At 38.9% G+C, this 206,816-nt stretch overlaps 4 protein-coding genes across 14 annotated transcripts; 3 read left to right on the plus strand and 1 right to left on the minus strand.

Annotated features, from left to right (window-relative positions):
* The first annotated feature begins 13,210 nt into the window (after positions 1 to 13,210).
* On the plus strand, positions 13,211 to 19,707 carry gjc4b (gap junction protein gamma 4b). Of its 7 annotated transcripts, XR_013787166.1 has the most exons (5): positions 13,211 to 13,446; positions 16,991 to 18,137; positions 18,297 to 18,400; positions 18,481 to 18,610; positions 18,695 to 19,707. XR_013787166.1 is itself a non-coding variant. In XM_079465096.1 (3 exons), the coding sequence occupies exons 2-3, from the start codon at positions 17,021 to 17,023 to the stop codon at positions 18,308 to 18,310; spliced, it is 1,131 nt and encodes a 376-aa protein (XP_079321222.1). In that variant the 5' UTR covers positions 13,211 to 13,446; positions 16,991 to 17,020; the 3' UTR covers positions 18,311 to 19,707. The 7 variants fall into 7 exon arrangements, 4 of the variants coding, with proteins under 4 accessions (XP_079321222.1, XP_079321223.1, XP_079321224.1 ...); XR_013787164.1 differs by having other exon boundaries at positions 18,297 to 18,610; XR_013787165.1 differs by having other exon boundaries at positions 18,481 to 19,707.
* A 6,507-nt stretch (positions 19,708 to 26,214) lies between these two features.
* Positions 26,215 to 35,397, plus strand: LOC306898675 (lactase/phlorizin hydrolase-like). 2 transcript variants are annotated; one of them, XM_079464357.1, is made up of 17 exons: positions 26,215 to 26,834; positions 27,002 to 27,072; positions 27,156 to 27,236; positions 27,328 to 27,421; positions 27,494 to 27,578; positions 29,045 to 29,711; positions 29,794 to 30,439; positions 30,524 to 32,080; positions 32,153 to 32,421; positions 32,530 to 32,820; positions 32,963 to 33,161; positions 33,468 to 33,670; positions 33,753 to 33,859; positions 33,933 to 34,064; positions 34,170 to 34,393; positions 34,467 to 34,715; positions 34,790 to 35,397. In XM_079464357.1, the coding sequence occupies exons 1-17, from the start codon at positions 26,246 to 26,248 to the stop codon at positions 35,005 to 35,007; spliced, it is 5,682 nt and encodes a 1,893-aa protein (XP_079320483.1). In that variant the 5' UTR covers positions 26,215 to 26,245; the 3' UTR covers positions 35,008 to 35,397. The 2 variants fall into 2 exon arrangements, 1 of the variants encoding a protein (XP_079320483.1); XR_013787142.1 differs by lacking the exon at positions 33,753 to 33,859.
* Positions 35,398 to 36,934: 1,537 nt separating this feature from the next.
* On the minus strand, positions 36,935 to 39,095 carry LOC306899021 (myosin light chain 3, skeletal muscle isoform-like). The gene is made up of 7 exons (XM_079464973.1): positions 38,809 to 39,095; positions 38,277 to 38,304; positions 38,049 to 38,198; positions 37,534 to 37,707; positions 37,373 to 37,450; positions 37,242 to 37,283; positions 36,935 to 37,033 (listed from the first exon to the last, which is right to left on the minus strand). The coding sequence occupies exons 1-6, from the start codon at positions 39,016 to 39,018 to the stop codon at positions 37,255 to 37,257; spliced, it is 669 nt and encodes a 222-aa protein (XP_079321099.1). The 5' UTR covers positions 39,019 to 39,095; the 3' UTR covers positions 36,935 to 37,033; positions 37,242 to 37,254.
* A 24,748-nt stretch (positions 39,096 to 63,843) lies between these two features.
* hdac4 (histone deacetylase 4) lies at positions 63,844 to 206,374 on the plus strand. 4 transcript variants are annotated; one of them, XM_079465042.1, is made up of 27 exons: positions 63,844 to 63,957; positions 74,592 to 74,860; positions 116,257 to 116,325; positions 138,311 to 138,549; positions 142,008 to 142,158; positions 143,390 to 143,510; positions 145,253 to 145,371; positions 153,920 to 154,048; positions 155,664 to 155,776; positions 156,162 to 156,278; positions 156,547 to 156,745; positions 158,394 to 158,566; positions 163,617 to 163,823; positions 164,802 to 164,988; positions 165,694 to 165,827; positions 167,378 to 167,480; positions 168,779 to 168,825; positions 173,309 to 173,416; positions 175,921 to 175,976; positions 177,236 to 177,323; positions 178,601 to 178,720; positions 180,267 to 180,364; positions 190,224 to 190,342; positions 191,774 to 191,907; positions 199,744 to 199,828; positions 201,186 to 201,327; positions 202,188 to 206,374. In XM_079465042.1, the coding sequence occupies exons 2-27, from the start codon at positions 74,839 to 74,841 to the stop codon at positions 202,225 to 202,227; spliced, it is 3,120 nt and encodes a 1,039-aa protein (XP_079321168.1). In that variant the 5' UTR covers positions 63,844 to 63,957; positions 74,592 to 74,838; the 3' UTR covers positions 202,228 to 206,374. The 4 variants fall into 4 exon arrangements, with proteins under 4 accessions (XP_079321168.1, XP_079321169.1, XP_079321170.1 ...); XM_079465043.1 differs by having other exon boundaries at positions 143,390 to 143,504; XM_079465044.1 differs by lacking the exon at positions 116,257 to 116,325 and having other exon boundaries at positions 63,856 to 63,957.
* The last annotated feature ends 442 nt before the right edge of the window (positions 206,375 to 206,816 follow it).

Below are 206,816 nucleotides of genomic sequence, written 5' to 3' on the forward strand. Positions count from 1 at the left end.
TGATGATCATCTCTATGGGTTAAATTGACTCATTACAATTTCAATTTCTAGTTGAATGAAGTGTAAATCTATCTCATACAGTTTAATACTATAGGATCCCTAATCCAGCTATTTCATTAAGTTCCAGGGGATTCAAATTACTTTAGTTAAAATTGTCAAAGTTTATAATCAGACTACCTCTGTGTTTACACTGCGGCTCATAAGTTAAGGTCTCTGTTCACTAAATCTGATATGAGACAATGAGTCAGTTTATCAGGTTCTGCAAATCTGTTAATTTACTGTTTGGTTACTGTTTAGTCTGGTGTTGCCGGTTTTCCAGCATAAGTGCATCTTAGTACTGGTCTCATCTTAATAAACTGCAATTGTCATTTTAGTCATTTTAGTACATGACTGCAAAGCTGAATTTGCATTTAGTTTAATCGGAAGTCTGGATTTTTTCTGATCCGTCAAATCTTTTGATTTATATCAACACTTAACACTATCATCTATAAACACCTATTATTTCACAGGAGTGGCACAAAGAAAAAGGCCCTACTGCTGATTCATACTAACATGTCCGGTGTTTACGTTGATACTATAATTATAACAATTAAGTGTAATAAAATCACCATTACATTTCAATGGAAAGTACAGACCTAGTTCAGATGTTTGAATGATGAAGGCTTTCTTAAGAGTTGACATGTTAACAGTGATTTGCGGTGACTGAGAGGGCGACACTACCTGCTAAGCTCTTCAAATCTTCTCATTGAAAGATGCGCATCAGAAGCATGTGTCTGCCAGTCAATTCTACACTCACAGACAGACAAACAAACATATACAAGCATTACAATGTTAAGATATTCAACAGATGTTGAAAGGCGAAGCATTTTTCGCATAGTTATAAGTGACCCGCAGTAGGTGTTGAGCAATAATGACTCAGGAAAGTCTACCCACTCTAAGAAATTTGGGTGAGGACCAAAGCTCTCATTGGTGCGAGAGTGTTTTTTTTTATGATCCGGGGTATTGCTCATGTTGACATGAAAACTGCTATGAAAGCAATCTGCTACAACTAGCAGAAGTAAACCAAGTTGCATCTTGGCATACTCCACTATACTGCATTGGTGAAAGCTGTTTTGTCTATTAAAAAGTATTTTCTTTAGGGGCTGCTTTCATAAATCAGTAGCAATCAGGGGAATCAAAGCGTCCGTGAATATAATAAATTTGTCCATAAACATCCAGATATGCAATATAATAAATAACGTATACTTAAAATAATGTGTTATGTCAGCAAAGAGTCTTCATTGATAAATAAAGCAAATCCTTAAGTATTGCTTGTTAAAACCAAAAAAATGACACTGGAATATAATGAGTTGAATTAAATACTTTTCTCATATATTGTCTGATTAATTCCACCACTTAAGACTTTATCCGCAGTGATATTTAATACAACTATTAAACTATTAATATAAATATAACGCATGATAAATATAGATTTGTACTCAGCCACAATCTGCATTACTTACACTAGATTTTATACTTCAGTTAAACGGAATGCCACTTGATTTGTCTGTAAAATATAATTTGAATTCAAGTGACTTGTAAAGACTTTATTTAACTTAAAACTTTAAGGCAGCTAAAGTTTTTTTTGTTGAAATAGGTGATATTTTAAACATTTTAAAGTGGCCACAAACATCTTTCAGACAGAGTTGCTAAACTCGGACATTTTAGAAGACTGAGGTTGCCCGGCCGCCAGATAAACCACAGTTATTTCTTTCTTAAAGAAGATGGGAACTTTGGAAAATATTTTAAGTTACATGAGGGTGGATGCATGGGTGCACAAAGTTCAATTCCCAGGAAACGCAACCCATAAAAAGCATACTTACTTTTTAAAATTGCACTTAAAAATATATTCCAATGAATAAGATTGAATTTATCCTTCCAAGAGGCTTAAACACAGCTCAGATTGGCACATACAGTAAGCCTAGTTTTAGTGCCATTCACGATTAAGAACGCATTCTCCGATATTATTTTCAGAATTGGTGGTGCAGCTGTTACAGGATTCATCCATTTAGACGGTAACAGAATGTTTCTTCTGCTCTGTGTGATCCTTTGCAGATGTTGCATGGCTGGTGCAACGGTTTCAGGACTGAAAGGGAAGTGTTATTTCTGTTTTGTGGTCTGATTTCAGGAAAAAGCTTTTGCTGACAAGGAACTACGAAGGAATATTTTGCTGTCGCGCAGGGCATTGTGAATTAACACAGATCCGGAGCATCAAGGGTTTAAGCGGAGACAGCTTTTCCTTCCATGGCTTTTATTGTCAATCAAACGGGTTCAGATATAAAGAATCAATCTGAACATGGCAGCGCTGGATGCTTCTCTTGCCAACAACCGAACTACATCCATCTAGTCATCTAGTGGTTTTGCTTGCAGTGCTTCTGCAGGCCAAATAAAAAAAAAAAATTCTTTCTTAGAAGTAAATTACTCAATATCATACAGCAATGTTAAACTGAGACTGTATATTAGTCTAGGGATTTACGCTGTAGACTACTTCTTTGTCTTTGGTATCCCCTTACGATTGTTTGTGATGTAAGTATTCTATTTATAATTGAACGTGGCGTTTCCTTATAAACCTGTTAGATCAAAATCTAAATAAACTGGTTTTATAAGTGCGATTTACCATCCTGCCTAGACGTCATTTCTTCAAAGAAGTTGGGCCAGAACATGTCATATATAAAGTTAGTCGTTTTTAGTGTACATAACAAACAACAAATACAATTTGCTACTTGCTGGAAGTAATTGGTATTATGGGGATGGGAATTCTATCAAAGTTTGAATTGTTTAAATTTGTCTTTAACCATACCAGACCTGGATCAAGAATGACAGTCGAATTGGTTGTACTTGACTGATTTCTATTGTATTCTATTTTATCCTCACGACTTGAAAGAAAGAACTTTACTTGCATTTGCCAATAGCTCTTTCCCAATTTAAACAAAGAGTTGCTACACCATACAAGTGATGGAAACTGATTGGTTCACAAATACAAATCTTAAAGTCCCCATGAAATCAAACATTCAAAAGTGTTTTACACAGAGTTGCAGTGTTTTTACGTAAAGGATTTATCAGTGCACACCATTATTTATAATTTATAATAAAGCCACGCCCTAAATTTTAGTTATTTCAGAAGGCCGTTTCACTCTCACAGATACGTCATGCGTATACGAAAAGAAGTAAATCACAACTTCCCTCTCATGGTGACTTTTAAGGTTGGAAAAAACATCCTTGATGTCCGAATATTTTTAATACAAATGTTGAAGAAATCTGAAAAGTCTTTAAAAATTCACAACTTTGAGGACCAGTTATGAACTAGGGTTGGGAACCGTACTTTGAAGGGCACCGACCGAATTCACATTAAATCAATCGGTGCCAAATTTCGATCCCTGAAAACGCAACTGTGTGCTGAACTGGAGTAAGAGAGCGCACATTTTACATCTCACGCAAAGCAAAAGTAAAAATAATGCAAACTGTTCTTATTAACGTACAAAAAATTTGACTTATAAACACATGGTTATCATGTTTATATTATTATTCCATATGCTAGTTGACGAACAAATCATGTGTCCTATGGTTTGACATAGCAAAATTTTGAAAACAAACTGTAAATGTTTTACTTTGTTTTATATTATTAACATTTATATTGATCATGTAAAATAGCATAAGAGAGATCTTCATTGTTAGTTTCATTTCTGCCGGCACACCATAGGACAAATTTGCATATTAGTCTGTCAACTACCCATATATTGTATGATCAACTGTAATTCTGTCAGAAAGAAATTTATATAAAGAATCTGTTAATTTTTGAAGTCATGCTGTTGAAATGTTTATTTTGATTGTCTTTATTTGATTTGACTATTGTGTCAAATATAACAAAATGTTTAAATGTGTTTGGACCTATTAAACTTAAATAAATTATAATTTCACAAAGTAAATTTTGGTAAAGATTTCCCGCACACGTACGGAATTGTAGGTATCCAACTGGTTTAAATGTGGACGGTACACCATCCTTTTATGAACTTTGTCAAGCTTTGTCGGTTACAAAGCAAGATTTTACATGGACAGCCGAGAGCCTAAAGTATAATGGTGCTTCTTAAAATTAAATTGAATTGGATCAGTTATGCTTGGCTAGTTACTTCCCATCCCACGCTCAGCTACTCTTCTCTGGACCAGCTCAGTTTCCTACCGAGAACGTAAACCTGGATGTAATCATACCTGGTTAGAATAATATCACCCACGTTGAACTTCTCCTGAGAGGCTCTTGGGAGAATCCGTTTTATTATTGTACTCCCATTCGTGGACTCCAGGACATATCTGCTTTCATCAAGAGTGAATAGAGTTGGCCGGGTGATCTGAATCTCTTTATCTGTTTATTGTCTTGCCTCTCCAGTAAGCCAACAAATTCCTTTAAAAAAAGGAAAAAAATATAAAGTTAATATTATAAGTGCTGTATGCCTTGCAGGCAAAGGATTTTGTTCTTGTTATTCAATTCATCGCCTTCTACCTCAACATATCTCAAATCTTTGTTGAAGACCCCCAAAATGTAAATTCTAACCCTTGCCTGTACACTGGAAAGCCTTTTTTTACAAGAAACACAAAATGCTGGAAAAATACACACAGCGACAATCCGGTCAACAGGTGGGAGACTATAACAACGGGGGAAAAAACAGCATAGAAATGCATCCATACAGTTTTAATGTCTTATTTCACAACTAACAGCTTGACATTAATAATGCCAAAACAGCAATTTTATCTAAAAAAACAACTTAAATGTGGCTTTGAAAGGTGTAGAATATCCGAGTACAGACTCATTTTTTTATTAAACAGAAAAAAACGACAGCAGACAGATTTGGGACGGACTTGGGGATGTAGATGAATGACTTTCAAAGCCTTTGAAACAAGTTTCAGTTTCAGTGACCTAGTGCATTACAGAAGAGGATGTTTTTTCAAGAGTATATCATGACCTGTTCTGGTTAGATTTCATGATTTATCTCAGGGTAAATGAATGCGGATATTACAGATTTCCTTCTTTATCTTCCTGTCCTCAAAATAAAATGCTTCAGGGAATTTTAGCTCACCTATGCCTATAACACCCCTCCAAAAAACGCTCATGAGAGCTCTATTGTCACTCTTCAGAGCCATGATAAAGTGAATATGAGTGCATTCAATACTTTTATTCATCAACAGACCCTGAAACCAACAAAGCAAGCTTTTTGTTTAGCCATTGATAATACTGTTGGTTTTCCTTGAACTGAACGGCAGTTTCCTATCAGCTTGTCAACATATTAGTTGTATTTGTTCTGATTACATTTTAACCACCTATTCAAGTGGACCGCACTTATGAAAGTCATCAATCTGAATTGTTTATTTAGTGTCGGGCCATGCAAGCACTGCAATGTGATAAAAACATCTACATAGAATTCCATCCAAAATGTAAGAAGTAGAGATTATTTCTTACACACGCAAAAACAGATCAGAATCTATTGTTTTACCTATGGACCCGTTTCCTTGCCTTAGTGCTTCAAGCTAAACTTTCATGATGCAACTAACCTGTCAAACATTGGCAAACAATCTCCTATAGAGCTCATTGTCAACTCTTGAGAGCACAACTTCATTTCCAGGTGGACATTTGCCACTCAAGAAAACTGTTAAAAGTTGCATAAAGCTAAATAATGAATTTAGAACTGCAGATTTTTGCCAGTTTTATCTGCGATGTGAATCAGCCGGTCATTGTGGGTAGTCTGTAGGCATGCATTCGCCGACAATTACTTTAACCACGCAGTCATCTCAACAGAAGGCAATGAAATACTTCACTTTTTTTGACCAGATATGCGGCTATGTTTCAGAACTGTCTAAAAGAAATGCATTACTGTTGCATTTCAAACTTTGTTTTACTTCAACTTTAACTTAAAAAATATGCTTTACTATAAGGCTAGTGCAATGACACAGATTCAAAAAAGCACAAAAGAATTGTTCTGAATATTGCACAGAGATGATTCAAGTCAACATCAACCCAGCATATACAGACTTTAGTAATTTGACCTTCTTGTTTGTCCTCAACGGTCTGGGAAAAGCAGAAACATTTAGACAGTCAGTGTACTTTTGAGCTCAGCTAAATGGTGGTCTGGCAAAGTGCTCAAAATCTTCTGGGCAGTGGATCTGATTGCGTGAGCTTGAACTAATGTGAAACACCAAAGCAAGCCTCTGAACGCTGCACTTAAACGACAGCACCCTCTTAAGATCAGTTGCCCGGATTTGTTCTTTAGCATCTTTGCACTGAAGGACTGGGAAGAGACTTACAACATTCGGTGAGCTAGAGACAAAGCAAATAGATCAGCTGTTTTTCGGTATGGTCTCAAAACTTCCTCATGCCTGATCAAGTACTGCCAGAAAAAGGCTTGAGGAATTTACCACATTGTGTGAAATATGGCCATAAAGTCAAAAGTTGGTTAAGGAAATGTTTTATTTCCTTCTTGTCTAAAATATAAAAACCCTTGAGCTTTAATACTTTTTTGCATTTGGAAAGTTGAGGCCTAAACATGTACAAATATGTGACTTAAAACTGCATAAAACTGACTTAATAAAGTCTAGAAAGATAAAAAGAGAAGGACTAAAGAGGCGTTTACATTATAACGATAATTGTATTTCAGAGATATCATAGTTTTGATTTTAGTTTCATTTCGTTTGATTCATATTTTAAATTAACTTTTTTTTTTTAATTATGCAGAACCAAGACCCCAAAACTTAGTTATGACAAATTTGATTCACTGTTTCGGGCACATAATAAAGCTCATTGAGAATGTTGAATAACCTAAATAAACTCTCATTTTCACACCGAACCAACAAACAGAGTTATACAATGATCCTCAAACCAAAACCCAACAACCGTAAAAAGGTTGCCAGAAATGTGTGAACAAGCTTTTATTCCTGTATAGTCTTTAATACACTTTAAGAAATCCCATCAAAAAACAGGTAAAGTACTGTCAGAAAATGACCGGTACATTTTCCTTTATTTTACGGGCAATTCTGTTAATGCTAAAATGTAATTTACTGCAGTGCAAAATGTAAAATACAGTTAAAACATTTATATGAATTCCTTCATATTAATACAATATATTGTGCCCTATTTTTACGAATGTGTGGGTATTTTCAAAATATGTTTCAGTTGTATAGATATTTTTTGAGTTAATTGTATATTTTCCCTCTTCTTCATTCAGACTGGGAATAAACTATACAACATGTTGAATGCTAAGAAGCAGTTTAGACCGTAAATAAGTTAAAATGAAACATTTAAAAATGAAACAATAATATAAAATAAATGAATATGAAACATATATATGAACATATAAAGTAGACAATGCCAATAGCCTCCAGTAGACAAATTTAGGTTTGTACCAACTTTTTTGTCTTCAGGCAAGTAAATGTGGGCTGTTTCCTTTTGTAGGCTATTATTTCAAGGTATTTCTTTTCGCAGTGCAAATTAAAGGTTAAATAGCCATACGTGCTTTCAAATTGCTGGGGGTAGGTGTTACGCCTCAACACAGAATGACCTCTTCCATTGAAAGGTGTCCTTAACATTTTTCAGGATTCTTTGTATATTGTTAAAATGACACCCTTCCTCCTCCATATTCACAAGACTGAATAACAGGTCATGACACTTCGCGCTTCACATTGTCCGATCTCGAGTTCAAGTTTGCAAAGTGTGGCATCTGTGCCATGTGTCTTTTTGTTTTTTTATAGGGCCGTTTGCTTTTGACTTCACTGTTTTAAACAGAACATAAAAGGGGGCTGTTGTCTGCCAAAGCAGGTGTGAAAGAATCCTTAGGTGTGAATCCTTTTAGCCATTGACATGCTACCTCGTATTATGGCCGTTCAGTTGGATGACTGATTTGAATATTCCTCTCATTCACAGCTTGTAATAGAAATGCCCCTTTGGCTTGGTTACATAACAAGACGTTCACATGCCAAAAAAGTTGTGTTGCATTGTGTTAACATAGTGGTGTACATTTTCTTGGCAAATGACGATCTTTCGTGGATCATTTTTTTAACTGCAAGAACTTCTACTTTCAGACCAAAATACGAACTCTGGGTCTCAAAACTACTAATATCAAAAATGGGTGACATTAAATTTCAAGCAACATTACTTAAACAAAACTACCCGTCCGGAAAATGCACACCCACCCTCTCGGCACATTGTGTACCAGATGGAAGTCATCAACTTTTCCATTCGTGCGTGCACAGTCACTTTTTCTGTCCAAGCATTTTGAGATGCATTATTTTAAACTGTGAATAATGTGCCGCTAAACTGTTGTCTGCTTGTCTATAAGATGTGACCCCTGTTACTAGATATTCCAAATACCTTTGGAAATTGAGACTATCTGTCCAAAAACAGAAGTGCTTTGTGTGTGAATGTTTTCCTTAGAATGTGCTGTCTCTGCGTAGAGCTGACCTATAAACCACTGTGTAACTAAAGGCTACAAAAGCCTGAACATGATATAATCTTGCAAGCATGAGTTGGATAATGTCTGGGTGTATGCTTCTTTAGAGTCCTTTAGTCAACAATATATACTTGACTCTTATGATGTTATTCTATATCTCATGTCTCAAATCCTGCTTCATCATGATGTGTTTTATTCACTACACGTTTCCCATATTGATCTCTGCCCCCAGTTTTGAGAGTGATAAGTGTCGTGGAAATCTCCTAGCTTCTGTGTTACCAGTTCAAAGAGAGATGAAGCAATAAACTGCTAAACTTATTGTAAGATCCAAAGATTCCCAACAATCTCAAAAGACTTTTAAAGTAAACTTCATTTCAACTCTTGTAAAGCGGAGAAACATGCAGGAAGCAGGGAGGAGATCACTTTGTCAGTGGATTAGACAAAGCTGTTTAAGTTCACAGAGTATCTCATGTTAAGTGTATGAAATATAAGCATGGTAAATATGACTATTTTCAAAGAAATATATATTATAGTTAAAAGAAGAAAATAAAGAGGGTTTTCAACCATGTTGTATGTTTTGTTTTGCTAAATAAACTCCATTACTTAAAAGTTATTGTATTTTACATATAATCAAAATATCGAAGAAAAGTTTTATTATCATCATGCAAGCACAACAAAACTGCACTGACTGCAAAATGACGTTGGATATTTTGGTGTAGTTGCACATTAGCCATTCAACCATGTCTACCCACACACACATATACTGTATTTGTAGCCTATGCTGTGGATGGAAAAAAAAGATAAAGCATTTTTTTTACATAACTACTGACACCCAAGTAGGTGTCTCTAGCATACTAGTATGGGTAAACCAAAATAGGTAAACCGTGCCAATAAATGTACCAGGTTTAGTAATGTCTCGTCCGTGACACAAACATTCTTCTTTGTTCCACCTTTTTTAGGTAACTAAGCAAAACAATCAATGACGCAAACGCTGTGACAATACGAAGATAAACTTTTAATGGGGATCTTAAGGAAATGAGTGTTTTAACCCACCCCCCAACCATCTGCCACAATGTCGGGGGAGTTTAAGGCCAGATCTGTCTGTTTCTATGGCAACACCCTGCCCTTTTATTTACAAAGGTTAGGGGGTTTGTGTCCTGTATTTTTCCCACCTTGTGGCCGGACAGTACTTGTAAAGTAAGGACGGTTTTCTTGAAAAAGGAGATTCCAACCCACTAACCCACAAGGGTGAAAGAGCACAAACTGGAATCCCTGTTCTGCCCAACCCCCATCTACTGGTTAGTACCCCAACCCCCAAATGTCTGAGCAAAAACACCACAAAGCCCTGGCGGACAGAACCATGCCATTTGCCCGCCCAACCTTCCTTAAACGCATTAGAATAACGGTTTTGACTCTTTTGTAAGCAGACTTCAGTTCAGGTAGCCTAGTGGGTAGTTTTTCTTTAAAAAAGGCAAGAAAAAGGCACATATTTCTCGCTTTTTCAAAAATTGGCTGATCAGCATTTTGCACATTTTCATTATTTGGATTTAAACAATTATTTTACTTGTAAGAAATGGCTTGCTTATTTTATTCGACTGTTCATATTAAAAAGCATCCTTAAAATACATCCTTACATCAGTTCAGCTTTTTGACTTTGTAGACTGCACTTACAGATAGCTTATTGATTAAATGTTAAATGCTTTCTTATTTGTAAATAGTTTTGGATTTAACCATCGGCTAAACAAATAAATGTAAACGTTGCATTTATACCAACCCACAGCAAATATCAACTTTCCCATGTATAAATTAGAATGATAACATTTGGGTTACAATGTTGTTAAAAATGTGTGTTTGTCAACATGTATTTACTTTATTTAAGAGCTTTTTCATTCAAAATAAGCAGTAGTAGAAGAATTACCAAAACATTGTCAAAGCAACCTGATCTCACGGAAATTTGTAACTATTTTACGAGTTATGAATTTGTACGTTGTGAATTGTACAAAAACTTACAAATAACTAGAAAAAACACAACTGATGCCCCACCCCTAAAGGCAGTGGCGCAAAAGCAAATCGTGCTAAAATGTATGAATGAGGTCGTACAAATTCATACAAAAATAGACAATAACGCTACATTAAAATATGAAATAACTGTTTAGTTCATCAGCAACAATCTCTGTTAATAAGAGAATTACCAACTGGGCTCTAAGTGTGAGGGATCTGATGCCTTTCATGTTGCAGTAAACTGTAAGCGAAGCACAAACTAACATTTACAACACAGGTGGTAGAGATTAAGCCAGTTAGCACCTTTACTTCCCTACAGAACTATAACAACTGCGTGCATGTTTAGGACATTAGTAAATTAATGAATATAGCGTTATATGGCCACAATGACTCTCAACTGCAGGTGTTTTTAGAGTATTTGTGTTTATTAAACAACGTGGCATCTGGAATAATTGCAGTGGAGGTTAACTTTATGATGCAAGAGATTAGACCTGCACATGTTTTGAATATTAAAGTCTGTTTTCTTGTCAAAAACATTGTGGCTGGCAGTAAAAATACCATGAAATTAACCACATTAGACAGTTTTGCTTATCTGATTGACAGGCTGTTAGCTAATTGACAAAGCAATTTCACTTGTTTGAAATCAATTTCAAAACTGCTCTGGCATGAGAAAAGAACAAAAGGTCCTAGAGGCAAAGAGTTAAACATTAATCTAAAATTGCTGATGACCAATAGTTATTTGTAAAACTTTGTATTGTTTTGAACAAAAACGTTTTTGACAGTACTTTTTGAAATTTAACCAAAGACCACATCAGTATTGTCATTCATCATATTTCCATCCTATGTGCCGTTTAAAACAAACACAAATATACAGCATCTAAACCTAGCGCGGTGCCATTTTAAAGACACGACCTCCAGATCAGATTGAAAAACTGCAAAGGTCTTCAAAATATAAAGATCACTGCCACAAAGCCGGCAATTACATGAAAATACTATATAGTGCAAATTGCCAGTGGTCTTGGCATCCCACAATTTTTTGCAGATGCTAATCGCTTCACATAAACTTGATGTGCGCTCTTGTCTTGCGTTAGTCACCCTCGTTTATCATCCACCAGCCAATAATCAATAATCACAATACGACAATCTGTACGACCATCAAAAAGTTCAAAGCGAATTTACACGCCAAAGTTGAATACTTAAGGAGTTTGTTGAAATTCCTAACCCCAAAAATGAACAAAAGTAATATTGATGTTTGCTTTAGCAAGAACTGCTCATTTAATTTGGAATTTGATTGATAGTAATGTACTTGTAAAGTCTTGGGGGTGATCACATTCCAGAGGACACAAAGTGCTAATTCTCTCTGACGGGCTACCAAACCATCTGCACCTGGATTGGATTTCAAAAGAATGTCAGACTAAACCTGACAAGACTTCTCTGTAAGAGAGTCACACTGCTCAAGCACAGCAAACCTACATTCACAGCAAGCGTATCTTGCCTTATCTTACAATGTAAATTGTTTGCATTAGCTCATCTGATGGTTGGTAAATGTTTCCAAAAGCCAAAGCTGGGTTATGTATGCTGCGCCATTGAGATCCCATGCAACTGTAGAGTGAAAACATAGAAAACCAACCGGTGTTGACTATGTCTCATCCTGTGAAAAAAGCAATGGAGGAAAGGTCTTAAATAACAACAACTTCCGATCACCATCCAGCAGGAAAAGGGAAAGCTGTTAGTGCTCATCTAGATGATTTGTTTCCTCTTGTTCTTTTTATGAGATGTTTCCTCATTTGCGATGCATGACTTTGCAGGAATGTTCTTGTTTCACCCATACACCATTGCTTTGGTTCCTTCCAACCAACAAGTTAACCGTCCCGGCCAAAGTAAGAAGAAAGCTAAACTGGAAAATTGAATAGCCAATAAAATCAAAAATGCATAGTTAGAATAAAACGACAGAAAAAACAAGCGTCCATCCTTCATTCAAATCTACAGTAATGGTAGACAGTAGAAAGCTATGTAAGTTTACACGCCGAAAAATATATATGCTTGTAAATTGAATATTGTGTTAGGCTATTCTGTTTATTATTTACAGCCACTTCGTGTTTGTATTGTGGCCGATCAATACAGCAAGTTGACTGAATGATTATTTAACTCTCTCCAGTCTTGGCTTTTTGGTTATCCTTGTCCAGTCAAGTCAAGTCAAGTTAGGTCAAATCAAGTCAAGTCAAGTTAGGTCAAATCAAGTCAAGTCGAGTCAAGTCAAGTTAGGTCAAATCAAGTCAAGTCGAGTCAAGTCAAGTTAGGTCAAATCAAGTCAAGTCAAGTTAGGTCAAATCAAGTCAAGTCGAGTCAAGTCAAGTTAGGTCAAATCAAGTCAAGTCGAGTCAAGTCAAGTTAGGTCAAATCAAGTCAAGTCGAGTCAAGTCAGCTTTATGTAAATAGCGCTTTTTAAAATTGTCATTGTTACAAAGCAATTGTACAAGAAAACATTGACTATAAGCAAAACATAAAAGGTCAAATATTAGACACACTATAAATTCATATATGCAGTGTTAATTAAATAAGACTATAAAATCCATAATGACACATACATTTTGATGTGGTTTAATTCATAGTTGACATACATTCACACGAGAAAAAGCATCGAGGTAAAAAAACTAAATCGTTAAGGTAATAAAAATAAAACAAAAACGACCACATTATTAGGAAAACAAACTTATATCGGGTTTCAGCCCAAAGGGGTTGGGCTGCGCAGACACAGGCGGGAGGAGCAGCAGCATTTCAGGAGCCCTCTCTTTGTCCTCACGCTTATAGGAACCCCGACAGCGTGCGAGGAGGAATGGGGATATACGCACTCAAACGAACGGGTTATTAAGAATGCGGTTTCATCATCGAGATCACCGAGGGATGTGGTGAATTTTACAAGCTTGTGCACACTTAGGACGTACTTGTGGAAAAGTGTGGAGATCGATTCGACGAGGTATGTTTTCCCCTCAGGAACGGAGTCCGACCGCCAGTGACGCGGCTTTTTAGTGGCATTTACCCACATGTCGAAGGCTTGAAAATAGCCGCTTCGTACTTTATTCGTCGCTTGTTTGCTTGAGCATTTCTTTGGTGTGTTAAATCGCCACGCCAGAGCTGCTAGAGAAGAGGTTTAGTTTAGTCGTTTTGTAGGTTGATGTCGTGTGTTGCGTCAGTCGTGTGTCCTTAAACGTGAAGAGATATCGGACATCTCTTTAACTTTGTGAAATCGCCTCTTCGATATTGAACGAGTGGTTATCCGGTTCTCTTTTTTTTAAGGAAAAGCCAGCATGCTGTTTATGGGATGTTGGTTGTTTTTTTCTTCTTTGGCCAGGCAGTTGCACCGTTCACATCACGTCAGGTAAATGCGCGCCGAGAGTGACGTTGCGCTTCAGGAGAGTTGGTAACGTTTCTTTCGAAAGTTTTCCTTGGTGGTTAAATTTACGCATTATAAGGAATATTTAGCGTTAATGGTCATTTGTTTTATTGTTTGGGGTGTATTTCTGGATTAAGTAAAAATTAGGACGCGTTTGCCGTTCTCAGGGCATTTGTGTTTTTTAAACTTTGTTTTTTACAGAGTTGTTTAATTAAAACGTAGTCGATCTATTATTCGGTATTAAACTAAAATGACCTTGTGGCCATCGTACCGTTAATAATATATTGCGTGGTGTTTTTTACATTTCCAGATGGTTCCCTCAGCTTCACATTACGTTACCGGCTGATATGTGGCCTGCATCTCTTAATACTCGGGGTTAAACATTTCCCCTCACCTCAGTTTTCTGAATTCAGAACTTTTTACTATTTTTAAAAGTTTGCACGGATCTCTGATTTTTTTATAGTAGTTTTTTGTTAACCTATAAGTTAATAAAACGCGCAACTGGAAATTGAGCTTTCTTTTTAACGCAGATATTTTGGGGGCCGAGCACTGGTCTCCCCTACTTCCGGAACATTAACTTTCTCAGACGTCTTCACAAAGCCACGTTGTTCTGGGAAGTTAATACCTGACTTGGGTTCTCTGTGTGGTGTTGCTTGACCTGCAGAGGCTAAGCAGCAAGGGTCTTTGACTTTCTATAAGGGATAGACTTTGTTTTCCAGCTAAGCAGTGAATATTTAAAGGGGGAAATCAACTTTGTGTGATTTATTTTATTTTTTACTCGCACACATGGCGTTAGACACATTTAGAGGACTTCTGGCATCTTCAGAGCACAAATGAAGATATTTAGGTGACGTTCGAAAGATTTCCATGCCTCCTCATAGTGTCATTATGTTGTCAGTTTTAGCGGAAGACCAGAAAAGTACTAAAGACATAGTTCAATTGGTGCATACGCATGAAGTGGCTCGGTTGAATTTTTTTGATGCGAAGAGAATGCTTTATGTGCCAAAACGAACCAAAATACAGACTTGAATCGATATATTCTCCTCTGACTTGTCCGTATATGGCGGACGTTCACAGGAGCACTTCTTGGACGAGAGCACTTTTCCGCAGCAGCAAAAAACAAAGCAAAATACTGACTTTAATCCATATATTAAGATAAAATGTATATCCATATATAAAACTGAAGAGACTATATGGATTAAAGTCAGTATTTTGGAGAGTTCTCGTCGCTTCAAATAAATTAAATTGAGCCACTGCTATAATCTGCTATTAGATTATTAATGATAATCTCAAATCTAATTATTTGATTTTGCCTTGTGCAGAGGCTGCAGCTTTTGCCAGAGGGGGACTGGAATCCCCTGGTTAGGCCTTGTTTCCCTCCGAGGGTTTTTTCTCCTTCAATGGAGTTTTGGGTTCCTTACCACTGTTTGCCTGGCCGGGGGTCTGCTAGAATTTTATAGGTTTTTTTTACACTGCACATAGAAATGTATAGTCTGTCTGATATTTGACCTGTGTTTTGACTTTCATAACCTTATGTTTTGCTTATAGTCAATATGTTTTCTTGTACAGCTGCTTTGTAACAATGAAAATTGTAAAAAGTGCTATACACGTAAAGTTGAATTGGATGTCACCTGAATATCTTTATTTGTGCGCTGAAGATGCCAGAAGTTCTCTAAACATGTTTTACATCATTTGGGAGAGTAAAAAAATAGCGCAAAGTCGATTTTTGGGTGAACTTCCCCTTTAATGCTAGGCTAAATGCATCTGTATTGTAAAACCAACAAATATCATTCTTGAGGCTTGCACAGTAAGGCATTGTACATCATTTAAGTAGATCAATTTGTACAAAAAAAGCCCTTGTCCATTTATCATAAATTGTTAGAAAGGGCACGAGAGTTCATGGCGCAAGAATTATGAGAACAATCTTGTAAGATGTGTCAGGGTCATGGGTGTGGAGACTTGTTAGACCTGGGTAATGTGTAATTGCGGGCTAACTGGGCACCAGCTGTGGAATGTTGTAAATGACAACCGCCCAATTGTGCTATTGGCTACAAACGGATATATTCCCTTTGCACAGAGTACAAATTGTGGTGATTTGACACTTCTAGTGAGACCGTCTTCAATAAACCCTTGGATTTATGCTGTGACCATTGGCAGCATATTACTACCAGTTGCTTTAGGACTTTATTAAAACGTCACTTTGGACAACATTGAGAGTTTGTGTTCGCAGATGTTTTTCTCAGTTCACGCATCAGCCTCAGTGGAAAAATCAAGTCACAACTGTGCCCGAAGCGCCTTTTGTTTACTCTGTGGAGCTGGTGGTGATTCAACGGTTACTAGGAGTTGATTGGACCTGTGGCTGACCCCATCTTCTCCCAAAGCATAAAAAGCTGGACTTTAAGTTATTACTGAACCATTTTGGTTGCCTGGTTTAAATTTATGGTCAAAATTATGCTTTGTTTACTTCTGCCAAGGATATTTGAGGGGGCATTTGGTTTTTCTAAAGAGGGGGGTCAACATTTCACTTCTTTGCTTTCTCACTTTGCTGAAGCATGAGAAGATCTGAAGGTTTTAATAAGTAGGTGCTACACCACAGGGGTCAGGGATCATCATGGTGTTAAATGCCTCATTCATATAAGGCATTTAAAGCCTGGTCATCTTAAATTAAGCCATTTTTGGGGGGTGATGGTCTTGCTTAATTTTTTCTTTTTCAGCTTTTTTTAATCAAATCCACTTTAGGGACTTTTTGGTCTTATCAAATACAAATATTAAAAATAGGCTTAGGTTGAAAGTGAGACAAATTAAAGCAGTTTTTCCAATTTAATGAAGTTTTTATTTGCTTTGTTGGTCTCTCTAGATTGGGAATGGGAAAACACTGACATCTAGTGGCATTTATCTTCAGCATCTAACTTTTGATGATTATTTTCCTACACAAGATTATTTAGCTGGAAATATCAAATTCAAACACACAATTTGTTAAAATGTAATTTTAGTGATAATAAGTTTAGACTATTGTTTTGTTTTTGTATTGGATCAGTTCTAAATTTTGAAGGAAAACATGTGGCTTGTAAAATATTATAAATATTTTTATTGATTTGTAATGTTCTCTTCTCTTGTTCTCTTGTAGCACTAAGGCAGCGGTTCTTCTAGAAACACAATGAGTTGGAGCTTTTTTACGCGACTTTTGGATGAAATATCCAACCACTCCACCTTCGTGGGCAAGATCTGGCTCACCTTATTCATTGTCTTCCGCATCGTGTTGACTGTTGTGGGGGGAGAATCGATATACTATGATGAACAGAGTAAATTTGTCTGCAACACACAGCAACCCGGTTGTGAGAATGTTTGCTATGACGCGTTTGCTCCCCTCTCTCACGTCCGATTCTGGGTTTTTCAGATCATCTTAATCGCAACCCCCACAATTATGTATCTGGGCTTTGCAATGCACAAGATCGCCCGCATGAATGACGACGAATACAAAATGCGGAACAGAAAGTGCATGCCCATGGTTAAGCGAGGGGCAAACCGTGAATATGAAGAGGCAGAAGACGATGGCGTAGAAGACCCCATGATGTCTGAGGAGATCTTGCTGGAGGACAAAAAAGGGCCAGAGAAGCCCTCCGCTAAACACGATGGACGCCGTAGGATAAAACGAGACGGGCTCATGAAAGTGTACGTTCTGCAGCTCTTTTCAAGGATTACTTTCGAGGTGGGCTTTCTTTTCGGTCAGTATGTTTTGTATGGTTTTGAGGTCTCGCCTTCGTTCGTGTGCATACGTAGCCCATGCCCGCACACGGTGGACTGCTTTGTGTCACGTCCCACTGAGAAAACCATCTTCTTGATGATCATGTATGCCGTGAGTGCTCTGTGTTTGTTGCTTACGCTCCTGGAGATCCTTCATTTGGGCATCAGCGGGATCCGTGATGTTTTCCGGCGGCGAGAGCGACACCAAAGCATGCCTCGCCCAAGTGGTGCCATTTGTACACGGATGCCCTCTGCCCCACCCGGGTACCACACTGCCCTAAAAAAGGGATTGAAACCGGAGTATAATTTGGGCGACTCAGGGCGAGAGTCTTTTGGTGATGAGACGTCGTCGAGAGAGATTGATAGGCTGCGTAGACACCTGAAACTTGCCCAGCAGCATCTGGATCTGGCCTATCAGAACGGAGAGAGCAGTCCATCACGCAGCAGCAGTCCGGAGTCAAATGGCACTGCCGTCGAGCAGAACAGACTCAACTTCGCTCAGGAGAAGAAAGGTAGCACGACTGATAAAGGTAAGATGTGATTTAAATTCAGACATCAGAGATGGGTTTTTCTCAGACAGCCCTTTTTTTTGTTTTGTCAGAGAAATGAAAATGATTGTAGTTGCAGTTTAGTGGTTCTAGTGAGGTGGAACACTTGAAATGTTTTAATTCTGTTTTTCTTTCTCGTAGGGATCCGTGCTTGAGTGAGAGACCGTCATCTGCTTTACCGTGCAGCTATTCAGCCAAACCGTGGTTGGCATTTCTCATCTGGGGAAAGTGGACAGTCTTTGTGTGTGTATTTTTTTTATTTTTCGTTTGGCTACTTTAAGTATGTGAAGCAACTTAAAAATGATTTGTGAGAACATGTGTACAGACTGGTGAATAAATGAGAACATGCCAGGCAGTATTATGGCTAGAAAACGCCAAGTAACCATCTCACCAGCCAGTTATACTTGACACTAGCCAGCCTGCCATTATACTCCAAAGTGCCCAAAAGCTAGTTAGTAAGTTGTTACGCTTTAAGAACTCCTCATTCACTAGGCGGCTGTGCAATGTCTCTGTTTTCCATCTCTCTTTTTTTGTTGTAGGAAGGTTCTTCCATTTGTTTACCATTCTTCTTAGGAAGTACCAAGAGTTGCATCTCAAATGCCTTAAAACTGGAGTTTACATGTTATCTTTGCCATTCCAAAACGAGACGGATGAGCCAGTGTTCAACGACATCAGAAGTTTAGTTTGTGTGTTTAGAACAGTTCTGTGTTTGAGTAGTGGACCACAGTTTGTTTGTGTATGTTTGTAAACGGGGCCGGGCTGCTGTATTTAACAGGACAAGATGGTTGGTGTATGGAGTGAGAGCAAACCGGAAACGTCTGATTTAAAGCTGCAGAGTTGCTCTTTTTTTCATGATATGTGATTATTTTTATTTTTTGTCACATCTGGGACCTGGAAGTCATTTCTTAATCCCTGTTGTCCAAATGAACAAAATGGAAACCTGGAAAATGCTTGAATACTTCTGAAATCTTAATTATTGTCATACAAAGAGGCTTTTGATGTTTTATTTGCATATTGCGTAATTTTGTTGTATATGAGAAGTATTTTGGTAAATATGCCACTCTATTTTTAAGAGACTTCTCTGTAAACTATGGTAGCGTCAGTCTTGTTACAATTCTTTCCTTTTCTGATGGGTAAAGCTATTTTTGGAGAATGTCTCTCAAAGCATTTTGGGTTATCATACAGTTGAAAGCACTAGTAAAATGTTTCGCTTCATTTACAACATTTCATGTATTTGGTTTTCAGTGTGTGTATCCTTTCGGGTTATTAATCCAAATTTCTGTTTGCATCGGTGTACATGTTTTGCCTCTATGCAAATGCAAATATTTTGTTGGTCCAAATGCAGTTTTAGAACTGAAAGCCATAGAGCGTTTTATACACAAAGAGAACTGTATCTTCTTGGATTGATTACTGTATGTAAGCATGTCTCTAATGGCCAGGTTTTCTACTTCTATAAATGTGTCGGCATCATCTCATTTTTTGTATTTTGTAATGTTTTGTACTTTTTTGTAAAATGGTATTTTGTGATATGCTAAAATAAACCTTTTGAACTAAAGTTTGATTTTGTTGTTTTCTATTTAAATCACACAGTATAGTGGACACAGCTTGTTGTATAACTTGCTTATTGGATTAAAGATAAATTTCATGACAGTAGCACTGATACATGTATTTAATAGCTCTTTATAGCCAAAAAAGTTAATCTATGAAAACACTCCCTCTGTGTAATGCTGGCCTGTCACGATGAAGCACATACAGGGCTTGTTTTCTCTTGCTCTCTCGGCTGTGTTGTGGTTTTTCAGTAATGCAGAACAACAAGAGTTCATGCTAATTCATGCCTTTATGACATCAAGACTAGATTACTGTAATGCACTATTCCGTGTTACTCCAACTGGTCCAAAATGCAGCAGTTCGAGTTCTTACACGTAAAAAAAAAGTTTGAGCATATTAGCCCGGTTCTGTCAACCTTGCACTGGTTACCTATAAAGCATCGCATTAACTTTAAAATCTTGCTTATTGCCTATAAAGCCCCTTATGGTTTAGCTCCTCACTGCTTGAGTTAACTTCTCACGTACTCAGGCGTCAGGTCTGTTGGTAATACCTAGAGTTTCAAAATCAAGTGCAGGCGGCAGATCCTTCTAATGTTAAGAAGGTTTCATCCAATCAGAGCGTCGTTTAATAAATGACGTCAGTCAGTAAGAGACGAACAAAATACGAATGCTCCGATGCAGGAGATTGATATCTCATCTTTCCTTCAGTAGTGGTTTTATGTGAGCGAGTTACTGACAAGAATACCACTTACTGTTACCACTTATTGTTACTATTCAACCTCAATCAAGAGTAAACTACAAACTCTGCTTCAAATCTGAGTCGTATGTGTTCTTACCGACAAACCAGTGCGGATACAAATCCACCTATTCCAGTAAATACAGTCCTTAATTAATCCTCCAAAACATCTATTTAGCGCCTAAACTTTGGAACAGTCTTCCCTGCACTGTCCGGGAGGCAGACACACTGTCAGTTTAAATCTAGACAAAAGACGCATCTTTTTAATCTCGCATACACTACACTATCATAATATATATATTTCAAAGATCTAGGCTGCACTAGTTAGATCAACCGGAACCAGGAACACTTCCAATAACAACTGATGCATTTGCTGCATCAAAGAGTGCAGAACAGTACTCTACTCTCAGCCAGTCTTGTCTCATTGTTCCAAGGTTACCAGAGTGAGCAGGATGCAGTCCAAGGTTACTAGAGCGGACGCAATCCATACCCAGATCTGACAAATGCAGTGATGATAGAGCTGGACAAATGACGTGGCCACTCTACAAAACTTCAGCCGCTATAAGATTATTAATGATAATCTTAAATCTATTTTATTTTTATTTTGCCTTGTTGTGCAAGCACTGTCGAGCTTGTGCAGAGGCTGCAGCTTTTGCCAGAGGGGAACTGGAATCCCCTGGTTAGGCCTGGTTACCCTCTTAGGTTCTTTTCTCCTCCAATGGAGTTTTGTGTTCCTCGCCACCGTTTGCATACTGTTTGCCTGGCCGGGGGGGCTGCTAGAATTTTATAGTCTTATTTAATTAACACTGCATATAGGAATTTATAGTGTGTGTGATATTTGACCTGTGTTTTGACTTGCATAACCTTTTATGTTTTGCTTATATATATTTGTCAATGTTTTCTTGTAAACATGCTTTGAAACAATTGAAATTATAAAAAGCGCTATATAAATAAAGTTGACTTGATTTGACTTGACTTACAGGTCCTTTAACCACTGAGCTCGTGGACGACTTTGGAGCATCAGCAAGCGGCGATGTGTTTGACTGCAGGAGTGCAGTGCCATTGCAATCCAGAGATACCCCAGAGCAGAACACAATACAGTGACACCATGTCCTGCTATTTTTTTGTATTATATCATCTCATCTTTGATTTTCAGGGATTCATTTGTCTCTTGGGATCAGAGCCGATGATGGTACCTCCATTTATCAACTTGGGTCAAAAAACATGGTTGTAGTTATTGATTACAGTTTAACAGAACAAAGATCTTCACATCAGGGGCTGTGACATCAAACACCTTTTGGAAATTTAGATCAAGAACAAGTACCCAAAAGTTATCCAGCAAAATGTTCAACTGGGTTATTTTTGTAAAGTCAGTTGTTTGTTGTGGACAATATGTAATCATCTGTTATGTCAAAGTGCTTATTTCTGGCAGTGCTAATGAAAAAGATTAGCTATTTCCTGTTAATTTATAAAAACCATTAACATCTGACAGACAACTGTAACTGTACTCTAGTAAACTGTTATACAATTCCTAGAGACTATAGTGTTTTATGCCTTACCGTAGTAAACATAAAATTACGGTAGCATATAGTAAACTGCAATACAAATCCAAAGATACTAAAAGGTTGTAAAACTTACCATAGTAAGTATTAGAGATACTGTAGCATTTACTATAGTAAACTTTAGTACAATTCCTAGATACTGTAGTTTTTAAACCTATCGTAGACATTATAGTAAACAAGTGTTTTTAATGTAGTTAACTGTAGTAAAATTCATAGAGACTATAGTGTTGTAAACTTTAATATGGTCAATATTAAAGTTATGTAGCATTTACTATAGTAAACAATTGCAAACTTCCTAGATATTATAGCAAATATTAAAGTACACTGTAGCATTTACCATAATAAACTGTAGAAAATGTCCTAGATTTTATAGTGTTTAAACTTTAGCATATGAACATATGTTTATATGTCTGTCTTTATATCTGTCTGTCTATATGTCTGCCATCTCTATAATCGACTGTTCTTCTTAAGCCATGACTCCTCCTGTTGGGGAGCTGTCAGTGAATTTCTTGGGTTTGGACGTTCAGGGTCCTGATGCTGAAGTGGCTCTCAATGCTCTCTTCAGTCTCACTATTATTGGTGTGGTCTCTGTTGTGCTCTTAGTGTTTGGACTTGTCAAGGCAGCCAAGAAAACAAAACGTCCTAAAGGGGAGGACATTTCTCTCGAGAAACAATTCTGAATGTGAATTAATTGCAAGATCAATAATCAACAATACACATTTTTGCTTACATATGTAAATATTATGTTCAGGTGATGTATAAACCTGTACAAATCGATGCAAACATGAAACCGGGGTGTGCGTGTGAAATGTTGATTTTCCTGTAAATATCACATTGCAGTTGGTATAAAAGGGATTCTTCCTGCAAAAATGTAAAATCTTTCATCATTTACTCACCCTCAGGTTGTTTCAAACCTGTATACATTTCTTTGTTCCAATGAACACTGAGAAAGATGTTTGAAATAATGTTAGCAACTTCCAGTACTGAGACATCGTCCAAAAAAATCACCAACCACATTGGTGGAATGATCTACCAGCTGCTACAAGATCAGCAGACTCGGTTGCCATCTTTAAAAAACGCCTAAAAACGCATCTCTTCCGTAAACACGTCGCTGATTGAATTTTTCCTAATTCTCTTCCCTTTCCTTCTTAAAAAAAACAACAACACTTACTAACCTCACTTTTCTTAAATTTTTATACTGTGCTAGGCTTTAATGGACTAGTTTGATGCACTTATGTATTTTGTTGCCTATGTTGTTATAATTGCTTCCAATGTTTCCTCATCTGTAAGTCGCTTTGGATAAAAGCGTCTGCTAAATGACTAAATGTAATGTAATGTAATGTAAATGTATATAAAAGTTCTCTGTATATGCTGAATTGAACAAATATCAAACTATTAAAGTAATTGAATGTTTTTGCTACCTGATCAAACAGAGAACAAGAGTCTTGGTTATGTCATTTCATCTGTTTAGCACATGCATAAGGACTGACAAATAAAAGGTTTGTTATATAATGTTTTTAAAATGACACATCACGGGTTATCACTGCAATGGGATGATAAAGCTTTCTATCAGTACAGGAATATTATCATAAGACACGAGTAAGTAAAATTGTAAACTCGCTATCTTAACAATGACAATTTACTGTCAATTATTACTCTGCTCTTGGTTTGCTTGAATTATGTCAGTAAATATTTTGTTTAAACATACGTGGCATGATAACAGATAATAAATGGAGAAAAGTGTTACGCTGTTATGAAAATGCTGAGCACAGATGAATACAGATTGTCTCCATGCAGAAAAAGAGTTTACTGAGAGTTTAAACCTACATGATAAGATCTGTCTTTTTGTAAAAGAGTGTAAAATATCTGGATAAATGAACTGTGTCTGTTCTACACCATCGTGAGTTTTTATTGTTGACTTGTTTAAAAATCAACATACCAGACCGTAGTGGAAAAATCAAGTCACAGACCTGCGTGAAGACTTTTTTGTTTATATTATGAATCTTGTTTGGTGAGATGGGTGGATGACCCCATCCTCTCCTGATTCTTAGAAAGTAGCTGAAGCACATTTAATTGATGGTCTGTTTCGTATTATCCACACACATATTCAATTATAACTGCAAATTCCATCTCGAAGGCCTTTGGTTGTCTAAAATAAAGAACTATAATGGTATTGAATTCTACCCAAGGTTTAAACAGCAGGTATTTCTGTCTTTGCTAAAGTTTTAAAGGATCTGAACATTTTAATAAGTAGCTGCTACACAGCCGGGGTTCAGGCAACACCGTGGTGATAAATACCGAAGCACTGAAGGTTTTATATCTGTTAGATTTTTTCTGCCATTTCTTTAGCAGCGTTATTCAGTTTGGGTCTCTAACGCAAAGCTGTAACATTCACACCGGACAGAAGGACGATGCCACAACAAGACTTGTGATGAGGGTTTAATAAAAAGCCAAGACAAAAAAGGTATATTCCACAAAGTAACTAGCAAACCAGGAAATCATGGGAGAACAAAGAGTCAGAGCTAGAACTGTAACAAAATACATCAAGATTTGACAACACACTAAACACAAGCAATACATGTAGTGTCCATGGGATGAGTAACAGGTGTGGGTGCAAAGGATGATGGGAAATGTAGTTTGTGAGGGTCAATAGTCCGGGGAAAGTGAACGGGTGTATCCGGGAGAAGCTTGTTACAAAAGTGACAAACACATTTCTGCGACATATTTTGTCATTTATTTAAAAACTTTTGTTTTGTTGGCTTGTGGTATAAATAACACTTGCTAAATTTATTTAGGCTTCTAGAGGAACTAAGAAAAAGCCTGTAATCATTTACCCTTGAGTTCCAAATCTGTAGATATTTCTTTGTTCTGATGAGCACAGAGAAAGATACTTGGGCGAATGCTTGTAACCAAACAGTGATTGACTAAAGTTGGAAAAATTACTTTACAATTTTATTTGTTCTGTTGAACGATAAATAATATATTTTGAACAATGGCAGAGGTTCATCATATCTCACGAGAGTTCCTGACATTCGTGGAATAGATCAAAGCTCAGAACAGTAGAGAAGTCAAGCCAAATGAATACCTTGACAGATGTGTTAATTCCCTCCTGGGACAGACTATTATTATCCACAGTACAATTTGAAGTAAAAACTGAGATTTTACCTTGTTGTATTAATGCTCACAAACAGTTCGATTGAGAAGAGATTTAATTAAATTAGTCATATAATTTTTACAAAAACATTGATTTATTCACAGCAACGTTTGATCCCCCATTACCTATGCAACACAGAAATGATCCAAAATAAGTTAAAAAAAATTCCAGAGGACTACTCTGAAAAAGTTTTTTCAATAAATTTGACACATAAATAAGAAAACTTTGCTTAAATTACTCAAACAATTCAAAGAACATTACAAAAAAGTAAATCTAACTTAAAACTGTGTGCAAAACGTATGCATATGAGCACAAAAAAATTCCGGCTCCCGGCAAAACAATGCTCGAGTCATTTTTATACAGGGCATGAGATGAACCTTGTCCTGAGACGGCTGGGTAAAACAAACAAGATCAAATACTTATTTTAAAAGTTTACTTCACTAAAGCATGTTTTATATATACAATTTATTTTGCACCGGTTGGGGCTCCTGTTTTGCCTTTTCGAATGAAAATAACGTTTATTAAAGCAATAAGCCCCAAGAAGCAGTGGGTTACAGTGCATTTTATAACATCTAAGGGTGTTGTGGCACGACGCGAAGCAGTTATTATATTTAGGATATAACTTGCGGTCAGCCTTTCAGGGTATCAGGGTATTTTATATCGGCTTAGAACTCCGCTCAGCCAATCAGAATCAAGGATCAGAACTGACCGTTTTATAATGTAGTTATAAAATCTTGAGATCTAGTCGGTAGGCCAAGTTCACAGATTTTAAACTGAAAAATTTGTATTTTAATAAAAATAAAATGTGGAAAAAGTAATTGTGTGTTGTTCTTTTTTTAAGGCTGTATTGTGTTTTGATGCTTCATTTTAAACGCACTTTGTAACTGCAGGATTTTATAACCTCACAGTATACCACAGTTATCTGAGTTCAGAGTCTACGTGATAAAAATTGAATGACTGTCATAAATTTGCTTATTGGATTAAAGATAAATTTCATGACAGTAGCACTGATACATGTATTTTATAGATTATAATTTGTGGCTATAAAGAGCTATGAAAACGCTCCCTCTGTGTAATGCTGACCTGTCACGATGAAGCACATACAGGGCTTGTTTTCTCTTGGTCTCTCGGCTGTGTTGTGGTTTTTCAGTAATGCAGAACAACAAGAGTTCATGGTACTTACAGGTCCTTTAACCACCGAGCTCGTGGACGACTCTGGAGCATCAGCAAGCGGCGATGTGTTTGACTGCAGGAGTGGACTGCCATTACAGTCCAGAGAATACTTCCAGTATCTCCAGAGCAGAGGGGTGAACCGCTTTAAAGTTCCCCTTTCCTGGTCTCACGTTCTTCCGACCGGTGACCCCAACAAGCCTCATGAAGACACCGTGACGTGCTACAAGACACTCGTGAAGCAACTGACTGAATCAGGTATCAAACCTCTGCTGGTCCTCCACCGCTCCACGGTTCCTGAACGTTACCGAAGCAGATATGGAGGCTGGGAAAATCCAATATTGGTGCAGATGTTTGAGCAATATGTGGGATTTGCATTTGACACGTATAAAGACCTGGTGGACACGTTTATCACCTTCAGTCACCTGCATGAACTTCATCATGAAGAACTTCAAAATGCTCTCCAGGCCCACGCAAACATATACAAACTCTATCATCAAAATTTCAAAGGTAACAAGGTGTCCTTTTTCCTCAAGAGTCATTGATATATACCTTATGGGAACACAAGTGACACCATGTCCTGTTGTTGTCTCCTCTGTTTATGTATAAGTAAATATTATAATGTTTAATAATAGTGTCATTTCATGGTGTGCATCTCTTTTAATGTTTCTTTTAAGGGATTCGTTTGTCTCTTGGGATCAGAGCTGATGATGCAACCTCCATTTATCAATTGGGGTCAAAAAACACGGTAAGGGGTTAAGGGCAGGTCGTCTTGCATATTGATGACAAACAGATATATGCATGTATCACATCATGTTATCTCTTTTTCAGGTGTATATGGATTTTCTTTCAGTGCATGTGCCGTACAACTGCAAATTGCAAAGTCTGGCCAAGAACTTGCAGGCATTGCAGGTGGGTGATTAATGAGGAGTATAAAACCATTTGCCCAACACACTATTACCTGTGACATTTTGTAATGCACAAAAACGGACTCTTGTTTCAGACTGCTAGTGGTCAGCTGTCTATTCTTATGTATGAGCTGATCCTCAAGGACTGTGATGAAAATGAAAATAATCCTCTTATCAGTGTTCTTAGAGGTAAACGTTTACAGATAAGATGTTATTGATACAAATATGAAATGTTAACCTGGTTGTAGTTATTGATTACAGTTTTACAGAACAAAGATCTTCACATCAGGGGCTGTGACATCACACACCTTTTTGGAAATTTAGATCAAGAACAAATACCCAAAAGGTATAAAGCTTACACAAATACATGCACACATACAGTTTGAACTGGGTTATTAGATACTACCATTTGACAGACATATGTAAGGTTAGTAAACAGTAGTAAAATTCCTTCCTTACCAGTTACTGTAGCATGTACTGTAAGAAAACTTTATTAATATTCCTGCACTCAAAACAAATTTAATATGATTTTACGTGAAACAATTTATAAAACTTTTGAAATCAATGAAATATACTGTTTAAAATGCATAAAGGTAAGTAAGAAAATTAAGTACATCTGAGTAACTCAAATATTTCTATTAGAATTCACCAAATATATTAAGTGTTTATTAAAAATATATAATGGACATTTTTTTATTAAATAAACTTAAATGTACATTTGAGTGAAATTAACTGTTGAATTTTCAATAATTGTCTAATATCTCCCACTTAAGAAATCAATTAAATAATATGAAAAGATTTGATTAGTTTGATGAAGCTGTTTTTTATATTTCATAAGCCCACAGAGTTATTTATTGTGTATATATTATAGTGTTTTAAACCTTAAACATTACCGTTGTTAATATTAAAGTTACTGTAGAAATTACTATTGTATACTGATGAAAAATGACTAGATATTGTATCTTAAACCTTGCCATAGTAAAAATTTAAGTTTACTGTGGCATTTACTATACTAAACTGCAGTGAAATTCCTAGATTAATCGATATGAAATAAATTCAAGTTACTAGTAAAGTCAGTTTTTAACTTGTACACTTTTTACAGTGGGCGGTATTTTTCCAACTGTATCTGACATACACATACGTACATTAGGGTGGCCATTTCCATAACACCAAAAAGGAGGACACTTTGCGGCATTCAGTGAGGCAAGAATAACTGCAACCTGGTGTACTCGCATATATGTCTATCATATCTATGGTATCATGATACAGTGATTCTGAAAAGCCTACTCTATTCATTGCCAGACAATTTGGTCAACAACATATCTTGATGTAGACCTATGTGTAACAGAAGAGGCAAACAAGTGTTTGTTCACAGTATTTGTATTTATTCAAGACACTCCTGAATGACCGGTGATGCTTGACTGCATGATAGACTTTACAAAGCTCTGCAGCTGAGATTTTATCATCCTGAGGTGATGTTGCCTCTCGAAATTAAGACCTAAGGGAAGATGTACCAGCAGCTCGTCGGTTACCTTTATGTTTTTCAGTGCTGGCATGTCGGTCAATGGCGGCTTTCCCTTTACAACTAACGTCCACTTAGCAGCTACATAGTGTGCAAAATCCATGGAAAGCATCACTACTGCTTTTTGATATGAATTCGTACTCTTCTGTCCATTCCTGATTAAATGATGTCGGACGTTTCGGCATGTTAACGTTATGGCCACCCTAACGTACATGCGTATATGGACAATAATTTTTTAAAATACACTTTCATAAAGTATCTTTAGTAAGTCTGTCTATTTTGTAATTTAGTGTGAAGAATGAGGATGAAAAATCATCTTCTTCATACCAGAAGGTGTGGGAGAAGTTTAAAACTCAAAGTGAAGCGGAGCGAGATCAGTTCTTCAATGGCTCATTCCCTGCTGGGTTTCAGTGGTCTGTCTCCAGTGAGAGTTTCAAAGTAGAAGGCGGCTGGTCTGAACATGGGAAGGGTGAGACCATATGGGATCGGTTTAGCCATAAAAGTCACGTGTTTGGCAACCAGACCGCCGATTTGGCCTGCGACAGCTATCACAAGGTGGACTATGATGTGTATCTGCTTCGGGGTATGCAGCCCCCTCATTACCAGTTCTCAATATCCTGGGCTCGCATTTTCCCTAATGGACGCAAGGAAAGTTTGGTCGATAAAGGGGCATTGTATTATGACAATATGATTAACAAGCTTTTACAATCGGGCATTGAACCAACTGCTACCCTATATCATTGGGATCTTCCTCAAGCTCTGCAGGAACAGGGAGGCTGGACCAATGAATCCATCGTGGAAGCTTTCAAAGAATTTTCAGACTTTTGTTTCTCTCGATATGGAGACAGAGTGAAAACATGGAATACATTTGGCAGCCCTTGGGTTGTGAGTAACTTCGGGTATGGAACAGGAGAACATCCACCGAGTATCAAAGACCCAGTAATGGCTTCTTACCAGGTGTGTCTTTCAATCTAATAATGTGCAATGTATTATGCTATTGCATAGATTTTTAAAAGTCTTTGTTTTGTGTCAAGTACAGGTTACACACAATATTCTGAAATCTCATGCTGAAGCCTGGCACACCTATGATGATAAATACAGAAAAACGCAGAACGGAAAAGTTGGCATTGCACTTTATTCCGAATGGACGGAGCCAAAAAATCCTTCAAGTTCACAGGATAGTATGGCAGCCGAGCGCTATCTAAACTTCATGCTGGGCTGGTTTGCTCATCCCATATTTGTAAATGGAGACTACTCAGCAGTTCTCAAAGCTAAAATTGAGAACAAAAACACTCTGTGTGGCAAAGAGCTAGCAAGACTCCCTGTTTTTACAGAAGCGGAGAAACAAAGAATCCAAGGCACAGCCGATTTCTTTGGGCTTAACCACTACAGTACCCGACTGATAAGTGAGGTGTTAGGTAGTTGTGATCCTGGACTTAATAATGTGGGGGACTTCCAGGTAGATGTTGACCCCACATGGCCCAACACGTCTTCTGATCACATCCATACTGTTCCCTGGGGGCTACGCCGTTTGTTGAACTTCATCGCTGTAGAGTACACATCCGTCACAAAGGTGCCCATTTACATCACAGGGAATGGGATGCCCACTGAGTACAGCGGTGATGTGTTCGACGACACCCAGCGTGTTGACTTCCTCAAAGCTTACATTAATGAGGCAATGAAAGGTAATTATCATAAAGGAGAACTGACCATCAGTGCTAAAAATCTGCTAAAAATCAGACTAACCAACTTCTTTTTTATTTCAACAGCTGTGCAGTTAGATGTTGTGAACGTCCAAAGGTTCACAGTACAGTCCCTAATGGATGGATTTGAGGGACCTCAGGGCTACAGTCAACGGTTTGGCTTGCACTATGTAAACTTTGAAGATCCTGACAGGCCGAGAGCTCCCAAATCATCGGCATATTACTACTCAAGGCTGATTGAAAGAAATGGATTTGCAGAAGCTCCAGCAAAACCTGCAACGCAAATCTATGGCAATGAAAAGGAGAGCTCGAGGCTTCCCGCTCTGCCACCATCTAAAGTTCCTTCAACATCCAAAGTGGTTTGGGAAAAATTCTCTCCCCAGACAAAGTTCGAGAGACAACTCTATCACTATGGATCATTTCCAGGAGACTTCCATTGGGGCGTGTCCTCTTCTGCCTATCAGATTGAAGGTGGCTGGAACGCAGATGGAAAGGGACCCAGCGTGTGGGACACGTTTACTCATAAACCTAGTAGTATCCCAAACAAAGACAACGGCGACGTGGCTTGTGACAGTTATAATAAAATCGACGAGGATCTATACATGTTAAAAGCTTTACAAATTAAGAATTATAGATTTTCCATTTCATGGTCTCGAATCTTTCCCAACGGTTATAAATCTTCTCTTAATCAGAAGGGTGTGGATTACTACAACAAGCTTATAGATGGCCTCGTAGCAAATAATATCCAACCCATGGTCACTCTTTACAACTGGGATCTACCACAAGCTTTACAAGACATCAACGGCTGGGAAAACCCCAATATGATTAACATTTTCAGTGACTATTGTGATTTCTGCTATGCAACGTTTGGGGACAGGGTGAAGTTTTGGATAACGTTTAATGAACCCCACACAATTGCATGGTCGGGATATGGACTGGGCCTGATTCCACCCAACATCAAGCATCCCGGAGATGCTCCGTACAGGGTTGCGCACAACCTTCTAAAAGCTCATGCAAAAGCGTATCACACTTATGACAGTAAATACAGAGCGACTCAAAAAGGGCTGGTGTCCATTAGTCTAAATGCCGAATGGGTGGAACCTCTAGATGTCACCGTCCCCCGAGAGGTGGTGGCTGCTGATCGAGCACTCCAATTCCAGTTGGGCTGGTTCGCACATCCCATCTTTAAAAACGGCGACTATCCCGATGCCATGAAGTGGCAGGTTAGCAACAAGAGCGAACTCCAAGGCTCGAAAGATTCTCGCTTGCCTACTTTTACAGATGAAGATAAAACCTACATCCAAGGCACAGCCGACGTATTCTGTATTAATACGTACACAACCAAAATCGTACGTCACGCATCAATCAGACTGTCTCCTGCGAGTTATCAGAACGATCAGGATGTTAGTAAGGAAGAGGCAGATGGTGCTGAAGATACGGCTGTTAAAGAGCAGAAAGCTGCTGCATGGGGGCTCAGGAGACTTCTGAACTGGATTAAGGAGGAATATGGAGATCCTGAGGTCTATATCACGGAAAACGGTGTGTCCACAAGCACTCGGGTTACAACCGATGACACCGATAGAATATTCTTCTTGAAGACGTACATTGATGAAGCTCTCAAAGGTATGCTTGACGATATTTGTAATTCTGTGAACTGCTGAACTTAACACATATTTACATGAGTTGTTTTTTAAGCACACAACCTGGATGGAGTGCGTCTTAAGGGATATGTCGCTAGCCCTCTGATGGACTCTTTTGAGTGGTTGAATGGCTACAGTGTCGGCTATGGACTTCACCATGTAGACTTTAAGCACCTAAGTCGACCGAGAACTCCAAAACGCTCAGCTCACCTCTACTTTGATATCATGAGAAATAATGGTTTTCCATTGTTAGAGGAGGAGAGAATCATATATGGACATTTCCAAGAGGGGTTTGTCTGGAGCACAGCAACCGCGGCTTATCAGGTCAATTCAAAATCCAATACAACAAACAAATGTTTAATCTTATCCGAGCATATTTGTTTTTTAGTTTTTTGTGAATCTCCAAGTCTGTTTTATGCCATTACATCATAGATAGAGGGAGCCTGGAGAGCAGACGGGAAAGGTCTCAGCATCTGGGACAAATTCGCACATACTCCATTAAAGATCTCAAAAGATGAAAACGGTGACATAGCATGTGACAGCTATAAAAAGATTGATGAAGATGTGAACAATCTCAAAATGCTGAAAGTCAACCACTACAGATTCTCTATTTCATGGCCCAGGATTCTTCCTGATGGAACAAACACTAAAATTAATGAAGCTGGACTCAACTATTATCATAGACTGGTGGATGCACTTTTGGCAGCCAATATCAAACCCCAGGTAAATAAAAATAGTTTTTTACAAAATGATATCCTAACAAAATGATATACAATTTTATGGTTGGAAAGCTCCAATCCTATCAAATCGTTAAATCAATAGATTTCTCACATTTTAAATGGTATTAATGGTTTTCAATGGGCAGGCGACTCTGTACCATTGGGATCTACCACAAGCCCTTCAGGATTTTGGAGGCTGGGAGAATGAAACTGTTGTTAGTAGATTCAGGGACTATGCTGATGTTATATTTAACAGTCTGGGAGATAAAGTACAGTTCTGGATCACTATAAATGAACCCTACAATGTTGCGATGATTGGACATGGTTACGGAACTGCTGCACCAGGTATGATGAAAAACAAAGGAGAAATTCATGCATATCATTTTTTAAAATGTAAAAAAATATAATTCCAAATCTGTATAACCAACAGCATTGACCCCCATAGATGTCTACTGTATTAAAAAAAAAATTTGGTCAATAATCAATTACATTTCACATTTTGGATGGACTGTTTTTTAAAAGCACAGTTTTGGCTTTCTTGTTGAAAGTGGTCTCCCTGACTAGTTTGAGAATACTGCTCTATGTATAAGTATGTTTAAATATTAAAGATGTGCAAGAGAAATGAGACAGCTGTTTGTGATGTCCGCCCAGGCATAAGTTTCAGACCGGGCACAGCACCTTATATTGTAGCACACAACCTCCTGAAGGCTCACGCGGAGGCATGGCACCTGTATGATGAGAAGTACCGTGCAAAACAAAGAGGCATTGTTGGCATCACTATAAACTCTGACTGGGCTGAACCAAGAAACCCGTACAAACAGGAAGATGTGGATGCAGCCATTCGCGTCATTCAGGTACACTTCTCAATGCAGTCACTTCTCAATCTGTGGATTTTTACGCAACCACATGCGTTTGTTAACATGAGTATCATGACAGTTCCAGATTGGCTGGTTTGCTCATCCAGTTTTTAATGGAGATTATAGTGATGTAATGAAGAATAGAATTCAAGAGAGAAGCTTAGCAGCTGGTTTACCTAAATCAAGGTAATGCAAATATTAAATTGCAGTTTGCTGCCCTCAATACTTATAAAAGGCTGAAACATGTTACATCCAACAGGCTTCCAGAATTTACACCAGAGGAAATAGTGAGAATTAAGGGCACTCACGATTATTTTGGATTCAACCACTACACCACAGTCTTGGCCTATAATGTGGACTACAATGACCTTCAACACTACGATGCAGACAGGTGAGAATTAACACTGTACAGTTCTGGTGCACTGTAGCATTTCATGATGTTTCTCATTTGTAAATCACTTTCATTAAATTACTTTTAAATGTAAATCTACACCAGAGGGGCAGGAACTGTTACCGATCGCACATGGCTGGATTCTGGCTCCTTCTGGTTGAAAGTTACCCCTCCGGGTTTCCGAAAGATTTTGAATTTCATAAAGGAGGAATATGGAGACCCTCCCATATACATTACAGAAAATGGAGTGTCAGAAAGAGGTCCGATGAATCTGAATGATGTTCACCGTATCCACTACTATGAAAACTACATCAATCAAGCGCTGAAAGGTACAGACATTTTTTATTTATTTTATTTTAAAGCGTTTTTTAAATAAAACTTTCAATAAAAAAATTCTTTCAGCATATCTGCTGGATGGAGTGGACATCCGTGGCTATGCTGCCTGGACCCTGATGGACAACCTGGAATGGGCTACGGGCTTTGATGAAAGATTTGGCCTTTTCTATGTAAATCGATCAGATCCCAATTTAACACGAATTCCTAAAAAATCTGTCTGGCGCTATGCCACAATTGTCAACTGCAATGGCTTCGTAAACCCAATACAAGGCCCTCACGAATGTGAGGTTCATGAACCTGAAGATGGCATCACAGGTACAGTTTGTCTGTCTATCTGTCTTGTCTGTCTGTCTAAATTTGTCTGCCCGTCTAACAGAGTACTTCCACAGGCACAACTCCTCCACCTCCTCCTGTTGGGGAGCTGTCAGTGAATTTCTTGGGTTTGGACGTGCCGGGTCCTGATGCTGAAGTGGCTCTCAATGCTCTCTTCAGTCTCACTATTATTGGTGTGGTCTCTGTTGTGCTATTAGTGTTTGGATTTGTCAAGGCAGCCAAGAAAGCAAAACGTCCTAAAGGGGAGGACATTTCTCTCGAGAAACAATTCTGAATGTGTATTATGGCACGATCAATAATCACCATACACATTTTCTGTTTGCTTACATATGTACATATTATGTTCAGGTGATGTATAAACCTGTACAAATCGATGCAAACATGAAACCGTGGTGTGCGTGTGAAATGTTTATATTTCATTGCAGTTGCTTTCACCAGTTTGAATAAGTGATACAAAGTGACACCATAACATTAAACAATATGATATATATACAGTATACACTGTATAGTATGTAACATCATTATATTATATTTGTTTGTCTATAAATTCTATTAGTTTAAACTCTATTTCGTTTTTGTTAGATTCATTGCAAAAAATGTGTGCATATAAAAGTTCTCTGTATATGCTGATTTGAACAAATATAAAAATATGAAATTAATTCCATTAATTTGCAAAGTTTTTTGCTGCCTGATCAAACACACAACAAGAGCCTCGGCTGTTACTGACAGATTGGAAAATGCAGATGATGTGCTGGGAGATACGAGTGATTTTATCTGATAAGCACAAAAAGACGAACAAATGAAAGGTTATTATAGAATGTTTTGAAATGACAGATCACATGTTATCACTGTCATGGGATCATAAAGCTTTCTATCAGTAAAGCAATATTATCATAAGACACGGCGGCCTTGCCTTTAGTAAATTTGCACACTCGCTTTTTTATTTGCTGTCAATTATTACCCTGGTTAGACATGCTCTTGGTACTCTAGAATGATGTCAGGTATTCAAGTTACCCCTGAAGGATGTTACAATAAACGTACACAGCATGATAACAGAGATAATAAACGGAGAAAAGAAAAATATTTGATTGTGTTCATGCGATTTTGAAAATGCTGAGCACAGATTGATATAATCCATACAGATTGTCTCCAGACACAAAGTTCACTGACGGTTTAAGACTGCATGATATAATACTTTATTAGGTGTAAAAGAGGCAGATAAAAGAACTGTGCTCTTTTTGTGTTGACTTGTTTAAAAATCGATATATCAAACCTTAGTGGAAAAACCAAGTCACAGCCCTGCGTGAAGAGTCTTTTGTTTATGTGATGAATCGGTTTGGTTGGATCTGAGGATGACCCCATCCTCTCCCGATTCTTAGAAAGTATCATAAGCACATTTACTTAACGGTCTGTTTTGTATTATCTGTCCACATACTCAATTATAACATGGAGGAGTTTGGTTGTCTAAAACGAAGAACTAAAATGGTATTTTATTCCAATAAAATAAGTCTTTTTATCTTTTCTATGAGTTTTAATAAGTAGGTGCTATACAGCAGGGGTCAGGCACCACGGTGGTAAATACCCAAGATTTTGTCTCTTTTATTCATTTTTATTTGCCATTTCTATAGAAGCTTATTTTAGTTTGAAAGACGGTGTGAAATTTAACTCTTCAATTTGATTTGAACACTTTAAGTCTTTTTTGGGGAGACAAATATTTGGTCTCTATACTGAATTACAAAGTGGTATGCACATTTTCCAACATATTTTGTAAGACAGTTGGTTTTAGTTTTAAGACTTGTGCAAAAATAGCACTTGCTAAAGTTATGTTTGCTGTGAAGTGAATTTGAACCCGTAACTTTAAATTGACTGTTTGAGGCTTCAGACACTTTTGTCTGCTCCAAATTTGTGGAATTAACACATCTCATAGTGATGAATACAATTCTTGACCCCGCACAATGTCCTTAAAGCCCCCCAAGAGCACAGTATAAGGTCCGGGTTTATCGTGTGTTTGATGAAAGTTCTTGGCATTCTGGGATTAAAGCAAACTCAGAACAGTAGAGAAGTCAAGCCAAAGTTTAATACGTCGACAGCTGTGTTAATTCTCTCCTGGGTCAGACTAAGTCTACTGTGTATCGTGTGGTCCCCACTACAGTACAATATGAATAAATTTTTTCGATCTCAGATTACTGCACAAACAGTTTGATGGAGAAGAGATTTATTTTAATGATATCATTTTTACACAATCATTAATTTTTTGACAGCAACTTTTGATCTTCAAGATACCAGTCACCCTCCGTTACCTAGGCAACACAGAAAAGATCCAAAATAATAAAAAATAGTTGGAAGACATCCGGAGGACTATGAAAAAATGTGTAATGCTACTTATTGTTAAAACAGTTAAAAGCACAATGAAACACAGTTATTGAACTTTAAACTATACTGTACGTAAAATATCAAGGTTAGAATAAGGATAAAAAGTTTGTTAACTCCAGGTTTAGATAAACTTACCAGAAGAAATAACTCATCCAGTCATGACGTGTTTTAAAAAATCTTATAAAGAGAGAATATCAAGATGAACTTTAGTGAGAAACTTGAGTCATAGTAAAAGAGCATCTTGAGGAATTTCAGACTTTTCTTACCCTCATAATTAACACAGCCGTTCGTGTCCTCTTGTCCAGCCATGAGCCGGTCCACCTCTCCTTCGGTCAATCTCTCACCTAAAACAAAGCACAGAGGGAACATCTATACATCTTGTATGCAGAATTGGGCACGTTTTGATTCTCTAATCCCCAATCCATACCCAGTGCGGAAAGCACATGGCGTAGTTCGGCCCCCATGACTGTTCCATTGCCTTCTTTGTCGAAGACTCGAAGGCCCTCTACAAAGTCTTGAAATGTGCCGCTCTTTATTGATTTTGTAACTTGTTGGTACATGGGCAGAAAAGTCTCAAAGTCGATCATTTTGGACTCCATCTCTATAGAATTAAAACAAAACAAAGTTAAAAACTAGAACAGAATAAGTGTGAATCATTGCTATAGATTGATTGCATGACAGTCAGGGAGATAAAGCATTGTTTTAGTGTCCAACACTGGTGTGTTAGGATGTCCTAATACATTCCTGTGGTCACAATGGCGCTTTGACAAATATCTGACATTTGTTACAACCAACACGGCACTAATCTCAGAGACAAATGCATGTTAAGTCATTTAGCTGAGGGCTCCCGGCAAAACAATGCTCGAGTCATTTTTATACAGGGCATGAGATGAACCTTGTCCTGAGATATGGTGCAGCTGTTTGTTTCCATTGTGAACCCACCTTCAGGCTTCGGTCTCCCCAGAACATGCAGTACTTCAGCATTGGTTGGGTTCTGACCCAAAGCTCTCATCACATCCCCACATTGAGCTAATGTAATCTTCATCCCCCCTAAAGTAGTTCTGGCAAACAGCAGGAAAGCTTCTTTGAATTCTGCAATATAAATATATCCAATACCTTTGAATCAAAGTAATCCATCACTTGATGAAGTTTATTAAATCAGTTTCTTACCTTCAAGTTGTTCAGGAGAGAGGTTACCCTGAAACCCAGAACAAAAGATATCAAAACCTCTCACAGATTTGATACATGTTTATGTATTGACGTTTGCTTTGATAGTTAAATAAACAACATTGGCCCCCGTTGACTTCCATTGTAGGGGTAAAAAACACAGAGACATTTACTAAAAATGTCTTCATTTTTGTTCCATCGAAGAGAGAGGTTTTGATTTACATGCAGGTGAATAAATGATGACTAGATATTAATTCCTGGTTGAACTCTCCCTTTACTTTTATACTGATTAAGTATTTTTGTTTGGGATTTATTCGTTTATAATATAAACAATTTTCTTTTTGCTTCATAAATATAATCTCTTATAATGGATGCTATTGTATCACCCAAGAGCTTGACAATATAAAAGCATTTACGTTTTTGTAGTCTGATCTATATACTTATTTGACTTTTTTGTTAGTACTGAATATTAACTGAAGCTGACTAATAGAGAAATAGGGTCAAATTAAGTACCATACCAGTTTCACAGACTTACTACAATGGCAGGGTCATATTTGAAATTTGGGTCTTCAGCTGGTTCTTGGGCAGCGTTCGCTGATGTGGGTCCAGGTGTAGACTTTTTAGGAGCTTGTGAAGTCGGAGTATCTGGCGCCGGTGTCTTTGTTTCTGCCGCTCCAGGAGCGATTTCTTCTTTGGCAGCCGGGACTGACTTTCCTTTGTTTGGCACTGACTTTGGAGGAGCCATGGTGTTGTTTTCTGGTGAACGGTCAAAAAGTAAATCTCATTCAGATGGGTGACCGTTGTCTGATGCTGGTGATAGACGTCAAAAGGCTATTTACACAAATCCTTATATCTGTCCCCCGCCCATATTACTCACAGTTCTAAATGTGGAAAGAATGCCGCGGGTCTTTCACAGGACACAAATCCCCCCACATTCATCACACACATTGTTTTGTCTAATCTGAGCTCCATCATCCATTTTCATCTTCAATTTTTTATATATTGTATATTTTGTAAGCCTGGGTAAAAATTGTAGATACTGTGTAATGTTTTATATGCAATGTGATCAGGACATAAAAGGAGGTAAATTAAAATAACAAATGGTCTTACATGTTTTGAATGTTACTGTGGTGAAAAGAACTGTGTCCTTCTTAAAAATGAATCATTTAATACCTCAGGGTCCATTTATTTACTAATATTTGGTTGTTTTATTGTGAACCCAAACCCTGTAGATAATATGTCAAATACTAACATACAGTATTTAAGCATCTGCAAGTTTAAACAAATCTTGCAGAAAGAAAATGCATAAGCTCCATCAAGTGGATGGTTTTTATGAATCCATTCAGTTCACCATTGCACAGCCAGTGCATGACGTGACAAGTTTTTCTTGAATGCAGGATTAGATCTCCACAATCAAACTCTGAGCTATCCCCATCACCAGGACTACAAAATTAAATAAAAAGGGTGTACAAAGTTATGGAATAAAGAAGTTTGTACGGAGAGTGATACCAGACACTGTTAAATATAGAAAATACTCCTCTCCACATAATAATAGCAGAAAACAGTAAATATCCTTTTATACGTGTTTAAAATAGACACGGTGGAGCCGAGTTAGGTTAAAACAGAGGTCGGAGACTCTAAACCATCTGCAGATGGGCGGAAGTGGGTGGCGTTTGAGCCGCAAGTGTGCTGTTCAAACCTCCAGAGGATTTCGATTGGTTTATTTAATGTTGTGTGTTGCAGTATTGGTTCGTAATCCCCAGTTGGTGTAGTATCTTGGGAGATGCCTACTAACAAAAAGAATATTCAGAGAAGGCCGTTATTCTCGATGGTCACTTTATTGAGTGGACCCATCACAGCTTCAGACATGCAACACTACAGCCTTTTACATTGCACCATAAACAATGACAATCACCCAGTGATATCCAGCCTATTTGTGGCCTAAGCTCCTCCCGCTTGCTGTTTGTGGTGTTAACTCCTCCCACCCGATCACTACTTGTATCTGCGCGAGCAGGTGAGGGCCTGCAAGTTGTGGCTGAAAGGGACCAGACGTGATGCAAAATCTTGCCATAAAATTACAATAAATCACATTAGCTAACGTCTACATCTCCCCTAAACCTAACCCTAATCTTACAATAATAAAGAAATATTATTAATATTAATAAATACATTTGTGCTGTATTGACGTGCGCATGCCCAGTGGATGTATCTGTATCCCTTCTAGCCATACCCTGCTCGTGACGCACGGCAGCCTTTGATGTTTAGTTGATGTCAAGATTCAATCCAAGCACCGTGTCTGAACGTTCAGTAAATTCTTGCGGATGATGAATGTTTTGAGTGAACAATCAGTCCTGAAATTTGACTGAGGACATCTTGATAAACAGACCGCAATGTCCAGACATGCACATACAGACAGTTGTGAGAGACGGAAAGACTGTCAGGGGTTCAGTGTAAGTTTCTGTCAGTGAATAAGTTTGTGTGTTTTATATTTGAAGTCTTTCGTGTGAATTATGCTGTTTGCAAGTGATTTGGGCTGGTTTGGTGTCTTAGACCAACAGTGTTTTGGCACGTCGCCGCCATATTGGGCAGGGCAAGGCTACCGTATTAACACATACAAGCATTATTCTTGATATAAATTACACATTAAATGCAAAACATAAGAAAGCGATACGGGAAACAAGTAACAGCAAACCATAGTCGTTGGCTTCTTTTTATTGTATATACATTTACAACACAAGGAACGACCTAAAACATAGTTTATCATCTCTAAGGCATCTACACATTATGGACTGTTATCAACTAACAGCTGTTGTATGTTAGTCTGAGAACCATTTTGTTCGTTCCTGCAGCTGACACACAACATTGTAAAAACTTGTGATAAGGCCTGTCATATTTACTATTACAAACAACAGATAAATCATATTTCATAGCCTTCCTGAATTTGTCTCAGATGCGATTAAAGATTGAGATGAGCCAATGCTGATTTGTGTTAAGTGAGACATCACACAACAAGTAAACAAGAAGATAAGCAGGACCAGCATTGTGAGTTATGATGGAGGCTGGTGAGTGATGTTTTGGAACACATTGTTCCTGTCACGAGGATCAAATCATAGGATTCAGAAATGATCCAGAAATGTTCAAAAGGTTTATTGAGAAGGACTTTTAAAATCTTCCTTCAAAAGATCAGACTTGAGCGCAGTTAATATCATCTCCACATGCCGGAAATATGTCAGTAAACACTTTCCTGCGTTGTCATTCTGTGGAGACCTACAGTAGTAATCCAATAATCTACTATTTTTACCCAATATATAAAAACATTGAAGATGAAAATGGACGATGGAGCTCAGATTAGACAAAACAATGCGTGTGATGAATGTGGGGGGATTTGTGTCCTGTGAAAGGACCCGCGGCATTCTTTCCACATTTAGAACTGTGAGTAATATGGGCGGGGGACAGATATAAGGATTTGTGTAAATAGCCTTTTGACGTCTATCACCAGCATCAGACAACGGTCACCCATCTGAATGAGATTTACTTTTTGACCGTTCACCAGAAAACAACACCATGGCTCCTCCAAAGTCAGTGCCAAACAAAGGAAAGTCAGTCCCGGCTGCCAAAGAAGAATCAGCTGAAAGTGTGTGCAATAATGTGTACTTAGGGACCTACTAGTATAAATACATATATAATATATGGTCAACATTTTCTGGTGTGCTTCCTAAGGAGAGTATCTCTATTAAAATGAGCACAGTTCATTCATAAGGTGTTTATATTTGTATGGTGATTTTCACAGTACACATAATTTAAAAGCACTAAGCCAAAGGCGACTGTGGGAAGGAAAGAGTCAACCTCAAGTTAAAGAGCGAAAGTTAAACACTATTTTCTCTGTTGTCCACCAGGTGGCGATATAACACCACTGTTCCACTTCTGGAAATGTCCTACTGATTTGAATAAGAGGTAAGTTCATGTACAGTTTGGAATTGACTTATTTAAAAATGCATCTGTAATCTGTCGGCATTCTTTATTGATGTTATTCTTCATATAGACTTGACCAGCCAGAATGGGTCACTAAAAATGGGAAATCACAAAATGATTATAACACATAGGAGATGTAACCCTTTTTATTTTAAATAGTCTGACGTAACGTCCTGTAGTCTGCCAGTGCTTAAACATATCATAATCATGGCCAATATCTTTTCATGTACTCAAACAACCTAATAAATACAAACAAAGCCACCGGACACACCTCTCCGTAAGATTCTCAAGAAACAAAGTTACCTTTGTATCACTGTTAACAGTTACACACCCTGCTTCATACATCTATTAAACCCTCTTCGTGTTTACACCTGCACTGCAGTCGAATACAACTGCACATGTTTAGTCGGAGGGACTGGCTTATATCAGTGTCAGATAGCTCTGATGTATTTATGTCTGTTTCTATATACACATATGTGTGCACCGTGTGTTTTTATCATGTTCAGTCACCCAGAAACAAAGTCTGATCTACATTTACATCATGCATTTGGCAGACACTCTTATCCAAAGTGACTTAAAGTGCATTTAAGATATACATCTCATCAGTATGTGTGTTCCCTGGTCTTAGAATCATAACCTTTGAGCTGTAAACACAATGTGAGCTGTAAAAACAAATCTATATCTGATATAGATATATAGAGATAAGAGCGCCAGGAACATATGGTGCTTTCTTAGTCACAACCTTTCTTTTTGTTTTTGTGACATGTTTGCTATTTAATTTCTCTCTATGTAGACATTATCAATCGCAAATGTGAGGAGGGTGCCTCAAAGGAGGCTGGTACCCGGGGGCCTTGTGGGTGCGTGATCCGTCCTGTGGGTCTCCAGAGTAACTTCATTTGGAAGGAAAGATTTTAACCTTTTTAACATAAACAAAAACATACCACGGTGATAATGCACTGTGCTTTTTGTTACTAGATGAATAGGTATCATGAAATTAACTTGTTTGCAATGATTTTAGTAGTTTTTCTTTTAATTGTCATTGAATGTTTTTGCAGAATTAGATTCAGTAACTGGCTCATTTGCAAAAAACAGATAAACTGCAGTTGGGTTATTTTGATTTAGTAATAACAACTAAGAGTAATACAGATAAAACAAGATTTATGCGAATTATCTTTAGCAAATAAACTCTTCATTTAGTATTAACTTGAGTGCTGGGTTCTTCTGATCTCTCAGTTATTGTGATGTTGTGACTTTTGCTTTATTTATAATGTCAGGTGGACATATGTTTCCGTTGCTTTATGTTTTAAGCATGATGTTTTAAAGAGCCATTCTTAATTCTAGAGAACATATTATTGGACAAAATACTTTATAGCATAAAGAAAAACTTGCAAGGATACCATGCATTTCAATACCATGTTCTGGCTTTATTTGATTTATTCACGTATTACAATCTTTTTTTTCTGCAAAAGTATAGGATATACAGCATATTAAATAGTTTTCCCTTTTTCTTGTAAATCCTATGAGAGAAAATCTCATCAGACAGCCAGATTATGTAAACGCTTAAAAAAAATAAACTCTGAAATGCATACAAAAATGTCATGGCGTTATTTAATATCACTTATTTGGTTACATTTGTATAGTAGCTGAAAATGATGTTGTGCTGTCTGATGATCAAGATCCACCGGAGACCTTCTTGCTCCCTACGAGGACAAAATCTAATCTTAGACAATCGAAATCAGATGAGCGTCATCACCGGGTCCCTGTGGACGACGCTGTCTGCCTTCAGTGACGTTTGCGCGACCCTGCGCTGGGCCACACAAGAGATGCTCGATTTGTCTGGGGGATTATTAGCGAGGGCCCATGTGGCCATAATGTTGCCTGGGACGCTTTGACGTCAGAAACACCCCTGCTCTGAACCACCCCCAGGACACCCGTCCCCAGCAATAACACACAACGACTTGTGCAGAATTACAACATTTATCCCCTTTTTATGTCCACATGAAGAGTACAATCCTGTGTTGTTTTAATCAAATGCTTGCTGTGTGTTACTGCACCTCTGTGTCACACTTTCAGAGATATTGTGATTGGAAAGTGCTATAAACCAATTATACTCCCAGGAGAGATATGCGCTCTTTTCCCATATAGAAGATGCCGATTGCGTTCCGCTGTACTGCTTGTTTAATGGCCTCCCTTTCTTGCTTGACATGCAAGAGCGCACATTCTTGCTTGATGTGAAATTGCAAGGGAATGCGAAAAATCTCTCCCTCTCTCTTTATATATACAGTATATATATATATATATATATATATATATATATATATATATATATAATGCACTGTATTACTGGCAGGTTCTCTGCGCATCATAATGACTCTTGAACGGGTACATATTTTCTGGGAAATATTTATAAACAAAAGGGATAACCAATTCTAGGGACATCTTGACTGTGCCGTATTTATTTCTCTGCAGTGTTGGATGTCTGGCATACTCCGCTTTTCCTGGAAACGGCCCTGAAATCTTCGCTTTTGAAACGTGAAAACATTATTGTAAGGGAATGGTGTGGGGTGGGACGCAGAATCTGGAGTTTAAACGGAGGGGTGAGTATTTTCACTTCAGTAATCTGAAAATGATACTGTAAGAATGTTTCCAGCTGCAGGGACTCTCGGGTAAATGCAGTCCCCGTAGAGCACTTGTCTGAAAAGATGTCCGGTTGTTTTTGAAGGGTTTCAGTGATGGGTCACTGTGACATGGCTTGACAAGTTTTTCTTTTTGATTGACAGCTATTTGCTAAGGGGACGGGGTGGGGCATTCTCATATTCGAAGGCATTTTATTGGGCACATTTTGGAATGGCCTGTGGGTGCAAGATGTCTTAAATATTAAACTAAAAGAAAATGTGCATACCTTCAATAGTAGATCTGGGTTAACTGTAATGAAAACTTTTTTTCTGTAATGAAACCATTTCACATTTGGCTGTTTTAAGCAACAGTCAATGTTAAGGTCACTCGTGATGAACTTGAACGATGAACTTGGCGATATATATATAGGCCATGGGAAGATTAAGAGACCAATCCATATTTTCATTCAACCAGTATTTCTAGATGTATAGAAATACCATTCCATTCCAGATCAGGAGTGACATAAAGTCATTCAACAACAATGTCAAATACATGACATGACATGTTGTAAAAGTTATAAAAGCAAGGTTATCGCCTAAAAATGAACTTTGCCCATATGCATATAATAATAACTGTTATATGGCTTAAAGGGGAAGATGAACTTGTTTTCTTTGCAGTTTTTGAGCTCTGAAAAAATATAGAGTATCTTTTCTGTTATTCTGACCTGTTTCTATAGCTTTCTTTTTCTGCAAATATAAACAATATTTTTAATTTCAATATGGGAGTAATCTTGTGAGAAGTTCACAGAATTAAACTTAAATTATCATTTTACCTAAACACACACCTATAAATAGTAAATTTAAAAATAAAAAACAGATTTTGAACAGTCTTTTTCACTTTTTCCGCAGCTGTATCTGTTAATAAAAATATACGTTTGTAAATTGGAAAATAAACGAAACATTGCCGTAATGCATGCAAATTTGCCACCTTGTTTTCCACCGTTTCAAACTTTTTTTAATAATGTTATTGCATGTTTTCTGCCAGTTTTTTGGTTTCTAAAGGATTGTATTTCAAGGAGCTTGAACCTTACGTATTGAAATTTTAAGTCCGAATGACTGACTTTCAAGGAACATACATTTTCAGTTGAATTATAATTTTACCTGTCTCTGTTTTCCACAAAATTACAATTACAACGAATGGGGACTACAGCTTCGAAGCTCCAAAAACTACAAATATAAGTAGTGGACTTGACTAGATTATAACCACGTGATGAATCGTGACATCTGCCCTCGCTGTCTTCGTCACGCTCGTGAGGGTTTCTGATAGAAGTAGCCAAGAATACATTTCCATGCTTTACGCCGCAGTCATTGTAATCGCATATAAAAGTTTGACCAGTAAATTACTCATAATTCACCCTTTTGTGCTTCCACAACAGCAAGAAAGTCATAAAGTGGTGGAAACGACGTGCCCATAGACATCAAGATAGAATACACCTTAACACATCTGTCTTTTCATGCCAAAACGCTCGTGTGTCAAATCGCAGCGTCTAAAGAAGAAAAACCTGTCTAATTAAAGGAAAAAAGTTACTTGGCTTCTTCCTGACGCTTTTTGAATAGTGCTCTCGAAAAGCACTAAATTAGCGTTCATCATCGCCCACGTCCCTCTCTCTCCTCGCTCAGCAGAGCCGTAAAACTGCCTGAATTATGCATGTACTCTGATTACCACATACACCACAGAATCAGTGTTCATGTATTCCTCAGACGCACACTTCTGCACATATCTTAAAAGGGCAGGCGTACTCCAACCATTCACGGCTGTGACGATACAGTCATTCAAACATTCCTTCAACTCAAAGCGATGAGCTTGATTTACCATCCCTTATGTTTCTTAAAAGCCTTCAAAGCTTTCCATCCACGGCAACCCACGCACGGTGAGAAAGTGTTATTGTGCTTGAACTTAAAGTGACTTCAAGTTTGGAATAGAGAGAGATGCTCATGTTTTTGCTGTTAATCTTTTCGCTTGTTTTATTTTAAAGGAACCTTCAAAACTGCATGAGACACATTTTATAAACAATTTTTGCTCAATAACAGATTTTAGTTCATTTTTAGGCAAACAAAGTTACAGATTGCAGTTTTGAATATCCGTTTGTTTTCACTCTGAATGGCTTTAGAAAACTGATGTCTCTTTGAATATAACTAAAACAACTCAGAAGAGTTTAAAGGAGAACTGCTATTCTTTTAAAGGACAGTTCGCCTAAAGATAAAAACACTGTCATCATTTGTCATCTTTTATCGAGTTGTTCCAAATCTGTTTACATTTCTTTGTTCCGATGAACACAGAGAAAGATATTTGAAAGAATGCTTTGAAACAGTTTGTTGCCACCATTGACTAACTGTTTGCTTTCCTACATTCCTCAAATTATCTTCTTTTGTGTTCAACAAAGCAAGGAAATGTATAAAGCGATTTTTCCTACTATGGCAGTCAATGGTGGCCAAGAGCTGTCTGGTTATACGCATTCTTCCAAATTTATTTCTCTGTGTTCATCAGGACAAAGACATGAATACAGATATGGAATAACATGAAGGTGAGAAGACTGTTCCTTTAAGATTTCCCATTTATTCCTTTATTTTTTTATTATATTAGTATTTAAACCAGGTTGGCATTAACTTCTGCTCATTGTCCGATGATCTGGAGAGCTGAAGCTTGCCCATGTATGATCTGCCCAGCAAATGGTCTGGCTCCATTTACAACACCATTTTTCAAGCCCATCATTTAGAAATCGATAGATTTTGACTTCACATCGACAGAAAACCGAAAGTAAAAATGACACGATGTACTTAACACAGATTTTTCACACCAGAGCTGGTCAATACAGAGACAATCTGACGGTTTAGACCTCACAAGGAGGAGAGATGCACAGATGACAGCTGTCATCACTGTTGTATTTGCTCTGAAATTATGTGCACACTTTTTTTTAAAAGGTTACCAATATGAAGGATTGCTCACGGAGAAGTCACACCCTTAATGGTTTCTCAAGAAAAATAGAAGTAACCTTTATGTGCTGTGGAGAAACCTTTTACGTTCCTTTCTATTGATTTGGCTTTCAAAGCAACATTGAGTTATCCTCTCAACCTTAGGGATTTGCAGATATGTCTGTGATTTAGCGACTGGTTTTCTTGAAGGTTCATGATGGCATGCTTTTGGCGTCTGCCGTTGATAATCTGACTAACATGCTACACACCTGATAACCGGAGGTTTGATCACCCAGGTCAGAGAGTTCACAACCCAGGTAAAACAGTGGTGTGTGAGATCCCCCTACCACTGTTTTGTGTAAATAATCGTATTTTGTGGACTTAATCTCCAGACGTTCCTTCTCTGACTGACCAAGTGAAATCTTATTGACGGATCTGTGCAGCGTGACCTCTAGTGGTCCACATTATTAATGATGGAAACTGTCATTTATCAGTGGGTAAACATTTCATTCTTTTCTGCTCATATCAATGCTTTTCCCCCTAGTTATAGCAAATCTCGTATAGGTTAGCAAAGAATCGACTCAGGTCTACTTTCAATTTAAAGGGATAGTTCACGGCAAAACAACATTTCCCAATTTTGCTCACCCTCAAGGCATCCTGACTGAATATGACTTTTTTCCTGAAGAAGACAGCAGTCCAAGTATAATTTCACTTCCAAATGACAACGGATTGTCGTAAATTCCGTCATTTGCCGGAAAAACAAGCCTCAGGTTCACGTGCAGCCATGGGATTACGGAAGGTAGACATCAACATTAATAGCGGTGTCAATGTGGATATTTCTCTTAAACAAACGCATCGATTCACTTCAAAAGACCTTTGTTAAGACCACAGAGCCGTGGCATTCTTTGATCGATGGACGCACTTTTTGGAGCTTCAAAAAGTCAACGGCCACGCTCCCGTGCTACCGCTTGAAATAAAAATTATAACTTCGACTGCATTATTCTAAAGAAAGTCATATTCAGTCAGGATGCCTTGAGGGCGAGTAAAACATGGGGAAAAACTATTATCTAGCACTCATTTGAACCATGTAAATTATACAGAGATATCAGAGCTTTGAAACATCAATTTTAAATTTGTAGTACACTCAAAAATGTTAGAGATTGTTTTACTTTTTATTTTAATCTTCTGCGTTGCGATTTTTTATCATCCTTATTTGTCATTGGTTCATTTGTTATAATATTACAAATTTTGTTGGACATTTTCCTCACATGCCTTCAGAGTAGGCCGTGGTTTGTCTGTTCTTTAAAACCTTTAAATGGCTTTTGCGGTGGTTGAAACGGACACTTTTATTTATTTATTTTGCACAAGCTGCCGGGGTAAAACCGCCGAATTTTCTCTCTGTAATTACAGTGATTTGATTTAGAGAAAGCTGATCTCGGCGAGTTGGAGAATAGTGGCGTGCATTATTCGAGCTAAGCTAATGTTCAATTCTTCGCCTTGGATTTCACTTAGCAACGGACACAAGCATGTGATAAAAGGCTATTTATATACACACAGGTTTCTGTTACAGCCTGAGCGGGTTTGCCTTGTTGTACTGAAAAGGCTGGCACAATTATGGTGAAAAAAAGCACTTCAGAGGCTTGGGAGATTTTCAGTGCTGTGCACCCCTGGATGAGAGAGACCCATATTTACAGGATTATTGCGAAATTGTTTTAACAAAGGTTTAACCCATCCACTCACATGCGTCTATGCTCAGTCTGATTTAATGCTGTATCTATTTTCATGCTAAGTGGTATTTTAGAACTTTTATCTTAACAGCATAAGAATTAATAAGAGAAACCGAAAAGAAATGTCACTTTGCTAAACTTGCCTCTCCAATATTTTGACTGCGATACCAAACTCAACCGCTAGATGTCAATGTACCAAACTGTTTCTTTAAATGCGACCAGGAACCATTCTACAAATTGTTTATTTAATAAAACGAACATACAGTAAAATAATAATACAAATGAATATTAACATAAATTTAATTAAATAGAAATAGCTTTATTATTAGTCACTAGCCAAACACATCCCAGAGGTTAAATGGGGGTCAGGCGCATGTGCGTCCGATGAAGGTTCTATAAACAGAAAGCTTTAAACACAAAAAGGACAAAACAATAACTCGAATCTTGAACTTTTACTGTCTTTGATTTATTTTTTATTTGTTGCCATTTTGCCTTCTTTGCTCTGAAATCTTTATCTGGCATTTTGTGTTAGCAATATAAGTGGCTATCTTATATTGTTGCAAAGATTGTTTTTACAAAAGTAAATTGACTTTAGTTTAACTACTTACGAATATGGGTGACTCCTCGAATATGAGCCTAATCTTACATGAATTCTAATAAATTCATTTGATCTGTCCGGTGCAAAAAACTACAATTATTAAATAATAGCAATAATAAAGCCCCAAATTTAAACATAGCCTCCAGATTGTATTAAAATGTATGAGATTGTATGAATTGATACAAGCCTCATAAAAAAGTTACAAGTTATCATGTTTAGTAATTTATACTTTGCTAAGCTCAAGCTTTAAAATAGGTTTTCAATACATCTGTCACAAAAATGGTCAACTTTACCTAGAGACTGAAACAATTCATTTTGATGCACTAAAACATCTTTCACAAACCCACTTTTAAAGGACATAACTGTATTAACGGAAAAGTTGGAGTTGGATGGATTAACATCAGTACTTTTTGCAGGTTTTCCAAAATACAATTCCATGTTAATGGTGGCACATAATCAAGCTCACAAATGAGAAGAATCATGAATGAGGGGCAAATATGAGAACCTGAGGTCTCCAGCTTTCAAAATGTCCTGAATAAAAGACCCCAGTAATCTCAAGCGTGTCTTTTTCAGGAGATTTTAGCTATATCTCAGATTGTCCTCACATTTGTCAAGATACCAAAGTCTGCAAGAAGCTTTAAATGAACTTGTGCCATGCTGTCCACATTCATTTTTTAGCTCTGTATTCTTTCCTTGTGTCTCATTCGTGTCTGTTTCTCTCAATGAATATGAGGAGAAACATCAGAGTTCATTGTTCAATAAAACTGAGAAGTGCGCTCTAGAATAGAGCCCTGCAATTTGACAGGACCTATAGAAAAGTAAGATTTGTGAAATCAACCGTATAGAAAATGTGGAAATAGAAAGAAATTCTGGATTTTTTATTTTTCATCTCAGAAGGAGTCTTAACTTAGTCGCAGATGTTTCTCCTAAAATAGCTTAGGAGGAATAAAAACAAATGTTTTTTCAAAATGTTTGAGTTCATATTGAGATCTCCCATCGTTTTGGCTTTTAATTATGGATTTGGCAAAACTGAGCTCAGTTTGTGACATTAATTTGATCTCTCCTGAAACTCGAATATAGACATAAGTAAATAGAAAAATTTCGATTGAATGTCAGGAAAGAAACAGCATTCTGTAGGGTGTTTAGAGGGGGCTTCTGTCATTGTAAGAGTCACACGTTTTGTGCCACATTCTCGCTCCCCAGGGCCCCTTGTTCCCCACCTTCTTAAAGCTCTCTTGTTTCAGCCTAGCGGCCCCTCTGGAAGACGATCGGCTGTGTAGAACACCACCCCCAGCCCCCTTCAGCATCGGACAATGGAAATCTAGACCCTCACAGCGCGGCACCATTTTGAGCTGTTCCTTTGAATAATTTAGCCCTGTTGCATGAGATGAAGGATGTAAGAAAGTTCTGAGGGGAAACGTCTTGAGACAGTAGTAGTATTTTAACTTTCGTCTCATTCTAATGTTTGACTTTCAGCATTGAATTATTAACTCTGTCTTTCATCTTCTTAACAAATTCCAGGTTGTGAGGTAAACCAAACGCTATTGGCTGTTTTAAAGGTGGGAGGAGGCACACAATACGCCCCGGCCTAACTTAACGTTTCGGTGGAAGTTTGTTGAATTTCTGTTGTCCTTAAATATTTCCAATAATATTACAAAAGATAATATGATCACATCTTTGTCCGGTTAAACTTTGAATGCCGAACATTCTGTGTGTGTAAGTTAAAGGGAGATTTTTAAACTTGAATATTGAATTCTTCAAAATTCTATTGCCTCCCGTTCCTCTCCTGATAACTCGATCTGGCTGTTATTTCAGAGACACGGCAGATGAAGCACATTCAGCTTGATGTGCCACGCTGTAATTTAGCTGTCAGAGGAAATGTCTGTGCTCCGTGTAGGACTGCTGCCATTCAGATGAATGATGTATGTCATGTAAATGTCAATCCGGAGCGAAACCTGATCGGCTGTTTTGATGGCTCTGCTGAAGTTTGAGTAATGTCAGTGTGCTGCAAGAGCTTTCTATTCTTTTTGTAAACTTTCCATCAATGTCATGTGCGAGGTTGACTTAATATATACACAGTTAAGTGATGATTGTGTTGATTTTTAAAAACAAGAGAGTTAAATAAAATGTTTTGACAGAATGTTAAATGCTCTCTCATTTGTAAGTCGCTTGGGATAATAGCATCTGCTTATTAAAAAGTAGGCTACATTTAATTGGTTAAAGATTTTATTTTATAACGGTTATGAAAATATAAAACTAGCAGCGATGTAAATCTCGGATACTTCTTAGACTAGTGGTTCTCAAACTGGGGGCCCGAAGATGGATCTAGGGGGGCACAGATTTTGTGGCATTTTATGAAATATATTTATCATTAATTGTGTTCAATCAAACCTCAGTAAAATAAGACCACCAACCAAAATAATTGATGTTCCGGCACTGTATAATTGAATATGTTTTAATATGGTTTAATTAACCTTACACAAAGGGGCCTTATTACGATAAAGAGTTATTTGAGAATAACTTAGAACCTGAAACTAAATCTTCTTTTGTGTTCCACAGAAGAAAGTCATTATGAGTAAATAATGACATCTTATTCACGATTTGTTAAACTATTCTTTTCACAAAATGTTCGCCGTCGATTACTAATGTTTTTCATTAGTCTGAATTCATTTTGCACTTTAGAAGAATGCAGAAACGTGTGTTTACATTTCTTCCATGGCAATAGATCATCTGCGTGGTTGTTCTCTAATTGCTGAATGCAAAAATGGAAATTTCGTCAAGTGAAGTTGATTAAATTGCAGGTGTTTGCAATAACCTGCTATGGATTTTCACAGGAGTACGTAATCTTGAGATAAACAGGTGGTAATAAAATGCTAAGAATGAAAATGTCTTGAGGGCTGCTCCTTTCTACACAGTCTGGTGTCTCTGCGCGCGGGTTAATTTCTCTGGTAGAGTTAATACTGAGCTATTATCGTCAGATCTGTCTGTCTCATTATTCATGTTTATTCAACTGCTTCCTCCATGCATGCTTGATGTTTTACATTTGTTCCCACTCATTATTTCTGACCTGCATTTCCTTTACTGCACATAACACAAAAGGAGATGTTAGAAGGCCACAAAAATCATCATCGGGCATTCTGCGTGACATCTTTTGTACGATAATGCAAGGTCAGAATGATGTGTAAAATAGGACATCATTTTATTTTTCAGGTTGCTGGAATAAAGTTAGGACTGGGTATTTTTATCGGGTTTTAATCCAGCCTGTACCGTTCTCACATCATCTTTCGCCCACTGACACCTCAGCTACCATCCATTGGTTAGTGTACGCTGTCTATTAAAGCTGCAATCTGTACCTTTTTCTGTTAAAAAATAAACAAAGAAGAAATGACCATGTGCATAAAATATGTTGAAAACGCAACTTACTTTTGTACTATATCATTATTGTCAAGAACCACTTTTGGCTAAACCGTTCTGTTTCGAAAAAAGTGTACTGTAGTGGAAAAATACAAAAAGGGTTCGTAAACTTTTTCACAAACTATTACGTAATCAGTGTGAAGAGCCTTTTTATGCACCCTTTTAATAGTGAATAAAGGCAAATTCACTCCAAAAATATAAAGTAATAAAATCTTTTAACATCTTTTATAAGTGATTTTATTTGGGTGCGGCAAAAAAATTAAAAAAATTAAGTTTATTGAATGAAAATAAGTATTTACCTATCAAATTATATATTTAATATACTCTTGTATATTGAAATATATTTTAATATACACTTTACTTACATAATAAGTTTTAAAAATTATATTTCATAGCTTTCACAGCTTTAAAATGTACTAGTTCTATTTTAAGTTAAATAATTTTTAACAAAGCACTTTTATAACCTGGTCACTTGATCGGATTCATTGAACAACGAATCACTTGGTCTCAATATGAGTGCACTTATTGTTGTGATTCGGTCTCTCTCTCTCTCTCTCTCTCTCTCCGTGAGCGTTAAGAAATGTGTAGGTAATGGGGTATTTTTCCCTGATATTCCTTATAACTGTAATAATGAACATCCAGCGGAGAGTAGAATCCAGCTCACCTGGATATTCTCCCACTCTATAATTCACGCTTGGACCCCCCTGCCTCCAGCATGAAGGCTCTCAGCATCCCAAGCCATCTCTCAGCAACCCAAGTCATCAACGCACAACTCTAAAAACACTTAAAGCAAACTGCCTATCGCTGGCAGAAAATTACACATTCCGACTTCAGAGTCGTGCTGCCGAACGCACGCTGAGACAAACATTGTCATTAACAAAGACCAACAGATGGCAGTTCTGGAAAGAGCCCAGATATGAGATACAACAGGCAGAGGAAGAAACCGGTTCGGGACAGTAATGGCAAATTGTTTGCAATAAAATAGCTGTTGCTTTTCGCCTGTGAGTGATTTTAGTTACTTGACCGGGTCACCGAACTTGAGATGCTCGGTCAGTCGCACATTTAGCACAGGATAGCAGAACAAATCTTTGGTTTATCAGATTGTGTGTTAGGTGTCAAGAACTCTTAAAGAAACAGTTCACCATCATTTTTTTACTATCAAATATATAACAAATGCATTACTTCTGTCGTAGGATTATGAGAGTTGAGGGTGGGTGGTACGTACAGTATATTGTTTTCAAAAGAAAATGCAAAACTATAACAAATAGCTATTGATAATTATCATACTAATCCTTTTCTTTAACAAAATATCATTTTGAATTATTCCATCTCTATTGTCCGATGCTGCTTTTCACAGTCACACACAGAGATATGCCTTGTTACGAAATCAATGCAGCGCAGTTTATCCTTCGGGTTTAAATGCACTGGCGTGGTTATGTAAGACATCATAATCCGCTGTTGCTATGGTTACTACAGCCCCAACTGACTTTGATGGTACTGCAGAAAAGGTACACGTTAAATCTTTCGGTCCTGTAGCTAAGCATCCTTTCTCTCTAAGCATTTTATGGGATGTTTACTTTGGAGGAGTTTGTGCCTCTTTGGTAACGTGCGTGTCGCACCTCGTGGGGTTTTAACATCTACTCCCTTGTGCTTGGATGAGTTTTCCTCTTGGGAGTATGGAATCAGATCGGGGGATTAACGTCTGTTTACAAGGACAAATATGAACAGTGTCACTACATCTTTGCAAAATCATGGATTTTCTCTCCAAGAAGTCGCTAAGCCAATCTTAATGAAAACCCCCACGTGTTTGACAAACGCATTGTTTGGGAAGTGATTTCCTCTCGTTGTGCCGTAGAGCGGCTCACCTCTGCACACAGTCTGAGCCTGAGCAGGATAAATAGTTTGTGGTGTGACATCAGGGGTGAGCGAGCGTTTCATTATTGTTCCTGTTGACAGAGACAATGAGCTCGGGGATGGTGAGAGAAACAGCGACGCTGTTTACAGGGTCTGTGGGGCCAGCAGACAAGCTGTGCCGGGATGAGAGACTGACAGATAGAAGGTCTTTTTATTTCCCCTCAGAACAAGAGGCCACGGCGACAGGCATCTCTGTGAACCGGTGCTTAAAGGCCACGTTGAGAAAGAAAGAGAGAGGGTAAATAAAGAGGAAGGTCGTGGTGACTTCTTAGACAGTTACAACTATTTGGAAAAGAATCCAGATTTTTCCAGATTTTCAGTCCAGTGTCTGTTGAACTTCAACAAAATCAAACCTCAGGAGTGACAAAGTCGTCCAACAGCAATGAGACAGCATGACAAGACACATTAAAACTGTGAGAAAAATTGACGTCATCAAATAAAATCTAAACTTTTCAAATGTGCAAATAAGACTGTTCTATTGATTAAAAGTGTATATAAAAATGTTTTCTTTGCAGTATTTGAGGTCTTAAAAATACAAAGCGTCTTTTCTGTTTGCAAATTCATTTTTTTTATTTTCATTTGAAACTTAGGAGAAATATTGTTAATAGTTGATAGAATGAAAAAATATGTATCATTTGACCTAAACACACTAATAAATAGTGAATTCAGAAAAGCTGGTGTTGAACTGTTTTGAGGGTTTGGAGAAGGTGCCAGAAGGATGTGTCACTTGTTGATAATGTGAAGTCGGGAACCTCAGACATTGGTCACACTGGAGCTACATTGGTTCTGTGGCCTGCTGCGTTTAACCGGATTGGCTGATGGACTGGGGTCTGAGCCATTAATCTCTCATCCCTCTTTATCCAATTACGGCACCAGTAGTAGAGTACAGCAGAGCACACGATGCAGGGTGTGTGTGTGCCAACTGCCCGCAGCAACTTCATAACACAATCACAAAGATGGAGTTTGAAAATGCATCTGCCCAGAGGAGTCTTAAAGTATAGCTGACGCAAAAGTGACAATGATGTCATTTTAATGTTGTTTCAAACGAGTATGCTATTATTTCTTTCTGTAAAATATCAACCTTAGCCATGTTGGTCAATGTATTACAGCTGCAATCCTTAACTTATCCCTAACATAACTGTTATCCTCTCTATCGCCATCTCTGTTTAAAACATGAAAATGTCAAGTTACTTTGTGTACGTATCTTTACCTACCACCAAATCACATTTGACCTGACAATACTTATTTTACCGAACAACTGATTTTTGTGTATTTTTACAGCTTGCAGCTTTAAGTTTAATACCGTAAAGTGCCATATCCCATTTGGCATGCAAATCAGTTTTAAACGAACACAGCAGCAAAAATGAACCATGAGCCATAAACTAAATTATGATTGCATGAAAAACTTTACTAACATTGTAAACTGACTGGAGAGAAAACAAAACGACCAGAATAAAATAAGACATGACCCGTTTAATAGTATTGGGATATATCTTCAGTTTCAGATCATTGGATGGAGAGGTGAAGCCGTGTTTAAATCTGCACATCACAGTAGGCAATTAGGCTTAAATGCTGCCATTATCTGTATGGGCCAGCTGTCTTTAGAATGATTTCTGGTGCTATCAGATGGTTTTGGGTGAGCAATCAGAGATCATGCTGTTTGGCTTCAACGGAAGAATATAACTGAACCGGATCGCACACCAGTGAACAATTTTACAACAACACGGAAAGAAACAAACAGTGTGCTTCATTCCTTTTATGAGCTCTGTACTTTATAAAATATGAATATGTCTGCGTTGTATTTTAAGGAAGGATTCCTATAAAAGGAGAGCAGGCGTTTGTGTTATTGCCAGCTGTAGGCTGGTTCAGCCAGACAGAAAAGAGTGCTTCATTGCAGAAACAATTGGTCTGGTTGAGCTTAGACACATAATATTTTATTCATTATAATTAGAAAATGTACGTAGTTGAAACAGGATGGAAGAATACCAATAAGTTGATTTTGAGCTTTAGCGTACATGTGGATGTTTGTCAAGGAACTGACAGGAAATAGAACTCAAGTGCAGACAGCTCTCAACGGACAAAATATAACTCAAAATCCCTCAAGGGGGAAACAAGAACAAAATACTTTAACATAACAAAACTCAAGACATTTGACACATTTAATTTAACTCAACTCAACTCAACTCAACTTAACTTAACTTGAAATGATTATGGTAACAAGGGGGCACAAACTGTGTATGATGTTTATGCTTGTTTGTTAAGAGGCGTTACATTTCCATGCAGTATTCGACCAATCACTACGCACTAGTGAAATGACAAATCATAGCACACCTTGCTTATCAGAGCGATGAGCTTTGTCAAATATCGCCGCGTTTCTGAGAGGCGGGGCAAAGAGGAGATACAAACATGCTCGGTGTGTGGAAAATACAGTGTTTACACATTGTATTACATTTAAAGCAAACAATAATATTCATTTCAGCCACGTCAAATGACCCCTTTAAAGTAAATATTATTAGGAGATGAACATGTACTTCATAACAGTATAAGAACCACGTAGCTTCCTTCAGTCCACTTCAATTTCTCTGGTTATGATCTCTTCGGTTTAAGGACAGACATGTGTCTATGCAGGAATTATATATAACCACAAAATGGCAATAAGGTTAACTGTGTGTTTGGGCACTTTACTTGTTTTCTGATTTTTTCTCCATGTATAAATTTGCTAATAAGGTATTTCAGAAAGGGTTTTATTAGATTATGTTCGCAGGAGAAGTATGCTGATGTATTATAGCACTTAGTGTTACATTTACTTGTTAATGGTGAACACAGCATGCATCCTGACATTCTCACTGCATATTGCATTATTCCTTGTGTTCAAATGAGCCAATTTGATCTCGGGAGAGGTTTAATCCCTGTCTCACAGGACACCTTCTTTCTGATGTCAAACTGTTATAATGAGCAAAAGATCGACTTAAAAGTAAGAGATTATTCAGTGTGATGAATATTGTGCATTTGTCAGCGCCACTTCATCGCAAGCCTTTTATCTTCCAGTCAATATTCAACATTAGAATGAAACCTTTTTGCGTTTGAGTTAAGTTTATTTTTAAATGTATTCGTATGTCATTTACTTGAGAGATGACTTTCAGAGCATCTGTATTTTGTGGTGCGGTGATGACAAGATGGTTTCGGTACTTTGTTTGAAAGGCATACTTCACCCAAATATCCACTCATCATTTACTCACCTTCTGAATAAACGTGTTTGTCCTGATAAACACAGAGAAAGATATTTGGAAGAAGGCTTATAACCAAACAGATCTCGCCCCCATTGACTCCCAGTAGGAAAAATACTTTATAATCTAGAAGAATGTAGGACAGCAAACAGCTCTGTATCCCTTTACACGCCATTGTACTGAAATTCATAAAGACGTACAAAAATATACAGCTAGATGGAGGTGATGTAATTTCATACACGTATTTGTTTTTCACAGCGAGATGTTCGTTTATCTTTGTCTGAAAAGTTTGTGTGCTGTGAAATGGCGTGTCCTTTTATTAAAGGAATAAATCCCCTCAAAATGTTTTTTATTATTTACTCACGCTTCAAAATGCACATTTTCATTTCGGGTGAACTATAACTTCAGAGCTCCCTTTGTTGTGGTTGAGATAGAAGCATCTTGATAAATGTTGCTGTTCACTACACCCTTACACAAAACCCAATAAGCCTCGAACGAAACCGAATTATGTAATGTAATTATGTAAATGCGCTAATACTCTTTTAATGACAACAGTATGCGTCTCTATCCTTCAGCTCCCGGCTTAATGTTGGGACAGTTTTGTTCACATCCTTTCAGAAGTGTCTCCACTAATTGGCTAACTTATATAAGAGAAACCTGTGGGAGATGGGATTCGGGCTGTCAGATGCGTAGAACAAACAAACAGCAGCGCTGGGCATGGCACAGAAATAGCTGGCAGCGAACCGTCCCGGAGGAGCTTTCAGCAGGGCCACCAACAGCAGAAAGAGAGAGAAAGGAGATAAGATTAAACATTAAAGATCCCTCGTCCAACATCAATAGAACAGGAGGAGAACGAAACGTGTCGACAGACTCAGACTGAAGTGCAATGTAAACCCCTAAATGTATGTAAAAAATTAAATATAAAATTAAATATTTCAAGCAGATGATCTCTATTGTGGTTTAATACAAATGAATTGCCTTTTCTTTGGTTTCCCCAGAATTCTGTATTCAATTATTTATCATCTGGTCAATTATAACCTGTATTTGACTCTTTGTTCAGTGGGACACAAAAGAAGACATTTTCGAAAAAGTAGTTTTGTGTTTATACAGTGGAAGTCAATGAAAGGTTGTTGGTTACCAACGTTCTTCAAAATATCGTTTGTGTTCTGCAGGTTTGAAATGCGGTAGAGTAACATCTATGCTTAAGGGTGAAATATTGAAGTTTAGCAGTCAAAGGGAATTTCATATAGTGCTTATTAATCACATGACCTCTTAAACACCTAATAGTCTGATCAATGAACAATTCTCAGACAAAAGCCCACAATCTGTCATCTGAAACCACATTTATTCCACAATACCCACAGCAAAACGGTGCTTGTATACCATCCCTGCACAGCAGAGATAAATGGTGCGGAAGAGACTGCGGTTTATCAGCTCTTTCCACACTGTGTATCCGTTTCTGTTATAACAACAATCTCCGATGACCTGGTCAGATGCTGCAACGCCTGTCGTCCGTGATGTTGTAGCTGTGCATGACAATAACATTTACGGGATCAGCGATTCATCCGTCAGGACCGTCCATATCTGGTGTCATCAATGGAGAGAATGTATAAGCTTGCCTGCGGTACACACCGTTCTGTACATGCACAGCGTATTTTCTCCGTGCTTCATTACAGTGACAAATAGCAGACGGGACCTAACAGCGCACAGTGCTGTTAAAAAAGTGACAGGCTCATTTTTGGAGTCTAAACTCATTTCTGCATTCTGTATAATGTAATTACCACCTTAAGCGCTCATGCGGATACTAAAAGAGACAGAAACACTTTCTCCTGCGTTCTGGTCCTCAATATCACTTAGTTGAGTAAATGTACTGACATCATCACCTTAACTCAGAGCAAAACCGTCACATGACTTTGCCACCCTGTATTATTTCCATTCCTGGCATACAAAATGAGCTTTCAGGCAGAATGTCAAAGCAGTGGATGGTGATTTAAACTGTCAATCCCAGAAAAAGGTCAATAAAAGTATTATAAAAGTAATCGGTGTGCTGTATTCTGAGATCTGGAAGTTGAACTAGAAGGAAAGATTATCAAAAAGTAAATCGTTAAAAAGTCAAATTGGACTTCTAATGTGTGACTGTGCAGAAAAAAATGTATCCATAAAACTGTCTATCTTTAGTGTTTTCTTTTCTTTTCTTTTGGATCATCATTCTTAAAAATATTACACATTTTAGACAACTATACATATACATATATAAATAATATAACAATTCCAAAAAGGGAAAGGTAGGAATAAAAAATGAATAAAAGGGTGAAAACAAGTATCATTTACATAACACAAAAGATCTTCAGAAAATAAGTACATTTTATCATTAAGAATTATTTTAATTATTTACGATTCACAATTTTCACAAAATAATTGAATAAAAGTTTACCTTCGTTTATGAAAGTAAACTGTCAACAATACAATTGAATGACTTATTTATCATCAAATAGACGTTTTTTGTGAATAAATGATGACAAAACACTATTGTTGTAAAACAAACTTTGAATCTTTGTCTTTGCATCATGTCACAGATGCTCTATTTTAATGGCCCCAATAGACACTAGAGTGACCACAGTTTATATTTCAGATAAGATACAATTTAGATAAGTGTTTCCCAGCCTTACGTCTGCTTCACAACATCAAAGAGAACCTACAGCATCTTGACCTAAAAAAGTGCCATCGATGGTGTAGAGTCAACGGGTGATTTCCTCACGATCTGTGTGTGTCTGTGTGTTTTCCCTCAATCAACAGGAGCGTGTAACTGTCGTCATGAAAGGTTCTGTCTGGCTTTATCAACAGAAGAATTCTGTCTGTTTATCAGTGAGCTGCAGAACGTTGTCTTCTGCAGTTGAGCGTGACAGCAGATCTTCTTGAAGAACGGAGGGAACTCCAAGAACAGAAAGACAAAACGAACAAAATAATGAAGTAAAATGCAACGCATTGCTTGTTCCTCTTGGCATCTAACTGAGCAAAATCACCCTCCTGTTTTTGTTTTCATGTTCTGCAGCTTGACAACTTTGCAGACAGTAATTACGTTAGTTCAATTTGCTTGGAAGTGATAATTATTGTCACCAAGCCAGGTGTAAAGGCTGGAAATTCTGTTGTAAAACACAGGACATTCACACAAACAGCAGCTACTTCTGCCAAATAACTCATTCAGAACACAAGCACGAACGCTACAGGAATTCACAAATGTCTCATTAGAACCATTGAAATAAAAAATCTGAGTAAACTTTTGACTTTTAGTCGATATTTGCATTTACAGGATTCAGTTTTTCTTGAAATTTGATTGATGATGGATGACATTTCTTTCCCCCCCCATGGCATCAGTTACACCAAACATGTCAAAGCTGTTTTTCAAAAAGTCACTTTGGATAAAAGCATCTGTCAAAAGATTGGAAGTAGAGGTAAAGCCTTGCAAAAAAGAATGAAATGAATAACACGGTAAGTAATTACAAAAGAACAAATCTAAGCATGCTTGTATGTCTTGTATAGCCTACTAGAGAATCAGAAAATAAAAGGTGTCATTTGCTCGGCATCAATGACAATACAAGACAACCTGTGGATCTCTGTACTGGATGAAACTCTATGGTCCTCCGAGTACTACACACGGCAACCTGAGAAACAGTGGCCACCACAACAACGTTTTACATTCATATGAGATCTAAATTCAGCTAAGAATAGGTCTGTGTGTGGAAAGAGGAAGACAATACAGTAAGTATTGAGAGTATCTATATACCCAGACGGCTCCGATCACAAGCTTGAAATGTAACATATACAGTAAATGTGACAGGTGTGAGGTGTCCTAAAAGGTTGTGATGATGGATTCTGTTTCAAGTAGGTTTATCACCTCGGTTGAGATTCGAAGCGTACTGTGAATACGCATTTCAACACGTAATATTGGCATTTCGTTACATGCTTCGTGACAGTAAAATAGAAATTTAGACCCTTAACGCGATGCTAAATACTACATTTATTTACCCTTGTGCGCCATCTAGCAAACCAAATGATTGTTGTCTGCTCTTTGCTGTAAGATTTCCCAAACTCTCTCGTATTTTAGCAGAATTTTGTTTTGCTGCCATCCGTCATCAACATGCTCCATTTCTCCTGTGTTGTTTAGATTAGATTCAACTTTATTGTCATTACACATATACAAGTACAGTGTAACGAAATGTTGTGCATGTAGGGCCGGCTCGTGGGGTCCTAGGCGAGACCATGAAAATTGGCCCCACTGTTATTACGGTTAAAAAAACCACAGGAATTACAATATATATTTACAATATATATATTTTAGTGTAGAAATGTTTATTAAGTGCAACATATTCAACTCAATTTACATTGAGCAGACGCTTTTATCCAAAGCAACTTACAGATGAGGAAAACAATAGAAGCAATTGGAACAACATATAGCCTACCACAGTATACAGAGATTAGTGAGAAGTTTTTGCTTTTTTTTAATAAAAAAAGATCGGTCAGGTGTTTCAATGTCGTGATGCATATCCTGAGCAGGGCTTAAGTCAGGTATTCATTAAACTTTTTAATGTGTGCATTCATCTCCTTATTCTATACAGTACTTTTAGGAAATGCATTCTGGAGGTTACTGATCAATATGTTTATCTAATATTGAACATTTGTATGCACCTGTTGTGCTGTTTTTTTATTTGCCAATAGATACGTTAACTGGAACTGTAAACCAGTGTAACTTGTATTTGTCTGTATTTATTCTAACTGTATATCCTGCACTTGCTAACTGCACTTCTGGTTAGACCTAAACTACATTTCGTTACACTGTACTTGTATATGTGTAATGACAATAAAGTTGAATCTAATCTGATCTAATCTAATCTTCTGTGCGCCTATTTGTGATGGCAATAGATGCGAATAGCACATTTGTAAACCGAATGACCAAACGTAAATAAATAAAACTTGTACTAATATATTTTTCCGGTTCCCTAACTTTCATTTTCGAAAGGGACACAACACGGAGAGTAAAAACCGGCCCAAGAAGCAAAAGCAATCTGTCTCGTCCGACCGCGTGAGCCCGCCTCTGGAGGAAATGCGCCGGGGACTCGACACGTGATCCGCTCGCCACAATCCAGTATGGCGGAATCCGTATGCGAGTGAATCTGTCGCGAGCGCGCTCTCCAACGGGAATAAAGTCCGGTGAGGTGCGTCAGGTCGCGGCGGAGCTGCAGATAGGTGAGCGCCTATTCTTATGCGTCCTTCGATGGCTTTATCCTTTAATGCAGTGATCATCTGAGCGAGGGGAAGAAACTTACGAACGTTCACGTTGCAGATGTAACAATCAAAACAGTGTGTGTGTGTGCGTGTGCGTGTGTGTGTGTGGTGTCTAATCTCTGTGTGTCAGAGGGTAGTAATGTTCAATCCTTGCTCTCGGAGTAGCTGTATCGCGTTTCATGTCCTTCAAACTTTCCTTAAAGTCCGCTTGATGTTTATTTTAATATACATATTAGATCACGAATGCGTATTAAGGGACGGCATATACACGTAGGATGCTAATGTGCATCTTTAAAGTGTTTTAAATGGCCATTGATGGATTTGCGATCTGTTACAAACGTTGCTGTCCTGGTTTAGCGTTATAGAAACACTTCACCTGTGGAGTTGCGGCCAATAAAAGGCGCTTGTTGTTTTCTGTGAATGGACGGCGTGACGTCATCGCCCGATGATACATGTGTCAGTTGTATCATTTTCCCCGCGCTTGTAACATTTGTCGCGTTCTCGTGATTTACCGCGCGAATGAATGAACGGCTAAAGGTTTTAAAAGCATTTTATCTCGCGTTGTGTGTCCTGGGATCAGATGAGCACATTTAATTTCCTTATATTTGGATAAGATTGAGGTTGGTTCTGTAAGTCTTGTTTAGTTTAGTGTGTACGTCACGTTCTGTTGAGATGGACTGCGTGCTGTTGTGTCTGCCCGTTGATCACAATGCTGTTCGTGTAACATGTTATTATATCGTAATAAACTTGTTGTTCTCTATTTGACCCAATAAAAGCGGAGAAAGTCTGCTGCTACAATGTATAGCCTACCCCAACTAGCAGCATTTGAAATTAGTTTTGCATTTTGTTTTCAGACGGTGTGATGTAAACCTAAGCGATCATATCTTTTTCGCAGTTTTTTGGGCTCTTTCCCATGCTAAACAGAAAATGAGAGTTAAACATATATAAATGGACCTTAGCTGATTTCATGTTCTGAGCTGAGTCATGTCCGATGGTGCTTATATCATGCAGTTGTTCTTGGCAGCTGTCACCCATAGATGGTGGTTGAAGCTCCGACATGTGGCATCATGCACAGGCATATAAACGCAGGCTTTAATCACAGCCTGAAGGAAGTTCACTCGTCTATTCGCATTCCGGCTCTCAAGGACCGTCTCTCAGACCTTGTAAATTCCAGGCCTCACAGAAAGAAGGTCAGAGGAGCCCTCTGAGAACTTGGCAGCAGCGAGCTAATCCAGTCTTGCGTGGCCTTTGTTCCGCAAAGCGAATAATACTGTACACTAAGCTGTCTGCATTTTGTGTGGCTGTATAGAATTAGATATTTCACAAGTTACAACATCTCATAGGCCAAAATTTAATATAACTTTGAAATAAATTGAAATGCCAACGTAAGGAGCACAAAACATGTACAGTGTGCGTAGAGGAATGTCTTTCTATCAAGATTTTGCAGTGGGCTTCTCGTAGTGATTGACATTTGACTCAACCAATGGTGACTCATGACTATGATTTAATAATACACGATGATGTTCTGCTTTGTAACGCATTCTCCGTTTGATCCCAGCATCCGTTATCTCTCGTTCTCTCTCCACAGATCCGATCTTTGTTTTGTCTTTGCAGTCGAGTTCTGAGTAACGGCCGCACTTAGTAAATGCGACTTAATGGCCCACGCTTTATATAGTCTCAAATAACAATTAAAATCAGTCTGAGGCCCTTGCTAATCAATTCTACTCCTTGGGGCACATAATTAACAGTGCAGGATGACTCATGGAGGTTGGCAGATTGTACTGTTTGCTGCATCTGCGGCCGAAGAGGAAAAAGAGAGAGAATTTGGCTTCAGTCAGTCATGATGCTTAGCGCAGAAAAGAGATAACAGGAGACGGGGTGGATCTGTAGGTGGTTAATGCGGCTGGACAGATGACAAGAACTGACTCTCGATCTGTAGAAAGGTTGTTCCCTGGGAGGAAAATTGGATTGAGAATTGTCTTGATGTCGCTTAGACGATACTTGCGGTGATAAATGACTCTTTTAAAATGAAGTGTGTAATTTATGCACTTTTGGTAATGGTTAAAATAACTTTTTGCTATTGTTATCAGGACATACAGACTTGCTCAACCAGTGATGTGAGTTTGGGGGGATACTTATGTTTGGATTCCTTTTTGGTGACGCCAGTTGTGCAGAACTGACATTGACTTCACTGCCTTTGGTGGTCTAGTAGACAAAATTTGGAATCATTTAGTGCCTGTGTCACTTTGTGTTTACTCAAATGCCTGTTTTGGTTTTTCATTGTGCTGTTGCAGGACTTGGCGAGGCTTAGGTTCATTTGGCAATCCAACATATTCAAGATTGCAATAATTATAAAGCTTGTTTGTTTATATGATGGGTTTAATGAAAACTAAATGTTTGTGAGCAGTTCCATCAGTCAAGGTGGGAAGAAGCTCATTACGCTCTCACTGGAAAAACCTTGTCGGCCATCGTAACGGGCCGAGTATATTAAGAAAAGCAGACAACAGGGGAAAGTAAATGACGGGAGAGAGAGAGAGTGATGATTGTTCAGTCTCTCGTAAAGTGCAGGCAGGCCTGCACATGGTTGTTTGGTCACAGGGCTCCTTTCCTGCTCTTTGTTTATGTGAAAATAGACAGGACTCTGTGGAAATGGAGATGTCGAAACTTCGCCTGCGACGTGATGCTTGGTGCCGGACTGTTATCATTTTGTTGTGATAACATTGACAGATTTATGTACTGCAACACAAAAACACGACTCTTCACTTTTTAGAAGTAGCGATGCTTTCTTATCCCGGAAAGAATGTCAATCGTGCATGTTGGTTGTATGTCATTTTCAGTTTAACAAAATGCAAAACATGATACCATAGTTCGTAAAAAAAATCTTCACTATCAAGAACCTCGAGGTCATAGTATGATTTGAGAGCTGTAGAAACTAGGCGTGTGACGAGATCTGGTGGCACGAGATCTCGCCAGATCCGACGGGTCTCATGAGAACACAATATCCTTTCGCAATAGTCATGTATAAGGACGGGTTTCATCGTTCGCGTGCGTTTCTCGCGTCTACTGCGCCTGGTGCATAAGCACGTGCACTTACCGCAGTTCACGCTGCGAGCAGCGCTTTGGGATACTTTGTTTATTTTATTCAGGACAATTTGTTTATGACTGCATAAAATAATTCATTAAATAAACAATTTTTTGCATTTAGTGTTTTAAGGGAATAAAATACAGTTTTTCCTATATACAGTCAGGTCCATAAATATTGGGACATCGACACAATTCTAATATTTTTGGCAAGCCATCATTAGGCTGTTTGAGTTTGTCAAACAACATCTAAAAAAGCCTTCACAGTTCTGGAACAACATCCTATGGACCGATGAGACCAAGATCAATCTGTACCAGAGTGATGGGAAGAAACGAGTATGGAGAAGGAAAGGAACTGCTCAGGATCCAAAGCATACCACCTCATCAGTGAAGCATGGTGGTGGTAGTGTCGTGGCGTGGGCATGTATGGCTGCCAATGGAACTGGTTCTCTTGTATTTATTGATGTTGTGACTGCTGACAAAAACAGCAGGATGAATTCTGAAGTGTTTCGGGCAATATTATCTGCTCATATTCAGCCAAATGCTTCAGAACTCATTGGATGGCGCTTCACAGTGCAGATGGACAATGACCCGAAGCATACTGCGAAAGGAACCAAAGAGTTTTTGAAGGGAAATAAGTGGAATGTTATGCAATGGCCAAGTCAATCACCTGACCTGAATCCGATTGAGCATGCGTTTCACTTGCTGAAGACAAGACTGAAGGGATAATGCTCCAAGAACAAGCAGGAACTGAAGACATTTGCAGTAGAGGCCTGGCAGAGCATCACCAGGGATGAAAACCAGCGTCTGGTGATGTCTATGCGTTCCAGACTTCAGGCTGTAAGGATTTGGAACCAAGTATTAAAAAGTGAAAGTTTGATTTATTATTGTTAATCTGTCCCATTACTTTTACTTTTTTGTTCCCTTAAAAAGTGGGAGGCACATATACAAACTGTTGTCATTCCTACACCGTTCACCTGATTTGGATGTTAATACCCTCAAATTAAAGCTAAAAGTCTGCAGCTTATGCACATCTTGTTCGTTTTATTTCAAATCCATTGTTGTGGTGTATAGAGTCAGAAAGATTAGAATTGTCCCAATATTTATGGACCAGACTGTATTTCATCATTGAGGATTTTAAAAAAAAAAGTCTTGTGACCCGTCTCGTGGGATAAGTTTTTCGTCACACACCCCTAGTATAAACCTTGTCCAGTTTGTGTACTCTTTATATTGCTTTACAAGATAGACATATGGAGTAACTTTGCTGCGTTTTTGGCCCTGTTTGGTAACTATGATTGTGTCATATGGAAAACTTCTGTGGGGAGTATCCTTTTGAGATTTACAGAAACAATAACAGCATACAGCTTTAAATGGCAAATTATGACAATATGTTCATTTTTGGTTTAACTACACCTTTAATAAAGACCTACTGTACCAAATCACCGCTTAAAACTGACACAATCTGTCGCTCACCAGTCCATTTTAGTAACCTTGTCTTGCGCTAGTTTGCTCTGGCAAAACAATACGTCAGCATTTGAACAAATCCCTTAATGAAACATTTGGCCACAGTGGCATAAGAGTGAATTTAGTGGCACAAAACACGGCACCACGTCAGCTCTGGCGGGAATGGCGTAGAATCAGCGGCTGGGACCTGACGTGTAGTTTCCTTTCAAATGGAGTTTTCTGAAAAGTTGTGCAACTTTGTAGTTTTTTTATAGCCTGTGACACAAAGAGCTGGGAAAATGAGCTTCATGGTTAGAAAGTGGAACAGCGTTACAGAAGGCATTTCTTCATTGATGCACATTTTCAGTTTTACTCTATTCAGGCCAACTTTCATTTGGAGGCGCCGGTGATTGTTAATAATCTTTTTATGGCAATAATTCAATTTATGCAAAATAGTAACACATTGATAGCATATATTTTTATGTCTGTAAGAGGTCATTGTGCTGTAAAAACATCTTGTAGTAGGTTTCTGAACTCTGTCTTACTTTATACTTTGTTTTTATTGAAGTATCAGTAGGACACCATTTGTGGATTCAGTTTTAAACAATACATTTGGGAACAGTTTGTTTTTGAGGACTAAAAATGAAAGATGATACGTTGTTGTCTATACCTAATCTTACAGTAAAGTTGCAACATGCAAGTGTGCGCAAATAATGTCTTTGCTATGTGTCACACTGCGTTGTCTGTTACAGATTGTTTGTGTTCTTGTTGTGTAGTATGTATATATTTTATCCGAATTACGCATACAGTTTTTCAGGTCACTTAAACGTATTCAAAATGCACTATTTAAAATTTTGGGATCAGTCTTCAGTACTTTTTAAGAAAAAAACGTAAAGGTCCAGTGTATGAACTTTATCGGCACGTCATGGTGAGGTTGGTAACCAACGGCTCACTCCACTTCTCGTCCCTCCGTTTGGAATCACTAGGGTGGCTGACACATGAATAAGATGTCGTCACATTTTCGCTGCTTTACCGAAGGAGATAACGTATTTACAAAACGCGCCCTGTAAAGTGGTTTGTCCATTTCGGGCTACTGTAGAAACAACATGGCAAATTCCGTGCAAAGGGACCCCCGCGGTGTATGTAGATACTGTAGAAATGGCTCATTCTAAGGTAATTAAAACACAACGCTTCATTATTGAAGTCTTTAGACGCCTCTGAGGACATAGTTTTGTATATTGTATTGCATTTCTGACAATAGGTCCTCCAAACAAAATACACACTGGACCTTTAAGAAGATCTAAGAGTATTTTCAGAGTATATCACACTATTACTTTAAAGTTTTTATTGTGGCACATCTATCAGCTTTTTCACGATTCAAAATTATACTTTTATAAAGTTAGCAGGACGTCGACGCACATTGTAAAATAAATGCAGTTCATGACCCCTTCATTACCTCAGACTGACTGGAAACACTTGAAATGCTTCTCTGTATGTATTATTAACCTTAATAATTAAACAGTTATTTGTTAACTTCAAACATTGATAGGAACACCCGCAAATAGACATCTCTGCTATCATGAAAACAAAATGTCATTCTAGTTGACTTATGTTAAAGAGCAGTCATGTAGTTAAACATTATTAGCTCCTTTGACACACGCGTGAGGTGTTTTCCTTGTGTAATGTCTAACAAGCCTTGTTTTCTCTTGTAGTGAACATGACTGAGCAGTCTTGAGTATTGTATAAACAACAAGAGCGTCCTGTCATATTGGATTGGGTGTCGTTTTCCTGCTGAGCTTTGTTACCCGGCTTTTTTTTCCCCCTCCGGCCTGTCAGTCTGTGTCAGCTCTGCCCTTCGATGACGGTCACTTTAGACGACCGGCCAAGTCTCATTCTTGTCGCAGACGGGCTGATGGTAGACTGAGGGTGCACCAGTCCCCTCTCATTTGCCCCAGGTTACATCACACCCCCAGACGACATGAGCAGTCGCGGCCAATGGACGCTTGACCGATTTTGGGCGATTGTTGTCCTGCAGTTTTCCCTTAACATTGTGTCCTGCTTCCTTGACACAGTTCGTTTAAACTAGGCCACCTATTTTTTATACTTTATATTTATGTCCTGCTACAGTTATTATATTTTACACGGTTTTTAAAGGAATTTTTTAAAGGAATAGCACTCAAAAGATATGTAAAAGGATATTGTTTATTAAAATACAAGTATATTTTTCTATAATTTAGTTGTTTTGTCCTTATGTTGTCCTTATAACACTTTACAGTAAGGTCTTATTTAGTAACGTTATTTAATGCATTATCTAACAACGGACAATAAATATTTACATCACTCAGCATGTTTTTTAATGTTAGTTATTTCAATGTTATTTGTCATTCTTTGTTCATTTTAATTCATTACGCATATCTTTTAATATGAAATGTGTAATTGTGCATGTTGAAAAACAAAGATTAATAAATGTGATTAACTATCGTTAACAAATTGAACCTTATTTTTTATACAACCGAAATGGAAATATTCAGGGTGTAAATAGTAGAGATGGCGATGAGAAAAATAATACATTATACATCAAAAATAAATTCCCAGTAATCCCAGAAGGAAATTCATTGGTCTAAATGTCAAGGAAGCCTGATATTGCGTTGTATATTTTAATATAATAGTTGTATATTTTTACAGTAATTTAGACGTTAATGATACTAGACTGTTTCTGCTGTTGTAGAGAGATGCATTTGTATGCTTTATTCAGTAGATGGTGAAGGATTAATTGTTGATTTGTACTAGAAGTCATGTTTGCGTATAAATAATCAGCTCTGTTTGCCAGGACAGATATATCACATGCTGTTAAAAGAGTTTTTTTGGGGGTAGATCTGAAAAAAGTGCTGTTACCTCCAGTGTTTATCTGGTTAGCAGTGTTCGAATAGTGTGACGTGAAAGAAGCAGTTAGCTGTCATACTTGGACGTGTTTTGTGAAAAATGTATGAGAATTACACAGAAGATCATGTTCGGCCTGTTCACACCAAAAATGATAACTACAACTATACAGCCTTAAGAATGAAAAACAACAGATATCGTCGGCCTATTCACACCAACGCCCGTACAACAAATATACTTGTAACATGAGGACACAATGGCAGGAAATTTGTGACATGTCTGTGTAGATTATCTTGTCATGTCACAGACAGTTTTGTCTTAGATACTTAAGAAACACTGTTTAGGAATGAGAGAGCAGAGCAGCTAGGGATGGGCATGATAACTCGAGCACTCGATGATGAGAATTTTGACCGTTTAGGTATATTAATACATTTTGTTGAATAAAAGGAATTTATTGGTTATCCTGGCATTTCGGGTGGTCCCCAGAGATTTGATTGGATGCGGTTTGCATTCCAGAGTCAAGTCAGGAGCACAGAAGGGCATATACACAAGTGCAAATGCGCAGCGCCAAGCTGCATACAAAACATACAAATCTACTCCAAGTTTGGTCGTGCGCGATGCAACGCGGCAAAAGAAAAAGGAACTGTTTTAACGGAAAGATGAACCGTGGAAATCATGGTTCTTAAATCAGCCTGGAATGCATGTCGTAGATACCAGTGGCTAAATTTACCTCAAAAGTAATACAGTTTACAGAGCAGAGCCGATAATACGGCCCTGACGGAGTCAATGTTTGACCTCTTCTGATACGGTGCAGTTAACATGTTTCGACATCCTCCTGAGTGGTAATGCAAATGAATGCGACCTTTTTACAAAAATAAGCCCTAGCTTAGAATAGCACTGAAATGAGACCTCGCTTGATATTTTTATATCCGTGCTTCCCCTGAAGTCTGGCTCGCGTCATTGTGGTTCACACTTTTGCGCCGGTTTTGCTATTGGGGTCATGTGTGGTTTTGGGTGATTGTAGTTACTCAGCGATCCCTGAGGTGTAATGTTTACGCAAGAGAGGAAGTCCTTCCATTAAACGTTCTACATTACAGCCACCGGTGTAAATGATGTCGTCCGAAGAACGTTGCTTTTTATTAAGCATTTGAAAATGAAAACACACATTGAAACAATCTGAATTTCATCTGTCCGTTTATCCAAAAGATCCTCCGAGCATGTCCACTTGTGCTTTTGGGCGGAAACTGTGCCATGTCAGACACGTGATGACGGCAAGTGCTAAAGACTGCCGGAGGAGCTGGAGCTAAACTTCTTCCAGTACATGTACTGGCCATGCCAGCTGGTCCCAGTGAGAAGCCATGCCATGAGCAAGAAATTCGGGCGTAGTTTCTGTGAGGTTCAACAGAGACGTGGTTCATTCAAACAAACAGAAGTATTACGCTCTCTTGATTCTAGGACCTGTGGTGATGTAACACCTTTTCCCCGCATGTACGGAAAATCCACGTCAGTTTTGGGAGTCGCTGTGATTAAATTAGATTTTCTTGGCACGCTTAATTGGGATTAACTCCAGTGTTCCAACGTTCTCCCCGTCAACTGTACGTTCTCGCCAACTTTCTTGTTTTATTTGCAAGGGTATAGATGTTGGGTTTTGGTGTCGTCTTGAATAAAACCAGTCGTACCCTTGAGCGTTTTGTGTGGGCTTGAATTCTCTTTTTGCAGCTGGTGTCTTATATGAGCTTTTTAATAAATTCTCTGATCTAGACTATTCAGTGGACCTGAGAAGAAATTCAGTGCATAAAAAATTGTGACATCAGTGTTACATCAGGACCAAGTGGTTGGTTACCCACAACCAGTCATAAAAATACTTACTTCATGCTTCTGATGTCAGCATTTCCAAATGGACATATAACCAGAAAAAGCTATCGTCATGTGAACTAGGGCTGTCATAATATCACATTGTAACTATATGATTATCGTGGCCCAAGTAAATCACAATAAAACCGGGTTATTTTCATGAAATATCTTGAACAAAAACGCTATCAGTCAAATTAATTTAGGGCCAATGAATCAAGTTTTTATGATATTCTTTTATTTGTAGTATTAACATAATATTAATAATCGTGGTACTTAATGTAATGTTATAGAAGGACACCAGAAAATGTATGATATATTTTGATGCCCCTAATGTGCACTATGCTATAGTAATAATAAAGTATACTAATAAATACTTGAATTGCTTATATCATTTGTGATTGAAGTTATTGGTCTCGCACCACATCTTATTATTTTTATGTGGATTGCCATGTCCTTCTGTTGTGTGTCTATTAAAGGGTTAGTTCACCCAAAAATGACATTCTGACATCATTAGGGTTGTGTATCAGAATTAGAATTTTATCGATTTTGATTCATATCAATTTCCAGTTTCGATTCCACAGTTGAAGTAAAACATGTGGATATCAACTGTTAAGTCATCAAGCCTGCTTATCGACTGGTTTGCAAAAAATATATATTGTATATGAGCATTGTTTTGTGTATATATACACATTCCTTTCGAGTCCTTTCGGACGTTTGTAACCAAAAGCATAGGACTCCATTGACTTCCATTGTAGAACACAACACCATTGATACATTTCTACAAATATCTTCTTTTATGTTCCACGTGCTGGTTCACATGTTCAGTGAGTTTTCTTTAGTCTATAGGCCTCATTTCTCTTGGAACAGCTGATGTTTATGATTACATAACATGGCTTAGCTCTGATGTCCCACTGCGTGCAGATATTGCGGTTTTGCTGATAGACAAGTTCCTTTGTTCCAGGTGGCCATAAGGAGAAATGTACACACAGTTATCCTGGAAACACTGCGTTAGGTCTGCTTGACAAGCGAGTGTCAATCGTCGCCTCTGCTTAACTTTGTGACGGCAAATATGAGAGGTGTGAATGTGTCTGAGTGACAGATTGGAAAGGATGGCTAACACCCGCCCGCCGCGTGTCAACAACGTGTGACGTTGTCCTTCTGGTCCAGCCTTTCTCACACATATAGTATATATATTCTTAAAATAGTAAAATGAGATTTTGTTGGACATGTTTCCTTTAAAGGCAGCTGTCTGTGTAGACAGTAGGGAACAGGACATCCCACTATGTTTTTGAAGAGAGCCATTGTGTCATTACTTCTGTTTTCTTTTCTTTTGACAGTTCAAGACCGGTGAGGATACCAACAACACGCCGAGTTGGATTACGGCCAGCGGGGCCTGTAAACATCTCAGAGTCTTCTTTCTTTCCCGTCTCGTGTCTCTATTAAATAATCTTTCACGTCGACAGTGGATGGTGATCGGCCAGCGAGCCTTAGAGGAGCTGTGAGGTCTAACTCACGTCCTCACCTGTCAGGACTCACTCCTTTTGTTGTCGGTCTTCAATTCCTTCTGAGAGAACTCCAGACACGATGACGTCTCCCAGCCAGCCAGGTAAGAGCTCTTCAGTTTTGATAAACACGGCACATTCCGCTCCGCTCCTGTTTCAGTTACGACTTCTGTAAAAATAACCGTCAGTGATCCTGAAATGTGTCATTACAAACCGGTCGCTCTTGCAGGAGGATGATATTGTTCCTGGGCTGCAGGACAGGCACGTGATTTGGCCTTTGAGGGCCGACAATCGGCCTTGAGTTGCCAGAAAAGCTTTTTTGACTCTCGCCCAAATTTCTGTCCCCCTTTCGCTGCCAAGGCTGCCCCGTCCAACTGTCGGCTCGAGGAGTTTCACTATTCTGGGAAGAAGTTGTGAGCTTTGCCATGTTTGTGCTTCTCTTTTATCTCTTCTAGATGAGACAGTTTTCTTACTTTTTTCAAAATATCTATGATTATAACAAAATGATACCTAGTCTTTTGCCAATCCAGGGGTGATGTAATGGTTTTGAGCTGGATTGGAGATTTGCATGTCTGATGTCACTTCGCACATACCGTCCCTTAATCCGCTTTGGGTTCGATAGAGCAATTTCAGCCAGGGATCACCAGCATCAACCTAATCCAGTGGTTCTCATTAGAGGAGGTTATTCCTCACGTCTCTGCCTGGTTTTCAGCATCTCTTTTTTTATATAGCGCTTTTTACGACACAGGTTTTGTCACAGCAGCTTCACAGTAATAACCCAAAAAATATCATAGATGGCACATACTTCATCAAAACCAAGATTTTTTTATGTTATAAGGCAAACACATAGCAACGCCCTGGCGACCACCACAACCACCTGTTATATCAAGTTTTGCATGCAAGTGCCACTCATGTTTTGGACTGGAAATGAGGAATCAAACCTTCAACGCATTGTGGAATTCAAGAGAAGTTTCTCTTCTCAATTTTGACCTGCGTGTGTTTTCTCACACTTGCTCTCCGTCCAGGGTCTTGTGTTGTAGAAAGCTGGTTTATGATGGTCAGTCGGCTCTTCTTGTCCCAGGAGCTACATCAGATACGGCAGCATCGGATTTGCCAATAAAGATGCACATCACTCCGCTCCAGGCCCATTTCTTCTCTCAAATCTTATAAGAACTTCAGAAGCTTTCGCCGTCGGCTCAAAATTCATCGGCCTTCTGTGCAATTGAAGGTGCGACCGCTGGACATCGTTATGTACTTTCATATCCCTCCACACCTTTAGGATTAGAATACCAGTTTTTTTATATGGTTGTATCAAATTCACACCTATTTGGAGAGAAGGGATTTCACTTGAGCGGTGAAAGAAAGAGCACTTGAAAAGAGAAAGAATAAGCAGAAATCTCCAGCGGTTGCTTTTTCTGCGTGAGGGAGCACATTGTTTATACATCTTTTTCAGGGCTGCTAGTCACAGGCTTTACTGCTCCAAACAACTGGCACTAATGGTTTCTTTGCCTGAGGGCAGGTGGATGGGGAACGCAACTTGATCCAGATGCAGACGGCGGTGTACCGAGCTTCCTTACGGGAGAATCACGGTCTGTCACTGCTTTTAGCTGGGACGTGGATCTGCAAACTTTATTTAAATTGAATAATTTATATTATTTTTCCAATCCATTCTTAAAAATGGAAAGTGATTGATGTAGCCGCGCTTACAAGCATCTTGATAATCTGACTCAATTTAACAACAAAATTGTCATTATTATAAGTTTTATATAATATTGACTATTTTCCCAGTGTTTGCACGTAAACATGGGCTCTTTCGCTCCGGTTTTGCTGTTTTTATTTTTTAAATACGTTTGTGGAAAGATGTCTTGTTTGGGAGGACAGCTCATTCATAATTCCATGTTTTCCATGGCATTACCAATTCTAACCAGTTTCGGATCAGTAGGATCACATTACCACATATTATACAATAACAAACTGGGTAAACAGTTTTGTTCAGTTGTTGCCATGGTTTGTCCTTATTATTTCGATTTGGTATTTTGTTGTTCGTCGTGCTGTAAAAACACATAAGACATCATATTAATATCTATTAAACCAGTTTGCACTGCAACGGTCTTGTTTCACAGAGTTTAATCCTGATGTTTGGGTAGTATTATGTGTAATTATGTCCTTTTTGGCAATCTGAGGAAACGTTTTCAGGGAATTTTTCTTTCTCTCATAAAACCCAAATCCATGTCTGGAGTCTCCGACCGCATGTTCCTTTATTTAATAACCGTGTGCATTTATTCTTTATCGCAAGGTAGTTTTGTTGTTTGGAGGAAAGCATGTTTAATGTCCAGCGTTCAATGTAGGTGGCGATGGCAAAAATGCAGCTCTGCCCGTTGGTACATAATGCGATTTGATTTTGTTTGTGAAAATTTGGGGTTCACCCATATTGATTTGTTTCTTTTGACTCTTTCTGTTGATTCAGAAGTCGTCGATCATCATCCGGTTTCTCAAGGCTCTTTTGCTCAGAAACTAGACGGTTGCCATGTCATATTCCCATGTAAGAGCATATAATGTACTATAGAATTGATTCCACAATTTGTTCCTGCATGAGAAACGTCTATTCAAACAAAGCGTTTTTTTTGTAGTTGTTGAAGGATGTAATTGCATCTATTCTTCACCACGTCAGATCTTAGGTGGTTGTTTTTCACCTTTAGCCAATCGTTGCGTAGATCACACATGTAGGTTTTCTCCTGGCTCGGGTTCAGTGGCTCTTGATCTCACAGGTCTGAACAAGCCTCTCTCCTGGCGTGATTAATCGCTGGCGGTCTGAACTGTGTGGATCTTGCGTCAATAAATCGTCACGGAGGCAACTCTCCCATTTCGAACATAAACACAGAGACGGGCCGAGCTGTGACTGAAGCCAGGCCAGCGCTAGTTAGAGCTCTACCGGCCCTTTGAGTCACGAGGGCCGAATATTTAACACCCAGATTTTATTAGAAGAGATCCAGCCACAGGTCTCTCAGGGCTCTTTAATCTGCGGAAGGCCAAGGCCTAAATCTGCAAGTGTGCATGTTTCCACTCATGAGCAAATGAAGCTAAATTGATTGAATCCAAATCTAGTGAGTTTTGTTTAGCGATGAATAGATTTTAAAGCAATTATTTTAACATTTTTCAGCTTTTTAATGATGATTGTTTTTTACGATGTTGATTGATTTTATTGATCACTTTGGAAGATGTTTCTGTTTTAGCTTTTTCATGTTTTTCTTCACATGAAAGTGAGTTTACTTTAGTTCATTTAGTAAACAATGTACATCAAATTAAGGTTTGTTTTCAGCAGTTTTTTCCTTAAATTGATAATGTTAATGCAGTTTATAAGCAAAGAAAATACATTTTAACTCACCTACATTAGGGCTGCGCAATATATTGAAATGAGGAAAATATTACTAGTCGCAACAATTATAATTTTTTAAAAACTGTTTTGCTCCAAATTGTCAGAGTTGCTTTTCTTTCATCAGTTAAACATGTTCACTTTCATAAATTGTAATGATGCTTTCTTTTCCATGTAAGAATTAAAACACGAAACCTGTATGTTGGTTAATTTAGTTTTTAGGTATAATTTACGTTTTTTTCACAAACGTAAGGGATTATATAGCATATTGCATTATTCATCAAGTTATCCCATTTTTCCTATTGGCAAGATCCATGTTGAATCAGTGAGTAGTTAAATATATTAAGCTAAAATAAACATTTGTAGTTGTATCATCCAGCCCTAAAACAGGTGAATAGAAAAGAACCTCAATATTTCCAGCATACGTTTGTACAGTAGTATTTTTTTACATCTCTCCAGTTGATTTAAGCCCATTACTCATATCAACCCCGTGGAGAACACTACGCTCCTGCATTCTATTAGATTTGGCGAGGTAATGCCTGCTGGAGGTGAATCCTACTGTTGAAGGAGACGGAATCAGACCCTCTTGGATTGCACAGATGCACCAAAACCCAAAATATCCCTCGATCCTTTTTCAGCTCGTGTTCTGTAGCAGATGGTTTTGAATAATTCATGTCAAGTTTGTGGGAAGCGTTCTGCATCACATTTATCCCGAGGACTGTGAGATTTTATTATTTTTCAACAAGAAACTTCTCTTTCCAACGCTGGCAGAAGTGTTCAGAGGAATCAGAAGTGCAGCGGTTTTACCAGAACAAAAGTGGCTTCCTCGTGAAAGCATTTCACCCCAAAATCAAGCCAAAACATTTTTTGCATTTAATAATTGGTGCATATTTTTAGAAGCACTAATATGTTTGGCATTGAAAACATTTGCATGTGAATTAAACACCCCTCCTCCCAATTCTCAGTACTGTAATGCATTCAGTTAATTACATTTTTTCCTTCATTATATTCTCATTACTGGAACTCATCAAAGTGAAAACCAAATTTTCTTTAAAAATAGTTTTTCACATGTCAGTTTTGAGAATTGAATGGGGGTTTGTTGTTTATTTCGTGTAGGATTAATGACCATGAGGATCACGAGTCATGACGTGAACATCTGCTTTTGCTTTGTCATTAAGACATCTTGGCCTGGTTATCACAAAAAGTCATTGATGGGCAGGACAGATAGAATTTGTGGCCTTTTTCTGTGCAATTTTGGGGGAAATATCAAAATGTGCTTATCGGTAACTGTGAAAAACAAATCGGTGTATTGATAGATTCATTGGTAAAACCATAGTTTAGACTGACCTGACACATTCAGAGAAGAAAAGTCGAGCGCTCAGAAATCTAAATCGGTGGATATTATATAAATACATTATATACACAAATGGACTAAATGAAATAAACCCGTATGTGTCCTGTGGCGTGATAGCAAACATTTAGAAAAAAGTAAAAAGGAAGATAAATCTCTCTTACTGTATGCTATTTTATATTATAAATATAAACAATTATATGAAATAATATACTGTATTATTAGCAGAGTTTTTGCTTCGTCACACTGCCCAAATACTAGTTTCACTTCCACAATATGGACCAAAATACTGCTTTCTTGTTTCGTCGGTCAAAAATCACTTCTCCTTCATCACCGTGTGGAACAAGGAGATCTTGATCCATTTCTCCCTATCTTGAGCCTTAGATGTAGATAATTACCCGAGTTGTGATTTTGGACCTCGGTGTGCAGCGGTCTGTAATGTGGTTTTAGGGCATTGTTTATCAGTGTGAGCTTTGGTCTGTGATCTATGAAGTGTAGAATTATTGTTGTAAGGTCACAAAAATGTCCTCGTCATTAGCCAATAAGTGCGCTGGAAAATTTGCCATGGCAGAGAGACGGATTTGTGTGCGCTAGATGAGAGGGGTGGGATAGTCCAAACAAAACCTCCTCAGAACAATGGAAATGACGAGAGGCTAATGAGATTTATATGCTGTTATTGTCTCATTTGTACGTTTTCCATAATATCCAATTCGGCTAATCCGATTCGGGATGAAATATGCCCGCGTTCTGGCTTTGTAATGAATTTAAGAAATGCTCCGAGCTCCGCTTTGCCAAAAGCAAAGTTTCATTTCATTCATTTATGAGTTTATTCCAAATTCAATATGACGTTATGAATAGGCTGCAAAAGCTAATCCTGCGTTTATGGATGTGTTTGATCTGACTGCATGCTTGTCATTTTTTTATATAAAAGGCATTATCATTTTTTGGAATGATGAAAATCCTTATACTCCGCGTCTGGCCCACATGTGCCACACGAGTGTGTCGGAACAGGCAGCTAATTGCAAGGTTAAAGGCATTTTGACATAAACACCCATTGCTGTGCACACACACCATTAAAGGGTGTTTTATAGCTGCGGCTAACACACATCAAGGCCTGTATGTCTCCCAGGCGAGCTCGATTAAAGCTCTGGAGGCTCGAGCGAGCAGGCCGGTCCTGATGGGGCAGACTGCATCATTACGAGACAGACGGCGGCCAAACCAACATACTCGGCACCTCTCAGTTACGCAGGGCTGGTGGGAAAGACACAAGCTTCAAAGCCACAGAGCCAGATGTGACGATGTTTTCTTTAAATAATCCACAACATTTCTTGGTTTTTACAAGCACGCTTGATTCACAGGCCTATGCAGTTTGTTTCCATTTCCTGTCTGGATTGTGCAAACTTGTGCAATGTGCTTTGTGTTTAGGACACAAATGCAGATGGTAACGCAACAGTTTTTACACCTTAAAGGAACAGTTCACCCGAAAATTCTTGACTAAGTCAACCTCCAGTTGTTCCAAATCTGTATCATTTCTCTGTTCTGATGAACACGGAGCAAGAAATGTGCAAGAACGCTTGTAACCAAACAGTTCTTGCACACTACCATAGTAGGAAAATTACTTTATATATTTCTTTGTTCTGTTAAACACAAAAGAAGATATGTTGAAGAATTCAGGAAATTGTAGAAAAGCCTTTTTCCTACTATGGTAGTCAATGGTGGCCAAGAACTGTTCAGTATACTGTAATACAGTTCTTAGATATTATAAAGTTTCGAACCTTAGCAGAGTAAATATGATCGTATACTACAGTATTTACAATTATTTATGAATGCTTTAGTATACATTAACAAGGTGCAGTACATACTATAATATACATCGGTACGCTACAAACTTAAGTATAGTACAAGTATATTATTTTTATATTGGAATCTTAATCTCAAAGCTGTTTGTTTTCTAGAGTGTGAAGTCAGTTTGTTTGCTAATAAGAATTTGGGGTCATTTTGAGCAGAATCTCAGAAGTGTCAGAGGTCGTATTGCTGGTGCGAGGACATTTCTAGAAGGAAATGGTTCTTAGTTTTAGGATGCTCTGTGTGGTCTGTAAGGCGTGTTCACTTTGCAACCCATAAAGGTCAGAGAGAGGGTGGAAAAACTAAATTATGACCGTATACGGTCCTTGACTAACATTTTAGTGTACCTGTGGGGACATAATAAAATAATGCAATTCTGGCTGAGGTTTTTGAATTGGCAGTCCATTGGTAAACTCTGTTCTCTTATTCATAATCCATCCCGAGGCTTGTTTTTTCCTTACGCATTACGCCAAAAACACAACGATGTCATGTTTATTTATGCAGAGAGGACTCCGCGAACAACAACAAATTATGGGTTGTTGTAAGTCTGTACCTTGGAGGAGTTTTATCTCACAACGAGTGCTTGACTTACAACAATACACATTGTTTTAAAAAAGTCTGGCCCAAACCACTGAATTTCATGGGAAAAGACAGATTTGCAAAGTGACCAACAGCAGTTTGTTTTGTCTTATTGTTCTCGTCGAGGTAGATTTACATGAAATAGTTTATATTAGAGTGACTTGGTAAAACTTTTACCAAGCGATTAAAAAATTGATATCAGAATTGATATCTGTCTAAAACTAATCCAGGGAGCGGATGGTGTTTGTCTCGAATAACTAAATGGGGAATGTAAACGGCACTCGCTGGTTCCTTGATAAAATGAAACTTTCCAGACATGAATCCACAGATTAGCAATAATGGAAAATCCTGTCAAACTTGGCCTGGATGACGCGTCTACTGTTCCTACCTCCTTCAGTGTTTTGTCATTTGATAACACTGCTGTTTATATGTACATTTATATGTGTGTCAGTGAGGAGATCCAACATGGATCTGATATTGTGAAGATCCTGTACGGTCATACGAGGATGAGTTACACAGATTTCAATTCAACATTGATGTGTATAATTGAAGAAAATGAATGTTTTGTGTTCAAGTGAAAAATAGACATACCCTAGTTAAATTCGTAACTAGATTTTCATTCTCCAACATTAAACATTTTACATGCAATTAAAACAACAACTTAAGTTAAACGGCTTCATTCAATATTAAAGTAAAATCAAATTAGCTTGAATTATATTGAACTGACTTGGAATGTATTTGCAACTTGAGTTTTAAAGTCAGTTCAATATGATTAAGTTCAATTAACTCATAAAGCTAATTGTTTATATCTTAACTATTTAAGGCAGCTGAAATGTGTGTTTTGTTACAGTGTGCTGTTGATTATGATGACAGATAAAAAAAACGTAAGGAAAATCATTTAGAAAAAATAAATACTGTATAACCTGTCCATTAGTGTAAAATGCAAAAGAGGCTAAATGAAAGTTGTTTTTGACCCATAACTGAATGAAAAAAACCTCTCGCACTCTTGTAAAATTCATGAGTGCAGTGACTCATCTGTTGAATGCCAAAAAGCGCGTGCTGGTTTGCTAACGTTTGAGTAATGAGCTGTTTTACACCCGTCTGTGATGTATTGTAAGCGCACCAGGTCTATTCCTGATTAATGATTACAGGAATCTCACACAAACAAACTTTTCTGTGAAAGTCCTGCGTCTTCCTGCGTGTCCTTGCAAACGAAATTCTTAAATTGTTGCATGCACTCTCTGACTACTTTTAGCCTGGCATGAACCCTAAAAAGGGCCGAGTTCCTTTTCCCTCTGATGCGCTGACGGTAATATTTTCCTGTGTAGTGTCATTAGACAGAACGAATGTGATGTTTTTGGTTAGAGCAAAATGGATGTCTTGATTTCTTCCTGCGTTTTCCAGCTTCTCGGTCTCTTTCTCCGCAGTGATGTGATTGGTTTGACCTTTCCGAGTGATCACGCCAGCCGCACATCAGTTAGATGAAAGCACTTTTGACCTTCATTCAGCCATAAAAAGAGATCTCGCATTAGAGACTTCTTTAATTTCTGAAATTATGCTCTTGTCGGCGTTATGCATCAGAAGTGACTTGGCTTTTTGAGGTTTTTATGTCGAGAATTGTGAAATGTTGGAGATTGACAGCGAAATGCTCGCTGTACACCGCACCGATGTTAATCTCTCGCATGTAAACCTTTGTCTCTGATATAAAACCGTGTAAGGTACCTATGTTTCATATTTCAAATGAACATTTTTCAAAATATAGTGTGTTTTGCGTTAGGCGGAAGATAGAAAGTCATACAGGTTTGAATTGACGAGAGGACGTGTAAATGATGACAGAAATTTCCTTTTGAAGGTGAACTACTCCTTTAACTGTGTGTTCACACCGAGCGCGAATGAGGCGTCAAGCGCGAGTGATTTACATGTTAAGTCAATGCAAAGACGCGATAGACGCGCTTGCGGCGCGAATGAGGCGGCGCGAATGAGGCGGCGCGAATGAGGCGGCGCGAATGAGGCGGCGTGAATGGTGCGAATAGCGCGAATGAGGCGGCGCGAATAGCGGGAATGACGCGAATAGCGCGAATAACGCGAATAGCGCGAATGGCGCGAATGACGCGAATAAGGCGAATTGCGCGAGTTGAAAAATCTGAACTTTGCCGAAAATTCGCGCCGCGTTAACCAATCAGGAGCCTGCTCTAGTAGTGACGTAGCGAGCAGAGGCAGAAATACAAAATGGAGGACAAGCTCATCTCAGTGTGTGGACACCCGGAGCTATATGATACGTGTTCATATTTTTATAAAAATAGGAATAAAAAGGATCTTGCTTGGAAGAAAGTGAGTGAGGAGGTCGGAGAATCTGGTAAATTGTAAAAACATTTTCGTGAAACGAATTTCACTCGCGAATGACGCGAATAGCGCGAATGACGCGAATAGCGCGAATGACGCGAATTTCACACGCGAATGAAGTGAGTAAACACAAAATGTTCAAGCGTCCAACTACTCGCGAATAGCGCGTTTTTGACGCCTCATTCGCGCTCTATGTGAACACACAGTAAGATGCATTTTGCGGATCAAAAGTGGACAAAAGAGACGCATGCCTATATACACCTGGTGTTTTAATCCGTTTCTTTTGACCACTTCTTTCCTGAGGGGAGGGAATCATTTGCGGCTAAATAGAAGGGCTTTTCAGATATTTTCGATCAAATAGACAAAATAAGCGCACGCAATGTACATATGAACGTGACCAGAGACGTCAAAAATAAAAACTGGAGAAATCTGGAAAGGTGGGCAAACATTGTGCTTGATACGTTTTAAACCAAACTTATAGGTGTTCAGCCGGTAAAAATGATATCCTGTTTTCGCATTATGTCTATAGACGGAGAGTACGTGGTCTCTTGTGACGCATTGAACCACGTGAGCATCTACACCATGAACACAATCCGGTTGAGTGGTCGAAAGTGGACAAGCTCAAACATTTCACACCCGTTTACTCCTGTGTTTAGCTTCGTCCACCTGTGATCCAACTGACCAAAACACATCTTAATACCATGTGTAAAATGTCTCTGAGACATTCTCAGGATCAGGTGAGCAGGAATACACATATTATACAAAGCCACAGTATGTGAAGTAGTTTTGCACGTTCCTGGTGCAAACCATTTTCCTTGAGTCACTTCTCTCTGAGTCTTGACTGATATAGTTTCATGCATATTGACCAAGAGTTGTTTAACCATTTTAAGACTCAATGAGGAAGTAGAGGAAAGGAATAAGAAACCGAAACGGGGAAATGGTGCTGCTGATAGAGCTGTTTCCTTCGGCAGAGGGGAAGGCAGTACGCCTCACTGGACTGGAACAACCGGGACATTAATGCCACAGGTCTGCGGCAGACGGCAAGTTGCTTTTGACTTCTTTTCCATTTCATGATGTACATCCGAGTGAAATAGCTTCTGAAATTAGAAAAAATTTAGGGCAGGGCTTTATTTTGCTCTTAACTTTTTGATTGGTTTGTTGTAAGTTGGGCCTGCAGGGAAGGGTAAAAATGCCCGTCCATTGGACAGCGAGTATAGTCCTACCTGTTTTTTGTTGCTGACGTCATGCGGAACAGCTGTTGTTGAGAGGAGCTTAATGTTTTTGATGTGGATATTAATAAAATAATGCAAAATAATAGTGTGCAATGTAAATTATTTATAATAATCATCTTTCCACCAAATTTCAAATCAAAATATTGTTTCTGTTTGCATTTATTTGCAATAAAAACGGGAGATTAATATTCGCTTAAGTGTTCCTTATTACACATTTGTACATGTAATAAGGAAAAGTAAAAAAAAAACTTTCATCTTCATGTGTCTTGTCGTGCTGTCAGTTTTTCACATTGCTGTTGGATGACTTTGTCACTCCTGAGGTTTGATTTTGTTGAAATTTGGTCTCTTCATTTTTTCCACAGCTGTATATAATTTATAACATTTGAAAACAGCCACACTACACACACGTTTTCTAATGTAAAGCATTTAAACACCTCTGCTTCAGCAAAGTTCATGTTCATAACGTACAGGTTTGAGTGGGCGGCGTCCACTACTTTCGTGTATTTCCGTGTATAGCAACAATTGCTTATGTATGTGTAATATTGTGGCTAAATCTCCTCCACCTCTGTCCTCTCGAGGCCCCGGGGCCATGTCTCCTCATGCATGGCGTAACGGACAGCCTCTGTGTCGAAGAACAGCTGTGGGCCGTATGGCGGTGCAACACCCCCGCATTCCTCCTGTTATATGCAAGTTTGTCTCCGCAGGGCCCTCGGGTGGATGGCTGTTGTTGTCTGTACCCAGCAGGCACTGTTTTTGTGACTTCAGCCGGCCACAAATCACTGCCAATGTGTGCCATGGGTGAAACTGTTGATGTTTCTGTGTATTGCAGCGGTTTTACATCAGGAAACTGCGTGGATAAAAAAAACTTTTTTCAATATCTTTGGACATGATGTAGCATTGATGCACACTCCCGTATTGCTTTTAAACCAAAATTCAGAACGAGATAAATAATATAATAATTCAAAGAATTAGGGCTGTGTGATATATCGAAATATCGCAAATGTGCATATCGCAATAGCTTGCAACAACTGAATTATAAAAAAAATCAATGTTACGTATAGACGTCTTAAACAACGCTGATGCAAAGCTAGTCCATAGAACTTCCTGTTTCAGGTTTTTAACACTACACAACGGAACAGAACATTTTTAATCCAATCAAAATGATAAACGAATATCTTAAATCTTTCAATTATATTACAATTATATATCTGAGATAGAAAAATAAACAAATAAAACTGAAACCGGATGTGCTTTTGGACCAGTCTTGCAAAGTGGTCTATAGTCTACACAATTTACATGCAGAAAGCAGAGACTGGGTATGATGTGTGGCAGATTATCAATGATCAGAAATAGTGTAAAATATTTATATCATTCTCAGTTTTTAAATCTGTATTTTACAAACTTGAACCATTATTTTATCACACATCGCATTATTTGGCAAATTGTTGTTTATCACATTTGTCTTCAATATCGTGCAGCCCTATTGGCTATATATTTGATTCAAATTTCACATGGTTAATAAATCACATTGAATATCGCATTATTTAGCATGCCGTTGCATTTTTCTTTAACATTGCACAGCCCTACAAAGAATCAAAATCCACCTCAGATGAAAGAGGCAGATTGATATGACATGGAATAAATCTTCATCCAGCTTTAAAGATCTCAATAGTCCAGCTAAAGGAGTTCAGAAGGACAGATCACGAAGACTTTACAGTTGCAGGATTGAGGTAAACATCGAGTCAACAGGTTAAGACCCAGTCACTCGTGTCAGTTACAGCTTATAGTAAGGTGTGTTCAAATTAAAGAGATCACATTGGTTAACAAGACTAAAGCTTTTAAGTCCATGATCTTGTCAGAAGCATTGAGAGCCAGAAGGTAAAGTTCAGTGTGTTTGCTGTAAACACAGTTTAGCTGAAGTGGTACCAATATATATACCGTAGTCATTGGCAATATCAAGAATTTATAAATAGCAATTTATCAGTTTCGGTTTGAAAGGCAAGTATCCAAAAAGTTTACCAAGAATGTTAATAATTTATTCATAATTTATTAACCTTCAGGTTGTTTAAAACTTTTCTGATAACTTTCAGTCATCTTTTCATCTTTTAAGAATATTCTTGCCACTTTTTTTCCATATAGTTTAAATAAATGAGGCTTTTCAACACAGATTCAACAAAACCCAACAAGGTTTTCAAGATTCAAGTCTTATGGTGTTGGTTGTTGTAGGTTGACATGTGTTTGTGTCTCACTGTTTTGTTTTAAATTAGTTTATGGTGTGATGCTTATGAGGTTTGATGATATTTGTTGGAGTTTATAGATGTTGGTTGGGGTATATTAGTGATGGTTTTTGAGGTGTTACAGTGTTTGTTGGTGTTAGTTGACATTTGTTGGTATTTGCACTGTTTGATGGTGTTGGTTATGGTTTATTGGTATTTTTGAATATTGGTTGGTGATTTAGGTCTTGTGTTGGTTGGTGTTCTGCGGTATTGTTTTGAGGTCTTGTAGTGTTTAATGGCATTTGTTTCATGGTGTTTGATGGTGGTAGTCGTGGTGTCTTTGGGTGTTTGATAGTGATTTATGATGTCTCGTTGTGTTTCATGGTGTTGGTTGACGGTGTAATGCTGTGTTTTGTTGAATGTTGTTTTTTCTCGGGGACGGTCTCATTGTATGTTATGATATTGGTAAGGTTTTGTTGGGACAGTGTGTTATAGACTTTCCAGAATCAGGGCTTGTTCTGCATAGCTGGCTGTGTGAGTCTGACCAGGCAGATCTTGTATATGATTCATGGTGGATCCAGAAGTTGTAAGGTCGTGACCCAATGAGCAGTGACATAAACCCCCATCAAAGCACATGACGTCCAGAGCCTTGAATTGCGCGTACCGTTCTCTGATGAGGTCACTCAGGTCTGAACACAACATCTCTATGTACTCTCAAACCTCTGACCGGCCTCTGATCTAGATCTCTTAAATGGATTATGGAATATTAATCCATGAGCGTCATTATCCTCAAAACAAACAAACAACTACTGACGTCGGCAAAATAACGTTTGATGTTTTTCGCCAGGGCCTTGTTCTTTATAAGTGGATTATTGATGTGAATGGATTGTTCAGTTTTTCAAAGCTGTCTTCACATTCATAACCATATTGTTTTAACATATTTCTGTCATTATAACCGTTATAAGTATGATTACTAAATTTAATATAAAACTATAGAAAAAACAGGATTTGGTATATTGTTAAGATATGTAAGAACAGAGGCCAGACCTGTTATTTAAGCCTACTCTGCGGATTCAACTAGCAGGACAGCAATAACCAAAGTTATGCTTATTTTGCTAAATCTATTAAATTCCATTGGTGGATTATTTTAAATGCTATGTGGAAGTTTTCTCTCGCGTCATTTTCTTCGGCTGACCCTGACATGAGGGCATACTCACCACAGACGAGCCTGTGGCTTTAGTCAGTGGGACCATCCAAACCGCCTCTGTTTCCTGGCCTCTGCAGTCAAAGAGAACATGCAAGAGCTCTTCATACATAAAACCATAGATGCTACTGTAAAATATTCTGCATCCTCTCTCTCTCTTGATTTCATTCTTGCATTTTATACTACATCAAACTGTTTTAAATGGTTTTTGGTAGTTGTTACCCAGTATAGTATTCATGCATGGAATTTATGTTCTTAGTTTATTAGTAGCTTTGGATAAAAGTCTCTTCTAAATGAAGGAGTGTACACTCTTTAAAAAGAAAGGTGCCATAAAGAACCTTTAACATCTGAATATAAAAAAGGGAAGAAAGAGATGGGTTTTTGAAGAGCCTTTGGCTGAATGGTTCCTTGTGTAACCAAAAATGGTTCTTCTACGGCATCGCTAGGAAGAACCTTTAAAGCACCTTTATTTTTAAGAGTTTTAAGGCTGGGTATCCATTCTTATGTTTCGTTTTGATTCCGATTCACAAGCACTCGATTCCATTCGAGTCATAATTATAGATTTAATACAAATCCTATAGATATTTCTAAAAAAGATCAGCAAATATCACATTACAATGGTGATTAAAAAATGAAATGAAGAGCCACAAACCTGCATATTCAACTTGAAACACTTTTGGGTAGATTGAAACAGAACAGGTTATTTTACATTTAAGATACAGTATAACAAACAACATTTCCAAAAAATGACCTATGAAGAGGGCTGCAATCATATGAAGCATCATGTAGCACCTTTTTTTGGTCTAAATCAATGTCAGTTTTGAAAGAGTAGACCTGTCAAATGAACCAGAATGTTGTGTTTATGTTATCTGTGGTGTATTGCAGTTAATGCATCTGTAATTGTTCGTCTGGTAACATGATCGATCATAATGATTTTTTTGTCCGTCCTGGATAGTAGTAGCTAAGGTATTCGTGCACAATATGCTACTAAACATTATAGACAGCAACGCAAAGTTTTAAAATGGTGTCTCCGCTTTCTTTTCCGTGCATAACTGTTAACACGCGCGTTATCTTGTCATTATTCACAGGTACAGTTTTTTTGCTCTCAAACTATGCACAGTCATCTCACAGGAACTGCTTCACTTTGGTGTCAGTGGTGATGGGACAGAAGCCGAGATCTCAGTTCGTCCCCAATTCACGAATGTGCTTTAATTAGAAGGCGCCATACAGAAGCTCACCTCTACCCGCTCATGTGCTGGCATTAATGAACTTCTGCACGAGGGTAGCACGCGTTCATTCCTGTCAGCTTCCTAAACAACATCTAAATAAACGTGATGATTTTTAATGGTTGGAAAAAGGAACTGTATGCTATTTTCAAACTCTTCTTTAGAGAACTCCTTTGTCTTTCGAGCTTCTCTGGGGAGCCAAATCACTTCTGTATCGGAGTACAAAACTGGTTATTGTCATTGATAAGAAATCACGATTTGTTCACATATTAAGTATCTGAGTAAAGAACTAAAGATGAAGTTATGCCACATCTTTTTGGGTTCTCGAATATGGGACTGTGGTTTACCAGCAGGCCCCTTCTTACCTTCTTTCCTCCCTGGATGCTTTGCTCTGAGATTTATAACCGATTGTACATTTTCAACTCATCACTGTGAGTTCTATGAAAGAGTTGCATGGCCTTCCTTGACAATTGGAGAAAAATGCACAGGCAAATTTGCCAAATAATCTCTGTTGTTTCACACAAAGGAACGCTTATTGCGTTCTCAATCACCTTAGAATCTCTGTGTGCCCTTCGTTAGAACTGAGCTTTGGTAAAAACCTCTTTCAAATACATTGCTGCCCTGATTGGAATGTTCTCCAAAAGGAGATGAAGTTACAAAATTCAGGACATTAATTGTCTTTATGTAATTTAGAGAGAAATGTAACGGTGTGTAATTGTTTTAATCTGGTTATATGTTGGCTTTTGTAATGTATGTTGTAACTATGTTGTCTATTTGTATATGCAAACTCGGCCTTCTAGCTTGGCCAGGACACTCCTGGAAAAGAGACTTTTAGTCCTTTCCTGGTTAAATAAAGGTATTTGATGAGTTGATCACCAGAGGACAGAGAGGCCAGTGCACCAATGCAAGAACACTGTGGTTTGTGACTGCGCTAGGCTGGGAATTCTGGGATTGGAGTAACTTTCGTTTATGTTCATGCATAGTGGAGTGTTGTATGTGATTCACATGAGGGTGAGGTATAGGTCAACCAAAAATTGTCCTGTCTTCATTTACTCACTGTCATGTCATTTGAAACCTTTGACTTTCTTTCTTGTGGAGAACACAAAAGAAGATATTTTAATGGACAACATCTGTACCCATTGGCTTCTACTGTATGGGCACCAAACCGATGCAAGTCAATGGGTACCGGTGTTGTTCGGTTACCAACATTTAAAAAAATCTCTTCTTTTGTGTTCCGCAAAAAAGTCATTCAGGTTTGAAATGACAAGAGGGGGAGAAAATAATGACATCATGATCATTTTTGGGTGAACTATGCCTTTAAGAAAAGGCAGGTTGTTCGTTTCGCATTGGTCTGTGAAGGGTGAGTTGTTACTGTAAGTTATATATGTCTATAGAAGATACAAAGTCCAACTTTGTCCTATAAAGCGTTCACTGTACCACATTGGCCAAAGGTCACAGAGGAATATTTAACCGTCAAACGATTTTCATATTTTCCATGTTATTAAAAAGTTCAGGAGTATTCAAAGCTGTAATATAACATATATTTGTGACGCACGATGTGACCCAGAGTTCTGGGCTGTTGTTTTTGCAAATAATATTCAAATTATTAATGTTATAAGGAGTATTATTCATACAAATTAATATTTGTCTAAAACATAATTCAAGGTTTTTACCCCCATTAATTCAATCTGAATTCACTAAGGTGAGTCCAAATGTTATAGCTGGTTGTTGATACACAAACTCTTCTGCCTCAAATCAATTCACAAATATACTGCACGTAAAGGAATGCTCTTCTTTGCCCTCCACTGTAAGCACTTTAGGGATTTGCATCCCCCAGTATATTTATTTAACAAAATAATGCAGCAATAATAAAATAAAGATGCTATGATCAACATTAAACAGTCATGCCAGATTACAGTTTTTTTTGACCAATCATCTGCCTTCTCTCATCCTGTTTGACGTCAGCGGTCTGGAGGGTCAGTAATGGTAAGCTGAGGTCGGGGAGCACACGCAGTTTATTCATTTCTTTACTCATAAAAGCATGCTTTTATACTGCATGCTTCTGTTTGGAAACTAAAATGTGTGATGATTTAAATAAACTATTTGTTAAACTCCAAAGTGTTTCATTCGGCCAGTAGTGGAACCAACAATTTATATGTATGAAATATGTCTGACTGAGAAAAAAACAAACCTGTGCTTATCTTGACCAACGGTGAGTTTGGGGGTCAGTTTGGGTCTGCCTGTTTGTCTCAACAACGGCAGTCCTTTTCATTGCCCCCAGTGGATCTGAACAGACACACTTCCTCCCCTTTTTCTTCATCTCTCAGTTTGTGTTCACTTTTTTTTGTTAATCTCTGCTGTTATTCTTCTCTGGTCACAGATTGTGCTCCATTCAGGCTGAATGCATTTCAAGCGTGAATGCGTTCATTAAAGCGTCAGCACTCCTCCGAACAGACCGTATAGATTCACAGTCTTTACACACCATTGTTCCTCTCTCATGCAATCAAACTTTTGATGTCTGGGGTAGGCGAACCCAGAGGTCACGGTCTTTACCCAAAGCAGAACGGGATTGTGGGAAACGGGCAAGCCTGTGGGAGCTGGGGCATTCCTCCCACACAACACGGTTGACTGACAGCCAACGCTGGAAAATGAAATCCAGAGATTGGTCTCTTTTGGGAACGGGTTTAGAAAGAGGAGCGGGAGAGCCTGGTTTGTGTGTGCCCTCAATGGCCCGTGTCATCTGAGGTGTAGCTGATGGCTTTGCTTTTGTGTAGTTTACTGTAAACAAACAAGCCTTTTTCAAGTAAGTTGCATTTAATCATGCAATGAAGGGCGATAATTGGTCGCCCATTCACGCTTTGGGCACTGATCATTACTTTAATTAAAGGCCTGGGAGGGCTACATTTTAGGAAAAGCGGTAGTTTGTTGTATACTTTTTTGGTTAGGTGCATGTTCTTGACGCTTTGAAACCACAGTCTTTTAAACATTAACCGTCCACACCAAATGCAATAAACCTTAATTTGGCATATTGTGTAATTAAAGTGTATTTTTTATTATTATTTCGTCTGCCATCTTGGATAGATTTGTGTCCACAGAGCTGGTTGCAATGCATTATAGAATTGCCTTCTTTGTGAAGAATGTGTGCATGTGTGCGATAAACATATTGGTGCACAAGATGGTTACATTTCATGTAAAATTGGTTGTTTTTTGTCTGTTTATTCAGCATCATGGGTTGACAGTAAGCGGTCACAATGCTACATTATTTAAACATTGAATATAATAAGACCTGTAATTTTTGTGAGAGTATTTAGATCTAATATTTTCCCGCACTCACCTACCCGAAAGCTTCGTGAAGTCGGTCAGTGGTATGAAACGAAAGCAATGACATTTTATTGTAATATTTGTTCCCTCTGATCCTATAATTGTAAGCGTGAGGTGCTTCTTCTAAAGTTGCCCCCTGCATACTTAGCAGTGCTACCCGTCGGCTGATGGCTTGATAATTGCTGCTTTGAGTTCCCCTCGCAGTATGGGGTGGCGCTGTTTAAGAAAGCCACACTTATAATTAAAACATCTCTGCGATGAAAGTAATGGGTATCTTCGTTTTGCCATATACAAATGTATAGTGACAGAACTGTGAAATGTGCTGTAATGTGTGGGGTAGTGATGATGGCTTCATGACGTAAGCTGGGATCACACTAGCGATGTTGCCATATGTACAGTGCAATGCTGAGGTGGACTGTCAGAATTGATATTGTAATCAATCACAAAATATAAAATGGTTGCATGTTCTGTCATCATTTACTCGCACTCTTGTCATTTTAGTCCTGTGGGACTTTCTTTCTTACACAGAACACAAAAGAATATATTTGGTGAATGGGCGCTGGCTACCAACATTCTTCCAAATATCTTCTTTTGTGCTCTGAGGAAGAAAAAAAGTCATACAGGTTTGAGTCATTTGAGCCTAGAAGAGAAAATAGAGTTTGATTCTTTGGTACAGCACAGACCGCGATAGATGAGATAACTTTACGACACTTCGATGTTCTTTTAGAAACGGAAGCATCAAGAGTTTCATGTCTAGTTTTAGTTAACTGTTGGTTTTAGACTCAACAACAACTCCTAGTTAGACTATTTTATAAGTAAGATGAGGCGAACAAGCTCTTTAGAGTCTTTGTCATCTTTATCGTTGTGGAGTAAAGGTTATTCCTTCCGCTGTCATTTTCTCACCTCGTCACGGTGGAAGTTCAGAGGAGACGTGACTCTCTGTGATATGTGTGGAAACCAAAACAGGCATGTTATTGTTTCATAGAGGATCGTGAAAAAACAGCGTTGAGGCTTTTATGACGGGAAGCGAGAGCTCTGTATTGTATGGTGTCGGCCCTCGCTGCGAGTTGCCATGGAGCTCAGAGGTGTGCGTAGGAAGCGCTTTGGAAAGAAGCAGCCTGGCCATGTTCCCCCTCCATCCTGAATTGCTTCTGTTGTTCTACAACGAAACTTCATTAATGGTCGTTCGCAGGGCTGGGAAAGGAAATGGACGGGCTGTTAAACAAGCGAAACATGTTGGTGTTACGACGAGTTAGGGCTCATCCTTCCTGTTGCTAGAGGAGATGGCCAGGGTCAGATCTGCTGGGGGCTTTTTCAAGTGCTAAATTCAACACAGGTCGTACACGTGACTGAATATTGTAGGGGTCCAAATTTGACAGTCAAAACTGTCCAAACTTGGCTTTGTTGTTGTTGGATAAATCAAATTACTTTAATTATTTTAGAAGTGATGACATCACACTCATTTAAATTTTAACAGTCTCTATGGTGGTGGACAATTTTGCTAGGATGTCTGAAGATGGGGCCAAATTTGCCAAATGTTCTTAAAAATTATGAATATGAGCATTTATGTTTTTGTGACAGGTGCACTTTTCGAGTCTCGCTCGCTCCTAATGCATAAAATGCTATGAGTGAAACAGTGATTTAACAGTCACATTGTTATTGACACAGATATTTTTGTATAAAATAATGATAAATGCAGTTTTACAGAGTACATTTTCTCTGCATTGGCAATTGTCGCAGAAAGTTAATTTCGGACCCGGCATCTTATCCAAATGAAAAAGAAATTGTTTTTATCGCACCGTAGATGTCAAGTTTGTTTCCTGGCACACGCAGCAATGCGGATTAGATGCAACTGGATGGGGTTTTTGTCAGATGGGATCCAGATTTCATGGGCTCATCACAGGATCAACCGAAACCCTTCTGGATCCATTTTGGGCATACATACATGGATGTGCAGAGCAAACAGATTTAAGGTGGGATTCTTGCAAAAGCCTTCGCCTTCGTCACAGCACGCCTGAACTGATGCACATCGTGAACTGATAGTTTGTAAAATGGAGGTAACAGAAGAAGCAGTTTTGCTCGATCTAGATTTATGTTTCCTGATGGAATGTTTGTACACTATGTACGCTAAACCTCTCTCTCTCTCAACAGGTAGTGGTCTAGCTTTTGTTGAAACAAAGTTACTTTGTTTTAGCACCTAATGTACTATTGCTCTTGTATGACAAATCGCTTATTGCTTCCTGAACTCTTTGTTAGTCGCTTTAAGCATCTGCTAAATGACTAAATGTAAATGTTTGTTGGGCAGCAAAGCAGATTTTTAGTTTGTAAGATTTGAGGTGCTGTAAAAATAAGATGCTGTCATGATTCAGTATTTAAATAAATGCTCGACTTAGTTTGCAACTCATTTTGGTGGCAAACTATTTTCTAACTTTGCTAAAGTTATAAACTTGAATTATACATTCAAGTTTAAAGTTTGCGAACAAAAACGGTTCACCTAACACTGAATTGATCTAATCCAAATGAGTTTTTATCAGGAATTTTGAGGCGTAGCAACTGAACTCTCTAGACAACCCTGAGAGAGTGAGAGAGAGAGAGAGAGAGATAGAGACAGGTCCTGTTCTGCCTGTTGTCGTATGACCTGAGCCTCCTGCCAAAAGCTGTGTTATGCAAAAAGCTCGGAGGAAAAAGAGACTCTGGGAAGGTACAGTTTTGACGTCATAGGTACCCACATGTAAGAATTGGCTTATATCTTGTAATTAGCAGGAATGTGCTGGTTTATTGTACAGCGTTTGAGTTCTGTCAGCTCTCCAAACACACCTCTTTGTTAATCCACGGTACTTTTCCGAGCTTGAGAAAGCGATTCTTTTAAAAGCTTTCGAGCTCCTAAAAGGGTGAAAGTAATACATTATCACTACATTGTTTTTAGTCTGCCTCTATGTCTGTCAAAATAAAACGGACTAAAAGTATGTCTCTCTCTCTCTCTCTCTCTCTCTTTCTCGCTGATCGTACCGAGCCTTTAATATCTCAACAGATTTTGCATCACCGCCCTCTACAGCAGTATTTAAAGAACTATTCATTTTTTCTGACAGTTTGATAGAGTTTTAAAAGCTTCACATCGATAAGAAGGCTTGGTGCCAGCCGTTTCCTCACTGTTTACTTTTAGAAGCCTTTACAGCTTCTGGCAGGACATTTCCAGGTACCCCTGATCCGAATCCATCAGACTGGAGATTCCTCATTCATAATGCATACTGTTTCTCCTCAGAAGTTCATAAGCTTCCATATTCAATAATGAATATAAGCTTCTCGCTGATGGAAGACTCGGTAATGGATTACAACACTCAGATTGGTACAGTCATCTGTGCAGACTCTGATGGGGGATGGTTCAGGAGGGTCAGCGAGATTGCTATAGGATCAAGATTTTACATTTGCAAACAGTGTGATGGGATAATCCATGGCCAGCCATGCTGTAAATTATTTTATATAACGCTGAGTTCGCTCTTTATTCAAATATAGAGTCAAGAAAAAAAACAAGAGACCATTTCAAAAGCATTTTTTGTTTTTCTGAATGATCTATTAATAGGTACTGTATGTGTTTAGGTAAAATGGTCATTTTTGTTTCATTCTGTGAACTAATAACGAAATATCTCCCAAATTTCAGGTGAAAATAACAGAAAAGATGCTCTTTTTTTCAGACCTCAAATACGGCAAAGAGAATAAGTTCTTATTCACTTTTAAGCAATACAACAGTCATATTTGTAAATGTATTTTGGAAAAGCTCAAGAATATTTTTTTATATGACAACTTTAATTTTTATAACAGTTATTAGAGTTCACTCCTGAGGTTTGATTTAGTTGAAAGTCAGCAGACACTGACATGGAATGACCATAATACATCTAAAAAGGCAGATTCAATTATTATATTTACACAAAATAACAACCCTAGAGCAAAGCTTATTGAGGCAAAGCCCAGTAGAATGGTTTCAAAATAATACGACACTGGATGATTGACCTTAGTCAATGTATGTTTTATTTCGGGTAAGTTTTTGTATATAAGAATAAACCCGTATTCCCTGCTGTAGTTTAACTTTATTGGCAAATAATTTGTCTCTTATTTATATATATATATATTTATATATACATTTTGTGTTGTGTCCATTTTGTACCATGCACCACATATTTTGTTGCCCTATTCTAATCTAAAGGGGGAAATATCGTACAAATACGTCCCCCGGTCATCACTTTTGGCCACTTATGTGTATATTTTTACACCACTTTGTGTTAAGTTGAATTCAAAGTTCGCTTCAAGCGTTGTTTTATCTCTTGCAAAAAGCACCTGAATTGCTGCTTTAAGAGAGATGAATTTAGATTTGCATCTTTCCTGAGAGAGATTTTAATGAGACTGAGAGTGCCGTGCCTCTGCCAGGCTTTTAACAGTAACCGTTGTACTGGCAAGATGCTAAAACCCTCTCTTAGAAGCTGCTTCTCTAAATCCATCTCCTTTAACAGGCTTGCATATTATACAGGGCTACCTGAAGCACAGCCATCTCCTTCCGTACGTCCTTGTTCTCTGTCAAAATGTAGTGGTTCTGGTGAAGAAAAACTTTATAAGGAGAACTTTTGGATGAGTTAAAGTGTGTCACAGAAAAAGTCCCTCAGGACGTCTAGCCGCATGCATCTTTAGACTGGAGCGTGGGCTGAAATAGCATTTCTAACAAGTTAAATTTAGGGCCTTGTGCTTTCCCGTGAGGGGACGGGCTGGTTATTAATGGGGTTCGTAGGATCTTTGGGATTTGGGATAATTGCAGCAGTATGAAAGTGTGTATGAGAGACGCTTTTTTGAAATTCTCCTGGATTGGTTTTTATTTAAAGTGGCCACTTGTGAATTCTTGTAAGAAAGAGAGCAGAAGAATCTCCGCTCCATAATTTATTTTAATGGCTCTTGCTTTGGCAAACATAACTTATTGCTTATACATGGATTTGGTGATTTGAACAAAAATCTACATATTTAACATTTGCATGTAATTGGTCCCGTTATATTATATTCGGGTCGCTCAATTTGTGTGGCTTGTCAAGGCTAGCGTTGCGATTTTCATTTCTTTGTGACGGGATGTATGAACTATACTATATCTTTGCAAAGGGGATTGACAAGCTAGTACAACACTTACCGTCTCTAGCACTACATTTTGTACAGCGGCTCATGTTTTGTTCAGAAAATGTTTAATGTGTTTGTGAGGACACAAGATTTTTACGATCATGAAGACAAACTGGAATAAGCATGGTATTTATAAGTCATTGTCCTGTTTTATTCATTGTTTACAGCTCTGATGGGCAAACTGTAAAGATATTTGGAATCATGAATGTGCTTTGAGAGCCGCTGAGGCTTATGTGTATATGCATGGCTGTTTTAGCGTGCTGACAGCGCACATGCATTGATTTGTGTTTACAAATAGCTCAGTGCGATCGTATATTGTGCACGTAAGTACATAATGTCGGGGTTATGAATGTGTGGAACAGATTCAGTGTATTGAAATGCAAACAGAGATGCTCTTTATAGCCCAATATTTATTGTCTTTGTTTTAAAACGTTTTGTTTCTATCTTGAGGATTGACGCAGTGTGCTTGTCCGAGAAGATATGTGGTTTGAAATAGCAAGAGTACTGATGTATGACCAGACTTTTCGTGTGTACAGTTTTAATAAATTCATATTAATAAAATAATAAATTACTTTAGTTATGCTCAAGTCAAATGTTTCATTGGTTAGTAATTGCTGTTTTCCAATACTATTTAATAAAAAATCCTGGTGACACTGTTATTTAATAAGAAAAATGATATTTGTGATCTCGTAAGTACTGTGTACTGTGAACTGACATATGCAGGTCTGTACGTTAACTTTTTTTGCACATATCACCGGTGCTGCAGATGTTTAAAGTGTTTTAGCACAAGTATATGTCTGATATCATCTTTATAAAAGTCCAGGTCATCACATAAATATACTGGTCACTGAAAAAGCACATTAAGGTAATATAAATGGATAAATTAGGGCCATATCGTTTTTGGTTTTCCCAAATTAGTTTTTTTCCGTTTACATTTTTCGGGGTTCTGTATTTTCAATGCTTTACTCTACAGTAGTAAATACATTTTTCCATAAAAAATACTGTAGTATACTATAGTATTTAATACATTAAACTGCAATAAAATTATTGTTCTATTGTATATTGGAACCTTACTATAGTAAATATTAAAGTATACTATAGTGTTTACTACAGTTTATGAATTTACTACGAGTATTTTTTCATCTGGTGGAAATTAAACTGACTTTTATTTTGACGAGTTTTTGCGGAGTTTCAGTTTGTTTGACGGTAACTTTACTCAAACAGCGTAACATTGGTAAAATAAACTTAGAACAGCTATGCGGATGAAGTTCACGTGTTCATGTCCTCGTATAGTAAGATGCAGACCAATCCACGAGTGTCCCGCTTGTAACAAGTTAAAGTTAGCAACGCATGAGGACACATTTAAATAGTAGAATTATTCACAGACTTTGTCGTGGCATGTGCAACCTGTACAGCCCTGGACATTTGCCATTATGATAAAATTACCTTTGTGAATCAGGGTAAGGTCAGAAATATGTTTTGAACACAGATCTTGTGTGTATAACTGCTATATGTGACCCTGTTTGTGGAAAACAGCATCATGCCTCAAAAACGAATGATCAGATGAGCATCAAAGATTGTTTTCAACCAATTATGATTTCATCTTTTATATGGCCTCACACAGTCAACATAACAGATGTCAAGGTTATATTTTCACAGAATCTTCCGTTCTTTACATTGAAAATGTCTTTAGATGGGATTTTACAGGCAGCGTCACATATAACCAGGCTCTCTGGTGTTCGGTCGTCATTCGTCCATCACATCTGTCACATCTGTGCTTTAGACATGTACCAATCATCACAGGATCATCAGCTCTCATCAGGCCGACCGTCGGATCTGTTCGCTCGGTCTGTGTTCATTACGCGTTCCGTCACGAGCTGTACGCGAGCGGTGGCAGTGATCGGGCCAGTTGTGACTGATGCAGAATGGTGTTAATTGTCTGGATGACACGGCTAAGTGTTGGATCTTTTAATCAGTGCTTTCATTAGACAGCAGATGGTAGACGGGGCCTGATGAGAGGACTTTAGTCCACGGCAAAGAGCCCTGAACATAGATGAGAAGGTACAGACCTCTGTCTAGTGCTGATGTAGAGGCGGGCTTATCTCATCATGGACTGTAAGTGAGGAGAAAATGATCTTCCTCTGAGAGGCGGGGGTCTTTATGGACGTATGAAAGCTATTAGTGTGTCCGTTTTATTCGAATTTCTCTTTTTGTGTTTCACGTAAATAAGCCACAGCACGCTGGTTTGGAAGGATGTGAGTGTGAGTAAATAATGACACGGTGTTAGTTTGTTACTTGCAGCATGTTTAAAAGAAACGGAAGCAGTGATTCATTCATCCTGTTTGTCCATCCTGAGGTGTCACACACCGTCCTTCTACTGTATGACTCATTCACACAATTTTTGCTCCTATGATGTTTTATACACACTATACTGGTGCTTGTTCTACTTATAACGGCTGAATTTGTCAGGTACGGTTACGATTGTTGACATCCGCTGTGGCACGTTCTCACCATTGGTTGGCATCCATTGACGAATTAGTATTTCAGAGTGGTGAGTCCAGTTGTGCTTTGGAAATGCAATACACCCAGCGTATCTTACAGATTCTTATCTGTCAAAGCAACGTCAGACGTTCCTGTAGTATGTAAGCAGAATGGCTGTGGGATGTGCATACAGAGCCGCAGACGTCTGGCTCTCGCCTCGTTCAAGGCCTGGGCGAAAAGGGGGTTGATGGATAGATCTGATGGGTTTTAACAGATACAATTGCTTTATGACGTCGGCTTGCATTCGGTACTTTTATCTTTTTACGTTTTAAACAGCACGCATCTCAGCCGCTTTTTTTGATTGTTTCATCTTCCTCCTGAGATAGACGCACAGCAGCTGGAGACAAAAATACACACAGCAGGAACTCTACATTTCTGTCTCTGTTCCGTACAGGCAGGACAGACACAGACAGGCGCAGATGATCACATACGGAAGTGTGGTTTTAGGATTAACATGAGCTTTATGTCCCTGTGGTTTAACAGGTAATGGTGCTGTCAAGACCAAGGTGAGCGGTTTGTATTTTACGAGTCAAACATGTTGATTTTTTTTAAAGTACCTGTAAATGTACACCATTGGCCTAGACTTTAGAATCACTTAACTGACTTGATGGTCTCGAATTTGACATAACTAAAAAAAGAAATTATATATAAATTCATTACTTGGACTAAAATCAGCCAATGATAGCCCAGAATCAATGGGAACTTATCAATATTGGTTAATACGGTTACATCTCATGGTAAGCTCTCAAGAAGCTGCTTGATAAAATGTCAACATACACATTTTTGTCAAGATGTTTTTATTTATTTATTCATTATCGAGTCATAGCATGTGGAATACATTATTACAATTGTATAATAACAAAATACTTTTACATCATAATGTTATATTATTAAATCAGTGCTTGTAAACTTTTGACCAGTAGTGAGTAGACAACAACACATCCAATAAACATCCATAAAAGTGATCATACAGAACATTTGCATTTGACAGATACTTGCATCTAAAGTAACACACAGTGTATTCAAGATATCGTCGCTGTCCTTCTGAAACCTTGTATGTCCGAATTTGCTTTACTTTTTCAATGATTGCATAATGCATACTGTGGTGTCAAAGTTGACATGCTCTTTTTAAAGGCTTTTTATTGGTTAGATATTTGCACAACCCAGTGACAAACGTAAAGTGTGACTAATAATAATGATTTATAATAAGGCAAAGAAACAAAACAAAATATGGAGAAGCAAGGTATTAGAAGGACAGCAGCCATATGCATATTTTATCACCGTGTGAGCTCTTGGAATCAAACACACTTTTTTCTTGTCTTGTTGGCTAAATGTTTCTGACACGTGATGTAATACAATTTCTCTCTTTCATTGATTCGAGTCAGTCTGTACTCTCTGTGTAAAGCACATTTTTGAGTCACTGATCTTTGTCATCAGTTTCCGATCTCTCATGAAGTGTAGGTTTTCCCCAGTTTACGGGGTAAGACGTACCAGCTGGAGGGAGTTATTTTTAGACGTCTGTCTACGGTTAGCACATATGTATCAAAGGCTCACTGTTTGATGTTGTTCCTCTTGCTGGCACGGAGTGTTGTTACTATTTAAAGCTTTCGTTTTTTCCTGAAGTTTGTGATATCAACATAAACTTCTTAATCTTAAAGCTGCAATCACACCTTTTACCTCTAAATATTTGAAACAGAACTTCTCTTTACATGCCAAATGACGTCAATGACATTTCACATTTCAGTTTATACTTCAAAAACGTATAATCATTATCCCAAGTTTACTGTTTGGGGTCAGGTTTGGTTAGGGTAGGGGTCAGTTGAGACGGTGACACTGATATTAATGTACTTGTAGATTTATTAGGGCTGTTCAAAAATATCGCAATGCTTTTTCTCACGATAGCGTATCAATTGTCCAACCTCTACCATGGATACATTTTATTTTTATGATGCGTTTAAAGTCATATAAAGTCCATACGGCCAAGGAGGAATGAGCAAAACCTGACATTTTTGCTCGGTTGACAAAAAGGCCAAAACATCTCAATTCACAAAAATAAAACATTCTTATAAATGCCCAAGTGTAGTTTTTTGGCTCTACTAGTTATGATGGTGAAATGCGTAATTGGTTATTGTTCATAGAGGAAAAACTAAAACCACCCGACCTATAGCTAAGGTAGTATCTCTGTTGTATGAACCTGTTCTATATACAGTTTACTGTAATGCACCAAGGCTGTGTCATCACTTCCTCTAGAGGCAGCACAAGGAAAACACTTCATTCCCACCTGGGAATTCTCTGTATGTGTGAAGATTGTGGGATTATCCAGTTTTTGTGGCTAGGGTGATGTTTACACATTTGCTGCTGTTCATAAGCAGGACATGACGTGGGGGCATCTGGGGTTGGGTGGTATAGATATTTGTGACAAATCAACTACTAGGCCAAAATGTACAAAGTACAATTCTTAAGTTAAATTGCAAAGACTTCTTTCATAATGCAAAATTTTGACTTTATTATTAAAACAAATGAATTTGGCTGTTTTTATAACATGCTCCCATGTTTTTTCCTGACATCGCTTACGCACGCTGTGTTAAATAACTTTATTTTGACTTAAAATGGGAACCAGGTCACTCGCAGTGTTGTTTGCCCAGAGGTCTAAAACTGACCTCTGTAATGGCTATTGCTTAGAATAAGTGACTTTTTGCCATTCATTTAATTGCCTAAGGCTCTTAAGGTTAGAAAGGACCTGCAAACTAATGCTGGATGGATGTTTATTTTTAATTAAAGCAGTTCTTTATAGTGTATTTGTCATTGTTTGCCTGTGGGTTTCAGCAGTATATCACACATCTGTTAATACAGGAGGGAGTCACTAAATCAGATTATTTGCCTGAATGATTGTGCGCCTGCAGTGTGTGAAGCGTTCAGTTTTGAACATCACTCGTGTGTCCTACAGGAGATCTGACGGAAGAGTTTTCATAAAATCAACCTCACCGTGGAGCCCTCAGAAAGCCCTCTAGTGGTCTAGATGATGGTGGTCTTTTTCCTGATGTTGAAGGTCCACAGGCTTTGAAGGTCTTCTGTGAAAACATTTACATTTATTCATTTGGCAGACGCTTTTATCCAAAGCGACTTACAAGTAGTTTTTTTAACAGTGGCACATTACTGCAGAGTAATCAGGGGTAAGGTGCCTTGCTCAAGGGCACTTCATTCATGACCAGCTGGCACTGAGATTCGAACCAGCAACCTTCTGATCACAAGCCCAACTCTCTAACCACCATGCATTCATGTTAGGTAACAACTTATTAAAAATACTTTCCATTTTGAGTTTGTTTTAAAACAAACATAACATCTGGCTGTGATGTAATGAAGAAGTAGAGTAAGAAGTTATTATTTTTTGGTGTGAAGCTTTACATCTGGCTGTTGAACTCTAGACAGATCTGTTGCGACTGAGCGAGTTTAGTTTTTCTGCTCGTGTTGTAGTTGTTTTGAAGATGTTATCTTGCCCAACAGCTTTTAAGTTGGTAGTTCCTGTTTCAGGACCAGCCGGTTCTAAGGGAGAGCTGCTTTTGTTTAGCAGAAATGTCCATATTGAGGGCGCTATTAACGTTGATGTCTAGCTTCCGTTATCTCTCAGGTGCGCGTGAACCTGAGGCTTTTTTTCCGGGAAAATGGCTGTGACGAGAGCTCCCGCACAGAGAACATGGTACCATATTGGATCAAAATGTAAAATGCCGCATTTGTCACCGGAACTAACAACACGTTCGCCGGAAAAACAAGCCTCAGGTTCACGCACAGCCGAGGGATAACGGAAGCTAGACATCATGCTTTAATCGATGGGCGCACTATTTTGGTGCTTCAAAAAATTGCCCCCCATTATCTCCCATTCTACCACTTGGAACACAAATGATAGGTGGTATTATAAATCCGACTGCTTTTTTCTTCAAGAAGAAAGTCATATTCAGTATGAAAGTCATATCCCTTTAATTCTCGCTCAACGACCACTTTTCATGTACCACATTTGTTTCCTCCTCACTACAGTCTTTCTCTTTTTGTAGCAATGGCAATATTGGCCCGAAATACATTGTGTAAGAGCCGCTATCTCTATGGCAAAGTTTGTCATTCTGTTTTGGCAGGTCCCCTCTCCGGGGGCCCATAAAGACCCCCTTACCCTTTTCCCAGGGCAGCTTGGATTTCAGAACCATCCATTCCGCTGTGATGTTCACCGGAGAACTACCCGCTTTTTAAAGTGGCCTGTATCTGGTTCCCAACCTGAAGTAGACCCGCAGGAGAGAGACTTTACTGTTCTGTTACGGGAAAAGGAGGACAGGATAGATCTAATTATTAGTACTACCATGGAATTTAAAGAGAGGGAGAAAGACTGATACACTTCCTCCGCTTGTATTAAATCGATTTGTGCTCCTCAATAATCGATTTAAAGGGACTTTTTATCAATTGTCATTATTTACTAACCCTTGTGCAAATCAAAACCTTTACGACTTTCTCTCTTCTGCAGAACATATTGTGAAGAATGTTGGTGACCAAACAACTTGACTTCAATTGTATGAACACAAAACCACCAAGACATTTCTCAAAATATATTCTTTTGTGTTCCACAGAAGAAAGAGTCACGTACAGGTTTTGAATGACATGAGGGTGAATAAATGATGACACACAATTTTGGGTGAACTGTCTCTTTAAGTACAATTTAGCAAAAAGATTGTTAATGTACTAGCCATCAATAGGGCTGGACGATATCTTGAATAATTGCTTGTATTGTATTGTGTTGAGGATTATGTTCAAAGCTGCAGGTGTGAATGCTAAGCACCGGTGTGTGTTCGTGTATATATGGTGTGTGTGTATGCATGGCTCTGTGTTCATACACCGGGTGTGCGCTTGGTCAATCTCACCAGGTGATGGGCTGCTGGCAGGTGTCACCTCCCCAACTAACACCATCTCTCTCACTTCCTGCCAAGCTCTTAGCTCCTGCCAGCAAACGGGATGTTGGCACATGTGCCCTCTCTGTACTGTGCCACAGTCTGCCCACCACCCGCTGTATCAGTGGGCTTGTCTGTAAGTGACTTCCAGTTGAATGGATGGTCAGTCATTGTGATGTTTGTCTTAGACCCTGTTTACACCTGGTATTAAGGTCTTTCTGGGATCCGGACACAGGTTGAGAGCTCTGGGCACAGATGTAATTTGGAACCGGTATTGAAAAATCTGGTCATGTCGTGTGGGTGGTCGATATCATGTTTGTAATGGGTGCTGGGCAATAGTAAAGGACTGACTCGGTACAAGTAACAATCCCTAAAGGGCAATTTGGTGAAACCGTAGTAAAAAGCACCAGGTATGGCTTTTAAGAATACAAACAAAGTATTTATGAATGAATGCATTTGCATGTGCAATTTCTTTTTTAAACTTTGCATTAAGAAATAAAGGACTTTTTATGATCAAATAAAAAATATTGGCATAATGAAAATATATATATATATTTTCAGTTATTCAAATAAAATGTATTTGCCTTGCGTTTGATATAAACTATGTCCTGGTCATATTCTTAACAGGTTAAATAGTCACATTGTTATGCACTAAAGAGATGCACTCTCATGTCATTTCAAACCTGTATGAGTTTCTTTCTACTGTAGAACACAAACAAAGAAAACAAAAAAAGCAGCATTTGCTCAATTGAATTCCATTGGATGGACGGTGGACACAAAAAACGGAGACGTTTCTCAAAATATATTTTTCTTTTATTTTTAAATAGTCTCTGGAACAGGCAGCAAGGCAAACCCTTCACAGGTTTCATGGATAACTTTCTCTTAGTCCTGTCTGATCATTGAGGAGGACTCGCTCACATAAACACAAACTGTCCCCTGGAGAGACGGAGTGAATTGACCTCTAAGAGGCCTGTCACAAGCAGCCTGCAATCTCTATTTTTAGCTTTGTGCCTCTGGCTTCAACCCGATTTATGCCTTAATTCCCTAAATATTCCTGTCATCGGATCTCTGTGGAGCGGACAGGATGTGTTAAACCGTCCAGATGAGCTGCTTGTCAGAAATGAGATTTTAGATGTCATTTGTAGACCAGGATGTATTTAGCCCTTGTGTGTGGGTTTGCACAAATGTCTCTGTCAGATGTTTTGAAAGCATGTGACGGGCACAACTTCACCATCCTCAGCGATTTAAACTCAGATTCAGACAAGTAAGCTGCTTCGTACTGTAGACAGCATTTTACAGCTGCCATAACACACGCAGTTTCTCATATTTATGTTGAGTACCTATAGAGTAGTATTGCATACTTCGTATCTTCGAAAAGTATTTAGTTTGATCACATTTATAAAAGATGGGTCGGTGGACGCGTGGGCAGACTATTTCATTCGACTTGCTGTGGGCGTGCGTTTCCAGGAGAATTGCCCAATAAGAGACTAAGAAAAGTTGTTACGAAACGGATTTTCAAATACGAAAAAACTTTCCAAAACCTATATGAACACAGAGTCTATTGAGCACAGAAATACTATGCAATACGTCTGTGGCGAGCAGGGCGGGACGAGAACCGTGAGGGAAGGGCTCGAGGCCTCACGGAGGAGCTCGGGAGGCATAAGAGAGGAGCGACAACAGGGAAGGGCTAAGGATGACCAGGTGTGGACTTTATATTCTGTTGTATTATGTTTGTGTGTATATATTACTTTCGTTTTTGTTTGTTTGTTTATTGTATTAAAAGAAGTTGGGCGTTCGGCGGTTCCCGCCTCCTTCCTTCCTAGCTTTCCTGTAGCTCAGTGGTAAGAGCATGGCATTAGCAATGCCAAGGTCATGGGTTCGATTCCAGTGGATTGCACATACTTGGAAACAAATGTATAGTATAATGCAATGTAAGTCACTTTGGATAAAAACATCTGCCAAATGCCTAAATGTAAATGTTACAACTCGTTTTTTGACAAGTTGACCATGTCAAGCACAAGAAGACACGTTTAACATTGTAAAGGAGTCAGAATGCATGAAACACTGTTGCATGGCATGAAGACATCATAGACAGGCACACACCTTTTTGATGTCATGTGTCCTACAGAGAAGGAAATCCCATAGTGCATTGCGACAAGCTCAGCCAATCAAGTTAAAGCATGATAAGTGTTGATTATAAATGTCAACCCTGACCGGTGGGAACCTCTTAACTTCATATTTTGTGATTCATTAATGTTCGTCACCCTTTAAGTTTCTGGCTAATATTTAAAAGACTTTTTAAACTTTGACAACAGTTTTTAATTAGTTTTCTTGAAATGTTTTACTACTGGACAAGCTAGTTGTAGAAGAGTTGTGTTTGAGAAGAACAGGTGGTTTCAAGCCACTCTTTGCTGGCCTCACATCGGCCATCTTCCAAAATCCAGACTGACCAACTAAACTGGTTGGACTAAGCTTTTTTGTGGTCTTCTTTCTTGTCCAACTACCATGTTCCAAAACACATCTTAAATTGGACTTTGTGAGTCTAATGTACTACGTTACCCCAGTACTGTACGTGTGTGTGAGATTTCTTTAAATCCTCTTTGCTTATTGAGAATTCATATAGTTTGGACCCTGCATTTGTTGACCATAAGCTCGGTTTTGAAACAGAGCTTTGGCCTAGTCTCTTGAGAGTCTGCTGGTTCTGAGGGGTCTATGAGAAAGATTTGGGATAACTTTATCTGGACAGAAGCATATTTCTGGAGCTGATAAGGCTCTTCAAAGCGTTTTCTGTAATGTAAACATGCCTGATGAGCTTTGCTATGGTACACTGGCTAGAATCCGAATAGCGCAGATGGATTATACCGCATTACTGGAAGATTATTCTCTTTTGCTGTTTGTGTTTTGTGGAAGCTCAGGAGTAATACTGCGTTCTCAGTAGTGCTGGGTATCTATCTCTACCCATATTTAAATATATAGGCCTTATCTATTTTACACACTTGTTTTAATATATTCGCGTATAAGGGGGTCACATGACCCAGCGTAGCGAGAGAGACAGAGAGAAACAAATATTTTGTGTGTGTGTGTGTAAGTGTAATCGTGGCTCTGATGCCACACAGACAGACGGACGTTTCCTCATCTAGTCCATCAGGTTCTGGTGTCATCTTTCTGCCATCTGGCACCGCCAGCCAGTCTGCCCATCCCACCACATCTCAATATCACACACACACTTCTTAAAACTTGAGCGTACTTGTCGACTTGAGCATATCCTGAGGTCTGTAAAATTTCAAACGAAGCATTAAGAGCCGACTGTGTTCTTGAACAAGTTTGATAGTTAGCATGCTTCTTTTTTTAATACTAGTGAACCTTGATTTGCATTTAAAGGAACAAGGACGTATTGACGAGTGCAAGGCGGCAACCGATTTAGGCTGTTTTGGCTGTGCTTTTGCTAAAAGTAAAAGGCATGGTTCACATTCCCGTCTTTCTTTTTACTTACTTACCCTTGCCATTCCAAACCTGTATGACTTGATTTATTCTGCAGAACACAAAAGAAGACATTTTGAAGAAAGTTGGCAACCAAAGAACATTTGAAGTTTATTGCATGGACACATGACAAAAATGTCTTTATTTTTTCTTTTGTATTCCACAGAAGAAACAGTCTAACACAGGCTTTAAAAGACATGAGGGTAAATAAATATGTTATTTTTGGTTGAGCTGTCCCTTTAAGTCTGCAGGCTTCAGTAGAGCTTTCTTCCTCTAATGCTGGTCTCCAGACTAACTTTTTTTAGCGCGCCTCCGTGTGGATGGCCTGTTTGAATGTTGTGTCCATAGTGGTCATTTTTCACCATTGACCTCGAATAAATATATGTTCTAAACCAACTGACATTGGATTCTGTGAGCGGTGCTCCATGTGTCTGATTAAAATGCCATGATGGTCCAACACTGCTTCTGTCTCATCCAGAGAGGATTCCAAAAATAGAGCGCGCGTTCAGCGAGGCGAGGCCGGGAACGTGCAGTGGTTGCACAAGCGCCTTCGATCCTTTGTTTAATCTTTCCTCCCTTTAATGCCCCTTTTTCTGCCTCCGCGAAATTCTCTCAGGAGACAGCGGGAGATGCGTGGAAGCTTCCTTGTTTGGAGGGGACACCATGAATGTTTTATCTATGCTCTGTGGGCGCATGTATAAATGATTACTTCAGTCTGGATGGCTGAGAATAGCATCACATTTGGTGAAAGAAAACACGGTTGTGTCAAGATCGTTCACTAGTCAGTTGTTGAATAACTAGTTGAAGGAGTAGTTCACCTTTAAAATTAAAATGCTGTTGTCATTTTTCGTTTCATTTCTTCAAAATATCTTCTTTTGTGTTCTGTGGAAGAAAGAAAGTCATGCAGGTTTGAAATGACAGGAAGAAAAGTAAATTGTCATTTTGAAGGGGAACTAGTCCTTTAACCATTTTGTTGGAAGAAGTTGACTTCATTGCGAGTTCATTTAGATTTTACGTTTTGTTTAGTGGTCTTTAGTATTCCCCTTTGAAAAAATGACATGTGTGTTAGAGATGGTCAGCCAGTCACTTTAATATGGATAGATACTGAAATTTAAACCTTCGTTTATGACCTACAATGTACATGCTGTGAGAACAGTTAGCTATTTTGGTTTATACGTTAGCATGGACTATTTTTAGCCAGAGATACGATACTATGACATTATATAAAATGACATTAAAGATCTGTAGATGGCAACTATAACTTAGTGACAGTATGACAACCAGAAAATGAAAGGTTTTGTCTTCACTGGGATTGGAGTTGAATCGGGTTACTGCGCCCAAGATTTGCTCTTTTTGTATGGGTTTAGGAAATGTAATAAAATAAATTCCATTCCTCACACTCCCAGGACACCTGGAATAAGTGTTATAAGTACCCCAGGCACATCGGTTTAGCATTTTTGAAGCATAAAACAGATGCGAGCTTCGTATCTTACAATGGTTCTCTATGACGCCGAAACCTAAAGTTGTCCGAGTTCCGGTCCCCGTGCAACTGCCATTGGCTGATCTGCTTTCGAGGGAAGGGGCTTACCGACAAGTCAATTGCATTTACGTTGCATTTTCATCAAGCGTGTCAATAAAGAATGTTCATTTTCTAAACTTTTCAAATTGTTTTGAACTTTCACAATCCTGTGTACGGACCCCAGCATTCTGTTGCCTTGTGCTCCGTCTCGAATTGGTCCAGTCGATCCTCAACCCAGCCCAGTTCTACAGGGCTTCCTTAAGACAGATGAATCGATTTGTTGTTTAGGCAATCCACCTGCTGGTCGATTTTTAAATGTCGTTTTGCACATCTCTACTGGAGACTTGTGTTCCAGACACGCACAGAGAGAAGTCAGTTCATTACTGCCTACCTGCTGTAGGTTCCTCTGGTTTCTCGCTCTTTAGGCCCAGCGGGCGTTTGGGGCGGTTCGTGTTGGGTTACAGAGGCCAGTAATCACGGCTGAATGAGACGGCTGCTGTGGTTTGACTTGTTTATCTGTCTCCTGCTCTACCAATGTGAACTCGTATCATATTGATCAGCAGAAGAGAGGTCTCAACACAGGGATGTGTCCAAAACCTGAGAAATTCTTGTCTTTGCAGGCAACATGTGAAGGTGACATCAGCACACGTAACTGGCATCCTTTCTCCTAGTTAAGTTTGGTCCCTATATATGCCAAATGCATAAATATAAATGTAAATGTCGTGTGTATATATACTTTTGTAGACGTTTTTAGAGCAACAACATAAACAAACATTACCGTGCATGCGGTCACTTAACTTTCCCTACACATCTGCTATTGATCGTTCTGTGAAGCCATCTATTTTTATCATATTATAGTAAAAAATACTATAACAGCCAGAAAAAAAGGTTTAAAATGTACCCTTTTTGGCACTTTGGTGGTACCCTTAAAAGTTCATTTTTGTACCTTTACAGGTATACATAACATAATATAACGTTGTACCTTTTGGGGTACATTATTGTACATATATGAACAGTTAAATGTTTTGTACATAAGGTACATAATAGGTCCTTAGGGTACACTAATGTACCAAAAAGGTACAACATTTTATGTGCTGTATTGTATATCCATAAAGGTACAAAAAATTACTTTGCTAACACTTCAGTATAGTGGGCTCACTATTAACTAGTTGTTTGTAGCATGTCTATTATTGGCATATTGGCTGTTTATTACTACCTTACTAACTATTAATAAGCAACAAATTGAGAGTTTATTGGTTTGTTATTTGCCCCCTGTACTGAAGTGTCACCTGAACTTTTAAGGGTACTACCCCAGTGACAGAAAGGGTACAATACAAATTTTAAACATTTAAAATGTTATTTATTAAAACACAAACATGAGCATTCTCACCTGTTAAGGGTTATCCGGTTTCTTCTGAAATTTAGATCTAGTTTCTTAACAACTAGAGGCGGGGCAATGTTGTGGCATCGTATTTTTTATTTCTTTCGTAGATTTTTTTAGGGATGACAGCAGATGTTGATCGTTCCAAGATGGTGGACATCTGAATGCCATTGAATGTTGCGTCTGCGTTTACTGCATATACTGTGAATATCAATTGTGGAAACAATTAAAAAAGCATCTAATGGAGTTTATGTCGAAGTTAGTAAACGTTGCCTTTTTCTCTGAAGTAGGTTTGAAAATGAGTCTGAATGTCCAGATCATTAGACGGAGGGCTGTGATGGTGGCAGTTTTTTACCACCACGGTGATAATGGACAAATCAAATCAATTAGGAAATATATATTATTAGTATATTAATAATATCTAAAAATAATATTTATAATACTATATTTGCGAGTTGCAACCATGTGAGGAGTGGAAAAGAAATGGGCCTAAATATAGACTTTACATTAAATATATCTGAAATCAATGAGAATAAAATGTCTGTCCGTGTTTAATGACCACATCCGTCAGTAAAGCGCCACACTATAGCACACAAAACATATAAGTAAACATCAGTAAATAATGATAACTTATCAGAAAGTTAAATATTACATGAAAAAGCAGTCGTTTTTCAGTCAGTCGCGTATTAACTCTCACCGCCCTTAACAATTCCTTTTGAAACAAACACACTGTTTTAACCTACCTCAGCTTTCCTAATCAGATTGCTGTAAAACTTTTGCTAATTTGTTGATGAAAAACGAACATGCTGACATTGTCCATATTAAGATGTGTGCAGACCCGAGCTCAAACACAATTATGTCTCTATTATCTGCTATAAACACCAATCCCCATCGCAGCGGTCATTATTATATTTTATGATGTATTTTTACTTTAGATTTGTTACAGTGTGTGATGTGCACTACCGCCGGTGGCATTTCACCAGCGCGATGGCACTTTACCCTGCGATGGTGTGGTGGTCAAGGAGACCATCACAGCCCTAATTAGACATAAAGGTTATCGTGTGTTCAAAGCCCTGTACGTGTTCTTTATAGAAAAACTATTGAAATTACACACATCACCTTTAACAGATAATGTTTTGATACCGTCACCTAACTTAATGTAATATGAAGTGACGACTACGTTCGTGGTTTCATTGCCAAAAGTGTAAACATTGCTGCTTTTTAAGACGTCAACGTAAGTGTTTTTAAGTTAATGCTGATATGAGGCACAAAAAAGTCAAAATCCATTTAAAACTCAACAAATGAAGTTCATGGTTATTTCGTTTGGGATAAACAGTGGAAGTCTTCAAGAATCATGTTTACATGTTTTTGTACTTCCATCCGATGACCCTCGTGGCACAGAAATCACACTTTACCTTTGACTGACTACGTAGGGCTGTCTTTTATTTCAGACATCGTAAGGGTTCGTTGTTAGAGTATCATGTGCATGTTTCACAGAAATGACGTTTATGAGCTGCGTGAGTGATAACTCACAGTTTCATAAAGATAAGCGTAGCTCTTATCTGAGCGCCTGTGTGTTTTGCATGAATAGAAGATGTCACTCGGGCCGTGTCGCTCAGTGAGATCCAGAGATGTGATTTGGTCAAGATGTATGAAGGGAGATTAGTATTAAAGAAAGGATCATTTACTCACCCACGTGTTATTACAAGCGTGCACTGTATGAGGTTTCTTTCTTCTGCAGAAGATATTTTGAAGAATGTTGGTAACCAAACAACACTGGTCACAGAACCCCTGAAACATTTCCCAAAATATCTTCTTTTGTTCTCAACCACATTAGGGTGAATAAAGGATGCCAGAATTGTATATTTTTAGCGAACTGTCCATTCAATGTCACAAAGCTACTGTATGTCAAACTTGACTAGTTTTGCTCAATAATGCCCATTGTAACCTTGTACTTGTGATATGTTTTTATTCAGAGTATTTATAACACATTTGGTCATTCAACTTAGAAAAGAAAATCATAGGTTTTTGAAGTTATCTCCTTATGAAACCATTATTTCACAATCGACCTATAGAATTGTGTATAAACCATATATCATTTCATTATATTGTGTCTATTGTGTAAGTTCTTCTAATGCAGAATCCTGTAGAAAACACTGTTTCCCAGTGTCACAACTTTACGAGGACATTGTTAGAATTTGTATGCAACTGTTGTCAGAAGAAGGTGAAGTGTTGCCGACTGCTTTGTTCTGAAATATTCACGTTTCCTGTCACACAGCCTGTGAGAGTTCGATGTAAAGTTTCCCCTCAACGTGCTCGATTTGTCACGGTCTGTTTGTCAGTCGTGTGTTTCCTGTATTTCACGGAAAAAAGCGGTGCGGTTCAGAGCAGGTTGGAGGACAGATCGGGGGTCCGCAGAAGTGGTGTTGTTGCAGGTGCTGGGAATGAGAGACGACCTGCAGCGTTATCAGACGTATTTTGAATCCCTTCACATTTTCAGAGGCTCTTGTTTGCGTTCTCGGCGGTATTCTGTGCAAGCAAACGGGTTAAACCTTCCTCTTTCAGAGGAGCCGAGGATGCTGTTGTGTCGTGGAAACGACCCTGAGCTCTGTCACCGCTTGTCTGACAGGAAAGTCTTATGAATTAAACACCGTGAATCTTGGGAGGCTTTGAATTTCTTCACTTCTGTTTCCTGTCTTTCTCATCTCACCTCTCGCGTTTCCTCATGTGTTTAGCATGTAGGTGTGAGATACATTGGGATCAATGGGTCAGGTGCATCATAAACTCATTATTGTTAAAATCATTTCTGCAGATTTACAGATTGAGAACTGGAAGGCACATGTCTGGGTTGTGTATTTCTTTTGCGATCCTTTAAAAAAATTAATATGCTTGCTTTGAAATCTTATTACTTGTGATGCACTTTATTTGATATTTTTTGGAGGTTGCTGTGACTAAATGAATGTCCCAATGTTTGTTTTCTTGATAGTATTGATTTTGTATTCATAAGTTCATCATTCTTGTCGCTTTCTTTGTTTTCATATATTCGTTGTTTTTCTTTGATGTTGGTTTATTATATAGGTGTCTAGCTGTTTTTCTCTCTTGAAGATCTGGGCTTTTCTCAGAATTATCACAACGCTTATGTTTGATTGTTTTCACTATAATTACAACAAAAAAATTCCACGATAATAAGAAAACGTGAAGGTTCATGTCACTATGGACCTTTTGTCAACAAAGTGTCATATTTAATTATTCTGCGTTGTTTTAATAGATTAAACTGTTGTGTACCTCGGTGTCTATTATTCAGCTGATTAAAACAATAAAAAGTCTTAAATAAAAGGTCCAAGGGATTTAAAAACGTGACATTTAATAGTGTTTCTACATTAATTGTTCACCATGTCATCTGCACTTATTTATAGTGACAGTTCATCTGAAAATAAAAATGATGTCATCATTTATTCACCCTCATGTCATTTCAAACCTGTTTGACTTTCTTTCTTTCGCAGAACACAAAAGAAGATATTTTGAAGAATGTTGGTAACCGGCACCTATTGACTTGCATTGGTTTTGTGTTCATTCAATAGAAGGGAAAGGGTGCCGGTGTTGTTCGGTTACCAACTTTCCTCGAAATATCTTCTTTTGTGATCTGCGAAAGAAAGTCATACAGGTTTGAAAGGGTATGAGGGCGAGAAGATGATGACAGAATTGATTATATGTGGGTGAACTATTACTTTTAGGTCCATTTTTGTATGTTGCATTTGACCCTTCACACGTCTATTTCTTAGCTGAATTTTTTTCTTTTGTCTCCTACAGATAGATCTTCCAGTAAAGAGCAGTCGCTGGAGCTTCTGAAGTCATCCGAATTTAACCACATTCCTGCCGGTACGACTGAGTATACTAGCAGCGTGTTTGTTTATGTGCATGTTATTGGCATCCTTGCTGGCAGAGCCACAGGTTAAGGGTCGTGGGGTCTCAGAATGAAATCTGATTGGATGCTTTGACACAGTAAAGCTGAAACGAGACATGGCGGGGCGCTCGATTAGAAAATGTACCCTTCGGTCACCTGATAATGCTCGGAAAATAGACTGTGTATGTGTGTTTACAGTAACCGACGTGTCCGAAATTATGGAGAGATCCAGGGTCCAATATTAACACCCGCAAGGGAATTTTTACTTTGGCTCATTAGGATCTACAAATACAGATTCGGAGAATTACGATTCTTTCGTTTCTTACGATTCTGAATGACGACTAAAAGTAATACATCATTTACTAGAGGTTCTGACAAAAATAGTTAAAAAAAGTTTATGTAGCTAAGGTAATATTTATAGGACTTTTATATATTTATATATATATAAACAGTATTTACACCTGTAAACTGTTAAATCTAAAATGAAAACATGAAATGCTGGGCCACTTGACGAAGCTCTTATAGCGCAGCTTCTCTATTAGTGTAAAAAGAGAAAACACATTACAAAACATGGTTTCATTGTTGGAATAGCAGCTACATTTTCTCAATTCACCTGCTGTTGGCAAATATGGTGAAAAAGTTCATATTGAACCCTGAATGTGTGTTTGTGTGTGTAAAGTGGAATAGCAGTGGATACACTGGTTAGCCACAGACACCTCGGTTAGGCCGATGTGGTAACCCTCTGCTCTTGCTTAAAGAGGCCGGCTGTTGCATCCGTGTACAGACACGGGCCAGCGAGCCACCCACAGGACGCCTGCAGTTTTAGGAGTCTGCTATAACACTTGAGCTATAAACATGTTTATGTAGATCCTTTTTAGACCCTGTGTTCACAGATTCACGGATTTGTGTGTTGGGCTTGCCTAATGGAGGTGAAGGGTTTATCTTTTCTCCAATGGATAATCTGGGCCGCTTTACCAATTTTATTAGAGATATCAAGGATGTGGGAAGGAAAGGGAGAAGGACTGAAGAGATGGGGAAGAGAGTAAATGGGAGATGAAAATGAAGGAGAGGAAGAAAAGTAATAAAGGAAGAAACAAAGGAAAAGAGGAAGTGTAAAGGGAAGAAAAGATTTAAAAAAAGCAAAGAAGGGAATTAGACATTTGGTTTGGAGGTACGGATGCATGATATATTATCGCCCGTTCTGTCTTGAGACCTGTTAGACTTGTGGCCATTGAGAACACTTCTTGGTTGAACATCTGGGATGACCATCTATAATTAGTTTTTTTTAAATAAACATACTAGTAACGTTTAAAACATAATCTTTAACTAAGTGTAAAGTAGATTTTCGGAAGAAAAGAGAACAAAGGTTACCATGTTTTCTGCAGTCAATATTGTTAAACATAAGCAGTTGTCGACTTTTTGCCTTTTGTTTCAGGCTCAGAAAAATGTATATTAATATTGAGATACTGTAATATATCGATAACAGCTTCCGTTATTAAAGAATTATGATTTATCAGTATCAGCCAAAATGTACATATTGGTGCATCCTTAATTGTAAAACTAGCTGTTTGAGCTCCCGATCATTGGTTTTCCAGTATGTTTTTGTGAGATTGCCAACCGATTGGATGCAGGTTTGGGTTCAGGTTTGTCTAGGTTGGGTTCAGCTTAGGTTTAGGCTGTGGTAAGACTGGGGCTAAACAGGAAACAGATGGTGCTGAAAGCTTTGTCTGGAGACCTGCTCACTGCCAACGGCTCCTCTTACCCTTCAATGTCTCTCTCTCTCTCTCTCTCTCTCTCTCTCTCTCCTCTGCTAAATGACTATTGATTGGAAACACTCTCTCTGAGCATGGACTGATGTTACTTTTTACTGTGTGTTTAATATGTCCATGTGGAAATGGCACGCTTGCAGATTTTGGATCGTAGCTGTCTTAGCCAGCCCTGGCATTTTTGAACTGGACTGAAGACTGTAGTTACCATCTTCTCATTGGTCTTATTTGTTTTCTGAATACCACACATTTTTCAAAGCACCATATGCAGTTCATCCATAATTGAGCGTTTTAAGACCATTAACAGTCAGGCTGAATGTGCCGTTTCTGTATATTACACACATGTTCTGTTTTGTATACAAACCACTTTTTACACTGTAAGCATCGTAATCGAACTGTGAACCAAAACAGGTTTGCACTTACATTTACTATTAGTCATTTAGCAGACGCCTTCATGCAAAGCGGCTTACAAATGAAGTAAACAATGGAAGCAATTGGACAACAAAAAGTGTAGTAAAACCGGTCTCATATAGCCCACCAAAGTATACAGAGCGAAGGAAAGAGTAGAAAAGAGATAGAGGTCAGAACTGATCGGTCAGGTGCAGACGGAAGAGACGTGTATTCAGCCGATTCCTAAATCTTTAAGTGTGTTAAATGATAAGCTTTTCTCAGGCTGTCTAATGTCAGATAGAGGGTCTTATCTTGACCCTGATATGCGCGTGTGTGTTTTTTTGTGCATTTCAACATGGTTTTTTCTGCGTCTGCAGAATGCTTGAATCATCACAGAGTGTGTGTTTTTCCTGCGGACTTCGGTGTCAAATCTTCTGAGACACAAACACACACATTCCGGTCAAGTAATGCCTACGGTATGACCTTTTCATGCATTCGCACATGATTCTCTCGCTCGTACACGCTTTTCCTCAGAGGAGGCTTGTGAAGCGCACTGGCTCTCTCAAACGTGCCGGGCAGATCTCCTGCTACGAGGGCGGAAAATGAATTGAAAATGAAGATGAGCTGTTGTCGACTTGTTAAACGCCCACATCTCCCAGCTCCGAACCAGCCTCATCCGAAAAAGCGTGCAAATGCATCTTCTCTTCACAGCAGCTATATGCAATATACTGTTGTCGGATAGGAGACGGGAACGTGAGCGAGAGCGGGGAATAGTGTTGGGACTTTCGCCTCCTGTCAATAAATGCATACTGGATTTATTACTTCTATAGAAATAATGATGAACGTCATTTTTGTTCTGATATGGTGTGTGTTAAGGTGTAGTATAATGTAGTTTTGATTCTGCTAATGCATGAACGTAAAGGCAGTTCATCCAGGCCAACAAAACTTCTTCCATCGACAAATTAAGACGAAGAGAGCCGAGAGTTTTGCACAACATTTTTGGACACCCAAAACCAAAGTGTGTGTGAGAAACGCTGGCTGTCTGAAGGAGGCTGTGAGGATCTGATTCACACACGCGGCCGATGAAGTTTATGAGGACAGATTTGTTTGAATATTAAGTAGCCTGACTGAGCGTGTGTCTCATTCAGGGGGAGGCAGTTAAACGTGTGTGTTTGTGCTTGTGATGCACCCGTCTGCCAAAAGATATGCGTGTTGGTGATGGCATATATTTAACGGGCAGTATATTGAATATTTGTGATAATGCACAGATGTTTGAACTTGATATATAAACGGATGAATCTTTTCAATTCAAAACACAAAAGGACATCATTAGCTTTACTTTAATGTTATACGTCTTGCATTAAACATTTGGAATCCAATTGGGTACGATTGCCTTTTCAAAGCAAAAAATAATTAGTTACATAAATAAGTTATATATGTGTAAATATATAATACTGTCAGAATATTAATATTTCATATTTTTGGCTGCATTGTGCACAGGCCTGCTGCCCACACACACACACACACACACACCGAATTGCCATGCATGCTAAATCTTTTCCTTGACTTTGGAGTTTGGCTTTCCAGCGGTGTTGATGTGTGTGTCTGTTTCGGGTTCTGGCCCTGCAGCGATAAGCTTAGAGAGGCCGCCTGGTGCTGCCAGAGTCTTGTTTTATCACAGAGCGGCCTCTTTATTTAGAGGTCTGAATTATAGATGAGATCTTAAGTGCCAGAGAGAGATGCAGCATCTCACTTACAGGCCGGGTTCAACTTAATTTAACTTAATTCAGGCCCGCGCAGATCTCTAATTAGAACAGACCCAATGTGCATCTACTGGACGAGCACCGCGGCTCAATATAACTCAACCGTGACACCCATGACAACGATTTCAAGCGGGAGTTAATAAAACGTTCACTTTGTCTGAATCGAGCAAAGCATTTTGAAAGGATAATGAAGAAGTGTGTTTTAGGGCTATCAAGGTCACCTTGTTTCCGCTGTGGAGGCAGTTTTCGTGTGGCTGATAGATTCATTTGGCTTACGATGCATTTCCATCTCTCTCAGAAGAAAAGGGTCATTTCATCACTCCTTACTGCTCTCTCCCTCACTCGCTCTCTCTCCATAGCTGGCTGAGCTCCAGTGGCCCTGGAGACCGGCCAGGTCTGTACAGTTTTTGTACAGTGAACTGATATGCACTGTTGAAGCTGAGGGGGCGGGGCTGGCAGAGGTCGAGGGCGGGGCTTTACCAGGTCCCTGAAAACCCTACTCGGATGTACGACAAAAAGTGTTTACTACGAAAAATATATTGCATGAGCGATTACTTGCTGTATGCTGATTCAACATCAAAATATGCATTTGACAGTTTTGCTGACACGAGTTTAGACCATTTATTATGAGACTTGTGATCAATTTAAAGAAGGGGTGAGATTACATCACTTTGTAAATCATAATATGTTATTTTAACAAAATGTATTGACAAATGGTTAATGCTTTACATGACCATGTTTCGGTTTCTTTGTTTGGATTAAATGTAATGACTGTTATACTGTACAAGTGAAGGGTCCTTTTTTGGAACCTAATACATTCCTCATCTTGACCTTTTTTTTTTGACACGTCCGTTGTCGCTCCATGTTTTTGGTCGCTCTCATGTTGTTAACGCTTACTAATATTTGCAAAAAATGCATATTTTTAATACATTTCCGAGAGTATATACCGTCGTATATCTGGGTAAATGAGAGGTTTTTGAGGAAGTCACCCGTGTACAGTACATGAGTTTTTGGAGGCAGAATTCTGGCTGGTCCAGGTGCCAGTCCTCACAGATGGTCACCAGGCCTCCCGCCTGCTCCTCTGAATGTGGCACCCTGTCCACCCGCCTTGGCATCCGTGCCCGGGTCAGAGCTGCCAAGCGAAGCGGACAGGAGACAGCTATTCTGTCAGAACCGTAGTGCATTCAATGGCATTTTAAACACATCCCATTCATACCGTACATATGTTCTTATGCGCACACACACACAGTATAATTTTACTGTTTTAAAGAAAGCTGTGAGGGCTGTGAGATTGTTATTGAGAAATCCGACGTACTCTCTGAACCGTATTTCATAACTTTTGTCAAAAGGATTTTTTTTTTAAGTGTGTTCACTTCCAGCACGTATTTCAGAGTAAAACTGTGTGGCAGAGAATGTGATTTGGTTAATCAGAGTCGTTCACATTATGTATTAAGAAGTAAATATGGATTCATTATTTGACATTTTATTTTTGACACGTTTTGCTTCCTCCGGTGGATTCTTTCCAATTTCTCAGTTAACAATTAAAAGCGAGTTGAAAGTTACACTCTCAGATGAAATGGAGAATATTAACAAAAAAGTCACACTTCATCTGTATTCTAGATAAAATGGAGTCATTTGCCCTGTTGCTGTCCGATACTCGTTTATGCAATTTATGTACGATAACAGGATAAGAGCAACACATTAGATCCACAGCCAGCATGGCAGTTAATAGCAGAGAAAATGATATTTTACAGGAATAAGTGTGGCCTGCTGTAGGGTAACCATGTGCCTCCCCACCAACACGTGTTTTAAAACCAGCCGTCATTTCCTCATATCCAGACTTTTGATTTCCGCTAGAGGGGACAACGTTTTAACCCAATTTATTCGCCTCCGTCTTATTCTTGAAGAGCATTAGCTGCACCCAGTAAAAGGGACGGGCAGCGTTTTATAGGCCTCTGAATGTTGTATGGGTGAACGGGGGGAGGGAGTGTCGTGTCTAGACTGTGTGCCATACAGCAGGATGGTGTGCTTTTATTTTCCATTTGGGCAATTGGTTATCGTAGCAAATTGAGTCTCTAATTCTTAAATTGCAATTTAGGATGTAGGTTCTTTCAAGATGAATGTGATAAATACATCACATTGCATTTTTTTATATCACGCAGCCCTGATATACACTGCATATTTGTGTATTAAATATTTTAGCTTTTTCAATCATACGTTCATCTATCAATAAGATTATAGTAATCTCTTAATCAAAACGTACCACATTTTACCATTCTAATCATTTCAATTTCTCCCATTATCAACATTTGTTATTCTGAGAAAGACTTAAGTGTTTTTAGGCCAGCAGGGTTAGTTTAAAGCCGGCCCATGTGACCGAACACAGTAGACATCACTTCACCTCCAGTAGTTTTCATGGCACCACACACATCATTAACTCCCCTTAATATTAAAGCCTTATTTCGGCTGCCTTTTAAAAGCCTCAACGCATGTACTCTGTGCATTATTAATGGACCTCTCATATAGGCAGAGCATTGTGTGCACCGTGCTTCTAACATTGGTCTACCTCACCAGCATCATGTCTTAACAGCTTACGAAGAGAGAAAGGATGGGAGGATCTGAACTGTTCCAAAATCTCTGATCAAACCCGGTCAGGCCAGGCCGAGAGTCTGCAGGGGTCCGGAGCTTTGCCTCTCCGCTCTCGAGCTGGAGTGCTAATGGACCAGCACACCCACTCTCTCGGCACGAGGAGGTGGTAGAGAGATGGTGATGAGCCTGAGGGGTTGACTAAATATGAATGAGATCTTTCCTCCTACGTTCTCTTGGCAGCAGAAGCCATTGATGTTGTTTTGACACACGAGTGTGAGAGAACAAAAGAATGAGGGTTGAGTACACACTAGGAGTAAACTTCAGAGGGGTCGGGCTCTTTGAACGCACCTCGTGATAGATTTGACCATGGCCAGGGGTGATCGGACGGAGTTTGGCAGTGAGGATGACCCGAGTGCAAAGGTCAGAAGTTAATAAGGACTTGGGGCAGAAATGTCACAGAAATGTAAATTGTTAGGTCAATGAATGGCGCAGTAATGAGTCGCTCCGTTTTTACAGACCTTGTATTTAATTCAGATGGGGACTTTGTGCATAAGTGGAGACAATAAGGTTATTTAAGTTACAAAAATGAAAACCGTTTCTGGTTATTGAAACAAATGACAAAATCACATAACAAAACTGCTAAAAATTTTACCAAGACAAAAAAATGTAAGCTTATTTAAAAAATTAATATATTTTGTATTTATATTTGTATTTTAATAAACTAATATATTAATATGAATGTAATATAAAACATTAATATATTGTACGTATTTGAATACAACAACAATACAACTCAAAACAAAACTATTATAAATTTGGTACACAATAGACATGCATGCTTTGTTTAGGGTAAAGAAGCTAGTTTAAGGTTTAAAAGTGTCATGTTGTCAAATATATTTCAATTGAACCTACTGGGTAGTTGCGAGGTTTGTGAGATGCAGTTCCTGACGTCCAGACCTCGCGCCGATCCATCTTCTTTCAAACCTGTGTGTGTATTTGTGTGCATGTTTATGCTCTTTGGCTTGAGCAGTGATGCAGAAGAAGAGATCAGGGCTGTTTAAAATAGCAATTAGCCTCAATAATCCAATACAAACTTTGCATGAAGAGCTGTTATTATCTTGTTTGTGGAAAGCAAAGTACATTTCGGAAGCCTCCGGGCTTAGCTAGCGCCTTGAATCACTGGCCTCTCTGTGTTACACGTTCCCTATCTTGCTTTTTAAACTCTAAGTCTAAGGTCCGGACACTTGAATAGATTTGTTTTTGATGATCTTTACAATGTTATGTTGTGAAGTTTTGGGATTAAATAATTGAAATTGTTTATAAACTGTAACTGCGATTTCTTTTTTTTAATTGTTTTATTTATTTGTCAAACTATTTTCGAAAGGGTGCGTTGGACCGGAAAGCGAAGGAAAAGCAGCCAGGTGCCCTGCATGCCTGGAAACTTTAATACTGTTTAAAAAGTTAATCGGCATATACCTCTATCCAAAGCGATGTACAGTTCATTTTAGGTCGTTTCTATGCCAGGATTTACCTGTTGAGCTATAAGAAGCTGTTTTTGATCAATAGATTTCTTTCATTTGTTTTTGACTTATTTTCTAATATTTATATACTTATTTTAATGCCGTTAATAGAGAATTTTAGCATACGGTATTAAATGCAAACAACGAATAAATAGGCCTGCCTAAACCTTGGACTGGTAAAAAAAAGTTTAACTTGTTTGCCGCAAAATAATATTTCCTGGCTTAATGCTCATTTTATTCAAAGCTATCCAGCATTCATTCTCGCGTCATTACACCAGCAATTCTTCTGGAGTTTGCTGGAAACATTATTAATGTTGCCATTTAAAACAAATGGGAGAGCTGTAAGTCACGTGTCGTATTAAAACGAAACACTGCTACATCTATCTCAGAGTCTGCAGCCGGACACGCACACACACACACACAGGCAGGATTATAAATAGCTTAAATCAATAATACATGACACCATATTTCACATATTTGGAGTCGGGCTTTAGTGCCTTGAGGGGGAAAAGGATGAAAATACGGTTCTTGCAGTCTATTTCTTTATTTCAGGTCTGTCGTTTCCCCCGAGTAAAGCGAGGCTCCTTGTTTATACTGTAGCATCCATCTTTTATTTATGTCTCTCATCTGTTTGGCTGGCTGCAGATTTTCTTCATTCAGAGTTGATCATTAGAGGAACTGCATTATTTACCACACCGGCCCAGCGCTGTTAAAGAAGGAGAGATACGGTGCCCTATATCCAAAAACCTGTTTTAGCATATTAAAGTGGGAAAGCGACAGTATCCTTACTTCTCAAACACACAGACAACTTGTTTACTTTGCCTGCTTCCTTGTTTATGCACAAGTCCATTTAAAAGGAAAGTTCTCCCAAAGATACAAAAGTATTTATTATGAATTCACCGTCGTTCAAACCTGTATGAGTTTCTCTCTTCTAGAGAAGACAAAAGAAGATATTTTGAAGAATGGTGATAAACAAACACCATCGGCCCGAATTGACTTCACTTGTATTTACACGAAACCACTGAGACGTTTCTCAAAATATCTGCTCTTGTGTTCCACAGAGAAAAGAGTCATATACCCAATTTGAATGACATGAGGGTGAATCATTGATCATCGTAGGTAGCTGACCTCTCCATCCACAGAACTGTATTGTCAGGTAGTGGAAACCCGGCAACATTTCCTTCCACCTCCGCACGTCCTGGATCACACGCGTTACAATTTTCCCTTGTTCTTTTCTTTCAAATCTTTCTATTTCAACTGCGTTCATAAGGGCAGATCTGTTGTTTTAACTAAAATAGCCGGGGCAGGATGGATTATACATTCCGAGAACGGAAAAGGCCTTCCATTTCATAAAGCGGTGGTAGTTTGCATGAGATGTGTGGAGGTTTTTGGCAGCCTTCCAGGTGTTTGGGTCCAGGTGTTTTTTAATAGACACCTTTGTTGTCAAAGAACTTGAACGCTGTAGAGCGCTTGACTCGTCTCTTGATCACTTGATGTGCAGAGACAGGCTATTTCTGTCCGAGGCTCTGTGTTTGTGAATGTTATCTGCGCATCTGAATGCCGTTGGGATTTGTTGATGTCATGCTAGTCAGTTGTTTGCCTTTTTCTAAGGAACCTGGTATGTATGTATAGATTAGATATATTTAACATATAGATCATTTTCACTTGAATTTCCCGCAAACATTTGCAAAAAGCAACTATATTGTGGTATTCGCTGCAGCTGTGATATAAAATTACTCACACCATGATGTAAGAGTTTGCTCATGCCGCCCATCTTCATTTTACTCCAAACTTCCTGTTTACAGAGCTAAATTCAGTCTCTGTAGCGTACAGAATGATCTTAAGAGTATTTGTCGATTACATTTCGTCTTTTGTGCGATACGATTTGTTTGAGTTTATATGAGAGTCGGGATTGTGTTCTCTCTATTTTGGGCCGAGCAGAGTTTGAATGCTCGAGGGCTCTTTGTAAAAGATCCAGCAGCGCTGGGTTTGGGTGTTGGCCATGTGGTATTGTTTGCTCGTATGAAAGAGATCTGTAGGATAAATATTTCAGCTGGCGCTCTCTCTCCCTTTCTGCGCTCGTTTCTGAACACGCTGCGTATTGATTAACATTGAGCTCAAGTAAATGTGCCATCGATTTTCTGCTTTGTTAAGCGTCAGGCTTTACCAACGTGACCCAGCAGCTTTGGCCGTGCCGTAAAGATGGACCTCAGCTTCACCTCAGCGGACCTTCGATGTCTCCGCCCACAGTGCATATCACAAACTCTTCAAGCAGCTGTAGACAAACCTTACAGAATAAAAGTGTCATTTCGTCTTTGATTTCGTGGATGGGGAGTGTGGGGTGTCACGGATATCCCAGATGGAGGTTGCTTTTCAGAATCCTAGATGCTTCATGCATCACAGCTTTAATGATTTTGTTTGTGATTTCTCTGAAGCGGGCAGCGCTGTGATCTGCTCTTACAATTTTGTTTCAAGGAGCATCTAATGGAAAAAAAAATTCATTTTTAGGCAAGCGTGTTGCATAATGTGTATTACGTAAATCCATAAAAAAAATCTGGATTAATAATATCTACAGAATTAAAGAACATTAGATATATTGAATACGGAAGTCAATTCGATACCTCCTGTAGATTTTTCGAGTTTAATATCTGATGTTAAAGCTGTTAAATGCCTCTATAATGCCATCTCTGTTTGAAACATAAAATTGCAGGTTTCTTTATGTACTTACTGCATCTCTATGTGATGACATCAAACTGATATTTCCCCAACGGCTCATAAAATCATAAATCGTTTTTATAAAATAATCCGTTGTGAATCGGGGTAAAATTAGATTTTTTTAACACTTTAGATTTTTTATGTTCTTGCTCAGTGACTGAGATTTATATATTACTGAAAAAAGTGTATGGATTGCTTCTGTCTTTTTTGGGTTCATCTTTGGCCTGACAGAAAGTAACAATAACTTAAATACAGTAATAAAGAATAGATAATATAGATATATATATGTACACATCTATACAAATAACATACAACCATACATTCATTCAGATTAAGAACAAAAACACCATGCAAGCATAGTTATACAAAAAACATTAAGCAATAAATAATAATAATAAATGGATTGCTTCCAAGTTAGTTATTTATGATTTATTCACCTCGATGTAAATATGAACCTATACCACAAAGTATAATAACATTATTCCGTGTCGTTCATTTAAACGGAACGCACTTGGGAAGCCACGTGTGCCTAAATAATGTCCGGTTAAAGTTTTATGCTCAAGAACCCTGTTGCTCTCCAACTTTCTTACTTTTATTAATCAGAATAAGAAATGACTAATCACGGGTTTGTTTTCTTCTCAAAAATGGAGGCCAGCGACTTCTAGATTAATTAGACGACAGATGAACAAGGGCTGGGGCTTGTGAAACTCATGCCAAACGTATTATTATGTTATTGCATTAGCACTCCAAACCCCTCTGCTGTGTGTGCACACGTACGCTTGTTTTTCTCATGTTTATAGTGATCGCAAATGAAATAGCTTAATGTTTGTAAGAATTATGAGCTTAGTGATTCAGCAAAACAATGTGCTGAGATGATCGATGGCTGAACGCAGGGGTTTGAGTTCACGAGCATCAGGATATTCCTGTCCGATGAGTCAATTAATCAATGAAATGAACAACTCAAGAGAAGCCGTAAATGAGCTGTACAGCTGAGCTCCCATAGGGCCAGATGAGAATGAGATGTTAAATGTATGGTCATATGAGACGTGTGTTCGCTCACACTTTTTATAACACCATCCTGCTGCCATGTTTGAATTAATCTTTCTTTAAAGGGACAGTTCACACATATCACAATTTTGTTATTATTTATATTGCAACGTATACATCTTTTTAGGCGTTTCTACCATTAGCCTTATAGAAGGCATCATTGTAGCACTATACTTCCAGTAATTTTGAGAAGAGAGATCCACATATTTTTTGTATTATATGAATATGAAGCGCTATAAATACAATTCTGATTACAATTCTATAGGAAATTATATATATATATATATGTATATTTATATATATATATATATTTATATATGTGTGTGTGTATATATACTGTATATAATATGAATGTATGTATGAATGAATGTATGAATGTGTGTTTGTGTGTGTGTGTATATATATATATATATATATACTGTGTGTGTGTATATATAAATATATATATATATATATATATATATACACACACACATAGATACAATATGTATATATACTGTATATATATATATATATATATATATATATATATACCACAAACACAGCCAAGCGGAACACCTCACACGCACACAAACACTCAGCACAATACACTACATTGACAATAAAGTAGATTGAAAAGCTTTCATCGCCGTCTCACTACTCATCACACACTGTTCAAGGATGTAGCATGCATGTACACACACACACACACACACACACACAAAAACATACACACAGTCATGACTGTTTGCATATCTCAGCACCACGCAATAAAGCCTATATATACATACACACACACACAGTATATATATATATATATATATATATATATATAGGACGGAGGTATAGACGGAGCTGCTTAGTTTGGTTTAAGGTTCAAAAATCTCAATTGAAGATCGCCCATGAATGGGGAAAAATACGGCTGAAAAAGTTGGCGGCCACTGTTGCGCTCTCTGTAAACACGGATGAAGTGCACTAAAGAGAGAGAGAGAGAGAGAGAGAGAATCCTGGACTTACTGTGAATCTGCTTCATGTTCCAGGAAACCACAGCAGTGCACATAAACACTCAGCATGCCTGCAAGGGTTTTGTGATGTCATCGGCCGAGGGGAGGGGAGCGAGGAACGAGGAGGGGCGAGAGGTGAGGGTGAGGGAGGGAGAGAGAGAGAGATACAGATACAGCCTGAGGGAAGAGAGTCAGAGAGAGAAACAGGGAATGTGAGAGACGGAGAGCGCGGCAGTCGGTGCTGTTTCATGCATCGCGTGCTGCTCGCGGGAGAGAGAGCGTGTGTTTCCCCTCCGCCAGAGTCTGCGTAAACCCTTCGGCACGGTGTCCCCCTGTCTCCCTGTTCTGGACCCGAGGGGCTGATGGGTAAGCGCTGTTTCTGTACAGGGTGTTTGAGGGAGGTTGCGTGGGTGGACGGGTGCGTGGAGGCTTTATTGCGTGGTGCTGAGATATGCAAACAGTCATGACTGTGTGTATGTTTTTGTGTGTGTGTGTGTGTGTGTGTGTGTACATGCATGCTACATCCTTGAACAGTGTGTGATGAGTAGTGAGACGGCGATGAAAGCTTTTCAATCTACTTTATTGTCAATGTAGTGTATTGTGCTGAGTGTTTGTGTGCGTGTGAGGTGTTCCGCTTGGCTGTGTTTGTGGTGCAGGGACTCTGTCCAGGACAGGCTGTCTAGAGAAGATGAAACCAGGGTTGGGCGGTATGATGGCACATGCCTCTCGATGATAGAAACATATCAACCGATTTTGCAAGAAATTCATAAGATTCATCAATCAATGTGCGATTGATGAAGATAAAGTGGCGCAATGTGAGAATACAGAACGGGACGTGTCCCGAACAAGTCATGACGAGGTCAAACTTGTTATTAAGGGATGTTTGGCACATACTGAAATAGAGTTGTTTATGGTTATCAAGCGACGCCGCGTTGTAGAATTCGACTGACGTGCGGTCACAGGTGTGCATTTATTAGCTGTTTTACAATCATGTCTGAGTCGGAACTGTGCGTTATGTAAAATTCTTAATTTTTGTGTGATCGGGTTTTTAACGGTTTTGTTGTTTATTTGTTATTTTACATACTAAACCTATTTTAGGTCCCTTTCATTTGGAAAGATGTTAATTCGCAGGATTATGCTAAATATGTACTACCGCCTTATTATGTAATAGAGCAACCTGGTTTCCAGCAAAACACACATGCCGTTATATGTTTACAAAACATGCTTTACAGGACACGGGAAGGAAATGAGAGATGCAATTGAGGTGATATGGAGAAAGTGGAGAGATGGTTGTGTTTGTTTTGTGGGGAGGTTTTCACCTCCGTTTTGGTGTTTCCTGTTTATATTAATTAGGATTTCAGTGTCTCCGTGTCTTGAGATCTTTGTGTGTTGTTGTAAATGTGGTGGGCAGTGTCCAGATGACACCACACACAAAAACACGCACGCACACACTTAGTCAGCTAGAAACCTGCAGTGTCCTACCTCAGTGCCATTCACAATTGACTGGGCATTGCTCACTCCCCTCTCTCTCTCTCTCTCTCTCTTTCTCTCTCGTGTCTATTAAAAGCAGATTTGACTTGTCCAGTGGCTTCGCAGAACACCCCAGCATTTCTCAAGTTTAATAAGGGAAGCTTTTTATTTGAGCCATCTGCTCAGAGTCTGGTCTAAGCAGTGTGCAACTTATTCAAGCCAAAATCTGCCCACATAGACGAGACGAGTCGAGTCTGCGTGATTGACACGGAAAGCCAACAGTCACGATTTGATTTGGGGTTTTGTATTGAATAGGGGCAGGTGGATGCGATCAGACTCAAACGGCAGTGACATTCTGTACCGGTGTGGAAAACAAGAGCAGAGCAGGGTGTCTTGGGCATTGTTTGTACAGAGGATACAGAAGAAATTAGATGACTTTGTGGTCAGAATTGTAGTTCTTTCCGTAAAATTCATCAATTAAGGTATTGCTTTTATGGATACAAGTTTACTTGTAACTAAATCCACTGGTTAGATCTTCGCTAAATGTTTAAAACAGATATTCTGTTAAACTCAATTTTGTTTCCAGGGGAACAGGTGTAGCCTCCATTTGCAGGAGACGTATAAAGATTAAGATTAGATTAGAGTTTGCATGTATTTTTTAGGATTGAATCTAGTATTTTTGGCAGTATAAATTTTTTCTTTTGCTATAATCTGAACACACAGTGTATCTATAAAATGCTTTTATATTTTATATATGTATATAAATGTATATTTAATAAATGAACGCGTACGCTCCAGTTTTCTCTCTTCTCATCTGAACCTGTGAAACTTTTTTGGATGCACGTTTTCAACTCCTGCACCCGCTGACTTTTACGCAGTCTGTTTTTAAGGTTCCGTAATGCACCTCACCAGGACATTTATCAAATGTTTGTCTTGGTTTGAAAGCACAAATTAATCCTAATCCAACCAAGTTAAGTCAAGCATCCACTCTGCTAGGGGACCTGAGGATAAAAATAGCTCCAGCTGCTGGTCGCGTCGATCATTGGAGGAGGGGTCCTGGAGCATCTTGTTAGAGGCGGAGTCTGGTTAAGATTGAGAGTTCTTTTGTCATAGTGGGAGAGAGAGAGAGCTGTTTATAAAGGGCTCTTCGTTTAGTGATGCTATGGCCGCAGATTGATTGATTTGATTAATTTTTTTGCCTTCAGCTTCTTTAAATTCAGTATAGCATGAATGGATTTTTGTCAGTACATATAGTATATGGATGAAATGAATGTTGTTTAGGTCTTTTTACTAAATAAATATGAAACATGATGTATAATTCATATTTAATTGGTACGCATCAGTTTAGTAATGCATATTGATACGTTGTGATATTTATTGTGATATACTGTAAGTCTTTCATTCAATATTTATTTTTAGGTCTATAGACCACTTTGGAAGAAGTGAACAATGCTGGTCCAGAAGAACGTTTCATTTTGTAACACTACACAAACTAACAGAACATTTACAACCGGATCAAGATTTTATTATATTCTGTATGTAAGACCAGTGTCAGACAATCTTGCAAAGTGGTCTACAGTGGTCCTTTATATCATATAATTGCCCATGGCAGTGTTGCTGCGATTGACTATACATTAGCTTCTGTTTACTGTCAACGTGTCATGTTTCATTACTGTTAAAGCTTTTGAGAGAACGAGCGGCATTTTTATACACACATTTGTGAGATTGGGTGTCTGTACGGATAACTCAACCTCTCCGTTGACTTTGGCTCGCCACCTAAAGTCGATTGGTGATGTTGAGACTCGGAGGAAACGCTTCTGATAGCATTCCCTTTTCTGAGCGTTTTGTTTGATAACGGGTCTCAATGCACATCTTGATAAGCTGCGATTACGGTACTCTCCGAGCCTGAGAGCCTGTAATTGTACATTCATCGCAAGTCTCCGAATTAAGCTTGGGTGCGGGTGGCCGGGGATTTTTGCTGCACTTCAATTAATGGGATAAATTTCAAGGCCTGTGTAGCATAGCTTTACCGCCTCATCCATTCGGGTGCATAAAGGCAAAAGTATAGTCCGGCCGTCCGCCCAATGTAATTTTCTTCATCAGGAGGGTCTGTGCACAACAGCGCATGCGTCAAAAAAAGTTGAATCAGCCGAATGCACTCGGTTATGTACTGCGCTTGTGTCAAACTCATCTCTCCGTGCTTATCTGCAATTGACAGCGGAAAGTCAAGTATACCCCGCCCTTTAGTTAGCAAGGCTTTGAGATGGCACTCAAGGCTTGGGGTCAAGAACGCAGTGAATTTTGATGTTGCCTTCTTAACAGGGAAAAAATATAATTGTACTGTAAATTATAGCATGAGCCGAGGGAAGGTAAGAGTATCGATTGATTTCAATAGAGACGTTGACTGTTCGCCTAAAAGAAATGAAGGGTTTAGCAACGGAACCTAATGGGGAGTGGCATCCTGTTGGTTGAATTATGATATACAAACACACACAGGCACCTAATACACAATCTCATCACTGCACAAAGCCAGCTGCGTGGTTCCTGCCAAGCGAGGACAGCTGTGTGGAAGAGCTGAGTGTGTCTTGCCTTTTACTTAAGCTGGCGTTTAGTCTAAAAGAGACTTTTTATAAAGCTCCTCGAGCTGACGGGGTTTGGATTTTTGCCTGCGTATTGGAGCTGATGTTCAGGCGGCGTCCGAGCCTCCAGACTGGTAAACACACACAAGTATACCACGGCAACCCTGCTGATGTCATCATGACCTCATAAGCGATTTCATGTCTAATTTTATTTAAAGACTTGGAAGGGAGGAGAAATAGTGAGGGAAAGTTTAGGGTTTCATCTCTCTCTCTCTCTCTCTCTCTCTCTCTCTTCTCTTTCTCTCTCTCATGAAGATATTAAAACGATAATTAGGCACTCCTCCCAAATGTATATTATTACCCAGAAATATACAAATTAGTGATGTCAATCGATTAAAAAATTACCTGATTAATCATATATTTGATCTGTGATTAATCACGATTAATCAAAACATTTTAATCATGATTTTTCCTACTATGGTAGTAAATGATGTCCCTTAAATGACGATCTTAAAAATATGCTCAATTTCCTTTTTAGTTTTTTATACCGAAGCTCTTTTCACATAATTTAATCTTCATGTTCTGTGCAATCCCCCCATCTCCACTGAAATGTTCAACCGCATGACCTCACTTTCACATGCCTTTCCACAGGTTCTGTCAGATATGCATAGGCCACTCACAGGTTAATATCTCAAAATGTGCATTTGCATTTAATCTTCGTCCATTAGAATAGCATTACATGCACTACATGATCATTCTGCTCTGTTTGCATAAACGTTTACACGCTTACATCCATCAGCTATTGTGCCACTGTAACCTGCTAACAAATGGACATTGATTGCTCTTACGTAGTTCCTCAAGGGACACAGAAAAACCAGTGACTCATGCCATTAATAGTCAATGTTTATGGAGAAGATGAGGCTGTTGTTTAGCTCAGGTTATTTATAGCGGCTTCGGTTTGGAATGGCTATTGTAAATTCACATCATTCGAATCACTCAGTAAGTACCACAAAACACTAATAACTGAAAAATCGAGTAAAAAATTATGAAAGCCATGTCAACGCAAGTATATGAAATGGAAAAAGTTGACAATTTCATTCATCCGATTTCAAAGTTTTCAGCCCTTTATAGTTTATAAATCATTTACAGCAGAGGTTGAGTGACACTTTGTTGGCTTAAGCAAAATCAGGTTAAGATGTTCCTCCTCTATTCATACTGAAGTGTGTCACTGCAGATTTTTTAGCACGCTGTGGACACTGGTCTCTCCACGGGTCAGAACAAATGCCTCTTGTTCATCTGAACGTGTCCTATAGAATACTGGGACTCGGCTGACGTCACCAGTACGCAACTCTGATGCGATCTCATTACCCTGGGCATCTCGGCTAGGGTCGGGGGTCAACAAGGGACGCTGGTTTGGAAAGGGGAGGCGTTTGGCTACAGGCCCGGATTCACAGTGCCGTTCTGGAGAAAATACGTTTGTTTTCAAAATGTACTTTTTTTGACATGGTACTAGTGTCGCAGGATGTGATGCAACATCCAAAGCGTGCGTCTTATGCCTTGTTTCCTTTTTTTGGGCCAGGAAAGTCGGACTTGGTATTTATAGCACTAAAATGGTGGGTTGAAAAATTGTCTACACATTTCTCTCATACCAAACTGAATACCTCGGAATGCTACTCTGGCGATTTTTAGAGCACTTTCAGGGCAGCGTGTTTGGATCAAAACAGATAACTCCAGTTAGTTCAGACCGATCAAGTTTACTAAGCAGCAGCTTGAATCGTCCTCATGCCGTTCCAAACCCCTTGATGCAGAAGCTCAGCGACAGACAACATGAAACATGAGATGACTTGAGATGTCATGTCACAACAATTTTACTGTAATGTTTTAAACCTAATCGTAGTCCTTGAAAAATTATCGGGAGTCACACATACTGTACGTCCCTGCTGACATTCTGGGCTGCTTTATTAAGTGTTAAAGTGAGTCATAAAGTACTGAATCAACCCAACCGGATGTTCATTAAAAGATCTTTTGCACTTCATTTGGGTTTGGAACATTGTGGGGTGAGTAAAATGAGATTTTTGGGGGGGGAGTGAATTACTTTACTGTACAGGCCTTAGGCTTGGGGGCACTTGGGGTTTACTTTTTTTCGGGCATTTAAAATAAAAAGTGATCTTGTTTTGTAGCTCAATTAGTAGCGTATTGCATTAGCAGTGCTAAGATTATGGGTTCAATCCCAAGAGAGATACTGTTAAAAAATGTATACCTGGAATGCACAGTAAATATCTGCCAAATGCATGTAAACTAGAATCGTGTTGACACAATATTCAAAAATCTGCATGCATGTCTCAGCTGTCTCCAAAACTTTTGTCTTGTTTGACAAGCATTGTAGATGTAAATGCATGTGTTTTAATAAGGACGACTGACGCAGTAAATGCGTTTAGCATGGTCTCTTTGCACCTGCACCCATTTCCTCCACGGACCTAAATGTGATGCATTGCTGATGGATAGCAGTGCAGAGTGCTTGTTTTCCCAGGATGCATCACTCCTCACAAGGTACAGTACATGGTGTAATGGTTGGCCGCTGCATCCACGGCCTTGGCAAATCAGTCTCAATCAGTTTATGCTGTAGAGAGAGTGCGTGGGTGTGCGCCCGCGTGCATGCTAACTCGCTCTGGCTAGCGCTGTGCGTGTCAGCAAATCCCCTTTTGCAGGTCCAGTGTTGCATTATTTCTTTCTACGCTCGTATTGCATCATTATGCATCATTCTAATTGGTTAGAAATGCACGTTGCCCTACGTCCCCAATGTCTCTCTTATTGGTAACACACAGTGCTGCGGCTGTTTTTAATGCTTGGTCTTATTTGTGTCCTCTGGTGTTTATCCTCAGAGAGAACAGTAAAGATTTGAATTACGGCTGGCTGCCAGTCCGTGAACTTCTAACGCAAATGTTACCTAATCCTTCCTGCAGGAAATAATTACAATAGTAAACAAAATCTAGCTCTGCATCGGGGGTTTGCTTTCAAGAAAACAGAATCTTCAATCGAGACGGGTGGATTTTTGGATTTGGGTGCAGGAATAGTTGGTTCACTGACTGCTCAGAAGCAAAAAGATGGAAATGGATGCTGCCTGTCTTCAATCCCGCTCTCATCGTCAGATGATGTAATGTTGCACCTTGGGTAAAATGTTGGCTAGTGTCCGTTTTATTGTTTAACATTTCGGTGTAATTTAGTGATAATTACTTGGAAACAATCGAGAAATTTGATTTTACCTTGAACCAGTCCACGCTGTCATTATTCAGATTCAATATCTTTGTCATCTGTGTTTCAGTATAAAACATTCTTCCTGAGAAAAGGATTTGTTATCTGGAGTTAATTCAACTTAAAGATATTTGTTAACTTGTTGTAAACTCTTGTTAACTAATATTAACTAATAGATGATCCAGAATGCACTTATGTATTTTGTTACATATGTTGTTATAATTGCTTCCAATGTTTCCTCCTCTGTAAGTCGCTTTTGATAAAAGCTTCTGCTAAATTACTAAATGTAAATGTAAATATTTTAAGTAGAATTAACTTTTAAGTTAAACCAACAGTTTTTAAAGAGGAAGGGTAGAAGGCCATAAACAACAATGAACAATTACAATAATATAAATGTAAAATATGCAGTATATAAAGATAAATAAAATAATTCACAATAAGGACAAACCAGGAAACATTGTGAGAAATATTCATATCAAAAGTCATTATACTGTATGAATAAGAGTATTTCAATGTGAATGTAATGCAGGTACAATACAGAGAACGAATAGCTCTGTTTTCTCATATCACGTCTTTTTATCTCTCAATTCTTTCTGAATTCTGAATTATTTCTGAATTTGGCTCTGGTTAACGTTTTAAATAGTATTTATTTATTCAAGTTGTTTTTCTGTTTAATTGTCTGTCACGTTTATTACCATTAACTGTTGTGTTTGTTTGGACTGGGTGGCGAATGCAAATATGTTTCGCAAGTCTCTTGTCAGCAAAAGCAGGGTTGGACGGACCGCTTATCTGAGCAATTTTTGCAAAGGTAGAGGAAGTAGTTCACTTGTTGACTGCTTCCTGTCCGACCGTGCGTGGGCTGCCGGAGAGCACAGTGGTCACTTCCTGGGGCTGGGCATCAACAGACTCTTTGTGGAGCAGGATTTGCGTCAGAAGTATGATTCTGTGAAGTGATTTGGTCAGGATAAGAAGGAGGTTTTTATTTTGTGATATCAAGTAGCCTTTGACATATGCCTCTGTGTGGCCGCGGTCTTTTCTGTGGGGTCAGAAGAGCATCCTCTGACTTGCGCCATTCGGGGCATCGTGACGTCCCGCTAGTGAAGCTTTGACTCGGAGCATGAATGTGGTTAGTGTTTCTCTTTAGAATCCTCTTTTCATTCATTCAGGCACTGCATGAATTGAGAGGTCCCACGCCCTGGATGCTGTGTGGTGTCCGAGGCTGTTTACCGTGAATCTCAGATTTTTCACCTTGGTCTAGTTCTAGCTTGACAAAAGATATATACAGCCATGGGAAAAGAATAATTTTCAGGTTTTCAGATTTTTGAGTTTATAGGTGTGTGTTTAGGTAAAATTATCATTTTTGTTTCATTCTGTGAACTACTAATAATATTTCCCCTCCAAAAAAAACAAATTTATTTGCATTAATGGAGAAACAGGTCAAAATAACAGAAAAGATCCTCTGTATTTTTTCAGGCCTCAAATACGGCAAAGAAAACAGATTCATATTCACTTTGAATTAATATAACAGTAATATACATGTATTGTACTTACAGTTTTCATTTGTCTGGTCATTCTCTCAGTCTTTCACAATGATGTTGGATGACTTTGTCACTCCCGGGTCTCTTCGTTTTTCTCTGCGGCCGTTTATGTATTTGTATTTTTACAATGTCTTCTTTCAGAAGCAGTTTGTTTTGTGGAGAATTGGGGAACGATGTTTATTCTTCGTGCACATACTACACAAAACACTTTCAGAACCTTGCATGCTTCAGACAAAAAGATGTCGAGTTGACAGACAGAATGATTGACAGCTGTTGCCCAAGAAATTAGCCTTTTTGCTTTCTCTCAAACTCTCCTTTTTATCACTCATTCTCTTTCTCTCTCCACAGTTGATGTGAGTGCCGCACTGCCACTGCACTTGCCCCCGTCTGCCATCCCCATGGATCTGCGTGTGGATCATCATTTAGCCCTGGCGCCCCCGGATCACTGCGAACAGCAGCTTCAGCAGGAACTGCTGATCCTCAAACAGAAGCAGCAGATACAGCGGCAGCGGCTCATCGAGGAGTTCCAGCGTCAACACGAGCAGCTCTCTCGACAGCACGAGGTGCAGCTGCAGGAGCATGTCAAGGTGACTCTTCTCTCTTCGCCTTTAACCAAAGACTCTAGACATAAATAAGATGCTGCTCTCACGATGAATGAGAAAAAGTGGGATGCTCAATAAACATTTCTTTGCAGCTGAGATTAAGCATCATTGTTGGTCACAAAGATAATACGTTCACACTGCGAGCGTGATAATGCTCAATTCCTATTTTCCGCTCAGATCTGGGGTTTTTTGTTCGACTGTTCACACTATTTTCAAATCGTGGCCAATATCAGATTCCAGTGTGAACTTATGATGGTTACAAACTGAATCGCATGCGCAAAATAACAATAACACGCAGCACGCTGTCATACAGATATAAGTAAATGTCAAGTCAACGGGTGTGTTTGACTTTATGCGGTGCTGAGCGGCCGATCTCGCGGTGCGATTTGAGAGTCTTCCCGGAGCAGTCCGCAAGCCGGTCTGCACGTTTCAGCAAGGAGGAGAAAACACCTATAGCATATGTTATACCATCATGTCAACACGCACGCAAGTGATGGATGCAAAGCAATAAAAGACAAAAGAAACCATTTAGGCGTTTGTCCTTTCAAAATTTTGCATCATAATGGATTCTATAGTCATTTGTTGCATCGCATCATGCAGCGGTGCGTGCGGTGTAGACGGTGCAAGGACTTATTTTTATAATCTGATGCCTGAAGTTTGGCAACCGAGCTGTAAAGTGCACTTCATTCAACAGAATGGCACGCAAAGCTTTAAATCAGTGCAGAATTGTGACGCATGTCTATCTACAACGACGCAAAAGTCCAATGAATTCTGATATGACCGTTCAGATTGAGGTCGCATTGCAAAAAATCTGACCTTTATCTGATTTGGGACCACATATGGAAGTGGCTCGGATCAGACATAAAAAGATCGGATTCCATGTGGTTTGTCCTGTTCACACTGTCATGCAGAAAACGGATCTGGGTCACATATGCGCAAAACAAATGCAATCATTATTTATTCACCTTGATGTTATTTCAAAGCCTGATTTTTTTCCGTGGAAAATTGAAGATGGATAATTTTGACAGAGATAGTTTTTATACTACAACAATACATATTTTAATGAAATGATGCACGCAACAGGTCAGCACGAATGTGTTCCATTAGCGCTTGAGGAGGAGAGGGATCTGCCAAATGAGGTGCCGGATCAGTTTTCGTAGGTGCCGGATCCAAATCCGGCTTGTTCCGGCACAAATAAAGCCCTCTCTGTCGCGTATAGATCTCTTTTATACTGCTCTGTGAGCCGTGTGAATATTCTTCAAAAACGTCTCCTTTTGATTTAAATGGAAAAATAACGGTGTGTGTTTGGAACGACATGATGGAGTGTAAATAATGACAGAATTTTCATGCCGCGGTGAAGTATTCCTTCAAGAGTTCTTGTGAAGAACTACAACCGTTCTCCTCCCCGCTCCTCCTTCCCTTTAGGGCTTCCCACACCTGACTTTGATTTTCCATGTCTTCGTGCGGATGGCGAGGAATTGAGTTTGTTTGGATGTTTAATGTTTGTTGGAGAGTGTGATGCAGAGCAGTTTGTGAACGGGTCTGTACGCGTCTGTGTGGTTGCGGTTTCTCCAGGCAGAGCTGTTGTCATTGGCTGAGGTCTCAATGGGTCTCATTCACTAATAATTATGTACAAGTGTTCTTACTTATATGCTCAGAAAAGGTTCTCACGCAAAATTTGAGGCGGATTTGGTACAAATGCGTATGCATGGACATTTTCGCATTTTAAGTTGGTTTAACATTAGAATGCTGGGACAAATGCAAATGCAAACTTATTAATATTGCTATAGACAGACATTCCGGTTTAGCAGATCATGGGTTTGATTCACAAAGACTCCCAAAAATATACATACGTTGACTGCATGGCTGCCAATGCGTAAATGCAATAAAAATCAATGCGACTTCTGCCTGAAAACGGTCACACGGGTACGTTCACAAACACACAGGTAGTCAATGAGAGCCATTGCGAGACATGCGACTGCAGTGAAGAATGCAAAACTGACTCATGCGGTTGGGCAGAGGACGGCTGCGATCGCTATGGGAACTCTGTGCTTGGGAAACACCGGGAGCCTGTGAGCTCTGCAGACCTCAGACTTTTCTGCGTTGCCACAGTAAGGTATAACCAATCGGAACGTAGGAGCCGAGCGCGTGCTATAAATAGCCTCGCAGGCTGCAGGCAGTATGTGAGCTAATCTCAGCGCTAAAGGGCTAAAGCGTAACGCAGCGCTTTTGATGGATGCTGTGACATTTTGCTGATGGGAGGAAGAACAGAACAGATTGGATTTTTTCTGCTGATTGTGAAAGAGCCTTTTTCCATTCAGGCTTTTCCAATGAAGCAGTCTTGAGGTTTATTATCTGAACATTTTTATGCAAACAGTGTACTAGTCACGCTTAGGGCTGTCGGGTGGTTTACACAATCATCAAGGCACAAGTACATTCCTGTGAATTTGTTTTTAAATGATGACACAAATTTAATGGGTTTATATGAGGTTACAGCAATTGTTTTGATATTCAATGAAACTGTCTATTTTAATGCATCATACAATGGATTTATCGATTAGACTATACAAACAAATTATTTGATGACATTTTACAACAGGCTGGTGTTTGTGAACATTAGTTTGCTTACACGAACTAACAACAGGCAATAGGCCTATAGTTATTCATCATTTGGTAATAGTAAGTTACAAATGTTCCTATCAGTTCATTATGCGTTAGCTGGTGTCAAAGTTTTGTTTGATTAAAAAAAAATTCAGTTCTGAAAATAACAAACTGAGGTTTATTAATGCTGAAGATGTTTATTTTTAGTTCATGTTAGCTCGTGCATTACCCAATGTTAACACGTACATCCTTGTAAATTCAGTTTACTTCCATAGCACTTGTGAACCAGCTTTTGAAAATACATTTTGGCACAGTAGCGAGATAAGAAAAATGTAAATATAGAAATAAGGGAAAATGATATAAAAGGAAAAAATAAAAAAAATGATCAAACACATGAAAAATTTGCAATACCACAAAAATCGTGCATTACTTGACTGTCCAAAAATGGTCTATATACAGTATATCTATACCAAGTCTATAGGACTGTATTATGCTCTGTATTGTGTGTAGTAAGCTTTAACTAAAACAAATATTGTTTGGAAAAAGTTCTACAATTTTGCCAAACATAGTCAGTAATACGCCCATCACAACCCAACTGAGCTGAATATCCATTGGAGAGAAAACACGGATAAAATTTATTCAGGACCCGGCTTGAGAAAGCTTAGCATCACTCGAAACCTGTTTGATTCGGGAATGTGTCGAGTATTAGTGCCACACTCATACCATTTTATTTTAATTTCTTTTTACAATCTTGCCACCTACTGTGTCTCTAGTGATTCAAAGTCAGTGTAAAACACTGTGGCTTGTGTAATATTGAATAATGTCATGTTGTTTCTCTTCAGCATCAACAGGACCTGCTGGCCCTGAAACATCAGCAGGAGCTGTTGGAGCACCAGAGGAAGTTGGAGCGTCATCGTCAGGAACAAGAGCTGGAGAAACAGCAAAGAGAGCAAAAGCTTCAGTTACTCAAGAATAAAGAACGCGGCCAGGAGAGTAAGTGCTCATCTGTTTATAAGATCATTAGATGATTAATTAAATATTAAGATCTGTAAAATTAGATGTCAAACCACATTGGAAGTCGACATATAAACACATACCATGGAACAAGGGAGCTGTGTTTCTTTTCCTGGTTAAGAAGTACAACACAAAAGTGGGAAAGCTTTACATCTAAAATGATTTCAATGGTTCATGATCTACTGTTTGTGGACTACAAAACAAAGTGTTTCTGTTAACATATTTAGTGTCAGAAAGCATTTCTCCCAAGGAATTGGTTGTGCACCCTTGATGTATTGACTGAGATGCCCAGAGGCATCACAAACATGACAGTCGAGTGTGGTGACTTTCCTCAAAGGGATTTGTGATTTGGATTGAATAAAAAACAAAACAAGACTTCTAAAGCCTGAAACCCTCCAATGCCCTGAGCTTTTAAAAGAATCCAAGAGTTATGGCTAAATGTTAACATGTCAAGCCAGAAAAGTAATTGCACACCAGTCCTTCATAAGCTACACGATTGTGTTTGATAGTGAGCTATAGTTTGTCTAAAAGCCTCTGATACTTCATTCGTACCCATAGTGCCTCTGTCAGTGTTGGTGGTCTATTTTTATCCATCACTGGCACTGTGGTCACCTGTTGCCTGCGCGGCGCACGTGTCATCTGTCACCACAGATGTGAGCGTACACCCACCAGCTTTGGGGACGTGTTTACAGTCGACAGGAAAGGTGGTAATGGAAGAGCTATCTGTGAGAATAAATCCGTCTGATCCTTTCAGAGTAAGGACAATAGCGAGACGTCTTTGTTTAATTAGTGTATTCTCTGCGGGATTACAGTATGTGGAAAGACCATCTAATGCAGGATGAAGGAACCATTTCTTTCAGATGTAAAGAGATATCCAAACTCTGTCGGAATAGCTGTTTATTGACACCAGAAAACAAGCGCCTTTGTAGTCACGATCAATTGGGCGCTGCGCGATCTTCCCCGTCTCGCGCTGGAAAGACTATTAAGACTTTTACGACCATTTAGAACAAGAAATTACAGCACGGCAAATTACAGGGTCTCGAAATTGCAAAGAAATCGACTGTCACAAATGCATAAAACCTCACCCGGGGCTTTTAGAGACGTTTTAAAGAGAGCTCATTTCAACACAGCCAGCATCTAGGGTAATGTCATTATTGCCCTGCTGGTTGGATACGTGCAACTTTCTTGAACCGTGGGATGTGATTGACAGGCGCAGTGGCGAGCACGGAGGTGAAGATGAGGTTGCAGGAGTTCGTCCTGAATAAGAAGAAAGCTCTGGCACAGAGGAGTCTGAACCACTGCCTGCCCAGCGACCTGCGATACTGGTATGGGTGAGTATCACAACCGTGCTTGACATGATTATCATCGCTTGTAAGCTAAATAATGTTGTGCCGTAGCTTTAGTTTTATGGTTCATTTTTTAAGCCCAAATTGTTTGACTGGCAGTTTTGTTTTAACACACAAAGGATGTTGCTGACTGGCACCTCTGGATTTTTAAATTCAATTTTGAGGAAGTTTCAACATCTTTCTTGTGAAAGATAACAAAGTGGTATAGGAGGGGGGTAAATTGGTAAGCGTTAGGGTGTGGAAGCGAATTTGGGCGTGTTTGCATGGGTGGGTTTGTCAGCCCCCGCCTTTCACACTCCACAACTGTGAGACTGTGAAGGTTTTAAATAAATGTGGGCTTCAATACAAGTTAGGCATTATGTCACTTACCAAAATTGATCATTTGTAAAAAAAGTTGTGGTTACATTAAATAACTTTTCATGGAATTTGATGGGCGCTGCGTTCTGGTTTAAAAGCTCATCATTTTAGCATGCAGATGTGTTTATGTGTAAAGTCGTATGGCCATACGTTGGAAATGCAATGTTTATTGCCCGGCCCTGTGTATTCTATAAGTGCTTTACTGTAACCACATTTGTTTTTTTCAAAAGTGGGTCGCGAGTTCTCTGTGATAATTGACATTACGCCATTAATGTTGCTAAAACATCAGTAAACCTTTAAGTGCTGAATGTGTTTGCATCGCAGTGTGAGTTTGAAAATGGTCCTGAGGATGGACTGTGTGTATAAAAAGACTCAAAAACCATCAGTAGTTCTCTTGATATTGTACACTGGTCCAGTGTTATCTATAAAAAATGAAGAGACCATTTCAAAATTATTTTGTATTTACTATTTATAGGTATGTGTTTAGGTAAAATTATCATTTTTGTTTCATTTTGCAAACCATAAACAATATTTCTACCAAATTTTAAATATAAATATTGTGCAAAAAAGAAAAATAACCGAAAAGTATTTTTTCAGACCTCAAATGCTGCAAAGAAAACAAGTTCATATTCAATTTTAAGCAATACAACAATCATAGATTGCTGTCAGTCTTTCACATTGCTGTTGGTCAATCAAAGGTTTGATTTTTTTGAAATTCAACAGACACTGGACTGAAATGGCCATAATACATCTAGAATAATTTTGGATGGTCTCTTATTATACATATATTTGTATATGACTTTCAAGGCATTTCCTCTATACTCCAAGATTATGAAAGCTGACGACTGAATTTAAGTTCTTGTTTCTGTTTACTGTCGATGAGATAAGTCTCCTCCTCTCATGTTTGCAACCGGTCCACACATCAGTCCCACTGGCCTAAACATCACTGATTTAAAAATGAACAATGAGCCATTCCTATAAAATCGACCAGTTCGAGATGAGCAAAAGTGTAAACGCTCAGGTCTGCGAGAATGCCGGGTGACCTCAGAATCCCCAATAAATTCTCTTTCCTTTTTAAGAGAGACCAAATCCTAATGTTCCCCGGCTCTGTAACTGCTTAACAACAGTGCTTGTTATTTGTATGTCGCACTCAAGCATGTTTGTTTGTAAACAGAAGGACGCCCTGCCTTTCCTTCGGGCCGCACTGATGCATTATGGGTGATCTGAGATTTTCATTCCCATTAGTTGGCAGAAAGCGTTCCAGTGCTGGGAATTGGGAGCAGCTGCGTGTGGAAATGGCTTGAAACGCACATATTTGAGGACCGGTGCTTTTGAATGCTCTAATGTGTGTGCTGTGATTTGTTCCACAGGAAAACCCAGCACAGCTCCCTTGACCAGAGCTCGCCACCTCAAACAGGGATTTCCACTTACAACCACCCGGTGCTGGGAATGTACGATCCCAAAGATGACTTCCCGCTCCGCAAGACAGGTAGATCATATCAGTCAAGGCTAAAACATTAATTTTCGAGTGATAGTTTTGCAGAGATGTTTTTAAATTGTTACCAATGGAAGCCTTATCGCTAATTGCTCCCCGAACTCTTTGTAAGTCGCTTTGGATAAAAGCGTCTGCTAAATGACTAAATGGAAGATCCAGTGTACCGAATGCCAAGCTGCAGGTAAACCTCACTTCCCCACCCCAAGAGATGCTCTAGCGACAGACGCTAGAGGCTGCAAGCGCCTTCCTCGTAAGAGCGCCCGACTCCCATGCCTCGTAGCAGGAGCGCCAGCGTTCTGGTCATCTTCTTTTTGGAATAAGCATCCGCAGAAAACTCCACGGAATTCTGCTGATTTTAGGGCTTGTTATTGTTGAATATACAAACACAACATGAGCGCATTCCTATGATTGCTGTGACAGATTTTAGTGAGTCTGAGGACGAACAATGTGATATTTGAGACGTTTAAAACTAAACTAACTGCAGAGAAGTTCAGGGAACGTCTATTACTTGAGACACCACTGGATCATTTCAAATCCGTTCAAAGCGAGATCAGAGGAATTGCGAACAAGTTTTAAGTTATCTTTACATTGTTTTGTGAACAATGTGAAATCCGGAAAGATTTAATTATTACAAAATCAACATCATAACGTATTAACACAACCCCTTTCTTTTTGGCATTAAGCTATATAAGCAATACTCTTTCATACAGTATATGGAATATATGAATATGGTCTTGACATGCATCTTTTCTGTTGGTTCAATTGAATTCAGAGTACACATTTGGTCTGGTTTATGCAGAATTTAAACTAGTCATCTTAGCATCGGTCAATGACAAAGCTTCTTTGCCTTTTTTTAATAAGCAGAACCAAATCTGCTATCAACTACATTGAAATATGCGGTATAGACAGGCAGCATTTTAAGACTATTTGAACACATTAACACAATTATATTTGTGGACAAATGTAAACACATTTGATACTATTCCAGAGAATTCTGCAGATTTTCCCCAAATTTTAGTGCAGAATTATCATGAAAAGTCTGTAGATTTCGTTGTACATGTTTTGTGGCTCTTAAAAAAAATAATTTGGCGCCTGCATTTTTCTTCTATAGGTGGAAATGGCTCCTTAATATATTTATCAATATATTTATTTTTTGCCCTGTGAGTTCCTTTGACTTTAAAATTGAGGCGTGTACCGTAGTTTCTGTAGCCCAAAACAGAAATGCAAAGATGCTAATTTTCATCATATTACCCAAACGGGATAAAATATATACATAGTCAGAAGTTTAAGATCACATTACAAAAATGTTTTAAAAAATATTTTAATCTCAAGGTGTATGTTTTAAGGTTTGAAATTACCCTTGTAGACAATAATATTGCGCCAGCCTATTCATTTATTTTATTACAAATAATAATTTAGCAAATTCTAGACAGAGGGCGACTGCTGAAGCATATGGATGCTTTGCTCACAACCTAATTTATATTCCATGGTTTGTGAATGTGGAAAATGTATAAATAATCTTCTAAATAAATAATTTGAGAAGTCATCCCAAACTTTTAAACTTTTTACCAGTAGCATATATATATATATATATATATATATATATATATATATATATAACTTGTTCTTTTGCTATTTGTGCAAACACATACATTTTGCGTTGAAGAAATGAAACCAAAGTTTAAGACTATGTTTTTATGATTATTTAAATTTTTAATGAAGCACTTTACCCTCAAAAGGATCATTAGTTTTATCATTATGATTGTAACTTCATATCATGTAGTTTAACTTCATATATTTACTGTATATATCCCAACCACAAAAGGCAACAACTCGGTGCAATCTTTACTGTAGAATTGCAATTTACAATGGTTTATAATATCAGCACTACATCAATAACAATTGAGGTACATTTGCTTAAAAATGTTATGAATATGAACACATTTACATGACTTTGTGCTAAAGTATATTTTGTGAATTTCTTTTTTCGGGTTCAAACGTGACCTGGACTTATCTTTAAGCGCTGCAGTGTGTGGACCCAGTTTCCCTCTGGTTCGTCATCATAGTACCCACTGTCAGGGTTCTTGGGATGCGGTGTTAAAGATGATTCCCCAAGCCCCAACCCCCACCCCATCCCCCCCGGCACTCAAGGGACTATTCCCATGCAGACTCACTTCAGGCAGGTTTAGGTATAGAGTAAGGCCCCTGCGCTCATTAATCACTCTGGAAATGGGCCTGTCAGGGACCCGCAGTACAACCCTGGGCCTTTAACACACACAGAGACCTGGTGAGGCCGGCGTAATTACAGTCCGGCCCTGGGTAAGGGAGGGGGGGTGAATGGAGCTGCGATGTTGAGTACATTACCGTCACATCTGTAGAGAGAAGATAAATGCACATCGTAAGAAAGTTCTCCTGTCACCTACGTGACCTCGAGATCTGCCTTTAGGTTTGAACACTTTTTCAATTTGTTCGCACACCTGCCAGCGATAAAAAATATTTCATAATTTACTCACCCTTATGTCATTTTAAACTTCTTTTATGATATTTAGTAGAAGGTTGGTAACCAAACAACAGTGGCCCCCATTGACCTCCAGTAAAAAAAGAGTCACATAGAGGTTTTGAAAGACACAAGGGTGAATAAATGATGACAGGATTTGCTATCGTTATTGTTGTAATCTATATCTTAAATGTAAGGAAGTTTTCTCGATAAACACATTTCTTTTAAAGAAATCTTATAAGATGAACAAAAATGTCGGATTTCTTCGGAAGATCTGTTGGTTGCATCAGAGAGAGTCAGATTATCGTTTATATAAGGTTTGAGTTTCTAATAAAGTTCACGGCCAGCTGCCAAGTAACTTGTGTTATTTACATGTCAAAGTCAATTTTAACCAATTTTCAGCGTTAGGCGAGTGTTGATTTTGGATGCTAAATTGCAGCTCAAAACTAAGTTCGGGTGGGATGTAGTGTTCACACCGTTCATTGTTTTTAAAAGTCGTAAGTGGCGCAGCCCCTTCGAAATCTTCCATGGTTTTATTTCCCATAAAAGACGTTAACGTGGGAAACCAGCAGGCAGTGGAACGTCAGGAAAGAGAATCCGACGGTCTGAACTCCAAGCTGTGAAATGTTCTTTGTTTAGTTTAGTGATGATTGAGTTTGCGGCAGGGTTTGTTTGCGAGCCGATTCCAGCCCTCCTGCTGCGGATAAACCTCAGTTTGCTCTGGCTGGCATGGTACATTCCTGCAGTGGGGATTTGGAGAAGACGGGGTGGCCCAGACCCTAACCAGAACTGTCTCTTTCTCTCTTCACCAGCTCTCAGGACAGGCTAGAGTTTGTTCTCGCACGTCTCACATAACCGTAGGACATCTGGAACGTTGGCTCTTTGGCAAGTGCAGGCAGTACGGTGTTGTTTTAGAAAGTGAAGTTTGCAAGATCTCAAATGCCACGCATGGTGGGAAGACTGTTGCTCTTGTGATTGTGTGTTATGGCTTTTTAAGAGTTGACCGTTTTTTGTTTGTCCTTTCCTGTCATGTGACTTTATTGAAAGAAATCTTCTTGGCTTTTCCAAACATGTCGAAGCTGGCAAGATTTTGCAAGCTTTCAGCGTCCATGACTTTTCAGGTCAAGTGATTATTGTTAGAAATTCTGCTCCGATATTCATATAAACAATTATTTGGTTTTCTCAGCCATCGGGTGTCGAGTAATTATTCCTCAGTTTCTCTTTCGTTGGAAATAGGCACATCGAAGGAAAATGCTTTCGCGACAACACACGATGCGTTTCAGCTCTCTTCTCATTTGCGCGCCACGTGAATCGCCTCCAGGCTACATTTAAAGCGCTCCTCGCGTTTGTTGACACGTCAATTTTCGCTGGAAATTTACAGGATTAAGAAGCGTGGCTGGAGGAATCTGGAAGGAATTGAACTTGAGCTTTAAACACAATTACACTAATCAGCCCGGAGGTTGCAATTTGTGAGTTAATACCTGCTAATAACAGCCGGGGTTCACGCTGAAGATACAGCGATAAGGGAGGGTCTGCTGTGTTCTGTACTGTATTTATCAGCTGACATACTTAAGCAGATGGGAAACTAAACCTTTGATGCTCTACGCAAGGGGAACATGCACAGCTTCCCAATGTCACAAAAATGGTTCATGCAGAACATATATATGTAAGGGATGATGGGTAGTTGACGTCAATTTTTATGTCTGTCCCGCGGTGTGACATAGCAAAATGTATAAAACGAACCGTTAATATTACTTGGCTTTATAGTATTCATATTTATCATATAAAATAACATAAGGGAGATTTATGATCACTGCTAGTTTGGCCATCACACCATAGGACACATTTGCATTTCTTCTATATAGCAGCTTTGAAGCAATGCACATTGTAATAAGCGCTACAGTATATAAATAAAATGGAATTGAATTGAATCTGTCAACTACCCATATCTAGCCATTTTTATCACACAATAAATCCCAACTGGGTGATCCAGGTCCCGACGCAAAGCAGCTACTAGTAAATAATTGGACATAAATTGTTGATTTGAAATATTTTATTAGTTCATTTATAGCAAATACAAACCTTTCAAAAGGTAAAAATGTTCTATAGTGCCTTTAAGTGAAGACACAAAGATGAACATTTGCAAGAGATGCTATTTCGTTAATGTTATTTATTTCATTATATATTATAATATCTACTATATTGTATAATTGTATATAATATTATATTTTGCCAATACTGTAACATTATAATATTGTAAACTGAATTACATTTTCTATTACGAGTTTTTATATATTACATTTTAATTCTAAAAAGTCTATGCATATGTATAAACGTATCTTTTTTCATATTTTTCAACGTTCAGACGTAAGGTTTTTAATATCATGAAAATCAAGGGTCACATGACCTGTCATGATAAAGTCTGTGTGTCTGTGCATTGCATAAAGAAAATGAATTATTTGTTACTCTATTTTTACGTAAATATTTTTGGGATCTCGTCACTTTTCTTGACCGTTCAGATTAAGGATATCAATTCGGGTCTTGTAAGATCGTTCTTGTTTTGTGACATCATAGGAACGTTTAGTTGTAAGACAAATGCTCAGACTACTATTGTTTTCAAAATGATTCGGGTGATGCTGTGCCAGAGAAGAGCCGCGCCCCAGCCTGTACATGCTGTCCACTCAACGGCTTCTGTTTACATTCTAAGAGCTCATTTCCCTTATCTGGATCTAAGTGATTTTTAATAGCTGGAGGGTGATCGCTTCTGTATGTCATTTCCCCTCTTCGCTGCCTGCACATCTTGATCTTCATCTCATCTTCTCCTCAGCCATCTTCCTCATCCTCGATATCAGACAAAATGTGTCTTCAAGATCTTCTCTTGCATTTCATTCTCAGAGATTAACTGCATCTGTGACTTTCTTTCTGTCTTTGAAAACGTATGTTGTATTTTCAAGCTCATTTAAGAACCACATTGATCCATCACTTTGTAAAGATTGTGTACCGCTTCATCAAACTGCCCATCAGGGTCGTGTATTTTGAGCTGGGGGTGCTGTCATTTTTTTCCCAGGGTTAAACAAGGCTTAATTTCAAATTATTAAAGTATTTGCATTATTCCTCATCAAATCATTTAAAAAAAAACACTGACTCGAAACAATATGAAATCCGCCCATGCCTGCTTTCAAAAGTACTGAGAGCCACACTTCTGCCATCTCAACAGTTTTTTGAAGCGGGCATGGAGTCGTCCCTGCTGCCCAGAAAAAAAGCTCATTAATTTCCTGTACAGCTTCTTGTTGTGGCCTGTGCTTCCTGCCGGCCCATCAAAACTGTGTAGATGAAGTTAATAGCTTTGTTTTATAATTCACTGTTTTGGATCAATAGCTTTTGGATTTTAAATTAATGTTTAAATGTGCAACAACAAAAATCTAATGGAAGCTTTGGGAAGATTATGTTTCTTGCGTTGATTCTTTGAAATGCATAAAATTGCACTTAGTTTTAACTTAGTTTGAGCTGCCACAGATGGGGATGCATTACCCATTCATGAAAAGACACATTTCTTAGTCCAAAAACACTTCGCTTAGCTCATATTTAGGACCAAGAAAAGAATAGAAAAATCTACTTCTATTTAAAACATTTTGGTGGACTATTTGGTGAAAACAAACACTTGAATATTTAGTTTTTACTTGAATCCTGTTTTTGTTGGTGTATGCATGTGTGTGTGTGTAAGTAACAGCATACACTGTAAATAACTGTAATTTTACGTGTAACAACTTACACAAAAAACATGTTAAAGCTTTGAAACAAATTTAGTCCACTGTAATGTGTGAATGTGAACAAATCGGAGTAACTCAAATACTTTGATTAGAATTCACCAAAAATTATTAAGTGTATATAAAAATAAACATTTTGTCCGACTGAAAAATCTGTTAAATTATTTTAAAAGATTTTATTAAGTTAATCTATTTATATATTATTTTTTGTGATATTTACTAAGCTACATAAATACATTTCTTTATGTACGTGCAATGTTTTTATTGTGTGAACCATTTTTCCGTACAATAATAAGAAGTACAATGATATCTAATTTGTGAAGTGTTATTTCCAGGAAATAAAATTCTATGAATTGTCATGTATATTTACAATATTTGCTATGTCTAGTCTACATATGCAAATATTACAGTATTTGCAGATGTCTATATAACTTTTTGGAACAATAAAACAAATCCAGCTATTTTTTTAAAACAACTCTCTAAACAAACAGGGTTGTTTGCAGCAAAATATAGAGAAAACCAATGGTTTAGTATTGGTATAGGTTGTGGTTACCCAACCATGGTCTGAAACAACCCAGAAACTTGGTTTAAAACGATTAATACACCATGAAAGCATCTGAATTGTATTGAAGCAAGAAGCAAAAAACGTCCTTTGCGTAGTTCATGTTACAACAAAAAATAAACACCAGAATGACATGACCAGATTTTTCCCCATTAGTCGAAAAGATTGTATCATGTTGAACTTTGCTGGCAACGTCCTAGCAACCACATAGCAATTCAAAAGCAAATACTGATGACAACCGCATAGCAACGCCTTGGAAACCACCCAGAACACCCTAGCCTTAGTTACGTGCAGGAAAACACTGCTCACATTTTCCTGAAAAACTACTTTTTCAGTAGTTTCGTCTGCTTGTTAAATTATATGTCGGGTAAACGCGCAAACGAAGCTGGAACATTGCTGCTAATGCATGGGCTTTAATGGCAGGATGCCGGGCTAACTTTAACAAAGATGTCTGGGAATGTTCCTATCACTTACGAGAAGTGCCACTCTTGCATCTACCTAGTTTGATAAGCATAACCACAAGATTGGCTTTTCAGAACAGAAAGCTCTTTAGGATGTGATTGAAGTTACGGAACGATGGCTTTCCCCAACATAAAGCTCTTAGAGAAAGTAGCTCTTGAACTTGCATGCAAAATTTATGATTTGCAGGTAGAAACTCCAAAATGTGTTTTTAAGAAATATTCTAGTCTTGTTTAAAGAATTAGAACCCAGCTTCAGTTGTTTGTTTTTTTTTGGTTTAGTTTTCTTCACGGGTGAGATAATGGGAGAAAAGTCGAGGCGTGCAGGCATGACCCTCGTCGTGAACTTTCTTGTTTCGGTAATGACCGGCCCCGGCCTCTGTGGCGGGCCTGTCCAGACTCGCCTGTCACTCCGGGAAGCGTGCGTGTTTGCAAACTGGTTATTCATTTGCAGTGTTTTCAAATAGACTCGATTAAACTTTGGGCGAGGTGATGTGCCAAGCTGGACGGTGTTGAATTTTTCGGTTTGCATCGTTGTATTTATGAGAAAATGAGGGTTCGTGGGCATAATGTGTGGCCTGAGAGATGCTCCGTTGTGAGGATTAATTGCTTGCTCGGGTCAGGTCAAACTACTTAGTTATTTAAGAGAAAATTCTGTCTTTAAAGCTCATCACAATCGAACAGACCTTTGAGCGTGTTTCTCATATCTTGGGTCATGAGGAGAGGCACATTTTGTGTTTATACTGGTGTGGAACGGTCAGTTACTCTCTTCCAATACACTGCAGAGCCCCGGTTTGTTTTGTGTGGGGAAGTGAAAATTATCTCATATCTTATTTCCACACCACATTAATCTTTCTAGTTTGCAGAAAATGCACCAAAAATAACCAAACCATATTTGTTTTTTTACCAAACGATAAAAGTCTCTAGTGCAAAACCTAGTGAGCAATTTACATCACAAGCGTGCTCTTGAATTAATGTTTTCTACATATTCAACACATTACAAATGCATTGCACATAAGTGTACTCCAGACACAATCTTTTTTAATAATGAATATATAGTTTGAATGCATTTTTGAATTTTGAATAGCACTATTTGTATGACTAGAATAGGTTAGTATGAGTTAGGATGCTGGACATCAAGGTATCCATAATTCTTTCTTGATGCTGTTGTTGTCGTCCTACAGCGGACACATCCTGATACTTTACACAGTCATGTTTTTGCTTTGTTCTGATGACTCGCTGCTCTTCTTCATGTCAGCTTCTGAGCCCAACTTGAAGCTACGATCCAGACTGAAGCAGAAAGTGACAGAACGTAGGAGTAGCCCGCTGCTGCGGAGGAAGGACGGCCCCATCACCTCTGCTAAGAAACGCTCTCTTGACATGGCCGGTAAGAGAATGCGTTACATGAACAAACCTTTTAAATAACAAAACCCCTTACATTGTATATTGCTTTCTTATATCGTTTTTTTTATCGATACTTTGTTTTAAAAAAAATTTGGTGTCAATATGATAATTGTAGAAAATAGGGAGGAGACAGAAATAGAGGTGCAGGAATAAAACACGATGAGGGCAGCTCAATGTCATTGGGTATGAACTGGAGGAAATATAAAAATCTAGATGCCGAAAATCATAAAAGAAAGTTAAACTAGAGTAAAGGAACTCTGGGAATCATGTTTAGTAAAAAAACACACAAAAAAAATATTTTTATATTAGCATCTTCGTAAATTCGCCTACAAATGAATGACTCTTTCAACCAAGGCGACTTACACTCGTTCTATATTTTATTCAGAAATATTCTTTCAAATCAACAGATTATTAAGTCAAGTTACCCCAAACTCTTAAAATAGCTCACGGAAAGGTTGTTTTCAATGGACGATGGGCAGGTAATTTTCTTCATAGGAATTCACTATGACAAACTCAAAGTACATATGTATAACAACCTGAACAACGACCAGGTAAGACCACATGTCTGTCAAACCTTCCTTGTGATAGACACTAGCTTCTGTTAAAAGAACGAGCCCTTATTAAACAGATTAAGTAAAACATCTTTGAATCCATTAGGAAAAAACTTAACGCACCAAAACAACAACCACGGAAAACGAAATCAAAATACATTTTGTTTTTCACAGATATCAAACATAAACATGATTTCTGCAACAAGTTTTATATTCTCAGTTTGTCGCTAACTTGAGCAACGTTATGTGGTTTCTTTAAATAAACAAGCTTAACGTGAGACTATTGTTATCCCCGGAAATTTGGTTTTGCGTAGTCGTTGTTTAGTTAAGCTGTTTTCTTATAATGGACGATCAGACTCGTTCTTTTTCCGGCTGCTAGGGTTTACGACAAGGCTATACAGAAATGTGGGCTTCCCTGGTCATGGTTAAGAACGTTTAACCTCCTTAAGCGTTTTAGAAAGTCATCCGCCTCGTCTCCTACCGGTCAGCTTCAGTATACAAACCAGTTTTTCCTCCGTTTATCAGTCAATACTCGCATTTTCCCCTTTCACAAACATCAACTTTTGCTGTGGTTTCATGGTTTAATCAACTCAAGCAATCAAAAACTATGCAAAACACAGGCATTTTGAGTTTGTGAAAGTGAATTCCCTATGGAGAAAATCACTTGCTGCCACTTCGCTCACTTTATGCAGAAAGTCCATTATTTCATAGATTTTGTATTAAATGTAAATGCAGGAAATGGGATTCAAGTCCAAAACATTTTCCCCCATTTTGCGTCCCCCCACTTCTCAAACCGAAGTTACACCCTTGGGTATTTTAAGATCAGTATATGATTCTGAATAAAATTATGTATTTATTTATCATGTATTCATTCATTCATTCATTCATTCATTTATATTTTTTTGACTTTATGAATTTAATAATTTATGCATATTTCATATATCATTAATGAATGAATAAGTGCTGTCTGATGTTGATCTGAAATGAACGCAGTCTTGACCGACACAATTTTTTTTAAGATTAAGCTACATTATGTTGTTCTTTCAGAATCGGCGTGCAACAGTGCTCCTGGTTCTGGTCCCAGTTCACCCAACAACAGTTCAAACAACATCACCAATGAGAACGGCATCGCTGGATCCATCTCCCTCAGTCCTGTGGAGGTACAACACGATGCATACTTCACATGACTGAATCCTGGGTTTAGGGTCTTCTTAGGGTCAGTTCACAGTGATCATGACTCCACAAAGACAAACGCATCATCATGAATTGGTTCCTACTATTCATTGATCTATTATTCATTCATCTTTGCTCTGGCCTCAGTCATGGAGTTTTGAATCAACATGCGCGCTGGTCAATGATACACCTTAGTTCGGAGTGTTTCTCTGGGAAGTTTTCCTAGCTTTTTCCCTGCATGTTTTCCAGAATTGGACAGCCTCTTTTCTGTCAAGGGGTCCCACAGGGGTCCGGAGAGCGGCTAGACGGCTGTTTATTTTCACGGGTTAGGTTTATTTATCTGTGCGTATGTTTGCTTGCGTGTCGTTTCAGGCATCTTTGGCACACAGACTCGCGGGAAGAGAGGGTCCTGTTAGCCAGCTGTCTCTTTACACATCACCATCCCTTCCCAACATCACTCTGGGCTTGCCAGCCACCGGCCCTTCCAGCGTGAGTCTTTCTCTATGTCTTTGACTCTCCGTCACATGTGTACACAATACACACATACGGAGGAACCCCTGCCTTGAACGTCAGGGGTCCATATGTGGCCTTTCAGCATCAGTTGCATTTTAGAATGAGCCTTTTGAGACACAATGACGGATCACGACTCGCTGACGCAAGTAACGTTCTCCAAGAAATAAAAATCGAAGGCTCCTGGGGATTTACGAGGAACTGCATTCTTTAGTTTTACGATCACATTCTTCCTCTGTTTAAACAGGTGGCGTCAGGCCAACAGGATGGTGACAGGATGGCAGTGCCAGGCTTGCAGCCAGGAATACCCATAACCACTCCGTTCCTGCCAGGGGCTCACCTGCCTTACCTGGCCGCCGCCTCCTTAGAGCGAGAGGGCAGCTCTGCACACAACACTCTTCTCCAGCATATGGTGCAGTCAGCAACACAGAACCCACTCGTCACGGGTCAGTCAGCCTTGATGTTACCTGGGTGCATGAAAAAGTCGTAAAAAAATCATTTTTAGTTAGAACGAATTCGGTGACCGGGTATATTGAAAAGCGATTATGTGTAATATTCAACATTAATATACTTGACACAACATCTGATGTTCTTCAGGTAAGTGAACATGTTGGTCAAATAAGCAGATTACTCATATTAATACTACATAACAAATGTATTTTAATCTTCCAAGATAAATAACTGCTATAGATGTATTGTCCATTGTTAGTTGACAATTGTTAAAAACTAAATAAAAACAATTGTTTACAAATAGCACCTTACTGTAGCGTGATAATACCGCCAACTGAAGTTGACCGGCTATGATATCCGCGCAGCGACAAGCGTGAACCGCGAGAAGCCTTATTCTCATGTGCATAATATATAAGCTTTTATTTATAATTTATTATCTACATATTCCAACAGAGCCGAGGTGCCGTTAAAAGGTTTTTCTTAACTTTACGGGTCCAGTAGATTCAGTTTTTAACACTTTTCATCGTTAAACTACCTGCAGAACCTATAGACAGACATAAAAGGTGACAAATTGTAATGATTTTTCAATATATATTGCTTTACTTTATTTTGCAAAAATGAATATATAAAATACATATTTTTTACAAAAAATCTGCAATCCCTAACTTTTTTTTTAAACGTGCAAGTCACTTTTCAAACGTTTCTTAAAGTGCGTCGAAGTCAAGTGTCATCATCAAACTCATATCGTACCTAAAAGTTCAACCTCTTAATCATTCTAACAAGTTTTCATTGTGAATCATGGATTTACATACGTAGTTCATCAATGACTGACAAAAGTTACGTATTGCAGCCCGAATATGTAACTTAAGTAAATACAGCAAAAGTAAAAAGACGTCTTGTAGGTACAGCAGAAAAATGTTAGTAATTTATTAAATTATGACTTACATTAAACTCGGCAAAGATTAGTGAAACTCAGGGAGAGAATTTAATCAAAACAAATGATTTGATCTCTTTAATGTAGCTTACAGCGAAACAAATGGTTTGATATAAATGATGAAATCGTGTGTTTTCTCTGTGTATGTGGTGTATTGGTCGGGGGTATTTAGTCTAGCGTAGGTTACGCAGCACCCTTTATAAATTGGATTTAATCTCCTGCGATACGCACTAAAGAAAGCTCATTTTAATCAAATTAGTCATAGACGGTGTTAATGAGCCTCCTAATGTGCCGGGAATTATTTCATAAGAGGTGGGAGAGAGGGAGGGCACCAGTAAGAATGGGTCAATACTCATTATGAGAACAAGAGAGAGACGCCTCGCTGGCGCAGTCAATTCAGACTAATGATTTGTGCCATCACGGACCGTCACTTTAAAGGGTGGACCTCTTCTCTCCGCCCACCGTTGAGAGGGAGACGAGCGAGTCCGGCGTGCAGGAAGTGTGGAGCGGGAAGGTCAAGGGGAGGCGGCGACTCTGAGTGTATCTGAAGTGGAGCATCACTATACATCTAGTTGTCAGAGTGAATCTGTGGCTTTGGTGATCTGTCATTTTAGCCTGGTTGCGGAGGCAGAGAGATTCACGGCTGTTAATGTTTTCGTGTTTGTCCGAAGTCTCGTTTGTAACCCAATGTTCACGTGTTGTGTGTCCAGGCCTGGGGAGCTTCAACAAGCTTCGACAGCATCGGCCCCTGGGACGCACGCAGTCGGCTCCTCTGCCTCAGAACTTTCAGGCTCTTCAGCAGCTGGTGGTTCAACAGCAGCACCAGCAGTTCCTCGAGAAACACAAGCAACAGTTCCAACAGCAGCAACTTCACATCAGCAAGGTACAGCGCTGTCTCTTTAGCTCCCTTAGTCACCATGGCAACCTGAAGGATGTACTGTATGCTTGTGTGAATGCGGGACAGAGTCACGAGCAGCTCGACATACAGCATCTATTGACTCTTTTGTACTTTTGACAATGGCTTTGGGGTGAAATCTGAAGAAAGAGTTGAAATGTTGTCGGGTTAGCTGAGAATAGTGTAGTTTTGAATTCAAAAATATGTTATTGTTTTGATTATTTGAACTGTACCGAATGCTCTCCTTTAAACAATATGTGAATGCTGTATGTATGAAATACACTGTGTGCAAACAGTTTATTAATAAAATGTAAACTGTTTCATAAATATTATGAATAGCCTCTTAAACAATATTAAAACTTATTTTTTTAGCAAATATAGTTTAAAAATGTATATTGAAAGGAAAGTTAAAAGAAGAATCACAAACATGATTATAAATATGTTTATACATTAACGGTTTAGTTCTGAAAATTATTTCTTCATTTACTCATGCTTTATTTATATAGCGCTTTTTACAATTTTCATTGTTACAAAGCAGCTGTACAAGAAAACATTGACTATAAGTAAAACATAAAAGGTTATGGAAGTCAAAACACAGGTCAAATATCAGACACACAATAAATTACTATATGCAGAGTTAATTAAATAAGACTATCAAATTCTAGCAGCCCCCCCGGCCAGGCAAACAGTGCAAAACAGTATGCAAACGGTGGCGAGGAACCCAAAACTCCATTGGAGGAGAAAAAAAACCTCAGAGGGAAACCAGGCCTAACCAGGGGATTCCAGTTCCCCTCTGGCAAAAACTGCTGCCTCTGCACAAGCTCGACAGTGCTTGCACAACAAGGCAAAATAAAAAACAAATTTAGATTTAAAATTATCATTAATAATCTAATAGCGACTGAAGTTTTGTAGAGTCGCCACGTCCTTCGTCCAGCATTTGTCAGGTCTGGGAATGGATTGCGTCCTGCCCACTCTGGTAACCTTGGACTGCATCCTGCCCGCTCTGGTAACCTTGGAACAATGAGACAAGACTGGCTGAGAGTAGAGTACTGTTCTGCACTCTTTGATGCAACAAATGCATCAGTTGTTATTGGAAGTGTCCCTGGTTCCGGTTGATCTAACTAGTGCAGCCTAGATCTTTGAAATATATATATTATGATAGTGTAGTGTATGCAAGATTAAAAAGATGCGTCTTTAGTCTAGATTTAAACTGACAGAGTGTGTCTGCCTCCTGGACAGTGCAGGGAAGACTGTTGCAAAGTTTAGGCGCTAGATAGGAAAAGGATCTGCCGCCTGCACTTGATTTTGAAATTCTAGGTATTACCAACTGACCTGACACCTGAGAGCGTAGAGCACGTGATGGACTATAATATGTTAGAAGTTCTCTCAAGTAGTGAGGAGCTAAACCATGCAAGGCTTTATAGGTAACCAGTGCAAGGTTGACAGAACCGGGCTAATATGCTCATACTTTTTTGTACGCGTAAGAACTCGAGCTGCCGCATTTTGGACCAGTTGGAGTTTTTGTAATAGGCCTGCAGGGCAAACACCGAATAGTGCATTACAGTAATCTAGTCTTGATGTCATAAAGGCATGTATAAGCTTCTCTGCATCTGATGGTGACAGCATATGACGTAGTTTAGATATATTTTTAAGATGGAAAAACGCAATTTTACAGGTGTTGGCGACCTGGTTCTCAAATGACAGAGTACTATCGAATATGAAGCCAAGATTCTTAGCTGAAGATGAGGGTTTTATGGAAGATCCATCAATAGTTAAGCAGTACTCTTGGTTGTTACGTAGGGCGGTTTTCGGTCCGATAAGTAACACTTCAGTTTTGTCCGAGTTCAGTAATAAAAAATTGCTACTCATCCATTTTTTTATATCGACTATGCATTCCACTATTCGATGGAATTGCTGTGTTTCATGAGGCTTCGAGGAAATATAAAGTTGCGTATCATTTCAAACCTGTACAGTATGACTTTCTTTCTTCTGCAGAACACAAAAGAAGACATTTTGAAGAATGTTGGTAACCAAACAACATTGGTCACGCATTGACTTCCATTGTATGAACGCATGGCACACATTTCTCAAAATATCTTTTTTTATCCCACGGAAAAAATAAGCTTTCGAACTAAACGGGGGTGAATAAGTTATGACGACATCAAAATTTTTTGCAGTTTTGGTGAATCTCTTTATATATGAATATTATCATATATTGAACAATATGAACTAGAGTATGATGAGATTTGGCTTTCCTAAATTCAAGTAGACCCAATATTCAAGCGTCAAACGTATAGTGGGCATGGCATGTGTAGAGCTTTGTGTGATGAGCATTTCAATTCAGCAGAAATCTGTGTGCGCAGATTCCATCTGGACGTGGTCATGATGCAGATGCATTTGACGGGAATTACCCCTCCAGTTCTTCGGCCCCCTGTGTGCTCAAATTGTGTCATAAAATCTCTAGAGATCTCTACTGTCGGGTCATTTTCCTACAGGATTTTTGCTCCGTGGTTAGAGCATGGCACTAGCGATGCCAAGGTCGTGGGTTTGATCCCAGGGGATTGCACGTACTTAGAAGCAAATGTATAGTATAATGCAAGGTAAGTCGCTTTGGATAAAAGCGTCTGCCAAATGCATGGATGTAAATGTAATGCCTGTGCTCCCCTTCCACACACCGGCACAAATATAGATTAGTTATGGGTTATTCCATGTTTCCACACAGACAGTTATGTTGCTGGTGTGAGATCACTGGGTGTGGATCCCCTCGGCACAAACGCCCCGTTTCTTGGAATCGGCGCTCTTTACTGGGAAGATGTCAATGGAATTTTATGCAGTTTTGATGCATTAACATTCCCGTGTCTTAATAACTCACAGGAGAGATGGAGAAAAGCAGTCAATCTTTGCTTGTGGTTTTCTTCACATCCAAACGGATCGGAGCAACAAGCAAAGTTATATTTGGATTGAAGCTTTTATATTCTGGTCTGTGGTGTACTGTAGCGATCATTGTAACCCTCTACTTTTAAGGAGATATTCAATATATTTTAAGGGTCTTTATTTAGCTCGCGGGCGTTGAGGTATATTCAGTGGGAAGGAAAACAAGTTGCTGTTTGGCATGTTGAGATGATGATTTTAAGTTTACACAGAATTCTCGGCCAGCCGGTTGTTTTGGCGGCGGGCCGGACTGAATGTGCAAATGAGTGTGGTAAACTTGATTCACACTGCGGAACTCGCCCTTCAACGCCCGCCTTTCAGCAAAACGGTGCGGGCGAACATCACATCCCGTAATTAATATTCATGACCCGAGCTGTGTCTGGCACAGTCTGCGTGACAGAAAGTAAACTACCTGGGAGAAGAATACACGGTCGGCTGATGGGAAAATCTCCCATTTTTTATTCATAGCTTTATGATATATTTCTATTCCAAGTTTCATTTCTAATTTGTGAACGTTTCGCTGGAATGTTTCGTTTGGAAACTTCGAAAGGGTATCTCATTTAAAAACATTGTATTCAGAAGGGCACACATACTTTTGGGGAAAAGGTTTCCTTCACAAAGTGTAGTAATGTGAGGTGAGGTGTAATTCACCCGCATGTCCTCATAAACCGACAGACAGTATGTTCACGGAGAAGCTGAAGTTGAGATTGAGTCACAGGGAGGGGGGCAGAAAAACAAAGAGTTCCAATATGAAAAAAGAAAAGCTTGTTTGGAATGAAGCACAGAGATGAGGCAATTGCCGTGCTCTCTGACGTCAATTATGTTCCCTCGGCTCTATGCCAGGGACCTGTTTTTTCTAGACTCAAGTGTGTGTGTGTGTGTGTGTGTGTACTCGGGGAAAGGCGGGGCTAGAGTTGAGATTGCTATGGTGATAGGGTTGGACACAGATGTCACAGCATGAACTTGTGCCGGGAGGAGAGAGAGGCCATTGTAGGACAACATTCCCTCTCTAGCTTTGTGGCTCACGTTGTTTCACTTCTTACATTCAAACGTTTCAGGAATATTATTGCAACTGCACCTTTCCTTTTTTTGACACCGGATATGTGTTTTTATGTGAGGTTGTGCTGCAAACATGTGCTCTTAAAGAGGTCATATGGCACGAATACGTGTTTTTTTTGGTGCGTTATAAGTTGCCCATGCATGTATTAGACACGTATAATTGCAAAAAAACTTAAGTGTCCGAACAAAAGATGCATTCTATCTAAAAGCTAACGCTCACCCGGACCTGCCTGAAACGCCTCGTGTAACCACAAACCTATGTCAGTTTGTGGTATGATTTGACTAGGAACGCCCACATATAAACACAAGAGCGATGAGCTTTGTAAAATATCTGTGCGTTTCAGAGAGGTCCGGCAAAGAGGCGATGTGGAAAATACAGCGTTTTTAAACCTTTAATTGTGTTTACACATTGCATTACATCTAAAACAAACGATAATATTAGTTTTAGCCGTGTCGTATGATCCCTTTAAAGGAACGGTCGGCGAAAAAAAAGAATGAATAATCCGTCATAATTATGAATAATATCTAATGTTGGTCTGCATTTAAATACATTTAATCAAGTCATAATACCATAATAAGTATGCCAAAAACATGGTTACTACACTTTTACTATAATAAAACGACATATTTTCATGGTTTGAAAACTAGGTTTCTGGTTTGTGAAAATAAAACTGTTCTAGAATAGACCACGTCGGATGACATAAACAACGCTGGTCAAGAATACCTTTAAGATCAAATAAAATACTATAAATTAAATAAAATGAAAAAAAGATGACAATTAAAACAATATTTAATGAAAAAAATTAATATACATTCAAATACAATAAAATCAAATATTTCAAAGTGGTCTATAGGATGCTCATATTTAGTAACTTTTAAGTATTCCATATAAACTACAATAATAACAATGAAAAGCTTGTTACATCTACCGATGCAAGTCAAATAGCTGAGCAATTCTATGTATCACAGTTAAACACGAGCCCATATGTCATAACCATGCCATCATGAAAGGAATTGTGATGTTAAAATCTGTCTCCCTGTCTCTAAGATGATGGCTAAGCCGAGCGAGCCGGGCCGACAGCACGAGAGTCACCCGGAGGAGACGGAAGAGGAACTGAGGGAACACCAGGGGCTGGCCGACCCGACGGAGGGTCTTCCCCACGGGGTCACCATCAAACAAGAACCTCCGGATGAACCGGGTGGAGAATTCCAGCACAGAGAGAGGCAGGCCGAGGAAGAGATGATCTTCAGGCAGGTGAGCACGGAGACAGATGGATGATGCGCGGCAAGAAAATATGTTCGGTAGAGCATCCGCAGAATGAACAGGGTCTTATTTTATGAAATATTTTCCTTTTCATGTATAAACCATATATTTTGTGAGATTTATCAAAGTAGTAAAGAAAAATGATGTGGTGTCAGTACACCGTACCTAAACAGAAGTTTAAAAAATACATCCGTTCTCCAAATCTGCTTAATCTCTAGCCGGTTGTGGGAGGCTGATAAGTGCATACATTAAAATGCACTGTAAGTCAATTTGAATAAAAGCATCTATCAAATGCATAAATGTAAATGTACCGGCACATAAAATGCAAAAATACAATTTAACTGGCTAAGTAGCTTTGTAAACAATTATGGCCTTATTTCATTGGTTTGCAAAAACCACAGGCGGGTAAAAGTCATCATGTAACAGAGTGGATAATTTGTTTGGTCCCTTTGAAAAACCTGTTTATTTAAAATTGCGTGACCACAGGTGTAGTAGCTTGCGCTGTTTTTCAGAATGAGCGGGAGGAGGCCACTTGTGCTGGACAAGAGCAATTTCTCCGTTTTCTTTCTTCTTAATGAGCCGCAGGGGTTTGATGTTCATGCTTTGAAATATTCATCAGCAGAACTGAGGCTTATGCCTCGCTGCTTCGACACAGACGCTCAAAGACCCAACAGACCCTTCCTGAATATAATCGCTTTATATTTTTCCATTTAAATGGACTTTAGATGTAGTCAAACCGTGTCTATTTCTCCTGTGTCTGTTGCAAACTAAATGCTTGGGGATTTGAGTTTAGGCACACATTCATAATGTTTCTACATCTTGCAATTTGTAGAATGTGTCGAGTGCCACCTGCTGGTTGTTTCTAAAAGTGCATCTGCATCTTTCATAAAATGGCAAATAAAATATGTCTTCCTTTTAAAAATGTATTTGTAAAGATTTATGTATTTGTCTGTTTTTTTCTCTGAACAGCAAGCTCTCCTCTTGGAGCAACAGAGGATCCATCAGTTGAGGAACTATCAGGCGTCCATGGAGGTGGCCGGGCTCTCTGTGCCGTTCCCAGGGCATCGACCTCTGTCCAGAGCCCAATCATCTCCAGCCTCGGCCACCTTTCCCATCGTCGTGCAGGAACCGCCCGTCAAACCACGCTTCACCACCGGTCAGTCTGCAACAGGAGACAAATCAGTCTAAATCAAGAAAATGATGCCATAGCAAATTTTTTTGTTTTTATTTCAAGCAAGCTTATTTTGTTTAATTAGTTCTGTTTATTTCTATGTGGTACTTAAAATTTAAATATCAAATGTATTTGTTTAGTTTAGTTTAGAATTTGTTTAGTGTTTAGTTTTCTTTCATCTTTCTATTCTATACGAAGTATTCTGTGCCGTCTTTCATTTAATATGATGTCGTAAAATTTGATGTCGTCCTTAAATCAAACTTTTCTTTTCTTTAACTGAAATATTATTTCTTAATTTTGTGACATTTTTTGTGAAATGTTAATTATAGTCGTGATTTTAGTTTTATTATTATTTTAAATGAGCTTTTATTTTTAGATTTTGGTTTTAATGCTAATTAATCAGTTAAATTAGTTAGTAAAAATGCTTTTGTCAGTATTTTTTATGTGGCCGTATAAGATGAATTGATTTTTAGTTTTATTTGAGTTTTTATTCAATTTTTTGTGCCTTCAACTTATATCAGTTTGAAATGTTTTCAAAGTTTTGATTTTAGTAAACTAAAATTAACTTTGATAAGTTTCTACAGGACTTCCCCTGTGTCACCTCACATAACTCCTATGATTTAGGAATCTGTGTTTTTTTCCTGTAATTATCCATAAAATTCACTTGTATATGTCCCTCGAATCCTGTAGGTCTGGTGTACGACACGCTGATGCAAAAGCACCAGTGCATGTGTGGAAACAGTAACATTCACCCCGAGCACGCAGGCCGCATCCAGAGCATCTGGTCACGCCTGCAGGAGACAGGACTGCGCGGCCAATGCGAGGTACAGCAGCGCAGCACACCTGACCGCTCGCATTCGCCACACGAAACCGACTGAAGTCAGATTTAACTTCAGTTTCAGAATTAGTGACTTTGGTGGGGAGGATTTTTCCAGCAGCCTGTAGAAGGCGCTGTTTAGCCATCACAAATACAGCAACGCCACAACTTTATGAATTAAGCAGGCGCTCAAAGTGTCTTACTTGCTGAAAGGGGTCTTTAAAAAGTTGTGTTTGTGTCAGTAAAACTGAGCTGAGGGAGACACAGGCAGACAGCTTCTAGGAAACGACAGAGGTGGTAACCGGTGGTTTACAATGGGGTCCAAAGGCTGAGTTTGCTACATTTAATAGAACTAACTTCACAAGTTTGTGCAAATGATTGTGAATTTAAATGATCAGCTCCCCTCCAGAGATTCTCCCCCCAAATCTGCTCAGATATGCTTCAAAAAGTGTTTTGAGGGTTCTGTCTGAGGCAGCTTATCTCTGTCTCCACCTGCTGAGGGCCATTCCTAAACTCTCTCATCTTCTCACGCGCTCTTAATGCCTAATGGCCCTCGCCGGATCTCATCTCTCCTGCCACGCTGGCTCCGTTGCGTCAGACTGGTTAGAGTCAGTCGCGTAGCTGCAGAATTTGTTTTCTACCAAACAAACAGGTAAACAAGCGCAACAATGCCTCTCGCTCTCTCGCTTTCCTACGTTTTCTTCTTGGTGGAGATGTTTATTGTTCTGGGAGATGGAAACACTGAATTGGGCCTCAATTAAAGGCAGTCATGACTCTAATACCCCCTAATCTACAGCAGGGGGGCCCTTAAAGAGAGCCGGGTTGTTTTAAGATGCCGCCAGCCAACACCGGGCCCCCGCGGGGCCTCTCTTTAACTGCCCTGCTGTTAAATATGAGAGGCAGTACGTCCTGTTGCAGGTGTCACCTCGACTTCCACCCCGCGGCTGGCGTCTGCTCCGTGCAGAACCGGGTCCCGCAGGTGGGCAGGGCCGCCTCCCTCTCGCACGGTTTGGATGGTTTGTGTCTCAGGGGCCAGAGCTATTAAAACAGGAAAATGACATTATTGCAAATCCAGCAGCTCGGGCACCTCTGAGGGCCGACTCCTTTGTTCTGCAGGCATGTGGGGCCCTGTACGGGGGACGGGTGGTGTTGTGGATGGGGGTTATGTTTAGGTATGCTTAGGCTTTGGTCTGTACTTTAGTGTTGAGAACATGTGTGAATCATATTTATCTCACGGAAAGAAATCGAGGCCATGGGCGATGTGTATTGTACAGCTTTGTACCTGTTTGTGAATTATTCTTTTTGTAAAAAACACACGTCGCACATGGTCTAAACCCTTAAACATTCAAATACATTCGTATATTTTTCATTATGTGAAAAGTTTCTTTTTCATTTGTCCAAATCTAAATCTTTGCTTTACACCTAACACCTAAATTGATACGCTTATTTATTCGTCCTAATTATGCACAATAACACGGTTAAATGCATTTTATTTACGTTCATCTTTCTCTCCTGCTGTCCATAACTTTAAAGCCTAAAACCGCTGTTTTTTTGCAGTGCATTCGGGGCAGAAAAGCCACTTTAGAGGAGCTGCAGACGGTCCACACCGAGGCTCACGTGATGCTGTACGGCACCAACCCGCTCCGACAGAAACTGGACAGTAAGCACACGCGCACTACACCACCGACTATATTTGAATGAATTTGGTCAATGAATGCATTGTTGAGGCGGTTGGAGCCTTCTCAGTTAATAACCGCGCCTGGACTTCTGCAATTATAAACATTATTCACGCTTCTGTAGCCAGATCCGCCTTACAGCATGTTTCCTGAACGCATCACTTCACTTCGGTTCAGTCTTTCTTTCTTTTCATATTTTAGATTGTTATGTTCCTTACTACAATATTTATTAGTAGCAGAATACCGTTGTCAGTTCCACAGTAAATACAGTATGTTCACACACAGTTTGGTTATGAAGTAACAACCAAATTCTGTGATCATACTGACCGATTTTATGGACATTCAGGGAGTTCATTTAATCCGGTGTTGTGTGAACTTTTGGACTGCCGGTCTGTCATGACATACAAAAGTTTTAAGGGAAAGTTCACCCAAAAATGAAAGTTCTGTCATCAGTAATTCACCCTCATGTCAAACCTGTATGAGTGAAGTTATGTGTTCTGCAGAACACAAACATATATATTTTGAAGAAAGTTGTTAACCGAACAACAGCGTCACCGATTCACATCTATTGTACGGACACAAAACCAGTGCAAGTTGTCCGGTGACCAGCGGTCTTCAGAATAGCATCTTTTGTGTTTTCCAGACGAAAGGAAGTCATACAGGTTTGAAATGATAAGATGTTGAATAAATCTTTTTCTTAACTCACAGATTGAGATGTTTGTCTTATCTACAGGAGGCTTCATCCAACGCCGTTCATGTGTCTCAATTGGTAGAACATTGCATTAGCAACGCAATGTTGTGGGTTTGATTCCCAGGGAACAGCATGATGATGAAATGTTAATCATGAATGCTTACAATGATGGCGTCTGCCAAATGCATAAATGTGTAACTCCCTCTTTCTGTGATTTATGATTTTGCAACCAGGTTGCAATGCCCGTTCCAAACTCTATTGTTCCCCCCTTCATCTCACCCTTTAGCTTTCATCAGTCATGGTCTTGATCGGAATCTGCCCCTGAGCTGTCCATCACAGTCGTCACCATAACAAGAACACATGCAGTTTTCCATGACATCATCGAAACACTTTCTTAAGCGCTTGCTTCCTCCCACACACCCAGGGATATTTCACACTTGTAAAACATCACAGTCTTCTCGTTCTGACTTTTTTTGCATTGTAAGGTTATCTGATTGGGTTATTCAGCGAACGTTTGATGTTATTTTTTCGCTAGATAAAAGCATCTTCCTATCTATAAATAATCAAACATAAATATGTCTTTCTCGATAGGCTCGGTGACACCCATGTTCGTGAGACTGCCGTGCGGCGGAATCGGGGTGAGTTTCTTTCCTTCTCGTGTGTAAATAACAGCCCTGTTTGTTCTTCCTCCCCCAGACTCCAGCGGCAACAAAAACTGTTGCTCTCCTCTCTGCCGAGCGGGTAATTGTGTCCAGATGTTTTCTATAAACAGGCTGTGTGCGGTGTGTGTGAGTGTGTATCCTCCAGCGATGATGATGATGATGATGATGAATGAATGGATGGATTTGTTCTTCAGTGCCGAGTGGACAGTGTCAGCCACACTCTCGAAACAGGAAGCGCTCTTCCTCACGTGTCTTTTTTTTTGCCGCCCCTCATCATCTTCACGGATTAAATGAAAGGTTCCTGGCGGCCCGTGCAGGGATTCCTGTAATAAATATAGAGATAAACATCTAGGATCATTTAAGATTTGGGAGGACATACATTTTTTATATTCTCACTGATCTCGGATATTGTTTTGTGCTTTTAAATGGTTGTCGTTGGATTTGGACTTGTAGGGGAAAGTGTCGCACGTTGTGTGTGTGTGTTAGTTTAGATGCGGGGGGCGGCTGACAAATGGCAGGCGGTCTCGTCTGGCTGAAGTCACAGTGTTTAAGAGAAATAGTGAGAAACAGAAGGGCTCTGGACTCTTTTATGGAAATGGAACAAAATTGTTGTCTTCCTGCATCTCTACAGCGAGTCTCCACCATGAAAATTAGCCTGTCAGGGTGAAGATAAACTGTGCTTGTTCATTCCAACACGCTTCCCGAGACTTGCACCCCCAAAAACGTTCTTCCTTTCTTTCTACCGCCTTCATACCAGCACTCAAGGCACAAATGTTTTTTGTGAGGCTGTGTTTTTTATCACCTCATACGTTTGTCTAGTTATTCTGTTTTGTGTTTCAGATGTAGTCTTGAAAGCCAGACTTTGACCTATTGACAAAGTCTGGTGCATGTTGTAGGTTTATTTGCAGTGAAGTTCATTCAGGCTCATTGACATGTCACAGCATTCTGTTCTGCGGACAACCTTTAGGAAATCTCTAGAAACTGTGTGTTAACTTTGATCGGTGTTTCCTTCATCCTGAACGAATCCAAGCCTACTGTAATGGGAAAATATTTGTTTTTATTGAAGGTGTTGTCTTCCCCTTTAAGAAGCGGTGCAAACTTATGAGGTGTTAACATGAAGAACCTTTCTGTTTCACAAAAAGTCAGAAAGACATTGTTCTTCTAAGAACCTTTGGCTGAATGGTTCTTTGTGGAACCAAAATTGGTTCTTCTATGGCATCGCCTTTATTTTTAAGAGTGCACTTTGCACATCACGACATAACTACCTTGTTCTCTCACGCTTTTGTTTCTAAACTCTCTTTTGCAACCCTGCATCTCTCTTTTTTTAATTCGTAAATACACCACAGGGTCAAAAGTTATATTTGCCCTTGAGCTCTAAAGCCACTGAAAGCTGTAGAGCATGGATAATAATGTATGCTGAGATGAAAACACCAGGGTTGGTAAAACCCTTGGGACCTTTCCTGATTTCTCACTTCGCTTACATTCTGTTTTTCTTGTTGCCAGCTTGTTGTGTATTCGATTGCTTCTTCCCCCCACAAGAGAGACAGACCGTCCTAGTATTTCTTCCTCTTGGATGTTTGAGGCACTTAAACAGAAATGACTTCAATGTTCACGGGTGGTTTATTGGAAAACTGTATCGTAAGTAGAGCGTGATGTTGTGCAGGAAATGAAAAGGCCTATTGTTGGCAGTCGGTTGGAGATGTTCAAGATGAGTGTTTCTGTAATTGGCTGACCGAAACAGGTTATGCCATACAATGAAGTTTTTAGTTATAAAAGCATCAGTCCTGTTCTGGTGACCAGTGTTGATTTCTTAACTCTTTTTGGCCTGTACTTGTTGGATTCCCAGAAACGCAGGTACTGATTAAATGTATACCTTGAATGCATTGTAAGCCAAATTGAATTAAAGCGTCTGCCAAATGCATAAACGTCTATGCAGCTCATGTTCATTTGAATACATTTTTAATGTCTAAATTCATTTTGAAAGGTTATAAAATGAATAAACAGGAAGTAGTCTGGTTTAAATTCTCGATTATTGTAATTATGTTAAATTATATTTATTAAAAGTTTATACTATATGAATGTGTTTACATTTTAAAAGACCGTTGATTTTTGGAAGGCATTTTTACTTTCCCACCATCACACTGTCGCTGAGTCCGAAATCGCCTACTTCCATCCTATATAGTACGCGAAAATGAGTACGAGTCATGATTAGTATATCCGAAACCATGCAAAAAAACATTCCCCGGATGGTCTACTACTTCGCCGAGATTCGTGAGTGTGGATCGCTAGGACACTTCTCTATCCCATGATGCCACGGGAGTTGAGCAACGGTCGAATATCAAATATAAATCAAATAAATAGAGCGGAAAACTTTAAGGCGGACGTCCGTTTTTCATGTAACTTTTTTTCAACGCTCACGTGTAGGTTGTTGTTAATACCTCATAGGTCAAAGAGCATATGGGTCACGTGACCGTAAATCAAACGTATTCATACCACTATGCACATATTATATATAGATCGTGCGGTTTTAACGGCCGATAGGTAGGTTCTTGTTCAAATCCAAAACGTACGCGGCGTGTGTTTATGAGTCGTAGGTTGATGCTCGGTTGCTATGGTGTTCAGAGTGGTTGCTAGGTGTTTCTTCGCTGGCCCCCTGGAAAAAAGGAGCCCACATATATTACGATATTAGGATTCCAATGAATTTTTATTGTTCTCCAGGTTGAAAAAACCCCACCATTGAGGGCATCATACGTGTTTTTAGCAGATAAATCATATGGCAAAGTGTATTACTAATTATAAGCAATAGTAATAGTGATGATCTTCTTAGCAAACGCTTATGTTATTTTGTACTTGAGCACCTGCTAATCTACAGACCCGGTAGTTTATACTTCATGAATTATTCCTTATTTTACCCATGACCCCATTTAAGTGCAGCGTACTCGGTGTGTCTTTTTGTGTGTGCGTGTGATGTGTTGTTGCAGTAATTACAGGCTGTAGGGCAGTCGTGTGGTTGCATAATCAGTGATGCCTTATGAATGGCTGTGTTCTGTCTCAAAGCATTCTGGGAACTACCCCTTTCCTCACCAGGTCTCTTCCTACACTATTTACCTTTCGTGTCACAGAATAAACTTGTTCTGTTGAGCAAACTCCCAGCATGCTCGTCTCCTCTGGATGACACTTTCTTTTGGGTGTGCTGTGTGTCAAAGAGCCTCTTGCTGCTTGTTTAGCAATCAGACTCTTATGTGTGAACGAGGACGGTACAAAAGACGATGTTTAGGGGCCGTGTTGTGTGTATGAACCCTCTGGGTCTGTTTGCTGTCCCACTGTGGTGTCGACTAAAACAAACATCTCACTTCTTCTCCCGTGTAGTCTGTCACAGACTTGTCAGCAAAGCCAGAACACACACAGACTTGAGATACCGAGCAAGGAAACATCCTAAGAACTGGATTTTAACTTGATGTATAACATTTCGACAGTTTTAAGATGCTGTAACTTTATTATTCATTCATATTTAATGTAGTAAACGTATTATGATGAGTATTTGTTTAAATATATTTTGGCAAGACGTATTGATCACATCTTTTGTTATAGTGTAGTGTTCTATAAATGCATAAAACTAATAGGATTTTCTTTACGGTTATGGGAGAGCTCACGATGTGTGTTTTGTCACTCAGTGAACAGCTTATTTGCACATCATATACTGTATTTTGTAAACAATAATAAATTAAACCGAAGTTAACAAAGATCAAGAATTTACCTCCTATGCTCAAGTTAGTATTTCTTCTGACGTACTTAAATAATTTTGGTGATATTACTTGATTTATTATTGGAATTTGGTTTTAAAAATATGCTTTAAAGTAGGCCTACTTACAAATATTTTGTTTAATATTGTTACCACAATTCTAAAGTAAATATCCGCTTCATTTTTGACATCGTACCTTAAATTTCTATATTATAAAAAAGCTAGAAATTGTTCTTCCATTCTTTCATCCTTATTATGTAACTAAGTAAGAAAATGTAGAAATTTTGGTTCCTGGGTTAAAAAGAAGCAAAGACAAGCAAACATTAATTTCTATTAATTTTGTAACAGTCCGCTATGTTAAAAAGCAACTTTACTGGAAAAATGTTGGCACCAAAACTGAATATTATAAACTACGTGATAGACAATGATATATACTGTAATTTCCTACAGTATTTAAATAACAAACTGAAAAATGGTTGGAAAAGGTGCTAAATATATTCACAAAATATGGACACTTACTAACAAACCAGTTCACTACATTGAATCAGATTTCCTGTTGCTACAGTTCTTGAAAGACAAAGAGATTGGACAAAGTTGCCTGTTTCCATATTTGCATTCATGTTACAATTGTTTTGTTTTTGTGTATTTGAATACCACACCACGAGTGCAACATCTCTACCCAGAATGCAACACTACTGTGTTTGTGTGTCTCACCAGGTTGACAGTGACACTATCTGGAATGAAGTACACTCCTCCAGCGCTGCTCGTCTGGCCGTGGGCTCCGTGGTGGATCTGGTGTTTAAGGTGGCGTCAGGAGAACTGAGGGTAAGGCGGTCTTAAAACACACTCGGCTTAAAGTGATAGTTCACCCAAAAAAGAAAATTCTGTCATCATTTACTCAACCTCTTGTCATTTCAAACCTGCATGGCTTTCTTTATAGATATTTAACAAACAGCACTGGCACCCATTTTCTTGGTATAGACACAAAACCAATGCAAGGGGTGCCGGTTACCAACATTCTTCCAAATATCTTTGGTGGCATCTTCAATAAAGAGAATGTATTTAAAAGATTGCTGTTTTTTGGCTCTATGAATAGAATGCTATATGCTGATGAGTGTGATTATAAAATAAAAACCTTGGTTTCACACTCGATGGTTTTATCTTTAGTGTGGTATACTGCTAATGTGAGCTGGCTGTTCAGGTCTGGTACCTTTGGAGTTGATTTGTGGTTTGGGTACCCTGCTATGATGTGGGCGGTCTTCACGGGTCTGTTTGAGTTAGTTGGCTCCACTGCGCGCTAGCGTACGTAGCTGCACACCTGTAGCAAAACAGCGGCTTTAATGAACACTTTTACCCAGACTCCATCTCTCACCCCACCGTAATACGCCTACATTAACACCCGCCTGCATCTGCTGCAGTGTTAGCGCTCAGCGGTTGGAGGTTACGGTTTAGCAAGCTCCGCCCATAAACTGTTCCATAATGTGCAGATGAAACCATCTATAACAGAAAGCTTTTTACACAGCTGCTGAATATCATATATCCACAAACGTTGTCACTTATCATACATTGCTAAGCAAACAGCAGTTGGCACGTAATTGTGGATCCAGTAGGATTGTAATGGCTCGGATTGTTTTTCGTTTTTTTTGGTCAGGGTTTTGTTTCAGTAAGTACTTGGCAATTGGTTCATAGTTGAAAATCAATATGATATTGATAACAATGATGTAATCGATAATGAGGTAATATCACTTGTCTACTGTATTTGATACTCTTTTTTTTTGCAGCAGCAGCAAAATGCACCACAGTGTGAAATTACTAAATATCTGTTAACATTTTTGACATTATGAATTGACTAAGTCGCTTTTATAGAAGTAAACAATTTCTCAAAATTATTTAAATATACACTTTTTTGTCGGCTCCAGTTGACTGTAGGCCGACATATTGTGCAGCAGCACTTCGGGTGACCTGAGTTCGAGTCCCAGCTCCTGTTTCCCTCTCTCTCTCATCCCATAAATTCCTTTCCACTGTCCTATCCGTACAAAGATGCAATGGCAAATAAATACCACACATTTCATTTTTATTTATTAATTTTCTTTATTTTTATTTGCTGCAATTTTATATGCACAGCACTCTACTAAAAAAAACTGTTTACATTTGGGTTAAAAAAATGTATTCGCCAAATTTTTATAATAATATCAATTACAAATGCAATAATAATTTTTCAGTTTCTATACACCCAAACAATAGGCTGTATACACTTGCCAAGCAACATCTCAACTAAGTGCTTGAATATAAAATGTGTGTTCGCAAATGTAAGGATTGTGAATGTGAAGTTTCATCAACTGTCCTTTTCATCTTATTTCTACTCTTATTAAACACTGTGTGTTTATGAGGTCAGGTGACTTAGCATGGTCAGGGGCATCCACAGAACCTACAGGAAGTGACATGAAAGACGGTCATCTCGTCGAAACACAAACATTCCTAAATGCAACCTAACCCTGCCCACCCACCTTTAATCCCACTAAAATGTGACCATCATCTACTGTCCAAATCCTTTCCTCAGCCACATTTACACAAGACACCTCCAACATTCATCCATCTGTTCCTGTAATCTCTCTCTCTCTCTCTCTCTCTCTCTCTCTCTCTCTATTTAAATGTACAGCTGGCTCACTCTGTCTCCTCCTCCGACTCTCTCATTTTCTACCTTTCCTTTGCACTTTGTCTCACTCTGTTCACTTCTCTCTCTTGGCTAAGATAATATCCTCCAGAGTGATGTGGAATAATATCAGCAGCTGACCTGACATCATTAGAGCCGGACACTCACTGATGGAGTGTGAGAGAGAACACAGTGAGTCCCTGAGGTCAGGGCATTAAGAGCCCTCCGTGCTCTCATTAGACGTGGGGCCGCACGCTAGTAGCATCCGCCGAGTGTTTAAGTCCTGCGGGCGAATGGAAAAGACATTAGCTGTATAAAAAAAGTCAAGGAGGGTCCCTTACAGGAAAGGAATAGTGTGAGCGGTGTGTCCCGGAATCATTTCGGAATGCGTGTGTGTGTGTACTTCACATTCATTAATGTATTTTTGGTCCTCGTTTACAGCAAAATGCTGTATTGGATGAAAGAAATCACAGCCAATCAAACCACATTTAACGTTAATATAAAATGACAGGAATGTGGGTGTGACAGCTGTGTGGTGCTGGATTTTGGCTACCTACAAACACAAAACGAGCCAATCCAAATGTCTTGCTTGGTTCGACATGATGTTCAGGTGCTTCCGTGTTTTTCTAGCCTCTCGAACATGGATGCTAAAACAGCTATGTGTGTTTGTTTGCAGAATGGCTTCGCTGTGGTTCGACCTCCAGGACACCACGCCGAGGAAAGCACTCCAATGTACGTGTGCATGCTTCTTTTAACCACATCTCACCGTACCATCTCGAAATAAACCTCACAACCGATCAGCGTCTACTTCACACACAGAGTCATAAATCAGTGTTACGCACATTATCCTCTCACGTAAATGAATTCCAGCATTGGAGTTTGGAGTGGACCACCTGGCCGAGACAACAGAGGATTTCCAACGCTCACGCTGGCTTCGGTAGAGTAATATGAATCGTCGGTGAGGTGATGAATGAAGCGCGGTAGAACGGTATTATCTCTTCTGAGTCACTGCAGTTTTATTTGAACCGCTATCCCTGTACAATGTTTTATATGGGATGCTACGTTTGGTACTTGTATGAATAGGATAGGGCCTACATTTAAAGGGACACTTCACCCAAAAATGAACACAGAGAAAGATAATTGGAAGAATGCTTATAATCGGACAGATTTTAAAGGCGATCATTTTTGGGTGAAGTATCATTTTAAGTACGAAGTCATTCTTCAACGAGAAATTCGTTTTTTAAATCATTGTTCCACATTTTGGTGGCGGGTTTGTATGAAACAAACTTTGTTACTTTGTTATAAATTTGAAGTTGTGAGGTTGTTGGTTTTCATCTTTACGAAGGTTAAGCACCCCCCTTTCCATTGGGAAAAACAGCTGGAAAACAACTGCCTTTGTTTCAGAACTTATTTTGTACCCCGTTAAGTGCAATTTATTGGTAAACTAGATCCTTGCGTGACGTCTGTTCCAAGCACTTTGGGTACAAAGTATTCACAATATTCCAGCGAATTGAATTTCTCTTAAAGCTTGTTGGTTTATCCAAATGAATATCAGAGACCGTTAAAGTCGGACAAAATTCCCTTTAATTACAGAGCTGTTCTGCTCTAAATGTCTTGCCCATCACAGCCGCTCCACCTTCTTTATTTCCAGGCCCTCGCTCTCATTACGGAAAGGTTAAAGTATACGAGGCTTCCTAAGTCTCTATGGCATAAGGTTAAATACAACGATTGTTCCTTGGATGCCGTGCGCGGAGAGCAGACCGCAGTCGGGTGCCTCTGCTGCGGTCCAGCCGTTGCTCTCGTTCTCTGATGTCAGGCCAGGACTCGGTGGGCAAATCGTGTCATTAGCGAAATGAGACAATCCATCAGGCCAGGAGGTCCACTTCACAATCTCCGTGTCCTCAACTGTAGATCACACACTAGTCCATTTAATCGATTCTGTGTTCTCTAAGTTTTTGTTTTATTTTCTTTTTGACATGAATAACAAACAGGGGATTTTGCTACTTCAACTCGGTCGCCATCGCAGCTAAACTCCTGCAGCAGAGACTGAACGTCAGTAAGATTCTCATTGTAGACTGGGTAAGTGTACAGTCGCAGAGATATTATATGGATTCAACGCAAAAGTATTTCTATAGATTGCACTTTATATTTTTAAATCTTAAAGATATTCGTTTAACCTTTTTGATTTGGATGTAAAGGTTTTGTTGGTTGTATTCTGTTCATTCAGTTGTGCAGTGTTAAAAAAACTCAACCAGGAAGTATATGTGGACCAATGCTGTTTACGTCTCCCGAAGTGGTCTATAGTTTTATACATGGTTTCAGCGGGAACAACATAAGCAAACGTTATGTTATAATTGGATACAATTCATTTACAATTAAATATGAATATAAATTAGTATAAATATTTAAAAATATTATATTATTACCAAACATGTACAGGAAGTTCACTTTGGGCCACGCACAGGACGAAACTGTCTATTATAAAATAATAATTCCTGGTCTTATTGATATTTTTTCATTAAATAATTAGAAACATTTTCTAAAAGATAACTGTAAACAATAAGTGTCTAATGTGTTGTATTCAGACCTTTTTGTTCATAGTGATATTGTATATGTGGATGTCTCTTGATATAGATCAAATTTATTATATTATTATATACTGTATTTAAATGTGCCATGGAAAATATTAAAAGACCATTTGAACCATAAACAACCTGACTATTTATACATATGTGTATAGCTTAAATGATCATTTATGTTTCATTCTGTGAACTACTAACAATATTTCTCCCAAAAATTGTCTTAAGGACTAGAATTCTGCTTTGTCAGTGTAGTGCCCTTGAAAGTGACGCCTAATTTAACGTTCCTGGATTGCGCCCTACGCAGAAATTGTCACTTAAAAGCATCCCACCGGGACAGACTTCATAGCACAGTGTCTGTGTCATCCCAGGTCAGCGCTCATGTTAAACGGGTCCACACACATAGGAAGACGTATGGCGTGAGGGCAAGACTCTGCTGGGGTCATTAGCGTTTCAGGATTCCTTTAAAACTGCTTTAATTTCCTCCCGTCTGTCACGCTGGCATACTGACGGAACCGGACCGCTATATGAGTATTAAACATGAGAATACAGCTCTCTTAAACGGCTCTTCTGCAGAACAGACGGCTCAGAATAGAAATTTTACAGTTTCATTCCAATGGGAATACGCCAGTGTGACGACATGTCTTTTGTAGCATCTGATTTTAACATCAATCGAGTATGTTATGCTCTTCATATGCGAAGATGAAAGTGAAGAAAGTGTCCTTTAAGTGCATCCAAAAACAAACAGATGACATATTTTGTTATTTTCTTCATTAGGATGTTCACCATGGCAATGGGACCCAACAGGCCTTCTACAGTGATCCTAATGTCCTGTATGTGTCTCTTCACCGCTACGACGACGGGAACTTCTTTCCTGGAAGTGGAGCACCTGATGAGGCAAGTTTTAATTCGATTTAGTCTTAATTCTATGCACCGAATGTTCAGCAACCGATCATGTTCAGCCAAAAATAGCAAAAAATGGCGTGTTCGGACAAATATGTGAAAATAGCTAGATACACTTTACCGAACATGACTTGTGATACGATCAAGCAGCAACCAGCACACAGAGACAGAGAGAGATAGATAGAAAGACGCGTGTGCGCTTTATTAATGCCGCAAACATTCTTAGCAGTGTGTGTGGACCATTTTAAAGCATCAGAGAAAGACACAGCAAGGGTCTTGCTGCACGGGAGTGAATGTGTCTTTACCGGTCGGTCACTTTACTTCAGACTGGACCGGGCGGTCTGACAGTAGTCTCGCCGCTCACGACATCCTTTGACATGATACAGTGGTCACGTGCACTCAGTTTCCTGTACTAAACAACTTGTCAAAGTATGTTCTGTGCATACCAGCCACGAGTGCATCTTCTGAGAGAACAGACATCTTTTGTGGGCGAGGTTTGGAGGAGAGACGTGAGCTTGCATTGGATGTTTTTTATATTCTTAAAATCATTTTGCCTTGTAGCCTATAATAATCCAACAATCTTCGTTTATTCGTATTTTTAGCCTGTAGGCCTAATGTTGAATGACACCTTTTAATGAACTGTTTTATTGAAGGACTACAGAGATTACATTATTTTAGCAGGGAGAGTTCTCAAATTTGAGTTTTTATTGACTTTGTTTTGCTCAATTTTATTTTAAGTTGTATTGTATTTTATACAAAAGCAAGACAAATTATAAAAGCACATTTTGATCATTCAGTTTATGCAATAGTGAAAAAAGGGCTTAAGAAATGCAAAAAAACATGTTCGGTCTTCGGTGTGTTTCACTTAATGTTTGGCTTCGGCCAAGAATTTTCATTTCGGTTCATCCCTGTTCTACAGCATTTTACCAAATGTGTGTTGTCTTAAACAGAAGAAAACCAAGCAAGAATTCCGTTTTCTAGCACTATAAAAAACCTAATAGAAATAAAGCGAAAGAAGAATTTGCGCTTTCTAGGATTAAACAAAAACAATATAAAAAGGAGATTTTGCATTGGTGGTCTCAGGCTATATATTGAAAATGGTCTCTTAACCACCTGACATGAGAAATCAGGGCAGAAAACACAGCTACGATCTTCTTTTCCACATATTGAATCCTTCACCCATGAAGGATCTTCATCATTAATCCCATAAGCCAGTTTCTGCATGTGAACTAATGAGGAGATTTACATTTAATTGACTCAATCAGACGCCTAAATTCTGGCTTTAGTCAAAGTCCATTCGGCTTTGCAGTAAAACCTCATTACAGTTGTACACTGATAGTAATTGATGGGATTTACTCTTAATTGGCACAATGACATCACCATTAATTCAGCGTTTTCCATGGCGGTGTTAAAATACGCATGCATTTTACTGTACGTTACGTTGTTTATATCTATCAACAATCCCGCTTTAGACATGAAGCCCCTTCATCAGAGAGATCAGGATTTATAACCACATGTAATTGTGTTTTTGTGTCTGTAGGTGGGGGTCGGTCCAGGTGGGGGTTTTAATGTGAATATGGCTTTCACTGGAGGTCTGGAGCCACCCATGGGGGACGCAGATTATCTGGCAGCATTCAGGTAACCGTAACCGTTCCGTATGTGTTTTGATTTTGTTTATAGTTTGTCATGTAAACGGTGACCTTGCTCCGAACAAACCATATATTTTTAGATTTATTTTTTTAAATAGTTATTTATTTACTAGACCTATTTATATTTCCATCAGCTTTACATTCTGTGATTTTATGTGGGCACATATGGCAAAGAGTGGCCTGTTTAGTGCAGAATTTATCTAAAGGCGATGCCCTTTTATTGGCCGTGCTGGCCCGGTGACCTCACTGCCAATAGAAAGAGTGTATTTCACATCGGCAATAACTGGAGAAAAGGATGTGATAAACGAGGGAAACTTACAGAAACCTTTCTTCTCTTACATACTGCAACACTTTGATTTGATGTGCAGGGGTCCGCTAGCCTGCATTTTTCAGTTAAGAAAGATTTATAGGAAGAACATTAAGAAATGCTGCGGCAGGCAATAAATCGTAAAATATATTTTTAAGAAACAAACGCTCTGTTCTCAAGCTTGGTGAGATGCATTATTGGCTACTACATTCATAAAGCAGTGTCCTAACAACTCAATATTTCAACTCGCTCCTTACTACCGGTATTTTCAATAACCGTAATATTTAAAACCACAATTATCGGTGTGGTGTTAATTCTAAACATATGATAATATTGTAAATAATTCAAGTTTTGCCTTAAGAGCCATTGGCTCTCTCTCCGCCCCCTTATATTGACATTTTGAGTCACCAAAAAAGAGAAAACGTAAAGTTAAAGATAAATGTATTTATTCAGTTATTTATTTATAAAAATGCGTTAAGCAGAGAATGGCGTAGCGCCGAACATTAGTCCCGACAATACATAATGTATATCTCAAACATCTTTTGGTGCGTTATTTGGTGTTTTGGGGTGTTATCCCTAGCTCGGTGCCATGTAAAAAAACAATTCAATAGATATTGTGATAATATTGTTATCGCGAATTATTTTGATCAATTAGAGTTAACTGTGATAAATTGTGAAGTTGAGACCATTTCAAATCCAACATTTTCACTTATCGCAGTGCATTGTGGGACTCATTTGTGAATTCCGTTTGGTAATTTGGTAACAAGACTTGGTTTTGGAACAAACCCAACATTAGAGTGCCATTGTCACTCTCTCGAGAGGTTTATCATCCCCGTACTAACAGCCATATGACAGCCAAACGGTTTGAAAAGCCCCAAGCAAAACCCCTTTTCACAGAGCTTTTCACAGCTGCAGAGGGTCCTCGGAGAGACGTGCGAGAACTTTCACAACAATGTCTTGTAACAATTTGTATAAATGCTGCTCATCCCTTGAACTGTCCTTTTTATGTGTAGCCGTGGCTGTTGGGAGTCTTTGATGGCATGCCAGTAAAGCTGAGCCCCATTAGCATCGGTGTTTGGGGCTATTAATAACCCCCTCCTTCAGGGTGCGGGCGCACGGCCGATTCGAGACGCTCTTTAAAGAGGGGCCTCCGTGCCCAACAAGTACAGGCTGTTTCGGCAGGTAGACGGCTAAAATATGGCCCCCGGCAGGTCGATGATAAGACGGGATAAGTCTGGCTCATCCTTCTTTTTTCAATTCCGCCACCTCCTTCTCTTCCGCCCAATCGTACTCTGCGTTCGCTCCTCTTCTGTCCGAACGTCGTCGTAAATCTCTCGCTAACGCGTCTTCGATAAACTCACTTCAGCAGACTTTCCTCACGCAGGGTCTAAGTAATGCCAGCTGAGTCCGACCCGTTCACGCTTCTGACCCGAGACCTTTATAAAGATGCTCAAGTATTTGGTTATCCATTAGTGGTTTGGTCTTCTCTGTGATCTGTATGATGTCCCTTTTGCTCTTATAGTTGCATTTAAGAGGAACTAAAAATCATTTATTCACCCTTTTGGTGTTTTTGACCAGACATTATGCTGAACGTAGTGTTACAGTATTTGAGATTAGTGTTTGAACAGATGAGCTTCAATTTAATGCTCGGTGAAGACCGCAGAGATGTTATTATGAATGTGAGCGCTCTGATTCACATGCTCAATGCTGCCATATGACTCACTGGTTTAGGTTTTGCCAGCTCGTGTACTCATGCCCTGGCGCGGATCTTCACCGTTTCATTCATACTGATTCACCAGCAGCTTCCTCTTCTACCTCTGCTTCTGTCTCATCCGGCGTCCCACCCAGAACGTGTTCATACCCCGGTGGAGATGTCTGCTGGATTTGTCTAACTGTAATTTGTGGATTTGTTTGAGGACCACCTCGATTTACATGTGTGCATTTGGCAGGCACTTTCATTCAAAACAAACAGGGGTGCAGCGGACACACTTGTGTTCCCTGGGAATCAATCATCCCACAATCTTTGGCGTTGTTTGTTCTGTGCTCTACCAGTTAAGGTAGAGGAACATCAGATGCGTTAGTTTCAATGAATTGAGTGTAAATATCCTCATGAAAATGTTGAGTGATGACTCTTTGAATGAGATGAAATGATCTCTTGGGTTTATAGTGTCTTGCCTGAACGTTCAGTTATATGTGTACTACAGCAGTCATGTGTCCACTCAATCGAGGACCTCTTGACTTGTCTTCTTTTCTTTTTGTCTCTGTCGTGCTCTTTGTCATCACTTGATCTGCTACAAACTTTTCTTAATGTGTGATGTAGCGATCTTGAGGGACCAGGGCCGGAGATATTCATGGTCTTTCACTCACTTTCACTCACTTATTTGTGCATTCACTATTCCTTCTTTGTTATTTTTTTTATCTCGTTTGATTTTTCTTATCGTTTGAGTAAATTTTGTTAAACTTTTTATTAAACTCAAGCAGTTAAATTTTAGTGGTTAGTTTATGTCTTTTCTAAAAGTCGAATTGTCCTATTTTCTTTCCAACTTATCACTCTCTCTCTCTTCGTGTATGCCTCTTTCTTGTTCTTCCATTTTTTCCTCCTCAGCGGTGCCCTTCGAGACTGTGTTTGCCTTACGGGCAGCACCTTCTCATGTGGACCCGGCCAGTGCCACGTTGCATTCGCAGGGGATCAACCCTGGGATGAAGAAAGGAGGAAGAAAAAAGATAAGAAAATTGGCTCTAATGAAAACCAGAAGCCCAGGCACTCTAACCATGAACTTGGAAACAGAAAGGAGAATTTAAGTTAATTCAAACCAGCTCTTTGCAATGCCAGATGACAAGGCTTTGAAGTCCCCCTCCCCTTACTCTTTGCTTTCTCGCTTTTTTTTGGAAGGGGGAGCTATTGGAAAAGCCTTTGAATCTGATGGATAGCCATGGCTACATTAACCCTTCACTGGTCATTTTTGGTTTCACAAGTGCCGGGATGCTTCTGCTCCAAACCGCTCCTGGCGTGTTTCAGCGCCGGGATTAGGTGGACCCGCCAGGTCGGATCGGTTTTCGAGAGACTCATGGGTTCCTCAGCTTGCCTCCAGTCCGTGTAATTTGTCTCAGTCCATTGCAAGGAAATTTGTGCAGACTAATGCTAATTACCAGTCATAAATCCAGGCCTCATCCTGCACGTCATGGTTGAATCTTTCTCCTCTGCCTGTCCGCTCTTCAGGTTCAGATCCCCCGGCAAACATGACAGAAAGTTCCCTGAAGGAGGTTTTTGGCACAGGACAGTGGAAGAGGATAGAGAGTTGGTGTATTCTGGTGAAGCTGATGAGAGTTGGAGGATGAAATTTGTCATGTTCGTGCAATGATAGGAAAGGGTTTCTTGGACAATGGTGTTTGGGATAAACAGATTTTTACATTACGGTATGTCCGGCAAACATATATCCTGTACTCTCATTCAACTTCCATCCTAATGAACAGTTCAAAATGAAGCAGTGGTGAGAAGGACAAACCACGGCCATTTTTAATGTTTACTAAAACCAGAACTATTAAAACAATTCAGATAATTTACACTATATAAATATAATCATAAATATAAGCACTGTTTGAAAAAACCAAGCAATAAAATGAAATAAGTTGAGGCACTAATATGTGATTGACAAAAAAGGATTAAAATAATATTGACAAAATTATTAAATGGTCGTAAATGCATTTTGCAATATGAATGCTAAAAATGATATGACAAAAGACTAAAATAAAGTTCTAATTTAATACTTGGTTTATTCTGAACCAATGGCCAGCATTATCTAGATCAATTAAATCATTTAAAACATAAAAAGTATCTTTTGACAAGGTTTTCTAAAGACTAAATGTCAATAATCTTAAATTGTCCATACAAACCAACTATTGTCGTTGCCAATATGATTCATCACTACTCGTATATGTCTTGCCTTTCATGATGAAAATTCATTGAAGTATTTTATCACGTTGTTGAATATTTGCAACGATGTCTTCTTTTTGCCCTTGAATTTCATTTGAAGGGTTGGTGAGAGAATCCAGATATTTCCTTTATTCGTGTCATGAGTAAATGTAGAGTCCAGACCGCAGACTTCAGATATGCTCTCTGCGAGTTGTCATTTGCCGGTCTGACTGTCAGATGGATGCTACGCTGGATGTGAAGGGGCCCCCGCATGCGAGTTTGAAGGGAACGTGATACTGTGTTCAGGTGCAGCGTGTGAGGCCGTCTCTCTGTGGAGAGTGACTTCATGACTGATGAGAGCGCTGCTGTGGGATGCATGCTCACCGACTGCACTCGCTGTCTTTACAGGTCATGGAAATCCTGGACGATTAGGCAAATCAGGGAATTGTGGTTTTTAGATGTGGAGAAGTCAAGGAATTTCGTGAAATTTTTAAACATCTTTTGTTTTTATAAGGAAAAAAAATATTTTTCAGTTTGGGCCGCTGTAAAAGTAATCACGGTAACTCTTTACAGTAAGCTTGCTTTTGTTAACATTAGTAAAGGCATATGCTATCAAGAACTAGGAATTTGTTAATCTTTGTTAATACCAAAAGTTGTCCATGTTAGTTCATTGTACATTTAGTAAACATTTCTACATTTATTTGAAATGTGTATTAGTAAATGCTGATATGAAAATAAACTGAGATTTATAAAAGCCGTAGAAGTATTGTTCATTATTAGTTTATTCTTAATACATTACCTTATCGTTACCAAAATCATATTGCTAGAAATATTTATTCAAAATATTAAAAAGAACTGTGCAGTATTTGTTATGATATTGACTTTGAAGAGGAGAGGTTTTAAAGGGTTTGTAAATAATAGCCGAATAGACCTAAAAGGTCAAAAGGATTTGGCAGAGGCTCTATCTTCTCATGAAAAATGACTTCTGGACTTCCCTTTCTAGAACCTCCTCTGTGGGCGAATCTCTGTAAGAATTTCCCTTGTGTTTTTTCGTAAACAGCAGTCAGTCCTTTGGTATCATGTTTACCTTGTCATGTTGTGCGTTTTAGGCAATTCTCGAATTCAAGAATGTGTCTTACAGTCTGTGTCCCTTAAGAAATTCCTCGGATGGAGGTGGATGCGAAGGTTAATTCAACAGGCTTCCCTAAGTCAGATTGGTTGGCTATTCATTCAAGCAGCGCCGTTATAGTTTGATTTGATTTGTGTGCGTTTGGATCTGTGTGGTCCTGCCAGTGATTCATCTCTGTTTTTGAGTCCATTGGATTGAAGTTGTGGAATGATCATGACCGTCAGAAGCAACAGTAATAAAACCAGCAAATACGCTGACAGTCAGCAGAGACGAGCGTTTTGGACGGCTCTCACCCGAAGAGGGATGCAGCGCCGCTCTGTAGGTCATAAATCTCAGCATCTTTGGCTTAATTAGCGAAGGTCTTTTTCATCTCCCGTCTGATTCATGACTTTAAAGAAGAGTTTTCCACACTGGGTTGATAATTGATCGTGCGGGTTTTGGAGGAACGCTGCGTTTTTTTGTGGCACAGAGAGATGTGGAGGGAATGCGGTGATGCAAGCAGTTTTGGCGGACGTTGTGAAGTTTGCTCGTCTCAGCTAGAACATCAAAGACTAGGACGGAAGGTTCTGGCTTCACTGCTGTCATTCTGAGGACCCCTCTCGGTGTCTGTGGCTGTCCTCAGAATGCCTGCGACATGTATGTAGAAATTATAATTTGCCCGTGGCTAGACTGGAGGAAGGGAGAGTAGTCGGGGTTTGCTGTGGGCGTCCCGCTGCTGTTTCTGGCAGGTCGGGAGTCTGTGTGTGAGGTGTCACCTGTGATGGAAAGTGTGACCGTGTGGGTAAGACAGCAACGCTGCCTTTTTGGCTATGTCGGGGAATTCAACTCTCATTAATAGATTTTCCAACCGAAGATCTTGACCAGACACATTTCACCATAAAATCTAAAGTGTCAGATCATTTAAGCATCCTCACATACCCTCGCTCTTTAATAAAAATGTAAAAAAGCACCAGTTCATTTGTTGAGACTTTTTAAAAACATTTTTAGGTGAGCCTTTCCTTTAACCCTGTCTTAGAAAAAGCTTGACTTTTAAAGTGGCTGGCGATGCTGTGAATATTTTTGCTTCAAACCTGCAATTTTCGTGTTTATCCACTGCTTAAAAGACCTCAGCATGTACTGACACGACTCACTGTTGTCTGTCAAAATAATATCAAGAGATTTTAGGTTTGCTTTGGACGCCCTTTCACTTCTGGTCCTTCCTGTCGATTGCCCACACAGACACCACGGCAATTCCTCCTACGACTCTGAAAACATCTACAGGCCACGTGATGTCACTTCGACCGGTTTTCTGTGACGCAGAACACTGTTCGACTCTCATCCGCCCTCAGCCTTAGACCCCCGTATAAGTCGGGCAGTGCAGTCAGCTGTCTTGGTGTGGGGCGCAGGGTGTAATTGAGGTGAGGTTAGCTGGTTTAGAATGGAAAGTATGAGGCACAGCTGTGGACTTTGGCCATCTTAGAAGCTGGGCCTTCTGCCCACCTGTGGCGAGAGGACAAGTGCCATATTCCAGAGACCAATGAAGCTCCAACCACATCCAACTCTAGCTGAAGTGCATTGTGCAACTTGGCATAAGAGTTAACTCTGTCTGTTATTATTGCATACTGTGCAATACCAGTCAGAAGTTTGAGTCCTTTAACATAAACCTTATTCTTGGTTAAATACCTCAAAAATAAATTGGTTGAAAAAATAGCAAGAGCACATTTGTAAATGCTAGGCAGGGCGTGGCTACTTTGATGGTGTTAAAAAATGTCATTTTCCAGTTACCGTTTATTTTTTTCCCATATTCCCCAGTTACATTTTTAAATTTTCTATAATGTGGAAAATAATACCAGGTGATGTCAAAACGTTCGGATAATCTATTAGTTACCAATATACTGAACCATTTGTATGTATGTTACTAAACCCTTGTTTATCGAGTCTAAACATCAGAAAAATGTCAGTCTAAGCACAAGTTTTCTATTTTTAAAAGGAGAAATAAACATGCGTGATGGATGTGACACAAAAAGAGGCGACAAACCTCGTAGGATTTCTGTGATCTAAAATGCACAAACCTGAAGCAATAATACCCCATAAGTGAAGAAGGGATAATTCTTCATAAAACATAAAAGTGGCTAGTGACTTTATTTTCATTTGCCCATTTATGAGGAATATGTGCCGTTATGGATGTGACGATCCTGAAAATGGCCCTTACCTCCCTGTGAAGAATCATGCACTAAAAATAATGCGAATGCTTTAAAAACTTGAAGAGAGACATCACATGCTTATTCGAAATGCCAAATGTTAATATCTGTGAAAAACCTTTGGTAAAAGCGTGATTTTTTCATGGTAATGTTGACATTTTCACGGAATTGCCCATTACTTAAGATTACTGAAAGTACATGATCCTAAACTTTTGATCAGTAATGAATGGGAACTACATATTGCACACTAGGACGAAGTGCCCAAAAGTGATGCCCAGAGAGGATATTTTGTGCAATGTATGCTTTTCATGTCCCCTCAGGTTTGATTAAAGCATCACTTTATGATGCATGTCGAAAGACAAACATTGACTATATATTGCTCTGTTTTTAATATTCGTTGATCCTTGTTTATCCTATGTATTTATTTCCCAAGCCTCCTTTAATTCATCTCAAAGATGAGCTTCGGTTTATGCTCCAAACACACCAATGCAAAATAAATTCAAAGCTTTTAATATATCTTTAATAATAAATTTGAATAAAAAGAGAAGGCGTCAAATGACCAAAGTTGGACGTCATTTTTGCCAATTATTGCATTCCTTTATTATTGTAAACTATGCTGTGTTTATATGCAAGGATTTGCTTATATAGTGTTTTGTATGTGGGTCAATGACGTATAATGACCACTTATCATGTGGTGCGACCAATAATTGTGTAAAATAAAAAAGACATATCAAAATTTGTGTCTGAAATGTGAAGATCTGATACAGTATCCTTAAGTGAATGTTATTTTTATAACATTTAAATCAATTGTATGTGATTTTCAGGAAAAATTTGTTTAAGAAAAATATGAGATTTCCAACTCAAAGAATGCAAATACTATGTTTCCCCGAACTCTTTGTAAGTCGCTTTGGATAAAAGTGTCTGCAAAATGACTAAATGTAAATGTGTTTCTAAACCCTAAAGATATGAAAAAAAATGTTGTCAAGGAAAAGCAATTATATTAAGATAAGTTACTGTCACACCACATGACATTTTTAAGGCTATGGCCAATTCATAGATGAAAAACACTAAAATCTATTTTATAAACTGCAATAAATATTATTTATTTGTATTTTAAAATTGGCATGGCGACAATCCTATCATTGACCCGAATGCAGATTGGTAGAAATATGTTAAGGCCCTAATGATTCCACGGAGAACATCTACTGCAGAGACTCTTTGACCGGATCTTGGCCGTAGAGACAAAGCCTTACACAAATCAAGTGTATAGAGTCAACTACATTACACCTACACTGAAGCAAACAGCGCCAAGCCTCTCGCCCCACCAAGCCCAGTTATATATCCAGCTGCAGTTCAGAGAGAAATCTGTCATCTTAATATAGCCTCACAGCTGTGAGCCCTGAAAGAATGCAGGGTCTGGCTACAACCGAGTCAGAATATCCTTCAGCCTAATCAACGTGCGTGTCGTCTTCTTCCGACACAAGCTTTGATGACCCGTACAAAGACCGACTGGATTTGCCAAGATAAACTGAACAGGAGGGTTCGTGCTCGTGCGAACTCACGAATGTGTGTGTTTTGTGTGCGTCTTACAGACGGCGTGGACGGGGGAGCTGGGATTGTTTTCACGCTATGCACACACCCCAGTCATGTTGTCATACGACCTCTGTTGAGCTCTAGGCCGGCGAGTCCAACGGCTGTCTGTGCTAAAAGCCAATTTTGGGTTGGGAATCAAAACTTGACCACAGAATGGGCCGTTAAACCCACAGTCGTCCCATGAATCACTCAATGAATCTGTTCTTGTTTCTTGGAATCTAAATGTTTCTGCTCTTTCTGTGATGGTTACTGGTATTTTGGGGAAGTTTAGACAAAATTTAACTGCACAATAGCACCGTTTCACATTAATCACGGAGTTGTTTGACATGAATGATTATTCACCCAAAAAAAGACAGTCATGGTTTACTCACCCTCGTGTCTTTCCAAAAAGGTTTGGCTTTTTTCATCTGTGAAACCCAAAATATGATGTTCTGAATAATCTCTTGTTTGTGTTTTTCCTACAGTGAAAGTGAATGGGGACTGGAGCTGTTAAGCTTTAATAATGACAATTAAATTTAGGAAATGTTGTCGATTAAATCTTAGCTGTTGGGTCACCATTCATTTTCATTGTCCAGAAAAGCGTAGGTTGGACATACTGCTATAAAAAAGTCATTTGTGTTACACAGAAGAAAAACACGAGTCAGTAAATGAAGACAAAGTGATTATTTTGAACACACGGTTCCTTTAAGAAACTCAAGTAGTCTTTTTGTGTGTTTGCTTTTAAAGGACGGTGGTGATGCCAATAGCCAACGAGTTCGCTCCAGACGTGGTGCTGGTTTCTTCAGGCTTTGATGCTGTGGAGGGGCATCTGCCACCACTAGGAGGATACAAACTAACGGCCAAATGTGAGTATTCTCTGATTCACTGTGTTCATGATGATTGTCATGGGATGAAGAACTTTTTCCACTCCTAAGGCTACGGTGCTAAAAAATGAGTCATTGACATCCCTCTCTCTCGTTTTTCATGTCTCAATGCTTTAGTTCAATTTATCATGCGCTAATGCCACAAAAACAAGAGACCACACTCTGCTCTCCCGAAAGGGAGGTATTTTACCAGTTATTCTTTCTCAAATGTTCAGACCCCTGATGTTTTTTCGTTTTTGTTCCCATGCGTGCAGAGCATCAAGATGGCATTCTAGACTTGCTTCTAAATCAAACACTCAGCGATTGTGAAACACTTGGTATTGGGGTCCAGAAGATTGCTTTTATCCTGTTAGAGGGCTTTACTTGCTTTTTAAGGCTCGACCCTTGTAGATTACATCTCGAAGCGAAGGCTGTCCGTATGCGAGTGCTTGAACAAATGCACACTATGTAAAAACACCGTTCTGCTTTCTCAGGGCGGGGGGACGTCGCTTAAAACATTTAGCCAGACTCTAAAGACATGCAGGTTATGCGCTGTGAATTTGTGCCGTTCCTGCTGATAAAACACTTTAAATCAGATTCCTGCAGACGCTGATCTTAGAACAGCTCAATGACCTGTGACAGCGTTGACTTTTTTCCGTTTTTTCAGCACGCTTATCTTAAAAAAAGATACGCACGAGGCAAGCACATTAAACGCATACCAAGGATGGAAATTAATCCAGAGCCTGGGGTAAACATGCTGCATAGACAGTAGATAAATATTCTTCTTTTTTTAAATATTTTTTGGATTTATAATATAAATATTATCTTGTATATTTATTAGTATAGTCACAATATCAGATTTTCACTACAATTATCATGGTCAAAATGTGTTTATTAAATGTGATGTCTATTCGAATTGTAATAATATATTTAAAATCATGGTATCAGACAAAATTTGTTTTGCGTTTCTTTTCTAAATGATTTCGTTTTTTTACACCATATAATTATATGTGTAATATTCACACAATATCAATAAGCAAGATTGTATTCTGTATGCAGAGCTTCATATGAGACACTGAATGGGCTTTACTGTATACTGGCCCTGTCGTGCCAGTGAAGAATGAAAAACAATTAAATGAACCTAAAGTGGCCTTAAATATGATTTTTCATTTAAAAGGTTTGGTGGGGTAAAGTCGGATGCGTATATTCAAACATGACATCAAACAAAAAGTTCAAAGGACGCCTGGAGCCAAAATACTAAAGCCACATATATTAAAATTAAACCTGCCTTGTATTATGTTAAGGCTCAGGAAATCCACTGCGCTGTCTTTTAAAAACAGAAAATGTGACGTAATACACGTTCTTTGATCACGGTCCAGCCGAGTTTCTGTGCGAGCTCTAACCCTCACTTGCATTATCTCTCTCCATTGGCAGGTTTTGGCTACCTGACCAAGCAGCTGATGGTACTGGCCGGCGGTCGGCTGGTGCTCGCCCTGGAGGGAGGTCACGACCTCACGGCCATTTGCGATGCGTCTGAAGCATGTGTTTCTGCTTTACTCGGAAACGAGGTAAGAGCCAATTCAGATCAGATCAATAGCTGTTGCTGTTATACTGCCATAATATTATCCCATGTGTGAATCATATGGTGGACTTAAAGTACTTAAATCAATAGATAATTAAATAAAAATTTTGGTAAAATCATTTTCAGAATAAATGAACACAGACGTTATTGTCTCGTAAAAAAATAATTGTCCCCACATATTTAGAATTGAATGCATGCACGGCATTAACAGCAGTGGACCTGAAGTGATGGCTTCATCATCTGGTCTCTCACGATGGCCCCAGGCCAGCGTTTCTCTATCCTCCCACCCTGCTTTAGGATAGGGTGTCACAGAGTAGATGTTTGACGGGGTGTGTAGTTACTCCCTTTTTCTTGGCCAACCGCCAATGTTGAGCTGACAAATCATACAGTGCACTATGAGGGTGGGAAGTAAAGAATAGCGGTTTACTGTCTATACTCCACAAAACAAGACAAGTGAAGCATTGGAGCATCATTCATCCACTTGTCTCCGTATCAGAGTCAGAATCATGTTTGCTTTCTTCTCATCTTTCTCTCTCTCGATATTTTATTTCTCATGTTTATTCAGGGCTTTGTATCTCTGAATCAAATGAGTTTTCGTTTTGGATTTGTTCCCAAATCTTTTGAGCTGCCTTGGCGTCTGCGAAGGCAACATAATAAGTTACAGTATACGGAAGAAAATGTTTTATTTTTGTATAAGTATCGGTTTTCTTGTTCTTGAGTTGATTCTCTGTTTCATTCGTACAAGATTTTCATACATTTTTCTGCTAAACACAACAAAATGTATTTGGAAGAATGTGGGAATCCAAACAGTTCTGGGGCACTATTGACAACTATAATAGGAAACCAAATGACTATGGGGGTCATATAAAGTTTGTCAAATAGTATCAGATCAATTTGACAGAGTCTTAAGTGAATTGACAGGCCTTCAAACTTCAGGAAACTTATTTTTGAGGGAGTGACATAGCAGCCCTGTGTCACGCCCTCACTGCCTTTGTTTTTAATTGAACCTGCTGAATCCATCCACACGGACCCAGCGAGGCTCTTAAACTCGTTCAATGGCATCCCACCCCCCACCAACAGAGTCCGGTGTGTGCGGATCCCGACTTTAACACCCGTACTGACTTTATACGTCTTCCCAGCGGCTTGCTAAACTGAAAATCTTTATGCCACTTTTAGTGTCAGATGAGAGAACAGAGGCCGGGTCTCTGGTGTTATTGTAACTCTTGAGACAAGCTTGTAAATACATTCCTGGAACAGTAAAAGATTAGATGGCTCTGCTCCATGTGGATTTCGGGGGATGAGAGGAAACTAAACAAAACGGTTAGACCAGGCGCTGAAGGTTTGTAAGGGATGTTGTTTGTTTGGCCTCGAGCGTTGGGAATTAGATCCGTGTGACCTTGGTGTTCGTCGAACGTGTAAAAAAGCAGAAAGCAAAATTGTGTTTAATCTGCAAACTGTATGACCGTCATTAGCCTTGTTCAACAAACTACAATGGCCAAATATATTTTCATTTGTATAATTTTATCCATAGTGTTTTAAAGATAAGAGAGGAGGAAAGGCTTTTTTTGCTTACCCACAAGTCATTGTGTGCCTCTACAGCCTCGCCAGAAAACCTATACACTAAGCTAACTGGATGTGTTTGCTTCAGAAAGGAACTGAGCATTGCCGGCCTTAATGCAATAACCGTAATCGGTTTACCTGAGCCAGCGTACAAGTATGCCTGTGACGGTTCATTGGAACAGCAGCGGCAGACTCTGAGTCTGCGGGCCGGTCTGGCGATGCCTTCATCTTCGGTCTGCCCCGTGGGAAGGCTTGTTGTCATAGCAGGAAAAGTAGAGAGAGGTATTAAGTTTTTAAAACAGCTCAGTGAGAGCCTGTTTTATTGTGTAAATCCAGTTTCAGCTGCCTATCGAGTGTCCTCCCAGGAGTACGTTCAGAGGGGAGCATCCGGCACCGTTCCTCTCTTCGCTTTTAGCTTTCAGGTTCCAGCTGAAGATATGCTTCTTCTATATATAGTTATAAAGTCAGGCTAGCCTGATCTGTACAGTGTGAGGTTTTTTGCCCATTCTCTTTGTTCGTATTTTTTTCCAACACGATTTGAAGCCCAGCGCAGGGGGCGTCACGTGACTAAAGTGAAACATTTGTTGGAATCACAATGCTGGCTCAACAACGTCATGTCATGACTATCGGCCAACGTCAATGGACGGTTGCATCGTCTCTGCCCTATAGAGGACTCAACAGGCACAAAGTGTTTCTTTAAAAAGTGATGTTGCATACTACTGGCCTGGCACGCATGATCGTGTTTTTAGTTGAATTTGTAGCTTTGACAATGTTTGGACAACGTTTTGACAACATATGTATGTGAACGTAAAGTTTTTCGTACATCGTTGTCATGTTAATGTCCCCTTAGATGTTCAATGCATGTTTTTCATACCGGACTTTCAAAGGGTCTTTTTTACAACCTGTGCAAGACATCACAAAGAAAGAGAAGCAGATATGAAGTCTGTGGATGTTAAGAAACCAAACCCCAGAGTGTAATCAGTATTGCAGGAAACAGGTGTTTTATCATTGCATTAAAGGCCACATGCTAACAGAGGTGAAGAATAGGGCAGCGAGGAGAGGACGTCACTAGACATTGAGAATTTTGGAAAGCGTGTTTTGTGCGTGTTTGAACGTACACCTCGTGGGAGAACAGGTGCTCAACCAAACCTTCGGTCGGTTACTAGAAATGTAAGTCAAGCATCGTATAGTCCAGCTGAGGATGGATGATTGGGTTGGTTTACAGCGACTCTGGTCATTATATTGAGCGTTTAACTGCCTGGGATGGTGTGAGAAATACACTTTTACGGCCGGTGGAGAGACGGAGACGCTGTTATAATGTGGATTGTGAAAATGAGTCAGATCATGGGAGACTACTGGTAAATTCTCTCGCAATGTTTTTAACGTTACGTGAGTAATCAAAGGTTCGATTGGTTAAATGATCCTCTCCTCTGACGTCTTTCGGCCCTACACCCACGAATCATTGATGGATGTGTGCAAGCAGAGGTTGTTCTCCAAATTGTGGTCATTAGCAATTATATGATAAACAACATCCTAATAGGCTAATTGTTGCCAGGCACCAATGAATCCCTCCCTGCATTTACCCGAGAACTACAGTAAACATGTACGCTTTTACCTTTGATGCCTGAGGTGGATTTTCTGAAATCATCTGTTTCGTAAAGCAAAAAGTCTGTTTGCTAGGTCACTGCATTAGGTTAATACGAGTTTACAGTTTGAGATTTACATTTAGTCATTTAGCAGACGCTTTTATCCAAAGCGACTTGCAGAGACTTCAGGGAGCAATACAGCGATATGTCATACAGGAGCAATAATACAATAGGTGCTTTTTTATTCGTCTGTCAAGTATTCACAGTAGAGATGGGTTTTAAGTCGTTTTTGAGTGTTGTGAGAGATGTGGTTGACCGGACTGAGTAAGGAAGAATGTTCCACCAGTTTCACCAGTTGTGGAGGAGAATGAGCAGGAAAGCGATTTACTGCCCTTTTGAGAAGGCACACAAGACGCCGCTGGTTTGCTGAACGCAGGGTTCTTGATGGGGTGTAGGAGGGTGTGAAAATATGCCGGCGCAGATCCAGTGAAAGTCCTGTAGGCGAACATTAGTGATTGATTGTTGTATTGCCAAGTTGGATGATGAGATCAATTGTAATCAGCAGTCTAAAATGTGTGTTTTCTTTTCTGGCTTCTTATTGGCTGCTGATTCTTCATTATTTTTTATTATTCAGATTTGTATTAAAGTAGGTATTAAGAAATAAAGTATAAAATATTTATTTCAATCATTTTCAGTAATTCAATTGTATTAATGTTTTTTTCTTGACTGGTTAGTCCAAGCCATTCATTATAAAGATTTTTTTAATTAAAATATAATTTGAGATTTAATTGTATTCATGATTTTTCATCCATTATTTCCTTCATTATACAGTCCAAGCTATTTAAAAACTTTTTTTACAGTAAATTATTTTAATGAAATTATAATTTTTTAGTTTTTTGTAATTGAAGTTTATTAATACTCATTTTTGTCTACTGACCTTATTTCAGATTGCATATGCCTATAGATCAAAAGCTTTGTAAGGAGAAACATTTCACTCAAGTGAACCTAAACTTTTGAAAATAGATGAGATGTTGAGACCCCTGATGATCTATATGATTACAAATGTGACATATAACCCTAAATATGGTTTCTAAAGTCCCACTTTTAAAAGAAGTACAAAGGTCATGAGGCATGTGATGTCCGATTTTCTTTTTCATAGCATATTTTGTTTTGGATACAGAAAACATGACCTGTACTTGTGTGAATGGAAGGGGATTTACCAACACGGCTGCAGTGAAATGACTTATTTTTAAAACACTTGACAAGTCATGTAAATGTTTTAGAAGAATAACAACATTCGGTTCTCTAAATGTATGCTGAAGTCATTTTTCCTCTGATTGGTTTGGTTCCCTCCACCTCTGTTGAGTGTTCTTTCTGTAACCTTACTGTGCGTTCCGTCCCCAGTTGGCTCGCCTTCAACTATACATATGTTTGAAGGACGTACCCCATTCTGACAAGATTTATACAACCGCATGCAGGTTGACAAAAACCGTCTCAACTGAAGCTCTTCTTTCTCCTTGAGAATGTGAAGCCCCTCACGCTAAAGCCGCCAGGGTGGAATTCAAATCAATCCCACTGTCATTGTGTATGCCGGCTACTGGCATGTGTTTGGTACCTGCCAGGCACCTTGGCACACGCTGACAGGACCTATTAAAGTTTATATATACGCGGCAGGACAGTCCATCACATTGACGGACAGATCGGACCCAACCCCCCCCCGCCCCCGGACGGTGCCAGGGCAGGAGAGTCGGGCTTGCAGCGGGGTTTGAGAGCTGAGGGGCCGGGGGGATTCCTGAGGGAGCGCTCCAGGGGGATGAGCGGTGACCTACAATCCAACCTCGGGTTGACGGGTTGACCAGCTGGTCTCACACACAGATTTTCATCCCTCCACATGGGAATTTTGTTGCTTTCAGGACACATTTAGATGACGGACAATTAAGTTGGGTATATAAAGAATTTTATATATAAAGAATGTCAGAACCAAATTGGTTATAGTTAAAGTTTTAGTTTTCCATGTTGTTGTTTTGTAATTTCTTTTAAAATGATAGTTCTTCCAGAAATAAAAATTCATCATGTCATTCCAAACCTGTATGAAGAAGATATTTTGAAGAATGTTGGTAAATCAAATAACATTGATCCCAATTGTCTTCTATTGTATGGACACAAAAAAGCATTTCTCAAAATATCTTTTTTTGTGTTTCACGGGCAAAAAAGCGATAAACATGTTTTGAACAACACAAATGATGAGATAAATTGTTTTGGTTGAGCATCCCTTTAATTTAAAGGGGGCATATGACACGGCTAAAACAAATATTATCAATTGTTTTAGATGTAATGCAATGTGTAAACACGATTAAAGGTTTAAAAACGCTGTATTTCCACATACCGATCATGTTTGTATCTCCTCTTTGCCCCGCCTCTCAGAAACGCACAGATTTTTTTACAAAGCTCATCGCTCTGATAAGTGAGGTGTGCTGTGATTGGCTAGTTAACCAGTGTGTAATGTAACGCTTCTTACCATATTTGGAACATCAAGTTCCAAAGCAATTGTACTGACAGGTACGCCCACCTTACTCGGGTATACATTTAGGCGGTCTTAGTCAAATCATACCATGAACTGACATAGATTTGTGGGGGTCTGGTTACACGAGGCGTTTCAGGCAGGTCCGGGTGAGCATCCGCTTTTAGATAGAATGGATCTTTTGTTCCGACACTTAGATTATTGCAATTCATACGTGTCTAATACATGCATGGGCAACTTATAACAGATGTTATAAGTTATAAGATAACAGATGTATGTGCGCAATATATACTACGAAGTGTACTGCTAAGAGCGTACTTCTAGGAGTGTACTGTCAAGTTGTTCTTATAAAGTAAATGTCAATGAGATGTGACCCTCCATCAATTTCATTGGAGGCAGAAGGTGAGCGATCTCTTCTCTGAATGGTCCTGGTGCATGCGTTAGATCTCTCATGTTGAGGGCATCGGCCTGCCAGTGACTGAACAAGGCTCTTTTGTCCGGCGTGTGAGCTTTGTCTCTGCCAGCCTTGGATCTTGAACTTTTACTTTCCTCCTGACACGCGAGGTACTGGAAGTCTGTGGCAGTCCTCCACTAGTTCAGCAACACACTTTTGTACGCACAACCTCTACGAAAGGAGATTTCTGACTTGTGGTTTGTACGTTGAGCTTTGGTGCTCATGTAGTTCCAATTTGGCTCATGTCGTATCCTGATTCTTTTCTCATCCTTTTCTCTATGCATCTTCTTTATTTTCACTGCTTTTTTCTACAAAAAGGAAAAGCAAAATGGTTGCATCCACAATTAAATTTTTTGCTGGCTTTTGTGAGGTTCATTAGAAATGTTTTTAGGAGGTGTTTGAATATTTGTATAGAATTGAACCGAGATATGCATTGAATTTGACTCATCCAACAGTATCTGATCTAAGAGTCTTAAGTCTTTTTGTCTGCGAATTATTTTATTGTTAGTTTTACTGTTTTGAGTGTTCCCTCTTAGGTTTTAGCTTTCTCAATTCCATTCTTAAATCTATTTTATGTTAACATTTAGTGTTATTTTCAGGGACTTATTCATATTTTATTATTTTCATACAGAAAATGTCATTAAAACCTTTAATGTTGTCAATACCATAACAAGTTGTTTTTGTTTTGAAAGTTTGTGACAAGCACATCAAATTATTTATTTTTTCACAACTTGAGGTGGAGTTATTTGTATTAAAAAAAGCTTCTATTTGTATTAGTCTCACTGTGTTTTGCTTGGAAAATTGCCACCTCTCCAAAGAAAAACAGGAAAAGGCATCAGTATCGGCGAGTACCAGAACAAATATTGGTACTCGTACTTGGTATTTAAAAAATGGTATCGGTGCATCCCAACTTTTTTATTTAGGGGTCTTTATTTTAGCGTTAGAAATGCAGAGGGGTTTGATGGATCTGTCTGTCGTGAATAGCCACAGAATTAAATTGTCCCTCTCTTCCTCTTCACCTCCGGCCCTCGCACCCTCATCTTATTTGTTTTAATGAAATCAAAACGTTCACCTCGGCCGATCTCCACTCGCTAACACCACCCTAGTTTCATGCACTTTTTGTTTCTCTCTTTTTCATGCAAATGGTTTGTGACGGAGGGATGACAGGATGCATGCATTTCCTCTGCCTTTAATGTTTGCACATAAAACACTTGGCCATACATTTTCTCAATTTTGGTGCGGGGGTGAAAAAATGCAGCCGGCGGGAAATGGAATCATTCCACAGCAGGAATGCAGCGTCGTATACTGACTGTTTCCTCCGGGTTCTGGCTCTGCCGGTCCCTGAGCTGTCGTGAGGGTCGTCTCAGGGTTTCGTTGCCTACGCGCCGTAATGAAGCACAAAGCCCTTCATTGTCTGCTTCGTATAGATTTTTAAATAAGGCGTTCAGCACATCTGTGAGAATGTAAATACAGCCGCGTTGTTGCGTTTAATGCCAGGTAAACAACCCGATGAAAAGGATTTACAGCATCATCTTTCAGTTGTCTAGAAGAGCATATGCATGTGCATTATAAATAACCAGGCCTGTGTGTTCAAGCTGATAAATCGTAATTTGGATTTATCAGCCTGGCCGATATATCAGTCTATTATGAAATCTTTGTGCTGTCAAATGTGTAACCTGTCAGATGTGATTTTCATTTCAGCTGGACCCTCTCCCAGAAGAAGTGCTACAACAGAGGCCGAACTCCAACGCTGTTCAGTCCATGGAGAAAGTGCTGGAAGTTCACAGTGAGTGCACGCTTGTGAGAAATACAAGTTTGAACTTAAAAATAAAGTGCAGTCAAGAAATCCTGCGTTCTGTGTGCGTCTTGTTGGTTAAGGCTTTATACTTTGTTACTATTGCTTTTAATATAATGGTAAGACTACAGTCTATTTCCTCAGTTAGTAATGCTAATGTATACACAGTCAAAAGTTTGGAAACACTGAGGAGTGGTTTCCCGGAGAGGGATTAACTTAAACCAGGACTTGGTTAAATTAGAATGTTTAAATTGTTTTTAAAAACAAACGTTACAAAAAACATTATTGTTGGGCATCTTGAGACAAAACAATAACGCTGATATATTTTAAGATATGTAACATTTAAGTTAGTCTGGGACTAGATTTGAGCCCCTGTCCGGGAAACCGTCCCTTTTTGTTTTATATTTTCATCTTTTCCACCTTTTAGAATAGAAGTAAATTCAATAAAACAACAGAGTAGCACAACTGTAACTGTGAGAATTATGTTGCAAATGAAAGCATCTAAAATAAATCCAAACTATGTTATGTTTTAGCATCTTCAAAGTAGCCACCCAACGACTAGAGTTTACAAACGCTCTTCTTCGTATGGTGTTGGAAGCTTTTTTAAGAGTATTGAAAGAATTTCCATGTATTGAGGGCTCTTACAGGCTGCTTTTTCTTTATTATTGTGTCCAAGTCATCAATATAACAAAATACAAATTCTACTGAATGAAATGTGTATTTTTAAACATTTAAAGTCCCATGAAATAAAAAATGACAGTGCCTATTTTTTCATGAAATATTACAACGTTTATTGTAAATAGTGGCCTTCCTGTAATGACTAACCATCTTAAATGACGTATTGTTAGACGGCTTGGGCGGAGCATCTGTTAACTCCTCCCCTTTAACGGTCAGTCTGCTGCCTGTTCCATTTAAAAATGCAACGGCTGTTTTTATACATCCAATCAAATCGCAGAGAAAGACGAACGCCACGGCCACTATTTTTCTCATTAGAGATTCCTTTTCACTTTGAAATGCGTCAAAATACGGAAGTAAAAACGCTCGCAAATTCTGGCTCACGGGGACATTAAGCATACATATTGAGATTAAACGATTTTTAGGATTATTAAAAACATTTCAGTATTTCCAAACTTTCGACTGGTAGTGATTTTACTTTAATCTCCACTCTCTGTACTATTATATTTTTACTCTAAAGCTGCTTTGAAAATGCTAAATGATGTGCTAGAGTATAGAATCTAATTTACGCATTTCTGCCCATTCGTCATTAATCGGATTTTGTCTTGTTTTTATAGTTTGAAAAACTATGTCATATAAAAATTTTGACTTCTAACCTTGATTTGTTTCATAGGTAAATACTGGCGCTCACTGGAGCGCTCTGCATCCACTCTGGGCTACTCGTTGCTGGAGGCACAGCGTTGTGAAACCGATGAGGCGGAGACCGTGACCGCCATGGCCTCCCTGTCCGTGGCCAACAAGCACATGGGAAAGAGGTGCGCTCATCTCACACAATACCCGTGCATGTCTGCTTCTGTCAAACGTGTGCTGAAAGTGGCCCCCATAGCGTTAGTTTTCAAACACTGTGTGTATTTATAATCATGTGAGCGGCCTGCGATTGGCCAGCTGAACAAGTGATGCTCAAGCGGCAATCTCCGAATGCGAGCGGCTGGTGCGAGGCAGACGTCCAGCATCGCTGGGCTTCTGAGAGACACTGTCTGCCAGAGTCCTAATTGAAAACACACAGGCAACATTGAATACAGATGCTCGAGGTTTCTGGACCTTCCTTCACACTGAAACTCTTTCACACTTACAATACAACCCTGCACAGGTTTACACTCCTGTGATTTTCTATCATTTTTAATGAGGGGCCCAGTACCAAAAGTGCATTGGAACCTGTTGTGCTTTTTGGTTTTCCTGTTATTATTCTTTTTCTGCGTGTACATATTTTGATCCGGGGCAGGCGCGAGAATCATTTATATGGTATAAAGTAAAAACATCTTTCTGCCAATTTAAGGGTCGTAAACTTTTTGGCACTACCATCGGTTTAAATATGAAATAGAAATATGGGCAAGAAACTAAATAAAATGTTTCCATTGATTCCTTGGGTCATATTTTTCAGGTTTTGTTGAATGTTTTGATTTGTTTGTGATAGAACTTTTAATATTCTCTTACAGTTAAAAATGTGTTGTCACGTTAGCATCTTACTCACCGATCACGAGGAACATCTCAGATCTGTGTGAAACACATTTTCTGTAATGTTTTGTTTTATATGTGTGTGGGAACGGCACGATGCTCTCGTGTGTTTTGCTTGCGTATTATGTCATTTTAAACACTTCTGTTTGTCACCCAACAGGACAGAGGAGGAGCCTATGGAAGAAGAACCTCCATTGTAGAAGGTCCGCTGAACTTCCATGGCGACCCTCTTGGCTCGGAGCCTCTTCAAGGCCTCTGACCTCACTCTGCTCTCTCCATCCGTTTCATTTATCGCCCCGCCTCCGGCGGGCAGCACGACGTGTGTACTTTGAGCACAGTAACCGAAACGGTCCGAAGAAATCTCCATAACAACCAGAGTGCAACCGTAAAAAAATGTCTCAGCTGGGTCTCTGTATGTGGCGGCGTCTGGGATGCTGTACCCGGTCTGTCCACACGGGACACTTATTTTTGAGCAGAACATAGACTCACGTTCCATTGTTAAATCTGAGAGCTGGTGCTTTCGACAAAAACATTTTGTTTTCTTACTTTCAAGAGCCACTAAATAGCCCACGTGACTGATTTTGGCTGTGGGCCTCATTACGGCCGCATCCTTTTTGTTGTTGTTTTTTTATATTTGTTGTCTGTCTTGTCTTGGAAATATTGACATTCATCCCATTTGTCATCCAAGTTACTGCTACACTTAATTGACCCTGGACGGCGGAGAACGAGATGTGAGATTAAGAGTGAAGAATTCTGGGAAACCCCACACAGAGCCATGAGAGCGACGATGCGAGTTTGTGCCTTTTCCGAAAGAGTTTTCGTATCGGATCGAGAAGAACATTGCCTTAAACTAGTTACAGGAGGGAAAATGTCACCCCACCCCTGTATCGATTTTTTTTTTGGAGGGGTGGGTATATGTGATGTGATGGTCAAAGGCCGGTCTGATGATTGGAGAAACCCTCCGCATGTTTACCAGGAACTCCCTGCAGATATCATCACCTTTCACGTGCATTTTCCGTTCTTTCATTTCTCGTGCTTGTGTTTGAAATTGCATAACTTCTGACAAATGAACTTGTAAGGTACTTGCCAGCTATCCAAGGGCAAACGCTTTCAGTTGACCTCTCCAGTGCTTTAGAAGGCAAGCCAATGTAGCGACTTGTTTCAACTCTAATGACCAAATACGCACCTCGACTTCCTCAAAGGGTTGACCAGCATGCACCGTTACGGAACAGGTTCCATCTGCCAAGGTTCAATTCAACCGATAAACATCAACATCTAGGGAAAAAAGAAAACTATTGGAAAGCATGAGTTAACCCCGGTAGTGCCACTAGCTGCATTCATATAGAATAGGGCTGCAATGACGATGTGTCAAACACAAATTTGTGCTTTAAAAGAAAAACTCACACGATAGAACTCTCTATTTTTCCTTTCCTCAACATGTTGTACTTTTATAGTAACGAATGTCTAGTAATCCGATTTCTTTACAGTTAACCAAGGGCACTCACGTTATTCTACTTAGCAGACGGTCGACTTTATTTACACCGCGAGGAAAAGGGCTGGTCACCGATTTTAAATGTACCACTGAGCCTTCAGATGTGCCACCTGGTGTGATTTCGTGCTGGTGTAAAGCGTTACCTTTCCTGCCGTCCGGCCTGAGCTGAGGCTTTGATGCTGAGAGCTTTCACTAGGGGCAGGTGCTACAGAACATGTGCTTGTCACATGACACAAATCCAGGAAGTAGCGGGACCACCAGCTCCCACTCAATCGTAAACGCCTCTGAGACAACTGTGATACTCGGACAATCTGCATGGGACTCTTGTAGTTTTGGAGCTGTACCCTACACTTAAAGGGCCGGCGTACAGACGCTTCTGAACAGCACATAGAACTGTATATATACACACAAGTATGCATGCTCACGTCAGAACATTTGGCTTGACTTTGATTGTACATTTAACTTTTCGATACTGGACTGAATATGAGGTCATTGTTTGACAACCCTCATGCCTGGGCTCACTGCGACTACCTTTGGCATTCTTTAACCGTGTGTCGATATGAGACACGTTAAGAAAGGAGATTTGACTCACCGTTGGCATTGCTCCTTCATTTTTATATGATTGGCCTGTCACTCATGACTACTCCACTTTGGGTTTTGTGCCCATTTCTCTTGTGTTTTGTGATTTGTTTGTTTGTTTTGTACTCTTTGTTTTGTTTTTGCCCTTTTCATTGTTGACAATGTGTTTTTTTATGCTTCAGATCATTCGATCTCTCGTCGTAGAGAGTAACCGCCCATGTAAGTTGTGTGGGGATGTTTTTTATTTTTATTATTTTGTTTTTGTATGCGGTGGGAGGGAGATGGCTTTACTTTGTATAACGATTCCAACAATTGTGTTTTAACTACGTTCTGTTCATAGTAGATTTATATTGCAAAGATCTATAGATATATTATATATGATAAAGTTTGCAGACTTGGAATGAGAAAATTAGTATTGCAAAGTGATATATTTCAGTATGTGGTCTGGCTTTGCCCGTTACTGGTTCCACTATAGGCACTGTTCAAAGCTGACATTGATTTCATTCATTTACAGCAGCATTAGTTTGGTTTCACAACCAACTAATGGAAACACTCGTGGTTTCAACGTTTATAGCGCTCGATAAATTCCAGAACAAAATGACCACAGGAAATATCATGGACTCGCACTGTAAATTTCAATTGGTTTAGTTTGTTTAGAGCAAGTTGATGCTGACATCGCACATGGATCAAAAATGGATGATGTTATTTTTGTCCTTTCGAAGAGTAAGAATTAAGGTGGATCTCACAAAACCAGTAGAGAAGATGTCCGGTTGTTTTTCACCCCGCGATCAAAAGAAAGAAAAAACGAATCTGAAAATGAACTCGGAATACAATGAGTAATATAATCAAAACACAAAAAAATAAATATAGAATCATTGTTGAATAAAAGATATAGGTTATGTTTTATAAACATATATAAACCTTTTATAGAGGTCAATTAAATAGTGCTAAAAAATATTATGTTTAATTGTCATGGAAATAAAATAATATTACAAAAATACTTATCCAAAAAACGGCTTTATTTTCTTGATAAAAAATTATTTCCTTTAAACTCTTTTTTGATACCACGGTGAAATGTGACATGGATGTGGTTTTGTGAGATTTGCCCATGAGCATTTGTTCTATTGATGCCGGTTTATCTTTTCAACTCTTCTGTTTGTAAAATCAGTCTCACCGTTTAAAGCATCATCTTTTTGGGGCCTTTTGCCAGGATCATGTCCAAACCACATTTATCAAATCTCTACTGAATTACTTTCTTGAAAGTGCAAAGACTGACGTTGATTGAAATCGTCTTAGAAATGTAAAGCAACATTCCCAAAGAGTTTAGTAGTAAGAGCACTAAAACCAGAAGTCAGATCTTCACCACAGAACACTTTGCAGCAACACTCTGGAGAACAGCAGCCTGTCTATAGTCTTATCGGGTTCATCAGAATTGTCCTTTTAGTTTTGTATAAAAGAATAAAAAGCATTCCATTTGTTTTCTTGATTTCATTTTTTTAACCTTTGACACAATGTCATTCCTGCTAATTTACCACAAGGTCTGGCCTGAACATCATTTATTTGCAGGCCAGAGTTGATTTCATCGTCTTATCTTCTCAGCTGTAGATTTCTGCATGGTTTGTGCGTCGGCATGCCCGTCTGTCCTGTAACATATTTGCACAGAGGAGGAAAACAGGAGGTTTGATGCTTTTACAATTTTGGAGGACACGAGATGGAAGTTTGTCTTTTTCCTTCTCGGTTTCTGGTCAGTACGCAGATAAAACGATGCTCTTTGTTTCCTACGGATGTGCTTTTTACTTGTGTAAAAAAAGAATGAAAGACTTTTGAATATTTTGCAACAAGTTATCTAGCACTTGTGACAAACAGACTATAGACTTTATTGTATTTATGTTTTAGGTGAACTACGCACTACACCACACATTGGATTGCCTGTGTGACTTCTTATGCTTAGTTTTTTCCCTACTTTTCCTCTGGATGTATTTATTGGGGCTGGAGGAAGACGAGGGAAAGATAAAGGTTTGACATCTGGAATCATCAAAGGGCTTTTCCAGATGCGTGACGGATATATCTTCAGTTTGTCGAAAAGATAAAAAACACACTTATCAGCCAGTAATACCTGTGACCACTGTGGCTCGAGAACAGTTCTAGGTTTACAAAATGTAAGAAATGCATATTATTTTTGTCACTTTGATTTTCCATTGTTACAATAGAACTCTTCTTGGGACCTTTGCTCTAACATTTGTCTTTGACATCAATTATAAAGTACCTTGTTTTTGAAAACCATAATGTCTTGTTTTTATTTCGGAGGACATCACTGATGGCATTCTTTCTGACGTGTCCACAACAATAATACTCATTTTATCTTTTAAAAATAGAAATGATGGTCAAAGCGTGCATGACGCCTTCTCTGGGAAATGTTATGTAAAAAGGGTCTATGTCTGTGTTTTTATGATATTTTGCTGTTGAGGCCTTAGGGGGTCCAAAAGGTATCTCGGTACGCTTTTACAAATCAAAAAGCCCCTCTCTAATATGCCACATCGTTTGGAGGTATCATTTATTTCTTTACCTGATGAAGGTGAATAGAGGTTATCCATTCACTTATTTTGAGAAAATAGAAAACCTTATTGTTCATATTTGGGCCGCAAAAACAATCCTAAAAATACAGTTGAGATCCACTATGTGCATTAACTCTATCGGCATGCTCCAGTATCCGCCATC

This window comes from Barbatula barbatula (genome assembly GCF_947034865.1).
Source record: "Barbatula barbatula genome assembly, chromosome: 9".
NCBI classification, from domain to species: Eukaryota; Metazoa; Chordata; class Actinopteri; order Cypriniformes; family Nemacheilidae; genus Barbatula; species Barbatula barbatula.

Bases quoted from the DNA above. Each gene is read 5' to 3' on its own strand.
- gjc4b (XM_079465096.1), top strand. From the start codon at position 17,021: ATGAGTTGGAGCTTTTTTACGCGACTTTTGGATGAAATATCCAACCAC.
- hdac4 (XM_079465042.1), top strand. From the start codon at position 74,839: ATGACGTCTCCCAGCCAGCCAG. The intron at 116,326-138,310 runs GTACGACTGAGT...CTCTCTCCACAG, and splicing joins ATTTAACCACATTCCTGCCG to TTGATGTGAGTGCCGCACTG. The intron at 173,417-175,920 runs GTAAGGCGGTCT...GTTTGTTTGCAG, and splicing joins TGGCGTCAGGAGAACTGAGG to AATGGCTTCGCTGTGGTTCG.
- LOC306898675 (XM_079464357.1), top strand. From the start codon at position 26,246: ATGAAGCACATACAGGGCTTGTTTTCTCTTGGTCTCTCGGCTGTGTTG. The intron at 32,081-32,152 runs GTATGCTTGACG...TTGTTTTTTAAG, and splicing joins CATTGATGAAGCTCTCAAAG to CACACAACCTGGATGGAGTG. The intron at 34,394-34,466 runs GTACAGACATTT...AAATTCTTTCAG, and splicing joins CATCAATCAAGCGCTGAAAG to CATATCTGCTGGATGGAGTG.
- LOC306899021 (XM_079464973.1), bottom strand. From the start codon at position 39,018: ATGGCTCCTCCAAAGTCAGTGCCAAACAAAGGAAAGTCAGTCCCGGCT. The intron at 38,199-38,276 runs GTAAGAAACTGA...TTTATATTGCAG, and splicing joins CTCTCCTGAACAACTTGAAG to AATTCAAAGAAGCTTTCCTG. The intron at 37,284-37,372 runs GTAAGAAAAGTC...TCTCTTTATAAG, and splicing joins CGGCTGTGTTAATTATGAGG to ATTTTTTAAAACACGTCATG.